At 42.2% G+C, this 269,495-nt stretch overlaps 7 protein-coding genes and 1 pseudogene across 11 annotated transcripts; 2 read left to right on the plus strand and 6 right to left on the minus strand.

Moving 5' to 3' along the window:
* Positions 1-2,390: 2,390 nt before the first annotated feature.
* On the minus strand, positions 2,391-52,540 carry LOC128114052 (solute carrier family 5 member 4A-like). Its single transcript, XM_052743922.1, has 15 exons — positions 52,373-52,540; positions 51,631-51,702; positions 49,498-49,602; positions 46,872-46,931; positions 44,744-44,848; positions 31,114-31,219; positions 30,620-30,700; positions 28,763-28,983; positions 25,298-25,433; positions 16,058-16,165; positions 14,757-14,907; positions 9,561-9,729; positions 8,459-8,674; positions 4,504-4,606; positions 2,391-2,626 (listed from the first exon to the last, which is right to left on the minus strand). The coding sequence occupies exons 1-15, from the start codon at positions 52,538-52,540 to the stop codon at positions 2,412-2,414; spliced, it is 2,016 nt and encodes a 671-aa protein (XP_052599882.1). The 3' UTR covers positions 2,391-2,411.
* A 4,707-nt stretch (positions 52,541-57,247) lies between these two features.
* On the plus strand, positions 57,248-57,365 carry LOC128115065 (uncharacterized; annotated as a pseudogene).
* Positions 57,366-73,712: 16,347 nt separating this feature from the next.
* Positions 73,713-176,254, minus strand: LOC128114554 (solute carrier family 5 member 4-like). Its single transcript, XM_052744654.1, has 16 exons — positions 176,204-176,254; positions 175,247-175,307; positions 136,717-136,788; positions 133,556-133,660; positions 132,332-132,391; positions 125,007-125,111; positions 119,551-119,656; positions 118,272-118,352; positions 107,909-108,129; positions 99,834-99,969; positions 97,391-97,498; positions 91,304-91,454; positions 85,494-85,662; positions 83,099-83,314; positions 80,787-80,889; positions 73,713-75,381 (listed from the first exon to the last, which is right to left on the minus strand). Exons 3-16 carry the CDS (start codon positions 136,783-136,785, stop codon positions 75,167-75,169), a joined length of 1,845 nt encoding a protein of 614 aa, XP_052600614.1. The 5' UTR covers positions 136,786-136,788; positions 175,247-175,307; positions 176,204-176,254; the 3' UTR covers positions 73,713-75,166.
* On the minus strand, positions 152,402-176,255 carry Znf280b (zinc finger protein 280B). The gene is made up of 3 exons (XM_052744655.1): positions 176,204-176,255; positions 175,247-175,307; positions 152,402-157,152 (listed from the first exon to the last, which is right to left on the minus strand). The coding sequence occupies exon 3, from the start codon at positions 157,083-157,085 to the stop codon at positions 155,436-155,438; it is 1,650 nt and encodes a 549-aa protein (XP_052600615.1). The 5' UTR covers positions 157,086-157,152; positions 175,247-175,307; positions 176,204-176,255; the 3' UTR covers positions 152,402-155,435.
* An 18,522-nt stretch (positions 176,256-194,777) lies between these two features.
* LOC128114053 (sodium/glucose cotransporter 1-like) lies at positions 194,778-242,389 on the minus strand. Its single transcript, XM_052743923.1, is given in 15 exon segments — positions 194,778-195,794; positions 198,924-199,026; positions 202,003-202,116; positions 202,118-202,219; positions 206,607-206,775; positions 212,720-212,870; positions 216,258-216,365; positions 218,410-218,545; positions 221,420-221,640; positions 227,689-227,769; positions 228,942-229,047; positions 230,326-230,427; positions 236,785-236,844; positions 237,302-237,406; positions 242,261-242,389. Coding segments are annotated over 15 exon segments (2,013 nt in total). The 3' UTR covers positions 194,778-195,468.
* A 13,177-nt stretch (positions 242,390-255,566) lies between these two features.
* On the minus strand, positions 255,567-258,816 carry Vpreb3 (V-set pre-B cell surrogate light chain 3). Its single transcript, XM_052744661.1, has 2 exons — positions 258,711-258,816; positions 255,567-257,947 (listed from the first exon to the last, which is right to left on the minus strand). Exons 1-2 carry the CDS (start codon positions 258,760-258,762, stop codon positions 257,628-257,630), a joined length of 372 nt encoding a protein of 123 aa, XP_052600621.1. The 5' UTR covers positions 258,763-258,816; the 3' UTR covers positions 255,567-257,627.
* Positions 258,817-263,366: 4,550 nt separating this feature from the next.
* On the plus strand, positions 263,367-265,589 carry CUNH22orf15 (chromosome unknown C22orf15 homolog). 5 transcript variants are annotated; one of them, XM_052744657.1, is made up of 5 exons: positions 263,367-263,475; positions 263,865-263,951; positions 264,040-264,165; positions 264,403-264,477; positions 264,551-265,589. In XM_052744657.1, exons 1-5 carry the CDS (start codon positions 263,451-263,453, stop codon positions 264,688-264,690), a joined length of 453 nt encoding a protein of 150 aa, XP_052600617.1. In that variant the 5' UTR covers positions 263,367-263,450; the 3' UTR covers positions 264,691-265,589. The 5 variants fall into 5 exon arrangements, 4 of the variants coding, with proteins under 4 accessions (XP_052600617.1, XP_052600619.1, XP_052600616.1 ...); XM_052744659.1 differs by having other exon boundaries at positions 264,064-264,165; XM_052744656.1 differs by lacking the exon at positions 263,367-263,475 and having other exon boundaries at positions 263,831-263,951.
* Positions 265,590-265,705: 116 nt separating this feature from the next.
* Positions 265,706-267,539, minus strand: Chchd10 (coiled-coil-helix-coiled-coil-helix domain containing 10). The gene is made up of 4 exons (XM_052744660.1): positions 267,397-267,539; positions 266,972-267,179; positions 265,975-266,122; positions 265,706-265,877 (listed from the first exon to the last, which is right to left on the minus strand). The coding sequence occupies exons 1-4, from the start codon at positions 267,435-267,437 to the stop codon at positions 265,858-265,860; spliced, it is 417 nt and encodes a 138-aa protein (XP_052600620.1). The 5' UTR covers positions 267,438-267,539; the 3' UTR covers positions 265,706-265,857.
* Positions 267,540-269,495: the final 1,956 nt, after the last annotated feature.

The following is a 269,495-nucleotide window of genomic DNA, read 5'->3' on the forward strand; positions in this document are numbered from 1 at the left end:
ATTAACATACCTTAACCTTACAGTTCAATTAATTTTTACAAAGGCATGTTCTCCCATGGCCTGCAGCCCAATCAATATTTATAGCACTCCCTCCAACTGTCTCCAACTCCAGAAAACCTTCATACTGCCTTTTTGTTAATGTCCCCAAGGACAAGTCTTCAATCACTGTCATTAGAGGTTAGTTTTGACCCACCTATAACCTAGTAGAAATAGATGCATATTTTTTCTTTTACATAAGGCTTGTAATCCATCCATACTGGTTTGTTTTATTACCTTTCAGGTATGTCACACTGTTTATTCAATCGGTTGCTGAGAACTGTTTAGTTCTGTTCTGTTTTCTTGGTGGGCTATTTAGAGTGTTGCTGCTGTGACTCACTTCTCTAAGAAAGGTCCTAATAGTCTGCTCTCCTTTTTCTTTATGGACAAGTATAATCCCTTTGCTTAATGAGGGTTAGACTAAGGGATTTGTTTCCAAAGGGAAGACAATGGGAAGTATCTTAAGACAGCATGAAAAACACTGCAACAACCATCTTTACACATAGATTCCACATGGATGATTGTTTTTCTAAAGAAGACAGATGTAGTTGAATCATTGGGGCAACATTGCCTGAGGCTCTGGGGGCCCAGCCTCTGCCCTCATGTGCCTGAGAAGCAGAGTATAAAATCAAAGGCAATTATCTCTTGGCCTTAAGGCCAACTGGGGACCAGTGACTCCTTTCTTCTTGTCTTTCTCTCCCTTTTGGAATGAGAATGTCTATTCCATTCCTACCCCACCAGTGTGCTCTGGAAGTAGCATGTTTGGTTTCCCAGGAAGACAGCAGGGGGGTGTTCTAAAATTGATGCCTTGAGTCTCATTCATATCTGATTTACATAAATTTTTTGACTTCTGGACTGTTCTGCAAACAAATTAATACCTCTGGTGTCACCAGAATGAAATGGATATAATTTGAATATAAGAGGTTGGAGAGAATTCTATAGTTTAAAAGATCCACCAGAGTTCATATGTTGAAAACCCAATACCTAGCATCAGTGCAGAGAGGAGGGACCTCTGGGGGAGTGACCAGCTCATGAGGACTCTTCTCTCAGGAACAAATCAGTATTATTACAGGAGTAGGTTTCTGATAAAAAGACAAATTTGGTTCTTTTCCCTTTCCATCACAGATTTTTTTGACCATTCACTTTGTACCAAGGAATGATGTAGCAAAAAATGTCCTCTCCAGATTCTGGCTCTTAATATTGTCCTTCTTTATCTTGAGAACTACGAAACAAACAACAAACAACAAAACAAAACCAGAAAACCAACAAATCCCCACTCTTCATAATTTCTAATATTCGTTTTTGTTACAGCAGCACAAACACAAACACACTCTACAGCGGTGGTGTTTCCAGGGGCTCAGGGATAAGATAACATGGAGAGACGATGGTTAAAGAGTACAATGTTTGGCTGTAAGATGTTACCGAGGTCTAATAATACACAGCTTTGTGCCTGTTGTAGAATATTACTTTAAGGTGTGGTACTTTTGTTTATGCTTTGAAACGTTTAATGATGCAAAGATGTGTTTGGTTAAATAAAATTCACCTGTGGTCAGGAGGCTCGGCCAGCAACTAGCTGACAGGAAGTGGTAGGGAGGAGCCAGGTGGAGAAGAGTTTTTAAGGAAGGGCAAGGAGGCGCACAAAAGCTTTTTGGGAAGATGCTAGGAAGGAGAGGTGCTGAGCTACTTGCTATTTAGCCTTTCTGGGGAGCAAATTCTACCTCAACCTTTGAATCTTGAGTTTTTTAGAGGGACAGAGATTGAGTGAAGTTCCCTTCATGGCTTTGGAAGAGTTGGAGCCTGAGGGAACAGAACTCCCTCAGGCCACAGCTCTTGCAGCCTAACCATTGCTGGTGGAGTTGCAGGTGCTCATTTGGACAGCCGTGACTTAAAAGGCGGCAACAATTTAATAAAGGACAGCATGTGCCTATGGATAATAATGTACCGTGTATTTCAAATTTGCTGAGAGAGCAGATCAGTGTTTTCTCTGTGTATAATACAAAAGAGCAACTATGTTAGGATATGGATGTGCCAGTTGACTTGGTTCTGGTAATATTTTCACAACTTATGTGTGAAATCATCACATTATATATCTCAAATCTATAACATTTCAGTTGATGAGAATACTCCATAAAAGTACAAAAAAGGATTTTGGGCTCTTGGCCTACTTCACATACTTTCATTAAGGCACTTCAGTAGTTTTGTAAATTATGAACTATTTTATTTACATGGAGGGACAACAAAATTCAACTCTGATGTAGCCTTAATAGATAAAATTACCAAATTGCTCATGTCCCTTTGCAGGATAGCAATCTTTAAAATGAAAATGTATAAAATGATCCTTTGCTTAGCCAATATTGTTGTGACTGAGATAGAATTCAGGCAAAATAGCCATAGAAAAAAACTGCCACAGTCAGGAGGACAATGGCATTGATGTTCACAACAGTCCTCCAGAAGGGCTCCTCTGATGTGTTTGTGAGTTTCTTCTTCAAGACTTCTTCCTCTTCTTTAGTCAGCTTGGGTCCTGTTTTTTGCAAGCCACAGAATAAGTCATAAGTCTTCTTGAGACATCCACGAGGTTTTTCAGTTTGGTCTGGAACAAGAAAGAAAAATAAAGCATCACCAAAGATGTGTAGAACATCTCGCAAATGCTGTAGAGATGTCTGTAAACAGTGATCACAGTTTTTATAAGAGCCAATAGAATTATGAGAAAATATAAATTTGACTATATAAAAGCTGAAAATTAACCTTAAAAGTAAATTTAAGTGGCAAAATGGCGGTAGCATGGGGAGGGATTTGCAAACAATACCATAGAGGCTTTTTTACCTCAATATACAATGGGTTTTTGGAATTAAAAAAAAAAGAAAGACAAGGCCATTTAGAGATACATTTAAACATACTATAGAGTTGATAAACAACTTAAGAGAAGAAAAAATTATCTTAAGCTCACTTTAAAAATTAAAATTATATTACAATACCAATTGTCACAATTGGCAAACATTCCAATAGTGTGCTTCATGAAAATATCCTAGGGAGTCTTTGTGACAATATCCTAGGAGCTGGTGTATGTAAAGAAAGCTGAGGCATCTCTTCTGCTATGGGTGTGCTAGAGAGAATACTAAGAAATGAAGTTGAAGATAGATACTTAATCACAAGATACAAAGATAGAGAAGTTAGCAAGTAACTGCATGTCATCTCAGCATTTGGCAGGTAGTAAGTACCATGGATGGACAGAAAGATGCACATGTAGGTGAGTGGATGCATAGATGTCATATCTAACAGTTATCTTCATCATTGGGCCAGTGAGATTTGAATATTTTAGTTTGTTATAAAAACAACAACTTCTTGAGAATTGGATAACTGCGGAAGCCCATTTAAGTGTAGGTGTCATCCCTCATCAAAGAAGCTTCTCTCCACAGTACATGAAGTCATGACCAAAAAGCAAAACCTGACACAATGCAGAGGTAAAGCCAAGTTCCAGTGGATATATCTACATCACAGCTACTGCATCTATGACTCAGGGAACATCTTGGAAGAGGAGTCACAAAGATTGTAAGAGCCAGAACACCAGAAAACCTGTTGTGAAACATTCTTTCAAAAGAAATAGCTGTGTCTTAGTGAGAGTTTCTATGGTTGTGATGAAACACTATGACCAAAAAGCAAGTTGGGGAGGAAAAGGTTTACATTTCGTTATACTTCTAGGTAACAGTCCATGATTGAAGCAAGTCAGGACAGGAACTCAAGCAGGGAAGGGCCCTGGAGGCAGGAGCTGATACAGAGGCCACAGAGGGGTGCTGCTTGCTGGCTTGCTCCATATGGCTTGCTCAGCTTGCTTTCTTAGAGAACCCAGGACCACCAGCCCAGGAATGGCACCACTTACTGTGTGCTGGGCCTTCCATAACTGATCACTAATTAAGAAAATGCCTTAGAGCTGAATCTTATGGAAGCATTTTCTCAATTGAGGTTCCCTTCTTTCAGATAACTCCAACTTGTATCAAGTTGACAAAAAAAACTAGCCAGCACAGGATGTATAAACAAGGCAAGAATAATGACAATATTAATAGACTTGCTAACATAGAAGGGGAGGGATGTCTCACCATGGTTCCACTCCTAGGCAAAGAACTACAGACAACTAATGACTGCCAAGAATGGGAGAATTAACCTCTCCTGGGGCTTAGCCCTGTAACTGGTTATGCAGCACAAAGCTGTCAGTCCTGAAACCATATACACACAACAGACACAGACTCAGCAGGCTGTATTTATGTATTTGTGACTACACATATGAATGTATGTAATAATATTTGTTAAAGAAAAAGAAGATCTAACTCATGGGAGAAATTAGAGGGAGAGGGGTTTGGAGGGGCAAGAATGAGCAAAGGTACGAGGGAAATGATGTAACTATATTTTGATTAAAAATAAAAATCCCTAGTAAGCCACACCATGAAAACCAATGCATAAGTGAGACATTACCCTCTTCAGTCTCATTATCAGCTCCTTCCTCCCTTTTATCTTCTGCATCTAAATCGATTCTCTCCTCCTCACTGTTCCGAAGAGTCCAGCACAGGCGATACAGCTGAGAAATGATCACAGAGAGCATTAATTAGCAAAAGGCCCATGTTTGCAAACACTGAACAATAGTCTCAGTCTTGTACAATTAAAAAAGTCAGACTGCATGAAAGAGTATGATGAATTGTAATGAAAGGTGCTCCTGCCATATCACACTCTCCAAAACACATGAACCATTTAAAGTCATTTCTGTTTTTAATTATTTGGGAAGGAAACATTTAAAAATGCAAAATTTCTAAAACTCTTACTTTGGGCTTTATACTTTCAGAAAAGTAGAAAATTAACCTAGACTATTACATCTTGGCTTCACTCATTGTCCTTATTGTCTACTGTTAGTAGTAACTTCATTGTTATTTCATTGTCCTTATTGTCTGTCAATAGTAACTCCATTGTTATTCCATTGCCCTTATTGTTTAACTGTGAAGAATAACTTCATTGCTATTTCATCGTCCTTCTGTTTTTCAATAATAACTTCATTGTCCTTATTGTTTAACTGCCAATAGTGACATCATTGTTATTTCATTGTCCTTGTTGTCTAATTGTTAATAGTAACTTCATTGTTATTTTCAGCCTGGCTAGAGATTGCTTTTTGAATTTAATTTATTTGTTGTTGTTGTTTGTTTATTTGTTTTGTTACACAGGTTCTCATGTAGCCCAGGTTGACCTTTGTGGGAGACCTGTTCCCACTTTTTCCCCTAGGGTACTCTTGAGTAGGGAGAAGTGGGAAATATTTATATAGAAATATAGAGGGGAGAGGGACAGATAGAAACATAGGATAGCCTTGGGAGGGCCTGGGTCAAAACCGGCCAGCCCCTTCTATCTCTTCTAAAGGGCTATTTATAGAAATGCCAAGGAGTGGAGCAAAAAGCCTCCTTCTAGCACAGCCAAGTGCAGACCATCCCAAATACCTGGTAAACATGCATCCCCTATGCAGCCCTGCTGGGTAAAGCAAGGCCAGATCTCAATAGGAAACCTCTGTGGGCTCCAAAAGACCTTGTACTTGCTATGTAGCTGAGCATGTCCTTGAACTTCTGATCTTCCTGCCCCACCTCCCAGGTGCTGGTGTACCATCACTTCTATCTTGAAGGTTTTACACAACACATAATAATTATACATATTTATGTGGCAGAGAGCATTAATTTGACACATATATGCAATATGTAATTATCAAATCAAGGAAATTAATATTTCCATTTCCTTCAACATTCCTTCTGTGAGTATGTTGAAAACTTCAACCCCCTTTCCCCTCTTTGCTTATAAGCTACAGAACAAATTTCTGTGAAGTATCATCACTTCTCTCTTCTGCATTATGCCAGGAGTTATTATCCAACCTTCCTCCCTCCTGTTCCCCTTTCTATTCTGTGATGACTAGGGGTTGTCATTGTCACTTGACATGTCGTAAGTTCTATTTCTGCATCCATTATATTTAGACAGCTATCTGTGTTCAATTCTTGAATTCCAAATGTAATCACACATCCCTCTTCCATGCTACCTCTGAACTTTGTCCACTGTTTTGTTTTGTTTGCTTGTGTTTTTGTTTTTTGGGTTTTTTTGAGACAGGGTTTCTCTGTGTAGCTTTGGATCCTGTCCTGGAACTTACTCTGTAGACCAAGCTGGCCTCACAGAGATCCACTTGCCTCTGCCTCCCCAGTGCTGGGATTAAAGGTGTGCACCACCACTGCCCTGCCACGGTTGTTATTTTAAGCTTCTAAGTTTTATGGAATTTTGACTATTGTTTGTCCATTATATGGTCAAGGTTCTCTTGCTTTGTGTATTAAAACACAAAATGTGAAAATATATAGAACATGTGTTATCATGTAATTGTTTTCATATATTCAAGAAGATAAAGATTAAAAACTATTAATCTCATATTTTGCATTGGCATCGATTTTGGTATATTGATATAAATTTAAAGTTATTTTTGTTATATAGTATATATGTTCCTATTCATATTTGGGATATTGTGCTTATTCAGCTCATTAAAAATGCAATGTATAATTAAAAATGAGGTTAGTAGTTAACTTATAATAATCAAACTTGTAGTCACATTAGGTATGTTTTTAAGGTTAAACAGGTTATCTCTATTTTAGATAGATAGATGATTTTCAAACACTTCAAAGACACACAGAACACGGCATTTAAGATATTTAACCTAATCTTTTTGATGACAATGAGACACATCTGCTCCTGGCAGAACCAATTTACTTATTAGAAGGATGATGGGCATCAAAGAAACTCCATATGGAGTTTGCTTTCAGTGTAAGAAGGACATAGGAAAAGACTGTTGAACTTTGTCAAAACAAGGCAGACAGTCCTTCAAGATTCCTGCTTCACAGAGGAATCTGCCAGATATTCTGCAGGACATGGAGGAAGCATCTGAAGAACTTTGATATACAAGGCAAGACAGCCCTTCAGATTTCCTGCTTCACTGAAAAGTCTGCCAGATATTTTAGGCCTGTAGGCTGAAGATGGATATCCCAACATTGCAGAGGAACTTTGGGTGACTGTTCAGGCAGCCAGATATCTCTGTTATTAGGTAATATTACATCCTTCTGGAATCTTTGATGGAGTTAAAAACTAGATAGTTAGGAGCTATAGTTTTTCTTATTTATGATAGAAAGTAAATTAGGTATAAAACTTTGAAATCACTAAGATAAGATAGACAATGGAGTATTTCCTCTGAACTTGCTAAATACTAATGTACTGGATATTCTAAATGTAATTCTTATTTGATAACTCTCTTTGTTGTGTATAGTTTTACTATGTTAAAGTTAAAGCTTTCATTTTTATTTAGACAAAAGGGTGAATTGTTGTGGAATATTAATTTAAGATGTATTACATTCATTCATGCTATGGAATATTTGTTTAAAGATGTAAAGATGTATTGCATTCTTTTATGTTGCATTTGCTTAACTCTGTAGAGGTATGTTACTTTGCCTGCATAAACATGTGATTGGTCTACTAAAGAGCTGAATAGCTAATAGCTAGGCAAAAAAAGAAATAGGTGGGGCTGGTGGGCAGAAAGAATAAATAATAGGAGAAATCTAGAGAAGATAGGAGCAAGAAAAGGAGAAGGAGAGGAGGATGCCATGGGCCAAGCAGCAACAGAGCTAGTCATGAGTAAGAAGGAAAGGAAGGCGTATAAGAATAGAGAAAGGTAAAAGCCCAGAGGAAAGGGTAGATGGGATAATTTAAGTTAAGAAAAGCTAGCAAGAAAAAAGCCAAGCTAAGGCTGCATATTCATAAGAATAACCCTCCATGTATTTATTTGGGGGCTGAGTGTCAGGCCCCCAAAGAGCAAAGAATAAAAAAAAGCAACTACACACTAGAGAGCCCCAGTCCAGATAGCCAGGTCTCTTGTAAGATCATTCTCCATCTGTTAAACAATAGTGATTATTCCCTTCCAAGTGTGTATCACAATGGCACAGATATGCTCTCCACCTGCATCATGGAGTGTTTGAAATAGTATGCTCACTGTTTTTTATTATTTGTGTGTGATGGTTTGTGAGTATACTCATAGACATGCATGGCAGTTAGAGGATGATTTTGTGGAGTCAGTGCCCTCCTTCAGCCTTTTTTGTGGGTTCCAGGGACAACTCAGGTTGTTCCTGGGCTTGCTCAGAAAGCCCTTTTAACCGTGGAGACATCACACTGGCACTAAAAACAGTACATCCATTTCCTAGCCTCTTAGCAATCTACTATTGCTTCACACATACTCTATCAAATTGTTCAGTTGAATAACTGATTGGTTAGCTTTCAGGTTCCTCCTAAATCAACAATCCCATTAGCCTGGCATTAACTGAAGCTGCCATTATGCAAATTATGAAAGTAAAAGACTACTAGTTTGTGCAACACTCACATGTACATCAGGAATGGGTTTTGTTAAGAAAGAAACTCCCAGAGTAACCAACACAGACACAGAAAAGAGAATGATGGCGTAATATAGATAGTGCACTCCACAGATGATCTTGGGACAGTTAGTGGTGACCAGGCAACTCCCTGTCCCATAAGAAAACTCTGCAATCATACGGATAAGGCCCATCACGAGTCCAACCATCAGACCCCAGAATGCACCCTGTTAAAAACAAAACAAGAACACAATCATGAGTGCTTAGGAAAAATGAGACACTCATTCAGGTAAGTCATAATTAATTACTACAATTTTATTAGGTAAGGACCAACAAACTGGGATAACTGAAAATACAAGCTATCAGCAGAAGTTGTCCTTTGTGGTCTTGAAATACCATCACACTGTCAACTGTCCAACCATAGGACTCTACTGTCAACACTGACCCAAAATGAAAAATGTCCTGATTTGTCTTATATATATAGAATAAAAGCTTGTGCTTTATTTTGGAGAACAAGTAGAATTATGATATTCATGCTACACAATTTGAAAAGCTAAGAAATCACTAGACACTAAGTGCTATGAATGTGACACTTGCCTGAAAAATCACATAATATAGTAAACAGCTAGAGACACATAAAGGATTGGACATATAAAGTAAAAAGATCAACTATTCCCACCACAATAGCAATGCACATATTTTAATTTTTTATTAGCTTTTAAAAAATATTTACTATGCTATCTCATTTGATCCTCATAGCAACTCCTATAAAGTAGTAGCTATTATCATCTTCATTGGACAGAGTGGAGTTATTTGCTTCATATAGTATATTAGTGTCCTGATGGGACACTGACAGTTCATCTCCTCAACTCGTGCTCCCCAGCACTGTACCGTGCAACATGATGTTTTATAAACCATGTAAAGACTGTACTATGAATGGGCAGAACAAGTGTCGAATCACACTTTAGGAACAACCAGACATTGCGGTGACCACAGTAGAAATTGAAACAGGCCTTGGGTGTGCACATGGAAGAGCAAGAATGCATCTTGTGACACCAGGGAGAGAAACAAGTTTTTCTTACACTCACAGGGAAAATCCCATTCTTCACTTACTTGTTCATTGACCCTTTTACAGACGATGCCAAGCAGGAAGACAGCCGCAATTGGAGGCCCAAGGTAGCTGGAGATGGACTCTGTGTAGTGGATCAGTTGTCCACCTTGAGATACTTCTACTATCGGCACCCACAAGATGCTGGTGACAATTAGTACAGTGACAAACAGCCTATAAAAATAATCCAGACATTAAACAAGAGCACCATATTTGTTGATTTTTAAAAGTATATCCTTGTGCCATTCATTCATTCATTTTCAAAACACAACTGAGTTTCTTGACCTGATATGAACCCATGCTGTGCTAATTATCTGTTAATTCAATGTCAACAATACTATCTACACCTGTCATAAAGGCTTCACCTAAGATTAATGCTTCCTAATAAGTCTAATGTCAGATGTTGTTTAATCATTCTTTAATTCAATGTATATATCTTAAAAGTAATACTGTATTAGTTTTATTAATTGGTAGTTACTTGTATAATAAAGTAGAATCCAATTTTTATCTTTTTCTTAGCTAGAGAAAACTAAATGAGTTTTCATTAGTAAGGATTAAAACAGCCTCTATCTTTCCCAGGATGGTAGATGAATTGAAAAGAAATACTAGTTCATGTGTTCTCCTGTCAGAAAGTGTTGGTTAAAATGTTGACTGGAAGTTCCTGGGATCCACAAAGATGAGATATCTGGTTTTCTACACACAGGGACGTCTATGCTTTGCACATGAATAAATGAGCAAATATAATTAACAAGATTCTTCTACATGAAAGCTCATCATCTCTGTATTCATCTAAAATATGGACATGGTGGTGGGTGAATGGATTAACAAGTTTTTGGGCAGAAGACCAAGACACCAATGTCCACTTAAACTTTATGAAGTCTCTGCCACCTTGCAACAAAACTTAAGTGTGACAATCATGAACCCCAGAACACAGTAAAGATTCAATAAAGTACACCATTACTGTTGTCGTTGTGCCCATTGGAAAGAAAACCAGATGCTTCCCAGCCCACTTGGATTGCTCTCCGACACACACTCAAGTGGCCCAGCATGATCTGGCTTCTGGATACCTTGTTAGGATGTGTTCTTTTCGTTTTCTTGCTTGCTCCCTGGGGTCAGCCTTATTCCTTGTTACAGAGCTACCTCACACATGACTTACAAGATGTTCTCACTGTTCTTGTCCCACAGAGCTGTGCACTTCCCTGCCCCCACCTCAAGACTTTGCTCAAGTGCAACCTCCACAGGAAGGTTTCCTGGCTTTTTGGGTTAGGTCACTGTCATCTTTTATTCTGAGTTGCTTTTATCCCCCTTTACCCCTATTTTTCTGTTTTTATTGAAAATAGATTTTTTTCATAAAATTTATTCTGATTACAATTTCAACCTGCTGTAGCTGTGTTTATCTACCTTCTCTACAGAGGCATCGCTTGCTTACGTGAAGCAAATATTTTTGTAACATCTGGTTTTTTTCACATTTTTATTTTGAGAGATAGACATTTGATAAGAAAGATAAAATCATACCACAAGGACACACGCTCAACTATGTTCATAGCAGTATTATTTGTAATAGTCAGAACCTGGAAACAACCTAGATGCCCCTCAACCAAAGAATGGATAAAGAAAATGTGGCACATATACACAATGGAGTACTACTCAGCAGTAAAAAACAATGACATCATGAAATTTGCAGTCAAATGGGTGTAACTAGAGATTATCGTCCTGAGTGAGGTAACCCAGACTCAGAAGAACAAACATGGTATGTACTCGCTCATAAGTGGATACTAGATGTAAAGCAAAGGATAACCAGACTACAACTCATAGCTCCAGAGAAGCTAGCTAACAAGGAGGACCCCAAGAGGGACATATAGATAGCCCAGTGAAGGAGAAATAGATGAAATCTACATGAGCAAACTGGGAGTGAGGGGGGTCATGGAATGGGGGATGAGAACATAAGAAAATGGGAGGTTTGAGCTGGAACAGGGACAGAGTGGGAGAGCAAGGAAAGAGATACCATGATAAATGAAGACATCATAGAAATAGGGAGAAACAGGGTGCTAGGAAGGTTCCCAGGAATCCACAAGGATGACTCCACCTTAGACTACTAGCAATAGTTGAGAGGATGCCTGAACTGGTCTACTCCAGTAACCAGATTAGTGAGTACCCTAACTGTCATCATAGAGCCTACATCCAGTTACTGATGGAAGTAGATGCAGAGACCCACCGCCAGGAGCTAGGCCGAGCTCCAGGAGTCCAATCAATGAGAGAGAGGAGGAATTCTATAAGCAAGGGACATTGAGGTCATGATGGGAAAACATACAGAGATGGCCAGGCAAACTAGTGGAAACTCATGAACTGTGGACCAATAGCTGTGGAGCCCCCATGGGACTGGACTAGGTCTTCTGGATACACAAGGCAGTTGTTTAGCTTGAACTGTTTGAGGGGCCTCCAGGCAGAGGGATCAGGTTCCATCCCTGGTGCATGAGCAGGCTTTTTGGAGCCCAGTGCCTGAGGTGTGACACTTTGCACAGCCTTGGTGCAGGGGGGAGGGCCTTGGACCTACCTCAACTGAATGTACCAGGCTTTGCTGACTCCCCTTGGGAGACTTTGACTTGGAGGAGGTGGGAATGGAGGGTGGTTTGGGCGGGGGGGAGGTCGGGGTGGGAAGAGGGAGAAGGGGAGATCTGTGGTTGGTATGTAAAATAAATAGAAAACTTCTTAATAGTAAAAAAGAAAAAAAAAGAAAGATATTACTTTGTCATTGAGACTTAAAGAGGATTTGTGTCCAAGATGATGTATTGACTAGTGGGATCAATGTATCTTGACTACCAGCTCAGAAAAACAAACAAACAAACAAACAAACAAACAAACAAAATTATGCCACTCCATTCTCTGCTCCTACAGCCTTTATCTAGTCAAGATCTGGGCCTAGTGAGGTCCTTTAGATTTTCATCTCCAAGTGTTTAATTTAGTAAAGCTATTGTTACTGTCAAAAGCAAAGAAGAATATATAAATGGGTGGTGAGTTTCTGTTGATACCAATTTGACAAGAAAGTAGGCAGTGCCCTTCCAAGACTGGTCTTTATAGACACTGTACTTCTCAGTACTCTGTGCTTCTAGCCCCAAACAACAATGAGAAAACCATGGGGAACAGGCAGAATCCACATAAGGGAAAAGACTAGGACTCCAGTTTCTCTTCTAAATAGCTGAGAAGTCCAGAAATGAACTTAAAGTGGTACTTCACAGGTGAATGTTAACTTGTTTTCATATTGAAAGACATACTCTAAATATATTATTCAATATTGGTAAGTATAAAAGGAAAATGATCGATCTGCTATCTTACCACCTATTTTACCAATCTATTTTTATCTAAGTCATAATAAGTCATAATCACTGAGGGAGTTTAACCAAAGCAACATGGCATGAACAATAGAGCAGATAATGCTGAGGCATTAAGATAATGGAGTACCATACAGCAAGGAACTGAAACAAATTGTACATGGAAACCTGGCTGAATGCCACAATAATAAGATGAGCCAAAGAAGCCATATAACATGAAATGTATACTAGATAGCTTTAGTTATATTTTTCCTTGTTAACAAATTCAGAAAGGAAACTCCCTAGAGGTATAAAGTGTATAAGTTTGAAAGACATCAAAAGATAATATTCAGTTGGTAATACAAATTAGGATAGAAAGTAAATTAGGTACAGCACTTTGGATTCACCAAAATAGGATAGATAATGGAGCATTTTCTCTGAATTTGTCAATATCGTTTGTATATCATTTTTCTTATATTAGTTATAACCTTTTATTATTTTAGACAGAAAAGGGAAAATGTGGTGTACTCTAATAAAATTTGCCTGAATATCAGAGAACAGAACAAACCACTAGATTAAACATAGAGGTCAGGCAGTGGTGGCACACACCTTTAATCCTAGCACTTGGGAGGCAGAGATATGTCTGGATCTCTGTGAGTTCAAGGGCACCATGGACTACATGAGAATGACTCAGTTTAAGAGAGAAAACAGAGCCAGGCAGTGGTGGCACACACCTTTAATCCCAGTACTGGGAAGGACACACACCTTTAATCCCAGGAAATGATGGCTGGGTGAAGAAAGGTATATAAGGCATGAGGAGACAGAAACCAAAGGCTTTTCAGCTGAGGAATCCCTTTTAGCTAGAGGCCTTTTGGCTAGAAAGCCTTTTCAGGATGATGAGTTGGTGAGTTAAGAGGTGGTGACTGTGACTTGTTCTTTTGTCTCTCTGATCTTTTAGCATATACCCCAATATCTGGCTCAGGGTTTTTTTTTATTAAAAGATCTTTTAGAATTTGTGTTACAATGTGTGCCAATTTTCTGTATTTATGATAATCTAAAACAGGAAGACCCAATTAATAGCATTAGAAGTTCTAGTTTAACTTTGGAAAGACAGGAACTGAGGGACTTTAGGGTGATCATAATTATTATTGAGTATTATTATTATATTATTTATTAATATTAGTAATTAATACTAATGTGTACAGTAACTACATGTGTGCTCCTTTTGAGATACATCATGGAACTGTATAATTATGTTCTCCATGTCCTCTGTACATATGTCATACTTTAATCTTTAACTCATTTTACAAAATGCTATGACAGTGTTGGGTCTACTGGACAGTAATGAAGAGTAAAATGGGGTCTTTCTTAACTATTGTCCCTGGTTGTTTGTTTCCACTCAATTTGTCTTCTGGACTCCCAGACTACTTAAGGCTTGTTTGGTTGACATAACCCTCTAAGCAACTTCTTGAACTAGTCCCTTCCCCAAGTTGGTCCCTTTCTAATATCAAATCCTTAAAGAATATCAAGTTGATAATCTCATTTGTGGTAGTAACTTAATTCATTATTCCTTGCATGTGATACATTTGGATGAGAGACTAAGAGTAGGTAGTAATTTGTGAAGGGATTGGAAGGGGTCGTGAGAGGAAAAGTCAAAACAAACAAACAAAAACACCTTAAGCACTTAAAATGTGAAAAAGCAACCATCTCATTCAAATGGCCTCAATTTTTATATGTGTAAAGAGATAGGTAGAATTAAATTGTCCACGGCGTTCCTTCTTCCCCTGTAGAATGATGATTATTTTTACTAAGGTCAAGGATCTGCAACCTCTAGTTCATCACTCCATCTTCCCTTCCTGAGAGGGGTTCTAGGCAGAGACCAGGTTTCCTCACCGTCCAGCAATCAGGAGCTCTCTCTCAGATGCCTTCTTCCGAATCTTGGTGTAGAGGTCCATGGTGAACAGGGCACTGGCACTGTTGAAGATAGAGGTCAGGGAGCTCATAAGAGAGGCCACCATGACTGACAGCATCAGGCCTCGAAGTCCTGGGGTCAAGAGAGGGTACAAGCTCTGGTTAATGGCTGCATATCATTTTCTGTGAATGCCAGGCTAAAAATAGGGCATTGCTTCAAGATAATGGATTTGTCTGGAACATTGACTATTTGAACAGATATCAAAATATGCATATAATAGAAATGCATGTAGCACTTCTTGCATAATTCCTGGTGATCTCAGTATCACACAATGGGGGAATTTAGTCCCCAGCACAAACTCAGATGTCATCTACTGAAACCTACTGTTAGAACAGAATAAGCTCTGTGATGCCATCTTTCTTTTCAGTGATCTCTTGACCACACAAAGAGTTAGTGGAAAAATATAGTTAATAGTTCTGCTGTTTTTGGAGAGAAAAAGCCAAGAATTTGAAATCATTATAGGAACCTGATGCTCTAGTTCCCTCTGGCCCCACATCTTCTAGAACAGAGGATGGGGGAATGTGGTGTCAGATCTGTGGGCTATATTCCCTTCATTCTGAAAATGTTCACATGTATCAGGATAGAGAAAGGGCCATGGAAGTGTTAACCCAAGTTTTCAACTGGTCACACCTGAGTTCTCTACCTTGACCTCTACCTGCTTCAATTCACCACAGTCACTCTCCAGCATCTTAATATTTTATTTACTTCATATATGCAGCTTATTTTATATCCCAGGAAACTGAAATGTGGATTCTAAATGGTAGGGGAACTTATTTTTGAAACTTCACCCATGTTTCTGGACACCCAAGCTAGTGCCTGGGAAAGAATACATTCAATAAGCGATTATAAATTGAATAGATTATGATCTAATGCCTGAGTGTCAGTGGTCCATAATTAACCTTGATTTCTCTGGAAATATAGACCTGTGGCTAAAAATTGCTTTTTACTAGCAAAAAGAAAATTAAAATATTCTTAATCTTCTTCAAAGAGTCTTAAGTCTAAAGAGTCAAGATTCTCCTAACAGAAGAAACCTGGAGTATCTCTGGAATGTCTACACTCAACATATAGTTGGTAACATGTAAAAGGTACCCAAGAAATGTCCATGAACAGAGGTGAACTAATGGAATTAAATTAATAGTTGCTGAGGATTATACCACAACCCTTTCTATGCTCATCTACAGACAGAGCATCTGAGGCTAAGTGAATCCAGGCTCTTACTTACCCATGGGCATCAGTTTCAGCACCATCATAGGGTAGGCATAGTTGGTGCAGCCAATGTCAACACCACACTGCTTTACACACTCAGAAGGCACAACACAGGCCACCATATCTGAGGAGATATTCAGAGATGAGGTCAGTGAGCTAGACTCAAGAAGGCATAGTTTGTAACCATTAGACAAAGAGGAAGGAGAAAAGACCCTTGCCTGGAAATAGAGATTCATTTTTTAAAATTTTATGTCAAAGGCCTGGTACCTCTTTCTCCAGACCACGATGTTGTCATTTTCTCATTTTCATAGATCTCAATGGACTGACCCAACAGGCAGGACTGTCCCTTAGGTATGACTCAGCTAATACTTGAAAGCATGTGGGAGGAGCTGATCACCCTCCAGAATTCCATGGAAACCCACTGCCAGGGAAGCAGCTGATGCTCTTCACTCCCCTTCCTCTCCTCCAAATCCAATCCCCTAGTCCCACCCCCAGCTCTGTAGCACATCACCTGTCATGGCATTTATTTCCTCTCTGCTCCCATCTTTAGTGGATCTTGCAGCCTTCCTCACTACCCCATCCCTTTGTCTCAGCCACAATATCTGGATGCATTCTCTAGAATGCTGCCAGTCACAAAGACCAGTGAGTCAGGGAGACAATTTTCACTCTCCCTCCTCTGCTCCAAATCTAATCTGCTCATGCCCATCTCTGTAGCAGTCCGACTGCTCTAGCCTCTCCTTCTCTACCTTCATTCTCGGAGGACTACAAAGATCCTGGTGGCACATGCTTCTTTCCTCTCTCCTGTAGACCTCCTCACTTCCCTTTCTAGCTCATTACCGTTTTGTCATCTCCCAAAACCTAGAAAGACATTCTACCCAGGACCCCAGTGTCCACACCAGGCAGGATCTTGGAAACACTCCTTTCCAGGCAACGCACAGCCACCACACTCCCCCAAGAACCAGAGAGAGCACGGAAACTAAGGGACAAAACACTCACCAAAGACAAGGGCAGATATTAACATCAAGAATTACAGTCTTCTCAGATGCCTAGATAGCCGTATAAAAGTTATAACCAATAACAGCCAGGGCACTATGTCTCCACTAGAGGCCAGAAATTCTACTAAAATGTGCAATAGAGCTAAAGCACAAGAAAGAGACTTCAAAATAGCCTTTGTGAATATGTTAGAAGTCCTTAAAGAGGATATGACTAAATATATTAATGAAATCTATGAAACCACACACACAAAGCATTGGAATGAAACAAAAGAAACAGTTCAAAACATTGTAGTGGAAATATAACCAATGAGAAAACACAAACTGAGGGAAATCTGGAAATCAAAAATTTAGGAACTTTAACAGGAACCTCAGAGGCAAGCATCACCAATTGTCTTAGTTAGGGTTTCTATTGCTAAAACAAAACACCATGACCAAAGAGCAAGCTGAGGAAGAAAGGGTTTATTCAGTTTGTACTTCAGTATTGCTGTTCATCACTGAAGGAAGTCAGGACAGGAACTCAAAACAGGTAGATCCTTAATAGCCATAGTGGATTATTGTGCCAAATATGAAAAGTAGATTGATAAGATACAAGCCTTAGAAAGATGTATAAATGAAAATAAGAAAAATACTCAGACACAGACAGGGGAATTGAGACAAGAACCTACAGCATCACTGCATGATGAAACTGAAAAAGGGCAGTAACCCAAGGTTATTAGAAAACCAAACTCAGTTTATCCGGTTACTACTATACAGGAACTACTAGGAGATGATAGACACCCACAAGGTTATCAGGAAGTAAAATGGCATCTGACGGATATATTAGATTTGGGGATATTTTAGAAAGCAGTTGCTATATGGCATGCATTCAGCCCATGTGAAGCAGATGTTAAATTCCTGGTAAACTCAGAACAGAATTACCCCCCAAGACAGGAAAGATTTAGCTACAGCAATACTGGAAGCTGGTCCTTAGTTACAATGGCAAAAATGGTGGAAAGAGAAAGTTAGAACAATGAAATAGGGCTAGGGGCATTAATATTTCCCAAGATCAGTTCTAGGTGAAGACCAATCTCCTGAATTGCAAAGGCAGCTTGAATTTAATGACCATACCTTAGCACTATGTCATTTAGCAACTTCAAATGCTTGGGATATGATTTAAGAGTTAGGGAAGAGGTCTGAATCATTTACTAAAATTATATAAGGAAAGAAACTTACTTTTTTTTTTTACAAAAATTGACAAATTTTCTAATTCAGAATGCAAAAGGGTGATTATGCCTTTAAAGGCAAGATCAACACCAATAAATGATGGATATGGCTGATATTAGATCTCAGGCTTATGATGCTACTATGATAAGGATAAATAATTTATAAAAGTTTTAAGAGAAATAAAAATGTCTGATGTTTTAATTGTGGAAATCAAGGTGATTTGAAAAGGGATTATAGACAAGGTGTTCCTAGGAACAACATTGGTTTTTCTACAGATAAAACAAACAGAAAGCTCCAGTCTTCTGGAGTATGCAGAAGGTGCAGCAAAGGCCAGCATTGAGCTAATGAATAGAAATCAACAAGGGACAGACAAGGTAACCCTTTGCCATTGGGAAGTACTCTAGGGGGTCTCCTACAGGCCCCTCTATCAATTATTCCCTGTCAGCACCAGAGAAACTCATCCACAGACAATGAAAAGACATAATGCCTGTTGTTAAAAACAACAGTACTCTGCATGTAATCAAGGACAGAACCGCTTCAGTAGATAAAACAAAAAAAACCAGAAAAACTATAAAACAAGTATTTTGGAAACCTGCTATACATGATCAAAGACCAAAGCTAAAAATACAAATAAATGGAATTGAAATTGAAGAATTATTAGACACAAGGGCAGATGTGACAATAATTTCACCAAAATCTTGGCATCCAAACTTGTTTCTTTAGGAGGTAAATATTCAGCTTCTAGGGATTGGAACTTTATCTCAGATGAAGCAAAGTATAAGATGGGTTAAGTGTATAGGGCCAGAAGGACAGATAGAAAAATTAAAGCTACATGTGTCTAACATAGCCAAGAATTTATGGGGATGTGATTTGTTGCAGCAATAGAAAACACAGATCAACATTCCTCCAATCTCAGAAACAATCCAAAAAATAAAGAATGCTTCAGATAAAATTATTAAAAAGTATTATTAAGACCATTCAGGTTGTACATAAGCAGGGTACCATAGTTGATGGTCTTTCAAAGGTACCAACCTCCCTACCTTTAAAATGGTTAAGTGACAGACCTGGGTGGGTAGAACAATGACCATTGAAATCAGAAAAATTACAGGCACTAGTACAGCTGTTACAGGGAAGCTAAATGCTCAACATATTGAATAACTGACCAGGTCTTGGAATTATCTTATATTTGTCATTAAAAATAAATCTGTAAAATGGAGACCAGTAACAGATTTGAGAGCTGTAAATAAGGTGATTCAGGCAATGGGTTCATTACAGCCTAGAATTCCCTTGTCTTCTATATTACCTAAGGAATAATGTATTATAGTGATTGATTTAAAAGACTGCCTTTATTATTATTATTTTTTTTACTATACCCTTACAAGAACAGAATAAAGAAAAATTTGGCTTCATAGTGTTTACTTATAATAATGCTCAACCTACTAAAAGATATCAGTGGAAAATTCTTCCATAAGGAATGCTAAACAGCCAAACCTTGTGCCAATATTTTGTACAACAGTCATTAGACATAGTTTGTAAACAATTTACTCAATCTACAAATTACCATTTTATGGATAATATTTTACTGGCTAATTCAGATGTAGATATCTTAGGAAAAAATGTTTGATTGCTGAAAGCTGCTGATAGCAATGTCTTTACTAGAGGCCACAAGAATATACAGCAGATGGCAATTAATAATTCAGGTGTCAACCCAACAGATGAATAATTCTCTGATGAAGGAACCCCATTCATGCAAGGCTTACAGGACCACAGACTCTGAAAACCAGTTGCTTCCATCTAATTTTTCTCTTGGGCAAAAAGAGAATCTCTATCTTCTCCAATTCACAGTGCATGTGCAATGGTATAGCTAGCTATATAGTCATCTAAACAGAAAACCACTAACTGGCAGACAAATGGCAAAGGTATCTGGTCATGGGAGGCATGAATGGAAAGAAATTGAAAAACCTGGTAAAACTCAGCAAAAACATAAAATTTTATATAGCTCATACAGGCAAGACAGATGAAAATCTGAAATCAATAAAACAGTGGGTACAAATTGGCATCATATTTAATTAAGACTAGAATATTAAAATTTGCTGGGGAACAAATTCAAAATAAATCAGAAAGAATGATAGATTACACACTGAAAAACTTAAAAGTTTATCCCTAACATTAAAAAGTAAGGGGAAATGGAGAACCAAATTAAACCAGGACAATGCTAGGAGAATAACTTTATAAGGAATCTATAGCCAGGCAGTGGCTCACACTTTTAATCCCAGCACTAGAGAGGCACGGGTCTTTAATCCTAACACTTGGGAGGCAGAGGCAGGCTCATAAGAATTAAATATAAAGTGATTTAAATTATAGCCACTTGCAAAAGGCAGGCGGAAATTCATAGTGAATGTCCTTTGTGATCCAAAAACAAACACTTTAACTTTGAATTTATATATAAAGAGAAAGGGGAATATAAGTATATTATCCATACATACTAAGGAATATTTAGTTTCAAAATTTCAAAAAAAATTTTAATTGAAGAATAATACTTTTTCTGTCACCCAAAAACATTTTGCCCTACGAAAGATATAACCTGCCAAAGAAAGGATTTCCCCCTCAACCCCCACAACCAAGTTAGGGTCGGGGCAGGGTTTTGCTTTTATCTTTCCAGGAGAATAAAAGCATTTAACTAAGGAAAACAAGTGAAAGATCTGAAGGAGAAAAAAAAAAAAAGGATTGTTCATCAAAAGAAAATTTCCCAAGAAAAAAAGTAATTGGCCAAAGGGTATTGCCCACCTCCAACAGGGTAGACTTTCACTTGTCTCTGCTGCCCTCTACAGACATAAATGAGAAATGGCCTTTCTGTGATCCCAATTCAATTAAAAATTAATTGCTGGCTTTGGGGTTGGAACATGGCTCTCTCCTTCTCTAAAACCACATATGCTTGTTAAAGGAAAATCCAAAATCTCTGTCTCACATCAGAAGAGCTATATGGTTTGGGAAGGAAGAAAAAAAAGGACTATTCTATTGCCACTAATCTCTGGTTTTCATTTGACTCTTTCAAACTTCTTAAGGTATAACTATTATCTCAAAATCTATAAGATTATTACATATATATAAACTTTCTGTCATGATGTTGGTGGTCATACAGAGTACTAACTAATTATAGAAATAAACTTTACCTAGCTTCCTGTACATGTTCTAGGGCTTGAGTCTGAAGGTAACTAGGAACTAAGTTTGTGTAGCCCGAATGTACTTAATAGATTATGTCCCTCTAACCTTTCAGAGATCTACTGAATATGGCATTTGAAATATTTAACTTTTCTGCAGTGAACCATGACCATTTCTAGCAGTGACCTATGAGGTGTCCAAGACGATGATGGGACCCTGCAATGGGGAATCCACTTGTATTGTGGTACTGCCACTAAAGTTGACAAACACCACCCAAAGATCAGCTTCAGACTATAAACTGCTCAGGACATTCAGACCTCCAAGTTCATATGAGACCAACATGGTCATTTTACAGAACTTTGAACTCAGAAATATTTAATCCTAAAACTGCCAAATGCAACAAAGCTGGACATTGTAGAAAGCTTGGCAGAAATAGCTTCATTGTTGTAAATAGTTTTACTGTGTTAGAGTTAAAACCTTTCCTATTTATTTAGACAAAAAGGGAGAAATGTTGCAGGATATTTGTCACACTGTGAACCCAGAGATTGCATTATTTACTGGAAAAATCTGCCTCTGGATGTGGTGTGGCCCAGCCCTGGTATACAGTCTTAATCTAAGAGCTTTCTGTTTATTATAAACAGGATTAAATAAAATCAACAATTTAGGTCAAGAGGCAGAGCAAGCAGCTAGTTAATAGGAAGTAGCTATAGAGAGTAAGAGGCATCAGGAAGACAGATAGATGCACAGGGAATAGTAGGAGGGTACTTTGAGTTTGGTGGTCTTTTTTAGTTTGGGACAGTGGGAAAGAAGCTCTCTTTTTTGGGACAGGAGGAAGGTCATCTTTCTGCTTTCTCTGCCTCTCTGAGCTAGCAGGTTTTCACCCCAGCATCTGGCTCCCGAATCTTTATTGATAAAAGGATAGAGACTTTGTTCAAAGCCGCATTTGTCTCCCTACTTGGAGGTGACCAGGTGGCAGCTCTGGAGGTGAAGTCAGCAGCTGAGGTTCCATAAGATTAGGTGTAGCCACCGTGCTGAAGATACAAAGACAACACAAAGGCGGAGAGAGAAGATGCAAATTAACAAATTTAGAGATGAAAGGGGGAACATAGCAACAGATGTGGAGGAAATCAGAGAACCATAAGGAGATACTTTAAAAACTATTTCCCAATATATAGCAACTACCAAAGTTAAATAAAAATCAGATAAGCAGTTTAAATAGATGTATAACTCCTAGTACAATAGAAGCAGTCATTAAGCCTCCGTGGTGTGTGTGTGTGTGTGTGTGTGTGTGTGTGTGTGTGTGTGTGTGTGTGTGTGTGTTTTCCAGGGCCAGATGGTTTCAGTGCAGAATTCTACCATAACTACAAAGAAGAATTAATACAAATACTCTTCAAAATATTCTACAAAATAGAAAAGAGAAGACCATTACCCAATTCTTTTTATGAGGCCAGAGTTACACTGATACCCAAACCACATAAAGACCCAACAAAGAATGAGAATTACAGACTGATTTCCATTATGAATGTAGATGCAAAAATTCTCAATGAAATATTTGCAAACCAAAGAACACACAAAATTATCATCTACCATAATCAAGTAGACTTTATCCCTGAGTTGCAGAGATGGTTCAACATATATAAATTTAAAAAAAAATCAATCCACATATAAACATTCTGAAACATGATCATCTCTAAAGGCTTTTGACAAAATCTAACACCCCTAGAGCAGTGGTCCTCAACCTTTCTAATGCTGTGACCCTTTAATACAGTTCTTCATGTTGTGGTGACCCTCAACCATAAAACTATTTTTGTTGCTATTTTATAGCTTTCATTTTGCTACTGTTATGAGTTGTAATATAAATCTCTGTGTTCTCTAATAGTCTTAGGCAACCCTTGTGAAAGGGTCATTTGGCCCCAAGAGAGGCCAATACTCAGTGGTAGAGAACCACTGCCTTAGAAAGATTAGAGTACAAATGACATACCTCAACATAATAATGACAATTTACAGCAAGCCCATAGTATAACATCAACTTAAATGGAGAGAAACTCAAAGCATTTTCACTAAAATTATGAACAAGACAAGGTTATGCTTTCTCCATACCTACTTAAGATAGTTCTTGAAGTTTTAGCTAGAGCAATAAGGCAAGTGAAGGAGATCAAGGGCTACAAATCAGAAGGGAAGAAGTCAAAGTATCTTTATTTGCAAATGGTATGATACATAAGTAACCCTAAAAATTCCACCAGGAAACTCCTATATCAGCTAAACACTTTCAGCAAACTATAGCTGGATACAAAATTAGCTCACAAACTTTGAGCCTTCCTAGACACAAGAGACAAATGGACTGAGAAAGAAATCAAGGAAACAAAACCTTTCATGATAGACTCGAAATATATAAAATATCTTGGAGTGATTCTAACCAAGCAAGTGAAAGACTTGAATGACAGAAACTTTTTTTTTTTTTTTTTTTTTGGTTTTCCGAGACAGGGTTTTTCTGTGTAGTTTTTGGTGCCTGTTCTGGATCTCGCTCTGTAGATCAGGCTGGCCTTGAACTCACAGAGATCCACCTGGCTCTGCCTCCCGAGTGCTGGGATTAAATGCATGTGCCACCACCACCGTGAATGATAGAAACTTTAAGACATTGAAGGAAAAAACTGAAGAAGATATGAGAAGATGGAAAGATCTCCCATGCTCTTGGATCAGTAGGATTTATATAGGAAAAATGTCCATCCTACCAAAAGCAATCTACAGATTCAATACAATCCCCATCAAAATACCAGCACAATTTTTCACTGAACTTGAAAGGATAATTTATACTTTAGAGGTCCTTTGGGTATTATGGCTTCCATTGTGTGTGTGTGTGTGTGTGTGTGTGTGTGTGTGTGTGTGTGTGTGTGTGTGTATGAGATTCCATGGCTGCAGTCTTCTGTGTCTCTTTGTCTATATGTGTCTCTTGTGCTTTTTATTTTGCTCTTCTCTGTTCCTTTGTTTTATCCTATTTCAATTTGCTTGTTTTTGTTTTATCTTCTTTTATTTTATTCCTTAGATGCCTGTTTTCTAACAGGAGACATAAAATGGTGTGGATTCAGATAGGAGGAGAGATGGGATGTGACTGGGAGGAGTTGTGGGGAGGAGAAAGCATAATTACAATATACTGATGAAAAAATCTATTTCAAATAAAAGGAATTAAAAGAAAAATTCAAATGTGTAGTTACCCTCAGCTTTTCAGAAATTAATCTATTTACCAACACTTGATTCTCTAGCAGAGGAAACCTATTCAAACCCACCTGTTTCAGAGATGCAAGAAATAGGTCCATCTTGTGTACCTTCCCACACTCAACACCAGCAGCTCACCAATTCATTCTTCACAAACCCTACCTGACAAATCCTACAGTCCCTTCTACTGTCTTCCCTAAACTTCTGAAAACAGGACTTACCATTTCAAATGTCTCAAAGGAAACTAGCAGAGTATAAAGAGAAATGGTGTCAAATGTACTTAACTGATTTTCCTGCCTCTGACACACTCGTACAAGCTATTTTCACATCCTTGAGTTCTCCTTTTATTTCTACCTAGAACAGGTTTCCTGTTCTATTAAGGTTTTGCTATATCTTAAAAATACTTGGGGTTGGAGAGATGCTCAGCAGTCAAGAGCACTTGCTGTTCTTGCAGAGGACTTGGGTTTGGTTCCCAATATCCACATGGCAGCTCACAATCATCCATAACTCAAGTTCCAGAGGATTTGGTGCCATCTTCTGACCCCTGTGGGCACCAGGCATGCATGTAACACACGGGCATACATGTAGACAAAACACCCATACACAGAAAATAAATCTAAAAAAAATTTAAAACACATAAGAATTTAAACATAAAATTGAGATTAAGTGTGTCTGTGGCTTGCCTGTGTACAAGATGCGGCTGATCATCCCTGGCATTACCATAAAAAATATGGGCAGCAGCTTCAGGTACCCACACACTATGCAGGCAGCCTTCACATGGGACATGTTCTTGCCACATAAGCAGCGCTGTACAATGACCTGCCAGGAAAACACAATACAGTGAGTGAGACAACCAGAGAATGATGTCCAAGCTGTCTTTCAGAGTTTAAAATGGCAATAAGAAATAATGATGTTGGTGGAAACTAATGAGCTCTGGAGGAATATTATAATTTGAAGTACCATTTAATTAATATACTATGTGGCTTCATTCCTCAAGCAGTCATACCCCTCTCATAACATTCTGAATATGAGCAATGTGTGTAAGACTCTTGGTATATGGAAGTCAATACATGTTAGCTATAGTTAACATGTGTTTAGACACTCATGGGGAGATGTCGCAGTGGGTAAAGTATTTGCTGTGAAAGCACAAGGATTCATGTTTGTGTCCATAGAATCCACGCAAACCTGGACAGAGTGGCATCTATCTGCAATCCTGGTGCTTTTATGAATAATGGGGGACAGAGATGGGAAAACCCTCAGGAACTTCCTGGCCAGCTAGCCTGGCATATGAAGCAGTGACCAAGAGACCCAGGTGGAATGTGAGGACTGACATCTGTGCTTGTCCTCTGACCTCTACGGGTGTGCTGTGACAAGTATGTGCCTATGTTCATGAGAATGCATAGTGTCCGGGCTGCATTAGATAGTCCCTATTAGTAGTAATGCTGCCCCGTGTTCTGTTTTAAGCTGTGAATAAATATTGTAGGCATCATCAGGATCTCCCTACTATTATGAGGTAATTGCCTCTTAGACTAGTCACACCTGTTGCTGTGGGAACACAATAATCAGGCAGTAAGTAGATCACTGAGACATCCATGTAGATTATTTTTAGAATGTTCTGAGAACACCTAGCTGTGAATCATATTTTGTTCCCATGATGATCCTCAGAGAAGAATGAATATAAATTTAAATTATATTCTACTGAACTTATGCAAATCTCTTAAGAGTTCTGTAGAAAAGCATGATGGATAAAAACAATTCCATAATGTCTTGTACACTTCTCTTTTCTCCCCCCACATCTTGCAGTGCTGGGGGTTCAAACCCAGGATATTGAATACACCAGGCAGGTGCTCTATTGCTATCTATCCCAAGCTCCTCATAAAACTATAACTTCTTGGTATTTTCTTCTAAAATATTGTCAAAAATAGGGATATTTTCTTCTGACTATTGCCTTTAGTTAGGGTTTCTACTGTTGTGATAAAACACCACAAACAAAAGCAATTTGGAGAGAAAATTATTTATTACACCTTACAGTTTATAAGTCCATCACTGAAGGAAGCCAGGGAAGGAATCCAGGAACCTGGAGACAAGAAGTAGAGCAGAGGCCATGAAGGAGTGCTGCTCACTGGATTGCTCCTCATGGCTTGCTCACCCTGCTTTCTTAGAGCATCCAGGACCCTAAGCCCAGAGGCGGCACTGCCCACAGTGAACTAGAATTTCCCACATCAATCATCAGTTAAGAAAATGCACCACAGGCCTTCCCACAGGCCAATCTGGTGGGGTATTTTCTCAACTGAGGTTCACTCTTCTAAAATGACTCTAGCTTGTGCTAAGTTGACACAAAGCTATGCAGCAAAATTGACCCCTTTTCAACTTTAACACATCACTGACAGACTCCAATCTTCTCTTTCTTGTTTACCTTGAAGATTTTATATTAATATTAATATCATACTATAAAATATTTTAAGTTTTGAAAGTCCCACAGTCTTTAAAATTTCAAACATTTTTAAAAGTTTGGTTTCTTAAAAAATTCAAAGTATTCTTTTTTCTCATAATTTTTAATTGAAAATGGATTTTTCCCATAAATATATTCTAATTATGTCTTTCCCTTCCCATAATTCCTCCCAAATCATCCCCAAAGTTTCTTTTAAAGTATAGCATTTCTCTAAAATAGCCAAAGTCTCTCTAAAATTCCAAAGTCTCTTGACTGTGGGATCTCCAAAAATCAAAAGTATGTAGTTCTTACCCAAAGCAGGAAGAATCACAGTCACAATCAGATCAAAGCAAAGCTAAGACTCAAGAGTGTTATAAGCTCAGTGCTTGATGCCTGGAACCCATTCATCATCCTCTGAGCTCCAAATGGCTGGGGCAGCAGCTCTTCACTGGACCTGCCATCTGGATCTGTATTAGCTGATTTTATGTCAACTTGACACAAGGCTAGAGTCATCAGAGGGAAGCAGACTCAGTTGAGGAAATGCCTCCATGAGATCCATCTGTAAGGCATTTTCTTAATTAGTGATTGATGGGGGAGGGCCCAGTCCACTGTGGGTGGTTCCATCCCTGGGCTGTTGGTCCTGGGTTCTATGAGAAATCAGACTGAGCTAGCCATGGGAAGCAAACCTGTAAGCAGTATCCCTCCATGGTCTCTGCATCAGCCCCTGCCCCCAGGTTCCTACCCTGATTTCCCTTGATAATGAACAGTGATGTGGAAGTGTAAGCCAAATAAACCCTTTCCTCTTCAACTTACTGTTTGGTCATGGTGTTTCGTCTCAGCAAATATGAATCCTAAGACAGAAGCACATGCAGCTTGTCTCCTAGGCTCAGGCAGGTTCCACCCTACTCCTGCTTCTACCCTTGGTGATCATCTTGTGATCCTTGCATCTTCAAAACGCTGGAGTCTCTACTGCAACTGAACTGCACCTTCACCAGTATCATGTTCTGGCCTCTCTTGGGTGACTCTGACTTTGTCACATCATACCAAGCCTCCACTTCTTTCCATAGCCTTGTCAATCCTGGGGCTTCTACTGCAACTAAGCCTGCACCTTTATTAATACATTCTCCTGAACTCTCCTCTCACAGTGCCAAGCCTCAGTGGCTCCCCACAGCCCCTTCATGACTTCAAAACCAGCACTACCTGGAAAACTATTACACATTACTAAGTTTGGCTGCCAGCACTAGGTACAGCCTTGCTTCTGGGCCACAGCTTGTGTGTGTCAGCCCTCAGGAAACACTTCCCAGAACACTTCACATCAAAGATGCTGGATGCTTCTTAATCATGGCTGATTTCAAAGCCCCAGCTGACCAGCATCCATTGTCCCAGTAAAGCAAAAGTTTCATATCAATGATGCTAAACTCAAAATATTGAATGGCTGTGATGGAGTCCTGTCTGTGCTTATGGTTTATAGACCACTCTTTCTATACAAGAAGAATGATGATAAATAGCAAAACACTTAGTTGAAGGAGCCTGCTCTGTTTGCTTCAGATGGACATGATACAACGTAGGGTGTGGCACCAGGAAGCTTTTTTCACTGGTCTTGTGGAAATGTTTGGCTTTTAAAAATGATGTTTGTGTGTAGAATCCAGAATCTAGATGCTTTTGTATGAGATGAGAAGAAGCAACACACAAAAACACACACATTCTTATCACTTACCTGGTCTGTGCACCAGTACCACAAAGCTGTAATAACCATTCCAAATGCAGTTCCTGGCCATGGAATGTCTCCAGTGACAGCATCTCGGAAGATGTGGAAGGAGTCCGGCTGAGGAGTGTAGCACTTGGGGCTGATTGTCAGGTTGTCCCCCTCAATTACAGATGGGATGGCATTCATGTACTTCTCTGTGAAATTTTCATAGCCTCCAACTTCAATAAATGCTGCAAAAGCATTAGAGAAATAAAGTGTCTCCTGCACATTGCAGAGAGCTGCTGTTAATAATTATTCCCTGAAGTGGAGTCCATGCTAACCTCAGTGACCTTCTTTCCTGATATACATCCCTACCACAGCTTCCCCTCCCTCCACTCCTCTCATTTCACCCCTATACTTCTCCTCTCCCCCAGATCCACTGCTCCTCCATTTCCCTTAAGAAAAGAGTAGGCCTCCCAGGGATATCAACCAAACATGGTATGACAAGATACAATAAGACCAGCCACAAATCTTCATATCAAGACTGGATAAGGCAACTCAGTAGGAGGAAAAGGGTTCTATGTACAGGCAAGAGATTCAGAGTACCCCCTTTCAATAGATTGTTATATAAAATAATACAACCGGTTAATAGTTACCTGAAATTTTCTAATACTACTTTTCTATTTAGTAAAAGTTCTAGATAAATCAAAAAGGTTTTTATTTTAGTAAGTTTTTGTTTTTTGAATTGATTATTTTGGTCTTTTTTTGTTTTTGTTTTTGAGACAGGGTTTCTCTGTGTAGTCCTGGCTATTCTAAAATTCACTCTGTAGACCAGGCTGGCCTTGAACTCAGAGATCTGTTGCCTCTGCCTCCAGAGCACAGTGCTGGGATTCAAGGCGTGCATTACCATTGCACAGCTTTTTTTTTTTTAAATTGTAACTTCATTTTCACTCTTCTCTTCTTTCTACTCCAATCCCTCCCCTGTACTCATCATTGTTCTCTCTCTCTCTCTCTCTCTCTCTCTCTCTCTCTCTCTCTCTCTCTCTCTCTCTCTCTTTCTCTTTCTCTCCCCCTCTCCTATCTATCTATCTATCTTTAGATAACGAAGCAGGCCCCCAAATGGCAATGCTGACAATATCATAAGATGAGGGCCCAAGTCCAACCCAGTCTGGTTTTTACTGGACAACCATAAGGATTTGTCCCAGGTAAACAGAAACCTAAACTCGGCATTCCTCAGAAAACTTTATGTCAGGCGTCTGTTTGTCAGGGAAGCCACTACTTCTCTTCTCTGAACTAAAGGTCAACTGAGGGGCAAAGAGCATCTGTTCCTGATTAGCCAGAGCAGTCCACATCAGCTAAAGGACCAAACATCTTGCTGATCACCACATCAAATCCACTTGCTTTCCTGCTGAGCAGCTGCTTTCTATTCCTGTGAGATAACCTGGCAGTTTGCTCCCCAATAAACTGTTTTTCTACCCAGGGAGTGGTCTAGTTAGGGGTTTTGCTTCACTCACAATGGCCTCCTTTACTTTAACAGTTATTGTCCTACTGATCCAACTACAACAGAAATCAAAAGTTTTTATACTTTCAATCCAATGCACCAATACGCCTCTGAAGTTATCAACCAAGGGGTGTCATCCATTCTGAAGACAAAGAAATGGAGGTTAAATAACATAAATAACCAAAGCAATATTTTTAAAGGAAATAAAACTCATTCATTTCTTCTTTTCAGTAATATAAAACAAGAAAGATGCTAGGCAAACATTTCCATGATGGGAATTATAATAGTGACAGGAAAATATGACTCAGGAGAATTTGAAGGAAGCAATAATGGACAGATAGACAGAAACAAGAATCTAGGGATCTATAGATGTAGTCCTGGCTTACCAAACACCATGAGGATGAAAGATCCAATCAGCATGATAATGGCCTGGAGAGTATCTGTGTAAATCACGGATGCCAAGCCCCCTGTGGAGATAAAGAGAGGAACCAGCCTTTTATCCACATGCAGTTATGTGTTTGCCCTCAGAACTGGCTTCTCCTCCAGCCCAGATGCATAAGGAAATATTAAAAATGGCAGGAAGAAGCATCCAAAGCCCCTGGCTGTCAGGAGGGAGCCTGTTAGTCCAGCTACCTGGGAGGTTGAGGCCAAAAGAGTGTAAGCCTCAAGGTCCTCTGAGGTCCAGACTCAGTCCAAGGACAGACTGGGTAGCTAAGACTTCGTAACCAAAAAACAAAGCAAGAAAACAGAGAAACTCCTGGCTGAGTCACAAGCTTGATTCTTAGTTTGTCTGTGCTTGAAATAGAGTCTTATTCTGTAGCCAAGGCTTACCTTGAGTCTGTATGTTGGCACAACTCAACCAAGGACACAGAGGACTCACCAGTGATTGTGAAAACAGCAGTGATAGCCAAAAGGATGAAGATCGACAGGTAAAGGTCCAATCCGAATGCCAGCTTTATGAATATGGCTCCAGAAAATATGTTTGACTAGAAAGGGAACAGCAAAGATGGGGAAAAGCATGTACTTCAGGCCTCTGGCTTCTTTTTTCAAGGCTCAATGCCCCATTCTTTCCCTGGTGAATTCCTATTCACCCCTGAAGACACTATATACATATTCCTAACAGAAGATGTTCAAATAGCAGTTTCACTCACTACTTAGCTTCTAAGCAATTAGTTCATTGCTCCCTTGAGGCACTTATTAAGTGAGGTGCCATGGCTTGAGAATTCTCTTTACCATGAGGATTAGGGATGCTCATTAGTTACCAGTGGGAATCTCTGACTTTTGATGAAGCAAAATACATATTCTTTTTAAAAAATATGTTTAGTGTGTTTTGGTGCTATATGTGAGTATGGGTATCGGCATGTGTGTAGAGGGCAGAGGAGATATCAGATATCCTGATCTATCATTCTTCACCTTATTTTCTTGAGACAGGGTCTTTCAGAAAGTTACAGGTAGGCAGGTGGTGCATAAGTCCACTGATTCCTGTTTTCTCCTGCTTTGTCCCTCAGCTTTGGAGTTGTAGGTGAGTATACGTGCTGTAGAACAATCATTTTGTACACCATGAATATTCGTTGCTCTCATTGGTTTAATAAAGGGCTAACTGGATAATGGCTAGACAGGAAGAGGTTAAATGGGAGAGCCAAACAGAGAATGATGGGAAGAAGAAGGATGGGTCATGGTAGTTGCAATAAGATGCAGAGGAAGGAGGAGATGAACTTGCTGTGCTGAAAAAAGCTACCACCACATGGTAGAACATAGATATTAAATATGGGTTAATTTAAGATATAAGAGCTAGTTACTAACACGCCTAAGCTATTGGCTGAGCATTTATAACTAATAATAAGTCTCTGTGTGGATATCTGGGAGCCACCTGGCAGGACAGAACTGACCAGTGGAACAGAGAATGTCTGCTTACAATTGTTGCCCAGCATCTGGCACCTGCATCCACATAGGACCTGAGAAAGCTTAAGAAAAGGTTCCAAACACACAAAAACAGAGCCAAACATGGCTTACTAGTCTCACAATCTCATGCCAGTCTCAATAAAGAGACACATCTCCCAGCAGCTGCCTGTGGGATGGAGTCAGCCACCAGCCTCCATGTACTAGCATCATGCATTAAGCTGGGCAGGACAGGTGACTGACATACCAGTTTAAGAATAGTGTCATGCAATCAAAGAACACTACAGATGCTCAATAAAGACAGATACAGATGAAAGAAACCCCTAAACAGGTAGCAGTGTGTTTAAAAATATACATGGGCTTGAGAAGGAAAAGAGAAAGGATATATACAGTCTTCGAATAAAAAATGGTTTAAGAATAAAACAAAAGTGGGGCTGGAGAGATGGCTCAAAGGCTAAGTGCACTGGCTATTCTTCCAAAGGTCCTGAGTTCAATTCCCAGCAACCACATGGTGGCTCACAACAATCTATAATGAGATCTGTCACCCTCTTATGACATTCAGGCAGAATACTGTATAATAATAAATAAATAAATTTTTAAATAATAATAATAAAGCAAAGTCCTTTAAAAAGTCATAAAGTAATATAAAATTAAAAAGTCATGTAAAGATGGAAAATACACAGGGATTCTGAATCCTGTATGTTATTGTGTTGTCTCTAAATTTAGGTTAGATGAATGAGTGATAACTGCTAAGACTCATTGCATTATGGAAGCTGTTGGATTAAGCCAACCTGTACATTTTGAAAATGTCTTAACTTCAAAATGGAAGTAAAAAAAAATGCTCTGGAGAAGAGGTTATGTTTTTATTTCCATAGAAAATGAAAGGCTGTGGATTCCTTCTAAATTAATAGAGATCAGATTTGATCAAGGAAGACCCCCTGAAAATTCTGGCTATAAACATAAAGAAATAAACCTAGAAAAACTACAAGACACATAAGGTATATTTTACCTGTCAAACATAAAACCAAAAAATTATCTTTGACTAACTTGTGTACAATGCACAGTCTATACTTGTATTAATACAGGTTTACATGTTACATTTAAAAGTTTATGTATTTTCAGAACAAGGTGACCAGACACCAATGAAAACGGATGCACCAGGTGATTCAACATCTCAGAGTACCTCTGTTACAGTTTCCTCAGAGTTCTACATCCAGAATAGCTTCAAGGCTGCTGGCTGAAATGATCCAGCCTCACATACTACTCCAACCAAGGCTGAACAATTATCCTGAATTTTCTGATGGTCCTTCAAAGACACCAGTGATCACATTCCCAAGAGATGGGATGTGGGTGGGTTTTGGTTATTCAATGGATTATGAATGTTTATCATTGTTTAGGGGGTTTGTTCCAAGCTGTTTTTGGTCATAGTCAGAAAAAAAGCTACACAAAGGACTTACATTCAAAGATCTCTTTTAAAGGAAAAAATGGGGATATAATATAGAAATGATGTGATAAAAGCTGAGATTATTGAATCTACTTTAATACAAAAAGCAACTATTAATCTCAAAATATTTTACATTGGTATGGATTTTGATTTATTGATACACATTTAAAGTTATTTGTGTTATACTGTATGTATGTTTCTACTTTTGTTTGGGGTATTATGCTTATGGAGCTCATTTGAAAATATATAATATAAAAATATAATATAATATAAAAATACAGGTTAGTAGGTAGTCATATTAGGTATGTTTTCAATTTTAAACAAATATATTTAGATAGATAGATGATCTTCAAACACTTCAAAAATCTATAGAATATGGCATTTAAAATGTTTTAATAACAAAAAGCTTTTCATGACAGTGAAACATGTCTGTTTCTGGCAGCACCAATTTACTTCAGAGAAGATGATGGGCATCAAAGAAACTCTGTATGGAGTTTGCTTTCTTTATAGCAAAAGCTAGCCCTTTGGGCAAAAAAACTTCCCTTGCCTCAATTGCTGACAGTACTGTCCAAACTGGACCAGTAGGACATACAAAAAAAGAGACTGCCAAACTTTGCCAAGACAAGGTAGGACAGTCCTTTAAAATCCCCTGTTTCTCATAAATGTCTGTCAGATATACTAGGCCTATAGGCCAAAGATGGATGCCCCAGTGTTACAGAAGAACTTTGGGTGACTGTTCAGGCAGCCAGATGTCCCTGTCATTAGGTAAGATTACATGCTTCTGGGTCTTTGATGGAGTTAAAGACTAAATAATTAGACTTAATGTTTTTCTTAGTTATGATAAAAGGTGAATTTGGTATAAAACTTTAGACTCATGATAGAGTATTTTCTCTAAATTTGTCAAATACAAATGGATTGAATATTATAACTATAATTCTTACTTGATAACTGTTTTTGTTATATATAATTTCACTGTTAAAGTAAAACCTTCATTTTTTTTTTTTTTTTTTTTTTTTGGTTTTTCGAGACAGGGTTTCTCTGTGTAGCTTTGCGCCTTTCCTGGTACTCGCTTTGGAGACCAGGCTGGCCTCGAACTCACAGAGATCCACCTGGCTCTGCCTCCCGAGTGCTGGGATTAAAGGCGTGCGCCACCACCGCCCGGCTCAAAACCTTCATTTTTAATTAGACAAAAAGGGGGAAATGCTGTAAACAATATTTTTGTGCACTGTATTTGTTGTTCTCATTGGTTTGGTAAAGGGCTAACTGGTCAATAGCTAGGCAGGAAGAGGTTAGGTGGAGAGCCAAACTGAGAGGACAATGGGAAGAAGAAGGGTGGGGCCACAGGAATTGTGAGGAGACACAGAGGAAGCAGGAGATGAACTTACCATGCTGAAAAAAGGTACTGCCACATGGTGAATTGTAGATATTAAATATGGGTCAATTAAAGATGTAAGAGCTGGCTAAGAACAAGCCTAAGCTATTGGCCAAGCATTTATAACTAATAATAAGTCTCTGTGTGGTTATTTGGGAGTGGGCTGGCAGGACAGAACTGACTGGAGAGACAGAGAAAGTCTACCTATACACATGACCATGTCTGGATTATCACTTGGGTGCTAGCCATTGAGACTCAGGTCCTTATATTTGCACAAGAACCATTATTATCCATGGAACCATTTTTCCCAGCTCTCAATATGTATTTTTAAAATTAGAGTGCTTTCCTCACTATGTATAGCCCTGGCTGACCTCCAACTCAGAGATCCACCTGCTTCTGCCTCCTAAGTGATGGAATTAAAGGCATGTGCCTCCATATCCTGGCTTAAAATTAGTATTGGTATTCTTTTTTACCAATGAGAACTTTTACACACACACACACACACACACACACACACACACACACACCCCTTTCTTATAATTTTATATGGGATTGTTCTCTTTCAAGAGATGAATGAAGTAGTATTTTTCCTTCATTCTGAAAATCCTTTAACTGCCAAAGAGTTAACTATATTTTCAAACCTTTGATGAATGTATGACTTTTTAGGTAGTGTTACTATAATCATGTCAAATGTTGGGAAAGGAAGAGACTTAGGGGATTGGTTTGACATCACACGGGTACCAAGTGGTAGTCTTTTGACTCATTTGGTCAGTGTGTCTGAAGGTCATATTATTAGATACTTTGTTGCACAGCTATCATAGGACTTTACTTCATGTTATAGATCTGGAATACATGGAAATGTAGAGAAATCCTTCTGGAAGATGGGAGGGTTGGTAGGATAGTTTGTGAATCTCTATGAATCTTTATGTTAAACAGAGCAAGTATGTACCAGGCAAGATACAATGTTAGTGTATGTGGTCTTTAATAGAAGACATGGGGGGGGGGGGGTGGGAATCAACCTCAGCTCAAAGATCTGTATGGTATGAAGATCAGAGAGAAAGCGAAGAAAAATAAAACCTTAGTGGAGGCCCTTTGAATTATATAGCACCAAAACCCAGCAGGCATTCACTTATGAGGACTTGGGCCAGTTTTAGATCTGCAGCTGAAACTGGTGGAAGTTTTGATCTAATAAATACTGGGTGAAAGTAAGCATTTCTGGGTTCTTCTACCTCCTCTCTTTCCTTGGACAATCTGTCTTGCCCAGGCTAGCCTTAAACTCCTGGGATGACATCATCCTCTTTTCTTATCCCTACAAATGGAAGCCAGAAATATAGATATGCACCATCACTGGACCTCTTCAATATTACATTTATTTATGCATGTGTGTGTGTGTGTGTGTGTGTGTGTGTGTGTGTCCATGTGTGTGCATGTGCATGTGTGTGTGGGATGTGCACACTTGTGTTTGCCATGGCATGTGCATAAATAACTTGTAAGAGTTCATTCTCTCCTTCCATCATGTGGGCCAGTCTTGGCAACAAGCAATTTGCTCACTGAGCCTCACTCTTGCCCCTCTTGGTAGGTTCTGAAAGGAGATAGAATAGAAACTGAATGATTTCTAGAGTTCATTGACAAAATTAACTTTCAGAAAAGGGCCCCAAACAGAGGATAAACTTCTAGAAGTAAACCCCAAATTTAGTAAAATGAGGGATACCACATTTGGTTGTCTGTGATAGGGTTGTGGTAGAGGAGAAGAATTGTGAATAAATCCTAATTTGGGGGAGGTTTATTTGTTGAAGAAGTATGTGAAAGCTGCAAATGGAAAAGACAGAAAGAAAGTTGTTGTGGGCTATTTGAAAATGTGTGGAAATGTATTGCTGTGATCAGTGTAATAAAAAGCTGAATGGCCATTAGCTAGGAAGGAGGTATAGGTGGGACTTCCGGGCAGAGAGAGATCTCTGGGAAGAAGGCATAGTCACTAACCAGACGTGGAAGAAACACCATAGGCAGTATAGAGAGATGAGGTGACGAGCCACATGACAGAATGGAGATTAAAATAAATGGGCTAATTTAAGTTATAAGAGCTAGTGGGACAAGCCTACGCTAAGGCCAAGCTTTCATGATTAATAAGTCTCCGTGTTGTTATTTGTGAGCCGGCAGCCCAAAGTGAAGTTCAACTACAGAAAGTAACAAATAAAGGAAAACCCATCAGAATAAGTTGATTTCTCAATGAAAAACTTTGAAAGCCTGAAGAGCCTGGAACAGTGCATTCCAAGTCCTAAGGGACTACAGCAGCAACCTAAGATAACATTTCAGTAAAACTATATGCCATGATTGAAGGATAAAGAAAAGCTTTCCATGATAAAAAAAAAAGTCTAAAACAATTTGTATCCAAAAAAATAAAAACTAAGGGAAATGTAGGAAGCAATAATTTGTACTGAAGAAAGAAACAAGCATAGCAGAGAGACTGTGGAGAAAATATGAAGCCATAATTATTAAAATACATAGTACCATTGAGAAAACAAACATAAAAATCCAACACTACAATTACCACTGTTAACACACATTTCAGTAATAATTTTAAGTATCAATGGTTTCAATTCTCCAATTAAAAGACACAGGCTAACTGAATGGATCAAGAAGCAAAATCCACCTATCTGTTGTATACAAGAAACACAGCTTTAAAGATAGAAACTGCCCGACCCTAGAATGAAAAGTTGGATAAAATTATTCCAATCAAATGGAACCAGAAAGCAAGCAGGCATCAATAGCCTAATATCTGACAAAACAGACTCTAACCTAAACTAGTCTGAAGAGATAAAGAGGGACACCTCATTCTAATCAAGTGAAGAGTTAACCAAGAAGACATACTACTATAAACATATATGCACCAAATTCTAGTGCGCCCAATTCCATAAAAATGCACTACTTGATTTAAAGATACAGATTAACACCAACTCATTAATAGTATATAATTTCACTAACACAATTTTCTCCAATACACAGTTTATATGAAAAAAAGATCAAAAAACATAAGAATAAGTCAACATCATACATCAAATGGACTTGAAAGGTATCTACAGAATGCTCCACACAAACACCAAAAAAATCACATTCCACTCAGCAGCACACAGAAAGTTTTCTAAAATAGACCACATCCTGGAACACGTAACAAATCTTTACAAATCTCACGTCTTTAATCCCAGCACTCGGGAGGCAGAGTCAGGCGGATCTCTGTGAGTTCGAGGCCAGCCTGGACTACAAAGTGAGTTCCAGGAGAGGCACAAAGCTACACAGAGAAACCCTGTATCGAAAAAAAAAGAGAGAGATTGAAATAACTCCTTGTGGCCTGACTACAATGCAATCAAATTGAATATCTGAGTGTAGAAGAATGCAAATAGGTCCTGCCCCAAATTATCAGCCTGCACAAAATTCAACTCCAACTGGATCCAAAACCTCAAGATAAGGCCAGATACACTGAATTTTATAGAACAGAAAGTGGAGAGTACCCTTGAACTCAGTGGCACAGGAAAAGACTTTCTGAACAGAACACTGATAGCACAGGCATTAAGAACAACAATTATATATATATTTTATAATATATATTATATAACAACAATTATATAATATATCTCAATATAAATGAGACCTAAGACAACTGAAAAGCTTCTGTATGACAAAGGACACTGTCTTTCAGACAAAGCATCAGCCTACACAATGGGAAAAGATTCTACACACCTGATAGAGGACTAATAGCTAAAATATATATAGAACTGAAAATATTGAACATTAAAAAAATAAATAACCCAATTAAAAATAGAATGCAGATTATAACAGAGAGTTATCAACAGATGAGGCACAAATGGCTGAGAAACACTTAAATCCTTAGTCATCAGGGAAATGCAAATCAAAACTACTTTGAGATTTCATCTCACACCAGTCAGAATGACCAAGATCAATAAAACAAGGACAGCTAATGCTGGCAGGAATGTGGTGTAAGGGTAATACTCATCCATTGCTGGTGGGATTGTAAACTTGTACAACCATGATGGGAATCAGTGTGTGGGGCCCCTGGGAAACTAGGAATAGATCTACTTCAAGACCCAGCTACACCACTCATGGGCATACACCCAAAAGACTCTATATTCTACTACAGAGACAAACCATGCTTGTTGATGCTCTATTCATAGTAGCTGGAAATTGGAAACAAACTAGATGACCATCAACAGATGGCTAGTTAAAGAAAATATGAGATATTTAAGCAATGGACTATTACTCAGCCATTTTAAAAAATAAAATCATGAAATTTGCAGGTAAGTGGATGGAACTAGAAAAAAAATCATCCTGAATGAGGTAACCCAGACCCCCCCAAAAAAACCAAAAATGGTATGTATTCACTTTTATGTAGATATTAGCCATTAAGTCTTTGATAAGCAGACTATACTTGCTATAATCACAGAGGTTAGGTATAGAGTTAGGAGACTAGGAAGGAAGGATGGATATCCCTAGGAAGGGGAGATAGAACAGATTTCTATGTATGATTAAGGGAGAATGGGATGAGAAGATCAAATCATTTATGCCTTCTCCCAGGAATACTGCTTCTAAGCTTCCCCAGGAAAGTCCTTAACATACTACCCCTCCCACTTTCAGGGAGATATCTGTAGCAGAATATTATTTTAATGTGTATTACTTTATGCTACATTTGTTTAACTCTGTGAAGCTGTGTTACCATGCCTGTCTAAAACACCTGACAATCTAATAAAGAGCTGAACGGCCAATAGTAAGGCAGGAGAAAAGATAGGTGGGGCTGGCAGGCAGAGAGTAGATATAGAAGGAGAAAACTGGAGTGAGAAGAGCAAGCTAGGAGCCAGAGAGGAAGAAGGGCTCCAGGAACCAGCCACCCAGCTACGCAGCAAGCCACAGAGTAAGAGTAAGATTTACAGAAGTAAGAGAATGGTGAAAAGCCCAGAGATGAAAGATAGATGGGATAAGTTAAGTTAAGTAAAGCTGGCTAGAAACTAAGCCAAGCTAAGGCTGGGAATTCTTAATTAAGAATAAACCTCCAATCCGCAAAGATGATCCCACCTTGAACTGCTGGCAGTGGTCTAGAGGGTGCCTGGACTGGTCTACTCTGGTGACCAGTCTAGTGAATAACCTAACTGTCATCATAGAGCCTTTGTCCAGTGACTGACGGAGGCAGATACAGAGATCCATGACCAGGTACCAGGCTGAGCTCTGGGAATCCAATTGATGAGAGAGAGGAGGGATTCTGTAGGCAGGGGATGCTGAGATCATGATGGGAGGACATGTAGAGATGATGGACCATACTAGTGGAAGCCCATGAACTGTGGACTGGTGGCTGTGGAGCCCCCATGGGACTGGACTAGGCCCTCTGGATATGAAAGATGGTTGTTTGGCTCAAACTGTTTGGGGGGCACCCAGGCAGGGGGATCGGGATCTGTCCCTGGTGCATGGGCAGGTTTCTGGGAATCTGGTGCCTGTGGTGTGACACCTTCCACAGCCTTTGTGCAATGGGAAGGGGCTTGGACCCGCCTAGGCTCAGTGTGCCGGGCTCTGCTGACTCCCCATGGGAGACCTTTGATTTGGGGGATGTGGGGATGTGGGGTGGCTTGGGAGAGAGGGCTGTGGGTGGGAGGAGGGAAGAGGTGGGGTCTGTGGGTGGTATGTGGAGTGAATAGAAAATGTCTTAATAAAGAAAAATGAAAAAAAGAATAAGCCTCCATGTGTATTTATTTGGGAGCTGGGTGGTGGGCCCCCTAAAGAGCAAAAGAATAAAATAAACAACAGATATCCTTATCTACTTGAAGGTTTTCCTTATACCTTGGAGGTTGTGAGACACATAAAGAATCCAGAAGGCTCTTTATGAAGTTCTGAAATATTCTTGAAACATCTGCTCCATACTTACTCAGGAACAAGATAACAGAACAAAGTAAATGTAAAAGGTCAACAAGATTCAGTGGCTATAGGAGTTGGCAGATCAGATTACAAGCCTCTTCCTACTAGACACTCAAGTGATTATGTGGCATATACAGCAACAATGTTAGATTAGCTGAAGTTACCTCTGCCCTACATAGGGGCTTATCTTGATGGGCAAAGAATGATGTGGAAGGATAATAAAAGAATGAGGTTTGAAAAGTTAACTCATGCAGAGCCACTGTGGTGTCTTATGAACCAGGAGCAAAAGAATGCTAGGATAAGACCTATAAGTAAATTCTATAAAGATATAAAATATAAACATTGTATTATTCCAGAAATGGAATAATAACTGCAGCAGCTTTGGCCTGAGTTTTTTCTTGGGTGCTCTGACCATTAAGAGTTAATACACTACTCAGATAATGACAATCTCCCAGGGCTGGCTTGGAGATATTCTTTCTGTATAGTGTCCTTGAAGCCACAAAAGCTGGCAGCCTGAGAATGGGCTGTCATATGCCTCTAGATTCTTAAAAATTAGGTTATGGGTTTATGAGTGAAAATGATTGTAAAAAGTTACTCTGTTTATCAATGATGACTAAACTTAAGGGAAAATGTAAAAGATAACTCAGTCTGTCATAGTTTATCAATGATAACTAAACTTGTGACCCCAGATGTACAAATGAAATAAGTTAAATATATGTTCAAAACCAAAAATGACATGATTTATGTTTTGGAACAATATGAACTTATCCCTGTTCTCTGAGGTCTGTACAAATAAAGAAGCACTCGTCTGCTAATCAGTCAGACTGGGAGATACTTTGACAACCAATGGCCTGACTTAATCCTCCCTCACCAACTCCTTACCTCTCTCTGGGACCTGACCACCACAGGGGGTGGCCCCCAGCAGTTGTGTGAATAACCAACCACTGTCTGATTGTAATTAAGGGCCACTCTGTAAGATGGAACCCATACCCGATACTTCTAGGTTGGTCAAGAACCTGAGACTACATATTCCTAGGTCATAGGGGAAAACCAAATACTAAATTCTCCTAATGAAACATACCAATAAAATGACTCCTAACAACATTATGCTATACTTATAAATCAGTGCCTTGCTCAGCCATCATCAGAAAAGCTTTCTCCTGTAGCAGATGGGAATAAATACAGAGACCCACAACTGGACAATGTTGAGAGAACTTGAAAAAAAAAAGAAGGGAACTGGAGACTTTGGAACACTCCATCCTAAATGGGAGTTGCCCATCAAATTCTTCCCCTCAGGCCTCAGAGAACTCTGAAGAAGAGGAGGAGAAAAGATTGTAAGAGTCAGAGGGGATGGAGGACACTGAGGAAACAGGTCTTCTAGACACAATAGGACTGACACATATATGAACTCACAGAGACAGAGGTTGCATGCACAGGACCTACACAGGTCTTGGCCAGAGAGGGTCCCAGTGCTGATTGGGAACTGGACACATGAGCCCACTCCTAACCCATAAGCTACCTCCAACTGGTAACCACTAACAAAGGAAAATTTGTTTTCATGAATGGAGTCTCACAGGGTATACAATCACACTTAAGGGCAGGTCCCATGCCCAGTGGTAGATGGCCAAAAGAATACAAACTCAATGGTATTGTTGGAGGGCTTTTTTCTTTTTTCTGTTTTGCCTTACAACACTTCATCTGAGCATTATTTATTTACTTTTTCCCTTACAGATCTTTTATTTATATATTATGATTCCCAATTGTGTTTCAATGGGTTTCCTGTGTGTGCAAATGTGTGTGCATCAGCATCTGTGTTATTTCTTGTGTGTTTTCTTTTCTCTATTTTCTATTTTGTCCTATTCTGATTTGTTTGTTTTTATTTTATTTTTCTTATTTTCTTATTATTATTATTCTTATTATTTTAGATGCCTGTTTTATTCCAGTGAGAGAGAAAATAAAGGGTATGAGTGGGAAAGTGGGAGCATTGGGGAAGCGCTGAGGGAGTGGAAACCATAAGAATACACTGTGTGTGAAAAAAATCTATTTTCATTAGAAATAATAAAATTACGTGTGGGAAAATTAACTAACTAGTTAAAAATAAAGTCATGAAAAGTCTTGAGAGAAAGGGAAAACAATGAAAAAGAAACATTTCTAATAAAGAGGAATTTTAATGACATGGGATTTTCTTTAACTAAAAGAGACCATTTTGGAACAATTGCTAATAACTCAGTAAATTAGTAGTTTATAGCTATGCTCATTTCCCAGTGTTACTGTTTTCCAGAAGAGCAGCAGTACTTCTTGGAAGTGTGAACTGAAATACTTGGGGATTTTGGGACATCATGGCCACTAATGAGTCTCAATATCTATACTCCTGGAGGTTGAAACCTGGGATGGATCTTTTCTCAATCCTGGCAGGGGAGATTCTGAAAACTTAAGATTGAAATCTTAAGGTCTTATAATGATTAGTTTAATAAATAGCCAGGATAGAATTGACTATCAATGGGTATGCATGTATAAACAAACATGTCTAAGGTTAATTATTATCATTAATATCACTCAAGACATAACCTTGTAGGCACAAAAGCACTGCTGGACACCATCAGCTGATTACAGACACACGTGGAAAACACTCACGTGCACGTGAATTTCTTGAACAACACCCAGCTTACCTATATTCCATTCCTTATTTAACCACCCAGAACCATGTACCCCAAAAGGCCACATCCCTCAAGGGTTCCTTTAACTTATGCCCTTCAGTTTCATCACACACTCATGATCTTTGGAACCATAAAGCTGTAGATGTCTGAGAGGATCTCAGAGATTAGCAAGTCCTACCCACTTTTAGAACACGTGAATACAAAGTCTCTGGCACCAAGGAGGTCTTCTGTTTCTTCTAACCTTCCCACCTCGGGGACTGTTTAATCAAAACGCCATTACCAACTCCACCTGGCAGGAACCAACACATTTTCTGATTGTTCAGGGCACACCTTCTGCTTATGTACTCATAAGTAGCCAAGTATTAACGTGTAAATCCTCATCTTCTTGGTCTCTGGTAACACCCATTGCTTGGGAATCTTTGTTAACATTAAGCACCGCTCAATACAGGGTAAAAATGCTCACATGGCTTTAGGACAGCCCATCGCATCTGGGCCCAGCAGCTGGTTTACTTGTAACAGTAACTCAGCCCAACAGAAGAGCAACAGCAAAGGCAACTTTTCTGCCCTGACCACTGATACACATGCCCTGGCTATGAGCGCGGATGTCTTCCTAGGCATTGACACATATGGATAAATAAGCTACTCTCTCTGTCTTCACGTGCTGCTCAAAGTTCAAAAGCCTGTTACCTTTCATCAGAGATAATTTCCAAGGAATAAATTATTTTAGCCACTCATTTGTGATACAGGTTTTACAAGGGCAGTCTTCGATAAGGCAAAGTTAAGTAGGCTTAATGATACAAAGTACTTTCCTTCTTATTTGATCATTAAACTGAAAAGAAAAGTGTAAGTCAGCTGGTTCAGAGAAAGTTACTGTTCAGCAGGCAAGACAGAAGCCAAGAGGCACCTGTAGGAAGCAGTCAATATTCCTTGGGTGACTGAGATTGCTCTGGCCACACCTGTTTTTTAACACATGGAATGCTTTCAGAGAGTCAATCTACCCTCTTGTGGTTCTCATGATCTGAAAGTCTGCTGCTCTAGGCATGTGCATATCCTAAGCATTTTCCCACCCAGGAAGATATCTGAGAGAAATCCCAAGAAGTTTGAGGCATCTCGTTTTGACCCTTCTAGTGCTATTCACAGTCTATTCACACTAGTGTCTGATTTCAGCAGCTGGCCCCAACAGGCCAACTGTGGAATCTCCAATGCCAAGAGGCAGGGAACTCACTGAGATCCTCAAAGCCACGCAGATGAAGAGGGAGAGGACTGATAGGTAGATCTGAAGCCTCTTCCCACCAAACCGCTTCCTGAGGTATTCTGGCATGGTCATCACCTGCAGAGACAGACGTCAACAGGAATTCACCTCGAGCCTAGTGCATTCAGATGATTTTACATTTGCTCAATGACTTCAGGTAGCTAAGCAGTATGCAAGACATCTTGGGGATACAGATGCTAGAAAGACACAATTCCTCAGTAGAGTGTCAATTATGAAATAAACTCAAGCACCAGAGGCAGAATAACAATATCTTCCTGGCTCTGATGTTTACTACATATTATGACACTTTTGGCAAATTACAGTCTCTAAACTTCCTTTTTCTTAAAGTAGTTTAGTGCAAAAGTATAAAGTACCTACGGTATTACCAAATATCTGTATGACACTCAACAAATATTTTTATTATTATTACTAGTAATGCTGCAGTACAGCAAAAATAATACTTGTAAATAATAAATTATAATATAATCATAACAAATTGATTATTGAGTATATTGTAAGATACATTAGATTATGTATTTACATGATTTCCTTTACTGAAAATAAGATTTACAAGTATGAACTTAGAGAAAAATCTTAACTTTTATTACTGAAGTAAGAGATTGCTCACGGGACATCTAGAATAAGTAATGTAGCTTTCTGTGTTTTTCAGAGTGATTGGGCTCATTATTTAATCTCTTCAGATATAAAAATATGTTAATAAACACACACACACATCCTTTTGGTCAAAAACAAGAAGAAGGGTTCTTAGTAGACCACCTTAAATGCCCAAGTGAAACTTCATAAAATAGAAATCTATTCATGACCTTGAAAAGATCCTTGAAAGCCCTGCACCTCCCATTTCCAAGAGAATATGGAATACTTCCAAGTTTAATTAAATTTATTTATTTTTGTGTATACATGTATACAAACAAATACACACACACACACACACACACACACACACACACACACACACACACACACCAAGGTTTGCAAGCGGCGTTCAGAGGAACACTTGCAGGAACTGATTTTCTCTTTTCGACACATGGATCCTTGGGACTGAATTCAGGTAATCACACATGGCAGCAAGTGCCTTTACCTACTGAGACAGCTGCCTTATCCTAGGACACTCTTTTTTAAATGGTATCATAGTTTTAAAATTTTAGCCATTATACTAAGTAAATAATAACTTTATATCATTGTAATTTTTATTCTATGGTTATGAGAGCTTGCCTACATACATGTCTGTGTACTATATGTGTGCCGTGCCTGAGGAGGTCAGAAAACAGTGTTGGAGTCACTAAGATTGGAGTTACAGACAGATGTTACAGTGTTGGAGTCACTAGGATTGGAGTTACAGACAGTTGTAAACCACCCCATAGGTGCTGGGAACTGAATCTGGAGCCTCTGCCAGAGCAGTTATACTCTTAACCATTGAGCCATCTCTCCAGCCCCTATATCATTGTATTTTTAGCACACTTTAAGTATGTAAAACAATGGGTTTCACTGTGTTATTTTCACACGCGTGCAAGCAGACTTTGACTGTCTCTTCTCTATTACTTTCTCTTGCACAATCCCCTCTTCCACTGCTCACATCCCTCTCCCCAGGTAGGGAAACACATGGAACTTTCACAACTGTTCCCCACCCCCACTGTGCCTACTGACTCCTCTACCTCTCATCACTCTTCTCCACATAACTCTCTAATTAGCCTTAATTTTAACTGAGCTCCAAATACTCCAGGAAAGAAAGATTTTCAGCTTCCATATATTGATTCCATCATCCAATTTTTCTACCTGAAGAATTCAGTCTTATCCCCCAAGACCAGATTACCACTGAAGCACTTCTCCCAAGACATGCCTGTGAGTCCAGCTTTGCTCCCACCTTGGACTTACATCTACCACAGTGATCACTGGGCAGAGGAACCACTGACTTTTCACCTGGTGACCAACACATTGTGTATTGGGGGACCCTATGGCCAAACAATTTGATATTTTTTTCTGTATATTATCAGCAATGGGACCAATGAAGAACAAGTACCCGGGTTTCATGATTTAACATAAAGAACAAATGGGTAAATAAATAAATACATCAGATACTTACCCCTGCCTTGATGTAGATGGGGACAAAAAACCACCCCAGAACCAGCAACAAGAGAAACGACTGTAACAAACCAAGGGCAGCGTGAAGTTAGAGTTTGGCTTGTGACTTTGTAATGTCATGACCTCTGAAGCTCGAGACAAGCCAACCCCATCACTTTCCTTAGCTCCTGTCTAATGTAGTATTACACAATATAATATCTACTATTTGTCAAAACAAGCAAAAGATAAATTGTTTTGAATTCACCTGACTAAGATAAGATTATACAACCTTTGTCAAAATCAATGGTCTTAGATGGGAGAATTACCCATGAGTGTCAAGGCATTGAGAAAAAAACTGAGGAAAGAAAAGAACATCCTCAGGTCCCTTTAAGTCTTACCAAATATAGCTATCGATATAATCTAGTATTAAAGTGCAGATTTTATGACATCTCCATACATAACATAAAGAACCGCTGTTCTTGCCACAACTAGTGAAGCTGGTCTCATGAACAGAGTTATCAAGGTCTTATATAGGAAGGATGTGAGCTTTATTAAAATTAAAGAAATTCAAGTTCAAAACTATAAAAAATAGATGTCTACAACATGATAGTGATATACATTGGGTTATAGGTTGTTTTCTTCATGCCTATGGAGGAAGCTTCGTTGTACAGTTCATGGCACTATCCGATCAAATCCCAGGCCACAAGGCATATCAGGGCAAAGCCTGGGTAGGAGCCTGGTATTTCTGAAGTAAAAATAGGCAAAACCAAAACAAGATGACCTTCAGCATTGGAAAGGCAGAGGCATTTATGAGTGACGCAAGGTCACTTCCAGTGTCCATCAGGGCAGTTTGCTTAAAATTGCACTATAGTCCAACTTTGTCTATTCTACCAATATACACTTATACAAGAACATTGGAAAGGGTAAGATGGGGCCTGTGGGATAGCTTAGTTGGCCAAAGCACCAACGGCGTAAGCCTCACAACCAGAGTTTAATCTCCGGAGCCCATGTTGGGGAAAAAAGAACAGACTCCTGAAATGCGTGCTCTGACGTGTGCTGTGGAGAACAGTGAAAAGGCAGGCTCCTCATGAGCTGTGCATGATGCTCTCACCACTTGCCCGGCTGTGTGATAGAGTGATGTGGGTGGAGGGAAGCCATGTTCTCTGTTCTGAAGAACTTAGGGTCTAGTTAAGGGATGCAGCATCTGTAGAATGATAATAGGTTGGTCATGAAGTCCTGTAGGTTTGGTATGTCATCTTTCAAAGCTTTCATTCCTTACCTCTGTGCCACTTCCTGCCAAGACCTCACTTGGGTTTCTACTCATCCTTCTGGCACAAGCATCTGTAAACCCTCATGGTATGTGCCAACAACCCTTATTGTCTGCGATGGATATACCTCCTGTGTGATCTCTCTGGTAAAACGATTTTTAAGAATTGCCTATACAGCCCAGTCAATTCCTCTTCCCTCTCCATCTTTTCCTGTGCTCCTCACTCCCGCTCATTATCTAATTTATTATTGGGGTGTGTGTGTGTGTGTGTGTGTGTGTGTGTGTGTGTGTGTGTGTGTGTGATCTGCTCAGTCCATTTAGAATTGCTGGAATGTATATGTGTTTAATGCTGACCACTTGGGACTGTTCAACCTACCAGGAAAAAAGGCACAGGGAAACATTTACATGGTGTGACCTCTCAATGTGGCAAATGCTTCTGCCTCTGTGCCTTCCACACCGTAGTTAGAGCACGCTTGTCTGCTCCACTTGATCATAAACTGTGTCAAGAAGGGGGCATTGCTCTTCCTGTTATTTACTTATTTACTTATTTTGAGACAGGGTCTCATTATGTAGTCTGGCTGGCTTGGAACTCACTAGGTAGACCAGATTGTTCGCCAAATCACAGAAATATGCCTGCTGCTGCCCCTGTCCTGGCCCCTGGCCCTGTCCCTGCCATCCAGTGCTAGGATTACAGCCCAAATGCCTGAGCTACTTATTAACCTTTCAGTGGGTCTATGGTGTGCACACATAGGTGCAGAGGCCCAAGACTGATTTTGGGAATCCTGTTAAATTGCTCTTACACCTTATTCTTTGAGGCAAGGACTGTTAATCAAACCAAAAGCTCACAGATACAGCTCTTCTTACTAGCCATCTTGTCAAATCCCTTGTCTCCACCACTGAGGCTGGAATTACAGGTGGGCTGCCATGTCTCCTCAGTGTTCTAGTGGGTTCTAGGGATCTGAACTTCTGTCCCCTTGCTTGTGTGGCAAGTGTATTCACCTTGGAGCCTCTCCCCTGCATGTTTTCTTTGACTTACTCTTTACTTTTGCTTCAGGAATGAACAGAGTGTGACATCAGCAAAGAGACATAAGAGCTCTAATAGTCACAGGGACCAAGTGAGAGTGAGGCTTGAACTGAACAAAAAAAAAAATCCTTGGTAGGAATAACTACTTATGAAAAGAACGAAGCTACAGAAGTGCTCAAGGACAAACCAAGAGTGGTCTAGTTGAGGGGAAAATAAAAACTAGAACAAAGGGAGTACATTTGATACAGACTTCCAGAAAAACCGGAGATATATACCCAATTGAAAATACCCAGACATGGACTTGACTTAAAAGAATATATGTGTGTGTTCTTTATATATATATTTGCTATCACTTACATGTGATTCAAATGCTGTAACAGCAATTCCTGAAGCTGCACCTGTCCCAGCTAGGCCCACAAAGTGGCCACTGCCAATGTTGCTTGCAAACAGAGAGGCAGCCATCTACAAGACAAGCAATTAGACTAAAGTTAGATTCAAAAGACTGAATTCCTCTCCTTGGGAACAAGTGAGTGTTGAGATGTTTTGGTTGCTGCTTCTTGGAGCAAAAACAGCAAACAATTGTGCATGGACAAAAACTTTCTGTTACCAGTTATTCTCTGGCCTATGAGCCAAGAACACTTTCACACTGTGAATAGTTAAAAATGGTTTCTAAACATCTGAAGAGTGAACTGAAAATTTACAATTAGGTGAAATATAAAATTCAGTGCCCGTCATACTTGTGCTGGAACACAGCCATCACTCTCCTATGCCACAGCATACAGATTGCAGGTGCTTTGTGTTGCAGTGACATTGCCGTGTGGTCACAATAGACTCTGGCCTTTAAAGCGCAAGATACTTACAATTAGGCCTTTTACAGAAAACCCCAATGAACCCCGCCTTATGGAACCGTCAGTGTGTCCCTCTATGCATTCTGTTCGCAGCCTCAAACTTCCAGGTCTCCTCCCAGTGCTTGACTCTTACGTAGTAACAGACTCCAAAGTTGCACCATAGAGAATTCCCTGTTCTCCCAGCCATAGCACCGTGTTCCCATTAGTTACATTTTCCCCCACACTGATTCCTGTCAATAAAGCCAAAGATGAAAAGAGCTCTTCAATGGGCAGAGACGAGTGCTAGTCTTAAGAACAGAATTAGATATGAGATCCTGCAGGACTGTCATGGCCTTTGTTCTATATCCCTCTTTACAATCACTCCTTGCATGAAGGTGTTTGGGATCAGGGAGGGATGGAGCTGGATTGCGACTCTAGGATTAGTTGAGAATTGCATGTTTCACAAAAAGAGCAGCAGGAATGTGGTGGTATTGTGTTCCCCAAAATATTGTGTACCCTAATAAACCTATCTGGGATCAGAGAACAGAAAAACCACTAGATACTTAGGATAGGCAGTGGTAGCACATGCCTTTAATCCTAGCATGCCAGAGGCAGAAATCCATCTGTTCAAGGATACAGCCAAGCATGATGACTCACGCCTTAAATCCCAGAAAGTGAGCCTTTAATCCCAGGTAGAAAGCAGAAAGGTGTATAAGGCCCGAGGACCAGAAACTAGAAGCATTGGGCTGCTTAAGCTTTTAGGTTTTGAGCAGCACAGTTCAGCTGAGAGCCATTCGGATATGAGGACACAGAGGCTTCCAGTCTGAGGAAACAAGATCAGCTGAGAAGTTGGTCAGGTGAGGTTAGCTGTGGCTTGTTCTGTCTCTCTGATCTTTCAGTGTTCACCCAATACTTGGCTCCAGGTTTGTTTTATTAATAAAGACTCTTTAAGATTCATGAAACACAGGAAGGCTATGCCAGGTTGATTGTGTGCCCTGAGTAAATCTATTCCTACTATCACCACCAGATTGGTTAATTCCATTTCCTTTTATGGTATTTAGACAAGGCAGAAAATCTGTTGAAGGTAACATTTTCTGAGCACTCACTGTGTGTCCAACCCAATGCTGCCACTGTAGATTCACAGAGGAACATGTTGCCTCTACTACAAATGAAAAATCTGTCTGAGGGAGACGTATACCAAAACTCAGAAACAATATCTGGTAGGCAACTGTCCTAGAGAATCACTGTCAACATCACCACAGGGAACATGGCCTGCAATCAGTGTGTAGAAAAGAAGAACATGATGTTCTAGGCAGGACTGGAGTGATTAGTTAGCAAGCTGACACTGGAGAGAGAAGATAATTTCCCAGAGATGAGCATGGTTAGCTCAGGATTGGGAGCAGAAAAGGAATTCAGGGAGCTAATAGAAACTAAGAAGCTTTTTCATGAGAACCAAGGAGAGGCACATGAAACAGAACTGAGGTAGGTCTCCTGCAGCTAGACTAAAGCTGCTCTCAATTGTTATATGTTATAATCTTTCTGGGATCCCAGGTCACAGTCTTGAAGTGGAGGATTATTATAGGAAAAAAAGCAAGTTGGCAGGTACCCCTGCTGCCACCCTGAGTTTTCTATCAACGTGTATTTCCAGAAACTTCTGACTCACCGGCCACCAGGTCATAGCTCGACCTGCCAGGAAGAAGCCTCCAACAGTGCTTCTGTTTGTCTTCAACATTGCCTGAGCAGAAAGGAAATCACTGCAAAGTTAGAAACAATAGGTGCACCCCCAAGAGCAAAGAGACTCCCCAGCTGCTCCACACAGCATGCTGACATTGATATCACAGAGAGACATGCTTTTCTAGATAGAGTAACTCAGCATCGGTTTTTAATGGACATGAAAGTCATGATTTAGTAATGACTTGGAGAACTTCAAGAAACTGTATTTGAAAACCTGATATTTATTTTAGTTTATGAAAACAATGCTAGGCATTTCTAAAGCTGTCTTTGGAAGAAGATTTTGAGCTTCAAACTGGATACTTAAAAAGGAATGATCAGAATACAAATGATTCAATCTTCTTACTCAATAAGTGAGAAAGTGAATAAATAGCAAAGGGAAGTCATTAAAATGAGACAAGAGAAATGGCATTTGTGGTTTTGATGCCAGGTTCTGGGCATGCCAAGCAGAGCAAGCACCCGACCCTGGTTCTGTTCAAATAATGGACTTGCTGGGAGAATGAATTCATTCAGTGCTAACGTTATTCATGCCACACACAAGCAAATTATTCAGACAGAAAGACAATGATACTTGGGAAATCATTGCCTCAACTCATTATTCTATATGTCTGCCATGACGTGTTTCCCCTGCAATTTTTGTGCCCTCCCAGAAATCTCACTGGACTTCCACATACCCATACTCCAATAGCTATCACCACCACGAAATAGATGACAATGACAGAGATGTCAGCAGCATTATTGATGTTCTCTGACAGTGAAGACAGTTCTGAGCTGGAAGTGCTGGTACTGGAGCTTACTGTGCTGGCCATGGCTGTAGGCAATGCTGTCCCCATTGCAAGCATTGGCACTTCTTTATATAGAAGTATTATGTTAATGATCAGCCTCGGGTAGGTGGGAAAAGATATCAGAGCCAGCTTCTGTCCACAGGAGACCTTTAAACCTCTCCTGTATGTTCAGGCTCTCGCCTTACAGTGACTAGTTCTGGCTTCAGTGGAATTTGGAAATCAAGGTGAGAATCCAGAGATGAAAATGAGAAGTGGAGATTGAAAATGATGTGAGAAGTATTTAAGAAAGAAGAGGGTATTTAAGACAATTGACTAGTACAAGGGAACACAAAGGAGAGATTAAAGGAAGACAAGGGAATGGAGACATGAAAAGAACAGGAGAATGTTAGCTAGGATACATGGTATCCTTGCCAGACATGAAATTCCTAGCAAAAATTGTCCTTTGAAATGGAAATTACCCAGAACAGGTGGACTAGGTGGAGGTCACAGGCCACATCAAGACCCCAGCAGCCTGTGTAGAAAGGGAAAGTTACTCCACCCTTACCTATGCAGAGTGTGTGGACAAGGCTGGGAGGTGAGTGAGTCAGAGGTGTTGAAGTGTGAATGAACCTACAGCCATGTGCTGGTGATCCTCATGGCCCAGCATCCTGGATACTCTGAAGACACCTGCTTGGCATCAGAAGTACCGTCTCGGAGCATTCTTCTCCATGGTTGTACATTTAAAATGCATGACATAAAACTTACCTCTGTCCAAAGTAGAAGCTGGCAAAGGTTTCTCCCCTGTTCTATAGGCTGTCTCTTCAATTCACTTTCTTTTCTCATGCAGGTGTTCTTTAATTTCTTGAGTTTCCATTTGCCTGTTGCCACACTATTTGGCAACTTCAGAAAGTCTTTACCTGGGTGTTGTATGGGGTGTGGGTTCACATGGGTCCATGGAAGCAAGCACAAAGGAACTTTAAGGATGAAATTTTGCCTTTCCAGCTGCAGGGGGGATCAGTCTCTCTGGACTGACTCTGTCCCTTAGCAAAGGGCTTTTTTATTGTTATCCAATTTACACCACTAGCAAGTTAATTTCCATATCCCAAAACCTCTTATCTAAGCTCCCCAGAGGGACAATGACAAATGCAAATTCTCAGTTAAGGAATATCACAATTTTCTGGGTTATTCCCCAATCAAGTTTTACATAGGCTTTGCACCTTTAGAAAACTCTCAGACAAGATCCACATAGAAGGTACCGGACTCAAAAGGTATCAACCACAAAAAGACAGATTAAAGCTAGGTGCTAACACTCCAGAATCAAATTAGCTGCAGCTCTGCAGGATTTTCCCCAACATAACCCCTTTTTTTATATGCAACAATTAATTAATACAGATTATGTAGTTTTAAAGCATATACAGCTTTTTCTCTACCTTCTGTTTTACAATGTTATGTCAGTAAGCCAAAACACATTTTAAAGCCAATATGGTTGTTATTGCTAGCACAAGAATCACACTTGCTAAAACAAGAAATCTATTAAAATGATTTACAGGATTGAATGAGGCTATAGGATCTGCAAGGCCTTCGTAACATCCATTCCTGTCATATCAGGTAACTTTTTTTTGCAAGTTTCCTTAATTTCTTGCTGTAAATCTTAAATCATTTGAGAAGAATTAGGGTGGCCCATCAAATGCATCTTAATCCTTTCCCAGTCATACTTGCTTTCACTAAACTTTAAAGGTGTAATGCAATAAGATGTAACATTCCAATTACATTTTAATTTTATCTGCTCCTTCAATATTTCTAACTGATCTCCCAACAATATGACAGTTTGTCTCAAATCAGCTAATTCATTATTAACTACCTCATTATCTGTTTTATTTTGTTCAGTCCAAAGTTCTGTTGAATGTTTATGCCAGTCTCTAACAAACTCAGCAGTTGGAATTTCTTCATGAAGGGCCACCCTGGCTGTTCCAGCAGTATCAGTCAGTGCAATAATTCCCATAATAACTGCAATAATCAGTCCAACCCTTCAATGTGTTCTTCTTGATATTCTTTCAGCGAGCTTCTGTACCAGGATCATTGTAGGTGAGTCTTGCCATGGCCTTGACAAGTTCACCAGTATGCAGATTGCTGGCCTTGCTCTAAGAATGTATAAACTTTCAGAGGTTAAGTTTAAAGACATACGAGAATTAACAGAGGTATGAGGGGACAGCATTCACGAGTGATGCTGTAATCATTAGGGTGCCATTTTACAGGTCTCTTTAGTAGCAAGCAAATCATGGAACACATGCCATAAAAGGATGGCTTTGATTTGGTCTAAAAGACAAAGTATACTTATCATCCTTAATGTTTAACTTTCCTTCCCACACTTTAAGAGGGTGGAAAGCACTTGCTAATTTCCACAAGTTAGTCTGAATTGAATTGCCAAATTGCAGGAGAGAACTTGATATTCTAACTCCATGCCATTTGGATAGGTTCATTAACAGAATTAATTTCTACAGTTCCATTCAAACTATACCCCTGCCATCTTAACTCTAAATGAGAATATTTTTCTTGAGGGGAGCCATAAGGGCTCCAATCAATGATGTCTCCATGAGAGATCCTTTTTCTATTGGGAAGTTTTTCTTTTTAATTCTTTTTGAAAGGGTATACGGTGGTGGTGGTGGCGGCGGTGACTGGCGCTGGATACCGCGGGTATATGGTACTAATGGCTGGCACTGGATACCGTGGGGGCCGCAGCAACGCTGGATGCCGTGGCGAAAGCGTCACAAGTGGAAGAATCACGAGCCATGGTTACCAGAGTCAGAATGGGCTTTATTAGAGAGAAGTGGGGATAGGACAAGAGAAGTCAGGCCTGGCAGAGAGGACACAGAAAGAGAGGGGTGCAGAGAGACAGACAGAGACTGAGAGAGCGCGTGGGCGAGCACGTCTGGCTTTTAGGCTGGGACGCAGTCCCCTGCTGATGATGTAATAAGGCTCCAGATGAGACCCCTGAGCTGGGCGTATACAGAATCCTTACACTTTTTCCTTCTCTTTTTTCTTTTTTTATTCTTTGTCTCAGGAGCGCTCGTATTTTTAAACATGCAGTTAGTCTTTTAACCTTTCTCATTTCTGAATCAGTTTCATCTGATGAAGGAGGAGAGTTATCTCCAGTATCTTGGCTCTCCTCACTTTCGCTGCCCTCCAAAACAGCATTCCTATTGTCCTGGGAAGGAATATTCTCCTCTGCTGACTGACAGTTTCTAGCCTGAATGTTTTTCCTTTTACTTTCCTGTTCTACTTCAGATCCAGCTTTCAGTGATTCCTCGCTCTGCAACTGCTCTAGAGCATTTGAAATTAAATTACATAAAGACCAAATTTTCAATTGCATGGGCTCTCCTTTCTTATGAGCTCTCCTCATAGCTCTCAAAACTTGCTTTCATACCATCAGTTTTAACTGAACATGAGGAGTTGCCTGAAACCAATGACGATGCCATTTAATTAATACCAAAAGCGCAGTAAGCCATATTTCTTTTACTTTCACTCCATTTCCTTTGAACAGGCATTTTAATAACTGCACATACTGTTGCTCCTGAGATGGGAAATTTCCCATAACCCTGCCAATCCTGGAGTCCTCTTATCCTGAGAGCAAGTTTTCCTCCAGTCCTTAAAATGTCCAGATCCTCTGTCCTTCTTCAAGCCTGCCATTAGCGAGGCAAATGTTGTATGTTGGGTGTGGGTTCACATGGATCCTTGGAAAGAGGCACAAAGGAACTTTAAGGATAAAATTTGCCTTTCCAGCTGCAGGGGAGATCAGTCTCCCTGGACTGACTCTGTCCCTTAGCAAAGGGCTTTTTTATTGTTATCCAATTTACACCATTAGCAAGTTAATTTCCATATCCCAAAACCTCTTATCTAAGCTCCCCAGAGGGACAATGACAAATGCAAATTCTCAGTTAAGGAAAACCACAGTTTTCTGGGTCGCTCCCCATCTAAGTTTTACATAGGCTTTGCACCTTCAGAATAATCTCAGACAAGATTCACATAGAAGGTACCGGACACAAAAGGTATCAACCACAAAAAGCAGATTAAAGCCAGGTGCTAACGCTCCAGAATCAAACCAGCTGCAGCTCTGCAGGAATCCCCCCAACACCTGGACTTGTATCTTAAATTGTCTTTTTTCCATTTTCCTCCAGTAGTTTCAGACTTCCATGTCTTAGGTTAAGGTCTTTGATTCATTTGGAGTTGATTTTGTGCAGGGTAAAGGAGATATGGATCTAATTCCATTCTTCTAAATGTGGATATTCAGTTTCTTCAGCGTCATTTAAAAAAATTTAGTAACTTTTTTTCCATACAATATATTATGATCATATTCTTTCCCCTCCCCCAGCTCCTCACTGCTCATTCCAACTTCTCTACCCATCCAACTTCATGCTTTCTCCCTCTCTCTGTCTTTCCATCTCTCTAAATGAAGAAGAAGGAGGAGGAGGAGGGGGAAGAAGAAGAAGAAGAAGAAGAAGAAGAATCAGGAAAAATAAAAAAATCAGAACAGATATAAATAAATAAATAAATAAATAAATAAATAAATAAATAAATATATAAATAAATAATAAACCAGAGCCCATTGTCTCTTGACCAACTACTCGTGGGCATGAGCCTGCCCTGCAATGTGGTTGACATACTCAGTGACAGTCCATTGGAGAAACTCCTTTTCCTTCCCAGCAGGTATCAATTGCAAATAGCTTCACAGTTAGGAAGGGGACTTGTGTCTATTTCCCCTTTTCAGTGCTGGGATTTTGTCTGGACTGCTACGGCCATACCACCCTGAACATACCCAGTCTCATCTGATCTCAGAAGCTAAGCAGGGTCAGGACTGATTAGGACTTGGATGGGAGACCGCCTGGGAATACCAGATGCTGTGCGTAGCAGTCCAGTGACTGGGCAAATGAAAAAGGTTTGCAGTCATGGATCCAAGAAACCTTGGTACAGGGTCCCAGATGCAGAACGCTAGGAGAGCCTGTTTCATCACGGAACCAATGCTGGTTTTAGATGCGGCGCTTGTTACCTTGCAGGAAAAGCCACAAGGCACAACAAAACCCAATATCAGCAAAACCCAGTATGAGCGTTTTATTGGGGGAGGGGGGGGACGGTGGACAGAAGAGAGCCTGGGCAGGCCTGTTGTACAGACATGTGAGAAGGGAGAGAGTGGGATAGGAGGAGAGACCACAAGTGGGTGGGGGGGAGAGTATGCGACCCACTTTTTAAGGATTTCCCTGCACATGCACACGTGGGCTTACAGAGCTACACTACACATGTGCAGATTGGGTGCCCGTGGATGACATAAGACATAAGGCCTCTTGCTTGGCTACTGAACTGCGCATGTGCAGTCATGCAGCTAGGGGAGTGGCCAGGAATTCTAACACGGACAGAGGAGACTGGGCTGGTGTACAGGATGTGCCTCTTGGTCTAAGCCTGGAATGATGGGGGTAAATCTGGCTTGATGGAAAGGTTGGATGTTTACAGGGGAAGGGTCTGTTGGTTGGAAGCTAGGTAGTGAGTTTCCTGGCAGAAGCCTAGAGGTACTAGAGATAGGTTTTGGTGCAGGTTGGGGAGTCCAGAGTAGGCTGGGGCACTGGATGTGAGATCTAGTCTAGATCTGGCAGTTAGAGAGTAGATGTGGATGGGGAGGTTACAGTGACTCACTAGACTAGACCCTGGAGAAGCAAGTGAGAGCTCTGGCTGGGCAAAGAGGTTGGATGCAGTGCAGAAGGGACCTGTCACAGGTAGGGTAGGTTCTTGCAGAAGCCTAGACCATGGTTGCAGTGAAGGTGGAGGATGTCCAGAGTATGCCATCTCACTCACTGGATGTGGAATCTGGGACAGATACAGTGGGCTGGGGAAAAGTTGTGGATGGGAATGTCAAGGAGAGTCACTAGGCTAGAGTCTGGTAAAGGACATGTGAGAGATGGCCGGTGAAGAGGTTGGACGCAGTTCAAAGGGCCCTGTGGGTGACCCATTCATATGTTTTTAAGGAAAATTCTCACTGATTTACCTGAATGATCTAAATGATCCAGTTCCTATTCCTTATGGTCAAGCTGTGACATTCTGACACACTTCATCTGTTAGTGAGTCCACTGAGGCTTCTTTCCCCTTCTGGATGAATTTTTCATTTCTGGTATTGTTTCAGTTTAGTTTTTCTTCAGTATTTCAGTTTCTTTGTTGAATTCTTTTTTCAAATCTGTCTTAGGGTTTCTATTGCTGTGAAGAGACACCATGACCACAGCAACTCTTATAAAGGCAAATATTTAATGCTGTGGCTTGCTTACAGTTTCAGAGGTTCAGTCCATTATCATTGTGGCAGGGAGCAAGGCAGCATGCAGGCAGACATGATGATGGAGTTCTACATCTTGATCTTCAGGCAACAGAAAGAGAACTGAGCTTCTGAGATCTCAAAACCCACCCCTACAGTGACACATTTCCTCCAACAAGGCCATACCTGCTCCAACAAGGCCACACCTCCTAACAGTGCCACTTCCTATGTGCCAAGCATTCCAACATATGAGTCTATGGGGGCCATACCTATTCAAATCACCACACCATATTTAGTCTACTACTTTCTCTCTCTTCTCTGGATTCTTCTAGATGTCTTCTAGATGTCTCATATCTTGAATACAAACCTTCTTCAACCATACCTTGGAGCAGTCATGTTCTCAATTTATACAGGAGGAACTTGGGAAAATTGACTGCAGTTGTTTGAATAAGAATGACTCCCATAAACTCAATGATTTGAATGGTTAGTCACTGGGAAATGGCATTGTTTGAAAGGGTTAGGAGGTGTGGCCTTGTTGGTGGAAGTGTGTCACTGGGGGTGAGCTTTGAGATTTCAAAAGCCCATGCCAAGCCCAGTCTCTCTCTCTCTCTCTCTCTCTCTCTCTCTCTCTCTCTCTCTCTCTCTCTCTCTCTCTCTCTTCCTGCTGATCTGGGTGTAGAACTTTCAGCTCCTTCTCCAGCAACATTTGTGCCTGCATGCTGTCATGCTGTCCTCCATGATGACAATGGACTAAACCTCTGAACTATAAGTAAACCCCAATTAAATACTTTTTAAATAAGAGTTGTCGTGGTCATGGTGTCTCTTCACTGACTTAGACACTGACCTGCTGTGGTGAGGCTGAGTAGGGCAGTCAACCCCACAGTGTCCACAGTTTGGGCAGCATCCTGGCAGTGGGCAAGGCACTGAGTGGTTCTTTGCCTAGTGGTTAACATTGCCACAGTCCACATGGAGTTGCTTGTGCCTCATTGTCTCTTTTGGAGGTGACCTTAGGGTTGCTGCTAGGAGCTAGAATTCCTGTCTACCATGGGAAGTTTTTTAATTAAACATTTTAAATGCCATATTCAGCAGATCTTCAAGGAGTTTGAGGGCCATCATCTATTAAGTATATCTGATTTTAAATAAAATTTTCTTCTGTTTAGTTACTTGTTTCAGGCTTAACCTTGAAGATATATACAGAAGGCTAAATAAAGCTTGTCCCTGTAAAATGAATCATATCTGTAACTAGCATGAATATAATCATAGTTCTGAACACAGTAAAGAATTTGATCATTTATAAGGTAACTTACCATTAATTTGCATGTCTAAATTATCTTGAACAGTTTATAAGAAGTTAGTAGCTTTTATAAAATTAAGATTTTACAGTTTCATCCCTGTTAAGTTTGAGCAGTAAAAATTGAAGATTCAATTTAATATCCTTTAGCATCAAAATAAATCTTTAAGCCATAGTATAGCCCACAGAGAGACTGGAAACTTTACTGGTCCTTTCATAGTGAACCTTTACAGAATATCACAGTTTCTTGTATGACTCAGTTTATCCAAACAGCTAAAGCTTACCAAAGTTAGCAAGGACAAAAAGGCTAGACGTACATCTTCAAGTCAATTATTGTTAGCCTGAGCAGATCTTAGGAATTTTTTACAGACACACTTTATTTATCAAACATTTGTTGTTCCTTATCTAAGATTTTCTAGAAGCCTGGTATTTAACACAATTAGAAAAAACGTAAGTGGTTACACATACATCTCTAAGTCAGCTTTTGTTCATCTGAATAGACTTTTACAACCTTAGGAATTTATAGTCCTTAGTTATCAAACACACCTCATTAATCAAACATATGTTGTTCCTTATCTAAGATTTCCTAGAAGTCTGGTGTTGAACACAGCCAGAAAAAAATATAAGTGCTTAGACATACATCTCTAAGTCAGCTTTTGTTCATCTGAGTAGACCTTTATAACCTTAGGAATTTATAGTCCTTAGTTATCAAACACACTTCACTAATCAAACATACGTTGTTCCTTATCTAAGATTTCCTAGAAGCCTGGTGCTTAACACAGTTAGAAAAAAATATAAGTGCTTAGACATACATCTCTAAGTCAGCTTTTGTTCATCTGAATAGACCTTTATAATCTTCAGGAATTTATCAACCTTATTTATCAAAAATCCCTTATTCAAACACAAGTTGTTCCTTATCTAAGATTTCCTAGAAGCCTGGTGTTGAACACAGTTATTTCCAGGAGCCATCCCTGGTGGTGGACAGGTCCCAAAGAGGAGGTAAAGAGTCGGCAAGGGAAGGATGAGCCAGGCATGATGACCAGGAGAATCTTGCAACCTGACTGACTATCAGCCAGAGTGTTTCTTTATTTATACAGAATTTAGTTAGCAGGGATACATTCATGATGTTCCAAAACAGATCATATCATTTTTGGTTTTGGACATGTGTTTCAATTCCTCTTGCTCTTGGTTTAGTCCTCATTGGTAAATTATGACAGAACAGTTATCTTTTTCAATCATTTTCCCTCAAGATTTGACATCATTGATAAACAGAGTTATCATCATTTTTACTCATTAACTCCATAACCCAATTTTTAAGAATCTAGGGGCATATGACAGTCTGTTCTCAGGCTGGTCGTGCTGGTTGCTTCAAGGATGCTACACCAAAACAAAGTTTCCAAGTCAGCCAGGGCAGATTGCCATATTCCAAGCAGTGTATTATTAATTCTTAATGGTCAGAGTGCCCAAGAAAAGTCCTCAGGCCAAAGCTGCTGCAGTTACTATTCAAATTCTGGCATAATACAATGTTTACACTTTATATCTTTATAGAATGTATTTACATATCTAATCCTGGCATTCTGTTGTTCCTTGGCCATATGACACCACAGTGGCTCTTCATGTACTAACTTTTCTAAGAAAGGGAAGTCCTGACATATCATTCTTTTGTCATCTTTCTGCTCCATTTTTTGCTCATCAATATAAGTCTCTGTGTAGGGCAGAGGTAACTTCAGCTGATCTACTTTGTTGCTGTATATGTCATATAATTGCCTGAGTGTATAATGGGAAGAGGCTTGCAATCTGATCTTCTCTAGCCCACCAAATCTTGTTGACCTTTTTAAGTTTACTTTGTTTTGAGTATCTTATTCCTGAGTAAGTATAGAAACAGAGGTTTCAAGAATGTCTCATAGCCTCATAAAGAAACTGCTGGCTTCTTTTTGTGTCACAACCTCCAAGGCATAAAGACTTTCAAGTAGATAAGGATATCTTCCCTAAAAGCAGGAGGGGTGTATGTTCAGGACTTTCCTAAGTATGCTTAGAAGCAATACTCCTAGGAGAAGGCAAAAATGATTCATAGCAAAATTTTCCATCAATCCAGTATCCCCAAATTGTACAAATATTAAAAGTCCCCCAAGTGTGTAACAAAAAGAGATGAAAACCAAAGGTGGTATGGCGGCCATCATGCGGCTCAACTTTGCTAGATCTTTGTCAAGCAGCTGTGCTGGCTTTATGACTTTTGCCATTCCCATCGGATATGGCTGTGCCAGCATACATCTCTAAGTCAGCTTTTGTTTATCTGAATAGATCTTCATAACCTGAGGAATTTATAGTACTTAGTTATCAAACATATCTCATTAATCAAACATGTGTTGTTCCTTATCTTAGATTTCCTAGAAGCCTGGTGTTGAACACAGTTAGTTAAGACATAAATGCTTAGATATACATCTCTAAGTCAGCTTTTGTCAATCTAAGCAGACCTTTATAACCTGAGGCACTTATCAACCTTATTTATCAAAAATACTTTATTCAAACATATGCTGTTCCTTACCTAAAATTTTTTACTCTCAGGACAAAAATCATTATACAAAAATCCACCCTAATCCAAAATTTCTTGGAGATCTGTTGTTACCTCCTTAGTCTAACAAGGAGAATCAAAGATAAGCAGAGGGCTTAGTAGGCCTAAGAAGTTTTGTGAATGCTGCCTTGGTTGCTTTATACCACTTGGTCATCCTATCAAGGTGGTTTTGAAGTTACATGGCATGTACTCTTCTTTTAACCTTAGTAAAGATGGCTGCCAGTTCCATGGGTTCTTCTATCCTGATGAGGTCATCAGCCAAGTTGGAGGCAAGCCACATGGTTGCTACTGAAAAACATATATTTTCCTCAGTGAGAGTTGAATCTGAGTCACATATACAGCATGATACAGCAGATCTATTTTTCTAAACAAGAGTTAAATTGCATATATAACATGCTGCAGCAAATTGATTGCCTATGCATGGATTTTTTTTAACTATCAGTCTTTTATTACAAGCTTTAAGCTAACATTTTGCAACAGATTTTACAGATTTTTTTTTTTACACTGGATCTATAGATTGCTTTTAATATGAGGACCATTTTCACAATATTAATCTTATCAATCCATGAGCTGGGAGGTCTCTCCATCTTCTGATGGCTTCTTGATTTCTTTTTTAACCAGACACAATGAATTTACAAACCCCGGGATAAAGAATTTACACAACAGTTCCCATTACCTTGCTCAGCCTTGATGCAGGGGGGAGGGCCTTGGTCCTGCCTCAACTGAATGTACCAGGTTTTGTTGACTCCCCATGGGAGGCTTTATCCTTTTGGAGGAGGGGACAGAGGGTAGATCGGGAGGGGAGGCTGTAGGGGAGTGGGAGGAGGGATGAGAAAAGGATCTGTGGTTGGTATATCAAATGAATAAAAATAATTTTTTAAATAAAAAAGAATTTACACAATAGATTTATTTATTTATTCACTTATTTAGTTAGTTACTTAGTTTTGAGACGGGGTTTCTATGTGTAACAGCCCTGGCTGTCCTGGAACTCACTTTGTAGAGCAGAATGGCTCACCGAGATCCATCTGCCTCTGCCTCCCAAGAATTGGTATTAAAGTCGTGCATCAACATGCCTAGGTAAACTTAGTCTTTCTTTTTTGTTTGTTTGTTTGTTTTTCAAGACAGAGTTTCTTGTGTAGCCCTGGCTGTCCTAGAACTAGCTCTGTACCCAGGCTGGCCTTGAAATCAGAGATCCATCTGCCTCTGCCTCCTGAGTGCTGGGATCAAAGGTGTGTGCCACCACCACCCGGTTTATACAACAGTTGTAAGAGATTTTTTTTTCTTTTGATAGCAAAGAGAGTATAGAGAGAAAAGATTTTCAAAAGTGGAAAGTAAAAAAGACTTAGAGATAAGACCCTTTGGGGATCATTTGCTTGAGTAATGGCAGAAGTTGTTATAGGCTGTGAGAATTTGAAGATCAAGCATGCCATTTTTGACCATTGATTGAGTTGTATGAGGCCAAGCCATTTTCAGTAAGGCAGTAAGGTTTTAATGAAATCTCTGAGTCCACGGGGGAAAGGAGCTCAGAGAGGGAGAGAAAGTGTTGCCAAGCAAACTCTACCAGAGGGAGGGTTCCAATAAACTCCTGGAGAGAACACAGACTGGAGAGATGGGGTGGAAGAGAGAAGGATAGCGTCCCAGTGACAAGAATTCAATCCTGGGTGTCCTCAAGTGGACTGAGAGACAGACTTGTCAGAGAGAAATGTCCCTTGTCATAGAGGACAGGCTTCCCTTTCCATAGGATGGGGCTCAGGAGTGTCCTGGCACACTGCTGTGGCTTTTATAGTACTGGTAGGCTCCAGAGAGCCAATAAAGAGCAAGCAGGCAGCCTCAGAGTGGCACTTACCTAGCAGAAGAGGAGAGAGCAGGCAGAGGGCGGGCCAGAGCTTTTCCGTGGGATGGGTGCCCAGGAGGTCTAGCAGGCTCCAGCAGCCAGGGAGGCCTAGAGAAGTTTAGGAGGTGGAGGGGAGAAGCTGCTGAAGAGGCAGACTCCAGAATTTGGAGTCAAATATGGTGGGTGGCAGAAGCCAGCCGAACCAACTGATCCATTCATACCTTAGGAGACCCAAACCAGCAGCTTGGTTTGGTTAGGAGAGGAAGATGCCCCACATAAAGGATTCGGCAACTGGATGTATAAAGTGGTGGTGTGGTTGATCCAAGCTGTGGTTGAGGAAAAGGTTTTTATTGTAGATAGGATGGAGAGAACAGCCAGAGGCATCTGGAAGGGTCCGGAATAGAGAGGAAGTAGTAGATGGAACATGGCCAGCAGACTGGACTTGGCCATGAGAGATGGGAAGGCGAGCAGAAGAAAAGGTCAAACCAAGAGAGGGGCAAAAGGGAGGGGCCAAGAGGGGCAGACGAAATGAGGGTGCATGGCTGAAATGGCAGGGCTGTGCGGGAATGGGAAGCTGGGGGAAGGGAAGTCCATGAGCTGGAGAAGTCTAGGGTAGGGGACAGGGTGAGAGGAGCTGAGAAGAGAGTCACAGGTACTGAGTGATCACAGAGGCCAGAATAGGCTTTGCTATGGTAATAGGCACCACAGACAGTCTTCTGACCATGATGAGGAATGGCTCCTTTGGTAGAGGAAACCATTTATGTGTGGGTGGGTGGAGTTTCCTTTGAACCTGACAGGCTCACCATCCACATCGAGATGGGGGAGCTATTTTATAGACCCGAGATGCTGTCTCATGACATTCTTAGGTCTTGGATTGGTGGAAGCTAGTGTTCTGCTAAGTTGATAGCTTCTAAGAGGTTTTTACTTAGTATCACAAGCTGTTAGGTTTAGGTTGGTATCGTCTATGAGATTTTTATGTATTGTCACAAGGTGTTAGGTCCCATACAGAGTGGGGCAAGGACTGGCTATTTCAGAAGGCTAACACTAGCTCAAAATAAAGTAATTAGCTTCTGAACCTACGAATTTCCAATCTCTCCACAGTACTGAGATTCCAGCCTGTCCATCAATCTCTGCTGACACAGAAGCTTCTTGCAGGAGTTTCATGTTCACAGCCAGACACATCTTCTTTTGGGAATTTTTGTTCACAGTTGCCTGCAGCATAGATCTCAATGTGGGGCTGGTTCCACTCTCAGCTCTCCTTGCCAGATGTCCCATGGCTCTGGTATCTCCAGCATCCTGTGGTCTCCATTGCAACTTGGCTTCACTTTCACAGCTTCACGCAATGGCTTTTTCTTGAATATTATTAAGTACCATCCTTAAAGAATATTCTTCCCAGGGGCCCAGAAGAGAAGCTACAAACAGCAAGAATTATTTTTGGGAAATGAATCTAAGTACACCGAGCTCTTTGTCCATCTACGTTATTCCTCTGGGATAAAATCCTGTCTACACAGCTTCAGTTCTGTTCTCATGCCTAGCTCCTTTCTTGCCCGATTTCTCTCTGCCTTTATCTGCTGTCCCCTCTAAGTTCTATCTTAATTCTCTCATCTTAATTCTGCCTCATCTAGGTTCTTCTCATCTCGTTCTTACCTATCTAGTACCTCCCCATCTGGCTCTTCTTCATCTTCCATCTCATCCTCAAGTTCTCTAGTCAAAATCCTCCTCTAAGTTCTCCCAAAGTCTCTCAGGAATACAGGCAGGTCACCAGGCTTGAATTCCTACAGGGTCAAAAAGGCAGGTAAGAATTTTCCTCAGGCAATGACTGTCAGGCTTTCTTTTACAACCCACAAAGGGAGTGGTTAAAGGAGGAGGTCAACTGAGAGCTAATATCAGTTAGTATATCAAAAAGGGAATTTATGTGCTCAATCTACATTCCTAGAAGTGGTTAGGTAAAAAGTTAGGAGTCTATAATGTTCGTAAGGCTGTATAAGAAAGGAGGGTCTCAGTTTAAATTGCACAAGAAATAAAGCCTGACCTAGGAGACAGGTGTTGTTTCCATAAGGGTGTTTGTTAGAATTCTGTACATGCACAGCTCGGGGCCTGGCATCTTGCATCTTACATCATCAGCAGGCGCTGTGTGGTTATGCAATCCCCACTTCAAAAAGCCGGACGCGGACCACCCCCCCCACCACCACCACACACACACTCTCTCTTTTTGTGTTTTCTCTCTGCTCCCTCCCCCGCCAGGCCTGGCTCCTCTCCTATCTCCTCTCTCTCTCTCTCCCCACTTCCCCCCCCCCCCAATAAAGCTCTAAAAGGTATCACTGGGTTCTGCCATGGCCCGTGATTTTTCCACTGGTAACCAGCGCCACCAATCAGCGCCATCAGTATTACCTTAGTTCAGGAGATCGTTTGGCCTTAGATGCTTGATAGGTATTTTAGATAAATACACTGTTAGGAGTTCTTGGAAGCACACATAGCATACAAGAAAATCATTGTAGGAACCAGCTTTTATATATACACACACACACACATATATATGTACACACACACAAAAGCTAAAATATCACCAAGACTTCTTAAGCCATGGCTTGAACTTCAGAAAAGTCCTTGACCTTTCCAAGTCGTCGCTTTTGTGATAATAGCTGGATTCCATTCCATTTTCCTGTGGCTTGCAGCAGCTTTTCACAGCCTCTTGCTCTCTCACAGCCTTCACATGGGAATTTCCCTGCTCCATGGTGTCTGCTCTTAGAGGCGCTTGGAAAATTCAGTAGATGACTACACAACCTCTTCATTTGTGCACCTTCATGATGTTAAAGCCAGTAACACATGGATGACATCACCAAGTTCAGTAGCTGTTTTAGGGTGCACCCTGTGAAGGGAAAGGTATCCTGGTAGTTGGAAGCCAAGGAATACCTGCAAGTGTTACAGCTCTAAAGGGGAAGGTATCCTGGCAGTCAGAAACCCAGGATTACCTACAGCTCTGAAGGGGAAGGTATCCTGGCAGTCAGAAGCCCAGGATTACCTACAGCTCTGAAAGGAAAGGTATCCTGGCAGTCAGAAGCCCAGAATTACCTATAGCTCTAAAGGGAAAGGTATTCTGGCAGTTGGAAGCCAAGGAGTACCTATAGCTCTGTTCTGGGGGGTAGGGTGGGAGTGGGGGTGGTTTCCCTAGCAGAGTGTCACAGTCCTTGCTCCAGGAAAGGTTTCCCTAAAGCAAGTGTAACAAACCTGCTCCAGCAGGGGAGGATTTCCCCAGTGAGGCTGACACAGATCTGCTCTGCTTTGCCCCAGGGAACTGTTACAGCTCTGCTCAGTGTCCCCAGAGTGTAACACTTTGCTCCAGCAAGAGAAAGTTTCCCCAGCCAAACTGTTACAGTACTGCTGTGCTCCGGGGAAAGTTGTTACTGTTCGGCTCTGCTAAGGGAGTTTCCCCTCAGAAATGCAGCAGTTCTGCTCTGCTCTGGTGAAAGTTGTTACATCTCTGTTCTGCTCTGGCAAAAGAAGGTCTTTACCACAAACTTCACTGAAGAGATTTATTGGAAGGGAGGAATTTTTTTTTTTTTTTTTTTTTTTTAGGTTTTTTTTTTTTTTTATTAATTTATTTTGCAATACAATTCAGTTCTACATATCAGCCACGGATTCCCTTGTTCTCCCCCCTCCCGTCCCCCTCACCTTCCCCCCAACCCCCCCCCCCCATTCCCATCTCCTCCAGGGCAAAGCCTTCCCCACAGACTGAGGTCAACCTGGTAGACTCAGTCCAGGTAGGTCTAGTCCCCTCCTCCCAGGCCGAGCCAAACAATCCTGCATAGGCCCCAGGTTTCAAACAGCCAACTCATGCAATGAGCACAAGATCTGGTCCCACTGCCTGGATGCCTCCCAAACAGATCAAGCCAATCAACTGTCTCATCCATTCAGAGGGCCTGATCCAGTGGGGACCGGAAGGGAGGAATTTAAGAGAGGGGCTGCTGCCTCTGTCAGGGTGGAATGGGGCAGCCCCAAACTGAACTGGTACAGTGCTTATATACGATTTCTAAGTGGCAGAACTTTCCAAGGTGGAGATTTTCAGGCTGGGGATTGGTAGGATTTCAATCCCTGAGCTTGGGACAAGTTCAGAGATTAGTTACATTTCATGTTCAGGATTGGTTGGTTTTCAATTCCTGAATTAGTTAGGGGCAGAGTGTGTTTCTTTGGCTCTGGTCTCAGGGTCAGGGTTTTTTTTTTTTTCTTCACTGCCTCTTTTTACCCTACACCCTGGTCTCCTTGAATAATATTTCTAGTAGCTTTTGTCTATTTCTCTTTTATAGAAGAGGAAGACCCCTTAGGCTCTCTTCACTATTTGGAAGCCTATCCGGGTGGGATCCTGTCCTTTGGGCATCTTTCTTATTGTTTCTCATTGTTCCTATGTTGAGCAGTCCTCTCCTTAATGTTATTGATCTGCTTAGCGATTACAGCCTCTCTTTCAGCACTGTTTTGACTGTAACGTTAAGATACCTAGTTCTCTCCAAAATGTACATCTTGTATTTCTTTCTGCCCTACTTGCTCTTTTTCATTATCTATTTGCATACATATCCTAAGTAGAAACCATAACACAGACTCAAGATATATTGTCTTGAAATATTATCTGTCAAAAAAAAAAAAATCCTTAACTTCTTAATTTAGCCTCAGGCAAAATTCTTAGGACAAGGGCAGATAGGACTGGATTGTTTTTTTGACAAAATATCACAGGAATAGCCTTTAGCCCAGTTTCTGTTAAAGGGTTTGCTTCCTTCTGAAATCTTTTCAGTTGGGCCTTTTGACTCCTCTTTACTCTTAACACTGCCGTCTTCCAGACTTCTGCTAGGATGGGCTAGTAAGCTCTACTGAGAACATCCAACTGCTTTTCTAGTCCAAAATTCCAACATCCTCTATATTCTTCCCCAAATAACGTGATCAGTTTATTTACAGGAACACCCCACTCTCAGCTCAAACATTTCTGTTGCTATGATGAAATACTACGACCAAGGCACCTTATAGAAGGAAGAGGTCTTTTGTTGTTGTTGTTTGCTTGTGCTTGCAGAGGGTGAAAGTGCACATGGTGTGGACACCTGGCAGGATGCAGGCTTGGCAGAATGAGCATGAAGATAAGAAGCTGGGAGATAACACATTTTACTGCTAACACTAAAGAAGATAGAATGATTAGATCTAGGTCAAGGCTATGAACTCTCTGGGTATTAGTCCTATATCAGTTGTACAGCTGCCGAAGCTTCCCTCCACTCCGTGGGCTTGATCTTCATTTTACTGAGTGTTTTCTTTTCTGCACAGTTTTTTAGTTATATGAGGTCCCATCTATCAACTGACCCGAATTCCCATGTAAATTCAATCCTATTCAGAGAATCCTTTCCTACATCTATAGCTTGTAGTCTAATGTCTATATTTTCCTCCAGTGGTTTTAGCATTTTGGGTTCTACAATAATATATTTGATACATTTCAGCTGATTTTTGTACAGGGTGATGGATACAGGATTAATTTCACTTCTATACATGGACATCTGTTTTCCTAGCGCTATTGGTTGAAGATGCCTTTTCCCCAAGGAGGGTTTTTGGTATAGTTGTCAAATGGCTCAGGTATTTGTAATTATACACATTGAAGGCTGGCTCTTATACTTTGTTTCACTGGTCTCCATGTCTGTCTTTGTGACAGTAGCAGGCTGTTTTTATTACTATATCTCTGTAAGATACCCTGAAATCCAGTATAATCCCTCCAGCATTTTTTCTTTTGCTCAGGATTGCTTTGGCTCTCTGGGGTCTCTTGTGATTTGATATAAATTTTAGGATGGCTTTTTTCTGTTTCTCTGAAGAATGTAATGGGGATTTTGATTGGAATTGCATTGAATCTGTAAATTATTTTTGATATAAAGTTCATTTTCTCAAATTTAACTCTGTCAATCTATGAGTATGATGAGGGTAGACTTTACATCTTGTAGAGCCTTCCTTAATCTCTTCCTTCAGAGATTTAAAGTTTTCATCATAGAGGTTTTTCACCTCCTTGGTTAAGTTTATTCCTTAATTTAATTATCTTTGTTATCTTTCTGAGGCTTTATTGAATGGGGGTTTTTCCATGGTCTCTTTCTCAGCACACTTCTTGTTTGTATCCAAAAATGCCATAGACTTTTGTAAGGTGACTTTGTTGTATTCATTTCTAGAAGTTTTCTAGTGGAATTTTTGGGATATCTTTTGTATCATCTGCAAACAGAAGAAGCTTGACTTCATTTGCTATTTATATCACTTTATTTTCCTTCTCTTGTCTTATCACTCTAGTTAGTGCTTCCAGTGCTGTATTTTTTTTTTGTTTTGTTTTTGTTTTTGTTTTTCGAGACAGGGTTTCTCTGTGTAGCTTTGGAGCCTGTCCTGGAACTCACTTTGTAGCCCACGCTGGCCTCGAACTCACAGAGATCCACCTGCCTCTGCCTCCCGAGTGCTGGGATTAAAGGCATGTGCCCCCACTGCCCGGGTCCGTGCTATATTTTTAAAAAGTGAGGATCCTGATTTATATCGGATTGCTTCAAGTTTTTCTCCATTTAGGATGATGTTCTGGGGCTTTGCTGTATATAGCCCTTATTATGCTGAGGTTTTGTTCCCTATAGCCCTTTTCTCTCTAGGAGTGGCATCATGACGTCATGTTGGATTTTGTCAGAAGCCTTTTTTTGTGTGTGTCTGAGATGATGATGATGTGACTTTTTTCTTTAAAGTGTATTTGTTTAATCTACTATATTTATTTGTTTACCTATTTTGAAGGACCCCTGCCTCTCCAAGATAAAGCCAACTTGATTGCGATTCCTTTTGATATATGCCCACATTTGGCTTACAAGTATTTAAAGAATTTTTACATCTGTGTTCATCGGGAATGTTGGCTTGTAACTTTCTTTTCTTTCTTTCTTTTTTTTTTTTTTCTGTGTCTTTACCTGGTTTTGATATTACAGTAATGCTGACTTTGTAGGCATTTGGAAGAACTTCTGTGTTAGTTTTCTGAATAATTTTTTTTTTTTTTTTGGTTTTTCGAGACAGGGTTTCTCTGTGTAGCTTTGTGCCTTTCCTGGAACTCACTTGGTAGCCCAGGCTGGCCTCGAACTCACAGAGATCCACCTGGCTCTGCCTCCCAAGTGCTGGGATTAAAGGCGTGCGCCACCACCGCCCGGCCAGTTTTCTGAATAATTTAGTTTTAGATGCAGATCTTCTTTGGAAGTTTGCTAGAATTCTGCTGTGAGTCTATCTGGGTCTGTACTTTTTATAGTTGTAAGACTTTTTATTACTGTTTTAATTTTCTTTTTATGGGTCTCTTTGAGTTGTTGACCTCTTATTTGTTTAACCTTGGTGGCATAGATGAATTTATAATCTGTCTATAATTTTTTTCTGAGATACTTTATATTTTTTAGGCTTTTGAGAGAAGTAGTTTCCCCAATTTCTTTCCCAGTATTTTGTCATTTGTATGTAGGTAAGCTACTGAGTTTTGTGTATTAATTTTGAATCTTGTTACTTTCCTGATTGTGTTTATCAGTTGTAGGAGTTTCCTGATGGAGTCTTTAAGGTCCTTTATGCATAAAACAATACCACCTGAAAATAAGAATACTTTGATTTCCTTTCCTATTTCCTTGATTTCTTCAGTTGTTTTATTGCTCTAGCTAAGACTTCGAGTACTATATTGACTAGGTACAGAGAGAGGACAACCTTGTCTTATTCCTGCTTTTAGTGGAAATGCTTTGAGATTCTCTTCATTTAGATTGATGTTAGCTTTGGGGTCAGTGTGTATTGTCTTTATGATGTTGAGGAATGTCCCTTGTATCCCTAGTCTCTTAAGAAATTTTATCATACTTGGATACTAGACTTTGTTGAAAGCATTTTCTGAATTCCACTACATTTTCCTACAGCTTGCAGCATCTTAGTGGGTTTTTCCTTTAATAACTATGGAGTGTCCTTCCCTATCTCTTATGATTAGTTTGATCTTGGCTCCATTTGTTTGTAATATTTTCTGTCCTTTTACCTTAGGTGATGCCTGTTCTTGGTCACAGGTATGTTTCTTGGACACCGAAGAAAGATAGATCTTATTTTCTAATCTAATCTGTTAGTTTATGTCCTTTTACTGGGGAATTGAGGTCATTAATATTGAGAATTAATAGTGAACAGTTTTGATTAATCCCTGTTATTTTGCTGTGGTGGTATAGATTTCTGCCTCTTTGACTAACTGTTGCAGATGATGTATTCCTTGTGTCCTTTTGGATATGGTTAACATGCTCTTCAGTTTGAAGTTTTCTTTCTAGTGTCTTCTATAGAGCTGGTTTGGAGGACAGAAATTGATTAAATTTATTTTATCATGAAATGTTTTTCTTTCTCTATCAATTGTGATTGATAGTTTTGCTAGGTATCGTAGTCTGGGGTGGCATCTGTAGTCACTTAGAACATGTAGAACATCTGTCTAGTCCCTTCTAGCTTTCAGAATTGCTACTGAAAAGTAAGGTGATATTCTTACAGGTCTTCTTTAGTGGATGAGTGTTCTGTTCTTTGATTAATGTTTCCCACTCTGGGTCCTAGCCAAGTGTTACAGCTGTGGGATCCCTGAGTCCAAACCAAGTGTGGTGGCCCTGTGGTCCTTGGCAGATCTGTTCTGCAAGTTGGCAGAGAGTCATGATGGAACAGGAGTGGGCTAGAAGGAAAGGGTTAAAAGGGAAGTCAGGAAAAGCTGAAGGGACCCTAGGTTCACACCAAGAGGCCAAGTCCCAAGAGGATGGAGTTGGGTTGGAAGAAGAGTATCCTGTGGGCAGGGTGCAATAGTACTAAGGGGAAGTCTGGAAAGGCCATAGTGGAGGACACGAAGGAGGATACATGTCTCCTACCTGAGTCCCAGCTTAGTGTGTCAGCTATTGGTCCCTGGCAGAGTAAAGTTCTATGGAATCACAAATGACTGGATATGGGCTAGAAGGAAAGGCTGAAAGGGCCATCAGGAAGATCTAGGGAGACCCTGAGTCAGCAACCCAGTAATGTGCTTAAAGAAAAAAAAAACTTCACAGTTTACTCAATATTTTGGTTTAAAAAATACTCTTTTTAAAGTATTTGTGTGTTTATACATATATATGTGTATAAAAAATTATTTATATAATATTTTCATATATTATGTATAATAAATTTATATATATATATAATGCATTTAAAAACAATTCTTTCTTAATGGTTTCACATCAAGGGTGCTATAGCATTACTAAGTAGATTTCATCCAGGAAGAAAATTATAGGAATAAAAGAACGAAAAAATGTTTTCTCTCTCTCTTGAAGAAAAATATCAAGTCCTAGTACAGGCCAATTACATGCTAATTTCACATTTCACAGACTTTCTTTATCAGAGCACAATATACATAATTCATCTACTTGTCTTGGTTAGAGTTAAATACCAGAACCTGTGTAATTAAGGATAACCATGAGGTTTTGTACAAAGGCACCTATGTGGAACTTTGGAAATGTTGATTTATGAACAAGCACTACCCATGATCAGATTGTGTGAATATAAATGAGCCACATGATCTCCCTAGCAAGAGGCATATGTGTGTATAGATGAGGGTAGAGATTTCTATTAAAGACAAAATGAGAGTTTTAGTTCATTGTTATCATATTCAAATTCTTTTTTTTTCAGGGGGGGTGGTATATACACAAGGCAAATATACAAATGTATAACAAATATTTGTAAGTTACAGATATAAAGCATAAGGAAGCTCACTCCTCAGAAACAATTGGTGAGGAGAAATTGTCTTGAATCATATGCACAGGAGAAAGCAAGTTTGCTTATGCAGCCACATGACACTGATTCATTGTCATTTTACATAACATCCAATGAATACTGTCTTGGTTACTGTTCTACTGCTGTGGAGAGACACCATGTCCAAGGCAACTCTTATAAAAGAAAGCATTTAACTGGGGGCTTGCTTACAGTTTTGGAGGGTTAGTCTATGCTCATTATGATGGGAAGCAGACAGGCATAGAGTGGAACAGTAACCAAGAGCTCTATATCTGCCTGATAAGCAGGCAGCAGGCAGAGAGCAAGACATTGGGCCTGGCATAGGCTATTGAAACCTCAAAGCCCACCCCCAGTGACACATCTTCTCCAACAAGGCCACACCTCCTAATCCTTCTAATCCTTCTCAAACAATTCTACTCCCTGGTGACTATGTACCTAAATATATGAGCCTGTAAGGGCCAGTCTCATTCAAACCACCACAAATATTGATGGTCCAAGTTTTTATAAGTTGTAAACTTTTGAAAGAAGGAGATATGATCAAAGGGAATAAACTTTCATATAAAAAAAAAAGAATTCTTGGAATTGTGACCATACATAAAAATAGTCTATGTAGCTGAAACTTACTAAATGAACAGCTCTTAAGCATTATCACCACAAACATACAAATGACCAAATGGAGTGATAGATGTATTAGTCTGATCATGGTAATTATTTCAAAGTGTGTGTACATTTCAAATCACCATGTATACCTTAAATATATACAATTTTCATTTCAAGTTATATCTAAATAGAGAGGGGAAAAATAATTTTTACCTCATTGACACAAAGGCTAAATGCTAAAAACAAGAAATTTGCATAGCAATCTATTATTTAACATTTCCAATTGGTCATCTAAGTTTGTCACAGAGCAAACGTTTTCAAAAGGAAGTTCAACAGTTACTCTTCGCTTCGTTCAGAGTTCAGGCAAAATAGGCATGGACAAAGACAGTCACAGCCAGGAGGAGGATGGCATTGATATTCACCACATTTCTCCAAAAGGGCTTCTCAGAAGTGTCAGTAAATTTTTCCCTTAGGGCTTCTTCTTCCTCTTTGGTTAGCTTAGGCCCTGCATTCTGCAAACCACAGAATAAGCTGCATGTCCTCTTGAGACATCCATGGGATTGCTCAGAATCATCTAAAACAGGAAACGCATGGATGCATTATCACTAAAGACAGGAAATTGAAATCATTGTTGGCGCTGCACAAATGACTGTGATCCATGTCACCACTTACAAGTATCATGGAAATCTATGGAAAAAATATGGTTAAATTCGACTATATAAAATAGAAAATCCTGCATGGTAAGAATCTAATAAACAAAGTAAAATGAAATGAGTGGTAGTGGCATTGACATATCACAATAATTTTTTTTATCTCAATACTATAACGTGTTTATTTAAGAGAGAAATTTTGAGCATTTTTACAGTTACTGTATATTGGATTCTTTCTTTTTTAAAATGTTTTCATTGAAATAGAGTTCTATCACTTTTTTTTCCTTTTCCTCCCTCCAGCTCCAACTGGCCTCCCTTGTACCCATCCCATGAACCTCCCATTCTCAAGGTGATAGCTAATTGGACTTAAGGTCCACCAACAGGAAGGAGATCATGGCTAGAACTGTAAACCTCCCAGCGAGAGTGAGAGCATCAGACCTTAGGAAAGAACTTACTCCCACCCCTTTACTAGACCAACATTATTTCTTACTATATGTTAAATCTCATCTTGATAGCCACAGACAAGTGTAGCTGCCAGCCCTCATCAAGTGGAGACGGCCACAGAAAACCACAACTGGACTCAATGCAGAGATTGATAGGTTGTGAAGACCTTAGCCACAGTGGATGCATCTACATCACGGCTCCTGCATCTGTGGCTCCAGGAGCATCATGAAGGAGGTGGGAAGGACTATGAGAGCCAGAGTACCAGGAAATCTGCCATGAAACAGTCTCTCCTAGAAATGGCTACTTAAACAAGACTGGAACAATGACCATATCAATGGATATGTGAACATGGGAGGGGGAACATTTTGAGGGCTCCCACCCTTTGACAAAGAACTACAGGCAACTATTGATTGCTGGAAGAAGGAGAATTGGCTTCTCCCAGGGATGACCCTAATTGGTTATCTAAGACAAAGTGGTCAGCCCTGAAACCATATATGCACAAATAACTAAAAAAGATTCAGCAGATCATACATATCTGTATACATATATATATATATGTATATATGTATGTATATATGTATATATATGAATACATGCTGTGGGATGGCCTGTATGTCAAATTGCTCTGATTGGTCAATAAATAAAACACTGATTGACCAGTGGCCAAGCAGGAAGTATAGGCGGGACTAACAGAGAGGAGATTGAGAGAACAGGAAGGCGGAGGGAGACACTGCCAGCCGCCGCCATGACAAGCAGCATGTGAAGATGCCGGTAAGCCATGAGCCACGTGGCAAGGTATAGACTTATAGAAATGGATTAATTTAAGATGTAAGAACTAGATAGCTAGAAGCCTGAGCCATTAGGCCAAACAGTTTAAACAATATAAGTCTCTGTGTTTACTTGGTTGGGTCTGAGCAGCTGTGAGACTGGCGGGTGACAGAGATTTGTCCTGACTGTGGGCCAGGCAGGAAAACTCTAGTTACAAATACACACACACACACACACACACACACACACACACACACACACATATATATATATATATATATATGTAACAATAATAATATCAATGAGTTTTTAAAAACAGATAAAAGGAGTATCAATAACCTCATGTAAACATGTTAAAAAGATGAAGAAACCATGAAAAGAACTATGACAGATGGTTCATAAAGTCATTCAGCAGCCAGAAGATGACACACAAGCTCCTGCCCCGTCCCCATGGGCCAGGGCAGCAGGTGTCATTACAGTGAACAAATATATAATAGAGAGATGAAAATGATAGAGTATGTGATGGAGAGATGGGAGGGAAAGATAAGCGGAGTGTTTTGCGCATTGTGGAAAGAGGTGGAACTGGAGATATGACGGTGGTAAGGAACAGGCCGATATGAGGAGCCTGCCCTGCCAACTGAAGTCATGCTGCTGTCCTGGGTCCAGGGGATGCTGGAGGCCAGGCTGCCACCAAGGGCCATGTCTGGGTCCACGGCCCTGCCACAACTGGGGTCAGTGATGTCCATGACCCATGTTGCCACCAAGGACCACATGAATATCCATGGTCTGGGCTACTGCCTGAGGGGAGCCAAACTGATCTGAGTGTCCTGTGCTGCCACCTGGGGCCATGGTGATGTCTAGGCCTGGGTTGCCACCAAGGGCCATGTCTGTGGTCCTCCTGCAGCCAGGGTCTGTACTGATGTCCATGGCCCAAGTTACCACCAAAGGTCATGCAGTGTGATCTGGGCTGCCACCTGAAGCCATGTTGATAACAGAGGGCCATGCTGCTGCTGGGAGTCATGCTGATCTGAGTGACCTGCTCTGCCACCTGAGAACAGGAGAGATTGCCTCCCCCACTCACCCACCAACCCCCACACACTGACTGTAGCACTCAGGAAAGCAGGCCCCACATCTTGCCTGGGCAGCACAGTAGAACTTGCCCTGGAACTATGGGCATGGGAGAGTTGGTCCTGCCCCTTGTCAGCTGCCATAGGCAGGAGAGCTGGCCACACCCCTCGCCTGGGGCAAAGCAGGAAAGCTGGCTCTGGTGGCATGGGTACAGGAGAGCAGACAGGCTGACTAGCTAACTCAGCTAGCACCCAGGGCCAGATGTACAGCTGAGACTTGGCCCACCCCAACATCTACGCTATCCATGAACTGCTGGAGTGGATGAAGGGGTCGGCTGTGCGGAACCAAAGCTGCAGCATCTCCATGACACAGGGCAACAACAGGATATCCAAGAGGAGTCCTGGTGAGGGTCCAGTATTGATGGTGTAGCAGAAGCCCGAGACCTTGAACCAGTCCAATGTCTCATTGCAATGAACATTTGAAACTAAAGCTGTTTGGGCAAAAGGGTATACTGTGTGACACACTGCAGCTTCCAGAGTGAGACTTTCGTTTGTTTGTTTTCTTTTCAGGGAGAGATTGTAGGTAGGGGTGGTGGGTGGATATGGAGGGATGGGGAGATAATCGGGATTGGGGTGCATGATGTGAAATTCCCAAACAATCAATAAAAAGTTAAAAAATATATATAAAAAAATCACTCAGCAAAGAAGTATTTAAATAAGTATTTCAAAATACTAGTTCTCCATCATTAATAAACATATAAGGTTTTATATTTGTGTTAGAAAGTCTGTGTGGAAACAGGAATTATTATATGCTGTTGCAAAGAAATTTAACTCCTAATTATGGGAATTTAGAGAATACAGCAAAATTATATAGGCACTCGCCCTTCAATCCAACAGTCAAGCTTCTTCAAATCTTCAAATGGTATAGTAGGTCACATACAAATCTCCCCCAAGACCCAGCTATACCACTCTTGGGCATATACTCAAGGAATGCTCAATCATACCACAAGGGCACATGCTCAGCTATGTTCATAGCAGCATTGTTTGTAATAGCCAGAACCTGGAAACAACCTAGATGCCCTTCAACTGAAGAATGGATAAAGAAAATGTGGTACATATACACAATGGAGTACTACTCAGCAGAGAAAAACAATGACATCATGAGGTTTGCAGACAAATGGATAGATGTAGAAAAAAATCATCCTGAGTGAGGTAACCCAGACTCAGAAGGACAAACATGGTATGTACTTACTCATAGGAGGATACTAGATGTAAAACAAAGGATGACTAGACTGCTACTCACAACTCCAGGGAGGCTACCTAGAAAACAGGACCCTGAGAAAGACACAGGGATCCCCCAATGACAGAAAAATCGATGAGATCTACATGAGCAAACTGGACGTGATGGGGGGCGGGGATGAAGGGCAAGAATCGAGGGAAAGAGAGTTTAGGGGAGTGGGAGATATCAGCTGGATCAAGAACACAGAGGGAGAACAAGGAAAAAGAGACCATGATAAATGAAGACCCCACAGGAATAGGAAGAAGCAAAGTGCTAGAGAGGTCCCCAGAAATCCACAAAGATACCTCCACAATAGACTACTGGCAATGGTCGAGAGAAAGCCCAAACTGACCTACTCTGGTGATAGGATGGCCAAACACCCTAACTGTTGTGCTAGAACTCTCATCCAATGACTGATGGAAGCGGATGCAGAGATCCATGGCCAGGTCCCAGGTGGAGCTCCAGGAGTTCAATCGGCAAGAAAGAGGAGGGATTGTATGATTGAGAATTGTTGAGACTATGATTGGAAAAAGCACAGGGACAAATAGCCAAACTAGTGGAAACACATGAACTATGTACCAATAGCTGAGGAGCCCCCAACTGGATCAGACCCTCTGGATAAATGAGACAGTTGATTAGCTTGGACTATTTGGAGGCACCCAGGCAGTGGGACTGGGACCTGTCCTTAGTGAATGAGCTGGCTGTTTGGAACTGGGGCCTATGCAGGGACACTTTGCTCAGCCTGGGAGGAGGGGACTGGACCTGCCTCGACCGAATCTACCAGGTTGAGCTGAATCCCCAGGGGAGTCCTTGCTCTGGAGGAGATGGGAATGGGGGGTGGGTTGGGGGGGAGGGTGGGGGAGGCGGGAGGAGGGAGGACAGGGGAATCTGTGGCTGATATGTAAAATTAAATTAAATTATAAAATAAAAAAAGGAAAAATTTGAAACATACTTCTAAACAGAAATCTATGAAAAATTATAATAAAAGTAAGACAAAACAGAAATACATGGTAATGAAACTGATACAAAGCAAACCTATTAAACAAAACAGAAGTATTTGGAGTAATAAGGAACAGTCAATGAGCTTTGTTTCTAAAAGAGACTGAAATTAAGAGGCTGAAAATAAATTACTAACCCAACATCCAAACTAAGTTAGAAACCATATCAAATAAAGGGACTCTAAATACTATAAATGGAAGGATAAACAAATGACAGAAGGTCACAAAATAAGACAGAACAATAATGTTCAAGAGAAACAAACCTAAAAGCTAGTTCCTTGATAAAAAAAAAGATAGACTAGGTTAGTCTTAATCAGGATTTATGAAGGAATCTGCCTGCCTGGACTAGAAGATGTATTGGGAAGAATAGTGAGGAATAAGGGTGCAGAGGAGACTGAGTCAGATGCTCAGGCATGAGCAACTGAGACTGATTTGTTGAACACAATATGTAATTACAGACAGGACAGTCTGTAGCTAATTATTATTTTGGCAGCTGTCACTCATTTTCATGGATACATGATGGATGGATGGATGGTTGGATGGATGGATGGATGGGTAGATGAACTGGAAATGAATAAATGAATCTCATATTGAATGATCAGTAGCTTTAGATGTTGAGAACATGTTTTTAAATGTTTTAGTTTTATACACACACATTTAAATCTCAGCAGCTGAATCTAGAGAGATTAAAACCAAACATAACCCATAAAAGCCCACACAGCCAAACCATACACAGTGTTCTTATATTAAAACAAATGTAAGCCAGATATTACCTTCTTCAAGAGCACTACTAACTTCTTCGTGACTTTCCTCTTCTGCATCTAAGTCAATCCGCTTTTCTGTGTTGTTCCAAAGACTCCAGCACAGGCGGTATAGCTAACCAGGGACAACACACAAGTTCATTAGTGATGGGGAGATACTTACAATGATCCAGTGATACCTTGTTTAGTGTACAGTTTTAAAAACATAACTGTGCCAGGACTGTATAGGTTAAAGAGGAAAGGTGTCCCACAAACTCTGTCACCAAAACACACCAAACATTTTGAATGATTCTGTTTCTGGATCCGTCATGCTTAGATAGTATCTGTGAGCTGTTCTTGATTTCCACCTTTCCACGTGCCTTTCTTAACACACATGCAAACTTCTACCAACTGCGATTTTAAACTAAATTTGTTTTCATTTTGATTGCTATCATTTCAGATTTTCATGCTTGATCTCTGTGTTGATTAATACCAGCACTAGGGAGAGAGAGGCAGGAAGACTCTATGAATTCAAGGCTAGCCTAATTTATAACGATAATGTTGTTCAAACTTATGTAAATTGGTCCATGATTTTCTTCTACCAGTTTGTGAGTATTTAGCTTTCTTGTTTGTTCTTGATATAAAAATTAAACACTTTTACGTTATCTCTAAGATTCCCTTACCATATAATATAAACACTTAAAATATCATTCTTTATATTAATCCACTTGATTTTTTTTTTTTTTTTTTTTTTTTTGGTTTTTCGAGACAGGGTTTCTCTGTGTAGCTTTGCGCCTTTCCTGGGACTCACTTGGTAGCCCAGGCTGGCCTCGAACTCACAGAGATCCGCCTGGCTCTGCCTCCCGAGTGCTGGGATTAAAGGCGTGCGCCACCACCGCCCGGCCTCCACTTGATTTTTAAAACATCCTTCTTCAGAGTCCTTGAATTCTAACCCTGACTTGCACTGGCTTCATTCTAGACTTCCCCTGTTGCCTGGCATACCCGTCACTGCTTTGGTAAGTGAGTTTGCAGCAGTTTTCATGGCTATCTGTGAAACAGCTCTTGATACTAATCGGTCTGCTTCAGAAGTTGAAAGTTCACAATACATTCGAACCAAATGATGATCTCATTCATCCCTGAGACCAGTTCTTTAAAAGTTATGACTAAGCTATGAGTATTCTATTGTCATATATCTTCATATTTACATTTTGCCTTGGTGAGTAGGTGTTTTCTTGTGTGCTTTTGTTCCATGCCCACTATCTAACGAAAGTGTTTAGTGATGAATTCTGGTAACATGTCACTAATAAAGTTTTTTGTTTTGTTTTGTTTTTAGCTGCTACATGTTTCAAGTTCCCAAAATGGACATCTTGAACTGGCTGCTCCTCAAGCATATATGCAAATAGGTGCTACATTAAAGATTGTGAATGATAAACACAAAATACATAGCTGTATTATTACATGCTAGTAATAAACTGAAACATTGTTATTAAATAATTAGTATACATATTTTTAAAGGATTAGTGTCCCTTGTTTTAAAGATAAGTCTATTTTATTTTTAAATGATATTATAGGGTAGTATAATATTCTGATTGTTTTTTCCTGATTCAACCATGTTATGAACATTTAAATATAAATTAGTGCTTCCTTGTTGTATATTTATTCTCTTACTGATGGAAATCTGGATTGCATCTATTTTTTTTACTTAGAAACATTTGCAGAAAGATTTCTTATATTTCTTGTTTTTGTGTATATATTTCTACATAAACTACTAAAGGTAGAATTATTAATTCATAGGTATAAGAATTTTTTAACAGCAAATACAAGTTACCCTCTTACAAATCGTAATATTTACACATTCACCAACAAGTGTGGATTGTAGAAAATTTCCCACTTTCTTGCCAACACTGAACATTTTTTGGTCAAAAATGAATATTATATTTCCTATGTTCTTACCCCTGTTGCTGTGTGCATTTTATCTCTATTCATGTTGTGGATGATATTTGGTTTGCCCCTGTGTCTGCCCAGTTCAGGTGCCTCTTCTGTCCTCGGGTATTTTGTGGTCTCTTAGGCAACAGCAGATGCTGTCATTCTGGTATCCTGGAACAGTGGTATAGAGCTTCCTCCAAGCTCCGTTATGAGGATTTTGAATTCCCAGTTCATTCCCTAATCTCACATCTCCGTTCTCTGGTGTTTTGCATGTGCTAGGTGCAAAGCTGTTGTTTAGATGGATTCTAGCTCCAGAGTTACCCTGATTGCATTGCCTGAGCCTGTACAGAAACCAACAGCGCTAGGAAGGGAGGAAATGCGGTTTTTAAATTAGCATGGTGTCACCACTCATTACTCACGTGAACATCAGGAATTGGTTTTGTTAGGTAGGAGATTCCCAGGACTATTAATACGGTCACAAAAAACACGATGATGGCAAAGTACATATAGTGCACGCCACAGATAATCGTTGGACAGTTACTGGGAGCTAAGCAACTCCCTGTTCCATATGCAAACTCTGTGATCATACGAATAAGGCCTATCACAACTCCAACCATTAGCCCCCAGAATGCTCCCTGAAAAGAAAAAAAAAAAAGAATGAAATCAATGCTCAGAAAACATGAGATCTTTGAAGTAAGCACAGTTGCCATGCTGCCTGCTCCATCAAGGAAAAGTAAGTGGCAAACCATGAGGACGGATTTTCAAAGAAAGTTACAGATATGTCTGTACTAGTGGGATATTGTTGTCCTTGTTTCTCAGGTGCCAGAGCACTTTAATACCTGTTTGTTTTGATTTATGTCTATGTGTGTGTGCCTGCTTATTTATACGTGTACCACATGCATGAAGTACCTGCAGAGGCCAGAAGAGGGTGCTAGATTTCCTGAACCTGGAGTTAACAGGCCATGAAGAGCGCCCAAGTGTGGGTTCTGGAAACCAACCTGGGTCCTCTGCAGGAGCAGCAAGTGCTCTTAACTTCTGAACCATCTCTCGGGCTCTCTAATGTGCATTTCTTTCTCTTATATTCCATTCATTATTGACCAACGATATTTGCATACACTTATAGGTACAAATAGTTTATATTATGATGTACATATTACAAAATGACTTAAATTATTTAATTTCCATACTTCAACATCACATTTTAATTTTTTTTAGACTCCAGAACTCTGCTGTATACTCTAACTAAAGCTGAGGTTTTCTTCACTTTTTTTTTTTTTTTTTTGGAGAGGCTGAATCACCCGGACTACTTGTCTTTATTGGTGTCTGGTCCTTTTGTTCTGGAAACACAAACTTTTAAAAGTAACATACATATCTGCATTAACACATGTATGGAATGTACAGTGTATACAAGTCAGTTAAAGATGATTTTTTGTTTTATATTTGAGCAGGTAAAAGGCATCTGTCAACTTTATAAGTTTCTTTGGACTTTATAACCAAACTATCATATAAATCTCTATTCATGCCATACAGAAGGATGGCATGTAATAGTAAGTCATGAGGACTATGTAACCAACAAGAGAGACACTGGATGACAGAAAGGACAGCTGGATTAAACCAGCCTATATACTTTAGAAATGTCTTGGCTTCAAAATGGATGCGGGAAGTGTGTTGCATTGGGGGAGAGGTTATGCCTGCATATGTCCCTTCAGGCCAGAAGAGGGCACCAGATCTCATTACAGATGGTTGTGAGCCACCATGTGGTTGCTGGGAATTGAACTCAGGACCTCTGGAAGAACAGCCGGTGCTCTTAACCACTGAGCCATCTCTCCAGCCCCCACTTTTGTTTTTCAATCTACAGGTTTAAACACTTGCTACTTATCTCTCCAAATAAGCAGATCTATGACTTACATAACTTTCAGGACTGATAATAGGTATGTTTGACAAGTCAAAGCTTCCCTTTTCTCCCAGAGATCGATGGTATTGGAAACACCTGCTCTCAGTCCTGCTCTTGGGAACTAGCATGACTGGTGATTAGGATCATGGGCTCTAGACCGCAGGAGACCACATCTGAATCCTAACACCCTACTTATTACGTAAGACATGGCAGGCAAAATAGACATCCATTTCTCCAGGTGCTCCTTAAATGACGGTTATAGTAATAGGACTAACACTCATGGAACAGTTCATGGATTAAGGTAATGGTCTGCAAGAATCAATCATTTATAGAACAATAGCATTTAACTTATTTGAGTTAGTACTAATATAGTAGATTTTTTCTTATAAACATTTTACATGTCCTCTGTTTCTACCCTCTTAGTAGCACTCAAATAAGGTAGGTACCACTGTTGATTTTGTATTACAGGTTTGCATAATTTACTTGAGGTCGATACACTAAAATTGTAGAGCTAAGACCAGACCCTGGAAGTCTCTCCAAAATGTGTTTTGGTCAACACTTTGCCATAAATGTACATAATTTATGAGAAATGTAAAAACTTTTCATTTGAGTGGGCACTGTACAGTCATATATATCTGTGAGGATTATAAATTGTGGCTTACCACAACTGAAGTTGAAATGGCCCTTAAGTGATAGACATAGGTTGGACAGAATGCATTATTTTTGAGATGGGTTGTCACTGTGTTGCCCGGATTGGTCTTGAACTTCTGAATTCAAGATGTCTTCCTGACACAAGCTCCTGAATAAGATTCTGAAACTATAAGTGTGGGCCACTGCATCTGAGTAAAAGAATGCCTTTTCCTTTTCCCATCCCAGAGGAAGTTCTAATTTTTGCCTCGTTCTTGCAAATGTCCCCTTACCTGTTCATTGGCTCTTTTACAGAAGATGGCCAGCATGAAGACAGCGCCGACGGGAGACCCGATGTAGCTAGAAAATGATGCCATATAGTGGAACAGCTGTCCGTTCTGTGATGCCTGTACCAATGGGACCCACAGGATGCTGATGACGATTAGAACGATGGCGAAGAGCCTGTCCAGGAAACACGGTGATTTAAAGATGAAGCAAAAGCATTATGTCGGCCTCCACTGCTCCTGAAGCTATTCTTCTGCTCTTTCATTGGTGTTCCAGGCAAAGTCAAGCTGCTTGACCTTGCATGAACCAACACCATGCCCAGTGGGTACCTGGTAGTAAAATGTCAATGAATAAACTTCTTTTCAATAACTAGTCACTACATTTTTATGTATAGCCTTAACTTCCCACTCACAAAATCAACCAAAACTGCAGTAATTAGTAGCTTGTAATATATACATCTATTAGAAAGAAACACTAGACTATTTCTACCTATCAGTAATCATTTGTATTATAAATAAAGCAGACCTATATTTTTGGCTTTTTTCATAGCTTGAGGGAAATTGAGCCAATTTGCATAGACTCAAATTAAAATATCAAGTATTTAAGAATGTTGCATGTCATGGCAAGAAATGCTATGCATGCATTTCCTAACTAGAGTATTGCAGCAACAAAAACGAACGTGTCAAAAATACTGTTAAGAGGTAAAAAGTTGTCAGAGGTAGCTGCGGTCTGTGGGAGATGACTTCATTTTTAAACCCTAGTGTCTTAAGTGCTTGTCAGCAAACAATTTACCAGACAGTGTGTCCACCTGAGCAAACAGTAGTACTGGGATGCATGGGAGCCCAACTTGTCAGGGTATAGATGGATAAGTGTCCTGTTCAAACTTCATAAACTACTATACTCTTAACAACATTAGAACAACGAATAATGAAAAGTTTTAGCATAATGTCAAAAACATTAATGGTTCAATTAACTATCCCCACCATATTCATAACTATCACTGGAAAACAAACATGTGCCCCTCCAGCTCATCTAACTCCAGTGCCTCCTGTCACGTACATAATCAAACCTAAATCCGTGCTGTCAGTAAGTGAGTCTGTTTCGTGTCTCTTGTTTACCATGCTAAGCTTATGCTGTATCATTCTCACATGCCCCTATGTATTAACCTGTCTCTTTGTTTTCAACAAAAATGATCATATCCTGTCCACTGATTCTTGTATAGAAGATGGAAGGTAGAAGACTGATGCTCAAAATAGCTAGAATTTGATTCTAGGTGTTGGAATAGTTATAAACAGTGATTTAAAAAAGTATTCTGACTAAAAAAAAAAAGCTCAGGTCCAGATGAGTTCACAGCAGAATTTTACCAAACTTTCAAAGAATATTACAGCTAATACTTCTTAAATTATTAAGCAAATTAGAAACAGAAGAAATGCTTTCAAACTCCTTGCATGAAGCCAGGATTACTCTAATACCAAAATAATGTAAAGATACAACAGATAACAAAACTTATAAACCAATATCCCTGATAAACATGACTGAAAAAACTTCAATAAAATACTTGCAAACGGAATACAAACATATATCAAAAAGATCATCCATCATAGCCAAGTTGGCTTTATCTCATAGATTCAGGAATGGTTCAACATACACAACTCCTAATTGTAATAAATCATATAAATGGACTTAGAGACAAAAGTCACATGATCATCTTAATAGATGCAGAAAAGGCCTTTACAAAATTCAATGACTTCATGATAAAAGTTTCAGAGAGAATAGGACTGGAGGGAATATATCTTAACATGATAAAAAATTATCCACAACAAACTCATAGCCATCATCATCCTAAATGAAAGAAAAGTCAGAGCAATCCCATTAAAAACAGAAAGAAGCCAGGGCTGCCCACTATACCCACTCCTTTTCAATATAGCTCTGGAAGCACTAGCTGGACCACAAAGGCAAGAGAGGATAATTAAAGGATTACAAATAGGAAAAGAAGAGTCAAACTATCCCTATTTGCAAATGACATGATATTATACATAAGAGATCCCAAAAATTTCACCAGAAAAATTCTAGAAATAATAATAAAAAAAAACCTTCAGCAATGTGGCAGGATACAGAATCAAATCACAAAAATACATTAGTTTTTCGATATACCTACAATAAACACCAGGAAAGAGATTGTGAACACGCTCTGTCCATGAGAGCCTCAAAAACTTAAAATATTGAGGAATAAGCTCAAGCAAGAGGGTAAAAGAGCTCTAACATGAAAATGTTAGATTTCTGAAGCAAGAGATTGAAACAGACACTAGCAAATGGAAAGACCTTCCGTGATCATGGGCTAGTAGTATCAATATTGTGAAAACGACCATCCTACCAAAAGCTATTTATAGATGAAAAGCAATCCCAATAAAAATCCATCTCATACTTCACAGAAATAAAAGCATCCTATAATTCATATACAGAACCTTAAAGACCCTGGATAGCCAATGCAATTCTGAGCAGGAAAAAAAAATTGATGGAGTGAAAACCATTCTATATTTCAATATATTATAGATCTATTTTAATGAAAACATTTTATAGTGGCACAAAAACAGATGTGTAGACCAATGGAATAAAATAGAAGACTCAAACATGAGTGTATGTAACTACAACTCTCTGGTCTTTGACAAAGATGCCAAAAACATACACCCAAAGAAAGATAACATCTTCAACACATGGTAGTGGGAAAACTGAACGTCTACATGCTGAATGATGAAATTAGACTCACAACTATTACCTTGTACAAAACTAACTACAAAAGATCAAAGAACTGAGTGTGAAACCCAACTTGAATTTCAGTGAAAGTGAAAAACACTGAAATTACTAGAGGAAAAGATAGGCAGTAACTTACATGGTATTAGTGTGGGAATGGACTTTCTCAATAGAACTCCATTTGCCCAGGAATTAAAGCTAGTAATTGATAGGCAGTACCTCATGAAAATTAAAAGCTACTGAGACAATCAGTGGAGTGAAGAGAAAGCCTACAGAATGGAAGAGACTTTTTGCCAGCTATTCATGTAACATTGGATTAATACCAGAGAATAAAAATAACTTTTAAAAAGGTTTTTAAATAAGACACATTGAGAAAGTGAGCTATAGATCTTAATGAAAAGTTCTGAAAAGAAGAAATAAAATTGCTAAAAAAAAGTATCTCAAAAATATTTATCAGCTCTATCAAATAGTGAAATGTAATTTAAAACAACTTTGAGATGCCATCTTACCCAAGTCAGACTGGTTAATATCAACAAGACATCCAACAACAAATTCTGGAGAGATTTGGGGGAACAGGAGCCCTCACTTGCCATTGGTGTGATTGTAAACTAGTGCAGCCATTTTATAAATCAGAGTGGGGAACTCTCCAAAAGCTAAAAATAAATCTACCATATGATCCAGATATGCCGCACTTTGACATATGAGCAAAGAACTCAATACCCTACTTCACAGATACTTGATAAGCAATGTTCATTGCCTTTCTATCTACAATAGCTAGAAAATGGAAACAGCAGAAATGACCTTCATCTGACAAATGGCTAGTGAAAATGTGATATATACATACATATATGTGTATACACACACACACACACACACACACACACACACACACACACAAATGTCTCTCTAATTTGTGGTTCTTCGTTTCAAATCATCATATGTGAGTATATGACTTGGAAAAATGGCAGAAAGTAAAAAGGAATATGGGAGCCAGGAAACTGAAGAAGGAACTCCCTGGATACAGTCGCTATTTGTGGGAAGTGAGAAAAATGAGCAGGCAGCTTTTATTGGGTAGTGGGAAGGGAGGTCAATTCAGAAGAAGAAGGGAGTGGGGACAAATAACTCTGAGCTTGCTTGAAACAGCCTTAATAAGACCTCATCTCTTTTTATATATTTACCTAAAATTACATATACTACATATATATGTTTGTGTAGACATATCTCTTTTAAACGAAGTTGTGACAGTTGGGCTGACATAACTTTCGATGAGAGCCATAGGCTGCCATCTAACAAAAACCCCAGTGTCTGGCACAAAAAAAGTTCCCCCTGAGTTGTTGATCAGGGTAGTCCAGAAGATACATAAAACAATATAGGCTATTACTATTGCTGTTGGCTCCTTCCCAGAGGTAGAAGGTAAGGTCCTATTCCCCAAGACGCCATAGATAGTCTCTGGACAAGGACTCAGAAGATTCAAGCTGGAGCTAACCTGAAAGCCTCTTCCCTGAAGTCTGTTTTTCCTGGTATTAAAATGTGCTGTGCAAGCTGCCAAGGGAGGGAAGCAATCAGTAGTCCTGTGATACCTATGACTCACAACGACCAGCATGGCAAGATACCCTAAAGGTGCAAAAGTGGCACTCATGGTTTGACTGTAACCAACGGTTCTCTAATTGGACTTAAGACTGGCTTAATGGGGAGGAAAATTATGCCTGGTACTAGGAACCCAGTCAATTACCTTGGATTAGTGAGGTCATAGATCTTAGAGGAGAACATACTATACCACTTAACTAAGCCCACAGAATTACTAACTGTATTCTATGTACTTATTTTTATATTCATGGGTAAGTATACATCTCACCCCTTATTAAAGAAGCTTTTCTTTGCAGCAGCTGGATTCAATTACAGAAAACAGCTGGTCAAAATGCAGTTATCAGGTGATCTTGGCATGCGTATCTCCAGAGGATACATCTACAACACAAATCCTTACACCCAAGGCTCTGAGATTATCACAGAAGATTATAAGAGCCAGAGGACTAGAATATCCCTGTGAGATTATGTCTCCTAGAAATGACAGGGAAGCTATACCCATGGCATATGAACATTATTGCTGCCTAGACAAAACCTGAACAATAACAACATGAACAGATGTGCTAATACAGAAGGGGGAAATATCACAGTGCCTTTATCCCTAGACAAAGAACTGTAAGCAATTAATGACTACTGAAAGGGAAAATTAATCTTCCCCAGGGATGAGTCCCCTAATTAATTATCAAGGGGTCAGACTTAAAATCATATACATAAAAGTGTCACTAACAGACTCAGCAGGATGTGTGTGTGTGTATAATAATCTAAAAAAAGGCCATGAATTTGAGAAGGTGTATAGCAGGACATGGAAGGGGTTGGAGGCGGGAGAAATGGATGTTTATGGGAATAAAAGGAAGGGTAATTGTATAACTGTATTTTAATTAAAATAAATAATAACTTAAAAATTAAAATGTATCTCAATATTGATTCTGCTTGAAAATTAAAAGGAGAAAAGGATGTCATGTTGGCTATTATTTCTTCTTGTTTCCTTCCATCTTACTGTCTTCAAGGCCCCCAGGCTACCAGGATCCATTGGGTTGACAAAACTCTCCAGGCAGCTTCTTGGATTTTATCTCTTTGGGGGGTCTGTCTCTGTCTAGCATGCTCATCCTTTAGCGAATGCAGTTGGTAAACTTCCCTGTGTTAAGTGTGTGGATGAGGAAGTTGCTCATCTCCATGTGGTATGCATAGAAACTGTTAAAGAAAACACAGCTATCAGACTTACAATGTGAAATATATCCCATTAAACATGGATGGAGTTTTGTGAAGATATGGTGTAGGGACAATGAAAGGGGAAGGAATAAGTAAGTATGGCTAAAATTTTTGTGTCTGTAAAGAGAAAGGTTGAATTGAACATTCCCCGATGATTCTTCCCATTGTAGAACTACATATTTAGTTTCACTGAATCCAGAGACCAGGGGTCTGTAGTTCCTATCTATATGCACCCTCCTCAGAGGAGTGCTAGGCAGAGACCAGGTTCCCTCACCGTCCAGCTATCAAGAGCTCTCTTTCTGATGCCTTCTTCCGGATCTTGGTGTAGAGATCCAAGGTGAAGAGGGTGCTGGCGCTGTTGAAGATGGAGGTCAGGCTGCTCATGAGAGAGGCCAACATGACTGACAGCATCAGGCCTCGAAGTCCTGGGGTCAGGAGAAGGTAAAGCTCTGGTTAGAGGGGATGTCATGGCTTATGAGTGATTTACTACATCAAAGAGCCATGCAAAGACAAAATGATCACTTACAAAGTTATTAGATAATATAATTATCAGTGTACATCATCACTGAATTTTTCTTGGAAATTTAACCAGTTAAAGCACACAAAAGGTTTAGAAAGTCATTGAAACACAGTAGAGGTTCAATGTGTGTTGGATACTATGATTATTCATGTAAAGTGAATACACCATTACAGAATATTTATAACAAGTTTCAATCAAATTAACCATACTTGAATATAAAAAAAAATGTGGTAGTGAAATGCTTGACTTTTAATCTGAGAATTTAATTTTTAAAATACAAAGCCATCATGTGGCTAGTTAGTTTCTATAATTTAAAATTAGCTTAAGATGTAAATATCTAGATTTATAATGCAAATATTTTCTGAGGTTCATTGCTCAGATTCAGTTTAGTGTGTCTTTTGATACTGAATTAGTTTCTTAAAAAGAAGTATACACTTGAAACTACATTTTATAAATTCAATTGCTTCTGTTGAAAATAAAGTACTGGATTTTGCAAACTCTCAGTCTGAGAATTCTTCTCAAAATTTTACTAGTGCTTTTAGAGTGTCCTACAATGAGTTTTGACCATATTTACTCCCACCTCCAACTCTTTCCAGATTCATCTCCCTTTCTCTAACTACCCACCTCTGTATCTAAAAAAACCAAAAACCAAAAATATCGAGACCAAATTGCACTACCCAAACATTCTTGGATGTATTGTCTTCCATAGGATCATGCTTAGCTTACAACAGCTATGAGGGTTCATGCTCAACTCCCATATCTACACTGGGCTTTGTCTGCCTGGGGATTTTGCAGATCCTGTGCATGCTAATGCAACTGCCTTGAGCTCTTATATGTAACTGCCCAGAAGACACTGTTTTCTTGTAGCCACTTGCTGCCCCTGTCTATTACACTCTGTCTTTATATTCTTCTATAATGACCCTGAGTATTAAGAGAAGGGGCTATGGTTCATTTGCTCCACTTAGGACTAAGCATTCTGTAGTTTCTTATTCTAATTACCTTCTACTGATAAAAGAAACTTCTCAGATTGAGAAATACATTGACCCTCTGTCAGATGTATAGTTGATAAAGATTCCCCCCTACCCCGCCATTCTCTGGAATACTTCTTCATTTGATTATGTCATTTGCTGTATACAAATGTTTTAGTTTATGAGGTCACATTTATTAATTGATGGTTTTAATGCCTGCACTATCAAAATCATGTTCAGAAAGTCCTTTCCTGAGCTGATGAGTTCAAGTCAATTTTCTATTTTCTCTGTCAGACTCATGATATCAGGTCATGTGTTGAGATCCTTGATCTATTTGGAGTTCTGTTTTGTGCAGATGATAAAAAGGGGATCTCACTGTATAGCTATCCAATTTGACAAACATTATTTTTGAAGACACTAACTTTTCTCCAATATTGTATCATTGGTCTCTTTGTCAAAAAAAAAGATAGAAAGAAAGAAGAGAAAAAAGAAAAGAAAAGAGAAAAGATCAGGTGGATGTAGGAGTGTGGGTTTATATGTGGGTCCTCAATTCTATCCCTTTGATCAATGAATCTGCTTTAGCTCTGTAGTAAAACTTGAAATCTTGGACAGTGATACCTCCAGCAGTTTTTTGCTGTTCAAGATTATTTTGGTTATCATGGTTTGTTTGTTTTTATATATTTCCATATGAAGTTTCAAGTTATTTTCTCAATTTCTTTTTTTTTTTTGTTTTTTTTTTTTTTTTTTGTTTTTCGAGACAGGGTTTCTCTGTGTAGCTTGGCGCCTTTTCCTGGAACTCACTTGGTAGCCCAGGCTGGCCTCGAACTCACAGAGATCCGCCTGGCTCTGCCTCCCGAGTGCTGGGATTAAAGGCGTGCGCCACCACCGCCCGGCTTCAATTTCTTTTAAAATCTGTGTTGGAATTTTGTTTGGGATTGCAGGGAATCTGAGAATTGTTTTCAGTAGGATGGGTGGCTATTTTCATAATATTCACAATTTTCTTCTTACCTATTCATGAGTGTTGGAGCTCTTTCTATTTTCTGGTACCCTTCTACAATTTTTTCAGTACTTTAAAGTTTTTGTTGTATAAGTCCTTCAGTTTCTTACTTAGATTTCTTCAAAGATAATTTATTGTGGGTATTTGGAATGCTATTGTTTCCTTGATTTTTTTTTGGTGTGTTCATCATTTGTATATAAAAAGGCCACTGGTTTTACTGTGTGTTTAATTTGTATTCTGCAAATTTTCTGTGTGTAGTTTTTAATCGGTTAGAGTTTTCTAGTAGAATCTTTATGGTCTTTTATATGCAAAATCATCATTCACAAATAAACACTTTTACTTCTACTTTCCTATCTGTATTCTTTTTTTCTTCACTTGTTTTATTGCTCTAGTGAAGACTTCAAGTACTATGTTGAGTAGGTATGGAGAAAGTGGACATTCATGTCTTGTTCCGTGTGTGTGTGTGTGTGTGTGTGTGTGTGTGTGTGTGTGTGTGTGTGTATGTGTGTGTGTAGATACTTTGAGTTTTTCTTTGCTGAGGATTTTTGTTGTGGGATTCCTATATATTGCCTTTATTATACTGAGATATGTTCCCAGTAACGTTATTTCCTCCAGGAATTTTTATCACAAATGGATGTTGGATTTTGTTAAAGCTCTTTTCTGCATCTAAGGAGATGAATGTGTGGTTTTGCAATTGTATCAATTTATGTGGTGAATTATGCCTATTAATTTATGTTTGTTGAACTATCCCTGCTTCTCTGGGATGAAGTTGACTTGATCATGGTGGATAATCTTTTTGTGGTGTCCTTTTCTGTTTATAAGCAATCCATTGAGAACTTTTATATTGATGTTGATGACAGATATTGATCTGTAATTTTCTTTTTTGTTGTCGTTGGGTCTTTTTTTGCTTTGGTATCATAATAATATTGGATTTGTAGAGGGAATTTAGAAAATATCCTTCCTTTTCTATTTTCCAAAATAGTTTCAGAAGTATTGGTCATAATTCTGGTATGATTCTACAGTGCATTCATCGGGCCCTAGGCCTTGCTTTTTAGTTGGGAGATTATTAATTATAGTTTTTATCTTGCTGGATGTTATGGTCTATTTAAATTATTCATTTAATCTTGATTTAACTTTGGTAGGTTGGATGTATTTAGTTCGTCCATTTCTATTAGATTTTCCACTTTGATGGGTTATGAGTTCTTAAAGTATATCCTTATGATTCTCTGAATTTCTTCCCCTTTTCATTCCTTATTTTATTTATTTGGACCACAGTTCTCTTTCTTCTGGATAATTTTAATGTTTGTCAATCTTGTTAAACATTTCATAAAACCAATTCTTTATTTCACTCATTCTTTGTATCATTATTTTTTGTTTTCATTTCATTAATTTCAGCCCTGATTTTGATTATATATTTTTGACTATTTGGTGGGGGATTGTTGACCATTCTTATTTTCTAAAGCTGTCAGGTACATCATTAAGTTATTAATTTGAGATCTCTTAAAATTTTAGATGTAGGTATATAAAGATATAAATTTTCTTCCCAGGGTTGCCTTCATCATGTCCCGTAGTTTTAGGTATTTTGTGTTTTCATTTTCATTTAGTTCTATGATTTAAAAAGGTTTTCTTGATTTCTTCTTTCAGCCAACTTGGCTGAGTAGTGTGTTGTTTCACTTTCATTGATTTGTGTACTTTCTCCCATTCCTGTGTTATTGATATCCATCTTTAATGTATAGTGGTCATACAGAATGCAAGATGTGATTTCAAATTTCCTAAATTTGTTGAGACTTTTTTTTCATAATATGTAGTTTATTTTGGAGAAAGTTCTATGATGTGTATTTCTCAGTGTTTGGATGGAATGTTCTATAGACACAATTCAGTCCTTTTGATTTATGATGCCATTAACTACAGAGTTTCTGTATTTAATTTTTTCCAGTTGATCTATTTATTGGATAGAGTTATGTATTAAAATTATCAATTATCATTGTGTTGGGGTCAAACTATGATTTTTAAATCTAATAGTGTTTATTTTATGAAACTGAGTATCTCTTCATTTTGGTGCATATATATTTAGAATTGCAATACCCTATCATTGAATATTTCCTTTAATGTGTATAAAGTGGCCCTCTTTATTTCTTTTGACTACTTTCGGTTTGAAGTCTATCTCATTGTATATTAGAATAGCTATTCCTGCTTGTTTCTTAGTTCCCTTTGCTTTGAATACTTTTTCCTAACATTTTACCCTTCGATGGTGACTATTAATAGTGGTGATTGTGGGCTGGAGGGATAGCTCAGCCGTTAAAGGCTAGGCTCACAACCAAAATAGTGGTGATTGTGTTTCTTGGAAACAGCAAAAAGATGGATGCTATTTTCTGCTCCAATATGATAGTTTATGTCTCATTTTTATGGATTTGAGAGCATTAATGTTGACTTATTATTGAACAAGGACCATAGAGGTGGTACTCAGGACTTTTCCCTCAGGCAAAGGGTTCTGATGGAGTTGAAGATGTGCTTCTAGGATCCCTACTTGAAGAGGAGGCACTGTAGCCATGGGATGCAAATGTTTGAAGGTAGGTCATCACAGAGGGTAGAGTTACTGGTGTATGCCTAGTGACTCTATCTGGAGAGGAGCAGTCCTTGGATCATGGGGATGGATGGAGTTGGGGGCCTGATTCTTGTGTCTGTCCAGAAAGGGGCTCAAGTGTGCACAGTGGAAATGGGTAGAATTTATGGGGTGGGTGGACTTGGTGGTGGGAGTCTAGGATTTATGCCTAGGGATGGGGGCAGGGGGTAAGGGCCCTCAGCAGGGGTGGATGTGTCTAGTGACATATGTTGGGCCTCCATACCTGATAATAGCATGAAAGAGGGGGCACAGAAAGTCACACTCTGGGTATGTTCTTCTTAGGCAAGTCACAAGATCATCCATTATTGCATTTTCCTCTAGTAATCTGAGAATGATCCAGTATATAAATTTAGTGCTAAATGTTTACTTAAAGGTCATGTGCTGGAAACTACTTTGGAAGAGCAGAAATAATATGGTACCATCTTTCTTTGGAGGAGAAACTCTTGGCTTCCTGAAGACTTTGAGAACTGGATAGATAGAGTCCTGGCAGATAATATTGTCGATAAACCTTTATGGGCAAAGCTGATGGTTTTAAATCATTGTGAAAGCTTCATAGTTCAGCTACTTCCACCCATTAGTAATGACTCCTCCAAGCCTCCCAGTACAGGGTAGATGGCTTGCACACTGCTTTGAGTTTGGGGAGTATATTCCTTTTATCCTGAATATGTTTGTGTGCATCAGGGAGGAAAATCAGCACAAAACCGTTAGACAAGATCCCAGACCATCCAGTCACTTCTGAGCTCTGTATCTTTCTCTGATATGTTGCCCATAGCAATGATCATTGCTGGAAATTTGAATAATCTGAACCTCATGCAGCCTATTATCTATACTGCAAAACTACAAGGAATTCCAAGGTGTAGGGCAACTGTGCTTTCTTTACTGATGAATTATAAGATCCAAAGCAATGTCTGAAAATGGTATGCACTTAGGTATAAAGCATGCAGATTGAGAGGTATTGTTCTGAAGATGTCAAGGTAAACTTAACTTCTAGTCTCCTGAGTTTGCATATTTGTAACTTTTTCTTTGGCTAACAAATCATTTAATGCTAACTGAGCTGGGAGATAGTCTCTACCCTAAGCAGTATCCTCTAACAGAAGTTAGCTCCTCTCCAAGATCTCCAGACCCAACCAGTGTGTGACTAGTAGACTGTGGCTGATTCTCAAGAGACATCTGATGACTAGGACTGAATTCCTCCATAATCCTTCCTCATGGCCCATGTTTCCCTCTGAGACATGATATGGATGTTTACCAACCATTAGGCATCAATTCCAGGACCAGTGTAGGGTAGGCGTAGTTGGTGCAGCCAACTTCAGTGCCACACTGTTTCACACACTCAGAAGGTACAACACAGGCCACCTTATCTAGAAAGAGATACAGTTCATTGAGCAGGACTCAACTCAATACAATCCGCAAACGGGACAGAGGTAAGATGCAAGATCATAGATGAGAGAGCTATAATCACCTAAAAATGGATACTAAACTTTGAATTTCATACCATGAGTCTAGTTACTCCTTGCTTGGCACAGAACCTCTCACAGTGTCTCAAACTGGTAGCTCCCCTGGCACTGACCTGAGGGGGCAGGGATCCCTTTTGGACATAGTTAGCATTAGGACAGACATGGGAGACATTCCCATCCTCAGATGAGACTCAATTTTCTCAGAAGCAGTGAATTCCAAATATAAACAACACCTCCTCCCCTCAGGAAGCTAAGTCCTATATCCAGTCACGCTTATCCAATCCTAAGCATCTAAAGTGTTACTCACGAGGATCATCTGGGTGACAATTCAGTAGGTGATGGCATTTGTCACTTTGAGACGTGTACAATACCTTGATGAAATTTTAACTTGGAGCATATTATAATGATTGTTTTAAAAAAATCTGATAAAGAACCACCTAAACCAAGAATACTTGAACACAATGACTTTTCAAAAATTATTTTTGTTCATTTATAATTCTTGTTCACCAAGAAAGAGTATTCATGTATGCAGTATATCCATATTCATGATAGGTATGTGTATCTGTGTGTATGTGCGTGTGTGTAGGCCAGAGGTCAGTAGTAAGTATCTTTCTCTATAGCCCTCCTCCTTATCTTTTGATCAGCATCTCTCACTGAACCAAGTACTCACTATTTCAGCTGAATTATCTGGGTAGAAAGACATAGGATCCTCTTGTCTCTGCCTCCCAGGACTGGAGTTACACCATATACTTCCATGCCTGGCATTTTCCTGGGTGCTGGATGCCCATAATCAGATCCTCATGCTTACACAGCAAGATTTTTGAGGCAGGGTCTCTCCCTGAGCTTGGAGCCTACTGTTTTGGCTAGGCTGGTGGCCAATGGTCTCTGGGGATCGACCTGCCCCTGCCATTCCAACACTGGGGTTATAGATGCTTCACCTGGCTTTCAAAGGGTTCTTGGGGTTCTGAACTCAGATCTTTATGATTTTGTAGCAGGCATTTTACAGACTGAGCTACCTCACTCACCCTGAATAAATGTCCTATTTGACCGCTATTGAGATATTTTGGGTCTTTATTTCTACATTTAACATAATAATCTCAATATTTCCCAAAGCTTTAACACAGCCTTCAAGATCTTGTATATGGTGTTCTATAAGGCCGGGGTAGGGGAGTGGTTACAATCATTATTAAGCTATTCCTTGCCCCTTAGCTATGTCTACATTCTTCATTGTTATAAACAATAAAACAATGATGCAAAGGATGAGATAATGGTCACTGAAGGTCATCTTGGAATTTAAATGAACCACACTTATGCCTAATTAGGAAAACACAGTGAATGCTGTGTAATCTGGTGATTCCATTCATCAAAACAGATTGGTTGCATTTCATAGAAAAATAGAATAAAATTTCAAGGAAAAATATCAACAAGTATTTATTCTCATCTAACTTAGAAATTCCTTTTTTGCCAAACAACATGATTCTAAACATCGAAAAGGAATTTAATTTTGTGGTTGTCTCAGAGGGACCAAGAAGTGAGCATGCTCCTCTAAGACCTTCTTGATCAAAGACATTGCTGCATCTAACCACAACAGCTCCGCTAACTTACCCTAGCTCAATTCCACTTCATCGCCCAGTACATTTCTGGACTATCTTACATTAAATCCACTCACGGGAACAGGATGCACAGTGTAGTGGTTTGAATATAAATGGCTCCCATAGGCTCACAGGGAGTGGTGTTATTGGGAGGTGTGGCCTTGTTGGAGGAACTGTGTCACTGGGGGTGAGCACTGGGGTTTCAGAAGCCCAAGCCAAGCCCAGTGCCACTCTCTCTTCCTGCTGCCTGCCAATTTGGATGTAGTACTGTCAGCTGCTCCTTTAGCACCAACCATGTCTGCCTGCATGCCACCAGGCTTCCCACCATGTTGATAATGGACTAAACCTCTGGACCTGTAAACCAGCCCCCATTAAATGTTTTCCTTTATAAGAGTTGCCATGGTGATAGTGCCTCTTCACAGCAATAGAACCCTAACTAAGACACATGGTTTCAAATGTCTACAAACAGACAGGCAAAATTTTGAAGTGATACAGAGAAGTGACAAATTTGCCAAATGTTCCACCTCTGACCCTTCTCTCAGAAGTGCCTCTCTCCATCTCTCATTCTAACTTATCAAAGTTGTTCTTATCTTGAAAACCACAGGCATCAAGCATAGGAGAAGAGGATGCATGCATCCATGGCTTGCCTGTGTACAGAATCCGGCTGATCATCCCTGGCATCACCATGAGGAACATGGGCAGCAGCTTCAGGTAGCCACAGAGGATGCAGGCAGCCTTCACATGAGACATATTCTTGCCACACAAGCAGCGCTGTACAATGACCTGCCAGGAAAACACAACATACTAGTACAACAATCCAATAATGACTTCCAGGAGAGTGAGAATATATTTTTCAAGTTTAATTTCATAATAAGAATTCATATTGTTGGCACTGGAGAGATGGTTCAGTGATGAAGAACCATCAGTTCAGTTCAGTTCAGTTCCCAGCAGCCATATGGTGGTTCACAACCACCTATGACTCCAGTTCCAGGGGAAATGGACACTCTCTTTTAACCTCCATGGACACCAGATATGCACATATTGCAATATATACATGCAGGCAAATCATCCATACCCTTGTAATTAAGATAAATAAATCTAAAGACATTTTTTAAAATGTATGGTTAGTGGAAATCAATGGATTTTGTAGAAGCCTCAAGATTTGAATTACTACCAAGTCTGCAGTATCTGACTTCTGTGAGTCTTCTGTTTCTCATCTCTACAGTAGGAATAGTTCTCATAGGATGTTGTAAACATTTCATACAATGTGCACATGACCCCTTGTAAATAGAAAATAATATACATTATCTATTATTAAAGCATGGTTATAGCACTCAGATTGTAACACAACAAGGCAGCCCGCTCCTCAGTGTACAGATCTGCCACTACTGATGCTGCCATAAGCTGTGTGTTTTTGTCTTGAACCTTGTACCCATCATCATAGTCCTTGTTATTATCAGGTAACTTACTTCTAGGCAGTCAAGCCAGTTCCCATGGAAACACTGTAGTCAGGAAACCAAGAGAAAAATCACTTTGAAACATTTATTCCTTGATTTCTTTAGACTATTCTGAAAACTCATCTAGTTATGAATTGAAAGTGATAGAATTGATGGGGTAGGTGTTCTTATAATATCATAATTTCTACTTCTGTGGTTTTTCACTAATTACTTTCCTAGAAAGAAGAGTAGAATTTCCAATGATATCATAAATCCATGACATTTTTCTTTTCAAGAACCCTCAGAAGCTATAGTTGCCTTTTTTTTCTTAATTCTTTTTTAAGGGAAAACAGTTCAATAGGAATACAAGCAGGAACATTCAGTATCGCAAAGTATATTATTTTTAGAAGACCATTAAAACACATGGAGGATAAACACAAGTCAAGGATAAGGAGGGAACCCAGTCTACAGATTACCATGGTCAGGTATCACATCTAAGTGGAAATGTAGGACCATTTAAGGTAAGGGATTCAGAAATTAAATACATTAAGTATATGTAGAATAGAGATGATCCTACAAATCTGAGGTGAAATGGTGCATTTCTTGCAAGATCTGTTGAGAAAAATCATTTATTTCATAGGAAAAACACAGCCATTGACTCATGACATGCTAAAACAGATGTCAATCCTACTCAAGTTCACCAAGACTTTCAGGAAGAAGAGGCCTTGAAAACACAAAGGCAAAAACCAAACCAAGATGATATAAAAGGAAATATATGGGTCAGGAGGAGGAGGAGCTGGACAAACTTGGGAAAGAGAAAAATATAATCAAAATATATTTAAAAAATTTCTTCCTTTAGCCGGGCGGTGGTGGCGCACGCCTTTAATCCCAGCACTCGGGAGGCAGAGGCAGGCGGATCTCTGTGAGTTCGAGGCCAGCCTGGTCTCCAAAGCGAGTTCCAGGAAAGGCGCAAAGCTACACAGAGAAACCCTGTCTCGAAAAAAAACCAAAAAAAAAAATAAAAAAAAAAAAAATTTCTTCCTTTAGAGACTTAAAGTTCTTGTCATACAGGTCCTTCACTTGCTTAGAGTTACCCCAAGGTTATTTGTGGCTATTGTAAAGGGTAATGTTTCTCTGATTTCTTTCTCAGCCCTTTTATCACTTGTATATAGGAGGGCTACTGATTTTTGGGGGGTTAATCTTGTATCCTGCCACATTACAGAAGGAGTTTATCAGCTATAGGAGTTCCCTGGTAGAATTTTGGGGGTCAGTTATGTACATTATCATATCGTCTGCAAATAGTGAAAGTTTAACTTCTTCCTTTCCAATTTCTACTACTTTGATCTCCTTTTGTTGTCTTTTTGCTGTGGCTAGAACTTCAAGTACTATATTGAATAAATATGGGGAGAGTGAATAGCCTTGTCTTGTTCCTGATTTTAGTGGAATCACTTTGAGTTTCTCTCCATTTAATTTGATGTTTGCTGTCAGCTTGCTGTAAATTGCCTTTATTATATTTAGGTATGTTCCTTGTATTCCTGATCTCTCTAGGACCTTTATCATGAAGGGGTGTTGGATTTTGTCAAAGGCTTTTTCAGCATCTAATGAGATGATCATGTGGTTTTTTTCTTTCAGATTGTTTATATGGTTACATTGACAGATTTTTGTATGTTGGACCATCCTTGCATCCCTAGGATAAAGCTTACTTGATCATGGTAGATAATTTTTTGATGTGTTCTTGGATTCGGTTTGCCAATATTTTATTGAGTATTTTTGCATCAAAATTTAAAATTGTTTTAAATAATAAAAATAGTAAAAAAACAAACAAACAAACAAACAAACAAATGACACCATAACCAGTTGTAAAGTTTCACAGCTTATCCTCACAACACTGAGCTTGACTCTGAATTCACTTCAGCTCCTGAGCTTTATATAGTATAGTCCAATTATTCCTTGGTTTCTCACATGCTGAGGCTATACACAGTGATTTCAACTAAATAGTCCCCCTCTTGGGGTATATAACATAAATGCAAAATCTTGCTATATATACATACATATATGATATATATATTCCAGGAAGCAACAGAACCAAGAAAGATCTTTGAAGCTTTAAAGACAAAGTCAAGAGAACTAGAGGAAAATATTTCCTAAAAATAGATCAGAGGCTAAGAGATAGAAAAATGGGAAAAATATAAGGCCAGCAGAGATAGGATAACAAGCCATGTCTATAAACTGCTTTCTCCACCCCCTGCCACCAATCTTTGTAAGCATCTTTTTGAATTCTATGTTAGATATATCACTTATCTCCATTTCATTATGAACCATTTACAGATATTTTACTTACTATTAGTTGGAAAATCTTTTCCATTTTCTACATTTTTTTTCAATCCCTCTGTGGGTTTCTGTGTATTAAATAAAAGAGCCAGCTCTCCAAATTTAAGTTGACTGTTCTTGTGTGAGATCTGTTTCTCTCATCATCCAAGAGACATTCAGGTACCCTGAACTCTTTGTAACACCCACTGTTTTGTTCTTAGTATATTAGTTGTATATTCCACCAAACTAGAAAATCTGAAAGAAATGGATAATCTTCTAGATATTTACACACTACCAAAATTAAACCAACATGAGATAAATTTTTTAAATAGACTCAAACACCTAGTGAAATAAAAGCAATAGGTAAAAATAACCCAACTAAAAAAGGTGAGGGCTAAATGGATTCAGTAAAGAATTCTACAAGGCTTCAAAAAAAGAACTATTACCATCATTCCTCAAAATATTCCACAAACTAGAAAAGGAAAGTGTATTTAAAGTATTGCATTGATACCAAAACCAGATGAGGAATTAAAAACTACAACAACAGAAAAGACAATTATAGGCCATTATTTCTAAAGAACACAGATGCAAAAATTCTTAATAAGATACTTTCAAATCAAATTTAAGAACACATCAAAAACATTATTCATCATGATAAAATCAGTTCATCCCAGAGATGCAAGGATGATTCAATACATGTAAATCAATACCTATAATCCACCAAATAAATAGACTAAAGGACAGAAACCACATGATCTTCTCATCAGAATCAGAAAAGGTCTTTGGACAAAATCTAACATCTCTTCATAGTAAAAGTCCAGGAAAGAGCTGGATAGAGATGGCTCAGTGGTTAAAAATATTGGTTTCTCTTTCACAGGACCTAGTTTTGAGTTATAGGACCCACACAGTGGATAAAAACCACCTGTAACTCCTGTTCCAGGGGGTATAATGTCCTCTACTGGCTTCTGCAAGCACAAGGCACACATGTTGTACAGATATACATGCAGGCAAACAACCATACACATAAAAATAAATAATAAATACTTTGTTAAATGTCCTGAAGAGAATAGGGACATAGGGGACATATCTTTTTTTTTCACTTTGTTTTTGAGATTATAATATAATTACATTTCTCCTTTCTCTTTCTTCCCTTCAAATTCTCCTGTATATCGCTCCTTGAGCTCTTTCAAATTTGTGGTCTTTTCTTTCATTAATTGTTATTGCATGCTATATATATATATATGCACATACAACCACCTATAATGAGATCTGGTGCCCTCTTCTGGCGTGCAAGCATACATGCAGGCAGAACACTGCATATGTAATAAATAAAAAAATCTTTTAAAAGAAAATCAGGATGAAGAAAAGGATGTCAACTCTTACAACCCCTGTTCAACATAATACCTCAAGTGCCAGCTAGAACAATAAGACAGGTGAAGATGACCAAAAGAATATAAGTAAGTAAGGAAGAAGTCAAAGAATCTCAATTTGCAGATGATTATATATATATATATGTATATATATATATATACATATATATATATATGACAAAACTTATAGGTAATAAATACATTCAGTAAAATAGCAGGATGCAAAATTAATAACAAAAAAATCAGTAACCTTCCTATATACAAATGATAAATATACTAAGAAGGAAATCAATGAAACAATATCATTCAAAATTGTTTCAAAAAAAATCTTGGAATAAGTCCCATAAGGAAGTAAAAGACTTGCATAATGAAAATGTTAAGACACTAAAAAAATAAAATTGAAAATGATATCAGATGATGGAAAAACATCCTGTGCTCATGGATTGGTAAGATTAATATTGTGAAAATGTCCATCTTACCAAAAACCAATGAAATCCCTAATCAAATTACAGTATAATTCTTCATAGAAATTGGAAAAAATCTTAAACTTAATATGAAAATAGAACAAAAGTAATCCTGAAAAAAAAAAAGAGTACTGCTGAAAGTGTTTATTTTGTTTTAATTTCAAGTTATACTCTAGAGCTATGGTAATGAAAACAGCATGGTATTGACATAAAAACAAGTTCATTGACCAGTGGAATAGAATTGAGGGCCCACACACAGACCCATACTCACACATCCATTTGATTTTTTACAAAGAAACCAACAATATACATTGGGGGAAGACAGCATCTTTAACAAATGGTGCTGGTCAAAGTGGATAGTTACTTGTAGAAGAATAAAACCAGGTTTTTAATTCTCACCCTGCACAAAACTCAACATCAAATGGCTCAGGAACTTCAGTGTGAGACCTGCTATCCTGAACCCAATAGAGGAGGAAGTAGAGACTATGCTTGAACTTATTGGCACATAAAAGACTTTCTGAACAAGATCTTGATGGTGAAGGCATTAAGACCCATATTTAATTAATGAGACCTCATAAAATAAAAAGTTTCTGTAAGTGAAGGACACCATCGCTAGAGTAAAGAGTCAATGTATAATATAAGGTTGGAAAAAATCTCTACCAGATATACATCTGACAGAGGGTTAGTATCTAGACTGTATAAAGAACTCAAAAAATTAAACAAGAAAACAAACAACCCAATTAAGAAGAGAGCATAGAATTAAACATAGAGTTACCAAAAGATTAAATAAAAATAGCTGAGGATCATTTTCTAAAATGTTCGATATCCTTAACCACCCGGGAAATCAAAAGTACTTTAATATTTCACCTTACCCCAATCAGAATTGCTAAGATTAACAATACAATCAAAACAAATACTGGGGAGTATGTGAAGAAAGAAGAACATTTATTCACTGCTGGTGAGAATGCAAACGGAGACAACTGCTATGAAAACCAATGTGGAGGTCCCTCAAAAAGCTAAAAATAGATTGATCATATGATCCAGCTACACCACTCTTGGGTTTTTGAACAAAGGACTTAATCCTACTCTAGAAACATTTGCTTCTCCACATGAATCCCTTTTAGTTGATGAATAGATAATAAAAATATGTCGTATTTATACAATTGAATAGTATTCAACTATTAAAAAATGAAATTGGTGGGTAAATGGATGGAGCTGGAAACGATCATTCTGAATGAGGTAGCCCAGACCCAGAAACACAAATGTCACAAATTTTCTCTCACCTATGAATATTAGCTTTGAATCTTAAGATATTTGTGTTTCATGTGGAATATCTATAGAGATCAGGGAGTTACTAAAAGGCTATGGGATTTCATGGAGAATAGAATACACTGTTATAAAGGATAAAGGGAGGAATAATGGAATAGGAATGGTTAAACTGGGAAGGTAGAAGAGAGACTATGGGAATAAATAACACTAAAGATCATTTGAAAAGACATATGGAAACACATTACTATAAAAAGTTTCCATACACACACACACACACACACACACACACACACACACACACACACACACAAAGTTAAAATGGAGTTACCCTATAACAGGCAGGAATGTCACTACTAGGCTAACAAACAAAAAATAGCCCAGTGCTAGGGATGGGCTACTTCTTTAGAAAGTGTTGGATAATGAGGTCCCATGGAGCTTCCTCAAAATTATAGGCTATTGCCATTGCTCTTGGTGACCCTTGAGAACTTAATAAGATCCCATTGCTAAAGACAACACATAGTTGAGTGATGAAAATCAAGCTGATGCAGACCTAGAAACTTCATCCTTACTGGCTAGCTTTCATAGGGCAGGAAGGTGCTAAATAAGAAAAGTCATCATCTGTCCTACTCAGTTGTGAACCCTGCAAGCTATAATAATGCCTGGCCTAGCAAAACATGACCACTGAATGGTGAAGTATAAACATGAACATCATGGGAATAAACAACTTTATAATTGAATTTAGGTCCCACTCCACAACATGAAGCTCATACTTGGATGGTTATCATCTCAAGAACCTACAGCTAAGACAAAATATTGGTGCTACAAGAGAAGCTAATACTATTATGCTGCTAAGTGGACTTATTACTAAACTCACTGTTAATGGCTTGTCCTTGTACTCATAACTCAACCCTCATCTGAGAATCTTAGATTTTCAGTAGATGATGATTAACATAGAAAACCCATATTTGGCCAAATGAAAAGGTGCAGATTGATCAGCTTTAAAAAGGAACACATATACTACCCCTAACTCCCTCCAAGGCTTAGGGATCAGTGCAGAAGAGGGAGCAGAAAGTGTAAGAACAAGAGGAAGTGAATGACTGCAAAGAAACATCTGAACATATAGGGCAGCGGTGCATAGAAACTCAGTGATTGTGATACCATGCACAAAACTGTGCAAGCCCAAGCCAGACCAAATCCCAGCATAGAGAGGGGGGTTGGGCATACAGCATCACCCCTAACCATGGAGCAAATGACAATTGTTAACTGTTGGGAGAGGAAGAGACAGTTTCCTCTATGAGTTTAGCCCATGATAATTTGGCAATACTCCAGTGGAGGACTGCACATCCAACAATATTTGAATAGATGATAGATGATAGATAGATAGATAGATAGATAGATAGATAGATAGATAGATAGATAGATAGATAGATGGGAACTGAAGAAGGAAAGTTGAATACTCAACCAACAGAAAAATCCTAAAAGTAAAAATCTCTCTAAAGCATTTGAATCACTTCCACTTCCAGAAAAGTTAATGATAAAATTCTGATTTCATGCGTCACTGTGCACTTGGAGGGTATCTATTTCTTCAGAAGTAACAATGATTCTGATGTGTCACAGAATATACTAAATACAATAATTTAGGGAATACTGAAACATTTAAGTGAAAGAGCTGAACGCATTTCTCTCTCTGCAGGTGAGTGAGACAAGTGCAGTGAGGAAGGACCAAAACATCTAGTTTCTACAAGATGAGACATACAAAAGTGTTGGACACTTTAAATACTGTTTATGTGTTCAAAATAGAAGCTAGATGCTTTTACATGAGACAAGAAAAATACACATAAACACAGGCACACATGCAAACATACACTCTCACCTGGTCTGCACACCAGTACCAGATAGCTAAAATGGTCATTCCAAATATCAGTCCTGGCCATGGAATGTCTCCAGTGATGGGATCTCGGAAGATGTGGAAGGAGTCCGGCTGAGGAGTGTAGCACTTGGGGCTGATTGTCAGGTTGTCCCCCTCGACTACAGAGGGGATGGCGTTCATGTACTTCTCTGTAAAGCTCTCATAGCCTCCGACTTCAGCAAACGCTAAAAAGGCATCAGATAAAATGTGTGAGAATTTTAAACACCTCATGTTCATTGCAGAGAAGTACTTGAGTACTACCCATTTTAGAATAGTCATGTCTTCAGTAATTTTTCCAATGATCCATGCATGCCTTTATGGTTTCTCCACTGGGATTGTCCATGGTAGAATAATGACTTTCACAGAGTACTCAACACAAATAATTCTTTAATATTGTTTCTTTTTACTTAATGAAATCATTTTATTATAATGAATTCACAAGTAAAAATAAATTAGACAACTCAATTAAGATAGCATTAATAGCATTTGCCCTTAAGTAAGCAATTTGCCCAGTACCAAACTCTGTACAGCTTGGCGAACTTTCTATATAGTTATAATGGCCATTCTGAAGTGATAGTGCTTTGTTTATTGTTTTACACTTTCACTATCAATTACGTATTTATTCATTTATCAACCATGCTCCAATGTGCACATGCACACACAAATCTATGACCTTTGAACCTAGAAGATAATAAGCTTTATATCCTCTTTCATGACTCACGTGTTCTTTGGTCTGCAGTCTGTCTTTCCTCATGAACATTTCTTAGTCACCTTATCCTATACCCACACATATACCTGTTTACATATATACAAGAATACTTTCTAGGCTAGGATCTTCCTATCAGAGAGAACACACATTTTTTAAGTTTATTTATTCTTCTCTCATCTATTATATCCCAACCACAATTTCCTATCCCTCCACTCTTCCCAGTCCCTCCCCCTGCCACCACCACTACCCCCATCACCCCCAGATCCACTCCTCCTCCATTTTCCTTCAGAAAAGGGCAGGCATCCCAGAGATATCAACCAAACATGGCATATCAACTTATAATAAAACTAGGTACATCCCCTCATATTAAGGGTGGACAAGGCAACCCAGCAGAGGAAAAGAGTCTCATAAGCAGGCAAAAGAATCAGAGACAGCCCCCATTCTCACTGTTAGGAGTCCCACAGGAACACCAAGCTACACAACCATAACATAAATGCAGAGGACCTAGGTCAGACCCATACAGGATCCCTGATTATCAGTTCAGTCTCTGTGTGTGCTCCATGGGCCCTGATTAGTTGATTCTGTTAGACAAAGAACATACATTTTTGTTTGTTCATTTTCCTTTGTAAGTTTAGGATCTCTCTCTCTCTCTCTCTCTCTCTCTCTCTCTCTCTCTCTCTCTCTCTCTCTTTCTTCCTTAATTACTTTTCCTTCTTTATTAATTATTTGTTTGTTCATCCTTCTTTCATATATTATATCCGGACTGCAGTTTCCCCTCCCTCCACTCCTCCCAGTTCCTTCCCACCTCCTCCCCTCTCTCCCAGATCCACTCCTCTTCATTTCCCTTCAAAAAAGAGCAGGCCCTCCAGGGAAATCAACCAAACATATTACATAACAAATTACAATAAGACTTGGCACATACCCTCATAACAAGGCTGGATGAAGCAACCCAGTAGGAGGAATAGGGTCCCAAGAGCAGGCAAAAGAATAGAACACTTTTCTTAATAATATGCATTTTAAGTCCATCCACTTTTCCTGAAATTTTCATAGTGAACTATGAGAAATTTCAGTTTCTTCTAAAAGCAACAGGAAGAAAGAAATAGCTGTATATTAGTCAGGGTTTTCTAGAGGAACAGAACTCTGTGTGTGTGTGTGTGTGTGTGTGTGTGTGTGTGTGTGTGTGTGTGTGCATGTGTGTGTGTGTGTGTGTGTGTGTGTGTGTGTGTATTATTAAAGAGGGATTTATTAGAGTGGTTTACAGGTTGTGGTGCAAGAACTGGGTTCTAACACAAATGAAAGATGCCTCAGTAGCAGGACAGATGAACTTGCCAGTGAGAATGAGACCAAGAAGCCAAAGAGAAAAAGCTTCCTTCTTCTATGTCCTCTTCTGTGGGCTGCCATCAGAAGGGGTGGCCCAGACTTAGAGTAGTTCTTCTCATCTCAAATGATTCAATAAAAAAATCTTTCATAGGAGTTTCCAGATGCTTGGGTTTTAGTTGATTCCAGATGTAATCAAGTTGACAACCAAGATTAGTCATCACAAGTCTAGTTGACACACAATCACATCTCCTATGTCATGCTTAATTTCCAAATGAAAACAATAACCAGATCATAATTCCACCTAACATGATATAAATATCCCACATACAACCACAAACACATTATATATTTCAGAACAGGTGGTAATATCCCTTGAGGAATGTTTAGTCTTTCAGTGTCTCATAACTTAAATGTGATAGTAACCACTGATTTTTATCTCAATCAATGTTATATTACACAATGAGAAAATAGAGTAAAGAAAACACAGACATTGCTTAATATATGTGTATATATGCAGGGACACAATTTTAAACAAATGGGGACAGAAACACTCACGCCAACTACAATCCACATTCCTACAGCTGGTCACACGGCCTTAGCTGGTATTTATAACTACTTTCTTCTTATACTCCTCTGACTTCCTTCAATCTCCATTTCAGTAGGTCCTGTTTCTTTTCCTAGAAAAGTGACCCATGCCTTCATTCCTGAAGGGTCTGGGCCCTTTGCCATCCTGCCTGGATTTGGGTTGTTATAGTTTCCAATTGACTTTAATCACGGGACATGGTAAAACGAGAAGTCTTCCTAAAGTATTTCCTGCACTCCAGATATAATCTTCCTTATCTTCATTGTGGAGATGCAATCCAGTTTCCCCTGGTAGTCTGCATCAATCACCTCTTCTAACACTGTTATTCCTTTCTTAACCTATTGGTTTGTGGACAAGAGAAACCCAAAGCTCAGGGAGAGGTCTGAGCTTCCAGGTCAATGGGATATTTTTTGTGTCTCCAGGTAGTAATGCTCCCTGTCTGGAACTAAAACTTCTAGGCCATTTTTATAGTGGGTCACCAGGGGTGGTAATAACCATTCTCACTTCTACCTCTTGATTCCTGGACTGGTGAGTTGGAGGCTGATTCAAAACATATACTGCCTTCTAGAGAACCCTGCTCCAGCCCTCCAGTCTACTGCCACTTAGCTGGCACTGTGGTATGTCTTCAAAAGGCCATTCTACCTTTCTATCAAGCTGGCTGCTTCAAGTCATTGGGGAACATGGTAAAACTAAAGGATTCCATGAGTATGGAACCATTGTTACATTCTTCTAGCTGTGGTCAGAAGCAATGCAGCATGGAATACCATGAAGGTGGATAAGGCATTTTGTAAGTCCACGGATGGTAGCTTCGACAGAAACATTACATGTGGGAAAGGCAAATCCATAACCAGAATAAATATCTATTCCAGTAAGGACAAACTGTCACCACCCTTTCTACAAAGGAAGTGGTCCAATACAGTCAATCTGCCACCAGGTCACTGGTTGGTCACCCAGGGAAGGGTACCATATTGGGGTCTCAGCTGTTGGCAGACCTGGAACTCAGCAGCAACAACAGCAAGGTCAGCCTTGATGAGTGGCAGTCCATGCTGTTGAGTCCATGCATAACCTTTATCTATGCCACCATGGGCCAATTGGGCAATGGCAAAGATGGCTGGAGAAAGTGGCTAATTCTCCACAGAATGTGTCATGCTAATTATTTCATTATTGCTAAAGTCCCCTTTTGGTGAACATTTGTATGAGATGTGAGTATTTTCACATCCTTTGCCCATTTGGAGACATCTATCCATGTATTTCTTCTTCAGATATCTTTCTCATCATTTATCCAATCATGTTCTTCCTACATACCTGACCATCCAGCCAATCCATTGGTTACTGCCCATGAGCCAGTAAACAATCACACATCTGGCCGTCTCTCCTTTCAAGCAAAATGTATGATCATGTGTACTGCCCAAAGTTCTGCCCACTGTGAAGATTTCCCTTCACAGGTATCATTCAGGATTGTCCAAGAAAAGGGCTGTAATTCTGCAGCTGATCACTTCAGATGGTGCCTGTACAATGTGCGTAACCATCAGTAAACCATGCCTTAGTCTTCTCTTCCTCAGTCAACCCACCATACACCATACACCATGAGGCTATAGGTGCATACTTGGGAGCAGAAGGTATCGTAACAGGAGTAGAAACCATAGGCATGTGGGTAACTTCTTCAAGTAACTTGCTTGTGCCTTCAAGACCTGCTGGGCCTAATCACATATATGCCACTTCCATTTGATAATGGATTGGTATTGTGCACATCCTACTTTATAGCTTTATGGGTCAGACAGCACCCAGCTCATAATGGGCAGCCCAGGTAATATGGTAACTTGATGGCTCATTGTCAAATGTTCAGTTTCCATTAAGACCCAATAGCAGGCCAAGAGCTGTCTCTCCAAGGGAGAGTAGTTGTCTGCAGATGATGGTGAAGCCTTACTCCAAAATTCTCTTCAGTGATTCACCTAAAAGGGCCTGCCAAAGCCTTCGGATAGCATCCCTATCTGCCACTGACACCTCAAGTGCCATCAAGTCATCTGGATCACATAGTCCAAATGGTAGAGCAATCTTTACAAGAGCCAGGACCTGTTGAAAAGCCTTCCCCATTCCGAGCCCCACTCAAAGCTAACAGCTTTCTGAGTCACTTGGTATATAGACTAGAGTAACACATCTAAGAGGAGAAAGTGCTGTCTCCAGAATCCAAATAGGGCCACTAAACATTGTTCTTTCTTGGTGGTGGGAGGGGCCAGATGTAGTAACTGACCTTTCACCTTAGAAGGAATATGCATGCTCTACACTATTGAACTCCTAAGAATTTTGCTGAAGTAGAAGACCCTTGAAGTTTGGCTGGATTTATTTCACATTCTTTTTTTTTAAAGATTTATTTATTTATTAATTTATTATGTAGACAATGTACTGCCTGCATGTATGCCTGCATGCCAGAAGAGGGCACCAGATCTCATTACAGATGGTTGTGAGCCACCATGTGGTTGCTGGGAATTAAACTCGGGACCTCTGAAAGAACAGTGCTCTTAACCGCTGAGCCATCTCTCCAGCCCCTTATTTCACATTCTTTAATATATATGTCACCATCAAGTCCAAAGCGGTTGCTACCTCCTGCTCAATGGTCCAATCGGCCTGTCATAATGTGATGGATCAGTGTGACATTTTGTGAGAGAGACAGACAATCAAGATCCCTTTGAGCAAAGTTATGACACATGGCTGGAGAGTTCATATAGCCTTGAGAGAAAACTGTAAATGTATACTGCTGGCTTTACCAAGTGAAAACAAATTGTTTCTGGTGGTCCTTATGGTCAGATGCTGAGAAAAAGGCAAATCAAAAGGCGGCGGTGAGGGGGGGGGGGGAGGAATCTACACTCAAAAATAGACAGATCATCCAGTCAAAAACTAAACAGAAATTTTGGAGCTAACTGACACTATAAACCAAATGGACTTTAAAAATATTTATAGAACATGCCCCCAAATACAAAAACCTTCTCCTCAGCACCTCGCGGATCTTTCTCCAAAACTGACCACATACTCAGGTACAAAGCAAGTCTCAACAGATATAAGAAAATTCATATGACATCCCACACCCTATCTGACTACCACAGATTAAAGCTGAGAGATAGCTTCCTGGCTTGGCAGCACAAGCCTTTGTAATCCCAGCAGTGAGTCGGCAGGGGTGGGTGGATCTCTGTGAATCTGAGGCCAGCCAGGGTTGCATCGTGAGAACTTGGGGTTTTTGTTTGGTTTGGTTTGGTTTGGTTTGGTTTGGTTTGGTTTGGTTTGGTTTGGTTTGGTTAGGTTTGGTTTGAGACAGCGTTTCAACCCTTCTTGTCCTAGAACCCTTGTTGTCCTAGAACCCACTCTGTAGCCCAGGCTGGCCTCCAACTCACAGAGATCCACCTGGCTCTGCCTCCTGAGTGCTGGGATTAAAGATGTGTGCCACCACTACCCAACGAGAGCCTGTCTTTAAAATGAATAAATGGAAGATTAGGGAAGCTAATGAAGCTCTCCAGGCTCAGAAAGCTAGTAAGTTGCAAGTTTCACAAGGCATTTGCCCAAGGTGCTAGAAGCCCTAAACAAGTGCCAGGAAGAGGGCCGACTCCAGCCGCCTGCCTGCGGGTTCTGCAGGAGCTCCGAGGAGGCAGCTGCCTCTCAGGTCAACAGGGCTCTTCTAGTGACCTTTTACCCAAACTCCTGTAAGATCTCAGTAAACTTACTGGTTTAGTAAGCTAGAAAAAAAAAAAGCTGAAGGTTAAGGCTGGGGCGGGGGGAGGGAGGACAGGGGAATCTGTGGTTGGTATGTAAAATGAATAGAAAATCTCTTAATTAAAAAAAGGGAAAAAATAAAGGAAAAAAAGTATGGAGTAAGGGACTAGGGGAGGGATGGTTCTCCCTTGGAAGGGGAAATGGAATAGATAGTAATGAATGGATGAGATAAGGGGACTAGAAAAGGAGGTTCAAACAGGGAGGAGAAGGTAAGAGGGGTGAGGGAGGGAGTATGAGGAAGGACAGGTAAAACTATGGGTCATTTGAAGGGTCATATGGAAACCTAATAGAGTAGAAGCTTCCTAAAATACATATACAAAGGCAATCTAAATGGGCCAAATGATGGAGGAGACACAGTCCCTAACAGACATCTCTCATCACCAAATGAAGCTTCCAGTACCAAGAATGGGTTATATCTAATCAAGTTGTTGGCCAAAGGGGTCCCATGGAACCCCCAAACAACCCAGTCTGTTGCCAAAGTTATTGGTTGCTTTCCACAAACTGACTTAGGTAAGGCCCTATTGCTGAAGACACCTATACAACTCATTGAACATGGAGAAGTCGAGCTGGTGCCTATCTAGAGCCTTCACCCCTGTGGACTAATGTTCATGGTACTGGAAGGGTACTGCTCACACTACCAAAGGTTGTGTAAATACCAACCCAGTTACAAATCCTTCGAATTACAGTAGTGACCTGTGTGCAAGATACACCAGTACAGTAGTTGCCAAAAGCTTGTAGGAGTAACTAACAAATGTTTGACTGAACTTAGGACCTGCTGTATGAGCTACAACCCATACCTAACACTGTTTGGATGGCCAAGAACCTGAGACTAGATAGACCAAGAACCTACAGTAAAACCAAACACTTCTGTTCTACTAAAGGAATGTAGCAATAGAATGATTCCTAATGACATTCTCCTCTACTTGTAGATCAATGCCTTGCTCAACCATCATCGGAGAAGTTTCCTCCTGTAGCAGATGGGAAAAAACATTCACACTCAGACAGTGTGCAGAGAGTGAGAGACTTAGGAACAGCCCTAAATGGAATGTCTCTATCAAATCCCACCCCTCAGGACTCGGGGAACTCTGCAGAAAAGGAGGCAGAAAGAGTGTGAGAGCCACAGAGGATGGAAGACTCCAAGGAATCAAGTCTTCTGAACCCAGCATGCCCAATGTACATATAAACTCACAGCGACTGCAGCAGCATGCACAGGGTCTGCACTATTTGGGGTCCCAGAGCTGAAGGGAGAAGTAGACACAAGCCCCCATCCTTCACCCAGAAGCTATCTCCAGTTTATAACCACTTGAAATGAGAAATTAGTTTTCTCCAAGGGCATCTCACTGGGGAAACAAACCACTCTTAAGGGTAGGCACCATGCCCAGCAGTAGGTGACCAACCCATAACAAATTCAACGGCATCTTTTGAGACTCTTCATCTCATGATGTTGTTTTAGGTTTTTTTTTTCTTCCTATCTTACAGGTCCATATGTGGTGTGTGTGTACGTGTGTGTGTGTGTGTGTGTGTGTGTGTGTGTGTGTGTGTGTGTAATGGCTTCCGGTTTGGGGTTTTTATGGGATTCCTGTGTGTGTGAACATGTGTCTCTGTATCTATATGTATTTCTTTTGCTCATTTTCTTCTGTTGGTTTTTTTTCTATTCTTATTTGCTTGCGTTTTATTTTATGTTATTAGTATTCCTTAGATTCCTTTTTGTTTTCTAACAAAGAGACAGTAAGGGAATGGATGTGGATGGGAGTGGAAGGGGGGCAACTGAGAGGGGAAGGGCAATGGAACTGTAATCAGAAAACACTGTATGAAAAATCTAATTTCAATAAAAGAAAAGGAAGGACGGATGCCAGGAGTTACATATCAATTCCAGTGATGTTTAGGGACTTCATTAACAATTTTGAGGCAACACATGGTGACCTTGTTTCATTTCTGTTACTCTTATCCTCCCCCTTCCCAGAAAAAGAGTAACAGCAGGGATTCGGCCCACACTGCATGTTATAGTCCTTCATCTTAAGGAAGGAAAAAGGGCCAGGATCTTGAGACAGTTGGCTACCGCATATCCGCAGACAGGAGCAGAGAGAAACTAACACACCCAAGAGACTCATGCTCAGGCAGTTTTCTTCATTATTACTCAGTTCAGGGAACAGCCATGAAAATGGTTGTACCCACACCCAGGGTGGGTTTTTACATCTCAGCTAACACTCAAACAACCCATGTAGATATGTCCACAGGCCTGCCTGCTACAGATAGTTCATTAACTGAGGTGCTCTTCTTGCTGATTCTAAATTTTGGCAAGTTGACATTTAAAATGTATATACATATAGGTAATAGTATACAGACTGAGCCGGTTATATTTAGGAATATGTATATGGGGAAAAAAGAGGCCATGAATTTCAAAGAAAACAAAGAGGGTAATAGGAAGGCTTGGAAAAATGAAAGGGAAAGAAGAAATGTTATAACTGTATTATAATCTCAAATAAAAAAAATCCAACTATCAAAAAAAAGTCAAAAAGTTCTGTGTATTGTCCTAATACTGGAAACCTATAGTAAAGAGCTGGTGCTCAGTGATGGCTGCCCTGGAGAGCTGGTCTTGCTATAGGGGAAAGGCTTCCCCAAAGAGAATTCAACATGGTGGGTATGATGGTTTGACATTTATGAACTTGACAAAATCTAGAATTGCCTAGGAGACGTGTTTCTGGGCATGGATACAATGATAGAAAATCTTTGCAGGGTATTTTGCCAACAGAGAATTAGCATCTTGGATATTTTAAAAGCATAAAACCTCCCTGAACTTGAGAGGTTGAGGAATGTGACAATCGTGATCTTGAGGCCAGCCTAGTGAGTCTCAAGCACCTCGATCCACATAGTTAGACCATACTTTAAAAAAAATAAACTCAAAAACTTCAGCATCAGAAGAAAAATTCAGCTTAGTGGTATAAATGGGCAATGGGAGTGATCTGTTTTCAAACGAAGAATAATTGACCACTAAAAATATGACAAAATGGCTCAACATCTTTAGCCATCAGTTAAATCCAAACCAAACTACATTAGGATTCCCTCTCAATTCTGGCAAGGTTTTAGGACAAGTTATAATTTTTACTCTTGATGTGACTGCAAATTAGTCCAACTGCTATAGAAGTGAGTAAGGATGTTCTCCCCAAAGTTAAAAACAGAACTACCACCTGATATAGCTTCAGATACATGCCTTAAAAAAACCAAAGTTAATAAACACCTGTAAACCCCTTTATCATGGCACCATTCACAGTTTTATTTAGTCAGCCTAGGTGCCTGTTGTGGAATGCTGTTCTCTGGCATGACAGGAGCATTCCCATCTCGAAACCAAGAGCAGCCATGATTACATATATGCTATACTAACAAGGTAGATCCCACTAGTGCTCTCTAGTGGAGAGCAAGGAGGGTGCACAAGGCAGCACACTACATGCATAAGGCTCCTCCCATCCCTGCAAAAATAAGCAGTTGGTGGTTGCTGGTTGAAGGGATACATTTTCTTCAGTGGTGTAGCTACTAGTAATTTGTTCTTGTTACTGTAGGTATCACCTGGCCTATGCTCCTACAGGTAGCCCAGCTAAATGCATTGGTCCATTAAGTTAGACTTGGATGAAAACATTTTGGGGGTTGTTACTTAGTGCCCTATCTGGGGTGAAGAGATATTTGTTCACATCTACCTAGGAAAAGTTCATATGACAGTGATGATCAACAGATAAATGGGCCTGGCACTACTGGGACTGAAGAGATTTTCTTTGTCTACCCACGTTTTCTATCCACTAGAGCTGAAGGACACAACTAGCTGACTCTTAACATTCCCATCAAGGGAACTATAGGATATGAAAATATGACCCAGTAAAACTGAGAGGCAATGCTACAGAGCAGACAGACAGAAACTTCTTCCATAATTTCCCAGCCTGGGTATAGCACACTCTACTTACCAAACCCCATGAGAATGAAAGAACCAACCAGCATGATAAAAGCCTGGATAGTATCTGTGTAGATCACTGAGGCCAAGCCCCCTGTGGAGAGAAAATAATAAATCAGAACATTTTATCCATGCATTCTGATTTCTCTGTCTTCACCTCTGGGCTGTACTCTATCTCAAACACAGAAGTGAGTCAACAGACAGCATATCATAGTTCCTGTGTGAGCCACAAACTTGTCTTGACATCAGGTTCTCCTAAGTGCTTATTTATGTATTTAGTTCATTTTCTCTTTCTCTTGTCTTAATGAGATTCAAAGTTCTGTGAATGGTGGAGTTCCATCTTGCTGAGTTTTTGGATATTGCATAAGGGAAAGTGAAGATTTTATACCCTGCAAGTTTATCACAATTATCTATTTAATCACCCCCATTTAGGTTGGTATATCCTGTCTCAAATGTAGCAAACCTTGTTTGTTTGGAACACATCACTGTTTTATTAGTTGGAGTCCAGAAATAATGACTGGCTTGTGCTTTGTAACAATGTTGTGTGCAAAAAAAAAAATCCTCTTTAAATTCTAGACTCATTGGATTTTCCATCCAAAGGTGTTTCCTTTTGGGGAGCATGATGAGGAGACAAGGATGACCTGGGAAATCAGAGGTCAGGCCCATCACTCATGAATCTGAAATTGTGTTCAATGCACAACAGTCACCTCAGATTATCTTAATTCTTCCAAGTCAGCTACCATAAAATATAGCAGCTGATTTAAAATGTATGAAATGAGTTTAGTTTAGCATGCATGAGACACTAGATAAACATCTAAGGTTCAGGAGAGTCTGTTTGGACTATTGTCACAGACTTTCCACAGTCAACCTACCCCTGCAGTTCCTCCATATCAGTTATGACAACCATGGCTCAATTCTGTGATCTGACATTCTATAGCAGTTTCAGCCTCACATTGTGTTTTCCAGTCTTATATTGCAACTGTTCCCTTGTCCAAGCTGTATTCCATCAGCATAATCTTAAACGGTGATTTAGGTGCCAAACACACAGCTGAGCAAGACCATAACTTCCCCAATCCATCTTTTCTTGATCAATCCCCCCTTGAATCTAATTACGGGCATTCTGTTGTGTTTACTATAGTTGTGGTTCTGATCCTGTGCTTTACTCCCATGGCAGCCATAGAATGGTACCCTTAGTTTGGCCATCAGAAGGCTACAACCAAGGTTACTAATCACAAATTGGGGAAAGATACACAGAACACAGTATGAATGAGTAAAACAAACTGTGGACTCACCAGCCACTGTGTAAACAGCAGTGATAGCCAAGAGGATGAAGACTGCCAGGTAAAGATTCAATCCCAAAGCTAGTTGAATGAATATGGCTCCGGAAAATATGCTCGACTAAAAAAGCAACAGTCCAGATGAGAAAGAAGCATTTCTTCAGACATCTGCTTTTTGTACTCTAACATCTACATGTCCTTTTCCTGATAGACTTGTGTTAATCTGTTGGGACACCACTGAGACGGTCCTACGACAATATCCTTGCAAGTCGTCAAGCAATTTTCACTCTCTCTTCTGTACATTGATAGTAGCTACTCAATCAAGACAGGAAATTAAGTGGAATGTCCCAAAAGCTTTTTCTGTATGTTAGAGAGGCTCAGCAGTTGCTTATAGAAAGTCTCTTGATCAGAGTTCAACAAAGAATATATATTAACTTTAGCATTCTATCAATGAAAACTTTATGATTATAAGGTTTTATTTTTCACATGGAGGGTTAGGTCTGCTCAAAAAAAATGGCTGGGGTGAATTTGTCTCTCTGCTCTGAAACTATTTTAACTTTGAGGATGTACTTATCATAGAATTCTTGAAAGAATTCACAGCCACACTTCTCTACTGTTCCTAAGTTACCCATTGAAAGGATGTTAAACAGCACATGGTGCTGGTTACCATGTGGAAAGGTCACGGTCACGACAGAACCCAGAGAAGATCCAGGCCTGGAGAGAGAAAGATGGTGGTGGGGGGGAGCAGAGCAGAGCAGAAAGAGAGCAGAGAGAGCATGGGGGGGGGGTCTGCATCTGGCTTTTAAAGCACAGATTGTGTGACCACGCCATGCGCCCCCCTGATGATGTAAGACGCAAGACCCCGAGCTCCGAATATGTGGGAGTGAGGGCAGGATCCTATACAGGTGTTGCTCTTACAATCATTTTGAAGCCAAGGAAACTCAAGCTCAGACTATTTGTCACCCGGACAGATAGTTGTAAGCTGAAGTTTTGAACCTGTATGATGCTCCTCCAAATCCCAGACTATTAAGCACTTTGTTATTGTGCTCTTGTGGGAGTTTACTTAATGAAATACAGACATTATCCTTGGACGCTATGGCTGAGACAGTGGTGGGTTGTTTTTTTTTTTTTTTTTTTTTGAACCTTCATGAATTACTATATTAGACAGAATAATTTTATAGTCAAACTAACAAGAAAAAGATAATTACGAGTCAAACATGTAAGGCACGTGGACAAATTGACTTTAGTCCTAATAATGATAGAAAAGTCTAGAAAGGAGAGAGAGATGATGACCTTTATGAAGGATGTGGGAATTAGACATTCTCATCTTGCCAACATCTGTTAGCTTGGAATCAATGAATCAATTTTAAAAGTGTAGATAAAGTTAGTCAAAATTTTCTCTGTAGCTTGTAGGTGATTGTAAGGGTATCATCTTATGTTCTGAACAAAGTCAGAGGAGACTAGGTGAAATTCCAAAATCAAACTACCAAATTCACTTTAACAATAGGATTCTCACTGAGGAAAACTTCCAGAAATAAGATAAATTGTAGTAAAATAATCAACACTACCTTTGACTATGCACTTTAGTCTTGTATGGATAGAAGACTTACAAAAAATCCTGAATTGGGGCTTGGGGTGGGGGGTTGTCATATGGCTGAGGCAATTATAAAAACATTTTTGATGTATTATAAAACTGGTCTGCTGGGGGGATTCCTGCAGAACTGCAGCTGGTTTGATTCCAGAGTGTTAGCACCTAGCTTTAATCTGCTTTTTGTGATTGATGCCTTTTGTCTCCGGTACCTTCTATGTGAATCTTGTCTGAGAGTTTTCTGAAGGTGCAAAGCCTATGCAAAACTTGATTGGGGAACAACCCAGAAAACTGTGGTTTTCCTTAACTGAGAATTTGCATTTGGCATTGTCCCTTTGGGGAACATAGATAAGAGGTTTTGGGATATGGAAATTAACTTGCTAATGGTGTAAATTGGAGAACAATAAAAAAAAAAAAGCCCTTTGCTAAGCTATGAGTGAGTGAGTCAGTCCTGAGAGATTGATTCCCCCTGCAGCTGGAAAAGCTAAAAATCATCCTTAGATGATTTCTATGAACCCACGTGAACCCATATCTGATATACAACACTGATAAACAAATGATTGCTTGGATTGCCAGCTTTCTCAATTACGAAAGAAGGAATAAACACACATGTATGAAGCTGGTGAAAGCAAATTACTCTTCAGAAATTGACTGTCAGTAAAGACAGTGTGACTCCTGGGTGGGAATGCAGATGAGATGCTTCCTCTCTAGGAGGGGTTGGAAAAGAAGAGTCGGGATGAAAAAAAAGAACAGACTATTCCCAAAGCAAGACAGGAAAAGGAACAAAAAAAATTATGGAGGGCGTGAAAGGACAGTGAAAACAGGGAACAACCCTGGGAAACAAGCTACACAGAGCTTCCTTCTCCCCAGGAGGGGAAGGACAAGCAAAAGCTAAATCCAGAAGGTAAGTCAGACAGCCCTGAGAAAAGGCTGGCGGTGCCCACAGGACACGTCCTCCCAGCCCTCACAGTGACTCCTGTGGCAGGATGTGTCCGTGCAGAGAGGAATTCTCTGTCACTCCCCATGAGTAAAAGGAGCAGAGCCACCTGCCATCTGCAGAGAGAGAGGGAGCCTGTCTGTGTTAGGGTTTCTATTGCTGTGATGAAACACCATGACCAAAAAAGCAAGTTGGGGGGAAAGGGTTTATTCAGCTTACACTTCTGCAGCACTGTTCTTTATTGAAGAAAGTCAGCACAGCAACTCAGGCAGGGCAGGAACCTGGAGGCAGGAGCTGATGCAGAGGCCATGGAAGAGTGCTGCTGACTGGCTTGCTGTCCCTGGCTTGCTCAGCCTGCTTTCTTACAGACCTCAGGACCACCAGCTCAGGGATGGCACCACCCACCATGTGCTGGGCCCTCCCCCATTGATCACTGAGAAAAATACCTTACAGCTGGATCTCATGGAGGCATTTCCTCAACAAAGGCTCCTTCCTCTCTAACGACTCCAGCTTGAATCAAGTTGGCATAAAGTCAACCAGAACAGAGCCTATTGCTTAATATTGGGCTACCCAAGACCAGAGAACATGGAGGAGTCATCAACCTGCCTCAGCTCCAAATTCAGGGGTAACCATTGGATGCAATGTGAAGAGGAGGTAGCAACGCAAGAGCAGCAGGAGGCTCAGCTTGGGCAATGATGTGAGGGACCCCACCCTTGGTGAACAGAAGCAGACCCAATCAACTGATTATGACTTTGGAATTTGATATCCCTAAGATCAGCAGAGAGATGATCCCCTGGAGCAACCTCCTTCCCAGGAGTCTCACTTCTGAGGAAACCAAGAACTCTGAACTACCTGACATCTACAGCTACATCTCTCTAGTAGTGAAATCAATGCTTAGCAGATTCTGAAAGTACAGAAACGTTTCCAGACACATGTTTCTCCGTGTTTTGTTTGCTTCTCCACCTCAATAGACTTGGGAGACATGTTCCACCTCACCTAGAACATTAGCCAGTACATGGACACAAATTTAGGAATCTCAGGAGGCTGGTATTGATTAGGTGGAAGCCCCACCTCTCTCTCTCTCTCTCTCTCCCTAGACCCTCCCCACTCAGAAAGCCTGCCAAAGGCCAGCTCCTCCCCCAGGGGCTGCTCAAGACCACAACTACAGGTTACTTAAGGTCTGGGAACCATATTTGCCATGTGACTCCTCCCCTCCTTTTCCAAGGGTCATCCTGGGTTGCTTTGCTGTGTTCATTAAACCTGGATTTATTAATTTGGCTTAATTGGCTTGTTACATCAGTGGCAGAAGATACATAACAACCAGGGATTCAAAACTTCTCAGGTATGGCCTGCTCAGCCAGAAAACTGAAAATCTGCATGTGATAAATACAAGTCCCCGGTATGACAGGAAGGAAAGCTACTAAAATGAAGACAGATTTGACAGAATATAAGCCACTATATAAAGTCGCTATGGAAATTGGGGTGGAAGTTTCTCAAAATGCTGAAAAAGGAACTAGCATACGATCCAGTTATACCATTCCTGGATCTCTACTGTGTGTTCTACTGCAGAATGCAGGGATTCTTGCACTCTCAAGTTCGTCACTGCTTGTCTCATAGCGGCTAGGGAATAGAATCAGCCTTGATGGCCACCAGCTGATGAAGGGATAATCAAAAGGAGGTACATAACACAAAAGGATTTTATTTAGTTGTATAAAAAGTTGATATTAGGAAATTTTCAGGAAAATGAAACTAAAATATACTAATGGGGGTAAGACAAATGCCACATGTCCTATCTCATATGTGAATCCTAGCTTTTAATTTTTGGATTTGTGTTCTTAGACTGTTTGTGGAGACACCTAGGACATGAAGGTAGAAACAAAGGGAATACCAGGGACAGACAGTGGAAGGGAGGGTAGAAGAAGGGGGATGTGTAAAAAGAGAGGGTGGAGGAAGATTTAGACAATGCTAAGGATACATTTTTCTAAAAGTCATACGGAAACCTAATAGCTTGTAAGATAATTAAAGAGTTCAGAGGAAAGTATCATACACAGATTGGATTAGGAAAGAATATCAAGTCTTGAAGACAAAGTAGGGGAAATGGATCACTCAGTCAAAGAAAATGTTAAATTAAAAGAAAGAAAAGGCAAAACCAGGAACAGAACATGTGTGAACTCTGTGACATTATAAAAGACCAAGCCTATGAACTGTAGGTAAACAAGAAGGAGAAGAACCCCAGATCAAAGACACAGAAGGTATTTTCAACAAATCACAGAAGAAAATCTCCTAAATCTGAACAAAGATATGTGTATCAAGGTCCAAAACTTGTAAAGAACACCAAATGGATGGGAAGAGAAAAGAAACTCCCCATGTCATATAATAGCCAAAAGACTAAATGTACAGAATAAAGAAAGGCTATTGACAGTGACAAGAGAGAAAGACCAAGTCACATATATGTACAGGCCCATCACAAAAACAAAAAAACAACCAGGAACAGCAACAACAAAAATAAACCTGGAAAGGCATTGTACCCTGGCTAGCTCCTCTGACTGTACAGTTTGTCTCCAGCCTTATGAAAGACATAAGATGTGCCCTCTCTATTGCTGAATAGCTCTTGCTTAAAGAGAAGTTTTACTATATATGTATATTACATGCATTACACATATATGTTACATATACATACATGTATGTATATATATATACATATATATCCAATTTTCATATCCTTACTGACAGCAGATTTACACTCTTAAGGCTCATAGGATTTGATGGTCTATACCTCTATGGATACATCTCTAAAGTTCCCCTTTATCTCACTGATGCTTCATAGAAAAACCTCAAGGAAGTTAAGGCTCAAGTTGTTGAGAAAGCACACACCCCATCTTGTGACCCTGTCACCCCAATCAAGTGACCTCTGACAGCTCCACTGTCAGGAGGCATTGCACTCACGGAGATTTGGATGGCCACCATGATGAAGAGGGAGAGGACTGATAGGTAGATCTGAAGCCTCTTCCCACCAAACCGCTTCCTGAGGTATTCTGGCATGGTCATCACCTGCAGAGACAGACGTCAACAGGAATTCACCTCAGAGCCTAAGTCTGCTAAGCACCTATGGACAGTTAAGTACTATGTATGGTGTCTTGGGAATAATCAAGTGGGAAAGATGGTAGAATCACAATCATCATGGGGACTTGAGGCAGATCATCTTATGATTGCTTCCTGACATTTACTAGATGTATTGACCTTTGAAAAATAGTTTTAAATATCTTTTTATTATCTGTGGATCTCTGTGTGTGCCTCTGTGTGTCTCTCTGTCTCTCTCTTTGTCTCTGTCTCTGTCTCTCTCATATCTTACAAGGTAGGCTAGTCTACCTTGTCCCTCTAGCCCCTCTAGGGTATTTCTAACCCTTCCAACTCAACCCTTCTGTTCAGACAATCTCCACTCCCTTGGGACTCACTGACATTTGTGGCTGGACCCAGGATACCCCTAGTTCTGCCTCTGCTGTCCTCCGTGGAGCTAGACCCCAAACCCTACTTAAGAGACTTCCAGCATCAGTCCCCTTCCCCTTCTTGCTAGACTATTACCCACACCACCCATTGCCCTGATCTGGGACTGTTTAGAGTCTGACTTCAGAGTTCCAACCAAAATGTCAGATCTGGGACCAGTCAGAATCTGAAACCTGAAGCCCAGAGTGGTCCCAAGACTGAAAACAGATCATCACTCTGCTGGTCAACAACCTGTCAGATTGGAGTAACAGAAACCAAATAACCAAATACCCACCCAAAAAAAGTAAGACCAGATATCCACACCAAGAAATACTATGACTGTCATAACTTCAAATGCTTAAATCCCAGTGCAAAAACACAAACATGAGCAACCAAAACAACATTCCTGTTCCAGAAGCCAGCACCACTATTGCAAAATTCCCCAAGAAAAGCAATCTATTGGAAGCACAAGACAATGGGTTCAAAACAGCAATTATGAGTTTACTCAAGGACCTTAGCAAGGATATGAGCAAATATCATACGAAGACCATGAAAACACAAACAGTTGAATGAAATAATAAAAACAATTCAAGACATGGAAACAGAACTTAACAAAGAAATAAAATTACTAAAGAAGAGCCAAACTGAAATAAACCTCAAAATGGAAAATTCAGGAATGCAAACACAGAGCTCAGAGGAAAACCATATCAACAGACTAAATGAAATGGAAGGTAAACATTAGATCTTGAAGATAAGGTAGGAGAAACAGATAGCTCAGTCAAATAAAATGTTCAATCTACCCGGGCGGTGGTGGCGCACGCCTTTAATCCCAGCACTCGGGAGGCAGAGCCAGGCGGATCTCTGTGAGTTCGAGGCCAGCCTGGGCTACCAAGTGAGTCCCAGGAAAGGCGCAAAGCTACACAGAGAAACCCTGTCTCGAAAAACCAAAAAAAAAAAAAAAAAAAAATGTTCAATCTAAAAAGAAAAATCCAGGCACAAGATATCCAGGAAACCCGGGATACTATGAAAAGACCAAATCTATGAATAGTAGGAATAGAGGAAGGAGAAGAAACCCAGGTCAATGGCATAGAAAATATTCTTTTCAATAATAGAAGAATTTTCAAATAATAGAAGAAAGAGATACCTACAAAGTGCAAGAGGCACACTGAACCAAAAAAATACAGGACCAGAAAAGAAACTCTACACAACTCATAATCATCAAAACATTAAATGTGCAGAACAAAGAAAGGACAAAAGCTGGGCCTGGAGAGATGGCTCAGATGGTTAAGAGCACTGGCTGCTTTTCCAGAGGTCCTGAGTTCAATTCCCAGTAACCACATGGTGGCTCACAATGATCTGTAATGAGATCTGGTGCCCTCTTCTGGTGTGCAGGCAAACATGCAGCCAGAACACTGTATACATAATAAATAATTCTTAAAAAAAAAAAAAAAGCTGCCAGGGGAAAAGACCAATTCACACATAAAGGCAGACCTATTAGAATAACATCTGACCTTTCAGCGGAGATTCTGAAAACCAGAAAGGCTTGGATGGATGTTCTATAAGACTGAAGATGCCTGCTCAGTCTACTAGACCCAGAGGAAACTATCTTCCACAATCGAAGGAGAAAGAAAAAATTATACACTAAAAACACATTTAACCAATTTTGTCCACTGATACAGCTCTACAATAGACACCAGAAGGAAAATTTCAAGCCTAAAATGAAGGTTAGTTGTACCCAAGAGGACACAAGGAATAAATAATCCCAGAACAGTTGACCAAAGGAAGTAAAAGCAACAACATAACAAGAATTAAACACTGATAAGTAATAACCCTCAATATTAACTGTCTCATTTAAAAGACACAGACTGACAGATTAGATTAGAAAACAGGATCCATCTTCCTGCTGCATCTAAGAAACATAAATAACCATCAAGGATAGGAAGCACCTTAGGGCAAAAGCATGATGAATGTTATTGAAAGCAAATGGAACCAAGCAGCAATCTGGTGTAGCTATTTTAATATTAAATAAAATAGCCTCAAGTGAAGACTAATCACAGATAGGGAAGGACACTATCTACTCATTAAAAGAAAAATCCGCCAAGAAGATATTAATGCACCAAACATTTATGCCCCAAACACAAGGACACACAATATCTTAAAGAAACACTACGACATCAAAAATCATGCATTGACCATAACACAGTGAGAGTGGGTAACACCAGTTCCCCACTCTTACCAAAAGACAGATTGTCCAGACAAAAACTAAGCAGATAGCACACGCACTAAGATCAACAATTTATAAATGGGACCCATGAAACAGACAAGCTTCTGTGCTGAAAAGGACACTGTCCTTCAGACAAAGCAGCAGCCTACAGAATGGGAAAATTCCGTTACCAAGCCCATATCTAAAAGACAATCAGTATCTAAAATACATAAGGAATTTTTAAAACTGAACATCGAGAAAACAAATAACCCCATGTAAAAATGGGGTACAGAAATAAGCAGAGAATTCTCAAAAGATAAAACACAAATGGCTGAGAAACACTGAAAGAAAGGTTCAGTGCCCAAAGCCGTCAGGAAAATGCAAATCAAAACTACAACCACTATGGAAGTCTTTGTGGTGGTTCCTCAGGAATCTGGGAATAGATCTATCTCAAAATCCAGCTATATCACTCTTGGGTATATACATCAAGGCTTCTACACCCTCCTACAGAGATCCTTGCTCATCATGTTCATTGATTCTCTATTCATAACAGTCAGAATTTGGAAACAGCCTAGGTGTCCATCAACTGGTGGATGGATAAGGAAAAGGAATTACATTTACACGATGGGATATTACTGAGCTGTTAAGAAAAGTGAAATTTGCAGATAAATGAATGGAGCTAGAAAAAAAAAATAACCCTGAAGTAACCCAGACCCAAAAAGACAAATATTGGGTTTTGGGTTTTTTGGGTTTTTTTTTCTTATATGTGGATGGTAGCTTTTTAAGCTTTTGAAATGTGTGGTACAATTCAAATAACTACAGAGGTCGAGTACCAAGTAAAGGATTTAGGGAGGGAGGATTTTCTAAGGAAGGAAAAGGTGAATATATTGTTATGGAGATACAAAAGGGAAACTGGGAGGATTAACTAGGGAGGGAAATGGAAAAGAAGGGAAAGGAGGGAATGCGGGGAGGGAAAACTACCACTAGAGGCCATTTGAAAAAAACATATGGAAACTGACTACTGTAGAAACTGCCTAAAATGTGTATATAAATGAACGCAATCTAAATGGAGTCACCAAATAACAGGGGAGACAATGCTCCACTAGATACCTTATGCCGCCAAGTAAAGTCTCCAGTGCCAGAGGTGAGTCATTGGCAAGGGGGCTCATGTAAACCCCCAAACACCACAGGCTATTGCCAAGGCTATTGGTTATTCTCCACAACCTGACGGCATGTCCTGTTGCTGAAGACAACATTTACTTATATCATAGAGAAGTCAAGCTGATGCCTAACTAGAAGTTTTACTCTTACTGACTAGCACTCATGGCACTGCAGAGTACACTGCATGCCACTGGAGGAGAAAGGCAGTCATCAAAATCACCCAGCTACAAATGTTATGACCTACAACAGTGACCTGCTTATAAGATATACTGGTGTAATAGTGACTCAAAGGTTATGGGAGTAACCAAATACTTTGTGATCAGATTTTAAGGCCCACTCCATGAATTGGAATCCACACCTGACAGTGCTAAAGAGGCCAAGAACCTGAGTAGGTAGGCAACAGGCCTAGGGGGAAACCTAATACTAGTATTCTGACAAAGGAACATAGCAATAAAATGACTCCTAATGACGTATTGCTACACCTGTAGGTCAGAACCTCACCCAACTCACTTTAGAGAAGCTTTAAACCTATGAAATTTCCTCTTACAACTGCCTTCCTTGTGTACCAATACCCTAACTAGACATCATATCTTACCAAATAAAACCTCCAGTACTAGAAATAATTTATATCTTTTTGAGTCATTGGCCAATGGGTTCCCAAACCCCACTCCAAATATTACAGACTATTGTCAGTGTTACTGGTTACCTTCCACAGCCTAATGGTAAGATCTTATTGTTGAAGTTATTGCATACTTATGTCATTGAACAAAATAGGTAGAGTTGGTGCTCAACTAGCTTTACCCCTACTGAGTGATGTTTATAGTGTTTAAAAACTAGCCGGGCGGTGGTGGCGCACGCCTTTAATCCCAGCACTCGGGAGGCAGAGCCAGGCGGATCTCTGTGAGTTCGAGGCCAGCCTGGACTACCAAGTGAGTTCCAGGAAAGGCGCAAAGCTACACAGAGAAACCCTGTCTCGAAAAACCAAAAAAAAAAAAAAAAAAAAAAAACTAATGGGAGAGAAAATCAATCACCAATCTCACTCACCTACAAACCCTGTGAGTTATAATAGTAACTTGCTGTAAGATATATCCACGGTGTAATAGTGGCAAAAATGTGGGAGTAACCAACCAATGTTAGATTGGATTTAAGCCCTATTCCAAGAGATGGGCCCATTACTGACATTGTTACTGATGCTAAGAACCTGAGATAAGACAGCTTATAAGCCACAGGGGAAAACCTTCTACTATTAGTCTGCCAAATGAACAAAGCAATAAAATGTCTCCTAATGACATATGCTATATCCATAGATCAGTGCATCACTCAACCTTCATCAGAGAGGCCTCTTTTTGCCAGAGATCCAGAAGTGGTCCATGTGCAGAGAATAAAAGACTTCGGAGCGCCGGGCGGTGGTGCCGCACGCCTTTAATCCCAGCACTCGGGAGGCAGAGCCAGGCGGATCTCTGTGAGTTCGAGGCCAGCCTGGGCTACCAAGTGAGTCCCAGGAAAGGCGCAAAGCTACACAGAGAAACCCTGTCTCGAAAAAACCAAAAAAAAAAAAAAAAAAAAAAAGACTTCGGAGCACTCAGCACTCAATGGGAGGTCTTTATCACATTCCTCACCTGAAAGCTCAGTGATTAGGAGGTATGGCCTACCCTGGTAATCAGATTGGTGAACACTCTGTCATCATAGAGCCTTCATCCAGTAACTGATGGAAGCAGATGCAGAGAGCCACAACTAGCACCAGGCTGAGCCCCAGGAGTCCGTCCAGTCAAAGAGAGGGAAGAGAGACTATATGGGCAAGGGGAGTCAAGATCATGATGACAACTGAACCAAGACCATAGGAATTCACTAACTTTAGACAGACAGTGGTGGAACCTGCATGGGATCAGCCTAGACCTTCTGCATATGGAAGACAGTTGTGGAGCTGGGTCTGTTTGAGGGGCCCCTGACAGTGTGATCAGGATCTATCCCTGGTGTATGAGCTGGCTTTCTGGAGCCCATTACCTATGGTCAAACACCTTGCTCAACCTTGATGCAGTGGGGAGGGGCTTGGTCCTGCTTCAACTGAATGTACCAGGTTTTGCTGTCCCCTCCATGGAAGGACTTATCCTTTTGGAGGAGGGAATGAGGGGTGGGCCAGAGGGAAATGTGGGGGAGGGGGAGGAGGGATGAGAGGGGGGATTTGTGGTTAATATGGAAAATAAATTTAAAAAAATTTTTTTAATTAAAAAAAAGAAAGAAAAGCTGACTAGAAACAAACCATGCTAAGGCTGGGCATTCATAAGTTAAAAAAAAGAAAAGAAAAGAAAGAAAAGAAATTAACTAAAACGTAGATGCATGAAATTAACTAAAACATACATACATGAAACTAACTAAAACATAGATACATGGAATTAACTAAAGCACAGATGCACGGAATGAACTAAAACACAGATGCATGAATAAACTATAATGTAGATGCATGGAATTAACTAACACATACACCAAAGGCACCTATTCCCATTCCCAAGGGGAGTCATTGCTTTCCCTGTTAACCCCTTATCACCCCGTTGTAATCTCAGCTCCACTAATGGAGGTTCCACACCAAATCCACCCTCAATTCTCATTTGTCATTAAGCCTATTGTCTCTGTCCCAGGAAGATCTCCCTTTCCAATCTATTCCCCTCCTATGAAAGTGTGGTTGATTTTGTACTGTCTTTGTTAAATTGCCACCCAGAGGTCACTTAAACAAGTTCATTCTCCTCTCAGCTGATCTACTAGAGCATTAGGATTAAAGCATGAATCTGGTCATGAACCCTGAGTTTCTGAACGTCCATGATGCTCACTTCCCAGAAGGTGAGAGAATGCATGTCTTTCACAATTGAACCCCCGCCACACACTGCTCCCCACCACACACACACACACACACACACACACACACACACACACACACACACACACACATGCAAACCTACCTCAGTCTCCTACTACACTTCCTGCACATGCTCTCTATTTTTTTAACTGACCTCCCAATAATGCAAGATCTTTCATGATGTTTAGCTTCTGTGTGTTTTCTCTAACACTCTGGGGTCTGACTTTTCCTGCCTACAAAGGAGATGCCCCTCAGGGTAATGCCAGGTCATTTCTGATTCCTTCTGAGGAACATCTCTTAAAACACATGGGTGGTCCTAGACTCAGGTTCCCACACCAGGTAAAGATGACCACAGTGGTCATGACACAGAGCCTTACAGATTTCTCACCAGTCTGAGGCCACATTCTGCACTGATCCCTTCCAGGAAAGGAATGGGATTTTTGTCACCCATATATTTTTAGCAGTAGACCAGGAGAAGGTTGAATATTAAGTTTCACTCCAAAGACATTAGTGAAGAAAAATATTCTGAGGATTACTTCTGGAATGCTCATTTGTAGATGTGTGTATACTCACCCCTGCCTTGATGTAGATGGGGACAAACACCCACCCAAGAACTAGCACCATAAGGAGGGCCTGTAAGAAACCGAGGAGAGAGTGTAAAGTTAAAGAGGTACTGCTTGGGAGACATAGACCACTGACTAGAAAACCAGAAAAAGCCATTTAATTAAATCTTGTCCCACTGAACACTTGAGATCCTTGGACAACTGAATCAAAACTGTGTTTATGATTCAGAGGCCAACACTTTCTGAGACATAGGATGTGACCCAAGATGTGAGGTGAAAGATGATCAGGCAACATGGCAGGGTGGGGCCTAGTTGGGCCACTGGAAAAACATAAAATCTTATCACATAGTATTGCCCTTGAATGGTAGGCAGTGAGCATGATATTCTTGAATGGATAAAGCAATCAAAAGGAAATCTGGAGCTACATGAAGATTCTGGGTGCTAATCATACCTCCCAAGACAAAACAATAGCAAAGATACAACCAATTGTTAGCACAAGGCATTTGCAGATTCTTGACAGGTGTAACCATGTTGCTTCAGCTAGTTTAAGCAGTTATCTTTACAGAGATGGAAACTGTACCTCATAGAGATTAGACAAGCACAGTGTCACAGGCTAAAGGAGGACCGCTGAGTTATCTGCAGCCCATGGGTCACACCGAGGGCCATCTGAACATGACTCTAGAGGCAAAGTCCATGGCACTATCAGAATCAAACTCTAGCCAAAGGGCATATCTGGAGGATGGGTATATACTGGAGGCCCTCATGCTACTATTGTAAAAATTAGGAGATATCCATAACAAGGGAAGAGCAAGGTATTTATGATGATTCCCAATCACTCCTAAGTCCATCTAGGGATGGTCTGTCTAGACTTTGACCATGATCTTTCTTCTACACTGGTGTCTTCCACTCACCAGTATGCACACACTACACAAAAACATTGAGGGCAGAGATAAGATCAAGCTCCTGCAGCATGTGCCAAGTCCTTGACATTGTCTATGAGGGACATCCTTTCAAAGGGTCCCTCAGTATGCTGTGCAGATTCTCTCCCAATGTTCTCTACACCACTGAGGTCATTTGGAAGCTTCTCACAAGGCGAAACCATTGCTCTTGTATTTTATGTAGTTGATTCTAGAAATAAAGGGTCCAGGAAGGAGAGAGAAAATTGAGAGTTCGTTTGGTCCTGGGGAGGTGAAAGCGGATATTGGGTCATAGGACATCTTTTGACATCACTCACATTCCATTCCACCGCTGCAGTGGCAATCCCTGAAGCTGCTCCCGTTCCAGCCAGACCCACAAAATGGTTACTGCCAATGTTACTGGCAAAGAGAGAGGCACCCATCTGAAATGCAAAAGAAAGAGCGTGGCTGGAGTTAAAAAGATCCAAAGTAGAGTTATTGACAACAGAAGATGTTGTGTTTTAATCACTTCTTAGAACAGGATTCTATCAACTGCAGTTTATGGTCTGAAATTGTGTGTGCATGTGTGTGTGTGTGTGTGTGTGTGAGAGAGAGAGAGAGAGAGAGACAGAGACAGAGAGAGAGAGAGACAGAGAGAGAGAGAGAGACAGAGAGAGAGAGACAGAGAGAGACAGAGAGAGAGACAGACAGACAGAGAGGCAGAGAGGCAGAGACAGAGAGAGATTTTGGAGGAGTCCTTTTGTTTTATTGAACAAAAGACACACTATTTGAGGTAGAAGAAAACCAGATGTTTACATAGGATGTATCACTGAATACATGAATACAATGAATACATTGAATACATGAATACAATGAAAAATACCCTCCAATGGCTTCCTTTAAAGATTGCCTTACAGGGACTGGAGAGATGGCTCAGTGGATAAGACATTTTTGGTGCAAGGTTGAGGACTGTACTTAAGACCCCAGAACCCAGTAAATCCAGGCAGTTGTGTCAGCAGCCTTAATCTTAGGACTCAAGGGTGGAAACTGGGGCTCTCTGGGTCAAGCTAATTCTTGCTAGAAGTGGTGAGCTCCAGGTTCAGGGAGAGACTTGTCTAAATCAATGAAGTGGGAAGTGATCCAGGAGGAAACAGTGTCAACTTTAGGCCCCCATATGAGAGTATACCCATACAAATGCACAGCTTCATACATACATACACCCACACACGTGCAGACATGCATCCACACACATACCAAATACCACACACATACACAGGGTAAAACAATTACTTTGCATGCTGGGTGCAGTGGCACATACATGAAAACTTAGCAGGTGGGAGGCTGAGTAAAAGGATCACAAGTTCAAAGCTAGCCTCTGCTAAGACCCTACTTCACAAAAACCAAAACAAACATCAGGTTGCTCTGCCATGTGGAGCAGTGCATACCTTTGATTCCAGTACTTGACCAGTGGAGCCAGGAGAACTGAGTCTGAGGCCAGCCTAGGAATTAGTTCCAGAGACCCTGTCTCAAATTTAAAAAAATTTTTAAAACAAAACACCTCTTTTGAAGGAGGAGGAGGAGGAGGAGGAGGAGGAGGAGGAGGAGGAGGAGGAGGAACTCTAATCACCCAATCTCTAAAGCATTTTTTTCCTACTTGACTAGTCCTAAAGACTTCATTGGTCCACTGACTGCTTATTCTCATAGGAACTGAATTTCTTTTCACATCAATTTAACATCTAACCACAACAATCATATTTCTGCTTAAATGGTTTACTTCATCTTGTTTTAGTTTTGGTAGGTTATATTTATCTAGAATTCATTTTTTTTTAGATTTCCCAGTGTGTGGAATTCTTATGATTCTTTAGAATAGCCTATGTGTTTTTGGTAAGACTGGCTTTGGATTCTCATCTGTGATCTGTTTCAGTGAAAGCCCCATGGGCTGCTATGTGAATGGAATTTTCTGTAGACCGTTGTTAGTTCCATTGAATTATGGTATCATTTAACTGTAGAGTTTCAAAGTTTTTCCCTGTCACGTGCCTATTGGTGAGGATGCAGTCTTGCATGACACAGAGCAAACCTAACCCTTCATCTACACAACAGGTTGAAGAATGCGACTTAAGGATTTTGAATGGCTAAATTGTTTTAAAACCTCAAGAGTGATGATATTTTGGGGAAAGTGAAAACAAAGGTAAATTCCTTTTCCTTAAGCAGTTTTGTTGGAAGATAACCAAGCTCACTGGTTTAACACATTGACTATGGGCACCTTTTGTGCTACTTTGGCAGGACTGTGTTGTTGAAGATTATACAGCCCATGGACCCTAACATGCTTACAATTTTGCCTCCCAGAAAAGCTTTTCGAGCATTGCCTTGAGGTACTTTGATGTTTCTGCCAATATACATTTAAATAAGCCTCTTTGGCCCACTGCCAGGCCATCATAAGAGTTGTATGATTTAAACCAATCTTAAGGACCTCATACTCCAGAATGAGGGAATTCCTCTCCAATCTCCAAGCCTAGGACCTTCTTTTCAGTCACCTTCCTTTCTGTGCTGTTATCTGCTGTTCTTAAGCCTCAAATGCCAAGAGTGGTCTTATGAGAGGCCATGGATGAGTACCAAACCTTATTCAGCAAAATTGGTATTTGGGAACCTCAGAGTGCTGTATCTACTCCCACACTTTCAGTCCTCTACACATTACTTTTCCAATTCAGCTAACTGGATGAAATTGAGATACATTGCAGCTTTAGGGCTGGCTAATACATGTTTGGGGAAGGCAATGTCTGACTACATGTCAAAAATGAAAGTCTATTTTGTACTTGCAGCAAGCAAGGTCATTTCCCAATCCCCATTTTCCTCCAACCAATATAGACTAGTAAAACAGATTTTTGATAGAGTCATTTCCTGAGAACCTACTACACACAGAATCCAACTCTAACACTTTCTAGGGTCAGAAAGATGCAGCCTCTTACAATGGAAATCTAGACAAAATAGTTACACATTAAAACACAGAAAGGAAAATGCCCAAGAGGCAAGAGTTGAAGAAGATGGCCATAAACACCATCACAAGGGCATAACACATTATCAGAGAGACTACATACAACATAAGAGTTAACCAGAAATACCTGACAGGGCTGGAATGATCAGGGACTCATCTGGACATTGAAAGAAAAGCAGAGTCAGACTAACCTGGAAACAGGGCAGAATTAGCTCAGGATTGGGAACAAAGGAAGAGTGTGTGGAGCTAGTAAGAAACCAAGGAGGAAGGCTCTTGATAATACTCCTGGGGAAAGAACATGAGTAGAGCTCAACTGAGGACTCCTGAAGACAAGGCTGAGCCTCTCAATTCGTGGCACTCCAGTTTCTCTATAATTGGCCATAACCCTGAAGTCAAAGATTTCAGAAAGGAGCCACCAGCACATCATTAATGATTAATATTCCCAGTGTAAACACAGAGAATGAATGAATAAATGAATTTATCTCCAGAAATCTCTGTCCCACTTACCGGCCACCAAGACACATCTCGACCAGCCAGGAAGAAGCCTCCAACAGTGCCTCTGTTGCTTCTCACCATTGCCTGAGTAGGAAGGAAGAAGAGAGAGGGGTAAAGAGCAGCAGGTGCAGTGCTCCAGTCCCACTGGCCAGAGTGGAGCAGTAGTGGATTTTCAGCACTGTTGTGTGGACCGATGCTCAGTGGAATTCAAGGACCAGGAGGATTTTAAGAAACCATCCTCTCTGAAGAGCAGCCATTTGCTGTGAGCTGCGAAAACAGTAGGAGGTGCTGTGCTGTGTTGGGTGAATATTTGCACCATAGAATTCAATACTGAAAATGAATGAAGAGAACACTAATGATTTCACTGGCCAACTCACCAAGTCAGGAATTCAAACAACAAGGAGAAATAAAGAAAATGAGATAGTACGTTTCCTCCCCCTCTTTTTTTTTCTCAGATGCTGGAGATGTAAACAGAGTAAATCTGCTGTTCTCAGTCTTCTCTCTATTCAAATAATTATGTTGCCTTAAAAATGAGCCCACCCAGCACTACCACATACCAGAAAATGATTCATATAGAAAGACAATGACATTAGTAACAATCTGTTGTTGTCTCAGTTTACCATGACACACCTCTTCCATTCTAAGACACTGTCCCCCGAGCCTGGTGCCCACCCAAAAAGCCTGCACGGTTCCCACATACCCACAGTCCCACAGCTAGCACAACTATGAAGTAGATGACAATAACAGAGATGTCAGCAGCATTTTGAATGCGCTCTGACATTGCAGGAGGCTCTTCAGGCTGAGCTGTAGTACCAGGACTTAACGTGCTAGCCATGGCTTCAGGCGGTTCTGTTTCCTTCCTACAGCTGACTTCTATCTTTATGTAGGCATGGGGTTAATGATCAATCCTCAGGCAAATGGAGCAAGATATCAGAGATGATCTTGGACACATGGACCTTAAACTTCTCCCATGTGTCCAGGTTTTGGGACCTTGGCCCCTTCAGCAGTCAATATACTTGGTAGTGTGTGAGAGTAAGTGAGAAATGGGGTTCAAACTGGAAGTGATGAGCCGAGTGTTCGTTGATGGAAAAGCCAGCACATTCACGACTGGACAGGCTCAGCTGCAGACTAGGGAGAGTGGAAGAGAGCCAACGAGGGAAGATGCAAAGAAGTGACAGAGCAGAAGAGAGGAAGGGCTGAGACAAGGTCCCTTTTAAAGCACACAGTGTTCTCTATGGTAGAAAAGTTACCCCTTGAAAACAAGGTTAATTCTTTATTTATTTCAAAGTTTCCAAAGCCCTGTATTTCTTTGGGGCTTATAATTTGGATGAAATTTACGTCACAGATCAAGACTATGGTGCTGTGGGATCCTGAGCAGAGGGATGGGACGCTAAGGCTTCCCTATGGAACATGTTTTATTTATGCTAACACACTGGGCAGAGGCTCTGCTCTGTAGCTGGAGTTTTCCTGCCTGGCCCACAGTCAGGACAAATCTTTGTCACCTGCCAGTCCCACAGCCGCTCAGACCCAACCAAGTAAACACAGAGACTTATATTGCTTATAAACTATATGGCCATGGCAGGCTTCTTGCTAACTGTTCTTATATCTTAAATTAATCCATTTCTATAAATCTATACCTTGCCACGTGGCTCATGGCTTACCGGCGTCTTCACATACTGCTTGTCATGGCAGTGGCTGGCAGTGATTCTCTCTGCCTTCCTGTTCCAATTCTCCTCTCTGTTAGTCCCGCCTATACTTCCTGCCTGGCCACTGGCCAATCAGTGTTTTGTTTATTGACCAATCAGAGCAACACATTTAACATACAGACCGTCCCACAGCACTGCTCGAAATAACCAAATGACAAGAACAGCACAATAGGGCTTTCTAAATGTGATTTCTGCTATTTCATCTCCCACACCTGATAACTTACCATTTTATGGGTTATCTTAAAACTTCAAGGTGTGATTCTATAGGTGACCTGGATGTGGAGGAAGAGGGGGTTACTTGGGCAATGTAGCAAGGTCTCACATAAGCATTTAGGCAGGGACTAGGGTGCATAGCAGCTGTGTTTTCCTTCTTTCAAGGTCTCTGGGAAGGCTTACCATGGTAGTTTGAATAGAAATGGCCCCCATAGGCTCAGAGAGTGGCAATATTAGGAGGTGTGGCCTTGTTGGAATAGGTGTAGCTTTGTTAGAGGAAGTGTGTCCCACTTCCTCTAGGGGGTGGGCTTTGAGGTCTCAGAAGCTCAAGCCCAGGCTCAGTGCTTACCAACACTGGAAGACCTGCTGCCTGCAGATCAAGACGTAGAACTCTCAACTCTTCCTCCAGCACCATGTTTGCCTCCATGTCTACCTGCACGCCACCGTGCTGCCTGCCATGACAATAATAAACTAAACCTCTGAAACCATAAGCCAGACCCAATTAAATGTTTTCCTTTATAAGAGTTGCTGTGATCATAGTGTCTCCTCATAGCAATAAAACCCAAACTAAGACAGAAGTTGGTACCAGGGACTGGGGTATTGTTACGATAGGCCTGATCATACTTCTGTATGATCTGAGGAATACAGACTTTGGGACTTTGAATTAGAAAAACAGTTGAACGCTTTAAGTGGGGCTTAATAGGCCATACCAGTAGGAACATGGAAGACACTGGTGTTGAGTGTGATTTGTACTGTGAGGGCCTCGCTCAAGAGATTTCAGAGGAGAAGAATGTTAGTATGTGGCCTAGAGATCTTTCTTACGATATTTTGGCCAAGAATGTGCCTATTTTTGCCCTAGTCAGAAAAGTTTGCCTGAGGCTAAATTGAAGAGTTTTAGATCAGTTGTGTTGGCAGAGGTGTTATTTATTAAGCAATGCTGTGTTATTCATTAAGCAGTGCAGTTTACCATGTGAGAAAAGCCACGAGGTATGACAAAACCCATTATAAGAGTTTATTAGGGGAAGGGAACAGAAGGGGGTGTTTAGGCCTATGGAAAGAAAGGTAATGCAGGAAGAGAGGGGAGGGATAGATGGAACCTACTTTTTATAGGTTCCCCCTGCACATGCACATATGGGCTTACATAGCTATGACACGCATGCATATAGATTGCATGATCATGCTGCATGCAAATTATGTGATCACAAAGTGTATAGATTACATAGGATATAAGGTTCTGAGATGACTAAGCCTCTTTCTTGGCCACTGAACAGCACATGTACAGTCATGTAGCTAAGGGAGTGGCTAGGAATTCTGACATTGTTTATTATAAAAATGGCAGAACGGGAATGGGGGTGCAGTGTCTCCCAAAACTTCTCTCAGCTGACTCAGTGGGCATCAGTTAACTTTTGAGGATAGGAAAGGGGGCTTTTGGGATAGCTGGATGTCCTGAGGTAGTTGATTGCCCTCCACTGCTTTGAGAATCATCCATCGCCTTCTGCTGCTTCAGGCTCTGTGACTGTTTGGGTCTGACAAGGTGCTGGTGATGAATGATCCCCAGATAGAAAGTTTCTCAGCAGTATGGAGAGGGCCCAAAGAAATACCATGGGTGACCAGGAAACCCTTGCACACAAGACCAAAGTATAACATGAAAAGAAAAAAAAGGCAAAGTATTCCTTGGGGGTTGGGTTATCCCGGAGAGAGAGTGAATTAGATGTGTAACTGATGTGAAGTCTTGATCAATAGATTCATGGAAGTCCTTGTTGAGTTCTGATTGCTGAGAAACACCTAACACAGAACTCTAGTCCAAGAGGAAATCAGTCAGAGAAAGAAGCATTTGAAACCTCTGTTACAGGTGGCAGAGATTCTTATCGGTTACTGGAGTGTAAGAAACTTCCATCACATGGGGTTAAAACTCTGATAGGTTACAAGTATGAAGCCATGATGGGAAACAATTAGCTAAAAAGATCTAAAGGAACGGGTTCCCCCAAACAGGTCTTAACCAAACCCTCTTACCAGGCTGGAGCTCGTCTACCACATTCAGTATTTATAGAGTCACCGGATTGCACGCCACGTGCCTTATGGACACAGATGCATAAATTCTCAAAAAAAAAATTTGCAAACCAAATCCAAGAACACATCAAAAGATCATTCAAATGATCAAGTGGGCTTCATCCCAGAGGTGCAGGGAAAAATCAACAATAAATAAATAAATAGTTTTATTTTATAAAAGCTGCACTTCGCCGGGCGGTGGTGGCACACGCCTTTAATCCCAGCACTCGGGAGGCAGAGCCAGGCGGATCTCTGTGAGTTCGAGGCCAGCCTGGTCTCCAAAGCGAGTTCCAGGAAAGGCGCAAAGCTACACAGAGAAACCCTGTCTCGAAAAACCAAAAAAAAAAAAAAAAAAAAGCTGCACTTCATTAAGTTGGAAAATCCTAAAAGAAATGGAAAATTTTCTAGTTTCAGCCAAACCATTAAAACTAAACCAAGAATTCAGCAGACTAAACAGACTCTAGACTCTAACAAATGAGGAGATTGAAATATTAAGAAAGGCCTTCCAGAAAACAAACAAAACCCCACAGATTCACACCATAATTCTACCCAATCACAATTCCAGATCTTAAGATGTACTATAGAGAAAAAAAATAGTTTATTTACATCTGCAGAAAGATATCATTAAATGATGCCATGGGTATTTAGGATGGACTCATGTCCTTCTACCGTTTAAAAATTAAAATATATATTACATAGTCATAATAATAAAGACAATATGATATTGGCGCAAAAACAGACATGTAGACCCATGGAACAAAAGATCCAAAAATGGATACCTGTAACTTCATCCATTTAATATTTGACAAAGATGCCAAAAACATGAACTGGAGAAAATAAAATATCTTCAACAAATGGTGCTGTGAAAACTGGATGCCCACATGTAGAAGTGAAACCAGACCTGTATCTATCACCTTGCACACCAAATGGATCAAAGACTTAAATGTGAAACACTGAAACTGCTAGAAGAAAACATAGGCAGTACCCTAATATTTTATTTGTGCGCTCCAATAAAGCTTATCTGGGGATCAGAGAAAAAATCCAGCCACTATATTAAATATAGAGGTCAGGCAGTGGTAGCACATACCTTTAATCCTAGCATTCGGGAGGCAGAAATTCATCCAGACCTCTGTGAGTTTAAGGCCACACTGGGAACAGAGCCAGGCATGGTGGCACATGCCTTTAATCCCAGTGCTAGTTAACCATAGAGGTCTGGAGGTCTATACAGACAGACAGGAAGTGATAGAACTAGGCAGAAAGAGGAAGTAAAATTGCAGAATACAGAAAGGTATAAAGGTATGAGTATACAGGAAGTAGCTCTCTCTGGAGGCTGAGGAATTGGTAAGGTGAGATTGGCTGTGGCTTGTCCTATGCCTCTGATCTCTCAGTTTTCACTCCAATATGTGGCTCCATGTTTTTTATTAATAGGACAATTTAGCAATTCATCTTACAGTACCCTACATGATATCGGTATAGGAAAAGAACTTTCTGGTTAGGACTCCATTTGCCCATTAAGGCCAACAATTGACAAGTGAACCTCAGAAAACTAAAAACCTTCTGCACAGCTAAAGAAACAACTAACTGGGTGAAGAGGAAGTCCACAGAATAGGAGAGAATTTTTGCCAGTTATACATCTGACAGAGGACTAATATATGTAAAGGACAGGATATTTAAAGAACTAAAAAAAAAAAAGAAAAGGAATCAAAAAAGCAATCCATTCTCCTTTCAAAAAATGGATCTAGAACCTGAACAGAGTTCCCAAAAGAAGAAAAAGATGGGTAAGAAATATCTCAAAGAATGTTCATTGTCCATAGCAATTAAGGAAATGCAAAACAAAGTAACTTCGAGATTTCATCTTTCTCCAGTCAAAATGGCAAAAACTGAACAGGACAAGCTACAACAATCGCTGGAAGAAATGCAGAGGAAAGGGGACCCTCATTCACTGTTGATGGGATTGAAAACTGGTGCAGCCACTATGGTACCTGTGTGGAGAACCCTCAAAGGGTTAAAAATGAATCCATCATATGACTCAGATACACCATTCCTTAGCATATTCCCAAAGGACTCCACATCCTACTCCACAGGTGCTTGCTCAGCCATGTTCATGGCTGCTCTATTCATAATAGCTAAGAAATGGTAACAACTTCAATGTCTTGCAACCAATAAATGGATAGTAAAAATGTGGTGCTGCCAGTAGCCACAGTGGGGTGGCAACAGGTGATGATTGAGATTCAGGGTGTTAGCCCACCAGGAGGCAACTGCCTGGTGGATAATTCTCAGGTAGGCAAGGCCCCTCCTCCCCAGACCACAGACCCAGGAATGCCTTTTGCTTCTGCTATGCCTTTGCATGCTTGCTGCTGCTGTCTCTCTCTGATATCTGGCATGGTGGAAGTGGGTGTGGGGAAATCCCCCACTGCCTATAATGTAGTGTGTTTATCTCACGGACATTTCCTATTCTACTGGGTAGTTTTACCTGCAAATTATTATGAAGATGACTTCCTCCCTAGACTGTGCTGTCTAACTGAGAATAACATTAGCTTATACAGAGCCTTGATGAATGAAAGTAAACACAAGGATATGTTTCACAGTTAAGGCCCATGAGTTCCACCTGAGGAGCTGATTTAGCTCGCAGCTCAGGTTAATGGTTAAGAGAACAGAAATTACTCAGGAGCCAAACTAGCTCTAATTCTCTTAATGATGAAAAAAAATACAGTTACAAGTTTTTGGTGTGCACCATTTGGCTGAAACAAAGTCTTGTAATACTTCAAGTTAGATCAGATGTTTTGACAATAAACTTTGAGATGAAAAAAGCCACAGAGAACAACTTATGTCCATAAGGACACATAGCTGAGGTTAAGAAATACAAAGTAGCCCAACTCTTAAGATTGATTGTTGATCAAAAGTGATGATTAACTTCTTGTACCCATTCCTGCCCTCAATCTCCACATATAAGATGCTATTGATAAATGGGTATACACCCTGAAGATCTAAAGTACAGCTGACTGATTGTCTTTTATGTACAAAGGTTTAGGTTTGTGATTCCTTTAGGATTCCTTGTAAGATTAATTTTATAGATATACAGTAGAATTCTTTCTTGGTTGCTTCAGCATTCAGCCTGCCAGCAAGGGAGTTGGCTATGAAAAGAAGCTTTCTGTCTGCTCATGTTCTGTTGATCTGCAATAAGCTACTTAGATGTAAATGTATATGGGATATTGGGATGACTTTGTTTGTAATCATGTAAGGGAGATAAAAAAACTTGTTACTTGTACTCTGTAGGTGTGGGATTACTCCATAAATCTGAGACTCAAGGAGGTGGCCAGGCTCCCTTCTTCTCTTAGTAGCAGGTGTAAAGTGAACCCAAATGAACTGGATAGGCCTCTCTCTTTCTCACTCTCAGCAGCCTCTGGTAAAGTCAGTTCTTCTTTCTGTCAAAATGAGTTTGCCTATTCCAAGAACCACATGCCAATAGAACATGCCAAATAAAATGATATTTGCCCTTTGGGGGTCTGCCTTCATGATGTTTAGCCTCTGTATGTTTTCTCTAGCATTCTGGGGTCTGACTTTTCCTACCTACAAAGGAGATGCCCCTCAGGGTAATGCCAGGTCATTTCTGATTCCTTCTGATGAGCGTCTCTTAAAACACATGGGTGGTCCTAGACTCAGGTTCCCACACCAGGTAAAGATGACCACAGTGGTCATGACACAGAGCCTTACAGATTTCTCACCAGTCTGAGGCCACATTCTGCACTGATCCCTTCCAGGAAAGGAATGGGATTTTTGTCACCCATATATTTTTAGCAGTAGACCAGGAGAAGGTTGAATATTAAGTTTCACTCCAAAGATGTTAGTGAAGAAAAGCATTCTGGAGATTACTTCTGGAATGCTCATTTGTAGATGTGTGGATACTCATCCCTGCCTTGATGTAGATGGGGACAAACACCCACCCAAGAACTAGCACCATAAGGAGGGCCTGTAAGAAACCGAGGAGAGAGTGTAAAGTTAAAAAGATACTTGTAGCTTGAGTTTTCCTGCCTGGCCCACAGCCTCTCAGACCCAACCAAGTAAACACAGAGACTTATATTGGTTTCAAACTGTATGGCCATACCAGGCTTCTTGCTAACTGTTCTTACAGCTTAAATTAATCCATTTCCATTAATCTATACCTTGCCACATGGCTCGTGACTTACCGGCATCTTCACATGCTGTTTCTCATTGTGATGGCTGGCAGTGTCTCTCTGACTCAGCCTTCCACTTCCCAGCTTTATTCTCCTCCTTGTCCCACCTACACTTCCTGCCTAGCCAATGGCCAATCAGTGTTTTATTTATTGACTAATCAGCAACACATTTGCCATACAGAACATCCCACAGCACTTCCCCCCGCCTTTTTTTTTTCCAAAAAGGAAGGTTTTAACCTTAACAAAGTAAAATTACATGTAATTTGGGAATTTGGGCGTAGCTTCTCTTACTACTTCCTGCTGGAGAGGGGCGCTGTATCTTATGGGGATACAAAGAAAATTTTAGAATTATGGAATAGTCCATGAGGGTGTATTGTCTGAGCCAGTTGCCTTCAAATTGTTCTGGATGTTGGATCATCTGGGCCATGCTGTTATCGAAAACCTTTCAGGGGGTCTTGGCTGGTCAAACCTGATGTATCTTAATCTGGAACAAATCCATAGCCTCTGGCTTTCTGTGGGAACAAAAGAGACTCTTTTCCAAAGCAACATATCCTTATATCCAAATTTTGAAGTCAAGATATCTTTAAAATATACATATTGGCCGGGCGGTGGTGGCGCATGCCTTTAATCCCAGCACTCGGGAGGCAGAGCCAGGCGGATCTCTGTGAGTTCGAGGCCAGCTTGGGCTACCAAGTGAGTTCCAGGAAAGGCGCAAAGCTACACAGAGAAACCCTGTCTCGAAAAACCAAAAAAAAAAAAAAATATATACATATTGGCATAACTCAACAGCTTTTACAATCAAATGTTTTTCTGCAGTTAAGAATCCCAAAGACAACACAATCCAGATTCTCTGTGTAATATTCATCTTCACGTGGCTTATTTTTTATATTAATTTTACTGTCTCTTTAAAGACTTTATTTTTTAAAACTATGTATTTGTTTATATAACTGTATATATCACCTTTTTTGTCTCTTTCAAGCCTACGTATATTTTACACACATTGTAAACTATTACATCTGAATCTGTCTTATTGTGAATCTATTGCTTTAAACTGCAGCAGCTGTAGCTGCTGGCTCCACCCACCTCAGCTTCCCAACATGGCGGTGGTAGTTTACCACCAGCTCTGGGAGCTATCGTGGGTCTATGCTTTTATCCAAGCAGCATGTAGCCCAAAAACCTCTTTTTTTTTTTGTTTTGTACTAGCAAAGTCTAAATCCACCACGCAGCTTAATGTGCCACTTGCAGAGGCCTCATTCCCGCCATACGGCAGGTCGAGCATGCATGATAGGAACCCACAAGTAGCTCAAACCGGCAGCTGCCGCTCATTTGAGAGAGACAATTAGGAACTGTTTTTAGCTCCATTTTAGAATCTTTTTTCTCAGGTTTTAGGTGGAAACTCTTGCCAACACGTTGGATGCCATTTGTAGCTTGAGTTTTCCTGCCTGGCCCACAGTCAGGACAAATCTCTGTCACCCGCCAGTCCCACAGCCACTCAGACCCAACCAAGTAAACACAGAGACTTATATTGGTTTCAAACTGTATGGCCATACCAGGCTTCTTGCTAACTGTTCTTACAGCTTAAATTAATCCATTTCCATTAATCTATACCTTGCCACATGGCTCGTGACTTACCGGCATCTTCACATGCTGTTTCTCATTGTGATGGCTGGCAGTGTCTCTCTGACTCAGCCTTCCACTTCCCAGCTTTATTCTCCTCCTTGTCCCGCCTACACTTCCTGCCTAGCCAATGGCCAATCAGTGTTTTATTTATTGACTAATCAGCAACACATTTGCCATACAGAACATCCCACAGCAGATACTGCTTGGGAGATATAGACCACTGAGTAGAAAACCAGCAAAGCAAAAGAAACAAACAAACAAAAAGCCATTTAATTAAATCTTGTCTCACTGAAACAGTTGAGATCCTCTGACAACTGTTACTTCCTTTCCTCTGTGTTTATGATTGAGAGGCCAACACTTCCTGAGACATAGGATGTGACCCATGATGTGAGGTGAAAGATGATCAGGCAACATGGCAGGGTGGAGCCTAGTTGGGCCACTGGAAAAGCATAAAATCTTATCACAAAGTATTGCCCTTGGATGGCATGATATTCTTGAAAGGATAAAGCAACCAGAAGGATGAAGGAACTCTGGAGCTACATGAAGATTCTGAGTGCAGGTTCTTGACAGGTGTAACCATGTTGCTTCAACAACCAAGTGAGGCAGCTACTTTAAGCAGTTGTCCTTATAGAGATGGAAACTGCACCTCATAGAGATTAGACAAGCACAGTGTCACAGGCTAAAGGAGGACAGCTGAGTTATCTGCAGCCCATGGGTCACACCGAGGGCCATCTGAACATGACTCTAGAGGCAAAGTCCATGGCACTATCAGAATCAAACTCTAGCCAAAGGGCATATCTGGAGGATGGGTATATACTGGAGGCCCTCATGCTACTATTGTAAAAATTAGGAGATATCCATAACAAGGGAAGAGCAAGGTATTTATGATGATTCCCAATCACTCCTAAGTCCATCTAGGGATGGTCTGTCTAGACTTTGACCATGATCTGACTTTCTTCTACACTGGTGTCTTCCACTCACCAGTATGCACACACTACACAAAAACATTGAGGGCAGAGATAAGATCAAGCTCCTGCAGCATGTGCCAAGTCCTCGCCATTGTCTATGAGGGACATCATTCCAAAGGGTCCCTCAGTATGCTGTGCAGATTCTCTCCCAATGTTCTCTATACCACTAAGGTCATTTGGAAGCTTCTCACAAGGGGGAACCATTGCTTTTGTATTTTATGCAGTTGATTCCTAGAAATAATAGGGTCCAGGAATGAGAGAGAAAATTGAGAGTTCATTTGATCATGGGGAAGTGAAAGTGGGTGTTGAGTCATAGAGACAATGATTTTGGCAGGGACAACTATAGAAGAATTGTCAGAGTCAGTAGTGATGTAGTCAATGGTCCAGAGATGCTCAAGGGCAAAAAGATGGACTAACATAAAGAAAAACAGAAGGAATTTAGCAGAATCACTGTATGGGGTAGACATTAGAATGAACAGATGTTTTTCAGAAGTACCTAGACCTTGGAGTCAGCACATGACTGAGTCATTGTTTTTTTAAATCCAGACAATTAGTGGGTGTCTTTGAATTGGTGAGTTAAGGCGACTACTGTTCACTATTATGAATGAGGAGAGTTTGCTGTTGTTTGTTATTTTATTTTAGTTGTTCTGGTTGGTGGCTAATTGTTAGTTATATTCTTTTTACCCTGGTGGTGCTGGGTGTTTGCTCGTTTGCTGTATTGGGTATAACTGACTCCTTCCTCATTCTCCTTGATTGATCTCTTGCTTTCAGGGACTGTACCATACTCTTGTATATACTGTACCATACTCTTGTATATACTGTACCATACTCTTGTATATACAACTATCTTTCTTCTTCCTCTGTGTGCAGCATTCTTTTGAGAATTTTCTAAAGTGCTGATTTAATTGTTATGAATTGCCTTAACTTGTGTTTGTTTTGAAATATTTTGATTTCTTCATCTCTTTTTTCTTTTTCTTTTATTTTATCTGGAAGTCAGCAAGACCCAGCAAACCTCCTGCCTCTGTCCTGCTCAAAGCTAGAGTCATATTGTTATAATTCAAGGGACTTTTAATACATTCATAGGGCATTTGGAGACAGTGGATTCAGACAGGTGCCACAGTATAAAGGGCAAAAAGAGTTCTGGGGGTCGGTGGTTAGGCTCTGGCTCTTGTGACTCTAAATGTGAGACTTACCCATGTTATCTAGGATTTCCCTATGTGATAAATGAGAGAGGCCACACATTTTTAACCTAAAGGAGGGAGGCCCCCACCGTGATAGGGCCTAGGGTGAGCTGCTGACTTGATATATTTGCTCTGTGCCTGCCTTCCCGGTGATAGTGACTTCAAGACTTTCAGCCATAGGCAGAACAGTGTATACATAATAAATAAATAAATCTTTAAAAAAAAAAAAGACTTTCAGCTATAGGCAGAACACTGTATACATAATAAATAAATCTTTAAAAAAAAAAAAAGATTTTCAGCCATAACCAATCCTCCCTCCCCATTGGTCAGGGTGACATCCCTGGCTTGTTCCTGAGATCCAAACTCTGATCCTCAAGATGGTGCATAGGTGCTCTTAACCATCTCCCCAGTGCCGGGAACTCCTTGAACTATGCTATGGCCCTCTCAACCCCTTTATGATCCGTAACCTATATCTATATAAGGGTATAGATAAGCTAGCTGTATGACATAGAAGAGTAGTAGCTGTGATTTAAATCTGTTGTAAAAGACAGTTTTGAAGGTTGTAGCCGTCTATCTGATGGTTAGCCTAATGTTTTAGCCTCTGTACGGGTTGTTGTTTTTCCCTTACAGATTTTACAGTTTTTTCTTTGAATTTTTGGTATTTTGATGGACTGTGGGGAGGTTCACTCTGGTTGTGTCTATTTGGAATTTTAAACACTTTCTGTTCCATTGATTCTCAGATTTGGGTCTCTTGAATGTATCCCAGGTTTCTTGGAGTTTTTGACTATAATCATTTTTTCCTCTTGATCTATGTCTGTATATATTATTGTCTACGCCATCCTTAATATTCATTATTCTGCTCAGGTTTTATTTTTTTCTGTTGATGATGCTTTATATTGGGTTATTTATTTGATTGACATCAGTAGCTAGAGTTTTCCTGCCTGGCCCACGGTCAGGGCAAATCTCTCTCACCCGCCAGTCCCACAGCCTCTCAGACCCAACCAAGTAAACACAGAGACTTATATTGCTTACAAACTGTATGGCCATACCAGGCTTCTTGCTAACTGTTCTTACAGCTTAAATTAATCCATTTCTATAAATCTATACCTTGCCATGTGGCTCGTGGCTTACCGGCATCTTCACATGCTGTTTGTCATCGTGGCGGCTGGCAGTGTCTCTGACTCAGCCTTCCACTTCCCAGCTTTATTCTCCTCCTTGTCCCGCCTACACTTCCTCCTGCCTGACTACTGGCCAATCAGTGTTTTATTTACTAACCAATCAGAGCAACACATTTGCCATACAGAACATCCCACAGCAGACTGATTCTTTCATTTCCAGAATTTATATTTATTGTTGTTTTCAGTGTTTCTATTCCATTGCCAATTTTTTCCTTGATATTTTTAAATTTTTTCCTCCAGCTAACTGATCCTCTTGCCAACTTTGGTCATTGTCTTGTCGACGTCATGAACAGATTTTATGTTGTTTTGTTTTGTTGTTTGTTTTGTTTTTTGAGACAGGGTTTTCTCTGTATAACAGTCCTGGCTGTCCTGGCACTCACTCTGTAGACTAAGCTGGCCTTGAACTTACAGAGGTCTGCCTGCATGTGCCACCTCTGCCCAGCATGTTTCTTCTTTATGTCTTGAATTAAATTCATTATCTGTTTATCCGAGTCCTCTAGTACTCTGGAATCTCTTTCTGGTATCCCCCATTATTTTTGTCTTTGTTTTGCAGTGCTGAGAGGCAGCCAGATTATCGTGTTTGTAGTGTTGTCTGGTGTGCTAGCGGTGTTTCTTGTGTTACTTCGTCATGATATGCACATCTGTTTGAGTGTTTGCATCTTTATTTTGTAGCTTTTGTACCTTTTCTCTTTTTGTCTGTGTTGTTTTATGTGAGTCTTCCTGGTGAGTTGTATGTGTCTGTATTTACACTCAAGGGGAAATTTGACTTCAGTAATAACTGTGATGGTCTGACAAAAGTCTCAGTGTTAGTTACATGGGGAAAATACTGTGGATCTTGACTTATGTCCCCTGTGAGGACTTCAGTCATGAGTACTAGGGTTCTGTTTGTCCATCTGCTGTTGAGAGGACTGAGGAGATGCCCTAACAGACTGCTCAATCTTCTCTCGGAGATCAGGCCTCAATTTCAGTTTCCTGAGACTGGACAGGCAGTTTCTGAGGTCTAAGAGCCACAAACAAAGGGCCGTTAATCACTGGTGCCCCTGACAACAGAGACAAGAGAGATAGGACACACCAAGCCTGGGCCACTGAGCCAGCCCCCAGTCCGTATGTGCTAGGCCAGCCAGCCTCCACAGCAGCTCAAGGACAAAACCTGAGACTTGTCCAGGCCTGCCCCAAAATGGATAACTGAGGCCTGACAAACCCCCAACTAACTCTAGCCAATTAAAAGTTACTAATATGATTGCTACTTGCATAAGCCAATCATATCTAAGATGAGCCAACTTCCTTAGATACTCCCCTCAGTTAGGCTTAAAAAGAGCTCACACACTTTTCCCAGGGTCTTTGCCATCTTGCCTTTGTATGGGATGGCCTGCCCCAGCATGCTGGGAGCTTTGAGATTATAAATGCTCTTGTTGATTGCATACATGAATGGTGGTCTTTTGTGGGACTTCTCCAGGACCCTAACACTGGGTTCTGTCTCACTTGGCATAGTTCAGCTGCTCCATGTGGCTTCCATCCCAGGACACCTGTCTACCTCAGTAGCCCCCTTCCCTACCCCCCTAAGAGCCAACCAATGCCCACCAAGTCAACTGGAAGCAGTTTTTCTGGGAGAAACAATGCCCCTATTCCTGTTCACTCACTTTTTTATAATAAGCAAAAAGTCTGGAATGTTCAATTCTGCCCTCACTACAGCTGCATGACCACACATGCACAGTTCAGGAGTTAAGCAGAGTCCTATGTCACCAGCATGTGCTGGGGACATGCTCGAGGCATGGTCATGCAGAGCCGTGACTCAGACCCACCCTCTCTCTCTCTGTTCTGTTCAGTCTCTTCCCCCCACCATCTTTCCCTTTCTCAGCACATGCTTGTGGTGGTATTGTGTTCCCTAAAATATTGTGCACCCTAATAAACTTATCTGGGGTCAGAGACCGAACAGCCACTAGATACAAAGGCTAGAAAATGGTGGCATGCACGCCTTTAATCCTAGCACTCCAGAGGTAGAAATCCCTCTGGATCTCTGTGAGTTCAAGGCCACATTGGAAATGGCCAGGCATGGTGACACACGCCTTTAATCCCAGAAAGGAGCCTTTAATCCTAGGGAGTGGTGGTAGAAAGCAGAAAGGTATATAAGGCGTGAAGACCAGGAACTAGAAGCATTTGGCTGCTTAAGCATTTGGCTGGTTAAGCTTTCAGGCTTCTAGCAGCACAGTTCAGCTGAGAGCCATTTGGATATGAGGACACAGAGGCTTCCCGTCTGAGGAAACAAGACCAGCTGAGAAGTTGGCCAGGTGAGGTTAGCTGTGGCTTGTTCTGTCTCTCTGACCATCCAGCATTTCACCCCAATAACTGGCCCTGGGTTTGATTTTATTAATAAAACTCTTTAAGATTCCTGCCACACATGCTCCTTTCCCAGGCCTGGTTCTTTTGTCTCCCCCACTTCCTCCTAATAAAGCTCTGAAACTGATACTGGGTTCTGTCGTGACCATGACCTTTCTGCGCAGTAACCAGCACCGCTTATCATTTCAAAACCCAACTGTGGAAGATAGAAAACAAAAATTAAGCTAAAATACATAGTGTTCAAATTTTAAAAAACAAAACAATAAAGCAAAAGGTTTTCACAAAATGCTTTATTTCTCTAATTGCTATTTCTTATAAATAACTTTGGCAACATTAATAAAATAATAACCTTTATTTGAAAAAGAAGCAACAGACTTCACAGAGTAACAAAATAGTAATCTTGACAGATATTTAATACATGTGTAAACAAAACAAAGTGACACTGCTTTAAAAATAGAGCTATCAATATAAAACAGAAAGCTCACTATGTTTCTTTGTGTTATAGGCACAGAAATGGACTTAAGCTAGCTCACTTCTAAGACAGAACCAAAGCTCTTGCTAATGATTTCTTCCTGAAGTTCTGTGACTAAGAAACTTAGCAGGGGGAAGAAAGGTGCAGCCAGAGGTAAACTGCCTTCCAAGAGAAGGACTAAACAGGACTTTAAAAGCAGGGGAGTTTCTAGTCACTCTAAAAGTCTCGACAAGCTTAATAAACCACGTGTGAGGTAGCGAGCCATGCAGGCTTAGGGAGAACACGGTGAGGAAGGGGCAGCCTGTACAGCCTGTGCACCAGGAAGAAACAGGAATTTTCTTGAGGGACAACAAGGCCAATACAATAGGTTGGAATAGTGCAGCAGCAGGGAGACACTGGGAAGTGGCCGTGGATGGGAGGCGTAGGTAGGCAGGAGCCAGAGCGCTGGGGCCTCCCTTAGCAGTAAACAACAATCCGTACTCCTTAGGAGCATGCTTTTGTGAAATGGCAAAGTACAGCAACAGTGCTGGAGATACTAAGCACTCGCTAAACACAGGTCTAAGGTGGTTCTTATTTTTACCATAGACAGTACACAAGTCTGCAGTACACGTATGATTCATTTCATACACAGTAGGACTTGCCCACCAGAACAAGTGGGGCAAACAACATTTTCCACATCTAAAGGAAAGGTACAGGGTAAAAAGTTAGGTGTGCCTTGGCCCAAGAAACCTCATTGAAAAGGCCTATCAAAATAGAGCAGATCACAATCAATCAATGGATCAAGCACAGAGCAAATAAATACAACAAAAGATACTAGCAACCTCTCATCTCCCTCAGTCTTAACAGAGAGGCCAAGGCCTGGTGATGATCTCTTCCCAGTTTTTCATGAAATCGAAGGAAACTTCATTAGACTGAGGAAGGAAAAATGGATAGGGACATCCTAAGGGACCCACCCCCAATGCCCCTTTCTTCTTTTTGGTTATAAGAGACAGGGTCTTACTGTGTAGTTAGTTTGGCAAGGAACTCATTAAGCAGCCCAGACTGACCCTGAACTCCAGACCCTTCTGCCCCAGGCTCCTAAGAGCAGTTATTACCAGTGTGTGCTACCACACCCAGCAAGATAAAGTACCTTTAAAGAAAGGAACAGGAAACTAGGAGATTTTTTCCAGACCATGTTTATAACCAGCATGCATCTAGACTCCTTGACTGATGAACAGAAGCAGCTGGGCACCTGGGCTAAACATGAAGGAACAGAGGTGGCACTGGACCACGCTCAAGAAGACAGGCCTGGAAACTTTTACAGAAACAGCTAATGCTACTGAGGTTGCTGAGGACAAACAAATCCTCAGGGGGTGCCCTACAGTCCTACAAAGAGTTGTTCCTCCTAGTGACCAGCTAAGTAGTATGCTATATTAATGGGAGAAAGCAAGTCTTCATTTAGGACATCGCCTGCACACTAAAGTGCTTCAAGTAAGACCCAAGCAATATTAGTGTGATCAACTGAGAAATTATACATACAACAACAAGAATGCTATTCATTATAATCACTCAAATATGAGGCAAGATACAAATTGTGACTAGGGATATAGTTCAGTGGCAGAGCCCTTGCCTGGTACATGTAAGGCCCTGGGCTTAATCCCTAGCACCAAGTGGGGGTGAGGGGGGAGCACCACATCACCAAATTGCAAGCTTCACATATTCAATAAACATAAGATACACATACACTAAAAAAAAAAACGTAGTGAAAAGGCTCCATCATGGGCCCTGGGTTATTTTTTTGTGCTATGTCCAATATCATTGGGCAAGTCCCTATTACATCATAAAAGTAGAACTAAATTCAGCCCAGGCCATAAACTAGACAGACGCCATTTTTCTGAACCTTTTCAATTAAAACTAAAGTCCAATAAATTTCAAACTACAAATGCCAAGGCTTCTTGCCCCAAGAAAAGACAATGCACTTTACTGTTGTGGCCCATAAGGATATGGCCAGTTCTTTCTTCAAACACAGCTAGCCAGAAGGGGGAGGAGAGTGCATAAGTCCAACTACCCGACGCATCAAGCGATAGGAAGTCCATGGACACCAGCTCCCATTCTACTAATTACTGTTGCTGCTTCACGTGGCACTAAGGATACACAGCTGTGCTTTCAATGCTTGTAGGGGGCCCTTCATAAAACGTGGACATTTTACAAGAATGGCTTGGCCTCCTTGAATCTTCTTTTGGGTAAAGACATTTAGGCAGTACTCACTCTTTGGCTCCAAGACTGGAATGAATGTGTGCCTGTCCACTTACCCATGATAAACCATTTAAGAAGAGAGCTCTCTCCCTCCTGTAGCAAGCATTAACTACCTATAGATCTTCAGGGAGAGGTGGAGCCTTGTGAGCCCCATCCAACTCGAAACTTTTATGCAGAAGAGCTCTCAAGCTTAGGAGTTACATAAAATACTAATAAATAGGTTTAACTTCTGTTTTCCATTCACAAGGATATAGGCATAAGCACCTTCCTTGGGTTGAGCCAAACACTTAATATGAAACCAGATATATCTTAAATAACACTCACTATTCATTCAGAAAACACTGTAGGTCAGAGTAGGAGGGTAGTAGAGTACTTGCTTATTATTTGTGAGGCCTTGAATCCAGCCCCAGAACTAAAACAGAACAAGACAAACCCTCACAAAGTAAAAACAAATGAACAAACAAAAACCCTGCATTATCACAAAATTAAAGAAAAAACAGTCCATTTCTTCATCAGTCTTGGGTCCTGACGAATAACGACTGTACAGTTTGTCCTCTCATCTCTCTGAAGGGTTCTGGGTTCTGACTTAGATTAGAATCAGTGGGACCTTTTTGAAGGTTTTCCTTGAGATCTGGGGGAAGGCGGTTCCCAGTCAGTTGTGCTCACAGTGACCGATGCTACTTTCCCAGATTCTGACTGAACAGGATCCACCGAGACCTGAATAACAACCTTCGTCTCGGGAGGCAACCCTTCTAGCTGCTTAGGTTTCTTAAACATTTGGTGACACCGGGTCTTATGCTCCATTTTTTCCTTGAAGGTTAAAAACTGTAGCCGACATTTGGAACACTGGTGACCGTTCCTTTCCCAGTGCCCCCGATAGTGACACATGTATGGTGTTCCGGTTTTGAAAATTTTAAGACAAAATGGACAAAGCAGGTTCTTAGTGTTGACATGGTACTTTCTAAAATGTGTTTCCACATCGGCAAAGACAGACGACCTGTATTTACAGATCTGGCACACGTACGGCATTTCCCCGGGCTTATGATTGTCCTTCATGTGCTCTAAAAGAACTTGATCTGTCTCAAATGACAATTCGCAGATTCTGCAGACCATGGTGGGGTCAGGGGCGATGTGCACACGGTCGACGTGGAACTCCAGCTGGATGGGAGAGGTGAACTGCCGATGGCAGTGCTGGCAGGTGGTATGGTTCTCCCAGCCGTCATTCCCCTGCCTCTCAAATTCCAAATGATGTTTGGTGTGGTTCATAAATTTGACATTTTTGAGAGCTTTCAAACAGTTGGGGCACTTGAAGATTGTGTGAGTCTTCTGTTCTGGCTGCCCATCTCCTTTATGCTGACCATAGTAAAAGTCACTAAGTAACAAAGTCAAACTTCCTTTCTTGGGATCAAAGGTCCCTTGACTCGCTGGACTTGAAAAGCCCACTTTCACCAACCCGTTTTCATAGCGAGGGTGTACACTTGTAGGACTGATGTAGATAGCATTCTCTGAGAGAGGTGCTCCATTCACAACACGGTTTACTGATTTGGGAACATTGCTGGAGGGTGTACTCGGTTGAGGATTTGAGGTATGGAAAGTACCAGAAGAGGATGATGCTGAAGAATGTTCTTCATCAATTTCTATAATAAATTCAGGCCTCTGCGGGTTAATGACATTTACTTCTGAAGTGGAATGGCGCTTCGATGCAGAAGAACTTCCGTTCCAACCTCCTACTGAAAGTGCTGCCCTTACTGGACTATGCTTTGAACTTGAGATTGGAACCAAAGGGGAACCCTTTGAAGAGCTACCAGGCACAACTTGTGGTGAATTACTTCTATAATCAGGTTCGGACAAAGGCTCAATAATAATAGGACTATCTGTCGATCTTGACTCAGCAGGAGATGCTGGCAAGACAATCACTGTCTCTGATGTGGGGGCTGCAGGGCTTTCAGCAGGAGATGCCGGCAAGACGATCACTGTCTCTGATGTGGGGGCTGCAGCACTTGAGGGCTGCAGCCTTTCAGTAGTCATTTTTCTAAGGCTGTTTCGCTTTCTTTTTAAACGTGAACCTGGGGTGACTCTGTTCAAAATGTTCGAATTAGCAGGTTTTGAATTTGAAGTCTTTCCAACGAATATCAGTTCGGCGTCTTCATTTACATGCTCAACCCCTACAAAGATCAGCTCGGCATCCTCATCGTGGGCTCGACTGGGTTCCTGCTCTTCACTGCACAACATGAACTGCTGCTCCATTTCTAATGTTTTGGTTCCTGACAGGTGTGGTCACAAGTCCCAGTACTTCCTCTATTCACACTGCCACCTGAGTACAAATACATCACACATCAGTAAGCACAGAAAAAGGACTTATTTTTCTCATCAAAGACTTTGAAATGATTATAAACATTAAGGACACTCATCCAGTGCCACTACCACTCTACCCCAACCTTTCAGGCTCAGACCTGGGCAGGAGACGCATCCATGGGCTCTTTTGCCTGAGACTCTCACTCAGCACCTATCTAAGCAGCCCCCAGACCAAGGCAGGAGCCCTATCTGCAAGGTCTCTTAAGTGAGTCCTCTCACCCCCAATTGCCTCCTCTAAATAGTCCCAAATCCTCCAGACCTAGGTCCAGCTAAGAGCCAAATCTACCCTCTCTTAGAGAGTCTGACCCAGGGCCTTTACCACATGCCACCCACCCAGGTCCAGGTGGGGCCCACATCTTCAAGCTATCTTAGCCCAGGCCCTCTGTGTGCTCTCTTGCTGAGGCTGACCAAGTCCCTGAACCCGTGCCCAGCCCCAGCCAGGAGTCACACTAGAGGACTTTTCTGGACTTCACTCAAGCAATCTTACCCTACCCTTAAGACCCCTGCATCACTCTGGTTAACAGTGAACTAGAGTTTCCCCAGTCTCTCCAATCAATAATCAATGCCGGGTAACTCAAGGACTAACCTGCTCACTCCTACTTGTCTTGAAATCAACCAAGCTCAGAGGAAAGCAAAAACCAGAATCAAACTTCTACTCCACATATGCAGGTTAGAACCTCACATCAGACACAAAGAAATGAACTCCCACAGCCCTACTAGAAAACAAACAGTATGGGAGACTGAGACAACACGTGCCCCTTAAAGACTACCAGTCCTATAGAAATGTCGCCAAAAAACTCAGGACACAGATTTTAAGGAACAACTGTAAACAATCGAAGGATTCAAAAAATCCAAAGAGGCCACAAGCAAACACCTCAATGAACTTAAAAGAGGACAAGAAATAAGAAAAGCCCTCTGATGCCCTGAGAGTGTATCCTCAGGAAGGAGGTATCCAGGTCAGCTCTAGCTCAGCTTCTCCAGGTCCTGTTTCCCAAGTGTGTGGTGGCACTCTACCTTCTGCTGCCCTCACAGACACCATGCCTAAGACCAACCTGGGCAAGGAAAGGGTTGACTTCCTCTTACCACTCCCAGGTCACAATCTGCCTGATTTGTAAAACGGATCATGGACCAGTAATTCCACATTTTCTACAGACTTAATTTGAAGAACTCTGTCCAAATGAGGAATTCTGGAGACTAAGAAATGATCTGCAGCAGAGGGCATTTTATAACATTTTCAACCAAAACGATGTTAAAGTAAGTTATAGGAAGCCTTACTATACACACAAGCACACATAAACAATCAGTGCACAAGGCATGGGTAAGTGTTTGTAATTCCAACACCCAAGAGAATCGTGAGATCAAGTACAGCTTCCAGGCCAGCAAGATAAGATCCTGACACAATAAAATAAAAAGTAACAAATTAATTTTTTTTTAAAAGCTGCTCAATGGCCAGGCTTAGTGGTACATACCTTTAATCCCAGCACTTGGGAGGCAGAGGCAGGAGGATCTCTGTGAATTTGAGGCCAGCCTGGCCTACAAAGCAAGTTCCAGGACAGCCAAGGCTACACAGAGAAACTCTGTCACAAAAAATTCAGTGTGCTTCCTCTATACCAATGACAAACACTGAGAAAAAAAAACCAAGGAAACAATCCTATTCACAATCGCCTCCAAATGAACCAAAACCTTGGAATAAACCTAACCAAGGAAGTGCACAAACTCTAAACAATGAACATTTTAAAACACTGAAGAAATTGAAGAAGACACTAGAAAATAGACGGACCTCTCATGATCATGGCTGAAAAAAGTCAGTACCATGAAAATGTCCATCCAACCAATCTACAGATTCAATGTAATCTCCATCAAAACCCCAGGAATTCTTCAGACACAGAAAATAATCTTAAGTATCGTAAGACCCCGAGAGATGAAGGAACCCTGAGCAAAAAACAATACTTATAGAGGTATCAACATACCTGATTTCAAGCTGTCCTACAAAGCCAGAGTAATAAAAATAGCACGTTACTGGCACAAACACAGGCTAGGTCAATGGAATAAAACAGAGCACATAGACACAAGGCCACAGAACTTCAACCACCTGACTGTTGACAAAGCTGTCAAAAGCACACACTGGAGAAAAGACAGCATCTTCAATAAATGGTATGAGAAAACTGGAAATTTGTATGTAGAAGAATGAAACTATATCCTTATCTTGCACCGTACATAATACATTCCAAGTAGACCAAGGACATGAGACCTGAAACTGAAAGAGGAAAAGGAAAGAGTTCCTTTCAAGATATAAATGAAGTAATAACTTTCTGAATATGGTATGTTTATGTCTGAACACCTGATTTCAGCTCATAAGTCAGATTTATGTCTTTTAAGAGTTAACAACTGTAGGTATCCAGGATACCTTACCTTCACAGTATAAGTACAGCCTGGCTCCCAACAGTCAGGATACCTTTCTCTTCTGAGCACTTCAAGTGAGGGCACCTACCTACCAGGCCTGAACAGTCCTCAGGCCAGTCCCATCCCATCCAGGAAACATAGGTAATAACTTTCTGAATAAGACTCAAATCGCATCAAAATAAGACCAATAATTGACAAGTTGGATCTCACGGAACTAAAAGGCTTTTGTACAGAAGAACTTGTCAGTTGAATGAATGGGAGAAAAATCTCTGCTGGCTATATATTTGACAGGATTAATCTCTAAACTATATAAAGAACCCAAGAAACTAAACATCAACAACACAATCAAATCTTAGATATAGGACTGATCAGAAAGTTCACACACACACACACACACACACACACAAAATACAAATGGCTAATAAACATTTTTTTTAATATTCAACATCATTGGCCATCAGAGAAATATAAATTAAAACTACTTTGAGGTTCCATTTCACCCCAGTCATAAAAAGAAAAATGACAACAAATGGTGGTAAGAATGTAAGTTGGAGAAATACTTATCCACTGCTGGGGGGAGTGTTAATTGGTGCAGCCATCGTGGAAATCAGCATAAAGCTCTTTCTAGAAGAGCTAAAGACAGAAATTCCATAATGTCCCTGTTAGTTACAATTATCAACACAACCAAGAGACACCCGGTAAGAGGGAGTCTCAAGTGAGGATTGGCAAGGTCAGACTAACCGGGTAACAGCACTGTGGCTGGTGCTATTCTTAGGCAGGTGGTCCTGGGTTGTGTAAGAAAGCTAACTGGCTAAGTGTAAGCCCGGGAGTGCCAAGAAATACCATTCCTCCATGGTTTCTACTTCACTTCCTACTTGAGTTCCTTCCCTCAATGATGGGTTGTAACCTGGAAGTGTAAGATAAAATAAATCCTTTCCTCCCCAAGTTGCTTTTGGATATGGTATTTGTAACAGCAACCCAAAGAAAACTAAAATAGATCTGACCTAGCTTTATCTCTCTGGATTATACACCCAAGGTACTGTACCCTACCACAGGCACACTTGCACATCCATGTTCATTGCTGTTCTATCCACAACAGCACGAACATGGACCAGCCTAGACATCAACCAACGGATGAATGAATAATGAAACTGTGCCGTACACATCAATGGAATTTTACTCAGCTGTAAAGACAAACAAAATTATGAAATTTTCAGGAAAATGAATAGAACTGAAAAATATACTGAGTGAGGTAACCCAGACCCGGAAAGACAATCACCACTCTTTTCTCTCATTGATGGATCCTAGCTTTGAACTTTTAGTTGTGCATTTAATTTGAAGTCATCAGGAGGCTATAAAGAGCACATGAGACGAGGGAGGAAAGAAGGCTTTAACCAGCGGTTGGGGTTAGGGGACCGTAGAGCAAATATGTTATAAAAGTAGAGGGGGGGGAGACCAAGAGTTAAAAGTTTAAGGAGGGAGCCGGGCGGTGGTGGCGCACGCCTTTAATCCCAGCACACGGGAGGCAGAGCCAGACGGATCTCTGTGAGTTCGAGGCCAGCCTGGACTACCAAGTGAGTTCCAGGAAAGGCGCAAAGCTACACAGAGAAACCCTGTCTCGAAAAACCAAAAAAAAAAAAAAAAAAAAAAGTTTAAGGAGGGTAATGGTAGGGTACAGACTGGAGGATGTGACGGGAATGTTAATTAAAACTAAGGACATACGGAAAAGCCTTGTGGAAAACCACTGCTCTGTAAGCTAATTAAAAAATACAGGTTTGGGAGAGGTGGAGAGATGGCTCAGAGTTTGAGAGCACTGACTGCTCTTCCAGAGATCCTGAGTTCAATTCCCAGCAACCACATGGTGGCTCACGGCCATTTAGAGTGAGATCTGGTGCCCTTTTCTGGTATGCAGGCACACATGCAGACAGAACACTACATATGTAATAAATAAATAAACCTTTTAAATATACATGTGTAGGTTTAGTTTAAGTTTAAACAGAGGTACCTTACTACACAGGTAAACAATACTTCCTCTAGAAAACATGGGTTATTAAATGAAAAACCTAAGTCCTAGGTGTAGGAACAGCTCTGTGTAATTGATGTGGGAAGCCCCAGAGGCTCCCCAACAACACAGGCTACTGCCGTTGCTCGACTGTTTGCCATAGCTACATGGTAAGACCTACTGCTGAAGACACCCCACAGTTTGGTAGTAGGATACCCAAAAATCATGCTGGAATTGACCTAGAAACCTCCTCTCTGACAGCTGGCTTTCAGTGCTGGAAGGTGCTACACAGGCCACTGGAGGCGAGGTCATTCCTAGACCTGTCTAATGGAGGACTCTGCATGCTACAGCGCTAACGTGACAGAGTGCCCACTGGCTCATTGGTAGAATGGTATACTACAGACAGGCCACTGGACTGGAGGCCTAGTCACAAGATGTAATTCACGCCTGGAACTGTCAACCTGGTCAAAAGCCCACGGTTGGAGAGGTCACAGGCGCTGGAAGGGAAGCCTCCTGTTGCTCCTCCCCCTTCCATATATTGGCATTTATACTTACAGTATAAGATCAGTATACTTACAGTACAGATTAGTGCTACTCAGTGTTGATAAGTCAACACAGAGACCGAGAGGTGCATCTTCAAACTGTAAGCCAGACAGACCTTAAGTTGCTCTGCCAGGTATTTTGTCATAGCAACAACAAAAACTAATAAAACAACCCAATTAAAAAGTGGGCAAAATGGGGCTAGAGGGATGGCTCTGTGGTTAAGGGCACTGGCTGCTCTTCCAGAGGACCGAGGTTCAATTCCCAGCACCCACTTGGCAGCTCACAACTGTCTGTAACCCCAGTTCCAGAGAATCTGACACCCTCACACAGCCATAAAAATTTAAAAATTGGGCAAAAGATTTTAACAGACATTTCTCCAATGATGATGCACAAATAGTCAAGAAGTACATGAAACTTTGTACAACATCACAAATCATCTGAGAAATGCAAATTAAAATTATTAGATATCACCTCACATCAATTAGAATAGCTATTACAAATTTAAAAGCAGGAAGTAACTCTTGGCCAGGACATGGATAAATTGGAATCCTCAAGCTGTTGAACTATAAAATGATACAACTGCTATGGAAAAAGGCATGGAAGTTCTGGGGAAAAAAAATGTTTTAAAGAACTGTCACATGATCCAGCAGTCTAACATCTAGGTATGCATTCAGAAGAAATGAAAAAGTCTTAAAGACACAGACACTTTTTCTGCATCTCTTGAGATGATCACATTGCTTAAAATGGCACCAGAATAAACTACCTCCCTGGCAGTGGATACAATGTAACCAGATGCTTCCCCCCCTGCCATCACGGCTTCCTTGACAAGACACACATTACTTCAAGATAAAAGTCTTAGACAAAGTAGGACTAGAGGGAACAGACCGCAACATAATAAAAGCTATATATAAGAAACCCACAGCCAACACCATCCTAAATGGAGAAAAGTTGAAGCAATACCACGGAAATCAGGAATAAGACAGGGATGACCACTACTTCCCATCCTTCTCAATATTGTGCTTGAAGCACTAGCTGGAGCAATAATGCATAAGAAGGAAACAGACGGGATACAAATAGGAAAAGAGGAAGTCGAATGTGGGAGCCCATTTTCAGATTCTTAGTGGTTTCACCCAGCAGGTCTGCATAGAGAGGATGATTTAGGACCACAGGCCTGAGTGCAGGTGTCTGAGATGGTCTGCACTTGGCTGTGCTGGGGGGAGGTCTTTTGCTCCACCTGTTGCTGTTTCTATAAATACCCTAGGGCAGAGACAGTCAGGGCCCGTTGGAATAGGTTCCAGGCCCTCTCTAGGCTATCCTTTATTTTCTATCTGTTTATCTCCACAATCTAAATCCTTTTAATATTTCCTGCTGCTCGCATTCAAGAAAACTCTGGGTAACTGTGGGGTAGGTGAGTAAACACCCTGCAGAATGGCACCGTGAATAGGGACTAAAGACAAAGGAAAATAGTAATAATAATAATTAGTTTTATTGCAGACTTTTTGGTGAAAGTGAGAGTATGGTCCTGCCAGTTGAAGTGGCCAGTCCAGTGTTGAAGTGAAAGTAGAGAAATTAGTAAGGGCAGGGCGTTTTATCCTCGAGAGAAAAGGAAAAACGGACTGGAAGGATGTCCGATGCTGCAGCGCAAAAATCTCCTCTATCAAGATTTCTATCTTCTATCTCTTTCCCAATTTCTATCTGTGAAAAGTAAGTATAAGGTATAGTGTAGTAATATACTGTAGGAAAAACTAAGAAGTTTAAAGTAGTGTAGAAAAATTTAATTAAGATAAGTTAGGCAACTAGATAGAAAAACTAAGTCTTCAATCTAACTTTGGGGGCTATGAACGCAAACTGGGGGGAAAAATCTTTGAGTTTTACGGGTATAAAAAAAACTTTTTTTGAGCTTATTGGGCAGAAAAAAGATTCCTATGGAAGCTTTTGGCCTGGGGACAGCTAAAATACTAATTCCAAGTGGCAGGAGAAAGTGATTTCTCCTGAGGCAAAAATTCAGGTGTAAGAAGCCAAAAAGTTTAAAGTTCAGAAGTTTTGGGAAAAGTTCGTCTTTCTCTCTTGGGGAAAAGAAAATCTTTCTCTTAAACTAAAAGCTTTTCTTGGAAAACTTGGTAAAATCTCTCTCTAAAAAGCCTTAATCTTTCTCAAAACTAAAAGCTCTCCTAAAAAAAAAAAACAACTTAAAAACTAAAACCTTTCAGAACTTTCTCAGAAGGACAAAAATTAGAATCACCTGAAGATATTAGTATGGGAATCACCTGTGATTTGTTCTAAGGGAAAACAACAAACCTCTTAAGACAGCAAACTTCTCTAAGTTCTTTCTTTCAAATTTTAAAAATCCTGCTTGCAATGCAGGAGGCAGGGATTGAGTTCCTAAAAACCTCTAAGCTCTGTCTCTTCAAGCTAGTAAAAGACAGCAGGTCAGAGTCCCCTGAGGGAAACACTTGGGTGAGTGTGGGTAAAGAGCCACAGAGAGCCCAACAGGGCAGGAAATTATTTACGTGGGAAAAGCAAAACGCCACGTTTTTCAGTTACAGCTGAGCTGAGGCATCAAGGGTTTTGTTTCTGAGTGAGCACTTGTCGGAATGAAAGGGTGCTCCTAAACGTCCCAATGCAAAGTTCCCCCGAAGCAATGAGCTGAAACTCTGTTAAGTGTTTTATCTTAGCTTCTAACCAACAACTGAGAAACCTCCGAGTTTGAGTACATTACAGGATACTAAAGTTCCTGCAGTTGTGAACAACTTCTTGGAGCGTAGAGCTGAGGAAGGAAGATGCAGGACCCAGGGGTAAACTGCTAATGAACAGAGCTAAAGCTGGCTTAAAGGCACAGTTACCCGCTTTCCTGCAAGTCTGGGGTTGTTAGGTGGGGCTGCTCAGTGTCCACAGCTGCAAAAAGAAATCTCCCTGAGAAAAGCTCTCCTATCAGAGAAAGCACCTTCCTGGGAAAGCAGTAAAGCCAAACTGTGTCTGCAGTTGGGCTGCCGAGTCAGGAACGCTGTCTGGGGAAAGAGCCCAGCCAGGGCAGAATGGAGAACTAACAAGGAGTAAAGTTCTTTTCTATCAGAAAGCATCTTTTTGAGGAAAGCTTTGTTTCGACTGATTCCAGTGAGGTGAGGGAGTGTAGCCCTGAAAGGTGAATTGCCTCTGGCGATAAGCTCTGTCTGAGAGTTCTTGGACAAACAAAAGTAATCCACTGGAGAAATGGGCCAGGTAAGGGCCTGATTAGGGAAGTACGCCTGTCCTAATGTGAGCTTAGAGATGGCAAAAAACTCCCTTGTTAGAAAAGCAGAAGCTAGATTTTCAGTCTGTACGCAAACCACACAGACCCTGAAAATAGAGATGGACTAAAGCCCCTGCCTTCAGAAGCAGAAAAGCTCCCACTGTGGCACTGGGAAATGTTTCTGGGGCAGAGGCGATAAATTGAGACCAAACTGGGAACTGTCAGGGAGAAAGACTCTTTGAAGAAACAGAGAAGGGACAAATTCCTCCCCAGAAAATGAAAGCTGCTAGAGTTTGAGGCAGATTGGGGAAGGGCGGGGGGAGCCCCTATCTCCAAAGGCAGCTAGCAGAGGAACAGAGCCCCAGCCTGAGGTATCTGAAGCTCTGCATCTGGGGGGTGGGGTGGGGGACAAGCAAAATGAGATAAAGATCTATCGGTGGAAGAAAATCTCTGAAGGAGCTATGGAAAAGCTCTGTTGTAACTGCTTTTGTTTTTCACTGACTGGCTAAGGCAAACACAAGCCCCAAGAAAAGTTGCTATCAGAAATGCCCACCTCAAATGCATGCTAACGAGGCAGGTGCCGTTCTGATCCAGGGCCAGTGTCAGATGAAGGAGAGACACCTGTTGAGGTCAGTTCAGAACAGAAATCTCTCACTGTCTCGTAATTAAAAACATAAAACGCTTGGTTCAAACCTCCTACTCGAAAATTTTGAAAGCAAGGCCGGTAAAAGAGAGCAGAAATCTCCCCATCTCCCATAGTTGAAAACGCGAAAAACTTGGTTCAAACCTCCCAGGCAAGAACTTTGAAAGCAAGCCTGGTAAAAGAGAACTAGAAGTTGACTTTCAGACCTGAAAAGAACTATGGGAAATGAAGTCCAAAACTAGCTTGTAGCAACGGACTGATATAAGAGAAATGCATTCTGGGAAAGGTAGTTTTTCTGCTAAAGATGGCGACATTACCCCAAGACTTTTCAGCTCAAAAAGACATTTATAGTAAACTTAAAATACAGTTTTTAGGGCTGGAGAGATGGCTCAGAGGTTAAGAGCACTGACTGCTCTTCCAGAGGTCCTGAGTTCAATTCCCAGCAACCACATGGTGGCTCATAACTACCTGCAATGAGATCTGGTGCCCTCTTCTGTCGTGCAAGGACACATGCAGACAGAATACTGTATACATAATAAAAAAAAATACAGTTTTTAAAAGAACAAGGAAGAAAATAGTCTCAGAGTTGGTTGAATGTTAGTTCTGAGGAAAAATTTTAAGAATATGGAACTCAGAGCTTCGCAGTTTTTGGCTCCTTTGGTAAAATACCTTATTTCCTGATAGCTGTGCAAGAATTTTGCTAAGAGCTTTACAGTAGTTCAATGTGGAGCTTTTTGTAGAGCAAACTGAAAGTTCTGCTACATCAGAAAAATTTGTCTGAATTATGTCACAGAGAAGCTGTTATGAATTTGGGTAAAGGGACAGCCTCTAACTAGAAACCATTTATCAACAAGCCATTTTAAAATCCTTAATAAAGCAAGGGAAAGCAGTCCATACACTGAACACTGTTTTAGAAGAAACATATGGGAAATTTAAAAAGTTCTTTGCCTTTTGAACAAACAGCCTACAATGAATGATTCCCTTGTAAATCTAGTAAGAGGACAAGGAAATGGGTATTCAAAAAGAAAGGACTGCTTTATAGATGGGAGTCACACTTCAGAAAAATCTAGCCGTCTTACAAAATAGTTGCTTCACCTGAAAGTTCCTTATAAGAAATCAATGCTAAATATCACAGCTGCTAACAATAACATCAGGGGTTAAAACTAATGAAGTGAAAATATTAAATCATGAAAATGTTCTTCTTCTGAGTAAGCTAATGAAGAATATGTTTTATGAAAGAACATCTGTGTTCTTGACTTCTTTTAATAGCAGCAGTTTTGTTGAAAATATTGGGCTATTAAAAATCTATCAGAGGGGTTGGGGATTTAGCTCAGTGGTAGAGCGATTGCCTAGCAAGCGCAAGGCCCTGGGTTCGGTCCTCAGCTCCAGAAAAAAAAATAAAATAAAATAAAATAAATAAATAAATAAAAATCTATCAGAAACATCAGCATAGTTAGAAGAACTCATGGCAAATACAGCTTTTAAAAAAATTAAGAAGGGGGAAAATTGTATCAGAGTTTGGTGATGAGTATGAAAAGCAGCTAAATCAACTTTCTTGATATTAAGGTTCCATCCTGCAGTCTGGGGATAGTAGGAGTATAAAGAGGCTTCCAGACTGCTGAGGAGTTTGAGACAATTGTAAGTAAGTTTCAGCAATGTTTTTAGACGGGCTGAAAGCTGCAGGTCTGGAACCTCACTCCAATTTAGACAGTTATCCTCTCCTGGTGGAAAATTGTCTGAGTTGCCAGCTAAGCAATTCAGAAACAGTGTATTTCTTACGAGGTTTTTCTCTTCTCTTTTTTCATTTTGGGTTTGCTGTAAACTGAGATAGCTCTTAATAATAGAGTTGGTATAAAACATCTAAAATGCATAGCAACAGAAGTCACTAAATCCCAGAGTTAAGAGAGCCATTAAAGAATTAAACTCTTGTTTCTCAAGAACTTTCAGAATGATAAGCTCTGAACTTTAGAAATGATTTGTGTACTTCCTGTCTAGTTAAGAGAATCTTTCTCATAGAGATAGTGATGATAATTAAGATTAAGAAGTAGAAAATTGCCAGGCGGTGGCGGCGCACACCTTTAATCCCAGCACTCAGGAGGCAGAGGCAGGCAGATCTCTGTGAGTTCGAGGCCAGCCTGGGCTACAGAGTGAGTTCCAGGATGGCACAAAGCTACAGAGAAACCCTGTCCTGGAAAAAAAAAAAAAAAGTAGAAAATTATCCTGTCTTGTTAGAAAATGTTAAAGGTGTTTGCTAAGTTAGATATATGCTAATGGTAGCCCTATATAAGTTTGTAAAATAGATCTATAGAGTTCCTTTAAGATAATAAGCTTGCAAGAAGTATCTAGGGTAGTCCTAAGACAAGTAATAATAAGCTTGTAAGAAGTAAAGATGCTGGTTGTAAATGTAAATTTAAATAAGAAGAATATAAGATGAATATAAGAAATAAATAAGAAATATATTTGCTAAGGTAGTCTTAGAGAGTTTCCTTAAGGATATAAGTAAATAAGAAATATATAAATAAGTATATGTTATATGTGAGTCTGTATAAAAAAAAAGTGTAAATGTTGAGTGTGAGTCTATGCAGGCAGTGATTTTAAAAGCTCCAGAAGCCACTAAGAAGCTAAGAATGGCGGACGCCAGAACCAGCGCAACAAGGCATCGGCAGCTGAGATCCATGGAAAATCAACGCAACACAAAAAAACCTGAGCTAACAGCAAAATCGGAGCGGTTTAAAATGTTGCTGTAACTAAAAAATGTCTCTGGCTTGAGAATGAAAGCTGCAGAGATGATTGTGTAGCATGAATCTTAAAGAGTCTTATTAATAAGAACAAACCTGGGACCAGTTATTGGGGTGAAATGCTGGATGGTCAGAGAGACAGAACAAGCCACAGCTAACCTCACCTGGCCAACTTCTCAGCTGATCCTGTTTCCTCAGACTGGAAGCCTCTGTGTCCTCATATCCGAATGGCTCTCAGCTGAACTGCTGCTCGAAAGCCTGAACGCTTAACCAGGCAAATGCTTTTAAGTTTCTGGTCCTCACGCCTTATATACCTTTCTGCTTTCTACCACCACTCCCTGGGATTAAAGGCTCGCTTTCTGGGATTAAAGACATGAGTCACCATGCTTGGCTGTATCCTTGAACACATAGATTTCTGCCTCGGGAATGCTAGGATTAAAGGTATGTGCTACCACTGCCTATCCTAAGTATCTAGTGGCTTTTCTGTTCTCTGACCCCAGGTCAGTTTATTAGGGTGCACAATATTTTGGGGAACAATACCACCACATGCTTGTTTGAACTAAAATTGTTAGCTGCAAAAATTTTTTGATTATAAAACACTTCTTCATATTTGGAAGTGAAAGTCTAATACCAAAATTTACTTTTTTTGAACTTTTTGAACTTAAAAAAAATGAGATAAAACTACAAAAAGGTTTTTGTTATGGATTTCTTCATATTTGGAAGGCTAGTACTAGAATTTATTATCTGAATTTTGAGACTTAAGAAATGAAATGAACAATAGTGATTTCATTGCAACAGGACAATTCTGAATTTACTTATGGTGATGACTTAGGAACTGTTTTCTGGAATTATTTGTGTTAAAAATGGAACTGTTTAAATGAAGATATTTATTGTTTCTACTTAGACTCAAGATGCAGTTTTGTGTATGCATATATGCTTTATTAACTGGTGATTCATAAATTGTTATATGTTAAGAATGAATTGTTTTATGGAACTGTTTATGTAAAAATGTAATTACTTATGGAACTGGTTTTATGCTACAAATGGAACTGCTTAAATGAAAAAGTTTGGGTTTTCTAACTAGGAATGAGATATTGTTTAAAAAAAAATTTATAAAGAAAAGGGAGAGCCAGGCGGTGGTGGTGGTGGTGGCGGGTGGCGGTGGCGGCGGCGGCGGCGGCGGCGGCGGCGGCGGCGGCGGCGGCGGCGGCGGCGGCGCACGCCTTTAATTCCAGCACTCAGAGGCAGAGCCAGGCGGGTCTCAGTGAGTTTGAGGCCAGCCTGGGGTACAGAGTGAGTTCCAGGAAAGGCACAAAGTTACAAAGAGAAACCCTGTCTCGAAACCTCCCCCCGCCAAAAAGGGAGGGGAGTAATATTCCTTAGAATATTTAATTTAAAAAATATTTTCTTGTTATTTGAGTGGATTAATGTTATGTTTTGTAAGAAATGTAAACGGGTATAGTAAGAGATTACTTTAAAGTGTAAAGAGTTTTATTAAAAAATTGCTTTTGAATGTTTTACTAAAAGTTTTCTAAGTGCTAATGATTAGACTGAGAACATTGCTTTTCAATATGGATTTGTAGGAATTGTGTAAGTTTGGGTTTTTCTAATTAGGTTTGAGATTTTGTTTAAAAAATTATAAAGAAAAGGAGGGGTTATGAGTGAATTAAAGTTAAATGTATGTTTGCAGAAATTGTTAACCTATTGATATTAATGCAGCCTGGTTTTGTGAAGTTGAGGAAATATTTAAGTTTGATGTGAATACATCAGAAGTTTTTCCTATGTTGTTAGCAAGAAAATTCAAATGGTTCCACTAAGAGTTAAAGTTGTAAGAGTGAGAAAATTGTTAACTACATATAGCACTATTTATGTTAATTCAAATGGTTCTGTTAAGAGTTTGCTTTGAGATGTAAGATTGAGAGAATTGTGACTATGTACAGCAATCTTTATGTTATCCTGTTAATGGGAATGATGAAGCTAAGGGATTCTTTAGGTTTGAAATTGCATTAAGAGTTTTTTGGTTTAGGAAGGGCTGGACGCAGCTAAAGACTGCTGTGGTCACCTTGGACACAATCCAAAAAAGAAATGCCATCTTTATCATCCTCTTCTTCCATACTGGGAGATGTAACAGCTATGGAGATTGCTGTGAGCTCTTAATAATGAATTATTTTTTATATATTAAGAGAGGGGGACCTGTGGAAGCCCATTTTCAGGTTCCTAGTGGTTTTACCCAGCAGGTCTACATAGAGAGGATGACTGGGCCATGGGCCTGAGTGCACTTGGCTGTGCTGGGGGGAGATCTTTTGCTCCACCCCTTGTCATTTCTATAAATACCCTGGGGCAGAGACAGTCAGGGCCCATTGGAATAGGTACTAGGCCCTCTCAAGGCTATCCTGTATTTTCTATCTATTTATCTCCACAATCTAAATCCTTAGCTATCTAATATTTCCTGCTGCTCTCACTTAAGAAAACTCTGGGGAACTGTGGGGTTGGCGGGTAAACGCCCTGCAGTTAAACAATTGTTATTAGTAGATAACATAATATTACACATAAAAAGTCCCAAAAATTCTAGAAAACGCTAGAAGCAATAAACAATTTCAGCACGGTGACAAGATGCAGAATTAACTTGTAAAGAAAAAAAAAATCAATACTTTTTTTTGTTGTTGTTTTTCCAGACAGGGTTTCTCTGTGTAGCTTTGGTGCCTGTCCTGGATCTTGTTCTGTAGACTAGGCTAGCCTCAAACTCAAAGAGATCCATTCGCATGCCTCTGCCTCCCAAGTGCTGGGATTAAAGGCGTGTGCCGCCACCACATGGCTAAAAATCAATACTTTTTTAATAACCAGCAACAAACAGAGAGGAGATTGTTACAGGGAGCCCACCACAGAGGACCACTCAAACACAGTTTATAGCCAATTGAAAGTCTTTATTCCTGCCAGCTGGGACTGCACTCATGTATTTGGGACTCAAGTAGAGCACTGAACTTTTAGAGTAAGGGGCTTTTAAAGGCAAAAAACAATATTCTGTTATCTGTCCACAGCTGCAGGGGGAGGTTTTGTGCAAGCAAGCATTTAACAAAAGCTAAGGCAAGTAGCTAAAGGGGAGATTTTATACAAGCAGGCAGTTTAACAGAAGTCAAGGTAAATTAGCTGGGGCATCTTGACCTTGGCTTCCTAGAACAGAGTTGGATAATTTTACACAAGGCTTTCCATTGGGGAGATCAAATTCTAGTCAAATCTAAAGTGGCCTCAGCAAGAACACAAGATGAAGGAACCTCTGCACTGTCCTGCCCTGTCACATCATGGGTACACTCCCAACAATGATAGGCTCAAAGAAAATAAAATACCTAGGAATAAACCTAAACAAGGAAATGAAAGACACATGCAATGGAAAATTTAAACCTCTGAAAAATGAGATAAGAACGCTAGAAAACAGAATGGACAAACATCCCATCCCATGTTCATGGATTAACAATTTAGAATTAATATCCTGAAAATGACTATTCTACCAAAGCCATTTACAGAGTCAATGCAATCTCAAAATTCCCATTTCATTCTTCACAAAAATAGAAAAACTATTCTAAAATTAATATGGAACCACAAAAGACACCAGATAGCCAAAACAATCCTGAATAAAAAGAACAGTGCTGGAGAGATTACAATACAGGATCTTAAGAAATATCACATGTCAGGCATGGCAGCGCATGCCTTTAATCCCAGCACTCAGGAGGCAGAGGCAGGCGGATCTCTGTGAGCCTATCCTAGGAGTTCTAGGACAGCCAGGACTATATAGAGACCCTGTCTCAAAAAAAAAAAAAAAAAAATTACAGAGCCATAGCAATCAATGAAAACAATATGGTATTGGCACAAAAACAGATACACAGACCAGTGGAACAAAATTGAATATCCAAATGAGTATATGTAACTTCAGCCACTTAATATCTGACAAAAACATAAGCTGAAGAAAAGTAAGCAACTTGAACAAATGGTGCTTGGGAAATTGGATATCCACAGGCAAAGAATGAAATTAGATCCATATCTAAACCCCGCCCCCCACAAAAACTAACTCCTGTGGACTTCAAATAGACAAAGCTCTAAATATGAAACACTGTAACCACTAGGAAAAAACAGGCAGTAACCTACATGATCCAGGTGTCGGAAAGGACATTCCAGAATAAAGCCAATAATTGACAAGTGGGAAAACTAAGAAGCTTTTGCACAGCTAAAGAAACAATCAGATGAAGAAGAAGCCCACACAATGGGGCAGAATCTTTGCTATACATCTGACAGAGGACTCATTCAGAATATATAAAGAACTCAAAAAGCATTAAGTCAAAAATAAATAAACCATTCAAAAAATGGGCTTAGGACCTGAACACAGCATTCTCGACAAAATGCAAACAGCTAAGAAATGTCTCCAAAAAAAGAAAAATGTTCACTGTCCCTAGTTACTAGGAAACTGCAAACAAAAACAACTGTGGAATTTCGTTTTATCCCAGTCAGAATGGTAAAGATCACCAAAGAGCCAACAACACCTTCTGGAGAGCATGTGGGGAAAAGGGAACCCTCATTCACTGTTGGTGGGACTGGAAACTAACTGAGCCACTCTGGAAATCAATGTGGAGAATTCTCAAAAAGCTAAGAATAAATCTACCATATGACCCAGATATACCACTCTTTGGCCTATGTCCAAAGGACAGCCTACTTCACAGAAACTTGCTCAGCCATGTCCTTCAAGTGATAAATGGATAAGGAAAATACTGTAAGCCAGGGGCTGGAGAGATGGCTCAGAGGTTAAGAGCACTGGCTGCTCTTCCAGAGATCCTGAGTTCAACTCCCAGCTACCACATGCTGGTGCCCTCTTCAGGCATGCAGGCAGAACAATACTGTATACATTTAAAAAAAAAAAAAAAAAAAGAAAAAAAAAAGAAAGGAAAATACTGTATACTGTAAACCGGTCAGTGGTGGCGAATGCCTTTAATCCCCACACTCCGGAGGCAGAGGCAGGCAGATCTCTGTGAGTTCCAGGCCAGCCTGGGCTACAGAGTGAGTTTCAGTAAAGACACAAAGCGATACAGAAACCGTCTTGAAAAACCAAAAAAAAAAGAAAGAAAAGAAAATCTTGTACATAGATGATTAACCCCAGAGAAATAAATAGAAACTAAAAGTCTCCCAGTCAAAAAAAAAAAAAAAAAAAAAAAGTCCAGGCCTAGAACGGTTCAATGAAGACCTCTACCAGACTTTCTTTTCTTTTCTTTTCTTTCTTTTTTTTTTAACCAGACTTTCAAAGAATTAATGGCAATATTACTCAAACATCCATGAAGTCTCACCAATATGGCTCCCTAACCACTTCAACATGATTTCAACAAGGACAACACTAAAAGACATACTGAAAAAAAAAAAAGAGGGAAAGCTCCTTGAGGCATTAAACCTACACAAAGAACTACAGTCAACTAAAGAATACTGAGAAAGAGAGAAATCTTCCGCAGAGAAGAACACCAAGTTGTCAGACCTGAAAACATACATATATGTAGCATTACACAGACTAAGCAGGTTGTATTTATATATTTAGGTGTGTCTGTGTGTGTGTGTGTGTGTGTGTGTGTGTGTGTGTGTAATATATACATATATGAAACAACAAAAAGAGATCATGAATTTTGAAAGAGAGCAAGGGAGGTACAGGGGAGGACTTGGAGAGAGGGAGAAGGAGGAAATGACATAATTATATTGTAATCTCAAAAAATAAAAAATTATTTTAAAAAAGAAATATTGCAGAAATAAATTTAAAAGCGAGCCACTTTGCTTCCTGCTATTATTTCTTGATATATCAAACTGACCCTAAGGTAATATTGATGCCTTAGAATTCCTGGGGGGAGGGGGGGCCCTCAAAAAAAAAAATCCAGAAGTCAGGCTTGTGCATACCTATAACCACAGCCCTTGGGAAGGGAAGACTAAAATCAGGAGCTGAAGGTAATTCTCAGCTACATAAACCGGTCTAGGATATGTGAGACCCTTTCTCAAAAAACCAGGGTAGAGACTAATCCAATTTAACATTTTACTGCATTAGCTGAATCTTAAACTATCTGTAACAACTCACTTTGCCTCCTACTATGATAAAAACCAGTCGCTTCACAGAGCAGCCATAGTGTTTACTTTCTTTTTCTTTTTCAGGATTTCGGGTGAAAGGAGCACGTCTGCCACTTCTTCCTGTTTGAGGACGCAACTTAGAAGGTTCCAGAATTATTGACATCAAATACTTGGCCTCAATTTATCAGACCCACTCAAATTCCCTCAGGAAATTCCAAACAATAATTTGTTTGTTTTTTGAGACAGGGTCTCACTATATAGTGCTGGCTGTCTTCAAACTCAGAGAGAGATCCGCCTGCCTCTGCCTCCCGAGTGCTGGGATTAAAGGCTTGTACGACCTGGCGGTCATGTTTTCTTTTATCAAAGGGGCGACTAGGAGACAGAACACGAAAGAGAAAAGACCCTTCTTACCTCAGATACACACTGTAACTTTTAATACCTTGAGAGAGTCCAAAGGGTGAAAGTCACATGCCTGAGGTAATCAGAAAAACAAACAAAAAAAAGATACATTTTATATGTTAAAAGATTTTACTCCGCTACCTACCAATTGTTTATGTATTTATTTTCTGTTTCCTTTTGTTTGCTTTGATACAAAACATGTCTGATCCTCCTGGCTCCACTTGCTAAGTACTGGGTGAGCCCATCACAACCACTTTGTCAAGTACTGGGTGGGAATCGAGCCCAGGGCTTTGTCCATCCTAGGCAAGCGCTCTAGCAACTAAGCTACCCCACCCCCACCCCTGGATGGTTTTTTTTGTTGGTTTTTTTTTACAAGCATCTTACAGGCTACCATCCAAAATACCATACCTCCATAAACAAAAAAAATCTCATTTGAGCCCTGCTCAAATCAAAATTAGCTATCTAGGAGAATAGATTAGGAGCCCCGAGAGCTGCCCTGGAGTTCAAGGAAGGGCCTGTGGATCTCCAAATTGGGAGTGGGGCTCAATTTACAAAACTGGCTTACACTTTGTTTTGTGAATAGGTCTCACTAAGTGGTCCTTCCACCGCCTCCCTAGTGGCCGGGATTACAGGCGGGCGCCACCGCGCCCTGTAGCAGGTCTCCAGGCTTCAGGACTTTAGGTACCGTAAGCGCCACCAGGGCCCTCAGCGATGGGGACGGCATTTAGGGGGAGCAGGCCCAGCCCTCGGATGGGGGTCGGGGGAGGCCGTAGGAGGGGGAACGCACGTGTATGCCGGGGGCTACCAGGCGGGATCCCCAGAGCCCGGCCTACCGGCGCTTCCTTCCCGCTGGACTCGGCAGAAGGCCCTCACCCGTCCTCCCACCCCGGGATCTGGTGGCCGGTCCCTGCCGGTCGCCCCCGCAGAGATCAGCAGGACCACACCCCTGCCCTGACCTCCCCCGCATACCTGAGCCCCCCGGAACGCCTTGGCCCGCGAGGCGCTGCGCGGGAAGCCCCGCACCCCGACCTGCCGGGTCCGCCGCACCGCCCGCAAAGCCCAGGCCGCTTCGCCTGGCTCGCACACTCGCCCACGGCGACCTGTGATTGGCTGCCAAGGGAGGACGCGAGGTCAGTCGCTGGGCTCCGGGCCTAGCGCCGATCTGATTGGTCCCCAGGCTCCTGGGAGCGTTCTCCCACTCTGGCACCCCTAGTGGCTACAGCGGGCGAAGGAGCCAAACGGAGATGAACAAGGCAGAGATGAGACACCCTGCAAGATTTGAAAGCCAAAGCCGGCTCTTTCATTCTAGCACTTAGGAGGCTGAGGCAGGAGGATTGAAAATTAGACATGGCTGCATAGTGAGATCCTGTCTCAAAAAAGAAATGGGGGTTGGGGGCGGGGAATAGATGAGAGATAAAGAAAAAAAAATGCATAACTACAGCCAGCCAGGGCCCAGGGCCAGAGATACCTCCCAGTCCATTAGGAAATAGTTTGCTACCTGTAATACACGTATGACACTCTTCAACTGCGTACGTACCTTTTGCATAAACACACTCCCTGGCTCTCACACTTAGAGAATGACCAAGCTACTGAGCTTGAAACCCATCCCCTTAAAGCTGCCTCTGGGACCACTCCAGCTAACCCTGCCACTGTTTTAATCCAACTGGAAGCAAACTCAAAACAGATGTCCTTCTTTTTTAAACTGATGGGGGCGGGGGGGGGGGATCAAAAGATGAATGTCTTTCTGTAACATGCAAAAATTATATGAAATTCAAATTTCAGTATTCATAAAGTTTTAGAACACAACATGCTCATTCTTTTCCTTTTTTTTTTTTTTGGTTTTTTTTCGAGACAGGGTTTCTCTGTGTAGCTTTGCGCCTTTCCTGGATCTCGCGCTGTAGACCAGGCTGGCCTCGAACTCACAGAGATCCGCCTGCCTCTGCCTTCCGAGTGCTGGGATTAAAGGCGTGCGCCACCACCGCCCGGCTCTTTTCCTTTTTTTAAAGATTTATTTTATGTATACAGTGCTCTATCTACATGTATACCTGCATGCCAGAAGAGGGCATCAGATCCCACTATAGATAGTTGTGTACCACCGTGTGGTTGCTGAGAATTGAACTCAGGACCTCGGGAGGAGCTGCCAATGTTCGGAACTGCTGAGCTATCTCTCCAGTTCCTCATTATTTTTCTTATTGCCTGTGCTTGTTTTCTTACTACAACAGAAAATTTTATTAATTACCAGAGACCCTTCTTTTTTTTATTTTTCATAATATTTTTATTGATTATTTGGGAATTTCACATCATGAACCCCGAGCACAATCACTTCTCAGTCCTCCCAGGTCTACCCCTTGTGAATCCCACACACCAAAAGAAGAAGGAGAAGGGGAAGGGGAAGGGGAAGGGGAAGGGGAAGGGGAAGAAAGAAGAAGAAGAAGAAGAAGAAGAAGAAGAAGAAGAAGAAGAAGAAGAAGAAGAAGAAGAAGAAGAAGAAGAAGAAGAAGAAGAAGAAACAAGTCCAATTTGTGTTGCCCACTGGAGCATGGTCAGACTCCCAGTGGTCAGCCCTATAAGGAAAGCTGAGTCCTTCTCCATGTGCACCTCCCACCCCAGAAGCCATCAATTATGGAGAGCTACACTTCAGTGTCCTTATCACAATTTTTGAGTTCTCTTTGGCCAGGTGGTAGTGATGCATACCTTTAATCTCAGCACTAGGAGGCAGAGGCGGGTGAATCTCTGTGAGTTCAAGGCCAGCCTGGTCTACAGTACAAGTTTCAGGACTGGCTCCAAAAGCTGCACAGAAACCCTGTCTCGAAAAACCAAAATAAGAAAGTATCAATGGATTCTGATGTCCTCAAGGAACACCTGAAACCAGTTCCCCGTGGTTCCAGCAGAGATAATTGCATATGATTTTTGTGGAATATATCTGGAAAATCTCTACTGTAACAGGTTTTAGACTGTGGCTCTTGTCCTGCTATACTTTAGAATTACCCTGGGAGTTTTAGAGACACCAGTAGCCAGTTCACTCCATCTTTCCAGAGTCTAAATGGCCATATAGCTTCCAACTGAGAAAGGGCTAGTGGTTTAGATTACAGTTCCTCTACTCACTTCCTTTGACAGGAGGTCTTTCCTTTTTCCATTTTCAAGCTCTTTTCACAGTGCACGGCCCAGGATATACCAGGGGCACTAAACAGTGGGACAATCTGAAAGATATTGAGACCAGGAATGCACCTCAAATGGCTGAACAATAACCATTATTATTTTTGGCATTGGTCTCAGAGGAACCCAAAAGTATGAGCAATATTATTCTAGCAAAACACTGTTCCCGTGGACTTTTATGTTTCTCAGCATTTTCATTCAGAACAAATGAAATCATGAATGGAATTGAGGCTGAACTTTGTTGTGGTGATACATTGTGTATCAAATAAAGCTTGCCTGAGGATCAAAGGACAGAGCCAGTCACTAGATTAAACATAAAAGCCAGGCAGTGGTGGCCACACCTTTAATCCTAGCACTCAGGAGGCAGAGATCCATCTGGATCTCTGTGAGTTCAACGCCATCCTGGACTGCATGAGATTGATTCAGTCTAGGAGAGAAACAGAGCCAAGGCAGTGATAGCACACACCTTTAATCCCAGTACTTGGGAGTCACATGCCTTTAATCCCAGCACTAGGAAGGAAGTGAAATGGCTGGGCAGAGAAAGGCATACAAGGTGTGAGGAGACAGGAACTAGACATCATGCAGCTGAGGACTCAGAGGCTTTCAGTCAGAGGATTTGTGGAGGCAGGATCTCACCTTTCTATCATCCTGAGGATTCGAGAATGGTGAGAAGTTTCTCTAGTGGCTTGTTCCTTTGTCTCTCTGATCTTTCAGTATTTACCCCAATATCTGGCTCCAGGTTTTTATTCCAACACCAATTAGGATTCATGCAACACTTTAACTTATTAGTTATTCTCAATTTTGCTCCCAGGAGATATTATATTAGAAATGGATGGAGGTAATTTTGATTATCTTGTCATTTGTCACACTAGCAACTAGCGGGCAGAAGGCAAAAGATTTTGTAAAACATCCTAAAAGGCACAGGACAGTTGCTTCCCACAAGAAATCACCCAGCCTAAAATGTCAGTGTGCCCAGGTTAAGACAGGGTAAGCAAAACAGTCCCACACCTAATCTATACAGTGCCTTTGGTAAACTACTTCAATGTAGAAGTTAGCATAGCTGATAAAAATGTTTAGACAATTATATGATGAACTTCGATGGGATTCGAGTGGTGTGGATTATTTGAGAGAAGGTCTCACTAAGTAGCCTAGACTGCTGTCTACCTCCTGATCCTGGCTCAGCCTCATGTTGTCATAAATAGGAGTAAAAACAAAAGAAAGTCTGAAAGTATTGCATTGTGACTTATGATTTATGTTTTCTAACCAAGAAAATGATTCATCTCTATTAATTTAGAGAGAGAAGTCCAAATAAGGGGTGGTCCATCTTCTAGAAGTTGAAAATCAGAGCTTCCAAGATGAGTTAAAATTACAACTGTGTGTTGGTCAGAGCTAAGAGTGGTGTTGGGCAGGGGAAGTCTAGGCCTTTGGAATGAGATAAGTGGGTTATGCAACTCAAGCTGAATTACTTTGTTTGGTATAATCCAAAGACTTTGGCCAAAATGGACTTGAGAAATTACAAGATGAAAGCATAAGTCTGGGAGCTGAGGCTGGAGGATTCCTTGAGTTTAGGAGTATGAGACTAGCCTGGGCTGAATATCAAAACTATGTCTTCAGCTGACCCTGATGGCACCAGCCTGTAATCCCACCTACTCAGGAAGATGAAGTAAGGGGATTAAAAATTCAGGCCTGCTGGGGTTAAGAGTTAAATGGCAGCCTGGGCAATTTGGTGGAAATTGATTCACAATTTTAAACAAACAAAAGAAAACTTTTTAAGAGCTTGGGATATAGCTCTCAGAGGTAGAACATTTGCCCAGCATGCACGAGGTTCAGTCACCAGAGCTCAACCAAACAGCAACAAAACAACCTGCCTCAGAAAAGCACAGGGAGGAAGGGACTGGCTCAAGAAGACACCTGGTAGAAGAATCACCTGGCAATTCAATCTTCCCTCTCCCTGGGGGTAAAAGATTTTTCTTGCCAAAGAACTGGGATTCAGAGAGAAATTCATTTGAGATAATAAAATGTAGAAATGTGGACTGAGGAGGGGTCAGGTGACAGTGGATAAATCTGCTCGTCTTAAAGCAAACAGCTCTGACAGGCTCAGAGACTTGACATCTGAGAGGTGAGAGCTGTGGTGTCATTGGCATCTTGAAACGAGGGAGATAAAGACCCAGAAGTTGAATGTGTGAGTCTGTGCTAAGAGTGTGCTAGACAACCTTCTGTTTAAGGGAGTGGGTTGATTACTTTCCATTTGCTATAACAGACACCATGACTAAGGCAATTTATAGAAGAGTTTATTGGAGCTTACAGTTTCAGAGAGCAAGTCCATGACCATCACGGCAGTACACATGACAGCAGGCAGGCAGTCAGGCAGGTAGGCAAAGCACTAGAGCAGTAATTGAGAACTTTACTCTGATCCACAAGCAGGAGTCAGAGAGGTAGGTAGACACTAAGAATGGCATGGGTTTTTGAAAAAGCCTACCCCAGTGACACACCTTGTCCAACAAAGCCATATCTCCAAATCCTTCCTATCTAGGGACCAAATATTCAAATACATGAGCCTGTGGGGGTCATTCTCATTCAAACCACCACAGGGTAGGTATCCTCTTCATGTTCAGAAAGCCAGATAGTTCCTAAGCAAGAGATCAGGCTGAGAAAAAAGGCCTTAACACAAACATGATTTCCAAACTCACTTTTCCACGGATATCTAGGGCAGATGTTAACCAGGTGTGGTGGTATAGGCCTGGACTTCGAGCACTTGAAAGACAGGTGGATTTTCAGTTCCAGGCCGGCCCGGAACTGAAAATATCAAGAAACAAAGAACAAAAACCACATTAAAACAAAAACAAACAAACAACCACAAGGCCTTTCTCACTCCTGTGTGTCTGATTAGAGATGTCATCAACACAAATTAATTTTGACTTTTCTGATCACTGGACTAAACACAATTGTAGCACAAATTCTAATTGGTCTTAATAAAAACACAGAGCCAGATATCAGGGTAAATATCGAAAAACCAGAGAAACAAAGGAAAAAGCCACAGCAACTTCTCACCTCCAACAACTCCTCAGCTGAAAGAGAGCCAGTTCCTGTCTCCTCTGGCCTTATATTCCTTTCTCCGCCCAGCCATATCACTTCCTGTCTCAGACATCCCTAGTGCAGGGATTAAAGGCATGTGCCTCCCAAGTACTGGGATCAAAGACCTGAGATCCCAAGTGCTAGGATTAAAGGTGTGTGCTACCACTGTCTTGCCTCTATGGTTAACTAGTGGCTAGCTCCACACTCTAATCTCCAAGCAAGCTTCATTTGTTAGAGTACAAACAAAATATCACACACAATTTGAAAATACAAACACTATTTCTCTCCCAAAAGTTTTGAAGTCTTAATGCAAAAACACAACTCTCATCTCAAAGGTAGTAAGAAATGTTGTGTTCTGGAGCTGAATAAGGGTGAACGTAGCCTGAGAGCACAGATTCAAGCTATCCCAAAGACCATGTTCCAATACAGTAACAGTTGAATGAATTTTCTATAGTAACAGAGCAAACAAAGTCATAAATCGGGTATTTTGAAATTAAACTGATGGAAGCATTAGAGCAAAATGAACAAGTTTCTTTTACAGGCCTCAGATGTGAGTTGAGGTAGCATTTGCCTTTGGGCTGGTGGAAGATAGGGCTTTGTTTGCTCAATCCAAAAGTGTTATTAGTAGCCGTAAGGATGACTGTTAGGTCAAGCCCAGAGTCCCAACAATGAATGACTATTATGATGCTAAAGACAGACGAAGGTAACATTCCAGCTCTCTACAATCACAGACCTTCTAATCAGTCAGTCAGCCTTGGAGAATCCTCCAAGTAGATGTGGCTGTTTTTCTGAGAACTTTGATTCACAGAAGCAAAAAAATCTGCCAACCAAGTTCAGAATTGATTTCTGTATTAATCAGGGTTCTCTAGAGGAACAGAACTGAACTGATAGAATGAATATATGTAGCAGGGCCCCAGGCCTTAACATGACTGATTCCATGATGGAAGTACCATTCAGGCCATAAAACTCAGCACATAATGAAAATAAAAACCTAATCCATCAAAGTCTATAGTTCTGGGAATGTCTCTAAATGTACTTACCTTGCTTTTTGGCTTCAGTAGTTCCACTTCTGGCTAACTGTTGATGTTAACTGAAGTATGTCAACCCAGAACATGGTTTTTATGCTTAGAAGTTCATCCTGAGAAAGGCTTGGGGCTACACAGTATAGTTGCTGGCCAACTACTGAAGACTTTCTACTGGCTTAAACTCATGTCTGAGCAGTCTTCTCTGGTGACCCCACAACATGTATGTTGTGGGATGGTCTCTATGTTAAATGTGTTGCTCTGATTGGTTAATAAATAAAACACTGATTGGCCAGTAGCCAGGCAGGAAGTATAGGCAGGACAAGGAGAGAGGAGAGTTCTGGGAAGTGGAAAGCTGAGGCAGAGGAGACACTGCCAGCCACTGCCATGACAAGCAACATGTAAAGATACCGGTAAGCCACAAGCCATGTGGCAACTTATAGATTAATAGAAATGGGCTGGTTTAAGATAGAAGAACTAGATAACAAGAAGCCTGCCACGGCCATACAGTTTATGAGAAATATAAGTCTCTGTGTGTTTACTTGGGTCTGAGCGGCTGCAGGACTGGCAGGGGAGAGAGATTTGTCCTGACCATGTGTGTGTGTGTGTGTGTGTGTGTGTGTGTGTGTGTGTGTGTGTAAAGAACTTAATAAGGGATGGAGAAATGGCTCAGAGGTTAAGAGCACTAGCTGCTCTTCCAGAGGACCCAGGTTCAATTCCCAGCACCCACATGGCAGCTCACAACTGTCTGTAACTCCAGTTCCAGGGCATCTAATACTCTCACACCAATGCACATAAAATAAAGTTAAATAAATTATTTTTTAAAAAAAGAACTTATTAAATCAGATTATGTTGAAATAGTAACAATAGTTATCATATCTGAGAGGCTGAAAACCAGGTAGTTTCTCTATCCACAAGGCTGGTTACTAAGCAGTCCCAATAGAGTACTGAAAACCTGGAGGGTTCTTGAGAGCTGCTGGCCCTTAGTCAATGATGGAAGCCTGAAATTGCTGGGGTTTATATTACCATAAGAATCAGCAGCAGCAAAAACAGGGTAAATCAACTCTGGAAAGAGGAAAGGCCAAGAAGGCAAATGGTGAGCAGTCTTCCTGCCCACTGTGACAGGGAAAGGCAGTGCAGAGGTTCTTCCATCATGTGTACTTGCTGAGGCCATTTCAGGTTTAACTAGAGTTTGATCTCCTTGATGAAAAATCCTATGGAAAAATTACTCAACTCTATTCTAGGATCCTGTCTTAGGCTTCTATTGCTGTGAAGAGACACCATGACCAAGGGAACTCTTATAAAGGAAAACACTTACTTGGGGCTGGCTTACTGTTCAGAGGTTTAGTCATTATTATCATGGTGGGAAAGAGCATGGAAACATAGCTGAGAGTTCTACATCTAGATCCACCGGCAGCGGGAAGTGACAGTAACACACTGGCCAGGCTTGAGCTTCTGAGACCTCAAAGTCCACCCCCTAGTGACATACCTCCTCCAACAAAGCCAAACCTACTCCAAAAGGCCACACCTCCTAATAGTGCCACTCCCTATGGGTCTACAGGGCCATTTTCATTCAAACCACCACAGATTCCAAGGTCAAATTCCCTAGATTCTGTTAACTGCTAGCTTGTGCAGAACCCCCTCCAGCTAACTGCTCATCTTAGCTTCTGTCGAACTGCTTGATTGCAAAACCTGTAGCTGCCAAGTGAGAGGTCAGAACATGGTTTCTGCTTCAAAACCCCTGTGCTGTGGACATCCAGGGCTACACTTAGGTCCCTAATGCTTGAGTGTGGTCCCAGCCAGCTGGAATAAAGACTCAGTTGGCTATAAATGGTGTCTGAATGATCATCTCTGGTGGGTTCCCCGTAACAATGTGTTAATATAGATGACCCAAGAGCAGACTATGGATGGGTCTGGGAAAATGTTTATTTTTTTATTGATGTTTTTGTTACTAAAGCATTTAGTGGGCTTCTTGTTGGTATGTGTGGTGGAAGGGTAACAACAGGAACAGTTAAATAGCTTAACTGCTTGAAGATGGATCTCAGCAAAAATCCTAGGAATGTGGGGAGTTGAGGACACAGACTTAGCTTCATTTGATTATCTTTAACAGTTTGCAGAAGTTCCCTTAAACCTTAGGAATGTAAATGCAGGTCAAGCTGAGATATCTCTCTCTCTCTTTCTCTCTCTCTCTCTCTCTCTCTCTCTCTCTCTCTCTCTCTCCCCCCACTTTTTTTTTCTTTAAGACCAAAAGGAATTTTATGACTAGCTTGTATAACAAAGACATTTTACCTTAAGCACAGTTATTATAATTCCCAGCCACCCTCAGCTACATGACCACGCATGTGCTGACCATCAGTCAGGCAGAATGCTTAATTATTCCAGGACCTTATGTCCCACATAATCCGTGTGTTATGTGATCATGTAATGTGCCACGGTGCAATCATGTAACCTATGAGCATGCATGGCATGGTTACATAGTAAGCCGATATGTTAATGCTCCGGGGACCTATAAAAGCAGATTCCACCCATTTCCCTGCCCCTTTTTCCACACCATTCTTTTCTAGTAGGCCTATTGTGTTGTACAAGCCCTCTTTACCCTCCCCTAATAAAAATTCTTAGAGTGGATTTTATTGTACCTCGTGTCTTCTCTCACATGGTAAAAAGCACCATAAATAAATAACAACAGTCAGAAGAAAAACACCTGCCCAAGGAAAACTAAAAATCAAAGATAAAGAAGATGAGAGAAAGAGAAAAGTTGGGAGGTATTTTAGACTTTACCTTGGGTTGATAAACTCTAAAATTAGTGTTTTAGTTTAGCCTCCAATTTAACTCACATATAGTTTTTTGAAGAGCTTTTTTTTTTAATTAATTTATTTATTTTTGGTTATTCAAGACAGGGTTTCTCTGTGTAGTTTTGGTGCCTTTCCTGGAACTCATTCTGTAGACCAGGCTGGCCTTGAACTCACAGAGATCCACCTGGCTCTGCCTCCCAGTGCTGGGATTAAAGGTGTGCGTCACCACCACCCACCACCACTGGGTTGAAGAGCTTTTTATTATGCATTACCAATTTTATCAGTTTGTGCTTGTTTTTCCACAGACACTTTACATTTTAATTAAAGCAAGCTGTCTGTGAATTAAGAGAAAAAAAAAACTTTATTGCCTAGGACTTCACTAAGCACTCAGGACACACAAGTTTGGAGATGGTTATATCTAGATCTCCCTGGTTTTTCCCAAACAAGTTAATGAATATCACACACAAAGCCAGCTAGAGTACAGGTTAATGATTATCACACACAAAGCCAGCTAGAGTACAGGTTAATGATTATCACACATAAAGTCAATAGACTACCCAAGGCAGTTATCTCTAAACATTTCTTCCTTTTGGAAATTTTGTTTATATATGTGCTTCTCCTGAAACAAATTTGTTTCTCCTGAAAAGTTGCCTGTCTGTGCTAGCTAGGGAATGTATATTTTGGGTCAGATCAACTTTCTCAGCTTTCACCTGGAAAGACTGGACCCATTGGGTCTCTGCTTATCCCACATGTCTACACAAATGCAGGGGGTCTCAATATGCTGGATGAACAGATCCCTCATATGTGTCTTCCCAGGGGAGCCAATACAGTTCCTTATGAGTCAGGAATGGGGTATTTTTGCTGGGTTTCTCTATGAGGAGGTTCAGTGTCATGGGGTATTCCCCTGACACCTCTACACTCCTGACTGAGGAGGAACAAATACCTCTTTTTGTTGTTGTTTTTGTTTTTTAAGACAGGGTTTCTCTGTGTAGCCCTAGCTGTCTTGGAACTCACTTTATAGACCAGGCTGGCCTCGAACTCACAGAGATCTGCCTGCCTCTGCCTCCCAAATGCTGGGATTAAAGGTGTGAGCCACCATGCCCAGTTTATGGACAAGGAAAACCAAGACAAAACAGAAACAGAAATGTCTTCAAGGTTCAAAAAATAACAAAATACTGATAACAGGCTAAACAGCCAGAATCTAACTGCCTAAAGATCTGAAAGAAAGAAAGAAAGAAAGAAAGAAAGAAAGAAAGAAAGAAAGAAAGAAAGAAAGAAAGAAAGAAAGAAAGAAAGAAAGAGGAAGAGAGGGGAGGGGGAAGAGAAGGGAGGGGAGGGAAGAGGAAGGGAAGAAGGAAAGAAGAAGGAAGAAAGAAAGAAAGAAAGAAAGAAAGAAAGGAAGGAAGGAAGGAAGGAAGGAAGGAAGGAAGGAAGGAAGGAAGGAAGGAAGGAAGGAAGAGCAAATGTACAGACCAAAATGCTTTCAGAGCAAACAAACCAGATTCTATTAATCCACTGGGTGAGAATAAAACCACTACCATGATTTTTTAGTCAAATTTGAAGCAAGCTTTAAAACACTGACCAGGTCCATACCTGGGATTTCTAGAGTATGGTGCCCAAATTATATTAGTCAGGAGCTTATAAATGCAAAACCCACAATGCTAGGTACTTCCCATCTTTGTCCAATTAGGGGCAAGCATACATCCTGAGGTACATCCTGCCTAAGTACCTCCAGCCTATGTGTGATAAAACACATCCTGTGCAGTTGGGACAACCAAGATTGCTTACAGAAGTTTTTTAAAATAAAGACTTACCTTACATGCAAAGCCCCCACCATTCCAGGAAGTTATCTGTCCTTGGGCAAGTGGGGCTTACAGGTTAGAGCATTTTTGTTTTATTTTTGTTTTATAGATCTAGATTTATTGAAATGACTCACAGGCTGCAGTCCAAGTAATCCAACAATGGCCAGCTGTGAATGGAAAGTCCAAGAATCTAGTAGTTGCTCAGTCTCACAAGGCTGGGTGTCTCAGCTGGTCTTCCGTATATGCTGGAATCCCAAAGAAGTAGGCTCCAGCAGATGTTCTAGTGAGGTGAGGGCAAGCAGGCAAAGAACATACGTGTCATTCTCCATTGTCCTTATATAGGCTTCTAGCAGAAGGTGTGGCCCAGATTAAAGATATGTCTTCTGCCGGGGGGGGGGGGGGGGGGGGGGGCACACCTTTAATCCCAGCACTCAGGAGGCAGAGCCAGGCAGATCTCTGTGAGTTCAGGCCAGCCTGAGCTACCAAGTGCTCTTAACCTCTGAGCCACCTCACCAGCCCCCAAATTTTACTTGTTTTTAATTATTTGCTTTAGGCTTATCCTTGAAAACATGTACAGGAAGCTAAATAAAGCTTATTCCCTTAATTAATTACATTTGAACTTAGCATGACTACAAGGACAGTTTTGAATGTTATGCCCAGATTGTGGAGACCCCTCAAAGACAACCATGGAGATCTAGACCGAATCCATACGCAAAGCAAAAAAAACTTTATTCAAGCTCGAGCTTGGGCTCTCCATCTGTCCAACGCAATGGTGAGAGCTGAGAGCCCTGAGCACAGTAAGGGTAGGGTTTTTATCACAACAGAGGTTGGTGTGAGGGGATTCCCAGGGTTCAGGACCCTGACTGGCTGACATTTGTCTAGGGATATCTTGACAAAAGGGGATAGGTGTGTGCTGGGTTAAGAGACACCTGGTTGGGATGTTAGGCATTTTTCCCAGGATAGTAATGTTAGGTATTTACCCCTTAGATGCTGATTGGTCCATTCTGGGCTGGTGCCAGTTAATGGCTTTTCCTGGAACCGGGTGTTGCCTTAGAGTAAACCCGAAATTTAGGCCTGTTCTCTAGCTGGTTTCTATTGAGCATGTCGTGGCAGCAGTATAGCCAAGCTGCCCTGGGCCCCACACTGAATACATTAATGAATTTGGGGGCTGGAGAGATGGCTCAGAGGTTAAGAGCACTGGCTGCTCTTTCAGAGGTCCTGAGTTCAATTCCAAGCCACCACATGGTGACTCACAACCATCTATAATAAGATCTGGTGTCCTCTTCTGGCATGTAGGCATACATGCAGGTAGAACACTGTATAAGTCAATCAATCTTAAAAAAAAAAAAAAAGAATTTGTTTCATTTATAAGGTGACTGGCCATTAACTTTCATGTCTTAATCATCTTTAATAGTTTACAATAAGTTGCTTTCTTTTGTTTGTTTTTTTGTTTGTTATTGTTGTTTTGTTTTGTTTTTTGAGACAAAGCTTCTCTGTGGAATAGCCCTGGCTGTCCTGGAATGCACTCTGTATACCAGACTGGCCTTGAACTTACAGAGATCCACCTGTCTCTGCCTTCAGTGTGCTGGGATTAAAGGTATTCACACCACACCTGGCAATAAAATGCTTTTATAAGATTAGGATTTGCTTTTTTTTTTTTTTTCCAGGACAGGGTTTCTCTGTGTAATTTTGGTGCCTGTCCTGGATCTCGCTCTGTAGACCAGGCTGGCCTCGAACTCACAGAGATCCACCTGGCTCTGCCTCCCGAGTGCTGGGATTAAAGGCGTGAACCACCACCGCCCGGCAGGATTTGCATTTTTATACCTGTTAGGTTTAGCCTTGAAGACAAGGAGGCTAGACAAACATTCTTAAGTCGGCCTCTGTTAGCCTGAATAGACCTTAGGTGAGGAGAGACCCTTTGCCAGACTGCTTAGGTCGTTGTCTTGCTACATCATAAGGGAGGAATATCCCATTTCTAGTGTTTGGTGTTCGTAGCTATGGCCCCGACTCAAGCTTTTTATTTATTTTTTTTAAGACTACATATTAATAAAGACATCATGGTATAGAACTTTTTATAAACTTTAAATGTCCCATAGCCTTATAAATTTAAATATTTAAAGAAGCTATCCAAGTTTTTAAAACTCTAAAATTTCCTTTTAAAAAAGGTTTAAAATCTGAACTGTGGGGCTCCTATAATATCAAAAAATAAATTAAGAACTTTTTTTTTTTTAACTTCCAGAGGGAAGAAACAGAGCACAACCACAATTTGGACAAGGGAAAAATCAAACTCCAACAGTGCAAACAACTCAGTGTTTAATAGCTGAGATTTGTTCACAATTCTGTTGGTTTCCCCAAGGGTCACCGGTCACCTCTCTGGTTCTGCCCTTGGCTGTGGTGGTATTATGTTCCCCAAAATATTGTGCACCCTAATAAACTTATCTGGGGTCAGCGACCAGAACAGCCACTAGATACAGAGGGTAGAAAATGGTGGCACACATGCCTTTACTCCTAGCCTTCTGGAGGCATGGATCTCTGTGAGTTCAAGGCCACATTGGAAACAGCCACGCATGGTGACTCACACCTTTAATCCCAGGGAGTGATAGCAGAAAGCAGAAAGATATATAAGGCGTGAAGATCAGAAACTAGCAGCATTTGGCTGGTTAAGCTTTTAGGCTTTGAGCAGCATAGTTCAGCTGAGACCCATGTGGATGAGGACACAGAGGCTTCCAGTTTGAGGAAACAGGATCAGCTGAGGAACTGTCGAGGCGAGGTAGCTGTGGCTTGTTCTGCTTTTCTGATCTTCCAGCATTCACCTCAATAACTGGCCTCAGGTTTGATTTTATTAATAAGAATCTTTAAGATTCATGCTACACTTGGCAGTACATATAGTCTGTCTTCTAGGCTCCAGCTGGCTCCCTTTCATTGGAGCTGTTCTTCCTGGTGGCCATCATACGGCACCAGCATCTCCAAAACTGCTGGGATTCTTCCATTGCAACTATGCATTTTCACCAATAGCCTCTCCTGAGCTTGATTTAGGAACTCTAGCCCTGTCACACAGTGCCAAGCTTCAGCTGTTCTCCATGACCCCCCTTCATGCCTTTAAAACCAGTACCACCTGGGTGACCCTTGCATTACAATGTTCAGCTGCCAGCACCTTATTGAACAAGCACTGTCTTTAAATCCCATCTTCTAGAAACCTTATTCTTATGACTTTGTTTTCAGGACAAGAATTACCATACAAAAATCCATCCTAATCCAAAATATCTTGGAGACCTATTTGTAGCACCAGTTCTAATTGGTCTTAATAATAAAAACCTGGAGTCAGATATCAGGGTGAAAGCTGAAAGATCAGAGAAGCAGAGCAGCCAGCCACCAGAAAGACTTCTTACCTCTAGGAATCCTCAGACTGAAAGGGCCAAGCTCCTATCTCTACCCTGCCTTATCACTTCTTCTCTCTGCCAAGCCATATCACTTCCTGTTTCCTCCTCCCCAGTGCTGGGATTAAAGGCATGAGATACCAAGTGCTGGGATTAAAGGTGTGTACCAACACTGCCTGGCCTCTAGTGGCTAGTTCCGAACTCTGATCTCCAGGCAAGTTTTATTTGTTAGAGCACAAACAAAATATCACCACACCTGTTGTTGCCTCTTTGGTTGGTTTACACCATATAGTCATCTTTAATCAAGATGGTGGTGAAGTCACATGGCATTTATCCTCTATAACCTTAGTAAAGATGGCTGCTACTCATGTGTTTGCATCCATCCCAATGGGGGCCATCAGCTAAGATTGGTGGCAAGCCATGTTGCTTACATCCTGATGGGATCATCAGCTAAGATGGTGCCATGCCACATAGTTCCTTTAAGATTACCTATGTTGAGATTTTTAATTATTAACACCCCCCACCATGTTACAAGCTTTAAGTTAACTTTTTATTGCAGATTTTTAACCGTACCCAATAAACTCACAAATCCTTAGGTACAAAAAGTTCACATAATGGCCTTACAAACCTTGGTAAAATTCCTACATTTTATCATAAGATATTACTGATATAGATCTCAGGACAGGAAACTCAATGTTAAGTGAATTTGAGAAAAAGGAATGAAGTTGTAGAAGAGGGAATATGGAGAGGGGTAACAATAACTAAAGACCTTTAGAAAAAGTCACATGGAAACCTACTACTATAGAAGCTTCCTAAAAAATACACACAGATGCATATAAAAGCAATTTAAATGGAGTTACCCTATAATGGGTAACAATATTCAGACTAAACGCCATGGCCAGGGATGGGGTACCTCTTTTGGAGTTATTGTCTAGTGAGGTCCCACAGACCCTCAACATGACAGGCTGTTGCCAATGCTTTTGATTATCTTCCAGAACTTGACAGTAAGACCCTATTGCTAAAGATACCACACTTGAGTCAGAGAACATGGAGAAATCACCTTGTGCTGGTTTGGAAACTTCATCCCTACTGACTAGCCTTCATGGCGCTCTAAGGTGCTATGCCAGCTAGAAGAGGAAAAAGTAATCATCAGTCCTATCCATCTGTGAGCCCTGAGAGCTACCATACTGACTGGTCTGACAAGTTATGTTCACTGGCGCAATCGTGGCACAAACATCATGGGCACAACCAGCCAATTTCTGAGTTAAGTCCTGCTTTACAAGATGAAACCCATACCTGGCATCATTATCAGGCTAAGAAACTATGGATAGGGAGGACACTGGCCATAAGGGATACCTGCCATTATTATGCTGCTAAATGGACATACTATTCAACTGACTCTTAATGATTTGCCAACTATACCCATATGTTGGAGAAGGAAGTAGCGTGAGAATTCTGGAGTGCTTGTGAGGAAATTCTAAGAAAACAAGACATGAGTCTTATGGCCTTAGTTTCTTCAAAAACATGAAATTATTCTTGGAATGTGTTTTCATGCCCCTCCCAGGTGTAGCAGATAAGAGTGAGTTTACTTTAGATTATTTATTACAACTGTCTATTGTTATTTGTTTATATGCCTCTATGGAAAAACATGTTTTTGCCATATTCGGCTTGTCCTTGTGATTGTACACTTTTAAGATTTAAGATTGGCCCCTCTTAACCCTCAGAGGATAAATTGTCTGATGCTCTGAATAAAGTTGACTATTGCATGAGACTTTAGTCTTCCTCATTTTTAGGCTCCATTCTCCCAGATACCAATACCTCTAGAATGGTAAATGCTCATTGATTGCATCTCTTAACCCTCATCAAAGCAGCTTTTTTTTTTTTTGCAATAGATGATGATTAACATAGAGACCAGCTGGTTGAGGTGCAGAGAATAAGACCCTACAGGATGCCTCACTCTAAGTGGGACATCTACATCATACCCTCTCCTTCCAAGGCTCAGGGATCATTGTAGAAGAGGGAGTGGAAAAATTCTAAGAGCCAGAAGCAGTGATAACTAGCATGAAATACTATTTTCAGGACAGTTGAACACATGTAATCATGGAAGTTGTGACAATATGTACAAGACCTGTACAACCTCAAGCCAGACAAAATCCTAGCATGGAGGGAGGAAATGGGTACAGAATCCCACCCCTAGCTGAGGAGCTATTGGCAATTAATGGTTTCTGGGAGAAGAAGAGTCAATTTTCTTTAAGGTTATTGTAGGGTAAACAGGCCAGCCAAAGAAATATAAGCTGTCCCTGAAACCAGGGCCAAGAAACACACTTGGGCCCTGAAACCAGAGCCAGTGAAAGAAACACACCCGGGCCCTGAAACCAGAGCCATTGAAAGAAACACACCCGGGCCCTGAAACCAGAGCCAAAGAAACACACTTTGCCCTGACCAACTCAACAACAAACAAACAAACAAACAAAACCACTAATCCCTGAGTAGGGAAAACAACCAATCCCTGAGCACGAAATCCAGCCAATCTCTGAGCTTGTCCAATCTCAGGGATTGAAATCTGACCAATTCCCACCCTGAAAATCTTTACCCTGGAAAACCTCCACCCCTAAGAAGCCCTATATAAGTCCTGTACCTGTTCAGTTGGGAGCTGCTTTTTTCCACCCTGGAAGAAGCAGCCACACTCCTGGATTCTTCCCTTGGAATAAATTTCTTGAATGAGGTTTGGATGAGACCTTTCACAGGACTGGAGCGGAGCAGAGAAGTAACAACTTTTCTCGGTAGCGGAGAGAAAAGCCAGTAGAATTGTAACCCTTGGGCTGGGTAAGCCTTCCGTCCCCTAGCCGGACAGCGTTGTGACACTCCAAGGGGGACCTGAGCAGCGCTGTAACAACCTCACTGGGAAAGGGTTGTTGCCTTGGGGAAACCTGTCCCTGGACCAGGGCTGTAAGCTGCTAGGCTTACGGTGACTTTGTGTTATTCCTTGGCTCCCGACTGCCAGGATCCCTTTCCATCTGAGATGTAATGCTTACGGTTAGGTCTCCTAGTGAGTTGACAACCCACATCCAAGACTATATAAGCAGTACATATTGGACTTGATGGTTTTAAAAGCTAAAATGAGGATACAAAGTTGTGTGCATAGGGAAACTGTAGTGAATCCAGAAGGAGTTAGAGGATTGGAGGAGTTAGGTGAATATATCATAGTTAGCTCAAAATATTTCATGAAATTCTCAGGGAACTAATAAATGAAGAGATATTTCCTTTTTTTTTTAGATTTTTTTGCCAATATTTTTTTAAAATTTGCTTATTTTTATTTTATGTGTATTGGTTATTTGCCTACATATATGTCTGAGGGTGTTCTGGCATATCCTGAAGTTACAGACAGTTGTTACCTGCCATGTGGGTGCTGGGAATTGAACCCAGGTCCTCTGGAAGAGCAGTCAGTGATTTTAACTGCTAAGCCATCTCTCCAGCCCCTGAAGAGATGTTTCTTAAAATACAAAATAAATTTTAAAAACAATTGAATTAGGTTATAAAGGGGACATTATGGGAAATGGTAATGAAATGTACTATCTTTTCTACCAAAGGACTGAATGTAGACAAAGGAAGATCTCTCTTTAAAGAAGTTTGCAAAGACACCAGCTAGCAAAAATCCCTCCCTAAGTTTCCATATTTTTTTTTAATCAAGGCATGTTCTCGATGGTGAATTGTACTCTCAAAAGTTGCACTTTACTGATCAGCTCTGCTGTTTTGAATTAGTCAATTACATAACGAATGTGAGGCCAGGTTCTGACCACTCAGAGTGTAGCACAGGACCCCTGCTCGGTGGCCTTCTTGCTGAAGTACATCTTTGCAGCCTTCTATAAAAACAAAACTTTTTTTTTTTTTCAGAGCTGAGGACTGAACCCAGGGCCTCAGTGCTCTACCACTGAGCTAAATTCCCAACCCTGAGAAATAAAACTTTTGCCTTGTGGAAATACTTCAGGTTGTGTGGTCATTTTCGTGGGACCCCATGCCTATTTCTAACAGGACACAACATATTGGGGATCATAACTAGCATTCAGAACTGTCAACTGAAGAAATAAGGAATGAGGGACGGGGTGCGTGCGTATACCTTCAGAGTGTTATTTTCACAATTCTGAGTGGGCCTCCCCCCAGGTCATGTCAAGACACCTGAAAGTTTGGCTAAAGACACAGATTATTTATTATGGTCCAATAAGAAGGAAGAGGAAAGAGAGGTATAGGAAATTCCCATAGCGACATAGCCCAGAAGTGTCTGGACCTGTTGGTTAAAAATAATCTTACCCATAGGCCCCTCTTTTACTGTCAGACTTGGGGTGTGGCTAGGAAGAGCTCATAGGGAAGGAGTGTGCCCTCCCACTGCCCTCTAGGACTCAGCGCAGCAGAAGCCAATTGGTGGTAAACGGTATGAGACCAATTCTTTCAGAGCAGCCCTTGACCAGCTGAAGGAGGCAGCTGTTGCTCCCTGGCCTGCGGGGTCATCAGCATTGGCCCAACACCTGTGGTCGAGTGCCCACGGGCAAGGGTGGGGCTGGACTTACACCACTGGCGTCATTTCAGCAGGGCCATGCCTTCAAGATGAGTCAACTGTAAAGTGATACTGAGTGGGGAGAGGAAAGAGGTGCTGAGAGTTTGACACAAGCAAAGTGTGTGTGTGTGTGTGTATTAAAACCCAAAAATATCAGATAAAAAGTCAACATTAAGTTTAAAAGGAAATCCAGTGCTTAGACAGTACAGTCATTTGTTGAAAAGGACACGCCTCTGGGAGGAACAGATGTCCTCTCTGGCATAGTGCGTCAGCACAGGGACATCCGTCCTCTGTCTCTGGTCCATGCACGCACCGCAGCTGTTAGTGCCTGAGGCATACACCAGGAGAGCGTTTTCATTGGTGTGCTCTTTGGCCCCATACTGTTGGGTCTCTTTAAAGGAAACACTTTATCCCTTCATGATGAGGCCGTCTGGGGAAAGTCAGCAGCTCCTGAGTCGTCAAGCGTAGAAGACATGAGCAGCAATCAGCAGCACAAACAAAAGGGTCCCGATAACATTCACGACTCTCTTCCAGAAGCGGCTCTCTGACACGTCACTCCAGTCCTTCATCCTCTCTTTGTGCTCCTCTCCCTTTCTGGCTGCCATTCTCCTGGCCAGAGCCGCTAGGTCTGCTGACGAGTCACTGGACTCCATCTGCTCCCAGATGGCCTTTATCTTCTCCTCGGTGCTGTTCCCGGGGCCTATCTCGGAGCCTGACTGTGTGTCAAGGCCACAAAACAAGTCCCAGAGCTTCCAGAAGCAGGTAGAGCCCTCCCCAAACATACCTGGAAGAGAGGGGGCAGAAGGTCAGGGGACAAGCAGGCTTTAATTCAGAAGGTAGGACTTGGGAGGGAGGTCCGTCTCAGCAGAATGAAGTTCCGTGGGCCTCTTATATGAAAACCCATCGTCAGCCTATCCAGGGAAAGTTCTCAGAGGAAACAACTAAAACAGAGGGTGAGAAAGGGGCTGAGGAAGTGCTGAGGGGGCTGAAAGCTCAGTGTTTTGTGCCCAGATCCTCTTGATTAGGCAGCCCCAGTAAGTGTTACAGAAATGTAACTCCCCATGATACATATGATGGATGAAACATCAGATGTCACAGCACAACTTCTGCAGGTCTAGGGCAAGTGGTAGCCGCTCCTCTGTGTGCACCCCCCCCAATGGCCCCCCCATGAGGTCATTATGCTTTGGAGGACAGAGGAAACCCAGTGAGTCCTGAACACACATTGTTTTCTTCAGTAACGCCTAGGGCATGGCTTCTCCAGGAAGCTCTAGTCCTCTGCTTGGCCAGCAGAGCATCTGCAGATACCTGGGCCCTGGAGGAACATCCTACCGCTGTCCAGAAGGGGAGTTCAGTAACTTCAGAAGGCTGCCATTCCTTTCTCTAGGACTCCTAACTGGAGCTGTACATTATGACCCCAGCATCTGTCTGCACTGATGGTGCAGGCTGGCCCCTCAGAGCCTGTGCTGACCAGGATCAGTACCATGTTAAGCTGTATCCCACTACTATGGCCCCACCACTGCCTAGAATGTGACCTCCCAGCCACTTTCGGAGATAGGGCAGCTCCATTTCAGTCAGAGCTGGATCGCAGAAGTTGTGCTGTGACATCTGATGTTTCATCCATCGAACAGTCTCCGAGTCGCCCATGTCTCCTGCCTCCTGTCCCTGCAGCTGAGGCTGGAGAAGCCTCAGGGATGGTGGAACTATCAGCCAGAGGTAGAGTGGCCTCCATTACAAGGTGAAGGACACTTGTAGCCAGGGAGGACCAGTCAGTGACATGGTTATCTCATACGGTGGCAGAGAGTCCTGATCACCAGCCCTGCTGTGGCGTCTGCTCTTAAACGCCCACGGTGTTATTACTCCATCATACAGTGTCCAGGAGCACACAGGCTGCAGAGAGAGGCACTGGAGACGTGTGGAAAAGTCAACTAGTGATTCAACCACAGCTCAAGGTACCTAACAGGTGAGGCTGGATGGTGAGCATCCGCTATCTCAGGGGCTGAGAGTGTGAGAGTGCACATTTTGAGGCAGTGTGCATCCCGGCTCTCTCACTGACTGGTTTCCTGACTGCTAAGTGCTGTCTCTCTCTAGTTCTAAAATGGGGTTTATTCTAGTTTGCTTTCTCTGTTGCTATGATAAAATACTGACCAATAGAAACTTGGGGGAGGCTGGGCGGTGGTGGCGCACGCCTTTAATCCCAGCACTCGGGAGGCAGAGCCAGGGTGAGTTCGAGGACAGCCTGGTCTACAGAGCGAGCTCCAGGACAGGTACCAAAACTACATGGAGAAACCCTGTCTCAAAAAACCAAAAAAAAAAAAAGAAAGAAAGAAAGAAAGAAAGAAAGAAAGAAAGAAAGAAAGAAAGAAAGAAAGAAAGAAACTTGGGGGAGGAAAGGGTTTACTCCAGCTTATAGGTTACGGTCCCTTATTGAGGGGAATCAAGGAAGCAATTCAAGGCAGGAGCATCAATCAGGGACTGTAGAGGAATGCTGCCTACTTGTTTGCTTCCAGGCTCATATTCAGCTACCTTACCCAATCCAGGACCACCAGCCCAGGGGTGATGCTACCCAACAAAGACTTTGGCCTTCCCATATCAATCAATAATGCAAAAACTGCCCCCATAGACATGCACGTAGGCCAATCTGATCTAGGAAATTCCTCAGTTGAGGCGCTCTCTTCCCCGGTGGCTCTGGGTTGCATCAAGTGGACAGCTGGAGTTGATTACAACAGGGATGATAAGTACACCTGCCCCATATATGTGTATTTTGATGAAATCTGGCACTGAGGCCAGTTTCAGTCCCTTAAGAAAAGAAAAGCCTGAGTTTGAGGCCAGCCTGGTCTCCAAAGCGAGTTCCAGGACAGGCGCAAAGCTACATAGAGAAACCCTGTCTCGAAAAAAAACAAAAACAAAAACAACGAAAAAAAGAAAAGAAAAGCAAAGCCATCAGCAGGAGGGGGAGGATCTTGGAGCACAGGGCCCTGTGCCCAGGACAACTGACTGCCACCCCACAGAAGGGTAGGCCCTCCCTACCAGGGTGCACATCTTGCAAGGATTGGGAGGACACACCAGGCCTCTCAGGACTCTGAGGCTCCCAGCAGGAATGTGCAGAGGACCAGAGAACTCTGCCTCCTCCCAGCCAGACCTGCGTCTTCTTCCTTCACTCCCCAAAACTCATAGCCTGTAGCCAGTCTCTGCCCCAAACTCAAGACTAACCTCATCACATCGTCATCCCTATTTGTGGCAGGGGCTTCAAGAAGTTCAAATCATCACACTCACTCCCTGGATCCTGTGGACCTGTAGCCTTTTTCTCGTGCTATTTGCTGAAAGTCTCTCTCCCAGGCCTTAACACCCTCTCTCCCCACCAGGGACACACTCTCCCTTCTTCCTGGGACTGAAACTTAGTTCTCTCCCCACCCCAGGTCTGTATCCAGGTGGGGGAAGTGCCCCCTCCCTCCCTCCCTCCTCGTCCCTTCTCAGGAGCCTCTGATTTGGAATCCTGTACTATTGCCCTCCTTTTACACAGGCTTATTCCCCTCTCAGCACCACATGCCCATTTGCTCTGTTGGAGGTACGCCACGGTCCTGGGCTTCACCTACACCCATCAGCCCTTGCAGTGGAATGTTCTAGAACACCAGACATCCTTGGATTCCTTCCCCCTTGCTTATGCCTCCTCATCACCTGGCCTTCCCACCACTTTGGCCTAATCTCTTCTTTTCCCTATAGGACCCACCTGGCCTCATAGGCTCATGTGTGCTAACAACCCCAGGAAGCATTTTAGGGGGAAGAAAGCAAGCCTTCTGTCTGAAAGAATGTTCCCAAGGGTAAGAATGGTGGGGAAGGAGGTGCTAGGGGTAGCTGACCCAGCTTCAGGGTCCACACGGGACTGCTTCCCGAGGCTGTAAATGTTCTTCATTACCTTGCTGGGATGTGCAGCTGGGGAAGACCTTCCACTTCATCTCTTTGTTTAAAGACAACCTCCTCTGTCGGCTGTTACGTAAACTCCAGCAGAGACCATGGAGCTGGGTTGGGAGAGAGCAGGGTGGGAGGGTGTCACCATGGGACCTTTAGCCTGCAGCCATATATCACCACAGCCTACAGGGTAGGAGCCATGTCCCAGTAGGTTGTGGAGGGAGATGGCTTGTTGGATATGAACAGAAGGTGGAGTTTAGGGGAGAGGGGAGATAAAGGAATCGGGAAACCTGGGTTTATGCTTTGGCTCAGGTCACATGTGATTGAATGACCTTAGCATGATAGCACAACCTGTCAGCCTTCAACCTAAAGCCAAAGGTTGGAGACATTGAGTTCAGGGCTCTTCCTGTTTGGAGAGGCCAGGAACATGCATTTCTCACACCCCTTGCAGGATAAAAGCTACCCACCACTTCTGGTCTAACTCTTCTAACAGTGTGTATATGTTGGGGGAGCGCTGGCACCTTGCTGAGGGGGGCATCATAAAAGACCAGAGCTGCTATCATCCCAGATGCCCTCCATGGGACATGAGAGAGCAGTAACACAAGCTAGGCTAGGTGGAGTCCCCTGCCTGGCTGCAGGAACAGCTCACCTGCTCACACAGTTAGTAGAAGGTCTTCACAAGCCCAGGGGGCACTCCCTCCCCTTTCCTAACCATTTCTCTGAAGAATATTTTTGGTGGGCTAGAGGGGTAGCTCTGTTGTTAATGCCCAAAGCCCTGGGTTTGATCCCCAGCATCACACAAAAATTTGGCACGGTGACCTGATGACACCGAATATGCATATTTTACCTCCCCTCTCATGAATGAGGGTCTGGATGTGTGGAGGCTTGTGTTCAATACTGTGCAGTATCTTTGGGCTCCTGAGCTTGTGTGAGTTGAGGGATAGTGTCATCTCTCCAGGTTATATGATTAGAGGTACTGTGTTGGGAGGGTTCAGGCCAAAGCCGGCCCCATCCTCACTGACCCTCTCAGCTCCCTCCCCACTAGACGGCTCCTTTGTCTTTAACAAAGTTCAGTAAGCCTGTGAGGCAGATAGGAGAGACACTCAGAACATACTGACAAACTGGGGAATGGATGTGGGTTGGAAGGAAGAGGACAGAAAAGAATGCCAACAAGATGAAGGATGAAAAGCCTGGGCCATGGGAAACAGCCACCTGAGGCACTAGGAGCAGGGGTCTCCCATGCTGGGTCACTGATGGTCCAGGGATGTGAGTATCCTGACCTTCCCACATGGGCGGAGGAAGAGAGAAGTAAATAAAATGAAAGAGTGGTCGGACAGACTGGGGGTACCTGAGGCTTGCAGCCTTCCAAATAGGCTCGGCTTTGTTCTTGTTGTTCTTATGATTCTTTGTTGTTTTTGTTTTTAATGGGTTTTGCCTAAGCAGCCTAGGCTGCCTTGGAATTTGCTACCCACCCAGCTGACCTAAACTTGCGGCGGCGGGGGGGGGGGGGGGGGGGGGACGACTCTGCCTCTGTCATCTCTAACCCAGCTTCTGATAACAGAGTTCACCCTTTTGTCCAGACTAGGGAACGCTGTGAGCGAGGTCGTTGGTCTTGCATCCCCACCCCGATCTGTGATGCTCCCTCTTGATTGTCAGACAGATGCCCGGGACCCCCACTCCTGCCAACACCAGCTCCTTGTTGTGTTAGGGTGCCAAACAAAGTAGGTGACGAACTGGAGCCAGTTCAGGCTTTGGAGCCTCGAAAGGACACTTAATAGTGTCATTACCTTCGACAAGTTTTTGACTTCGCTGAGCCCAAGCTTTCTAATAAATATATAAAATGAATGACTGACACGTGCCTCCTGGGAAGTAGAAAATGGCTTGTGAAGGGAAGGGTTAAGAGGTGTTTCTGGGGCCTGTAATCCTGTCCCCTACCCTTCTGTGTGGACCGCCCTGGCATCTATATTGAGATGAGTGAACACAATGTTCCAAGAAAAACAAGCCTTTTGTAAGTCTAACTCTCAAACTAAGTGAGTTTGTAGCTGGTGGATCACTGAACAGCTTTTGCTTATTATTATTATTTTTGTGGTGCTAGGGGACTGTAAGCAACACGCAAACCCAGCCTCTCCTCAACTCCAGCCTCTCTCTCTCTCTCTCTCTCTCTCTCTCTCTCTCTCTCTCTCTCTCCTCTCTCCTCTCTCCTCTCTCTTATTTAACTTTATTTTATGTGCATTAGCATCATAGCCCCTGGAACTGGAGTTACAGACAGTTATGAGCTGCCATGTAGGTGCTGGGAATTGAACCTGGGTCCCCTGGAAAAGCAGCCAGTGCTCTTAACTGCTAAGCCATCTCTCCAGCCCCTTTTTTAGTTCTTTGAGACAGGGTTTCTCTGTGTAGTTTGGTGCCTGTCCTGGATCTCACTCTGTAGCCCATGCTGGCCTTGAACTCACAGAGATCCTCCTGGCTCTGCCTCCCAAGTGCTAGGATTAAAGGCTTATGCCACCACCAGCCCGGGGGCACATCTCATGTTTTTAAGGCAGGATCCTTTGTGCAGCACTTTGCCTATTTCTAATCCACTCCACCCACAGTCCTCCCGTTTCCAGGTATCTAGCTTAACTGTGATTTACCATTCCCTGGGACTCTTCCTGTCAGGGACCAAACATGAACCATGGAAAAGTACTAGCTAGGCCAGAGAACAAGCCACAGGCCCTAAACCAGATGCCCTCAAAAATAAAGAACATTCCATGGTCAGGTAGCATAGCAACAGAACAATGGGCCCTGACCAGTGACCTTATCACCTAGCACAACATCCTGCAGCCTCACGACCTGCACGTCCTCCTTCACCTGCACGTCCCCCCTCAACTGTACATCCTGCATGTCCTGCACCCCTTCCCTCCTTCCTGCCCCCTCCCCATGCTATATAAGCCTTGCTGAGGAGAATAAAATTTGCAGCTTGATCAGAACCCTGCCTTGCTGTCTTCCTTCGTGTCTCCCGTCCCTTTCATTCTCTCCCGCAGGTGGGTTGCCCCCGTTGAGACCCCGCTGGCCGGGGCATCTTCCCAGAGCATCCTAACAATAGCACTTACATGTTCATCCTGAATTGGTTTTGTGGCTAAGGAGATGGCCAGTATGATGAGAATAGTGATGAGGAAAAGGAGAAAGCCAAAATAGAGGTAATGAAGGCCACAGATGAATTTGGGGGCACTTGCGGCCTCCCTCACAGGTTGAGGGTCCATAGAAAAACTCAGCCAGCAGTCGAAAGACACCAATTGCAGTTCCCAAAGTCAGCCCCCAGAAGGCACCCTGTCAAAGAAGCCAGACAAGAGTTACATGGGCAGAAGAAGATAAGACAAAGTGGCATCCTCCTCCCCTTGCTGATCCTAGAGTTAAATTTGTTATAATGAGGGCACTGATACCTTACAGTAGAACATCTGGGCAAGGGAGGGAATGCCAGACCCTGGCACTATCTCTTACATCAAACAGGGGACTTAGGAAAAATCGAAACACCGTTTGTTTGTTTGTTTGTCTGTCTGTTTGTTTGAGACAGGGTTTCTCTGTGTAGCACTGGTTGTCCTGGAACTCTCATTGTAGACCAGGTTGACCTCAAACTCACAGAGACCCACCTGCCTCTACCTCCCGAGTACTGGGATTAAAGATGTGCGCCACCACCGCCCTACTGGAAACACTTTTAACTGAGACCATGAATAGACATCGCAAACTGTGTCCTAAAAAGAGCTTCATCTTCCTTGTTTCCCTAAGTGGGAGCCCAACTCCAAGATGCTCAAGTCAAACCCAGGAGCCACCTCCAGCTCTTCCCTTCCATGTTGTTCTACCATTATCCAATAGTAACCCTGAATAAGACAGACACATACACATAATTAAAAGTAATAAAAATAAATATTTTAAAAAGAAGATTGGACAGATGGCTTAGCGGGTAAGAGCACTGGCTGCCTTTCTGGAGGTCCTGAATTCAATTCCCAGTAATCACATGATGGCTCACAGCCATCTAAAAATGGCATCTGATACTCTCTTCTGGCATGCAGGTATATATACACAAAATACATAAATAAATAATCTTAAATATTTTAAAAGAATGATAAAAGATCAAGGAGGTTGCAGGGTGGACTGTGAGTGTGGGACAAACAAGGACACAGCTCAGCAGGAGAAGACCTCTGCTAAGGAAGTGACCTGGACTCAAAGCCAGAAACACCAATATGTGGGGGGGAATTCTAAGCAGAAAAAAGGGCAAGTGTAAGAACTCAAGCCAGAAGCGAAGTGGGTAGCTTGTGGAGGCAGAAGCAGGCCAAGAAGGAAGGAGTGGAGTGACTAAGTGGGGAGCAATGGAGCTAGGTGAGGTCAGCCCTGATGCAAGGGTGAGGCTTGATCCTGATGGCAGGAGCTGAGGGACCAAATGGAGGGTAGTGGAGCTAGGTGAGGTCAGCCATGATGCAGGGGTGAGGCTTGATCATGATGGCAGGAGCTGAGGGACCAAATGGAGGGTAGTGGAGCTAGGTGAGGTCAGCCATGACCCAAAGCAAGTTGGGGAGGAAAGGGTTTGTTTGGCTTACACTTCCACATCATAGTCCATCATTAAAGGAAGGCAGGACAGGAACTCACACAGGGCAGGAACTTGGAGGCAGAGCTGATCCAGAAGCCATGGAGGGGTACTGCTTACTGGTTTGCTCTTCATGACTTGTTCAGCCTGCTTTCTTTTTTTTTTTTTTTGGTTTGGTTTTTCGAGACAGGGTTTCTCTGTGTAGCTTTGCGCCTTTCCTGGATCTCGCGCTGTAGACCAGGCTGGCCTCGAACTCACAGAGATCCGCCTGCCTCAGGCCTCCCGAGTGCTGGGATTAAAGGCGTGTGCCACCACCGCCCGGCTCAGCCTGCTTTCTTATACAGTCCAGGACCACCAGCCCAGGTATAGCCCCATCCACAATGATCTGGGCCCTCCTCCATCAATCACTAATTAAGAAAATGCCCTACAGGACCTGCCTACAGCCCAGTCTTATGGAGGCATTTCTTCAATTGAGGCTCCCTCTCTCTCTGATGACTCTAGGCCCTGTCAAGTTGACATAAAATTAGTAAATGTGTAGTGATATGTAAAGTAAAGTCTTTATGTCTGGCTTTAAGGGAAGTGTATAGTAAGGCCTTTGTGTCTGGCTTTGAGAGAAATGTTTCAGCAACCTTTGCTATGTTTGGGTTAATCAGTAGAGGCTGAGAAATTGTTTTGGACTGTTTGAACCTTGAAGAAATGTTGTTTTTCTGGAGAATCTGCACTTGGTGCTATGTGAGATCTTGCAAACCTAGAGTCCTTACTTTTGATTATGGCCATAATCAGAAGGGACTGAGATTTGTGTGGGTTGTCTGCTCTCACAGACAGCAAGAGAAAGGTAAGTTTGGTAGTTGGAACCTTTCCCAGCCCCTATTAACCTTGTATATGTTTGAATAAAGTACCTGGAGTACCTGGAGTGAGCTAGTTGGGTGTCAGTCTTTTCTAAGAAGGCTGAACCTCTCTGCTCCTTCGGAAAGCGAAGGCTAGCATCTTGGGGATTTTCTCTCTCTACCGCAGGGACCAACATCGAACAATACAAATGCTCTTAACAAGTGAAGCTATCTCTCTCACCCCACCCTACCCCACTCCACCTCACATTCTTTTAAATACTCTGTGTTATCATCACAAAGATTTATCTGCTCCTCTGGTGTCATCTGTCTCCCCCAGTTAGACTGTCCACTTTATAAGAGTAAGGACTAGATCTTGGCTCGAGAGTTGTATCTAGAGTCTGTTTCAAGCTGGGGTGGATGTAAGGCAGGGCCTGGAAAAATGCTTTAGGTTAATAGAGGTATTGGAAGTATATGCAGTATACCTGCAACCTTGAGCCAGAATCTCTTGAGCAGGAGAGCTTTGGGGATGTCCCAATACCCCCAGGTCATTGTCATCAGAAAGAGGCAAACTTCCGTGACTGTCTCCCTTCCCTGCCCATCCTTTTCCAAGGAGAGCAAAGTGAAGCAACTCTGGGGACCAAGTTACTCCTCTGACATTGATGCTACTAAATTAAGTCTTTGTGAGCTAGGTGCACTGGTAGCACTGGCAAGTAGTCTAAGGGACTGAGAACCTGAGATGAGCCTTGGAGAAAGTCTCAGCCAGATGGAGCAGCCAAAATATATTCCTGGCAAAGCAGTCCATGAAGCGGGTAGAAGATACTTCAGCAATCACCATTTGGAGCAGCCTGGGACCTGTGGGCTGTGCATGCAATGGGCAGGGTCTGACAAGTGCATAGGGCCAGATCACAAACGGCCTTGGGTATGTGCATGGGAATTTGTGCAAGGCCACGCTACTCATTTCTGTCCAGGGTAACAAGAAAGTTTAAGACGTGATTCAAAAAATTTTAAAGACAATAAAAAACTGTCAGGTCCAATTCCCCACACCCCCAAAGGTAGTCTAAATATCCAGAAATGAACTCAACCTAGACTGTAGGAGGCGGTTAGATAAAAGACAGCATTCCTCGGTGTGAAGTCTCAAACCCAGGACAAATGGCCGAGGTGCCTATTTAACATATCAAATCAGACCCGGCAGTCAGGTTCTCCCAGCATCCCTCCGTCCCCACCTGTTACAGGGTATGACTAGCATACCCTGCTCCCTATCCTGAACTCTCCAGTCCAGGGGCTGGGCTGCCCTTCCCTATATAATCCAGCCATGTTGGTTACCCCTCTTCTTTGGTCCTGCTGGCTGCTGCACCTGGTTCTCCTCGCTCCCTTCCCTTTCTCCCTCTCCTCACATGGCCCAGCCCAATCTGGTCATGCCCACTCTGGTCTCTCCCAGCTGCCTGTGCTCCCCCTTTTATCTACAATAAACTTTCTCCTCTACCATATCTAAGAACAGTCATGTCCTTTACTTTGTATTTCCTTTTTTTTTTTTTTTTCATTTACTCAGGAACTTGTAAAGCTGATTCCCCTCTCCCAAAAGGATGCTTTTTTCAAAAGGAGTCATTTCCCTTATGGCTGGCTACTTGTAGTGCCTGTTACATGTCAAAACTCATGCTGATCTCGACTCCCTCGGTATCACAAGTGCCTGTTACACTTTCAGAGTCCAGGCTAGCATGTTAGCCCTTCTCACCTCCATCCTTACCCTGAACTCCCCCCAGTTCATGGGCTTCCTTCCCCTAGCTACTCATTCTCTTTATAACCCCGCTATTCTTACAATGTTTCCTGTCTCTCTCTCTCTTCTCTTCTCTTCTCCTCTCCTTCTCTTCTCTTCTCCTCGCCTCTCCTCTCCTCTCCTCCCTCCCCTCCCCTCCCCTCCCCTCCCCTCCCCTCTCCTCCCCTCCCCTCCCCTCCCCTCTCCTCCCCTCCCCTCCCCTCCCCTCCCCTCCCCCTCCCCTCCTCTCCTCTCCTCTCTTCTCCTCCCCTCCCCTCCCCTCCTCTCCCCTCCCCTTCTCCTCCTCCTCCTCCTTCTTCTTTCTTTCTCTCTCTCTCTCTCTCTCTCTCCTCTCTCTCTCTCTCTCTCTCTCTCCCCTCTCTCTCTCTCTCTCTCTGTCTGTTCTCTCTCATATCTATATTAAAAGCCTTCCCTTTAACCAAGTGATGTCCTCAAGTGAACCCCTGATACCCAAGAGACCTCCCTAAGGCAGTCCTTCTAGAGACATCCACAGTGTGAAGACAGCCCCTCACACCCTTCCACGTGAGTACTCACCTGCTCGCTGACTCTCTTGCAAAATACAGCCAGCAGAAAGAGGGCAGTCACACTCGGCGTCAGGCAGCTCTTAAAAACCAGCATGGACTCAAACAGTGCCTCACTGGATGCCATTTCCATAGTGGGGATCCAGACAATGGTAACAGCAAGTAAGATTATAACAAAAAACCTGTGAATGAAACCAACACTCAGTGATAATTTGAAGATTTTTCTCCTGCAAAAATACCTACAAATCCTAACCAGTAGCTTTCCCTTAGTTGCTTATGTTTATTATTATTACTACTATTGTTGTAATTACGGTCTATTTTAGGGAAAGTTTCATGACCTGCTGAGAATTTATATTCGTCAGTGTTTGGAAGAAATGTACTATAAATGTCTAGTAGACCTATTTGATCTATGATGTCATTTAAATCAGATGTTTCTCAGTTTATTTTTTGTTAGAATGAACTGTCTGTGGAGAGACTGGACTATTGAAGTCACCCACACTTTTTTTTTTTTTTAATTTTTCCGGAGCTGAGGACTGAACCCAGGGCCTTGTGCTTGCAAGTCAAGCGCTCTACCACTGAGCTAAATCCCTAACCCCAGGTTTTGTTTTTTGTTTTTTGTTTTTTCTGAGACAGAGTTTCTCTGTGTAGCTTTGGAGCCTGTCCTGGAACTCGCTCTGTAGCCCAGGCTGGCCTCGAACTCACAGAGATCCGCCTGCCTCTGCCTCCCGAGTGCTGGGATTAAAGGCATATGTTGATGTAACCAACCGTCTTATTAAATAAGAAACACAGAACCAATGCAAAGAAGAAAGCCAAGAGATCAGAGCTAAGAGCCTTACCCACCTGCTGCAGCTAGCCTCTTCAGCCAAGAGACCTCCGAAAGAGAGCTACTTCCTGTCTGTCTGTCTTTATATAGACTTTCTGTTCTGCCTTCTCATTGGTTGTAAAACCAACCACATGACTGCCTCGTCACTGTCTGTTGGCTGTATCCTTGAACACACAGAGATCTACCTAGCTCTGCCTACCAAGTGCTAGGATTAAAGGCATGCACCACCACCGCCGCCGGACTTTTGCTATGGCTCTAATAGCTCTGACCCCTGGGCAACTTTATTTATTAAGATACAATTAAAATCACATTTCAGTACAAATAAAATACCACCATAGGCATGCACCACCACCACCCGGCGTCACCCACACTTTTAAGTTGGGACTAGTCTGTTACTTTACATCTAGTGGTGTTTGTTTTATGAAGTTGAGCTCAGAAGCATTCATCTCTTGATGAAATGACCCTCTTCATCCCTTTGGATTAATTTTGGTTTCAAGTCTATTTTGTTTGAATAGTAAGACCTTCTTATTTTCTAGTTCCAATTGCTCAGAATGCCTTTTCCCAGCCTTTCACATAACCTGGTATCCATTTTGGTGGTAAAAATACATTTTTGAGGCAATAGAAAGATGGGTCCTGTTGAGATTTTTAACTCAATCTGTTGAAGGCACTAGGTCCTTTTTCCCACAGATAAACACTAGGGAACCCAGGAATATTAAGCACACAGGGTTGCCTCTTCAAAGGAAGAGATGTGTAGCCTGTCTTCTGCCCAGAAGGCTGGGAATGGGTGTGGTTAATAGCCTGGTGACCTCTGTGCTGTCTGTAGGGCCAGGCCACACTTGGCTCCCCCAGACTCTTGTGCTTATCTCAGACATCCTCCCTTGACTCTTCTTGAACATCATTTCTCGGTCAATAGAACACATCTATATGGGAGATATTACATGTACTCTACAAATGGGAGTGGAGGTGGTTAACAGCCTGGTGACTTTTGCACTATCTGTATTACCAAGACCACACCAGATCCTCCCCCAGACCCTTAAGATGCCATAGGTAGTCAATCTATAGAACACATTGTGCTGGCTGGTTTTGTGTCTCAACTTGACACAAACTAGAGCTGTCAGAGAGGAAGGAGCCTCAGCTGAGGAAATTCCTCCTTGAGATCCAGTTGTAAGGCATTTCTCATTAGTGATCAATGCGGGGCGGGGGGGGGGGGGGGGGGGGGGGGGGGGGGCAGTCCATGGTGGGTGGTGCCTTCCTTGGGCTGGTGGTCCTGGGTTCTATAAGAAAGTATACTGATCAAGCCAGGAAGCAGCACCCCTCCATGTCCTCTGCATCAGCTTCTGCCTCTAGTATCCTACCCTATTTGAGTTCCTGTCCTGACTTCCTTCAGTGATGAACTGTGATAGGGAAGTGTAAGCCAGATAAACCCTTTCCTTCCCAACTTGTTTTTTGGTCATGGTGTTTCATCATAGCAATAGAAACCCTAAGACACCCATCTTTATGGAAGAGGTCACATGTACTTTGCAAAAAGTTTTGATGCAGTCATGCCATGAGCTTTATTGTGGATACATAATTGAGTTGTCACCAGGAAATTTTTTTTCTCAAAATTGTGCTGTACTTAAATACGTCTAAAACATACTGCCTAGTGTTAGACTGAAGAAGTTGGAACCAACACTGGCTACTGAGTCATGTTGAACAGACTTCCTTCTTGCCTCCCACAGACTGACACTCTGCTGGCTGTGATGTTTGCGCGCGCGCCGCGCGCGCGCACGCGCGCACACACACACACACACACACACACACACACACACACACCAATCTACCAGTCTGTGTCGCTCTATTACAGAATCAATACCATTAATGTTTAGAGTTATTGTTGAAATGTTAAGTACTGATTCCTGTCCCTTTACTGAGCCACAGTGTATCATATTTTCTTATTTCTCATGTGCTTACCTGATGTTCTAATATGCTTTCTTCTTCCTTATAGCCTCGTAGATGTGTTTTTCTTTCTCTTCAGTCCAAAAGATTCCTTCAAATATCTCCTATAGAGCTGGATCATAAACTCCTGTAACCCGTTTTTATCATGGGGAGGTTTTTCTTTCTCCTTCAATTATAACAGGTAGTTTTGTTGGATATAGTGGTCTAGGTTGGTAGTTTTGTCTTTCAGAACTTGAAATACCTCATTCCAAGCCCTCGTTGTTTTTAAAGATTCTGTTGATAAGTGTGCTATTGTTCTGAAGTGTCTGCCTTTGTATGTGACTTGGTGTTTCTGTCTTACAACTTTCAATATACTGTCTTTGTCCTATATTTTGTGTTTTAACTATAAAACAACATGGAGAGGATTGACTTCCTGATTTCATTCAGCTATTTGTGTTCTCCTGAAATTCATTCAAGAATTTGTGTCCTCTTTGAGTTCTTTGAACATAATTATAATCATTCTTTCGAATTCTTTGTTTGGAATTTCATCTAATTCGTGCTCACCAGAGGCTTAGTGATTTTTTTGGAGGAATCATATTGCCTTGCTTTTTCACGCTTCTTATGTTTTTATGTTAATCCTTGTGCATATGGAACCAAGTCACAAAGTTAAATCACATGCATTCTTTCAATATAAATGTTTACAGTATTTAAGAAGGACTAGATCATTGTACAATTGAGGTGTCACTTTCCTTTGGACCACCATCATTGGGGGCACCAAACTAAGGTCTCAGTATTCCACTGAGAATACAATACTGCTTGCTGGTGCCAGTCTCACATCTCTTGGCATTCCTCCTTGAGCTCTCAGAAATGCCTGTCACACAGAGATGCTGGTCCCATAAGTAAACTCACGAGTTAGGTCATAGATGGGTCACAACTCTGAGCAGGTGTACTACTTGGAACCTGAGTATATCTTCCCCCACAAACTCTGTTTTGATCAAGTTTTCACCTCTCTGAATAAACTGCTTCATGGTTTGGATTCAACATTTCTTCCCCACAGTCGAAAGGAATCCTGCTGGCCAAGTTGCAACACTTAGTATTATGAAACTTGTTCTTCTTTTCCTGAGGATGTGGCTTACAAAGAGTCTAGGGCTTCCAATCCACCAACCCAATAGGAGTCTTTTTAAAATAACATCTCACTGTTGCTCCAGGTAAGTGCTGAGAGGTTTTTAATTACCAAACCATCTGTCTTATATTGAAAAGGAAATCACTTCAAGGAACATGCAAATGGTTTAAATAAATGTTATAATCATAAAATCCTAGCTATTTAACTCAAATATTTAGTCTAGGTGCAATTCATAAAATAACTTTTATAAATTTGGTTTGATATGTGCCACCCCATTAATTTTTTAACTTAGCCCACCTGCTGTTTTCTCCTCATCCTTTTTGGGGTTTAATTTGAACTACTCACATATTTTATTAGTCTCTATTTTCCTTCTATTAACTTGCTAAACATTCTTGAACTACTCTCTTATTTCTTAGTTTAGGACTAAATGCATTATTGATATACTCTGGCCCAAGTTTTACTTTTATCATAGCTCTAATATCTCTGTCTAGAACCTTAGGACACTTAAATCTCATTTAGCCCCTTCTCATGTTCTCACATAAAACTGGAATCTTGGGCTGGGAAGAGGGTTCCATGAGTAAAGCACTTGCCACAGGAGTGTGAAGGCTCGTGTCGAGATTCTCAGAACCCACAAAAAAAGGTCATGGGCAAAGCAACCCATCTGTAATCCCAGTGTGTGGGGGAGGGGAATGGGGAATTCCTGGATCAAACCGACTAACCAGACTAGCCAGAAGGGTGAGCTCTGTGTTCCTTCCGTGTGTGCTGTGTGCAAGCTCCTGCATCAATAGCCACAGTAAGAGAGACTAAAAACTAACAGTATCAGCCTCACATGCTTGTGAGCAAACACACACATGCAAAAACACCTGATTTTTGACAAAGAAGCCAGAAATACACAGTGTAGGAAAGCCAGCATCTCCAACAAATGTTTCTCCTCAGACTAGATGCTACATGCAGAAGAATACAAATAGATCCATACTTATCACCCTGCACAAAACTCAACTCCAAATGCATCGAGGACCTAAATGTGAGACCAGATACCCTGAATCTGATAGAACTGAAGGTGAGAAATGGGCTTTAACTCACCAAGACCCACAGCTGGACAATAGAGAGAGAGTGGGAGATTTGGGAGCACTCAGTCCTGAATGGCATGCCTTCATCAATCCCTCCCCTCAGGGTTCAGGGATCTATGTGGAAGAGGAGGAAGAGAGACTGTGGCCATATGCACAAGGTCTACACAAGCTCAATCCAGATGGAGTTCCAGCACTGAGAGGGGAAAGTAGATGTTGGTTTCCATGCCTAACCAAGAAGCTCTCTGCATTTGACACCTGTTTACAAAGGAAAACTAGTTTTCTCCAATTGAGTCTCACTGGGTATATTAACTATATTTAGAGTCAGCCCTCAACCCAGCAGCAGATGGCCAGCACAACAGGAACTCAGTGGTATTTTTTAGACTTTTTGTCTCATTTTGCTTGTTTGGGCACTTTTTGTCTTATATTTCTTTTGCTGGTATATTTTTGTTTCCTTTTTGTGTTTCTGTGGGGTTTTTTGTTTGTTTTTTTTGTGTGTTTATGTTTCTTGTTTTTTGGTTGGGTTGGGTTGGGTTTTTTTTTTTTTTTTTTGGTTTTTCGAGACAGGGTTTCTCTGTGTAGCTTTGCGCCTTTTCCTGGAACTCACTTGGTAGCCCAGGCTGGCCTCGAACTCACAGAGATTCGCCTGGCTCTGCCTCCCGAGTGCTGGGATTAAAGGCGTGCGCCACCACCGCCTGGCTGGGTTGGGTTTTTTTATTGGCTTGTTTTTTCAAAAAGAGAAAGAAAGGCCACAGAGTTGGGTGGGTAGGGAGATGGAGAGGACCTGGAAGGAGTTGGAGGAGGATAAAAGTGTGATCAGAATATATATATATTGAATGGAAAACTTTTTTTCAATTAAAAAGAAAGAAAAGTGAGTTTCCTTTAACAGTTCTCATGAGGATCAAGTGAGATAATGGGTCAGCTTATATAAATATCCCTTGATGGAATATTTAGGAGAGGTACATCAAACTATGCTCATTTTTATTATCATTATGAGTATTGCTTTCTTTTCTTTTTACCATGTGGAAACAGTATTCTGTGTGATAAAGCATTACATTATCATTGCAAAACTTCATAAAAAATAACCCTCCAGCCACGAAGACAAAAACAAAAAAAAGAGATAATTCTATGTCAAGTATTACAGCCTATTTTTGAGGCACTCATTGACATTACTGACTAATGTGACCAGAATACTTCACCTTCCAGCTACCATGATCTCCTTTTCAGTGGCTGTGGGCCGAATCCTGGTGTAAATGTTCAGGGTGAACAGGGCACTGGAACTGTTGAGAATGGAAGACAGGGAGGACATGATGGAGGCGCAGACTGTGGACATCATAAAGCCTTTCAGGCCTGGAAGAAAGAGAAAACACTTCCTGGACTGCCAGTTCTCTGACCGGGCCAGAGAGGGCCTTGACCTCCTAAGGAACACTTCCAAACCAACTCTAAAACATGCAGCTTTTACCCGGGGTGGAATTCCCTCTAAGACATTGTGCTACATCTATCCTTGGTTCCTGCTGAGTTACAGAATAGTGGGAGCCATTCTTTCTTGGAGGGTTGGTCTGTGTCAGGCTTTATCATCTTTACTACAGCCCTGTGTGATGGACGCTATTGCTTGTGCCCCAGCTTGGAGAAGTCCTTGCTATATAAGATATTGGACTCAGCCGGGCGGTGGTGGCGCACGCCTTTAATCCCAGCACTCGGGAGGCAGAGCCAGGCGGATCTCTGTGAGTTCGAGGCCAGTCTGGTCTACAGCGAGATCCAGGACAGGCACCAAAACTACACAGAGAAACCCTGTCTCGAAAAACCAAAAAAAAAAAAAAAAAAAAAGATATTGGACTCTTCATCAGTGAAGTGGGCATATGGTACCTACCATGAGGCTGTTAAGGGACAGACAGAGTAAGCAGGTGAGTTCACACAATGCCCAAAGAGAGAGAGCCTTCACCCAACACTATAGAAATGTAACAACTTGGTACCACTACCTGGGAGGCTGCCTGGTGAGGGGGATATGTCGTGTGATATTTTGTTTGTGTTCTGACAAATAGAGCTTTCCTGGAGATCAGAGGGTGGAGCTAGCCACTAGTTAACCATAGAGGTCAAGCAGTGGTGGCACACACCTTTAATTCCAACACTAGGAAAGTGGAGACAGGAATCTTGGCCCCATTCGGTCAGAGGAGTCATAGAGGTAAGACGTGACTGTGGCTGCTCCTTTGCTTCTCTGATCTTTCAGCTTTCATCTGACTCCAGGTTTTTATTGAATAAGACTAGTTAGAATTGTGCTTCATATGGCACCCAAATGTTTAGCAATAATTTCCATGTAAAGCCTGAAAAGGCTTTAAAAAGGATTTTAAACACACAAAAACAGAGTCAAAACTCAGCTTCTTGATAACTGTTTTTTCTTGGGTAGGCTCTGTTTGCTAGTGGCAAGCAGAGGCATGGCTCCTTTAAGAGACAGATTCCTGACTCAGTGCTATCAGCAAAAACTGCATGGCTCTTTTAAGAGGACCTGCTACCAAACACTTGATGGGGTTTGTGAGCAGTGGGCTACTCAATGGCAGCATGGACCTAGAAGCTCTTAGGGAACCAGGCAGGGCAGAGGTAGAGGTCCTATCCTCACCACTTAGCAGTTTCAAGGCTCATGTAGTCAGAAAAGACAGAGATATGCAATAAAGACAGATTCAGATGGGAAAAAAAAATCTCTAAATGGTTTACAGTTTATTTGAAAAATGTGCATAGACTTGGGAGAGAGAAGAGAAAGGGTAGAAACAGTCATAGATTTTAAAAAGTGATAAAAATAATAGTAAAGTCCTTAAAAAGGGAATAGAATAAAAATATGATAAGCCGCCTGGCGGTGGTGGCGCATGCCTTTAATCCCAGCACTCGGGAGGCAGAGCCAGGTGGATCTCTGTGAGTTCGAGGCTAGCCTGGTCTACAGAGCTAGTCCAGGACGGGCTCCAAAGCTACAGAGAAACCCTGTCTCGAAAAACCAATATATATAAATATAAATATATATATATGTTTATATATATATATAAGCCAAGTAAAGATAGAAAATACATAGAGAGTCTGGACTCTATATTTTATTGTGTTGTCTTTGGATTTTTGACTGTTAATGGGAAAATAACTGATGAGAGACATTCAATTGTGAAAGCTACTAAATTAAACCAACCTATGTATTTTAAAAATATCTTGACTTCAAATTTTAAGTCAAAAGATATACTGCTTTGGGAAAGAGGTTCTACTTTTATTTCCACAGGAAATGAGAGGCTCTGGATTCATTCTGGGTTAAGAAAAATCAGATTTGATTAAGGAAGACCCCCTGAAAAATCTCCAGTGGGAGCAGATGGCCCAGATGATCCAACATTTCAGAGTACCTCTGTTACAGTTTCCTCTGAGTTCTACATCCAGAACAGCTTCAAGGCTGCTGGCTGAGATGATCAGCCTCACAGAATTCTCCAGTCAGGACTTGACCATAATCCTGAATTTTCCCAGGGTCTCATAGTCTAGAGAACCACACCCACATTCCCAAAAGATGGGTTATGGATATTTACTACCATTTAAGAAGAGTTGAGTGTAAGTTGCTATTGGTAATGGTCAAGGAAAAGCTGAACAAAGGAGATTAGATTCAGGGATCTCATGGTAAAAAGAAAAGGGAGTTATAGAAATGTGGTAATACAAGTTAGGATAGAAAGTGAATTAGGTACAACACTTTGAACTCACCAAGATAGGATAGACAATGGAGTGTTTTCTCTGAATTTGTCAGATGTTAATGGATTAGACATGGTTAATGTTAATTATTGCCTTTATATTTGTATATAGTTATTGTACTTAATGTATAATAGTTTTTCTATGTTAGTTAAAACCTTTCCTTCTTGTTTTGACTAAGACTAGTTAGGACAGTGTTTCAGGGATGGCTCTGTTTGAAAATTTCTTTGTGCTCTCAGGAGCTAGCACAATATCTAAAGATATCCAAAGATAACCAGGACCTCACCTGGAAGCCCCACACGGCAGTACCATAACTGACTTTAATAGGCCCTTCAAGGCTGGAAGACACAGACTGGGATTCTAGAATTGGCTCTCCTTCAAGCACTACTCCCAGGCAAAGCCCTGGCTGCTCTAGCACAGGACACTTCCCAAGGCTCAGATTCAGGGTCAGACAGCTCCCTCCCTAGACTGCAGCATGGTCAGTATTGAAGTTTATGGAAATGTTGCTCTCAAGAGCTGACACAGATGTTGTCTTTAAAAATATTTATTTGATCGTTTTACCAGAATCTGCAAAACAAGGAGATAAATGCAAAGGCTCATGGTCCACCTAATAATGAGCATTATCTGACTGCTAGGTAACTGCCTGGCTCTTTAACTAATTCCACTGTACAATAAGCAATTTGAGGACAGTACTCTTCTTGCTGGTGTTTGTTCTCTGGGGCTTATAGCAATGCCTTACACTGCAAGGAACGGATTTTCTGAAAAAAATGAGCAGACGGCATAAATAATACAACCGGTGTGTGCAGGTTGTGCCTCCGTGAGGATGCACACTTCCAGTGTTGGAAGGAAGGCAAGGGCCTATGCTCCTACCTGAGTAAACAAGTTTGCTCCAGCGCTAACCACTCCCAATACACAGACTGCCTCTACACGCAGAATGATGGGCTGGCTGGTAAGGAAACCACTCCTGTATTCTCACTCCTACCTGTCTCTCCAATGAGAGTCATGTAGCTCTTGGTGGAAAGGCCCACTTCTTACCAGAAGGCATCACTCCTAGCACCAGCACAGGATAAGCTAGGGCACTACAACCGGTTCGTTGGCCACAGAACTTCAGACATTCTGAAGGTACAACACATGCCACTTGATCTGCAGCGAGAAGGAATGGCCACACAAACATCGTGGTTTAGAGCTCTCAAATCTGAGCTTGGGGGAAGGGAAGCAGATTAGGAACCACATGTATAAAGGTAGATGTCAGAGTCCTGGTCCACTGGAGATTTATCCAGTTCATGATCCTTCTCTCAGGATCCTAGAAGTCAAATGACCTGATCCTTCTACTGACCCAAGGGCAAGCCATGGGACCTCTACAAGGCTTTCAAAGATCTCAATGAAGTGTTAAGGAAATCTGTGAACCACCCACCATGTACTAACGTTGGAACCACCCAGAAACTCATTACCTTTGCCCCAAGATGGGCATAATTCACCATAATAAATTGGACTCCAAGTCTTGGAGAGCAGAGGGGCCAATTTTCTAATTTATCAAAAAGAAACATCTATGAACTCTAACAACACTGCTTGATTACTGAAGAGCAAATAGAGAAATGTTGAGACTCCTCTCTATTAAAGCTGGGAAAAAATGAGCACAGGAAGAGAAGCATGTCTGGGGCAGACTGAAGGGTGGGGTAGAGTGAGAGATGGTCACTGCTCATGTTACTTAGCACTAAAAATTGTTCTGCATTCCTTTGGCCTTGTCAAAAGCACTTAGCAGTGTGCAGTCCTAGAAGTCACTTGCTCTACCCCGGCTGCTAGTTTTTTGTGAATTTAACCCAAGCTAGGGCCATCTGGGAAGAGAGAACCTCAATTAAGAAAATGTTAGCCGGGCGGTGGTGGCGCACGCCTGTAATTCCAGCACTCGGGAGGCAGAGGCAGGTGGATCTCTGAGTTCGAGGCCAGCCTGGTCTACAGAGCTAGTCCAGGACAGGCTCCAAAGCTACAGAGAAACCCTGTCTCAAAAAACCAAAAAAAAAAAAGAAAGAAAGAAAAGAAAATGTCCCCATCAGATTGGCCCTTAGGCAATTATTTAATTAATTAATTAATGATTGATGGGAGAGAACCTAGCTTACTGTGGGTGGTGCCACCCCTGGGCACAGGGTGGGAGTTCTGGGTCATGTAAGAAAGCAAGCTGAGCAAGCCATGAGGAGCAACAGTAAGTAGCTTTCCTCCATGGCCTCTGCTTCAGATCCTGCCTCTACATTCCTGTCTTGAGTCTCTGCCCTGATGTCCCTCAGTGATAGACAGTCATCTGAAAATATAAGATAAATAACCCACCCCACCCTCCCACCAAGTTACTTTTAGTTACGGTGTTTTATCACAGCAACAAAATTTAGCCAGGACACTACTCTTGCAGCTATACCTAACAGGCTAGTAAATGTTCCCTTACCTAGTGAATAAGCAGACTCACATTGCCTGAGAGACAGGTCAAGCTAGCCAAACTCAGTTGATATTGGGGGTGAAATACATTATGGAATTCTGATCACTCATTAGGAGAAGTGGGTAATTGTTAATAGCTTTTAATAGAAAGGAGGGCCAGCTGGGCAGCGGTGGCACACGCCTTTAATCCCAGCACTCAAGAGGCAGAGCCAGGAGGATCTATGTGAGCACAAGGCCAGCCTGGTCTATAGAGCAAGATCTAGGACAGGCACCAAAACTACAGAGAAACCCTGTCTCGAAAAACAAAACAAAAACAAAAACAAAACAAAACAAAAAATAACAATGAGGGTCTTTCTCCAAGTCTTTCTTTCCACCCACATCAGCCTCTTCCAAATTGTCTCATGAGTTCAGCGAGTGCCGGGAATGCTCGGTCTAGGGCTGTGAGAAATGCTCACTACATCAAATAGATCCCAGTACAGCACCTGATGCACACAGCATAAGGCCTGTGAAGTGACAGAGCAATCCAAATTCCTGAAGACTGTCCCAAAAGTTGTGTCTGGGTGTCAGGTGTCGGGGAACGTGACTGTCTCATTAGGGGAAGTGCTTGGATCCGTTCTTCCTTTTCTTATCACTTTGGGGTTTCCATACTGCTGCCCACCTCAAGAGTTTCTACTCAAATACATTCTAAAGAGGCACTTGAGGTAATTCAGTAACTAGTATACCACGGGAGACCTCTAAGAGCATGTCAGGATCAAGAATTTACCTGGGAACAGGATGCGGCTGATCATCCCCGGCATCACCATGAGGAACATGGCCAGTAGCTTCAGGTACCCATACAAGAGGCAGCCGCCTTTCATATGAAGCTTGCTCCTTCCTGCCAGGAACCTCTGGACAGAAATCTGCCGGAGAAAGACAAGTGGGTGGAGTCAGTGGTGTAGTGGGTGGAGTCGGTGGTGTAGTGGGTGGGGTCAATGGTGTAGTGGGTGGGGTCGGTGGTGTAGTGGGTGGAGTCAATGGTGTAGTGGGTGGAGTCGGTGGCATATTAGGGCCAAGCTCCCGCTGCTCAGGTAGGATACTTGTGTCTATCTGTAGTGACAGCAGGATATACATTCTGGTGGGTTTACTAGATGGTCAACATGCATCCAAATAATGTACTGAATGTTATGCTTTTAAAGAATATTCAAATAGTGGTAAAATATGCCCATGGTGACTTAAAGGCACTGGATACAAAATAGTGTATATACTGTGATAGTGAGTCTAGAAAAAAAATCCACAAGAATGAATCAGTGTGATAATGTGATTTAGCAGTAAAAGGATTAGCAGATAAGGTTTTTGTTGTTTGTTGCTTTCTTTACATTTTCTTTATTTTCAAAGTACATTCGTTTAATAATTGGGGAAGAATGGAATTGTGATACCGTCCCATGTGACAGGAACTGACTCTTGAGAGATCTACAGGCAGCTGCTTCTGGCCTCTGGGTGGAGAGGTGCCAAAGTTGAGCATGTGGAGGGAACACAGGCTACCATTCCTGGCCACAGAACAGCTGGTCTCCCATGGAAAGTACCGAAATTAAAATTGTGTAAAAGAAATCCTGACATGGAAACCATAAGTGAAATTACAGCACATCGTCTTGAATTTGCAGAAGGAAAGAGGGTAGCATGCAAAAGGAAAAAGAGCTAAGACTTATTATCATTCTTGAAGTAGGAAGAATCTTCAGATCTAGCAGTCATGGTGAATCCTAAACAAAACAGGGCACAGAACAGCTGGTCTCCTATGGAGTGACAGCGTAAAGGTAGAAATGTGATCCCTGTACTGAGGGTGACCACATTAAATCTGTCCACAGGGAGTCCTAAGCATATCAGTGTACTGTCAACTGTAACTGAGGGAAAAGTCATTTTAAAATGCTGGTGGGCCAAACTGTTTACAGTTTTCTGTCACTTTTTTCCAATTAAATTTGTGTTTGTTTGTTTTTGCTTTGTTTTAAGACAGGGTTTCTCTATGTAGCCCTGGCTGTCATGGAACTCACTCTGTAGACCAGGCTGGCCTTGAACCCAGAAATCCGTTTGCCTTTCAATTTTAATAAAAATTAAAAAAAAATTATTAGAATTCTGGGCAGTGGTGGTGTATGCCTTTAATCCCATAATCACTCAGGAGGCAGAGGTAAGTGACTCTCTGAGTTTGAGGCCAACCTGGTCTACAGAGTGAGTTCCAGGACAGCCAGGGCTATAAGGAGAAACCTTGTCTCAAAAAACAAAACAAAACAAAAAATCAATTAGAGCTTGGGGTATAACTCAGAACATTGAGTTATACCTACATCACTAAGATCCTGGATTCCATCCTCAGCACCACAATTTTGTTTTTTCTTAAATAATTTCCTTCACAATTTAGGCAGTTATGGATTCTACTCCTGTGCTTTTAATGAGTAGCCTTATATTATTCAACATGGAAACAACATAGAGTAAATTAATATCCCTTCCATCTTCTGCATAATTCAATGTCTTTAGACAGATTAACTACAATCTGTGGTGTCAAGTTTATTTCAGTTTTATCTTGTTGTATTAATGATGGGTGGTGGTGGTGATGATGATGGTGGTGGTGATGGTGGTGGTGGTGATGATGGTGGTAGTGGTGGTGGTGATGGTGGTGGTGGTGATGATGGTGATGATGGTGGTGGTGGTGGTGATGATGGTGGTGGTGGTGGTGGTGGTGATGGTGGTGATGGTGGTGGTGGTGGTGGTGATGGTGGTGATGGTGGTGGTGGTGGTGATGATGGTGGTGGTGGTGGTGGTGGTGATGATGATGGTGGTGGTGGTGTTGATGGTGGTGGTGGTGTTGGTGGTGGTGGTGGTGGTGGTGATGGTGGTGGTGGTGATGATGGTGATGATGGTGGTGGTGGTGGTGATGGTGGTGGTGGTGGTGGTGGTGATGATGATGGTGGTGGTGGTGATGATGGTGGTGGTGGTGTTGATGGTGGTGGTGGTGTTGATGGTGGTGGTGGTGGTGGTGGTGATGGTGGTGGTGGTGGTGATGGTGGTGGTGGTGGTGGTGATGGTGGTGGTGGTGGTGGTGGTGATGGTGGTGGTGGTGGTGATGGTGGTGGTGGTGATGATGGTGGTGGTGGTGGTGGTGTTGATGACAAGAATGATGATGATTATAGTGCTTGGGACCAAATTCAGGACCTTGAATGCTAAGTGAAGATTCTATTGCTAAATTACATCCCTGACCCTTGGCTTTATTGGATAAGATCTTTTTATAATCTTTGAGAATTTCACACATGTATGCAATAAAATATGATCATATCCATTCCACATTGCCCCCCTTCAACTTCCTATGGAATCCACCAACATATCTCCCTCCCAAGTCTGTGTCATCTTTTTTTTTTGTTTGTAATAATTCACTAAGTCCTGTTATTGCCACCTATATGTACATGAAATGAGGCCACCCCCTGGAGCATGAGCAACCTACTGTGGCCAACCACACTTCCACAAACAATAATTCTCCCTCCCCCAGAATCTAGCAACTGCAGATAGCTCCTCAGTTAGGGATAGGGACTCATGAGTTCCTCCCTCATCCATACAGAAATTTTGGCTGGTTTTTGGCTAGCTTGATCGGTCAAAACAAAAAAAAAAAAAAAAAAAAAAAAACTATTTCTTACATTATTGAGGCAACAAATATAAATTAGGAGACAAACCATGAACAAGCAGGCAAGCCATAGTGACCTGTGTCTACAGGGACATTAAAGGACAATCACATCATTGACCTTGCATTTAATTACCTGATCAGCACACCCATAGAACAGAGAGACAGTAGTGGCACCTAAGATGAGTGCAGGCCAGGGGATGTCTCCAGAGACACAGCTTCGGAAGATGTGGAAAGCATCTTGACGAGGCAAGTAGCACTGTGGCTTGGCAGTCCAGTTTCCCTGTTGGGTCACATTTGGGATGGCTTGGAAGTACTTATTCACTAGCCCCTGATAGCCTCCTACTTCCTGAAAGACTTTAAAAAACAAACAAAAACCATGATATTTATCAATTCCTTGAAGGGTAAACAACACAACTAAAGAACGAAGACTGGAAATAAGATCCAGTGTGACCTGCTGGCTCTCACTATAAAATGCAACACAGCCATACACAATCAGTACCTCATGTGTGCAAGAAAAGACTAGCTCTTCTCGGGAGAAGAAATGCAGTGGGCATGGAGTTGGGTGCCTGGAACCCCACCTCCATTATCTGGTTTCAGAACCCCTCTTTCCAAAGTGCGTGTGCTTTATGTAGAAGGAGTCAAATGGTCCCCTTTCCAGTCTTCTGGGGGACCCTGGCTTACTGACATTCCCTGTCTGCTGATCAACAACCAGAAGTGAGGAATATACATGAGCCCCCTCCCAAACTGCACAGAATATGTTCTAGAAGGCATTGGAAGTACTATTCCCTTCCACTGGGCTCCTCTAAGTGCAATGTCTTGGAGGTCTCTTGTCTACCTGGTCCATTCAAAACCCTCAATCCAGCCATGCCTGAAAGTAATATGCTCCTAAAATTTTTATCCATAGAAGCTAAAAGTACTTATTTCATACCAATTTTTAACTAAAATTCTATCATAAATTATCTAAAGAATCTTGATTTTTTTAAAGTGGATTAATATTCTTCTTCCTTAGATGCCAACAAAATGTTAAACACTCTAATTAAACTTTCCTTCAGAACTTATGGTATTCTTCCCAGTATCCTAGGCAGTATAAAGTCTTAACATTAAAGTAGTATTTTATATCTACTAAAATATCTACTGTGTTTTAACTATGTTTTATTTTATCTTGGCATGTAAAAAAACATACTCCCTTGAAACAGACTCAGTTTTTATATGAATTAAGATCTATCTGTAAATAAGATTAGTCAATGAAAGAATATAAAATTAATGAAAGCTATATCATACTATGGCATTTACAAAAAGTAAACTCATGTCCAATAACGAAAGATAAAATACAAAAATTATAACACGAGAATATCTTTATGAACACTAGATAATTTAAAAACATTTATAACAGAGTATGAGAAGAAACAGAAAAAGATAAATTTGAACTCGAAGTTTGAAATTTACATTATAAAGTACATTAAAATTCCTTAGACCGAGGGCTGAGGAGACGGCTCAGTGGATAAGCGTGCTTCTTGAGCATGCGTGAGGACCTGGGTGCAGAGTCCCAGCACCCACGTAAGAAGCCAACTGTGTGCCTCTCTGCATTTTGACCGGTTGTAGCTTTCTGTGATGGTTTCCATCTGCCTCAAAAAGCAGCTTTGACGAGGGATAAGAGCTATCCTTATCTCTGGGTGGAAGGATAAGTATTTAGAATATAGTTAGAAATTATACTGCTTTGAGGCAGTGGAAGCAATAAGTTCTTCTCTAGGGTCCATGGCCTCCCCAGACACAGGTCGTGGACTAGGTTTACAGTACTGGCATGACTTCCCTCCCACTGGGTGGGCCTTAAGTCCAATTAGGTCTCTGTTGGTTCCCCTCAAGATATTAGTGCCACTATTGCAGTTTTTGGGGTTCTTGCCATTCTTGTCATTGCTGTGACCCACACACAGCTCGGCAGTGTCAGAACTCAGTCAAAAGAATGACTCATGGTGAACAATGCCTTGGGGAAGGAACTGTGAGAGGCTCCAGGAAGAAAGGCAGAGGGCCTTTTACCTCAGCAGCATTTTGTTTCCGGGTTGCTCTTGGGCTGTGACAAACATTTGCATTCAATTAATAGGACATGTTTATTCTTGTTGGATGTCAGAACATAGCTATAGACCCCAATCTGGTCAGTGTACCCGGAATCTGGATATGGCCTTCTGTCTTGCTTTCATGCTTCCCCAGATATAATCTACAGTACGTGCCAGGCAATTGTGTGTAAATTGATCTGTTCTGAGAGAGTTCTGGAAAGGGCTGCCCTGTTAAATGTGCTTACTGACGTTTATTTACATGTTTTTCCGATCACGTTTGTCTGAACTCAAACAACCGTTCTTGGACCATTGCTTCTTTGTTCCATTCTTGTATAGAAGCACACCAAAACTTCAGTTAGGTTGTCCACAACATTAGACTGTAGTCCGCCCTGGTCTCTCAGGTCCTCAGGTCCCAAGTCTAGCAGATGAGATCTGCATACATTGGCTGAAAAGTCAACGAGTAGGACTTTCGATTACTTTTGTCCCTTGGCAGCTTGTATGGCTCCTTCTAGTATGTAGGGTGGTGAGTTCCAACTGATACATGTGGGGGTCCCTGCAGGTGTCACATAGGAAGCTCGAAGAGAAAGGTGGAAACCCTGGTGCAGATATGGATCAGACTTGGAGAGTCTAATAACAAGCGGTTTATTCCCAATGTATTTAAGCCCAGTATAGTTTGGGGAAATGTTTACTGGTGTAATACAATCTCCAGTGCACAAGAAAGTAGAATTATAGCCGGGGGGTGGCGGTGCACACCTTTGATCCCAGCACTCAGGAGGCAGAGCCAGGCGGATCTCTGGGAGTTCGAGGCCAGCCTGGTCTACAGAGCTAGTTCCAGGACAGGCTCCAAAACTACACAGAGATGGGCTGGAGAGATGGCTCAGAGGTTAAGAGCACTGGCTGCTCTTCCAGAGGTCCTGAGTTCAATTCCCAGCAACCACATGGTGGCTCACTACCATCTAGAATGAGATCTGGTGCCCTCTTCTGGCCTGCAGGCATATGTGCAGACAGAACACTGTATACATGATAAATAAAATAAATCTTAAGAAAAAAGAAATTCTTAAAATAAAATTTAAAAAAAAAAAAAAAAAAAAAAAAAAAACTACACAGAGAAACCCTTTCTCGAAAAAAACCAAAAAAAAAAAAAAAAAGAATTACACTGAAACTCAACTCAGGGTACATGTCATTTTCTCCAAGGAGATGGGTTCTAGAGATAGGTTGCCTGAACTAGCTTAAGGGCCGAAGGGTATGGCCTGCTCTCAGACGTCATTTGGGCTATTAGCCACCTGTGGTCCTGGCTGTGGGAGCTTCAGGGAGCCTCTGGCTAGAAGGGCCATTTAGATTACTAGCTGCCTCCAGTCCTGCTTGTAGGAGCTTGATATGGCCTGGCCCAACAGATAACATAGACCACCAGACTGTTCATTGGTTCCAGTTCTCAGCTTTCTGGATGGAAGAACAGGTTTTTCATCTTTCCCAATGGAGAGACAGTCCTATGCGCTTAACATTCCTGGTTTCTCTGAAGATCTGTGGGTGCAAGGACATTCATCTATGCTCCCTAAACCTACGACTCCAGGAATATCTCAGAAGAAGGGGAAGAAAGATTGAAAGAGCCCAAAGACTCAAATGCCTTCTGTGACATAGTGTCTTCTATATATGGCAAGAAAGCTGCACCCACCCATGAAATCTCAACAGTATGGCCACCTAAACGAGGCCTGCACAATGGCAACACAGTTGGCATGCCCATGAGGATATGGGACATGAGACGAATTTACTTCCTAACCCTGCTCCAGCCAGTACTCGATGTTCTAAGACTTTAAGAAGTTTGTTCATCTAATAGGCTAAAAGATAATCTCATTTTTCAATTTTGTCTGATTTTTCAGTTTCAAAGGTCAAAGTCCCACCTCTAGATGAAGGGCTACAGGCAATTAATGGATGCTGAGAGGGGAGAACCAGTCTACTCCCAGCACAAGCTCCCTGATAGGCTATCCAATCCTATTCAGTCAGCCGTAACCACATATGCATATGACAACACTCAAATGTCTTTACATCTACATGTGCATAGATGTAAGAATGAAAATTAAAGAATAAGAGGGCATGAACTTGAGAAGGAATGGCAGGGGACCCAGTGGGAATTGGAGGGAGAGAAAGAGGGAAGAAATGATGGAATACAGTACTCATACATGAAATTCTCCAAAAACAAAAGAATAAATAAAGGTTGCAAGAGCTAGGTGTGGCCGTGTGACCCCAACACCATAAGGTATGTAGATGAGAGGATTTCTGGGGCTTGCTGTCTAGACAGCCTAGGGTGGGGGGAGTTAGAGTTGGGAATCCTACCTCAAAGAAAAAGAGCCGAAAGTGCCAGAGCGAAACAACAGCCATTCCCCCTCCAGCCTCTCCTCACACCCATGCACATGCGCACATGCACACATACCACACAGAGATGGCTGCTCTCAGCTTGAAAGAACACATTCCCTTCATTCCTACAGCACTCCTATACATCACTGGACAAAAGAAAGCTCTGGAAAGAAATAGAAGAACAAACCAGTAATTCACTAAAAAAAAAAAAAGAAAAGAAAAAAAGAAAGAAACTAAATTAACTGAAAAGTGCTCAATCTTACCATATCTGGAAACTAAAAAAAGTAAAACAACACTGAGAAATGAGACACTTTTCTAGCCTATCAAATGAGCAAAATCCTCAACATCGTTCACTGGCTGGAGCAGGGTTAAGAAATCCACTCACACACAGCACTCACATTGTAAGTTAGTACAGACACTTGGGCTATCAATCTTATCTAAGCTGTGGTCATTTCAAGAACGTAAGGCTGAACTAGCATTCTAAACTAAACCAGTGCCATTCACAGTGTTAATATGAAAAACAGAGAAGACTAATACACGCATTTGTTGTTGGCTGTTTATTGGCTCTTCTGGGGGGGCCCCGGACACCCAGCTCCCAAATAAATCACACATGGAAGCTTATTCTTAATTATGAATGCCTGGCCTTGGCTTGGCTTTTCTCTTGCCAGATATTCTTAACTTAAATTATTCCGTGTACCTTTTGATGAGGGTTCTTCACCACCACCACCACCACCCAGGATTCTCTGTGTTGTTTTCCCTTTTCTTCTGTGAATTTACTTTTTTTTTTTTTTCCGAGACAGGGTTTCTCTGTGTAGCTTTGTGCCTTTCCTGGATCTTGCTCTGTAGACCAGGCTGGCTTCGAACTCACAGAGATCCGCCTGGCTCTGCCTCCCAAGTGCTGGGATTAAAGGCGTGCACCGCCACCACTCATGAATTTACTCTTACTCCATGGCTTGCTGTGTAGCTGGGTGGCTGTGTAGCTGGGTGGCTGTGTAGCTGGGTGGCTGGGTGGCTGGGCGGCTGGCCCCTGGAGTCCTCCTCCTTCTCTGGCTACTTCCTTCTTCACTCCTCCATCTTTTTTATTCTTCCTTTCCCTAGGTTTCTCCTTCTGTATTTTCTCTCAGCCTGCCAGTCCCGCCTACTTCTCTCTCCTGCCTTGCTATTGGCCATTCAGTTCTTCATTTGACCAGTCAGGTGTTTTAGACAGGCACAGTAACACAGCTTCACAGAGTTCAACAAATGCAACATAAACGAAAGTAACACACCTTAAAACAATATTCCACAACAAATCATCTCTGTAGGTATGGAAAAAAACTCGTTACAACTCAAAGGTCTCTTATGATAAACAGCATGAGCAAAGTAGGAGCAAAAAAGCCTGCAAAAGGCTGTGCATCTGTAAACAACTTACAGCTAATATTAAATAGTGAAATGTTCAATGTCTTCTCTCTGAGGCTGGAGGTAAGACAAGGATGCCTGTCCTCTTCTGTCTACTGCACCCTACAGGCCAGCTATTATCTCCACTTCTTATTTAGTAAGTATTTAAGTTTTCAGGCCGCACTTTCTCTACAGGACACTTTGTGTGAGGGCCAGAATTTTTGGATGGGGTGTGTGTGTGATTTATTGGTGAAGCAATCATTGAGATCTACGTTACAACATGGACTGCTGCGCGGTGGCCATTTGAGTATGTAGGATCACACTGCTAGGAATGGATCTTCTGCTTGACCTTGACAGGCAGAGTCCAGTGGGCAAATGGAAGGGGTTTCCAATTGGAGAACAAGGACAGCACGTGGGCTGGGGAGGAGCACTCTGGACCACAGCCCTGGAGTCTTTCATCAGCATTCTACCACTTGACTCCTCTTGCTCCTGCAGTGAGGTGGCCTTCAGAACTTTCCGCATGACCTCTGACCATGATCAGTCACTTCCTCTGTAAGATGAAGCAGCTGATGGCCCCATGTCACCCTAGACTCAAAGATGCCCCCGCTGTGGCCCACTTACTCACCATAAGCCACCAACAAGGCTGAGCCCAAAAGCATAATACCAGCTTGGAAGGTCTCAACATAAGCCACAGTTGCCAGGCCACCTGAAGAGGAAGAAGAAAAGAAATGGAAACCACATGTACTTCTGCTTACAGCAACCTCTCTGTATGCCCCGCCCCCACAGTCACCTGCCCTGTATGCCCTTCCCCCACCTGACCTCCTTTCTGACTTCTCATCCATTTCCATATGCTTTATCTAACACATCCTGTTTTCTCTACCGTTCCTCACAGACTTTTACAGGATTTTTTTTTCAGTTTTGCCAATTTTGTTGAGTCAATAAAACTCTAAATAATAACAATGAAATCAATTCTGAAATTATAAACATGATACTGTTTAAGAAAACACATTGTTCTATACCTATAAATACTTTTAAGATGTCATAAAAGTGTAGTTACGGATTGCTAACATGTTAATACATGTCCATTTATTTCAGGTGTGTTTGTTCCTTCTTTATATGTTCACATGATATTAGCCATCCCCAGACAACAAGAGAAGACACACCAAAGCAGTAGAGTGTTTTGACTTTCTATGTCCCAATTTTTCTCTACTCTCCATGCTTTTTCTGACCATTTTCTTAATCAAATGCGTACACCTTTCATCCCAGAAACTCAGTTTGGAAGCAACCATTAGTATTGTCCCTGGTAGCTACCAGCTAGACAGACTTTCCCTAAGTCCCTGCCCAGTTTTAACAACCAAAACTGTCTCCAAGCATCACCAAACAATCACAGGAAGAAAAGTCCGATTTAGACTCCTCACCACTGTGAACAACTTGTTGGCTACTTTCTGTCCCTCTGATTTTCTCTGCTTGACCTCTGGTCACACTCTAAGCTGAAGAAAGTGAGTGATGAGAGCTCCTACCCTCGGCAGAGGCTGAATACATGAGAACTGCCTTTCCAAAAGATCCTATCTGAAGGTTTGGCCAGGGGGCCTCCTCAGGGACCCTATCTCATTTTCCCTCATCCACTTTGTGTGCGCCCACTCTGTTACCTGGTAACTCACAGCGGCATGCCCCATTGTTCCATAAACATAATCACTGCTGACTTATCAATCACTCTTCGAAGAGATTTTTCCAATCCAATATGATCCCTGGTTGTACCTCTGCCTCCATCATACTTCCTGAGATCTACAGACTTTGGGAAAATTCAGTAGCTCCTGGGACTCTATTGCATGTTTGAGTCAGTATGTATAAACTCATGTGTGGTTAGAGCTACCTCACCTGTGATGGTATAAAGGCCAGTAATGGTCACCACAATCAGCACTGTCTGGTAAATATCTGTGTTCCAAACCATTTTCAAGTACATGGCACCAAAGCTGATCTCCATCTGAAATGGGCATAAGGTTAGCAGCTGAACCTTCCTTTCCAGCAGAATCAACAACCACCCCAGAGAGAAATGGGTCTTGGAGGCCACACGAAAGAGGTGGCCTTTGGGCAGCACCCCACCACCAATGGGCCCTGAGAGAGATCTGCCCGAATTTTGTGCCCTCTGAGTTCAACCAAAGTTAGCACCTTCCAGGGTATGGATTAACTAACACAAGCTGTCTAGTTAACACAACCTAGCCTACTCTGCTCCAGAGCCTCGGAGTGGGGATTATACTCAAAGCGGTTGTGGCATATGGTTCTGCAGCTAGGAAAAGACCATGGGCTTTTTTTTTTCCTGTAAGCATTTGTTCCAGAAAACACCCTTTGCTTTATCTTTCCAAAAGTCTCCATTATCTTACTGGAGACGTTCAGTTCTATGTACTTCTAGATTACTACCAAATTCACTTGGACCCATATATTTAACAAGCTCTGGGATTGGCAAACTTTTTGCACAAGACTACATGATAAATATTATAGGTTTTGAGGGCTGTACACCATACTACCCCTAGCTTTTACAACCCTTTAAATTAAGTATAAAAATCAGTCTCAGCTCAAGGACTGTACAAAGCGGCCATTCATTGGCCTGGCCGACTGACTAGATCTGTCAAGTCCTGGCTGAGCTGACACTAACTTTGAAGCACCTGCCCATCATTTACCTGGCTGACCTTTTGCTTTATTATTCTGCTCCCCAACTCAGGGATAAAATGGGCAGAGATTCATTCAACCAGTTATTCCCCCAAACAGTTACTGTGGCCCCACAACACTGTAGACACTGCACTATTTAGAAGACATTAAAACTGCCAAAGCCCAGCTTCTGCCATCACTGAGCTTCTGTTAAATAAAGACACTACATGGGCACTCTCATGCTTTGTGGTAAATGCCCTTCGTCTGGTTAGTGAAAACCACCTGCGCAGTGCCACATGTACAAAACACGTTCTAGGCTCGGGGGAGTGTAGTAAACACCCCAGAAAAGACTCACGGTCTCGGGTCACTTGACTGGAGGTAGAGAAGACACATATTAAGCAAGTACACCAATAAACTGATTTCACATGGTGGTACTCACTATAAAGAAAATAACAGAGGCACGTAGTAGAGACAACTGGGCCTTGGAATGCATCGGCCCAGTTTTGCTTAGATGACACTCCCTCCCCCTCTTTCATTGGAGGAGGAAGGTCACCTCTTTGGAGAGGCATTCCAAGGACATGCCTGGTCAGTCTCTACTCCACGTGCAAGAACTCACTGAGATCCTGCTGAAGATGTAGAGGATAAAGAAGCAGACTGAGAAGAACTGGATCCGGAGGCTGCCAAACCTCTTCCTCAAATATTCTGGCAGCGTTACCACCTGCATAAGCAACAGAGCAAGTCACCGTCAGGAGAGCGAGTGGTAAGAGGCAGGTCACCAGATGACCCTTCCTCCCGTGTTTATGTCGCAGAGATGGAAACAGCCCAGATGATGGAGGCAGCCCAGATGATGGAGGCAGCCCAGGGATATGAGATGTGGGTCACTGCCTTCGGCACCAGTCAAGATGGGAACGATAAGGAAGGAGACACAGGACAGCTGTCTTCTGGCAGCTTAGATTTCAGGCTCTGCCCGATCTTAGGAATGCAGAAAGAAGCTCAGTTCATTGAAAGCGAGCAATAATGATAAGTTACACATTATGGGACAAAGGGGAGCGCTTTGTCAAACATGGCTGGCAGGAGACAGAACCTGACGCTGCAGTCAGTTCTCAGCCACCTCTGTGTGAACACTCCAGTCAGATGGCAGTGTCTCAAGGGATCCTGTTTTCTACAGCATCTTGGGCAGTGTGTGTCATGAGCACAGGGACCCGAGCCCTCGGCGCTCACAATGCTCTTTGACCCTAATAGCCCCTGGCTCAAGGGAAGTGAATCACTAAGAAGCTATTGCCTCACGTTGTCCTGGCTAATGTATACGCTCTGGTCTACCTACATATGTCTATCATGAGTTCCAATTCAGACTCCACCTACTTCCCAGACAGCTCCTCACAGGGACCAGAGGTCCTTGTCTAAGTACCCATAGCTTTCATTCTCTTAGCCTTTACTTGGCTCTAAGTCATACTCTGCCATATGTCAATCATTCTCCCAGCAAAGTTCTAAACTTTCCAAGCTATTTCTTTTTTGGGGGGGAGAGGGGGAGAGTTGAGACAGGGTTTCTCTGTGTAGTTTTGGTGCCTGTCCTAGACCTCACTCTATAGACCAGGCTGGCCTCGAACTCACAGAGATCCACCTGGCTCTTCCTCCTGAGTGCTGGGATTAAAAGCGTGTGTCATCGCTATTTCTAAGTTGGTTGTTTGGGCTCTTCCACAACAAATGAGGATGGTTTGGGGCAGTGGTTCTCAACCTTCCTAACAGTGTGACCCTTTAACAAAGTTCCTCATGTTCCGGTGACCCCCAACCATAAAATTACTCTCGTTGCTACTTCATAACTGTAATTTTGCAACTGTTATGAATCACAATGTAAATCTCTGTGTTTTCTGATGGTCTTCTGAGACCCCTGTGAAAGGGTCATTCACCTGGGGTCACGACTCACAGGTTGAGAAACACTGGTTTAGGTGCGTTCAACAACAGGTTAACTATGTGCTCTCAGTTGTAGAGGCTACACGCTCAAGGTTTCAGCAGGTCTGCCTTATTCCCAGGGCTGTGAGGGAAGCATTTGTCCAGGTCAGGTCAAGCTTGTAGACTTGTCCAAGATGCACTGTCTGGAGCTAACGCAGTATTCTAGTACTCTATAGGATACGTCACAGCATGCACTTTCCACTTGCCTCTTAGATAGCCCAGTGTTTGCTGTAGATATTTTCTTTAGTTTTCTGACGTTTTGACATCTTTAAAAGAAATCTTTCTAGGGACTAGAGAGAAGGCTCGGTGGTTGAGAGCACTTGTTGCTCTTACAGAGGACTCAGGTTCGGTTCCCAACACTAACATGGTGGCTCACACCATCTGGAACTCAAGTTCCAGGGGATCCAATGCCTTCTTCTGGCCTCTTTGGACACAGGCACACATGTGGTATACTTACATACATATAGGCAAAATACTCAAACACATAAAACAAAACAAAAATGTGAATAAGAAATTGTTTTTCAATCTTTCTGTTTGGGAAGAGACCACCCTCCTCAAGACTAGGCAATTCCCAGCTGGGCGGTGGTGGCACATGCCTTTAATCCTAGCTCTCGGGAGGCAGAGACAGGTGGATCTCTGTGAGTTCGAGGCCAGCCTGGGCTACAGAGTGAGTTCCAGGACAGGCACCAAAGCTACACAGAGAAACCCTGTCTCAAAAAAACAAAAAACAAAAAACAAAACAAACTAGGCAATTCCCACAGGTAACAGAAGGCCCAGGCTAGAGCATTAGCATTGACAGTAGGTTAACCAGTCCAGAGCCTGGCCTCCTCCACCCAGCCTATGTATCCCAGAGACAATAATCCTCCTCTGCTGTATCATCTCAAGACCAGGTACCAGACAACCAGCAACACAAGCCTGATGGAATTAGTCAAACCAGATAATCCAAAGCTGTTGATTCTGCTCTGCCTTGCCTTCCCCATGGAACCCCAACAGAGGCCTGACCTCATGCTCATCTTCTGCCTCGTGATGATGCTGATGTCTTCTCCACGTGGTTCTGTGTGGCAGATTGTCTCTGGGCCCCTCCTATCTCTGGGACCTGGGGGTATATAGCACACCTTGTTTTTCTTGGGGCTCTCCTACTTCTCCTCATGTGGCTGAACCCCACTGACCAGCTCATGAGAGAACAGAAGAAGGAGTCTGAAGTTGTACTTTTTTTTAAGCTAGCATTTGGTGTTATTATGGATAAAATCCTTTCCCGTGGTTATTTGCATTATTTGGGGGGAGGTGTTTTTTTTTTCTGAAACATTAGTTCTAACCTTTTTATTAAGGAGTTTTAAGAGTCTTTCAAAAAGTATATTTTCACTTCCTATGGACTCCTTCACACTGCCCCTTCTAACCCATTCCCATTTCTTTGTGTCAGCTGCCAATACCTAGAAGCGCTTGCTACCTGGGATCCATGTGGTCAGTGTGGCTGGAATCAGGTAGGCCATTTCCACTGTCCTTCTTGTCCTCTGCCACGATCTTTCTACTCTCCTCCTGTAGCAGACTGCTTGCTCCCCATTATCTCCATTCTTGGTGACTCCCCTAAACTTTTTCTCACCCCCCTAGGCACAGCACACACATGGTGCACATAGATACATGCAACCAAAATACCCATACATATATATATAATAAAAAAAGAAAAGAAAATGAATATACAAGATACCCAAGCCAAATTAACTAAAAAATGGAAACAGAAGATCCAAATTAATAAATCTAAATTAATAAAATTACAGACGAAAAGGGGGACATCACAACAGACACTGAGGGAATTCAGAGAAACATAAGGACGTACTTTAAAAATCTGAACTCCACCTAACTGGAAAACCTAAAAGAAATGCATACATATCTTGATATATATGACTCATCAAAGTTAAATCAAGATCAGATGTAAGCAACTTAAATAGACCCAAAACCCCTAGTGAAATGGTAGCAATAATTAAAAGTCTCCCCACCAAAAAACCCCAGGGCCAGATGGATTCAGTACAGAATTCTACTCAATCTTCAAAGAACTAATGCCAATACTCCTCAAATTACTCTGCAAAACAGAAGGAACATTGCCTAACTCTTTTATGAGGTCACAGTTACCCTGATACCTAAGCACACAAAGACCCAACAAAGAAAGAAAATTGCAGAGCAATTTCCCTTATGAATATAGATGCAAAATTTCTCAATGAATACTTGCAAACCAAATCCAGGAACACTTTTTTTTTTTTTTTTTTTTTTTTTTTTTTTTTTTTTTTTTTTTGGTTTTTCGAGACAGGGTTTCTCTGTGTAGCTTTGCGCCTCTCCTGGATCTCGCTCTGTAGACCAGGCTGGCCTCGAACTCACAGAGATCCGCCTGGCTCTGCCTCCCGAGTGCTGGGATTAAAGGCGTGCGCCACCACCGCCCGGCAAGGAACACTTTTATATTTTGGTTGTGAGCCTAGCCTTTAACGGCTGAGCCATCTCTCCAGCCCCAGGAACACTTTTAAAAAGAGAAATTATGTAACACAATCAAGTTGGCTTCATCCCAGAGATGCAGGGATGGATCAACATACAAAAATCAATAAATGTAACCCACAACATAACTAGACTGAAAGGAATAAAACCACATGATCATCTCATGAGATGTAGAAAAGACCTTTGACAAAATCCAATATCCCTTCACAATACAAGTACTGGAGAGATTAGGTATATACGGGACATACCCCAACATAATAAAGGTGATTTACAGCAAGCCCACAGCCAACATCAACCTAAACAGAGAAACTCAAAGCACTTCCACTAAACCAGGAACAAGACAAGGTTGTCCACTCTCTCCATACCTACTCAATATAGTACTTGAACTCTTAGCTAGAGCAATAAGACAACTGAAGGAGATCAAGGGAATACAAATAGGAAAGGAAGAAGTCAAATTATATTTATTTGCAGATGGTATGATTTTATACAACATAAATAACCCTCAAAACTACACCAGGAAACTTCTACAGCTGATAAACACTTTCAGCAAAGTATCAGGATACAAAAATCAATAGCCTTTCTATATACAGATGATAAGTGGACTGGGGAAGAAATCAGGGAAATAATACCTTTCACAAATAAATAAATGAACTATGTTGGAGTAACATTAACCAAACAAGTGAAAGACTTGTATTATAAAAAGAACTTTAAGACAGTGAAGAAAGAAATTAAAAGGACATCAGGAGATGGAAAGATCTCCCATGCTCACGGATCAATAGGATTAATACAGTGAAAAATGACCATCCTACCAAACACAATCCACAGATTTAATGCGATCCCCATCAAAATTCCAACTCAATTAGTCACTGGATTTTATCGGGCATGGGGTTTACATTTGTCTTCCCACTTATTTGTACGTCTAGTATCTGTTTACTGAAGGAAAACTGGCTATAGTGAATAATGCAATGTCCTAATCTGGAACCCCTACTGTCCTGGAGGTTGTTGTGTCTTATTTTCACAGACAATTAACTACCCTCAACTCAAGGTGCAAAACCGTTCAACACACACACACACACACACACACACACACACACACACACACACACACACACATACCAACTCTGCCCTGTGACATGCAGCAGCTCAAATTTCTTTGTTCTTTTAGCCAACCTTCTGAAGGTTTCCCCCATACCTGTGCAGTTAGCAGTTAGTCAAGGAGTTGGGTAGTTCATACTCTTATTTGGAATTTAACCCTATCATTGGTGCCTTCGTTTTTTTGGAACTTTCTACCAACATTTTCAAGTTCTTTGTGTCTTGTGTACCATCTTCGGACACCTTGAACTGGTAAAGTAAAACTTCTGCTTTCTACTGCCTATTGGTTTAGGAAGATACTCAGTTGGAGGAGAAACAATAAATTAAAACACCATATCAGGCGCTGTCCTGTCCCCTGTCATTCCAGGATTGAGCTCTTTCTAATTTCTTCCTTTTTCTGGATGGGCTCCATGGAGCCTCTTGTGTGCAAGTGTACTTAATGATCAGCCAGGGACTGAAGGCTTGAACATCGTTCTTAGATGTTTCTCAGACATCTTAAAAATCGTCCTCTACTACAAGGAGATAAAGACATCCTGCCTTCCTGTGCCTGTTTGCATTCCCCAATTGAGTCTTTAACCAATCTAACATCACCTCGTGTAGCATGTGGATCCATTTTTATTTTTCACATGATGGTCAACTTGTCTATCTTCCCTCAGTGATCTACAGTGCCACCAATGTCATAAGTCAAGTGTCCATAGATGTTATTGGATCTGGGTATCTCACCTTGACTGCTTGTCAGTGTGTACATTATAGTCACCTTTCTGTCGCTGTAACAAATACTTTGTATACTTATTTTGGCTCATAGTCCAGGGCCAATTGGGCCAATTCCTTTGGCTCTGTGGTAGTATTATAGCAAGAGAGTGCAGTAGAGGAAGCTATTCATTTCATGGGCAGAAGAAAGAAAAGGAAGAATGAACTGGGGTCCTAACATTCCATCCAAGGTCAAAGACTAGACTCCCTACTGCATCGGTCTCTAAAGTTTCTAGCGCCTCCCTCCCAGTAGCACCATGGGATGGTGACTAAACCTTTATTGGATCTCTGGGAGACACTTAGCTCAACCACAGCAACATGTTTACCCCTGGATTAATATTCTATGGTATTGTTAATGCTTTCTAATAAATGTCAACTTAGACAGTTCTGCCTTTCTTTGACAATGCCTTCACTATTCTTACACTTTTGACTTTAGAATAAGTAAGTCAAGTTTCTCACAGAGCCCTCCTTGGCTCTTGTGTGGAATTTCATCCCACCAACAGGCCAACGAGGAAGAAATAGCATTTTAGGGTACTAAGTCTTCTAGTCGCTAACATGTTTGTTCTCTTTGTTTCTTTATATCTTATTTTTTATAATGTTTTGAAATATCTTCTGTAAATGCCCCAGTAAGCAGATAGTTCCTTGGATCTGTCTACCCAAGAGAGAATGGTATATTTGAGGAAAGTCAGTGCCAGGATCAAAAGACTGACAGTATAATCTGTCCTTCAGGATGTTTTTACTACACATGCAATATTTATTTTTTTTAAAATATCATAAACTATAATCGGTAATGGACACTTACCTCAGCCTTGCTATACATAGGAACAAATATCCAACCAAGAACAAAGAGCATAAATATAGTCTGAAACCAAGAAAAAGCAGAAGTCAGGGCCCAGGTAGGTCAAGCACTTAAAAGAGATGCAGGTTCAGTTACTGTCTGCAGATGTCAAACACACACACACACACACACACACACACACACACGCACGCACGCACGCACGCACGCACGCACGCACGTACACACGTACGCACACGCACATTTAAATGGTAACATGATCTTCTCCCCACCTGACTAATCTAACAGGTCTTGGTTCACTGTGTTCCCTATGGTCCACAGCATATATGCATTCTGTCTCCTGACTTACTAAGGAGAATGAAAATCAGCATAATCCTTTTGAAGAACCAAAGACCTGGCTCCTTTCATCTACACTTTCCAAGACACCTGTAAAGGTCACTCGAGGTTAAAAGCAAGTTTTCGTGTGTGTGAGTCTCCTTCGGACAATGATCAAGTGGTCACTTGCTCAGAAGTTACTACTCACATTCCACTCAAGGGCCCCAACAGCAATTCCTGAAGCTGCGCCCATCCCAGCCAGGCCCATATAGTGGCCACTGCCAGTATTTGAAGAATAAATGGAAATGCCCATCTGAAAATCAGAAGATGAGACTGTGTGTCAGAACCATTGTTATATGTAACAAGAATTCGTGTTTACAGGCTGAGAGTGTGACTCAGTCATAGAGCACTGGCCTACGGTCTTAGTTAGGGTTTCTATTGCTGCAACCGAACACCAGGACCAAAAGCAAGTTGGGGAGGAGAGGGTTTATTTGGCTTACACTTCCACATCGTAGTCCATCACTGAAGGAAGTCAAGACAGGAACTAAAAGAAGGCAGGAACCTGGGAGAAGGAGCTGATGCAGAGTCCACGGAGGGGCGCTTACTATCTTGCGCCTCATGACTTGCTCAGCCTGCTTTCTTATAGAACCCAGGGTTACCAACCCAGGCATGGCCCCAGCACAATAGGTTGGGTCCTTCCTTATCAATTACTAATTAAGAAAATGCTCTACAGGCTTGCTTAAAGCCCGATTTTATAAAGGCATTATCTCAACTGAGACTATGACCTCTCTGATGACTGTAGTTTGCGAAGTTTCAGAGGGAAGTTTGAGAGTCCCTCAAGGATTCTATTAGGCCAGGTGTGTGATATTTTGAACCAAGAATCTGTGGTATCTGATTAAATAGGGCAGAAGAGTCAGCTGTGACTAACAATAGAGTAGCCCCACTGAGGTGAAACTGTTGCATTGCTGGGATGCTTGAGCTGGTGAGCTGAAGCTGAAAAATCAGCTGTGTTAAATGAGCCCAGCATCATGGTGAGTTTGGGGACATCCTGGGATATGTGAGACCTTGTCTCAAGACAAATAAGGAATGTTCAAAAAATGCAAATCCACTGACTTTGACATTTTCTGCAGAGGGAATATCCCTTGGGCAGAATTTCTTTGCCCAAACTTACTATGAAGCTGAGGATGACCTTGAACTTCTGATCCTCTTGCTTCCACCTCCCAAGTGCTCAAATCACAGGTTTTATGGGATGGTAGGGGTGGAACCTGGGTTTGCACAGGCTAGGTGTACTAGCTGGTTTTGTGTGTCAACTTGACACAAGCTAGAGTCATCAGAAAGGAAGGAATCTCAGTTGAGGAAAGACCTCCATGAGATCCAGCTGTAAAGCATTTTTCAATTAGTGATCAATGGTTGAGGACCCACTCCATTATGGGTGGTGCCATCCCTCGGCTGGTGATCCTGGATTCTATAAGAAAGCAGGTTGAGCAAGCCATGAGGAGTAAGCCAGCAAGCAGCACCCCTCCATGGCCTCTGCATCAGCTCCTTCTCCCAGGTTCCTGCCTTCTTTCAGTTCCTGTCCTGACTTCCTTCATTGATGAACTACAATGTGGAAGTGTAAGCCAAATAAACCCTCTCCTCCCCAACTTGCTTTTGGTCATGGCGTTTCATCACAGCAATAGGAACCCTAGGACAACCTGGAATCAACTGAAATGAAAGCAGCTGGTCGCTCCTGTGAGGGAGTTTCTTGATCAGATTATTTAAAGCAGGAAGTGTGAGAGACACCTTCTGGTGGCAGCTCGGATAAAAGGATGTGGAAGAAGGAAACCATTGCTGCCTGCTCGCCCTCACCCGCTCTGGCAAGTCCTAGCCTGTTGCTACAGCCTTCCTTCCTTCGCTGATGTTAGAACCAGCTTCTTCGGGATTCCAACACAGGCGGAAGACTAGGAGCTCTCCTGGAGTCCTCCAGGCCTTCAGCACCGGGGTGGGACTGCTGAGACCTCCAGCTTCATGGACTGAGACGTTCCTGGATTCTCAGCCTCTCCAGAGTGAGACAGCCATTGTTGGGCTACCTCATGTCAGCCTAGCTAATAAATCATACATACCCGCATATCATCAGTTCTGTTCTTCTAGAGAGAGAACCTTAACAAATACAATAAGCAAAACACTATTTAGGATGCAGACCATGATTCTACCTTCCACCTCTCCTTCCATCCAGCTCCAAGCTATTCTGCACCACAAGCTGTGGTACATTGTGTCCCCTCTGCTCAGAATGCCTCCCACGCCATCTACCGGGAAAAGGCATATTCCACCTCAAATCCCACTTGCACGACTCTGCCTCTGAAAGATCTTTTCTGTGTTGCTATGCCCAATAAGTTCAAATTTAGCTTTTGTCTCTGTTTGGCCTGGGTACTTCTCAATAGACTTATTTTCTATAATGCACCGTAACTAGTCTAAAAACGAATATTGGGCTGGTGGTGGCTGGGTGGGTAAGAGTGATTGCTGCAAAAGTGTGAGGGCCTGAGTTCAAACCTTACCACCTGCCTAGAAAAACAGGTATGGCTGCTGTGCATCACTGTGGGGAGCAGAGACAGGAGAATTGCTGGGGGCTCACTAGCTGCCAGCCTAGCTCCAGGTTCAGTGAGAAAGACCTTGTGTCGAGGGAGGAAAGCGAAGAGTAAGGACGCAGGACCCTTAAGGTCCTTCCCCGGCCTATGTTCATGCCCAGGTACTTACACGCCTGCACACACATGTGCACACACAATTAGAATGTTTAAGATGCAGCCTACTTTCCATTCTGCACTTTCATGTGACAGAGTTAGGAAAGAAAATACTTAGACATTAGATAAATCGCCAACTAAAAGTAATTGGTGGTTTATTACACCAATTGTTACCCCAGCACTCAGGAGGCTAAAGCAGGAAGATTGGGAGTTCAAGGCCAGTCTGGGCTACATAGCAAGATTGTGCCTGTAAAAGAAAGAAAGAAAGAAAGAAAAGAAAAGAAAAAAAGAAATTCCTGATTTAGCAACTTCAAATTATTTTGGATTTAAGACATATAAGTTAAAATAATAAACAAGCCAACACAGGCTGAGTAGTGGTGACACACACCTTTAATCCTAGCATTGGAGAGGCAGAGGCAGGTGGATCTCTGGTCTAAAGAATAAGTTCCAGGACAGCCAGGGCTATTACACCGAGAAACCCTGTCTTGAAACAAACAAAACAAGCCAACACAGAAAGCCCCAAGCAAACAGCCACATACAAGTTTACTCACCAACCACCATGGCAGGTTTTGGCCAGCCAGGAAGAAGTCTTCTACTGTCCCACGTCTTTGTGACAGTACAGCCTGAAATGGAAATATTCTGGTGGAATACAATTCATAGAGAAGAGCTGGACGGTATATGTTGGTCCTACTATTCTGCAGCTAATTAATTTCAAGCTAAATCACTAAGAGCTAGTGTGTAGGACTCTCCAAATACATCAGTAGGGAAAGACAGCACGATGCAGACTAATGTGTAATTTGATCACGTTTTATGAAAAGAACATATAGAATATACATTTCGTGTCTGTATGCTTGCCCAAGCACTGAGAAAATGGAGAAAAGATGCAATCTCCAGTTACCTCAGAAAGAAGAGGGAAGAAAAATAGGTTATTATGTAAATCTTCATGTACATTCTGCTTGTTACACTGAAGGGTAATTTGGTAATTAACAACAGTATATGACCTTTTCTTTAAAACAAACAAAAGCCGGATGTAGTGGCACACACCTTTAATCCTAACACTCAGGGGCAGAGGCAGGTGGATTTCTGTGAGTTTGAGGCCAACCTGGTCTACATAGTGAGTTCCAGGACAGCCAGAGCTACAGAGTGAGACCCTGTCTAGGAAAAATGAAGATAATATAAAGAAGGGATCAAAACATGCCAGACATCCATACATGTTTTACATCTCCCAGAAGCAGGAACAATAGGTTACCTGGTTCTCAAATCTTGGCCAGACATGGGTTAGGCCAAAAGTAATCTGGGGTGCAAGGAGGATTCCTAATAATAGCACTGGAGGAAAGACCCCAGAATTGATGCTCAAAGACTAAGAATCCCTGCCCCCTGGAAACAGACTGTCCATGACCGAAGCCAGCGAAGACAGATATTGTTTGAGTGTTATGGATGTGCATTCAGGACTTGCCTTCCTGTTTGGAATAGACCCTGTGCTCTCATCCCTTGGTGTTGGTGGGGAATTAGTTCCAGGAGCCCTTGTGAATACGACATTTGAGGATGCTCAAGTCCATCACATGTCAGACAGTTCTAGGTTCGCATCTGAGCTCCACCATCGTCTGCTTCTTAACCTTTCCGTGTCTCAGTTCAAGTCAAAGTGGAGTCCTGCCTGGGTGTGCATGGAGACTTAGTTCCTAGGCTCTTTCAGCTCAAATCTCTTTTATAAAAGTCATATAACATTTGGATACAACCTTCAGTACATGCTTTTGTATGCTTTACATTGCCTCTAGATTATAAATTAGGCATTATAATACTTAATTACTGTAAATAATCCTAAATATCCAATACAAATGAAAGACAATCTCAAATACTTTCAGCGTGATTGGCCAGATCTGCAGATGGGGAACTCCTGGAGAGAGGGTTCAGAGTGGGGTTGTTGTTGTTGTTGTTTTGTGTTTTCCGAGACAGGGTTTCTCTGTGTAGGTTTGCGCCTTTCCTGGAACTCACTCTGTAGCCCAGGCTGGCCTCGAACTCACAAAGATCCACCTGGCTCTGCCTCCCGAGTGCTGGGATTAAAAGTGTGCGCCACCACCGCCCGGCTGAGATTCAGAGTGTTAGTGTTAGTCCCACATATTTGTGTCAGTTGCCGTCATCATCATGACTCTAACAAGGACTTTCAAATTACCATTCAGGTTTGGGGCTCTAGGCAGCAGAGGCAGGCATATTTGAATTACTTGACTATTATTTCGGGGGAGGCGGGGAGGAGGGTAATAGGACACAGGAAGGGATAATGGTCCAGAATGGTTTTGTTGAGGAAGTAGCTGAGGTTTGGTTGGAAGGGTGGGGAGGGGCCAGGCAAAGGATGGGCAGGGCCATCCCCTCTGAAGCGCCAGGATGCTAGGTGCAGGCCAGGTCTCTGCGGGAAGGAAGTGGTGGTATACTCCCGCCCAGGGGTCACATCATACCCACATCCCGAAGAACAGAACCAAGAAGAAGTACGAAGTCATCACCAGTGTATCCATGGTGCTGTGGATACTTAAGTCCACGGTGCTCGGATCCCTGGTGAAGCCATGGTCGCTCTTCAGGGAGTCCATGGCAGCATTTCTGAGCCAGCTAAGCACTTGCAGCCAGAACACTGCAACGGTTCTGGACCCAGTTCTACTCTGGTTCGCAAGGCATCCTGGGAAGAGCCACGAACAGCCTTGGTGGTTCCCAGTAGGCTCTGCGGCCTAATTCTTCCCAAGCATAGACTTCTTCCCTTTCTTGTAGTCTTGGTCCGATTAAACAAACGCACACACACACACACACACACACACACACACACACACACACACACACACACACACACACACGAAAGAAGAGGAGGGAGAGAGAGAGGAGAGAAAGAGGAGAGATGGAGACACAGACAGACAGACACCAACACCGAGACCCATCCTTTTTGGCTGCTAGGTCAGTCCCAATGCTGTCTCTCCATTAGCCACACGTGGTCATCCTCAGCTAAATTCGGGCGCAGGTGGGATTAACATAGGACAACTGAAGGAGGGTCATTAATGGTGTCTTTACAAGCTATATAGGATTCTGGGGCAGAGACTGAAACCAGGAGCATCACTCCTATCTTAAAAAAAAAAAAAAAAAAAAAAAAAAAAAAAAAAAAAAAAAAAAAAAAAAAAAAAAAAAAACGGTGTTTCTATTTTGATCATAGTAGATTTTTTTTCATTAGTTTTTATTAAAATGTTGTATCAAAATGGTATCTACCTTAATTTCCGAGGTTTTCTTTTCTTTTTGGCACTTCCTTAAACTGTGTGCCAAGGCAGTTCTTCCTTTATTGCAGCCACAGCTCTGGGTGGTAGGGTTGATCACAGGAGCTTCTCGGTTTTGTGCAATTCAACTTTTTAAATTATTTGTTTTCTCTGTATGGGTATCTTGCCTGCATTTATGTCCCGTGTACCACAGGCATGCCTGGTGTCCTCAGAGGCCAGGAGATGGTCTTCAGATCCCCTAGAACTGGAATTATAGATGGTTGTGAGTGCTTGGAATGGAACCCAGGTTCTCTGGAAGACTAGCCAATGCTCTTAACCACTGAGCTATCTCTCCAGCCCTTGTAAATCAATTTTAAAGTATTTGTTCTTTCTTTGCGTGAGTGGGTAAGTACTGGGATGGAACCCCAGACCTGGTGCATGCTCTGTGTGGGTAGGTACTGGGATGGAACCCCAGACCTGGTGCATGCTCTGTGTGGGTAGGTACTGGGATGGAACCCCAGACCTGGTGCATGCTGTGTGTGGGTAGGTACTGGGATGGAACCCCAGACCTGGTGCATGCTGTGTGTGGGTAGGTACTGGGATGGAACCCCAGACCTGGTGAATGCTATGTGTGGGTAGATACTGGGATGGAACCCCAGACCTGGTGCATGCTGTGTGTGGGTAGATACTGGGATGGAACCCAGTCCATCAATGGTTTTCTCCTAACGGAAGTGCCAAGAACCCAATAGTCAGCTGATCTTCAGTGTATGTTGGGATCCTAAAGAAGTAGGTTCTAATACCAATGAAGGAATGCCTCCGCAGCAGGATAGATGAACTGGCCAGGGATAGTGAGGGCAAGCAGGTGAAAAGCAAAGCTTTCTTCATCCATGTCCTTTTAGTAGGCTGCCACTAAAAGTTGTAACCTGGATTTAGGACCAGTCTTCATACCGCAAAAGATCCAGATTTAGGGTAGCTCTTCCAAATGATCTATCTAATCAAGAACAATCTCTCACAGGAGTGCCCAGCTGCTTGGGTTTTAGTTGATTCTAGATGTGGCCAAGCTGACAACCAAGATTTGTACATCACATGATGTACAAATGTATCTAATATGTATAATAACAGAATACTTGTTTAGTCAAGGCCAGTAGACATCAGCCAGAGACTGTAATAGCAGGACTACCCAAGTGGCAAGGATTTCTATATACATGGTAGTAATTAGAAATATTAAGATTTTAAGAGCCAGAACACCAGGAAGTCTGCAGTGAAACAGTCTCTCCTCCAGAAAGGGAGTGGATCCGGATGGGCAGGGAAGTGGGGACAAAGTGGGAGGAGTAATTGTAATCAGGATATAGTGTATGAGAAAATGAGAAAAATCTATAAAAGACAAAAATATTGCAACACAATTTGATAGTTATGTATTGCTGTAAGAAGGCAAATATTCTTATCATTTTCCCAATACGTCTTTTCAGTCTTATGTTAAAATAGACACCTGCCAGATTCTCTTAATTGTTGTGTTCTCTGTATCAGATATAAATGATTGTGTGAGCATCCAGAGGACCAGTATGCCAACTTAGATCAAAACCGCTGCCTTCCAGTTCCGTGACTTTTCTGGTTTATGACAATAACCTTGGGGTGGGTCCAAGCTGCATGACCCTGTCCTTCTCTTCAGCAACAGGACTTGTTCTTGGGGTGTTGAAGCACAAAGACACTCCAACTATAAGGCCAGTTGTACAGCTCTCAACTACACCCTGCTCTTCTCCCTCACATTCTGCTTTCTCTCTTCCTCCTTTATATTGGATGTCACAACGTGGTCACCTGTGTCTTACAGGATACTTCTTTTGAAACTCTGTTTTCTGTGGTTCTTTCCCGTGTGTTGGCCACACCATTGCTGTGCTTCTGGCTTTCAAGCTCACCGGTTCCACAAGAAAAATGAGGGATAGACAAGTGTCAGGAGACCCTAAATTCATCCTTCCCATCTGTGTGGTGGTCCAACTTACCTTCTCTGTAATGTTAGAAGAGCGCCGTCTTTTGTTGACACAGATGTACATCTGGTCACATCATCATTCTGTGAAGCAAGGTCTCCCTCAGTATTTTCTCTTGTGTTCTGGGATACCTGGGCTCTCTGGCCACAGGAAGCTTCACTGTGGCTTTCTTTGGTCGGACACGACCGGACACCCTCAATGAAGATAGATTCCTGACCTGGTCTCTGCAGTGTCTGGATGACTTGCCATCTCATCTACCACAGCACCAAGTAAAAAGTTACGGTCACTGGAAAGGCCTTTTCCGTCCTGACCTCTGGGATTTCTTGGGTGCATCTTTTTCCCAAAATGTCTTTTTTTTTTGGCTAAGCTCCAGTAAACAATGTTTTTAAATTTTCAGGAGTACCGTACCCATGAAGTGGATCATACTGGAAGCAAAAAAAAAAAAAAAAAAAAAATCTAATTTTTTTAATCACAGATTAGATATTAAATTGGGAATTTTTAGTGCTGGTGGTATAGGGGATGATTTGGATGAAGGGTTTGGGAGTTGGATTTGATGAAAATATGTGACATGCATGTATGATATTCTCAATAAAAAATTCCAGGGAGAAAGAGAGAGAGAGAGAGAGAGAGAGAGAGAGAGAAATCCTAATTGGTCTTATAATAAAAACCCAGAGCCAACCGGGCAGTGGTGGCGCACACCTTTAATCCCAGCACTCGGGAGACAGAGGCAGGCGGATCTCTGTGAGTTCGAGGCCAGCCTGAGCTACCAAGTGAGTCCCAGGAAAGGCACAAAGCTACACAGAGAAACCCTGTCTCGAAAAACCAAAAAAAAAAAAAAAAAAAGTTTAAAAACCCAGAGCCAGATAGGAAGCAAAGGAATAAGCCACGGCCGCCACGGCCACATCTCACCTCGCCAACTCCTCAGCTGAAAGGGGAAGATCCCGTCTCCACGAATCCTCTGACTGAATGTCCCTGAGTCCTCAGCTGAAAGGGACTGAGTTTCTGTCTCCTCCCGCCTTATATGCCTTTCTCCATCCAGCCATATCACTTCCTAGTCCTGGGATTAATGACATGTGTGCGTCCCAAAAACTGGGAGCAAAAGCATGAGATCCCAAGTGCTGGGATTAAAGGTGTGTGCCACCACTGCCTGGCTTCTATGTTTAATCTAGTAGCTTGTCCCTTTGTTTCTCTGTTAGAGTACAAACAAAATATCACCACAGAAAGAAAAAGCTCTCTCCTAGAAATGGATGCATAAACAAGACTGGAATAATGGCGCTATCAATGGATGTGTTGATGTGGAAGGGGGAATTTTTCACAGCACCCCACCTCTACACTGTAGCTAGAGTTTTCCTGCCTTGCCCACAGTCAGGACAAATCTTTGTCACCCACCAGTCCCACAGCCGCTCAGACCCAACCAAGTAAACACAGAGGCTTATATTGCATACAAACTGTATGGCCTTGGCAGGCTTCTTGCTAACTGTTCTTATAGCTTAAATTAATCCATTTCTATAAATCTATACCTTGCCACGTGGCTCGTGGCTTACCGGCATCTTCACATGCTGCTAGTCATGGCGGCGACTGGCAGAGTCTCTCCCACTCAGCCTTCCACTTCCCAGAATTCTCCTCTCTCCTTGTCCCGCCTATACTTCCTGCCTAGCCACTGGCCAATCAGTGTTTTATTTATACAGAATGATATCCACAGCACTACACAAAGAATTAATGAGTGCTCGGAGAAGGAAAATTAGCCTCTCCCAGGGATGAGCCCCCTTGCTGGTTGTTCAATGCAAAGTGGTCATCCCTGAAACCATACACACACAGAAAACAAAACAGACTCGGCAAGTTGTATATTTATATTTTTTTATTTGGTTATATATGCAAGTTGTATATGAATATATATTTGTATATATGTATGTATATTGTTCATACACGTGCATGTATATGTGTGTGTGTGTGTGTGTGTGTCTGTGTGTGTCTGTAACATTCGTAATAAAAGAAAAAGAGGCTATCAACTTGAGAGTGTAAGGAATAAGAGGGGTTGGTTTGAGGCAGGCTCCCTGGGAGGGGCTGGAATGAAGTAATCTAATTCTATTTCAACTAAAAACATATGGAAACCTGCTACTGCAGAAGCTTCCTAAAATACATACATATATGAAAGACATCTAACTGGAGTCACCAAATAATAAACAATGCTCCAACCGGACATCTTATGCCAACAAGTAAAACCTGCTGTGCTAGGAATGGGTTATTCTAGTTGAGTTGTTGGCCAAAGGGGCCCCATGGGAACCCCAAATGTCTCAGGCTATTGCCAAGGCTATTGATAACTCTCCACACAAACCAATGGTAAGGCCCTATTGGTGAAGACAATGCCTCCATGACTCACGGAACACAGAGAAGTCAAGCTGGTGCCTAACTAGAGCCTTCACTGACTAGTTTTCACAGTACTGAAAGGTACTCTCCATACTACCGGGGGAGAAAGGTAATCATCAACCCAGCTACAAATCCTGCAGTCTACACAGTGACCTGACCTGCCTGCAAGATATATTGCTGCAATAGAGGCACAAATGTTATGGGGGTCACCAACCACTTCCTGCTTGTCTTTAAGGCTATGACATGGAGCCTATGCCTGACACTGCTTGGGAGCTAATACCCTGAGACTAGATCGGCCATGGACCCAGGGGAAAACCAGACACTATTGTTCTGCTAAAGGGACACAGCAAGACATTGACTTGTAATGACATTCTGCTGTCCCCATAGATCAGTGCCTCACTCTGCCATCATCAGAGAAGCTTCTCCTAGCAGTGGATGGGAACTAGCGTAGAGACCCACAAATGGAAAGTGTTCAAAGAGTGAGAGATTTTGGAACACAGATTTAGGAATACTTCTAAATGGGAGGTCTTCATCAAAACCCTCCCCTCAAGGCTCAGGGATCTATGTGGGAGGGGTTCTGTCAAAAGACATCTTAGAAAACACCACAAACAAGAACAAAAAAGACAAGACTTAATACACACTGCTCAATATTAGCTCTTAATATCGACTATTCCCTAATACTGACATATATATATTAATTGGAAGATTAGAAAATAAGATCCAAGCTAGGTGGTGGAGATACATGCCTTTAAGCTCAGCACTCAGGAGGCAGAGGCAGGCAGATCTCTGTGAGTTCAAGGCCAGCCTGATCTACAGAACTAGTTCCAAGATACTCAAAGCTACACAAAGAAACCCTGTCTCAAAAAACAAACAAACAAATAAACAGGACTCATCTTTTTGCTGCCTCCAAGAAACACACTTTACCATCAAAGATAGATTTACCTTACGACAAAAAAAAGTGAGAAAAGGTATTCTAACCGAATATAACTGTCTTATTTTCTTTTGTCATAACAAAACACCATGACTAAGGCAACTTATAAAATAAAGCACTTAATTTGTAGTTCACAGTTCCAGAAGGTAGTAAAGTTCATGATCACCATAGCAGGGAGCATGGCAGCAAACAGGCAAGCATGGCACTGGAGCTGTAGATAAGAGCTTGCATGCTGAGACAATCACAAGGCAGAGACAGAGCTCACCCCCAGTGACACACCTCCACCAACAAGGCCACACCTCCTAATCCTTTCCACTGAATGCAAACTAAGCATTCAAATACATGAGTCTAGTAGGCCATTCTCATTCAAACCACCACAGGAACCAAGAAACAGGCATAGGTATTCTAATATCAGACAAAATAGACTTCAGCCCAAAACTTGTCAGGAGAGTTAAACAGGTTCACATCAAACTCATTCAATGATCCACCAAGTGGAGATTACAATTCTAAACATGCATGCAGCAAACAAGGGGCATCCAATTTTATTAAAGAAATTCTGTTAGATCTAAAACCACAGATTAACACTATTACAGTGATAGTGGGTGATTGCAATACTCTACTCTCCATAAACAGGTCACCTGGACCAAAACTAAATGGGGAAACCCTGGAATTAAATAACATAGTAAATTAAATGGACCTAGCATGTCTACAAAGCATCCCACTAAACACTAAAGAATACATATTCTTCTCAGAAGCCCATGGAACTTTCTTCAAAATAGACATATTAGGACACAAGTCAAGTCACAACAAATACAGGAAAACTGAAATCACATCTTACATTCTGTCTGATCCCTGGAACAAAGCTGGATAGCAATAGCAATAGAAACTATAGAAAGTACACAAACTTGTGGAAACAAAACAACACATGAGTTTGCAGCACTTGGTGCCTACTTAAAAAATTTTTTGAGATCTCAAATTAACAAATTAATAGTGCACCCAAAGGCCTTGGAATATAAGAAAAAGCACTACTCCAAAATAGTAAATGGGAAGAGATCATCAAAATCAGGCCTGAAATTTAAAAATATAGAAGCTAAATAAATAAATAAAGGAATAAAATAAAAAACTAAGAATCAATGAAACAAAAAGTTGCTTCTTTGAAAGGCTCAACAAACCTTTAGCCAAATTAACCAAAAGAAAGAGAGGGAAGACCTAAATTAATAAAATTAGAAATGAATAAGAAGAGCTTGTCTAAAACACAGGAAATTCAGAGAATCCTAAGGATATATCAATAACAAACATACCAAGAGAGAAATCAGGGAAACGATGCCCTTCACAATAGGCTCAAAAATATTTTGGAATAATCTAACCAAGGAAATGAAAAAAAGACTGTACAATGAAAATGTTAAGAGCCTTTAATTCCAGTATTCAGGAGGTAGAGGCAGGCAGATCTCTGAATTGAAGGACAGTTTGGTCTACAGAGCGAGTTCCAGGACAGCCAGGGCTACACAGAGAAACCCTATCTCAACCCCCCACCCCCCGCAACATACACACACACAAATGTTAAAGTATTGAGGAAAGAAACTGAAAAAGATACCAGAAGGTGGAAATGCCTCACTTGCTCATGGATCCTTCAGATTAAAATTGTGAAAATGACTATCCTACCAAAAAGCAATCTATAGGTCTAATTGTCGGAGCCAATCCACTTGCAGACGTCTGACAACTTAGCTATCTAGTGGTTGCTGGGTTAGATTGCCAGGATTTGTGACCCAATATCTGAGAGAATAATTGACTTTGTGGTCAGTCAGAAGGTTGTGATCTTGGACTCAGCGGTCCATTTAAATAAGCTGGGTGATCAGTCCACAGTACCCAGCTTCCTTAGTGTTCCCAAAAGTAGTTTTATCTAAAATTCTGGTTTGATCACTAAGGCTCACACTTCCACCACCTTGTCATCTTCTGTGAGGTTTATGAAAATCCTAGAACATACGAGGGATGGTCGTGTGTGAAAAGGACAACTTTGTGGCCTGCGAGAATGAGAGTCGGCATTCATCTGCATGGGGATCCACCCGAAACCAGAAACTTTCCTCTCTACGACACCATGGGGGGAGTGGAAAGATGGCAGGCTGGCATGATGGTGTCTTCCTTTTTTTATCTGAAAAGGTAGAGAGCTGGGCTTCCAGCTTCACTCTATGTTTTGCAGCCTGTGAAGCCTGGGTAGCCTGAGTACCATGTGCAGAGTGTGCAGCCTGAGCATGCAGCCTGAGCAGCCTATGCAGCCTGAGCATGCAGCCTGAGCATGCAGCCTGAGCAGCCTATACAGCCTGAGCATGCAGCCTGAGCAGCCTATGCAGCCTGAGCATGCAGCCTGAGCATGCAGCCTGAGCATGCAGCCTGAGCAGCCTATACAGCCTGAGCATGCAGCCTGAGCATGCAGCCTGAGCAGCCTATGCAGCCTGAGCATGCAGCCTGAACAGCCTACATAGTCTATGCAGTTCTTGAGCATGCGGTTGGCCCAGCCAGTTTTACTAGAGCCACCTCCGAAGCATTTACCAATGTGTCTTTGTTGGATCCTAAATGGCCACCAGAAATCTTTGATTCCTTCTGTACCGCCCTGTATAGCCTTCTGTGACACAGCTATCCTGACTGGATCTTCCTAATCCTAGTAGACTTTGTCCTCTGCTTCACTTCTTCAAGAGAGGAGAAAGTCACACACACACACACACACACACACACACACACACACACACACACACACACACAGAGAGAGAGAGAGAGAGAGAGAGAGAGAGAGACAGAGACAGAGACAGAGACAGAGAGGGCAGTCAACCCAAGTCAATATGCCTGAGCTCCTGAGTTTACACGAGCTGATAGCTATCGTTCAGTTTTATCTCTCACTTACATTGGGCTGTCCAGCATTAGGGTATTTGACAGCAACACTCGGGACATCTGCCTGTTTGTGTTCCGTAAGACCCAGTTCCTGGAGCCTCCTTTTATTAGAACCCAGAGAAAATGGAATGGAGTGGGGAAAGCAAACCCCAAAGCCCCCAGAAAGCTAGATGCAAAGTGTTGCAGTACACTCCATTCCCACAAGAAGGCAGTCTCCTTCATCTTTGATAAAGAGCAGTGGGAGCCAGGCGGTGGTGGCACATGCCTTGAAGCCCAACTAGGGAGGCAAAGGCAGGCGGATCTCTATGAGTTCTCGGCCAGCCTGCTCTAGAGAGTGAGTTTCAGGACAACCAGAGCTACACAACGAAACTCCGTCTCATAAAAGAGAGAGAGAGAGAGAGAGAGAGAGAGAGAGAGAGAGAGAGTTTAATGGAACAATCCCTATTTAGCTCAATCCCTATTTAGCTAACGGTAATTGATGTCTACTAGTACCAGGGGCATACGCTTGAGTGTGTATTCTCTCCCTGCTCTCCTCCATTCTCTTATTCAAGTCCCATCTGGCTACAAAGGGTCATAGCTCAGTGCCACGTACTGACACACCTCCTTGGTGGTACCCCTTATCCCCCATCTCCCACTCATTTCTGAAAGAAGGTGTTTTCATTTTGGTTTGGGTTTTAGCTCAGTCACAGCAGCAGTATGGCGTTGTTCCCAACCCCCACCCCCTTTTATTCTGGGCCACTTTGATGCCCTGTTATGTTAACCAGTGTCCAGCCAGGAAACAAATCCCATCAGCAATTTAAATGGAAACTTTTAAGAATTATTAACTCATGGAAAATATAAAAAAGCTTTCCACGTATAAAAAAAGCATAAAAGAGATTCTAAGAAGCTCGCGAATGGCCAACTGAAAAAGAAGTTACTATGATGAGGAAAGATTGCCAGGTGAAGAACTAAGCCCCTTGGGGGATTCTCCTCAAAGCTGCGGTCCAGGCCTTTACTGAGAGAACATGGTTCTGTCGAGCTGATGATGTCATGCAGGCTGATGGGAGCAAAGAACTGATCCACAGGACTAAGTGGTTATTGCCAGAAGGTGGGTCCACAGAGTGGCCTTTTACGGCTGACAGGTGGGGTGCCTGGAGCAGGCATGTCAGAGCAGCTTGTAGTGTGGGGAGATGGTGCCTGGGGGTTCAGTGACGCTGTGCTGGGGAAGCAACGGCTAACTTTCTCCCAGGTCTGACTTTAGGGATCTGGGAAACAGAGTCCCAGGCTAGGAAGGAGCCTTCTCTATGAACACCTTCAAAGGGAGGGAGAACGTTGGGAGTCAGCAACCTGTTGGTGCCCCAAAAGAAATTCTGGTACCCAAGGGCTCCGAGTAATAGTTTTGCTTTTACAGGGTCCCCAGCTATCTTACGGTAGGTTGGGATACGCAAGACTGAGATATGGAAAGCCAAGGTTCTGTGTGAACTCAGAGGGAACCTTCCTTCCAAAGAAAGGTTCTGAAGTATGGGGCCAACTTCCAAGACCCTAGAAGTAGACCACGAACAAATGGGACAAATGTCTCTGGTTATGTCCACTGAGAAATGCTGCAGCTACTGCTTCAGATTGAGGCTCCCTATGGAAACTCTCGGCCTGGGAGTCGCCGAGGACAATATTGCTCCAGGAGATAGGTTCTTACCCTAACCCAGGAGCCAGGTCACTCCACACTAACATAGAGGGAGACCGGTGGGCTCTCCCCAGTCCCTCTTACAGTATGCAAGCCCCATTTGGCAGGAACTACCTGTTTATCTCAGTTCAATCGGGGAGTGGGGGTGGGGGACCCAGTTCCCTCTATTGTGGCTCAAACATCCTTCTAGTGGGCTAGGCAAAGGTCTAGTGGAGAAGAAGGGAACTGTCCCATAGCGTCACAGTCAAGTCAACATTGAGAACAGTTAATACATTACACACAAGACCAAGGGCACATGAAAAAACTTTGCCCCAACAAAACAACCAACAAAGCTCCAAGAACAATGACAGCCTGATGTGCTCTGGGTGGGGGGAGGGCAACCCTCCAGGCTCAATCACACCAAAAACAATCCAGACTGGAGGATCTCTGTCCTTAATCAAACAGACATCAGGGGCTTCCACATCCCTGTCAGTCAGACATGCACCTTTTTTTTTTTTCTTGGAAGAGAAGGAGAGAGTAAAGTAACAATGATCACAACAAAACATACACATACATAAAAAAAAAAAACCCACAAAATGGCTCTGACAATTTCCTGGGACAAAATACAAAGTGGCACTTCCTCCCACCGTGGGGGAAGATACCCAAAGATGCTCCTAAACCAAATGGTCACCTCTGAGGTGGCCTTAGGGCTCTGGGACGTCTCCCTTGGCCGCCAGGTTCACTGTCCCGGACACGTCTGTCCCAGTGAGAGCCTGCAAAGTACAAATCAAGCCTGCAAAGTACAAAACAAAAGTAGAAAGACAGAGAGACACAGACAAGACAGAGAGCGCTCATACCGGTAAAACATCTCTAATCACACCATAAAAACTAAAAAAGGCGTCGGGGACATTTTCCCATCTCTGATTAATTTGTTAGTATCTTTTCCAACCTTGTTCCAAGTCAGAGGGTGAATTCCTGGTCCATTAATCACTAACCAGGGACATTTCTCCTCCATATATTGGAAGAATTTTATTAAATCCTCTTTTTTTTTTTTTTAACTCTTATTTCTCTCTCCCTAAGATTACCTTTCATCTCCTTTAGAAAAACAGCCTCTTTAGACAAATTTTTGCCCTTGATCGATGGGACGACATATTTACCTCAAGACTCTCCCACGTTGCACGAGTGATGCAGTCCGGGCGTCTCTACCCTGATCCTCTCCGGGGCCCCTTCTGTTGTCCGTCGTCCGTCCGGCAGGTCACCGTGCCTCGGGCCCCACATTGGGCGCCACTTGACCCGTCCCGTGGGCCAGGTTATTGGGGAGACCCGAGGAGGCACCTCCTGAAAGATCAATGGGGGCGAGAGAGAAAAGAGACCAGGCGCAATAAGGGAAGACAGAGTCAGTCTGAGTCGCGTCAAGGTCTCGTTTATTGACTGAGTATTGAGGCTTATAAGCAGGGCTTCAGGTAGGGAGGGGAGCAGAGGAAGCAGGGATAGAGAAAATTCCTAAGGAGGGGGTCAGGGGCAAGGTCGCTTTGATCCCGGGCCCCCTGCAGTTGACAGGCTCCAGAAAGTTTACCTAATCGCCATCTCCTGCAGTTAGGCCAGGAAGGTCTTATCTAGTCATATCTCCTGCAGTTAGGCCAGGAACCTGTTTTTTGCAAGGTTTGATAAAGTAAGGAAGGTCACACAAAATTCAAGACACAGCTGTCCGGAGTTGGTCTCTAACACTCCCCAAGCACTGAGGCTTCCCTAGACAGAATGGGCACATTTAAAGAGAGAAACGCCCTCTGAGATAAGGGGTTCCTTTTCCTTTTCCCACGTCCTAGGACAAGTCTGAATTTGTTTGGCTTCCCCACCAGGTGTCGCTGTTTACTCATAAAAAGCAAAAAAAAAAAAAAACAGACTGCTTTTTTATTTTTAATCAATTTATTTATTTGAATTTTAGATAGGGTCTCACAGTGTAACTTTGACTGTCATGGGATTTGCTATTTAGACCAGGATGTTCTTGAACTCAGAAAGATCTGCCTGCCTCTGCCTACCTATTGCGGGGACAGCACCACCACACCCTGCCCAAAATTGTCTTTTGAGGACAAGTGGCAATCCTCCAGTCTCAGCCTCCCAAGTGCTTAGAGCTCCCCGTGCCCCGCAAACGCTCTTGAGTTGGTTGTTAAATACACCAGTGCACCCCTAGTCATAACGAGCATTTAGTAATACTGATTGAGAAAGTGAGGCCCAGCAGTGCCACACTGAATGAGAGAGTTTGGAGATGGTAAAAACTGCTGGAGAGGAAGTAAGGAGAGTTGAGATGATCTGTCCCCAACAATGTGTTAAATGTTGCCAGACTGAAAAATCCAAAGATTTGGAACCCCGGACTTCCCAACTCTCTCGGGAATCCATAGCCACCAGGGCCTGGGCACAGGACAAACGTTCCGCGTGGTCAGGGTTGGCCCGCGAGTGGACACAGATCCACAAACCAGGCGGTGACACAGCTCCCCATGGACTTTAAGCCAACTGGGGCATCCACACCCTGGTCCAGCGGAGCGACAGGTGTGGGTCCGCTGGACTGGGATGGGGTGAGGGGTGGGGCATCTGGGTTGGGGTGAAACTGCACCCAGCTGCCCTGCACCCGCCCTTCCGCTCCCCCCTCCCCCCTCCTTCTCCCTCTCCCCCTCTTTCTCCCTCCTCCTCCCTTACTCCCCCCTCCTCCCTCCCCTCTGCCCCTCTGCCCATCCTCCCTCGAGCCGTGGGCACTTCCGGGACCACTCTAGGCCTCACGGAGGTCTCAGCATCTGTGCTCCTGCTGAGCCAGGCTGCTGGTTAGCAGGGTGTCCCCGCGTCCTGGCGGTGGGGAGAGTAGAGTGGAGCCCGTGTTGGACAGAGTGCGCAAGAAAACAGTAAGGTTGGGAAAGGCGAGTCTAGAGCCTCAGATAACTGCTGCACCTTCCCTGAGGCTGGAATCTAGCTCCTTTGTTTCAAGGGTAACCCTTGCCTTGTCCCGTCGTCCCCCGACCCACCACCGCGCGGGCGCGCACGCTGCCCACATAAAACTGCAATGAGATAAAGGGAGATTAAAGGTTGAAGAGCCCAAAGATAGTCAAGACTGTAAACTGGACCCTCCTAGGACTCTGGATCCCCTAAAGGCTGCATCTAGGTGCTCACCTCCAAAAGTGAGGCACTTCTTTTTCTTTGTTTTTCGAGACAGGGTTTCTCTGTGTACCCCTGACTGTCCTGGAACTCTCTGTAGACCAGGCTGGCCTCGAACTCCCAAAGATCCGCCTGCCTCTGCCTCCCCAGTGCAAAGATTAAAGGTGTGCACCATAACCGCATGCCTTTGGCGTGGGGGAATGTGGTATTGTGTTCCCCGAAGTATTGTGCATGCTAATAAACTTATCTGGGGTCAGAGACAGAACAGCCACAATATTAAACATAGAGGATAGGCAGTGGTAGCACACGCTTTTAATCCTAGCATTCCAGAGGCAGGAATCCATGTGTTCAAGGATACGGCTCCCAAGAAGTGAGCCTTTAATCCCAGGGAGTGATGGCAAAAACAGAAAGATATATAAGGCGTGAAGACCAGAAACTAGAAGCATTTGGCTGGTTGAGCATTTGGTTGGTTAAACTTTTAGGCTTTTGAGCAGCAGTTCAGCTGAGACCCATTCTGGATGAGGACTCAGAGGTTTCCAGTCTGAGGAAACAAGACCAGCTGAGAAGTTGGTCAGGTGAGGTTAGCTGTGGCTTGTTCTCTCTCTCTGATCTTCCAGTTCACCCCAATACCTGGCTCTGGGTTTGATTTTATTAATAAGAACTTTTAAGATTCATGCTACAGGGGAAGGGGGACACTTCTTAGAGACCAGGAACAGGAAAGAAGTTGGATATGTCCTCCAGCCCAGGAATTTTATTTTGGTTTGAGACAAGGTCTCACCACATATCTACCCTTGGCTGTCTGGAACTCCCTATGTAGACCAGGCTGGCCTTAAAGTCACAGAAATCCACCCGAGTATTGGAATGAAAACCACATGCCACCACACTGGCCCAGGAATCTTTTTGAAGGCTCCAATCCCACTCAGTTCGGCTTCTAACAGCAAGATTTGCCCTGCAGTTAATTGTACCACCCCTTTGCCCATGACTACTCAGGTGTGGTTACCCATCTGTGGGAAAGCAGTAGAACACACTGTCTCTGAGGGGGAGGGATGCTATGGGATCTGTTACCTGCTTTCAGTGTCCTCATCCCTGGCCCTCGGGGCCCTTCAGAGAACACCTGCGGCTGACCGTCAAGGATCAGGGGAGACTTGTCCAGAGACTTCAGGGGGAGAAGCAGGGGCTGCCCCTCCCCCAAGCCGTCAGCATGAACTCTATGGGGACCAGCCACCCAAGAACAATGAGCGTTGGACCACAATCAGCCATGCGGAGCTGGTGGCAGGGTGGGGAATGAGGGGGTGAGGAGGGACATGTGGTAAAGGTTAGTTCCTTTTTCTCTACCTTCAGTTCATGAGATCACTGGGAGGTCAGGCACCAAGCTAAAACCCCTGGGGATCGGGACAAGGCTGGGCCTGTTCCCTAAGGGTCACAGGTGTTTCCTCTTTTGACAGCAATCACCAGAACCTCAACTCCCATGTCCTTTGATTTGTCGCTTTTTTTCTCCCAGGATCTCGTGGTCATCGAGACTGTGGTCGGCGTGTTGAATGTTATTAACTCATATTGCAGAGGAAGGGAAGCAAGACTTAGAGGAAAATGAGAGGTCAAGGGCAGAAGTAGGGGACAGACAGACGACGTTCATCCCATACCCCAGCCCTAAGGATCGAAGTTATAGGCTATGGAACAAAAGTAGTCCGCATCGTCCTCCGGCTGCACAGGGCTGATGGTCAGCACACAGACATTGAGGGCCATGTCCGTGGTAGCTGAGAACCTGTCCGGAATGTCATCAGGCCGATAGTGCTCCTCTTCTGAGCAGTAGTAGAGAAGATGGGGAGCACTGCCTGGGCGCTGCTGATACCAGGACACACCAAAGTCCCCAATGGTGGCATGCTGGGAATTGATTGTGCAGCCGAGTTGAGCCACTTGGCCCGGGAAGACCAGCAGTGCGTCAGGATGGGTCAGGGTTGTCTGGAAGCCTGAAAGATACAGACCCACTGAGGGCTAGCCTGGGCCCCTTCCTGCCTTGCTATGAAGATTTTGTTAGACACCCCCCCAAGGAGATTCTCACTCCCATCCTCTTCATAGCCCAGTGCCATAGGACTGGCCCTGGATGGAGCATGGAGGGCCTGGTTCCATGAGACTTAGTATGCGCTCTCTACAACTCTATTCTCCTCTGTGAATGAGGGGTAAGTGGCCCCTAAATTAGCGTTATTGTCATGTCTCCAAGAATCCATACGCAGCGGAGAGCCTAGTATTCAAGCACGAAATGGCACCTTCTATGCTCCTCTAGTACCTACTCTCCCCTACTCTGTGGCCCCCTACCCCTCAATCTAATCGCTGTTCTAAACCCTGGCCACAGGCTAACTGCCCCCTGGAACCTTCCAGGATGCGTAACCATCATGTTAGTTTCAAGCTTCTGGCCACAGAGGATGGTCTTAAAGGATCTATGGAGAAGGGGACTGTCCATATTAGCTTCCCCTGTGAGAAGCAAAGGGGACTAGTCGTCTCTTCAGAGACTCTAAAAGGGTCAGAGTGTCGGGAGACCCACAAATGGAGAAAGCAAGATCCACACAGGAAAGTGCCTTGCCCCTGGTCCTGGACAGAGCTGCCTGGAGCCTAGGCTCCACTCCACCTCTATCCCCCTCCTAGGATCCGCCCCATTGGCCCTACTGATTTTTTCTTTGCGTGGGTTTTCTTGAGCTAGTGCCAACCCCCACCTCACTCCCAGAGGAGTCTTACCTGCCAAGAAGGCTCCAGTCAGAAGGAGAGGCAGGCAACCGGGGCAGGCCATGGCCAGAGGCAGAAGGCTGACCTGGAGTTGTTCTGCTGGGCTGTGCTCTGGGTGCCTGTGGTTACAGGGATGGGGAAGCCTCTGGCCCACAACAGAGCATGCAAATCAGCCCACTGATTGAAGAGGGAAGTGTGGGTCTGGGGCCAGTGTCAGGCCCTGCCTTCCAAATGTCCTGACAGCAGAGCCAGCGGGAGATCAGAAGTTCTTCACGTCCAGTTCACATCCAGTTTCTGTAAGTCAGAATTCCCCAGAGAGCCCCCTCATACTCTTTTCTAGTCCTTAACAGTGGCTATCCACTAGAACAGTGGTTCTCAACCTGTGGGTCCGAACCCCTTTGGGAGTGTTAACCCTTTCATAGAGGTCACCTAAGACCATCAGAAAACACAGATATTTACATTATGACTCAAAACAGTAGCAAAATTATAGTGATGAAGTAGCAATGAAAATAATTTTCTGGTTGGGGGCCACCACGACATGAGGAACTGTATTAAAGGGTTGCAGCATTAGGAAGGTTGAGGACCACTGATCTAGAATGTCCTCAGAAAGGCCCAGGTGTCCCCAGCTTGACACTGTTGAGGGTAAAGGCCTAATGGGATGTCTTTAGATCAAGACTATGCCCTTAAAGGGTATAGAGGGGCCAGAGATTCGTCTCTCTTGCTACCCGGCCTGCCATGACCTTGCTCTATCCCATACGCTCTGCCATGATGCTTCCATGGCATGCTGCCTTATCATGACAGGCCCAGAAGCAATGTGCTGTGAACTGAAACTCCAAACCTATGATCTAAAACTAACCTTTCCTCTCTAAGTTGATTATCTCAGATAGTTGTTACAGGCATGGGAAATTCATACAACCTCCCAAGGAACAGTTGTTCTGGTTCCTACCACATTAGATTAATTTTGTTTGCTGTAGAAATTCTACTCTAAGTAGAATGTATGTATGTATGTATGTATGTATGTATGTTTGCACAGTGGTGCACGCCTTTAATCGGTCGGCCACGTGATTCTGAGATGGGGAAGGAGACCAAAACAACAGTACAGGCAAAGGCCACTCTCAGAGCTTAAGGCTCCCATCTTAGGCTGTCCTTCCTTCCGGAGTATGGCTCTAGGTGCCACCGTCTTCACACGGAACGCATCTCGGTTGTGTTCTGTAGGACATAAGTCCTCACAAAGGAGCCTATGCGTGAGTAAGCTCTGGAAATACCACTTGCTTCCACAGTACTGTTCTGAGGCCTGAGATGGCTTTTAAAATGTGGTAACATTTAAGATGGGCACAGTGGCACCCACCTCTAATCCAAGCACCTATCAGGCTAAAGCAAGAACTCTGAAGGAGGAAAGAAACTAATGTCTATACTTTTTTTTTTCCTAACGGATTTACCAATAAACTTGCTTCAAAAATACTAAGTTATATATCAAGCTAAAACTTAGCTAAAAAAGCATGCCTCTGCCAGGCAGTTTAGAGAGACAACCCTGGCTGACAACACCAATTAAACCCCGGGCCTCTATCAGAAAGAGCATCATTCTGCCAGTCAGACAGGATGATCCTGGTTAACAGCTGCCCAGGAAATGCAGTTGTGGTCTGCCTCGTGATAACTCTGGCAATAATTTTACATTGGAAATCTCCCCATTCATCCAAACAAACCAACCTTAGGATTTCTGTCTCTGTAAAAGATGTTTAATTGCTCCAAGTGTAACTTGGGGCCATGAAACTATAGAAGTAGAGAGGGATTTCTGTTCAAGGCTCATTCCCTTTTGTGCATTAGTTGGAACCAACCATGCACTATTATTAAAGAGTTTTTCCATCATTTATTTCTAAGTGGTGGAGTGATTTCTCACTGGGAAGGCAGATTAATTCTGTAACATCGTGAATCAAGGCCATCTGGGCCACATACAAAACCCTGTCTCAAATAACAGTCACAACAAAAAAGGGCTGTGAAAGCCACAGTAACCACAGAGTCACAACAAGCCCGCTCAGTCCTGGTGTGTATTTTACAAATGGAAATAGTGAGGCTAATACAAAAGAAAAGTGTTTGTCTAGGGGGAAAACGGGTCAGTGGTGAGCTAGATGGAGGACCCAGATTTCTCCCGAGTTACCCATCGAGAAATGTGCCCGCGGAAGGCAGAGCAGCCAGCCTGACCACGCAGGTGCCCTTCTGACACTGTGCTTGGAGGCTCCGAGTGGAGACTCGGAGAGAGAACACCATGCCAAAGCAGAGAGATGGGAAACCATGTGAGAGAATAAAAAAGAAAGAATGAGGAATCGCTTTTAAAAAAATCAATTAAGCCGGGCAGTGGTGGCACACGCCTTTAATCCCAGCACTCAGGAGGCAGAGGCAGGCGGATCTCTGTGAGTTCGAGGCCAGCCTGGTCTACAGAGTGAGCTCCAGGACAGGCACCAAAACTACGCAGAGAAACCCTGTCTCGAAAAACAAAAAAACAAAAACAAACAAACAAAAAAAATCAATTAAAGGATAACCTCAGAGATGGAAACCGAAACCAAACACTGCGTATGAGAATGTAGAACCCAGGAGCGAGCCTGGGAGGAGGAGAAGGAGAGACAGGCAAAGGTAGGCCTGCGGAGAGAAAGCCAGAGCTGCTCAGAGAACTGGGATTATAGCTCAGTGTGGAGCACTTAGCATTTGCGTCCCTGGATACAGAAGAAGTGTGGGGGTGGGGGTGGGGATGGGGATGGGTAGCAGGGACGCTAACTGGTAGTGAGAAATCACAAGCAGGTGCTTCTGGCCTGCTAAAGCTCTAGGAGGCCCAGGGCCCAAAGTAAAGCAACACAAACCGAGTACACACTGGAAAACACACGAGCACGCCCATATAAAGTTGAACACGCATTCACCTGCATTTCTTCCTGTGGTCCTCACTGGACCAGAGAAATGAAGACTGCCCCCACAAGAGCAAGTAGACAAAAGTTTCTACTGGCTTTTATTCATAATCTCCCCAAATTCCACAGCAACAGCAGGTGAGCGGGTGGGTCAACTCCTGGACACACCAACGACAGAACACGCTTCAGCAATAAGAGGGAAGCAACTACTGATCCCCACAGCCTGGATCATGTTGAGTGAAGAGACCGTGGGCCGTATGCTCTGAGCCCACTTATGAGACACCATGGAAAACGTGCGGAGGAAACGGCTGTGAATGGCAGGGACTCGGGCTGATGATATGAACCTCAACAACACTTAAAGATGAAGGGGACTTGGGGAGCTAACACTGCAGGAGGGATATAGCGTGCTGTAGCACACTAGGAGCCACTCGAGACGGCTTGAAGCAAGGGGAAGTATTTAAAGGTGACATGGATCACATAAGGGATTTGGAAACACTAATCCTTGGCTACAAGGATTAATAACAAGGGTGGCCCGTGTCCAAGACTAAACACACAGTTGCTGGGTGGATGGGATGGCCTTGCAGGAGGGTTTCTGCGTGAGGTTGTGGTGGCCTTTGTGCAAAGTTGTGGTTGTGGCAGTCTTTTGTGGTTAGTTCTTGTCATTAAACGAACATGCATGAAATCCCCAACGGTAGTCATCCAGCTTTAGTTACTTGGAGTAGGAGGATGGAGGCTAAGGACTATTTCTCTCTCTCTCTCTCTCTCTCTCTGTCTCTCTCTCTCTCTCTCTGGTTTTTCGAGACAAGGTTTCTCTGTGTAGCCCCCAACTGTCCTTAGAACTCACTCGGTAGCGCAGGCTGGCCTCGAACTCAGAGATCCGCCTGCCTCTGCCTTCCAGGTGCTGGGATTAAAGGCGTGCGCCACCACCGCCCAATGGTTAAGAACTGTTTTTAGTCTCACGATTCCAAAGAGTCACCTATGGAAAGGGGGGATGGAAACAGTCTGTATCCTGGTTGTGGTCATCAGAGACTTGTCAAAACAGTGCCAACAAGATGGCTCAGTAAGGAAAGAAGCTTGTCACCTAAGCCTGACGACCTGAGTTCAATGCCCGGGACCCACAAGGTGGAAGGAGAGAACAAGTTATCCTCTGACCGCCACACATACTCACTGTGGTACATGCATGCATACAAAAACACACACACAAAATAAATAAGGGTAAGTAATGTTTTCTAACTTGAAAGCCTTCCAAAGGGGAACATAAATTATACCTCCATAAACATGCCTAACAGAAGACAAGAGGAAACAGGAACAGAAGAAAATAATTGGCAGGCTGGGAGAGGGGAAAAGAAAGCCACACAGGAAGAGGTCATTGGGTGAGTGGGGCCTGCAGAGATGAGTGTGGGAGGGTGCTCACACCCCTGCAGCCTGCACAGTCTCTCTCCCTGGTAGGAGACCTGGTCTCTGAAACAGTATCCTGGCATCCTAGGGACCTCTGTCTGGAGCCTCCAAGATGGGCCTGACCAGAGCTCCACCTGAAGGCCCGCCCTAGTAGGTCCAGTTACTAGGATACTGGGGATAAAGCATTTCCTGCCTAGATGTCTTGGCAGCTCCCACTGCCATGGAGACCATCGGGAGCTGAAGGAGCTGCGGACACCCAGAAAGCAGCACAAGAAAAAGGAGGCCAGTGGTCTTGAACTAGCTGAGCAAGTGGGTGAGCAGGGGCCAGACCCGAGCCAGGAGCCAAGCCCACCTACTCAGCATTCCTCACACGCACAGTTCCCAGGTGGGAGCTGTGGAAGGAAGCAGGAGGAGGGGGTTCAAAGATCCATGGTCTGTCTGTCTCCTTCCTTCTTCAGCCATGTTTATCACTGTGATGTTTGGAGGTAAGCAGGGTCCTCTGTCCCAGAACACAGGGGCCATACTTAAGAGTTATTCGTCCCTCTGCCCGAAAGACCTAGGAGGGAGAGATACAGGCTAGGAGGGGGAATGGGAATTTGAGAAAGCTGTTCTTATGGGGAGGCAAAGCAATGCCAGGACAAGGGGCAGGGCCAGAGTCTGGGAGGACTTCAGCTGTGGTCCTGAATCCTCTATAGAGCAAGAGATGGATGGAAGGGTCTCCAGTGTGGTCCGAGCAACATTTGCCTAGGGTATTAGGCCTGAAGCACAGTACTAGCCCCATAATCCTAGTGCCATCTCTAGGTATGGGAGTGAAAATGCTCCTAGTTGGGGGAGGCTGCGATGTCCTACCCACTCAACTATGCCCCTCCCTTAGCTGGTTGTCAGGTGCTGGTGAACACCTGGTGCAGTCTGGTGACCTTCATTATGCATCTGAAACAGAAAGTTCAGGTCCCCCCAGAAGGTGAGAAGACCTGGGGGCCCTGGGGAGGAAGGACTGAGGGTCCCATGCCGGGGTGCAGGCTGCCCAGTTTATTCCCATTTCTGCCCAGTAACCATTGCTCTTCTGGCTGAAGACGGGCATCTGGTGAGGCTGGAAGAGGGGATCGCCCAGGCCCCCTCCATGGCCTGTTCCCTGTTACAGGAGCAAGGGACCTATGTCCTGGTACAGATCACTGGTGAGTGGGGCCCAAGACTCTCCGGTGCAGCTATGTTGACTATAAAGGAGAGACAGCAGGCCACAGACCAGCTAAGATCCTGTTCAGCCTCAACCTTGGCTGGTTCCTATACCCAACCATCCCTATCCAATGCCTGTCCTAACCCCCAGCCTGGGCCAGGAAACAGACACAGAATAAAATGTAGGATGGGGACCACCAAGACAGTTTAGGGTCCTTTGCTCTCTATATACTCTTCAGGAGGGAAAGATGGCACTCCCACCCACTACAAGTCCCTACTGGACAACCTAGATGACCACTGTCCCGAGTTAGCAGGTACGTATCAAGGTAAGTGGGGGTGGGGGCACATCTATGCAGCTCCCAGCAATGAGATTCCTGGGCTTTCCAGAGGAGCTGGACTGGCTCTCCGGCTTTCCGGCTACAAGCAATAGTCAGAGAAGACGCCCAGGCATTCGGCGTGGCCACCGGGAACAAGGCCCCCCTTCAAGGTCTCGAAGGGTGGTCTCCCTACCATCTAGAAACCGCTAGCCGGAGCCTGAGCCAGGTACAGAAGAGTTATGGAAACTCAGGAAGATCCAAAAGGGGGGGAAGCCCTTCCTGAGAGACACGTGTGCTGAGGGGTACAGCTTTCACACATCTACACACCCAGGACAGTACACACTGTTCCTAGAGATAAGTCCCACTATACCGCTGGAGGATAAGCATCCTAAAGGCAGACATGCTATGAGTTTAGGAAGCTGGTACACACTTCTCCAGCCTGGCACACCGTAGGTGCTCAATGCACAGCTGCTGACTGTGAAAACAGCAACAGTGTGTGATGAAACCGTCTGTGCTGGGGTCTGAAGGGCCTGCTTCCGTCCCAGCAGGTCCTGTGACCTGGCGCGCCACGGCCAAGTGGCCCGGCTGGACGTGGATCCAAGGGGACTGGCCCTGACCTCTGCATCATGATCAACTGCACACAGACCGCAGTCCAGCGGGACTCCTCTTTCAGAATCTGGCATTACTAAGAAGTTGCATCAGCAAGAAGGGAAAGGTCACAGACAGGATGCGAGAGGCCCCTCCACCACTCCCCCCATTTGAGTGCAGAGAAAAGGATCCAAGGACAGAAACAAGAAGAGTGAGGGGGCCGAAGGTCTGTGGGGCAGACAGGAGGCTCCTCTTGCGGTTTCAGGTCCCAGGGACTAAGGCCTCAGCCCTCTCTCCCCACTTTGAGATCCCTAGAGGAATCTGTCCTTGGCTATTTACAATGTAGATTATAACAGGGTTCCTCCCACCCCACCCTAGAAGTTCAAGGACAGCCCAGGGTTACACAGCAGGAAATATTCTCTCTCTCTCCCTACACACACACACACACACACACACACACACACACACACACAAAAGGAGAGGGAAAGAGGGAGAAAGAGGAAAGAGAGAGGGAGAGAGAGAGAGAGAGAGAGAGAGAGAGAGAGGAGACTTAGCACACTATGTCTCCATTCACCCATCTCCCCTGATCCCACCTCCCAGCAGCAGACAAGGCAGTCAGTTGGGACACACAGCAGGCTGTGTTCTAAAGTAAATGCTTTAATTGAACATTTATGTCTCTTGTTAATCTGTGGGGTGAGAATTACCCTCCTGACTCCCAGTCCCAGGTACAATCTCATCTTGGTCAAGCTGTCGGTGAGGGGTTACGGTGAGAGCAGGCCCACGGCCTCCTCAGGGCAGAGAGCTCAGACCTGTGGAAGGAACCACAGCATCGAGCGGTGATGATGATCAGCAGGGTACCAGAGGTCTGTCCCTCCCAACCCCACCTGTATCACCCCAACCACTCACCATGATTGTATTTGCATTGCTTCAGGGCCTCGCTGAAGCCCTCACACAGGGTTAGGTCACTCTGAGTGGTTGAGCAGTCCAGGAACTGTTTGATCTCATAGGAGCAGGGCCCCATCTGTAGGGGGTGAGAGGCAGGACGGGCAGGGGCCTGGGGGGGAGAGTGTAAGAGTCAACACGGTCAGCCCGAGGTTGGTACCCAAACTTAAGTACCAAAGCTAGAGGCTTACTGCCTCTACCCACATCCCTAGCCCTGGTCCCTCAAGAATGGTTCAAGGCAGGCTGAGTGACCCAGGGCGAGACTGCCCCCGTCCGGCCTCAGCGGCATCCCTGGCACAGGGTGAACCAGCGGCCTTCTATAGGTCACTCAACAGATAAGAGTTTTCTTTCTGCCTCAAAATGGACATGATGGGCAAATGCAGGAAGGGGAAGGGAAGGTTCTAGAAAAAGCTGTACACTACATGTGTACACAGAGTATATATGCCCTACTCCAAGATACAGCACCTTCCTGGCTCAGTCACATTGAATCTCATGACTCAGGACTCACACTGCTAACTAGCATCTGGATTTGGTTCAAGACTCGTGGGGAATGGAAGAACCCTAGTGGGGCACAGGTCACCAGGAAACAGATGCCATGATGGGCTTTGGTGAGAACAAGGGCTTGGGAAATACTGCATCTCTCCCTGCTCCACTAGGGTTAGGTGTCCTTGGAGAAGTCTTGGCGCTCATCTGAGCTTGGATTTTCTCCGTCTTTCAAGGACTGGTAGGTGTCAGTCTCTAGCTGTCAGACATTTTGCCCGCAAACGAAGGCTGGGGCGAGCTTTCCAGCTAGGGGACAGTAGGCTTAACAACCACGAGGGTTAGGACCCTCTTTTGGTTAAAGTCCTGGGCCTGGGGCAACTCTGAACACACTGGGTCACCCCTTGCTGGACGCTTAAGCGGTTCCTTTAGTCTCCTTGAGCGAATGCTGCCTCCGTTTCTCTTAAATCCTCTTGCTCACCTGCTGGACGGCAGGCTGGGCAGGCTCCGAGCTTCCCCCACTGAAGGCGCTGGTCAGGGCATTACCCATGACATGCCCTACAGCTGAGCCCACAGCTACGCCAGCTGCGGTGGATGCCATCTGAGCCATAAGGCCCGGCTGGCCCGAAGCGGCAGGTGCCGGGGCGGGCGCTGAGGGTGGTGGGTGAGCAGGAGGGTGGGCTGGGCGGCTGCAGGAAGCAAAGGGAGGCAAGGTTAGTGTTCCCGGAACAAGCCCCTCTGCTCCGGGGACCAGGGCGACCCTCGTCTTAGACTCGTGTTTCTGCGCCCCGGTCCTCCCCCAAGCCAACATGGCGCAGCGGCTTCCAAGGTCATTCTGCGGACGCCCTTGGGAGACTTCCCACGCTTCCCTCGCCCCTTCCCACGGGGTCCCTGTCCCCCTCACACCTGGCCGGCCTGGCCGCCGCGCTGCGGCTTCCCCGAGGCATGGCAGTGGCAGGACCCAGGAGGAGCAGAGTCAGAAGCGAGGACCGTAGCGGCCGCTCAGTGCGGGAACAAACGCTGCAGCGTGCGGCGAGTCAGGTGAAATGGGTGGGACCCGAGGCGGGGCCTCGGGGACACGCCCACCAGTGGGCGGGGCAAGCCTCCCCCTTCCAGTAACCTCCTGGATTAGGGCCCCTGAGCCATCCTACTGCGGGGAGGAGCTATGAGGGTCCTTGAGACTCCGGTCCGAGTTACAGACCCCGAAGGCTTAAGCAGGGGCAGCGAGGGCAGTGCTTTCTGTTAGGACTATCTCAGATCCCAAGGGGTTTGTCACGAGCCCTGGAAGGAAGAAGGGACACATAGGCCATCATCGGAACAGGGAACGGGAGATTCCAGGCCCGGCTTCGCTCCCTGACTCCTGTCACAAGATAGGGTTTGACAATAACAGTTCCAGGATCACCAAAGGACTAGATCCCAAAGGCCTTCAGTGGTGCGTTATCAGAATCTGAGCTGGGAGGTGTCTCGATCCTTCTGTTCCTTCTTCGATTCTCACAGCACGCTGGCATCCTTGAACTATGCCTGTTCCAAGTGTGCCCAGGGTCCTTAACCCTGAGACCACCATACCGCAGGCACGGGGGCTCCCGGCATCCTGGGATATAGCGCCAAAAACTGGTAGTGTTTTTGAAACATTCAAGCCGTCCCAGAGGTGACCTCAGTGTCTAGAGGTGTTTGCCAGCCGAGGTCAAGCCAAACCTAGAGCTTATCATTTTTAGAACCTTTGACCTTTATTTGAGAGCAGCTCCTTCGCTGTCCTCTGGAACTTGGCTTTTACGGTCTTTCCTCGGAGACTTTTGGCTAGGGTCATGACATATAACCTCTGGCAGAAAAAAAAAAAAAGTTAAAATAGCCGGTGGTGGTGGTGCATGTCTTTAATCCCAGCACTTGGGAGGTAGAAGCAGGTGGGTCTCTGTGAGTTCGAGGTCGGTCTGGTCTACAGAGCGAGTTCCAGGACAGCCACCAAAGCTACACAGGAAAACCGTGTCTCACCCCCCCCTCAATAATAATAATAATAATAATAATAATAATAATAATAATAATAAAGTAACCTCTGGTCAGAGTAGGGTGGGCACAGAGGGACCATAATTTCTTTCCCTACTTCTGTTGGATACAGAAGAGATCACCTGGCACCAAACATTCTATAAAAGCAAAAGTCTCAGGAACAAGGAGTCAAAACTATTCAGGACTGCACACCGGACATGAAGTCCATGCCCATTCCTGTGTCCCAGACCTTGTTTCTTTCAACAGCCTCTGTAGCTGGCCCTCTTCAACCAGGACTTCAGTTCTCTTCTAAAGTAGGGTCCCCACCTGTCTGCAGGGTGGATTTTCCCAGTGAAGCGAGCCGCTAAAGGATGAACCACTCTTTCCTCAAAGAAATGCCAGGCTTTGCTCCAGACCCACTGGCTTATAGGTCTGGTCTCTGCTTACCTGGTATCCAGTGGGCAAGTGGTAACATCTTTCCAGGTTCAACTTCTTCTGCAGGCATCTGTGGCTATCCCACCTGTATAAATGCAGCCATCTGCCCTTCCAGATCCCATACCAGGGATGGTAATGCCTTAGCCCTTGTCTGATAAGCTGCAGGTCCCTCAAAACATGGCCATGCATCCCTGGCAACACGGAAGACTGTTTATGTGCTGCACAAATGAATGTTTTAGGGTTTGGGGGGTTGCTTTGTTTTGTTGAGATGGGGTCCCTCTATGTAGCCTCACTGTCCTGGAACTCACTCTGTAAAACATGCTGGCCTCAAACTTACAGAGATCCACCTGCCTCTGTCTCCCAAGTATTGGGATTAAAGGTGTGCATCACCATGCCCAGAGAAGAGTTTATTTTTAAAAGGCTATACTTCATATGCATCAGAAAATGTATGAATACCTCATCCATTTCATGATTTCTTTCTTTGTTTTGCTTTGGGTTTTGTTTTTTTTTGTTTTTTTGTTTTTTTTTTTTTTTTGGAGACAGGGTTTCTCTGTGTAGGCCTGGGTGTCCTGGAACTCACTCTGTAGACC

Source organism: Peromyscus californicus, unplaced genomic scaffold (genome assembly GCF_007827085.1).
Source record: "Peromyscus californicus insignis strain IS unplaced genomic scaffold, ASM782708v3 Scaffold_19__1_contigs__length_69161282, whole genome shotgun sequence".
In the NCBI taxonomy this organism is placed as follows: Eukaryota; Metazoa; Chordata; class Mammalia; order Rodentia; family Cricetidae; genus Peromyscus; species Peromyscus californicus.

Bases quoted from the DNA above. Each gene is read 5' to 3' on its own strand.
- LOC128114052 (XM_052743922.1), bottom strand. From the start codon at position 52,540: ATGCTTGCAATGGGGACAGCATTGCCTACAGCCATGGCCAGCACAGTA. The intron at 28,984-30,619 runs GTAAGCCAGGAC...ATGCTTTTGCAG, and splicing joins TTTCATCCTCATGGTGTTTG to CATTTATTGAAGTTGGAGGC. The intron at 16,166-25,297 runs GCAAGCCACAGA...ATATCTCCTCAG, and splicing joins CAGCCGCATCTTGTACACAG to ATATGGTGGCCTGTGTTGTG.
- LOC128114554 (XM_052744654.1), bottom strand. From the start codon at position 136,785: ATGGTGAGAAGCAACAGAGGCACTGTTGGAGGCTTCTTCCTGGCTGGT. The intron at 133,661-136,716 runs GTAAGTGGGACA...TTTGCATTTCAG, and splicing joins GAGATGTGTCTTGGTGGCCG to ATGGGTGCCTCTCTCTTTGC. The intron at 118,353-119,550 runs GTGAGTCCACAG...TTCTCTCCACAG, and splicing joins TGCTGTTTACACAGTGGCTG to GGGGCTTGGCCTCAGTGATC.
- Znf280b (XM_052744655.1), bottom strand. From the start codon at position 157,085: ATGGAGCAGCAGTTCATGTTGTGCAGTGAAGAGCAGGAACCCAGTCGA.
- Vpreb3 (XM_052744661.1), bottom strand. From the start codon at position 258,762: ATGGCCTGCCCCGGTTGCCTGCCTCTCCTTCTGACTGGAGCCTTCTTG. The intron at 257,948-258,710 runs GTAAGACTCCTC...TGTATCTTTCAG, and splicing joins GACTGGAGCCTTCTTGGCAG to GCTTCCAGACAACCCTGACC.
- CUNH22orf15 (XM_052744656.1), top strand. From the start codon at position 263,831: ATGTCCTACCCACTCAACTATGCCCCTCCCTTAGCTGGTTGTCAGGTG. The intron at 263,952-264,039 runs GTGAGAAGACCT...ATTTCTGCCCAG, and splicing joins AGTTCAGGTCCCCCCAGAAG to TAACCATTGCTCTTCTGGCT. The intron at 264,166-264,402 runs GTGAGTGGGGCC...TATACTCTTCAG, and splicing joins TGTCCTGGTACAGATCACTG to GAGGGAAAGATGGCACTCCC.
- Chchd10 (XM_052744660.1), bottom strand. From the start codon at position 267,437: ATGCCTCGGGGAAGCCGCAGCGCGGCGGCCAGGCCGGCCAG. The intron at 267,180-267,396 runs GTGTGAGGGGGA...TGCTTCCTGCAG, and splicing joins GCGGCGGCCAGGCCGGCCAG to CCGCCCAGCCCACCCTCCTG. The intron at 265,878-265,974 runs GTGAGTGGTTGG...TTCCTTCCACAG, and splicing joins GCAATGCAAATACAATCATG to GTCTGAGCTCTCTGCCCTGA.